This window comes from Pipra filicauda, unplaced genomic scaffold (assembly GCF_003945595.2).
Source record: "Pipra filicauda isolate LSUMZ 115617 unplaced genomic scaffold, ASM394559v2 scaffold109_size3271384_pilon, whole genome shotgun sequence".
NCBI lineage: Eukaryota > Metazoa > Chordata > Aves > Passeriformes > Pipridae > Pipra > Pipra filicauda.
In genome coordinates, this window is record NW_024103540.1 from 1003976 (window position 1) to 1278948 (window position 274973).

Sequence of the window (274973 nt, forward strand, 5' to 3'; positions counted from 1 at the left end):
AAGCCAGGCCCAAGTATCTCCCTTGCATCGCTAACAGAAGAGAAACACAAATAAAAATTATTACAACAGTTGAGAATCAAGTTTTGTGTCTTTTGTTATCAGGAGCAAGTCACGACACCGAGTCTCAATATTTTGAAGTTATATGTAGGAGGGGAAATGTCATAAAATAACACCATCCTGAAAAAGTGGACTGGCAATTATTCTCTGTGTTTTTCAAGAAAAACAGGCCAAAAAGTAGCAACCTTACTCAATTTATCCTAATAAATCTTGCTCCTTAAATAATAAAAGAAGGGAGGAAGAGCATAACTCAAACCAAGCTCAGCCTTTGGAGTAACTTTACCATTTCTGGTTCTTTTAGGGAACAATTCTCCAGTTCCCCTCCCACGAACCTCAGCTTTGAGATGTTGTCGGTGTAAACCCCCTGCTCCCCGTCCCTCTGAAATCTCAGGGCTCAAACCCCACCGGGCTGAAAAATGAAGATAGTGGAATAAAGGGAAAGCGAAGCTATTTTGATTGTATAGTGCCACCCACTGTCGGAGAGACAGACGGCACCGGGGCCGCTGCTCCGGCACGGGCGGCGCTTGCTGCTGCCTTCAATAACCAAGATAAATATCTGAGACATGTCATTCAGATATCTGAGACTGCCAGATGCCTATAAGGCAGCTCTATACAGACAGTGGGATATATACACATGGATACACAACTGCTGAGGTCAGTTGTATATTGCATATATGTAACTCAATACAAATATTGTATATATCAATCAATATTTACGTACGTGACAATTCTGAGTCTTGATGGGTCGCAGAAAGCTGATGTGAAGTGAGTGGTCCTGCACAGTGAGAGAGATCCAGGGGGGAGGAGACCTCACTGGAAAACCTTTGGGTGGGTCTGCGGTCACAAGTGTCCGGGAAAACACATCAGTTGGGTGCCAGCCCCTCTTGGTGGCCTACAGGTGTAGAAAGGATGTTCAAAGAGATTGGGAGGGGATGGAGATGTGGAGGTGCAGGAAAATACGGGCCCGTGTGTGCATTTCTTCAGTGAAGAAGCTTAATTTGATGTTTGTATTTGATACACATCACGATTATCAGCTACTTATGTGCATCAGGATGGACAGAATTATGTCATGACTTTCCTGTGTTCGGACATCAGGTGGAAAAAAATCCACCCAAAGCACGGTGCCACTCTCTGGGTTATGCTATTGTACATGTACAGAAGGAAAGATATTTCCAACAGTTTTGTGAGGAGCTCAGACATCCCAGCACCCTCCAAACCCACAAAACGTTGTATCCTGGGAAAAGGCCGAGCTGTATTTCTCTATACATCCACCACTCAAGGCCAAAGGCAATTCAAGCAGCCGGAGAGCAGGGCGTGCTCTGGCGAGCTGGGAGCTCTTGGAGGATGGTGCACTCTTCTGCAGAGACACCCTTGGAGAAGAGATCTTTCATTAAGATTGTCATTTGCTACCATTTCCATCCCCGCAGAGGCTGCCTCCTCCTCACAGGCACCGTCCCCGGGGAGGCAGCGCTTGTGAAATATTCATACATCAGAAGAAATTACATTTGTAAGCGTGGACTGCGAAGCGACAACTGGCTGGAGGGGTGAGCAGGGAAAAACAAAAGGAGCGAGGGAGAGAGGGAAAAAAAAGGCAGAATGTGGGAAATGAGAGGTGAGCTGTGATTTCTCCCTGCCAAAAATTACACTGAGTCTCAGTGTGGTGAGGAGCTTCACGGGCTGTGCTGGGGTTCGTTGCTGGTGGCATATGAACTGAATAGATTTTCTCTTCACTAAACAGCATTTGTATTTGTGCTTCTGTAAGACTGGAGAAGAATCTCACCTAAGCATGCCCAAGAGACAAAACTGTCCTCCAACCACTGGCAGATCTCTGTCACAGGCTTGAATGGTTTGGGCATCTCTGCAGAGGCTACTCCAGTTTTAAAGAACTTCAAAAAAAAAATTTAAAAAGTCCACATTTTGAGATTTTTGGTCAAATTTAATTGAACAGCCAGAAAAAGGCAACACCAAGCCCATTTAGTCCTGCATGGCAGGCTTCAGGCCCATGATTGACAGGATGTAGCTGGGTGCTTGGTGCAGCCTTTGGATATCTCCAGCACACATCTGCAAATCTTTTACACCATTGTGGACCACTAATGCCCCACAAGCAGACTGCAAGATCTCCTTGAGAAATGCATATTCCCTCTTAGAAAACAACCTTTTTCTTTTCCTTTCCTCTGTATGTCTCACCCTGAGTACTGGATTCCTTATCAAGGTCCAGAGGCTAAGACCTCTAGCAGTGACAACAATAGTGAAAACTGGAAGAATCATTGTTTTTAATGCTGTGATAATTAAGATCCGCTCATTGCTGATGTTACCCGCTGCTGCTTAATATACCCAGATATCCTATAGGTACAGGAAAGGAGTCTGAAAGCATCCCATAGGTGTTTTCTCCAGCGGATGGTTTCCACCCCTGCATAGGAAGGATCCTTATACCCTCCCTGCACCCTCCTAGCTCGGTCCTCGCCTCCCTCGCAGGAAGCACACGCACGCTCGCATGATGCAGGAGCAAGTTTTGACTATTTTAGGGCCTGAAATTTCCCTGTCGGCATGGCAACTTTCAACTCCTCACCTCTGACGGAAGCTGCTTAAAATAGAAAACCCAGAAAGCAGGCATCGTGCTCCATGCTCAGCAAGCCTGGCTCCAGCATGGCAGGTAGGGCAGGATCTGGCCTCTCCGGGCTGGGGAAACGCCAGGGCTAAGCAGGATGACCCATGGGCCATCACCACCCACTGCTGCCACAGCAATTTTTAAAACACCACCTGAATCTTCATGATATTTGCTGTTTAAAGATATCCTCTCCCTATCCGCCCTTCGCAGCCCAGTGAAGCTTTGTTTCCATATTCCCAGACCTATCCACAGGCATTGAGCCTCCATCTTTCCATGGATACTGTCTCCATCTTGGATATATTTTCTCCCAGGCCTCCAGGGTTGTTCAGTACTTTGGGATTGTCATATGAAGAAAGGCTCCCCAACCCTTCGAGCTTACTTTTTATTTTTACCCTTTTTTTTGTTTCCCCCCTTTGGAAAACCCGTTAATTTTTTACACCTATTTATTTTTCCCCAAAACAATTTTTCCTCCAGCTCTCACATAAACAATTACGACTGCATGGGGTCAAGCGGGCATGTGGTGTGTCTCCTCTAATCCCCGCTTAACCTAATTCATTTTCTGTCTAAGAACAAAACTGCGAGATTCATTCAAGGGTCTGGATTATGTCTCTCTCGTCCTACAGTGCTCACATAGGATTAGGGAATAAAAAAACCTAGAAATCATCGGTGAGGCACTAAACCTGCAAACAACCCAAACACCTCAAAAATCCCTTTCTGTGGCTGAATTTAAGCTAGGAGTCAGGATGTGCAGGAAGAGCTTCTCCACTGAAACATCATTGCCAATGCAGAGTCCAGTCCTCAGGGCTATTTTTAGGTCTATGGGGATCCAGACCTTCTGTCATATTTTGGTTTTGAGGTTTTTTTTTTTTTCTTCTTTTCTCCTCTCTGCAACCCAAAGTTTTCTGGGGAGTTCAGCGGGTCTAGTCGGGATGTCTGGGGGGTTTTATTTGGCTTTCTTGTGGGAAAAATAAAATCAATCTTCTGTGCAGGGAAGAAGGGCTTGTTTTGTACAAACACAATCATTGCTGCTTGTTGTTGCTTCTAGGAGAGCTTGTTGACATTTTTCAATCAAAATATTTTCCACTCTTCCTCCAATTGACATCTTCTTATTTTCTCCCCCTCTCACCCCCTTCACTTTTTGCAGGTGTCGCTATTTTAAACAATGTATGCACTTTCATTTCTATGTGTTTTTGAAAGGGCAACATCCAAGCATTTTACTTTTCCCTTCTGCAGCTGGGAAGTGAATATTAACATAAGAAATTTCTCTCTCTCCTGGCTTTATTTTATTTATTCCCATCCTTTTTCCCACTGCTTCCCTCCCTCCTGAACTTGTCAAAACTGCTCTAACCAGGGAGAGGGCAAACCCCAGCTCTCCTCTGGAGAGCATGAAAAACCCCACCGAGCCAGGCTGAGCCCGTAAACTCTGCTTTCCAGGATAAAAATTAATTCACCTCCTGAAGAATTCCACTTTTACTTCTTAATTTGGGATCCACAGATGCTTGACTGAGGCACTTCTAACAAGGCATCTTCTAAAGAGCCTGCTGCAGGCTCTTGGCTCCAGGGGGAAGCAGGAGTCAGCTGGGAGAAGTTCCCTCCAAGCACAGGGACAAGCTCTGGTCAGGAGCAAGCTGGGACAGTGTCCCCAGCAGCTGTTTGTGGCCTTTTTAGGGTATATAGACCACCTTAAAAGATGCCAGTGGAAATGGAGATACCTGTATTTTACCTAACTTGCATTTCTCACTGTTCACAGATTCCCTTCGAGGAAAAAAGAGGGATGCCCATTCCCCAGACCAGATAGAAAACCAGGGGTTTTCATCTCTAACACATAATGCCAGAGGAGGTTTAATGCTTTACTACCAGAGTGTGTGCTCTTGTTCAGCCTAAGAGGCAGCAAATCCCCATTTCACAGGCAAAGCTCCTCCTGAGCTCCTCTAAGGGCAGGGGAGCTGATATAGCCTGCAAGGAATACCAGGAAGAGCCTGGGATATCAAGAAAAGGCAGTCAAGCTGGACAAGAAGGTATCTGCAACTCACCTAAAGGACCTGCAGGTAAGAGAAAAACAGCAAAAGAAATTTCAAAAGTAGAACAAGGGAGGAAAAAGAAAAGCACGTACAGGCTGGGCCAACAAAGTTAAGTGTTTGGCAGTGATTTACCGAGGTGTGCTTACTCCAAACAGAAGCTTTCCTGGAGCTATTGAACAGTGAAGCAAAGTTAATCTATTCATGTAGTTGCACTTATATGTGTATCTATAGTGTCATTATTAACACAGTCAATCCCAAAAACTTTATTTCTTGATTCCCTTGAGTGGGACACAAGTCCCGAGGTGCCCTGGGCAGGAAGCCCATCAGCCTGGAGCTGCAGGTGGGTTTCTGCAGGACTACAAAGGGTGCCTGTGCTTGGGCTGCCCAAGCAGACAGGGTAAACACCCTCGGCCCTGACTATTATAGGAAAGAGCGAGCCCACATGTCCTGACTCACTCCCTAAGGGACACCGAGCAGAGGAGCTCGTGGTCACCCGCACATCCCTCCTGCCCCACCACTCGCCTTTGCTGTGGCTGCAGCTGGTCCCCTCTGAACACTAGAGCCTCTCTGACCTCTACTCCCGAGGGAGTGCACCCCTCCCTTCCCAAATTCACTGTTTGTCTCCTGTTTCTCCTTCTATGCAGCCCCAGTTCCTCCTTCAGACAGCCGCTCCTCCGTGGTGGGGACTGGAAGTGATGGGCACCTTGGATTAAGATTAGCCCATTGCTTCCTACTCATGGTGTTCATCTTGCCATATAATCAGAGATGTAAAAACCTCATTGAAAATAAATCAAAGTTAAACATCTAAGCCCCCTCCCTGGTTTAGAGCTTCTCCTTTAGCTTCACGGCCTCGCCAGCTACTTTCGTGATGGCCATGCAATCATATCGCTTTCAGCTTTGGCACAAGGGATGGGATAGAAGCTTTTGTGTGTGTGTACAGAGGAAAGGTGATGCTCAGGATGAGGAGAAAGGGTCAGGGAGCAGGACAGCAGATTTGTGCCAACAAAGAAAATTATTCCTCTATATCACCTTCATTCCTGGTTTGCTCCCCTCAGCCCCTTGTCAGCCACCAGCTAAAACCCAAACCAGCTTTGAGCGCTCAGGCTCTGTCCAAGGGAAGAGAAACCTACTGTGAGAAGCACAAATGCTGAGGTGAAAGAGAAGAAATCTCCTAAAATGATTGTAAAAGGTCAGCTACTACTTAATTTAGAACATATATTGCTAATGAGAATTGCCTGGGTAGTCTGTACAGATTACTAGAAAGTCCCTTCCATACCGCACAGTTAGTCTGACTATTTAAAACTCCCTCTGTCCCCTCCCCAGCTACCCTGTGACTGCCACTGCTTGCAGGACATCTGCCAGGGGAGGATGATAAGACAAAGAAGCCACCATAAATCACAGCTGCTAATTGCAAAGCCGTGTGTATCTGTCCTTGCCCTTTTGTGCCTTTGCCTGCAATCCACGGCTTGCTCACCATCTCCCTGTCATTCCTGCTCTTCCCTGTCTCTCTGGGCTGCCCCCCTTTCCATTTTGAAGCATGGCCTCTACTTCTCCACAGTCAGCTTGCTTGACTCCTTGTGTCTTCATTCTTGAGCACTCCTGGCCTCTTCACCAGCTTGTTCACTCCTTTTATGTTTCTCCTCTTCTTCCTAGAGCTTCATCACCCTCCTTACCTTCCTGCTTGTCTCTTTGAACAGACACACATGATATGTTTTGCTGTTGCCGTGCTTTTCTGACATTAACTAATTATGGTCTACAAGCAATAGAAGGTCAGCAATAGATTCTTAGTTTTACAACCCTAAATCCCACTGTGTCAGTGGACACACAAATATGGATGAAGATCTTTCAGGAAGATGGTCAGGCCCAGACTCCAAAAACCTGTAAAACCAGTAAAAAAGGCTGTTTCACACCATAGAAGCACTCCCTTGTCAGCAGAGGCTGCTCCTGGTGCTCGAGAGAAAAACCACATCAGCTTCACTTTAATGTCAGGAAATATTCTGGAGGCAAAACTGTTGACCTTTGGGTCATCTCCTCATCCTTAAAACATTAGCCAGCCTCCAGATTTCCAGGAACAGTTTTTTTACCAGCCAGGAGAGTGTTGAGAGACTATAAGAGGCCATAGTTTTAATTTCAAGTGATTTAGGTAGAACCCAGGGAGAGAAGGAGACCCCTCATGGATTACTAGGAGTTAGCTTAGTGTTTCACTGGAGGAAAAATAAATTGCTGGGAAAACTAAGAACTGACAGTCTCCATGGCAGTGTTTGACTACCTGGAGAAAACTATCCCTGATATTTGCTGTCAGTGCTTTGTTCAAGCCTGAACTGCCTCCACCCAAGCAAAGTTGCTCCACAGGTTTCAAACACTGACAAATTGTAGGGGAAACAGGGTTAAAATGTTTCAGAGAACAAAGCAAACCAGGAAAGTTCTTCCATGAGCCAAATAACTTTTTTTTTTTTTTTTTTGCAGCATAAGTGGGGAGCTTCTGGGCTGTGGGACCTCAGCATTAGCAAATCGTGCTAACAAGCTGCTTGAGCGTTCGTGTGAGGCACCAGAAGAATGGGTTACGTGTCTTATTGATTTAATGACTATCGCTGCTAGGAATTGATGCTTTCATTAGAGAAAGCAGGTTAGCAACAGACTTGTGAATGTTTGGCCAACTCAGGAGATGGCAGGGTACAAATGGTTTCCCCTACTGAAATAAAACTAACAGGCAAGGTGTAATGTCATGGGGCTATAACACACCTCTGGTTTACCAGATTAAAAAATCCCAAAGTTGCTGAACCCCACCAAAGATTATGATTAATATATCATCCCTTTGGAAAAGAACAGTATGATGAAAGTAAGTACTTGTTGCCGAATATCTGTCTTTGAAGCCCCACGAATAGGATTCAGTTTCCCCATACTGGAAATCTTGGCTGATGATGCCAAATACCTTGGATGATGATTCCTAGGAAAATATAGGCAACGTGAGGTAGAGAAAGGCCTTTCCCTTTTTCTGCTGAAATAATAGCAGAGCCCAAGGATGTGGTATTTTAAGAAAGAAATGAGATTAAGAGACAGACACTAAGTGTTCACAGCACTTCTGACAGAGATAAAGTGCAGTATCAGTTTCTATCAGATGGAGAGCACATGGCCTGCGCTTCAGGGGAGAGGCTTAATGATTTAATAGGGCTTTCCCACCCCTCCCTACCAGCTCCAGCCCTGCACTCAGATATGTGAGCGTCAAGCAGAGACAATCCCAGATGCAAATAAATCATTAGAAACCCTCATTCGGGGTCTCAGCACAGGATGTTGCTTGGGCATATTCCACGCAAGAAGCAAAGCAGGTTTCCCTGTGCCAGGTTATGTCCCGCATCTCCTGGAGGAGGGTCCGTGTCTCTCATCATTGTTTCTACTGCCCCTGGGGCTACAGCCTGTGTCTTGTTTGGTGTTTCAGGTGTTCAAGCGAATGTACAGTGATCACACACATGGCAGGAGGAGGGTCCCAGAGTATTCTGGATTCTGCTTCCTGTCTTCCTTTTTTTGTCTATGTCCCTTCCCACCTTGGCCCCAGTTTCTGTTTCCCAATGGATCTACTCCTAGTTACCCTACCAAACAAGCACAGTTCAGGTCTGCAGGTTGTCCACCACATGTAGCCTCCACTCTAACATTCGATTAGGTGGAAACCTCCAACCTTCAATTAGATGGGAAAGGAAGAAAGAAGAGAAACTCCCATGTGGCTGCTTGTGGCACAGCCTCTACCGTGTTTGCTGGGGAACAGGGTCTTAAATCTCTGGCATCCTCGCTGACTCCATTACTGAGGAGGGATGTCCTCTGCAAGCTTCATCTTTGCTGTATAATACATATATGGAGGCTTTGGCCACCCAAGGCCAATGTTTAATGATTTGAACATGACGGCGTATGTGGATCTAACAAGACCTACTAAGTTTTATCTACAGGGAGAAGGGAAGTTCGTGATGGTACCAACTACACTAAGTAACAGCCAAGGAAACTCTAGTCCCAAATCCCACATAAGAAGCTCTGGCACCCACAAATTTCACAAGATTTTTCGGTGCTCACCACCTCCCAGGCAGGATGTGTCCTCAAATGACTGAGCTGAGAAGAAAAAAAAAAAAAAAAAAGAAAAAAAAGTTCTCTCAAAATACCAGTAAAACATGCTTCTGATGCAGAATTAGCATTTGGCAGAGAAGTGACTCATGGTGACTGAGGGCTTTGTGCATCCCTTCTCTGAAGCAACCAGGATCTTTTTCTGGGCTTGTGAATCACTAGAAAATGGTAGATGAGCACATCTTGACCTGAGCGAAAAACTGAGGGTGTTAAAGAAGATGAAGGGCTCTTCTCTGCTCTCTGAAATAGCACTGCTGGCGACTTTGTGATGCCAGGAAGAGGGAAAACAGCATTTCCAGGGGTGGGTTAGAAGGCAGAAAGCCTCATTTACAGTGGGTTTCATGTCTTTGGAAAGCCCGACTGTGAACGAAGGGTAGATTCTGCTGTACGCAGAGCGGGCTCCTGTGTGGGAAGGGGCCATGTCAGCTCCTTTGAGGGACTGATGCCTTTTTTATTGATTGCAGCACCCTATGCTTTAGAGGGCCTGGCACATTCTCCAGATGCTTTTGTGACCCATAACCCCTCCCAGAATCTGAGTGGCAGAAGAGCGATGCACAAGCGACACCGGCCCAGCCACACAGATCTGAGTGCAAAACGCTGCCTTAGTGAGGCTGCTGCACTGAGCTCTGCAGCTAAGCATGGCAACAAAGACAGGCAAAAAAAAAAAAAAAAAGGAGTAAAATTCAAATCCTGCCATTGCTTTCATGGTAATCAGCACAGGCATTATGCAGAATGATTTGTAATTTTACACTGACAGCTATTATCTTCTGGCAGCCACCATGACTTAAACAAATGTCTGATGTTGCAAGGGGCTGGGGTTTTTGTGCCTTTGACAAGAACCTCAGTAAGGAGCCTGAAGAGAGGGAAATGCTGCTCTGCAGTCCTTGTTTCAGTCCTGGTGTATGGATCCTGGCAGTCCTTCCTTGGTGCCTACAGTAATGCTGCAACACCAACCTCACTTGAAATGCCTTTTGCAGAGCAATAGAAGAAACACAGCCCATGGACTTTGCTTGTAACATCCTCCTTTTCTTTGGATGAAGTGTCTGAAGCGAGGTGAGATGCAGGGATAAACCCCACAGCTTCATTCAGCAGCACAGATTTTGAATATAAGTAATGTCAAAGCAACATCCAGGCTTCTACTTGAGCAAAAACTTTTTTTTAATGCCTTCTAGACACAGAGCAGGTAGCAAGTGCCTGGGTAAAGTGATTAAGTAACTCTTCAGCTGTACAGGTTCACAGGAAATCGTCTAATCTTCCTTACAACTCACAAAACAAGGGAAACAGGAAAGCAAAAAACATGAAAGAATATGGAGAATGAGAAATTCTCTCTTTTGCCTTGACTTTTGCTTGTCTTTTCAACCAAATTTCTTAGAAACCCAGATCTTGAACTATCCTGGTGATGGGTAGAGCTTCAGGCTCATGAGATGTCTGGTCCTGGACACTGAATAGGATCAAACACAAAATGGGACAAGGCTCCAGAGCTGGAATGCTCCAGTTCAGGTTCATTCATGATATTAATATTTCTCTTGCCATCATGTCTTGTTCATTCAAGATGCCCTCCCACCAACCACAAGAATACCCTGCCAATCCACAGGGATTTTCTATCAAGCTATTTTTAGAAAAAAATTAGAATTTTGAATCAATAAAAAATTGGCCAAAGGTCCATCTGTGTCAAGCCTGGCTGGTTTTCAATCAATCTTTTCATTAAATTTTCATGTTTTGATAGAAAATTTTAAAACTGAAGATTTTTTTTTTTATTTTGCAGGGGAAAATTTTGCCTTTCAAGCAAACCAGCTATAACTTGCCCAAAGGTGATCCACACTTACAGAACTTCTTTGGCTTCTGTGAATATTTCTAGTTTTTGTCTGGCTACTATTGATGGTTTATTTAAGGTGTTGTTGGCACAAGTGAGATATTTTTGGGCACTTTTTAAAAGCTTTAAGTTCTTTTGCTTTTATTCTGGAAGCTTTTCTGTGCCCAACAGCTGACAAGCTGTTTCCAGCTCTAGTGGCTTGTCCAATAAAATATACTAACATTCCCTAGGGCCTTGATACATTTCTGTGCTGCTCAGAAAAATAGGGGGCTGCCATTCCCACCTCAAAGCCTCTCACCAAGTACTCTGCTTGATATGTAAAAACCCCAGTGTCCTGAGGCATTTGTAATTTAGAGTTCAGGTTATATAATGCACCATCCCCTTCAATCCTGATCAGGATAGATCCAAGGTCATTTCCCTGGTAACTTCAGGAGATTTTAGCACAAACCCACGGCTTCTTGTTTTATCATTATAGGCCACTTTTGAAAATCTTTCCCGATGCCACCCAAACCTCCCCAACCCAAAGAAAGATGTTTTTCAAAGTAGTTTCTTCCTTGCAATGCTTTTTTTTCCCAGGTTCTCCTTTTTAGGGTTAGGAGGTGTTGGCACCTTTTTGAGATGTTGCACGCTGTCCAACACATGAGATCCGAAGTGAGGTGGCCCAGTGATCCCCCAAAGTGGAGGGACAGTCCTCCCAGGTGGCTGTGGCATATCTGTCTGGGATTTTGTGTCCAGTGGCACCTCCAGTCTGAAGGCACAGGAACCTGGCCAGCTGGTTGATGAACACCAAACCAACCCCATCCAAGTAAAGCCATTTTTACTTATTTCAAAGATGTGGCCACTCTCCTCACCCACCGACAGCGGGCACGGCTCCAGAGCCTCTCCACCCCCCTCCTCCCCAAGCCCTTGCTGGGCTCTGGGGTCCTCCAATATTTGAGATCTTCCTTTTAATCTCACATTTAGCCTTGAGAAGAGTAAACTCTTTGCAGCCTGGTTGGAGCCAGCCAGGAGCTACTCCTCAACAAATATCTTCTCCTTTGTTTTGCCCAGTTATGTTATCTAGGTCATTGTTCTACCTTTCCTGCTCAGCCCCACCCAAGGTGACCGAAACCACATATAAACTGTAATATGGGGAGCTCTGAGTTTTCAAGATCCATTTTCACCCATTCTTTGGATGTTCACCTCACCTTCTCCATCCTAATTCCCACCACACTGAGAGCTCGAGAGATTACTCACTTCCTTGTGGCCATGTCTCACTAATCCCACCCTGGGTAAGATTTGCTGGGGTGATTCTTCACAGAGGATGTGGCCAGATCCTCATCCTGCTATGGCATCTGGTGGGGAGTGGGGTGTCCCTCATACACCTGAACACAGTTTCTGTAAAAAAACCTAATCTCTAAGACTCAGCTCTGTAACAGTGAGCAAGTCTGCGTAAAAAAAAAAAACAAACCAAAAAAAACCCAAAAATTAAAAATTCAGAGAGAGTTGACTGCTATTTCCCCACTCAGCTCTGTGTTTACCTCTGAACATCAGCACTCGTGGCAGGGCTGTGTTTCCATTTAACACGCACTCCCCCCCCTTAGATAATTGCACTTAATTGCCGGTGTCGGTGGCTCAGACGTCTGCCAGGCTCCACCGTGGTTACAGCAGCAGCGCTCAGGAGCCGAGCAGGTCCACCACGTGTGGTCCAAGCTGCAACCTGAGGACGCCCAGTGCCACTCGCACCCCCACCCTGCTCCCTTGGCAGATCTGGGAAAATCAAAAAGACCCGCGACGTGTTACACTGGGATGCAGAGACTGCCCCAGCATGCAGGCAACTCGGGCCAGTAGTTAATCTATGAAGTGGGAACAGCCCCTTTCATCTCAGCAAATTAACTCCAAAGGATAAGGATGGTGACGGAGCCGACAACAGCTGAGTTTATCACAGCTTTCAATTTAGAAGAAACAACCCGCTAATGTGTGCTCTGAGCAGATGGATGTCACACAAGCCAGGATTTTAGGAAGCATTCCCGACTTTTCCAGACTTCTGTTCTTAAGACCTTCCCATTGCCTTTTTTTAGCTTCATGGAGGTCGGCAAGGGCCAAAGTGGGGTGGCGGTGGAGCCGCAGCCGGGAAAGGGTGGGAAGGACTGGCTGGAAAGACTCTGATACAGGATGAGGAGCACGGAGGCTGGTGTAACTTCTGCCCTGCGGGGACCTGCAACAGGTAACCCTCTTCCAAGAGGAAGGAATTTGCTTCTGGAGCCACTGTTCCTGTACTCACACTGCTTTTCTCACCTGGAAAATTCACTCTTTGAGGGAAGGACCTCACGGAGCTTTATGAAGGCAACGGTCTGGGCCCAGCAGATAACTGAGATGCCAGATTTGCAACAGCCTCTAAAGCATTTTGCTCACTGTTCGAATGGGGTTTAAAGAAAGTAGCTATTTTTCTGTTTTATTTTTGAAGCCCTTCACTTTTTCTTAGATTAGCTTCTGAAATGCCCAACCCTGCAGGAAGGTTAGCAAGGGCTTGGTGTTCACCCCTTAGGGTATGAATCAGTGTGAGTGGGCAGAGGATAACTCATAGCCTGCCTGCCTGCTCACTTAAAGATCTGCTCCATAGCACCAGGACCAGGCTTTATTGCCAAATAATCCTTCATTTTTTAAATCCTCTGCCCCAGCACTCTGAAATATCAAGAGATAAATACTAATTTCAGTGTTTCCCTGAGCCACGCTCACAGAGCCTGTTCACAGGGTTTGTCTGTATCATTTCAGCCAAAAAGTGTTGTAATACTTCCTCTTGGTAATCATTTGGGAAAGCTGTTGCAATGTGCCACCTGCCCCTCCATACAATGTGCCTGTGCCCTTCTTTCACTGACAGCTACAGGAACCAGATGCCCAGGTGTGGAAGATAATTTCCCCATGGCAAGGAACATCTGGCTCTTTGGCAAACTCAAAAGACCATTGTGTCAACCAACCTCTCCGATGTCAGTTTTGGTTGCACACTGAGGTCGTTCGGGAGCTGGCACCAAAGTCTTGTTCTTCCAGGCACCTTCTGTCTTCAGGTGACTGCTGAAAGTAGAAGATTGGTTGCTTTTCCAAAAAGACTTGGTTTCTTGAAAGCTTCTCAGCTTATCTATGCTGTCCTTGTTTCTCAGCTGAACTCTTTGCTAACCTCAGACCTAACCACCCTTCTGCTATTTACAGTGACTTCTTTTTTCCTTGGAAAAGATTTATGCATTGACCTTTTCCTCACACACCTCACTTTTGCCTTCTGTTTGTCTCACCCAACTTTAAGCAGTTGTCTGAAAAATTGGAGTGAAAATAAAGAGTTTTGTCATCCTGGGTTGTCCCTGTAGTCAATGGCCCAAAAGACAGAGGAGATATTTCTCCTGGCAGGAGTTACAGCTATGGAGCAGAGTGGGATTCTTCATGTCCCACGCCAGAAGGATTTTGTGGATATCTGCTTTGGGGATGCATTTATGGGTATAAAAGAGCCAACAGCCACATGAGGTGCAGATGCAATGAAGAAAGTAGCTTTCTATTAGTGTTTTTTGGCTGTTGAAAAATATGCCTTCTGTCTTCTATCAAGTGCACTGAAATGTCTCTACATTAAATTAAATAATTTCCTGCTCTTTTTTTTTCTTAGATATCCACTTGGTTTTTTCATATATTAACATTTTTTATAGCAGAGTGGCAAATTATTGTGGTAGAGCTAAACTACTGTGGCTTCAAGAGTTTTGCAAAAATAGGGGGTTTTATATTAGACAAACATAGAGTTTTTGGTTAGTCTGAGGTAGCAGCAAATGAGGCAGAAATAAAAAACTTGGAAAGTTAAGAGACTGCTCTCTCTGTTTGGTCTGCTACTTATGTAGGAGGCATTCTTGATTTTATAAGAAACTTTCTTTATGCCCCTTCTTAAACTGATGCTGTGCTTTGCCAGGACCTGAAATGTAAAAACTGAAAATAATGGACTGTCTTGCATCAATTATGGGACATTTATACCTTGAATGCAGCCTCTTGCTATTATTAATCTATTATTAATCATCCTTATCCCAGTGTGGATCGTGAAAAATGGGCTGCTTTGAAAACAGGCTTCCCCAGCATGTTGATGGAAGGAGGGAAGATGGACACGGTTTGGATTCTACATCTTGTTGCTCCTGGGGCACTTCTTTCCTGTTCCTTCTGCCTGCAGGAGAGGAGAGGAGTCCAAGAGCACAAGTGCCAGGCCAGAAGTCACTGTTTTCACTAGGTTCATCCCAAAACCCACGGAGATATTCATGCAGAAGGGTTTCTCCCTCGGGGCTTTCGTTTTGGCAGCTCTAGCTCAGCAAACAGAGAGGGACCACCAGGTCTCTACCAAAGCTGTGAGCAAAAGTCCCAGGAGACTAGGCTAGCTCCAAGCTAGCTTTGGGATAGCTGCTCCAGCAAAATGGCCATGGGTTAAGTGTCTGAGTGGAAAAACTTATACTAAGAGGTGCATTGTGCTGCCTAAAAATAGCTACCACTTCTTTATCCAAACCACATCTCTCCAGAGGGCTCCAGTATTTAAGCAAACTTGGATGCTGGGAGGAATCCTGATCAGGGAGACATTTTGCTTCGGCCACAGATCTCTCTGAAGTCACTGGGAAGCATCTGCAGAGGCAATGGCAGAGCTTGGCTGTGGCCCATGCCCACGCACTGCAGCAGCGCCTCGGCTGTTTCAGTGGTTTCCTTTAATTGGGGTGATCGCTCACACGCGGAGGAGCAAATTAAAATCCTGTGAACTCAGCTATATAAAGAAGCTCGGGGACAGGCAGACACAGAACCGTGGAGTTGTTTTAGGTTGGAAGAGAACTTTAGGGTCTTCAAGTCCAACCGTTAACGCAGCACTGCCAAGGCCACCACTAAACCATGTTCCCAAGTGCCACACGTCTTTTAGGTACCTCTGGGGACGGTGAGTCCACCACTTCCCAGGGCAGCCTCTTCCAATGCTTCTCCAGCTCCTTCCCTAGCTTTATTGCCCCTCTCTGTACATGTGCCAGGACCTCAATGTCTTTCTTGTAGTGAGGGGCCCAAAACGGAACACAGGATTCAAGGTGAAGCCACATCAGTGCCAAGTAAGGGGGATGATCACTGCCCTGGTCCTGCTGGCCACGCTATTTCTGCGACATGAGGGGGAGATATCACTTGTCACCCCATTCTCTGCCCCTCTGTTCCCCTCCAGACACTGCATTTGCCTTATCGGGAGTGTTTGCCTGGAGGGAGGAGGCTCTCCAGAATATGGTATCTTACCACAGGCTGTTTGCAGCATGTCTTGAGGAGACCACGACCCACCATGCTGAGCTTGTGCCTCCAAACTCACTTCTCATCTGTCTCCCCCATCAGCAGGATTCCTGCATCTTCCCCTCAGGGAGATGAATGGAATTTTGGATGGGACAGGTCAAGGTCCAGTTGAATCCAACAAGTCTCGTTCCTCCACCACCCTCACCCTGCCAGGGCTGTCCTTTTTGGAGCTCAGCTTTGGTCCTTCCATGACAGCAGATGACTCGAATATTTAAAAAAAAAAAAAAATTAAAATAAAATTGTACCACAACTCTTCTACTCCCCAGAGCTCCTCTTTTTCTTCCTTCCCAGCAACTTTCTTTCTTTAAATTGAAGAAGGTGCTGGTCACCTTTGCTCCAAAAATACACAAAGCTGCTGCATAACTATTTTCCAAATAATTAATCTTTCCAGTGGAATAACTTAAAGCCCCACGTTTCCTGTTATGTTACACAGCTGCAATTTGTAACAAGAGATCCCGCACTGCGCTATGTGGGCAGAGGGCCAAGGACGTGGTGCTTTACCTACACAAGAGCCCTACATAACTAATCCTTCCCTGCATGTTAAACAGTTAGGTACTGTTCAGTTCAAGAGGAAAAAAAAGAGAGGGAAAACAAAAGCCTTTCTTTTGGTTGTCATTTCACAGTTTGGAGTTAAATTTTCAGTGTAATTCTGATTTGTTTTGTGAGCTTCGGGGGTTGGGAGTGCCCCCTTCTTGGCTGCCAGGGACATAAATGCTCAGTTCCACCACCAGTAGCTGTTTCGTAGATTAATTCACATTTCAAACAGATATTTTGTCTGTCATAAAGCTTACAGCCTCCTGCATAACTGGGATCTCAAGATATGCCAACTACAAGCATGGCAATCCTTACTTCTCTGCCCAAAACCAAGCTTGGGAGGAAACCATGGGAGATGGCCAGGAGATAAGGGATGTCCCTGGATTGGGAGAGCCCTTGGAGGGCCACTGGAGCCAGGCATAAATCAGAACCACCCTGAGACGGGGAGAAAGGATGCCAGGAGCTGCACTGGTCCCCTGCCAGATGCATCACCCTGGGATGATATAAAGCCTCCACTGGCAAGCCTTCATCCCTCCTCTGCCTGGCACAATGCTCAGTGCTGGAGCATGGAGGGTCTGGCCTCCCAAAATCACTGTCTCTCTCTTGTCATGTGTGTTTTACATACCCATAATAACAGCATCATGTGTACTGTGGGAGGAATGCAGGGTTTAGCTGAAATAGTAGCATTGTTCGTAGGTATCATAAACCACCATCAGAATCATGCATATACTTTCAGGATAATAGTGAGAAGGAGTGGGATATGGCAAAAATCAGTTATAAATCGTTGTCTTATCAAACTGAGGGAAAGGATTTCAAAGGCTCACACCCCCTGGCTTTCATTCAGCAAAGAACATACACACAGTGTGCAAGCTCATGGGTCAAACTCCCAATTTCATCCCTAAAGATACGCTATAGGAGTTCGGCAGGAGTTTGCTGTGGGATGGGAAGGTCTAAAAGCATCTCAGCCAGCTCAGCACCTAGTTCCCTGTACTGTCAGTGGGATTTTAGGCATCTATTTCACTTCCAGACCCCTAAACACACTCAAAGTATCTAACCTGTGGTTAATGGGACTAGCATGAGGTGGGTGGAATGGAGTGGAGGATGTGTCCCTTGTAAGAGCAGGTGCTGCTGCTTGCCTCCTCTTTTTGGTGAGGAGATGAGGATCTGAGTGCACTCCGTAAAAATCACAGTTCACTCAGCCCAGTGAGGCAATGAACAAAATGAGGCAAAATTTGAAGGATACTCCCGTCTGTTTTTGGGGGTTACCATTAAACCTCCAGGTGATGGAGTGGGCCTTCAGGGAGGAGTGAATGAGGAGACTAGAGGCTGTGGTTTCCACCTTGGCCCTACCCATGGCTTGTGCTCACGCTGATGGGACTTACCCCAGGTGATGGAGAAGGGCCTGGTGCCCGTGTCAGGATCACTCCTGGATGGTCAGATGTGCTGCCGTGGTGTCCAGAGCACGTGGTCTCATATCAGCCACATCAGCTGCAATGTACAGGAGTAACCCTTTGAAAGGGAAACAATTTGAAATTAAGCAAAGAGAACAGCTTCCAAAAGGCATGAAAATCAGGTTGTTTCATGCTTAGAATAACCCCATTACCTCAATATCCTGAATGAATTATGCCAAACTTCCCATGCACACACACACACAAAATCCCCCTTTGGGCTACTTAACAACAGCGAGAAATTTCAGAAGAGGAAGCTCCTGAAAGGAGGGAATTTGAAACAAGTGTCCTTTGGAACAGAACAACAAAGTGGGTATCTTCCTGCTGTGATATTTAGAACGGCAGTTGTTCTCCTTATTGTGAAATATATTTCTATTGTACCAGCAAATTCTTAAAAAAAAGCTTAATCTTGCACACCCTGTACATTAGGAAACTCAATTAGGAAACTCAAATTAAGACCTCTTTGAGACACTGATCAATGCAGTGGTGAGGAAGGACCTAGCTCTAACCCTAACCCTAACTCCTAACTGTAACCCTAACCCTAATCCTAACCCTAAACCCTAAACCTAACCCTAACCCTAATCCTAAACTTAAACCACAACCCTAACCCTAACCCTGAATCCTAACCCTAATGCTAAACCACAATCCTAACCTTAAACCCTAAATCCTATCCCTAACTCTAACCCTAACCCCTAACACAAACTCTAACCCTAAACACTACCATTAAGCCCTAACCCTAACCCCTAACCTTCCCTAACCCCTAACCCTAACCCTAACCCTAAACCCTAAATCCTAACCCTAACCCTAACCCTATCCTCTCCATTCCAGAATGGCCCTAAAATGAAAGGACCAACACCCCACACCCCTACAGTGCCACCTTACCAATGTGCCATATGCCCTTTTTGCTGTCACATCCTACCCTCTCCATTCCAGAAAAAAAAAAAAAAAAGCAGCTCAGAGAGGGAAAATTATTTCCTCCCGGCCAGAGAGAGCTGTTTATTGTAAATAAGGATGGGGGGAGCTTATGCTGCATTATGAGAAATTATGCTTGTGTCAACTTTTCCTATCCAAGACCAGAGCTGGTGGGTTTGCACCCAGGTAAGGTGCCTGTAGTGGTAATTGTGCTTCAAGAGTGTTTAATGTTCTCCTTGCACACAGGTGCCATCAAACTCCAGGCGTCTATCAGCACTTAAAAACATGTTCATGATCCTTTTTTTGTTTCGAAGTACAGAACAAAACACTGGAATCACATGAAATCCTTGCCTTTTCTTAGTGTTTGCTCTTGGCTTCTTCTTCACACGTGACTAAACCATGAGCCCACTTTTTTCATCAGAGTGATCCAAAAGACTGTCACCTTGAAATGACTTCATGTCAGCACAGTTCTTATTAGACATTGGAGAATCCCTACCAGCAAGTTGCCCCAACACTGGATAAACTTCTATCAGCTCTTGCATGGAAGAGACACAAATCCAGGGTCAATTTGGACATATTTTTTTCACTGCTTGCAGGAACGTGTAGTTTGGGTAGTTTCTCCCAAGTTTTAAGCAATGGGTGGCAAATGGGCAGAGAAGGCTGTAGAAGAAATGGAAAGGACAGGATGAGAGATCATATACGGCTGGGGAAAGGGACGTAGCAGGAAAGGTGATGAATTGGTGAAAAGAAAAAGCAAGGAAACCAAAAAGTGAAATAAACTTACAGAAACATGGAGGAGTTCTAGTAAAAGGGAAAAGAGAAACAATCTGGGAACATCAGCAATGTGGACAGTATATTTAGTTAAGCCATTGACACTCGTGGGAAAAGTGACAATTGCAGGATTTAGGTCTTAATCCAGCAGGGGAATTTCAGCACGGGCTTATTTTTAGATATGTGAGTAATCCTCATGACTGCAGTTCAGAAAGGTAGATCCCAGCTCGTATCGAACCTGTTACCAGCATGGACCTCACCATTAGAAAAAACCAAAATATTTTAAACCTCTTTTAAGCCACATGTTTTATTTTTTCCCTGTGAAAAGATGTACACCCCCAAATTTATTTATATTAATAATGACAGGGAGGTGGCTGCTGGGAGATGGGGAAACAGGGTTTGAGGTTTGCCCTGGACTGAGACAGGTCTGCCTGGGGAGGTTGCTCCTGCTCTGGTTGTGCTTTGCTGAGAGCAGAGGTGGGGAACAAAGCAGCCTGATGGAGAGACTTCTGGCATGATGGAGTGACCAGAAGATGGGTACCCAAGACATCACATCCTCAGGAATGGGCCTTGTCTGGTGTGGAGAAAACGGGGCAGGTCACAACTGCCTCCCTCCCAGGCTCTTGCAACCTGTACAGAACTTGGCTTGGGTACAAAGGGAGCAGAAAACCACATCTGAGGGTGAGCCTGGCTTGCACATTCAGAGCACAACTTATAATATTGATATTTTAGATGAGATAATATTATTATAGTAATTTATTGATTGGTTCCAAATCCACTGTCTCCTCCTAAAAGTCAGCCTAGACAGAAGTTTCACATCAAGAATTTTATTCACTGGGTTTTAGGGTGGGTTTTTTTGGAGGAGGAGGCAGGATTGCTAGTTCTTTCTGCATCCATCCTTTCAAAATACTTTCGAAACCAAGTGCTTCAAAAACAAGAAGCTTAAGCCTTTCAGATACCAAGAAAACAATAATGCTTGGAGTCAAACGCTCAGCCTGGGAGTGAGCTGTTCCTACATGGGGATGGTCCTGTTCTTTCTCAGTGATATTTTATCACTTGCTGCAAGCACTGCAGTCTCCCCTGACACAGCAAAGTCCACCATGGGCTGCTCCTTAAATGCCAGTGCCAAATCTCCACTGATACCCAAAAAGATTAACCATCATCCTCATTATCCCTTCTTTGTGCTGGTTTTTGTACTGGTAAACCCACTGGCTATTCAAACATCCGAGGAGAGCTGCCCCTCCTCTTGCAGAGGCTGCTCTTAGCCAACTCCACACTGCTCCAGAGTTTCAATACCTTCAGGAAATTTAGGAAATCAGGATGCCTGAAGGGGTCTCCAGTTGCTGGATGCGGTGTGATGTCACAGAGAGATGATTCCTCCACTGGACCTTGATGTGGTGCTGGTAGACCCCACAGAGAGCCCCAAATCTGGGAGAAATTACCACCTTCCCTGAAAAGAAGCATATCTCATGGGATTGGCTTGGCAGAGAGACCTGACTGTGTCAGCCTGGCATCTTCTTGCTTAACAGGCTGAGTTTTAGCAAATAGACCCAGATAGGAAGAATTCGTCAGTGGGTTACTCCACTTCTTTCCATTGGATTGAAGTGAGCAATTTCAACAATGCTCCATAACTGAAAATTTCTTTTGGAAGAGACTTAACCACTGAGATCTGGCCAGTCCATCCTCGTCCTTTTACCAGTGATACCGTGAGTGTCTAACTACTATCTGATGAAGAGATCTCCCTTAACTGTGCTCCTACAAATATACATCAAATCACATCCAAGTTTGCCAATTGCAAGGAGGAATTAAGGAATACAAAACAGATGGAGAAATGACTGATATGAAGCAGATCAGATGCTTAGAAAAATAAAAAAAAAAAAAAAAGGGAAAGTAACTTGAGTTTCACTTTAATTAGTACAGAAAGTTGTCCCTGTATTTATGCAAGCATTTTATACTCGCCTTAGATACAAGTTCTTTGTAGCAAGCTTGCTGCTATGGGGCTGATAGAAGGAGCTCAGAGAAGCAAGTATCAGGTCCTCTAACACCCTAGCCTTGAAATCTGGATTAGACAGCAATGGTTTAAAAAGGCCAGGCGGGAGCAGCAGCTTTATTTATGGGAGTGTTATCTACAGTATTGTGGACTGACAGTTACAGGGATGGGAAATCTGGGCTAGAAATGCACTCTAACATCCCTCAGACTTTTGCCATTTATCACTTTGAGGGTAACATTTAAATCTGCAGAGGAGGGATCACTAACTGGTGGCACTGAACCAGCCTGTGCATCTTGCTGCATCCAGCACCCCTTCTTCCTCCTCTGACTCTTAGTGTGGGGAGAGGAGGAGCAAGGAGGGGGAGCAAACAGCACAGCAGGACTTCAGAAATCCTCCCAACATCCAAGTCAGGCGTAGGCATAGACCTTGGACACCCATTTATTCCAGTAAGAAGCATTTACCGGTGCCAACCGGTGCCAAGAGTGATAACTAGAATACACTTTGCAACACTCGGGCGAGGCAAGGCGGCTTGTGGGGAAGTATGGATCATTTCCCACCCCCTTTCTCCCGGAGCCTGACTGCGGCAGACAGCGTTCAACCAACCCCCTTTGCACCTCCCGGCCTCCCTCTCCCGGCTCCATCCGTGCCAAGCCCAGCTGCTCGGCTCCGGGTGCCGCCGCAGCTCCCGCTCCCGCTGGCTCGGCTGCTGCTGAGCGGGGCCGGGGAGGGCCGTGGTGACGCACCCGATCGGTATTAGAAGACTTCACTGGCTATTTATAGGCCCCCACCGACCGCAGAAGGCTCTTGGCCTCGCTTTTTCTCCCTCCTTCTCTCCCTCCCTCCGTCTCACTCACTGGCTTTAGCTCAGCGCAGGAGGGGGAGCAAAAGAAATGCTGTCAATAAACAAGTTCCAAGTGCGACATTCCCAAGCACAGCAAAATTTCTGCCCCTCCGTTAGCGGATTCAGTCTGAACAAATTATTTCCAGCACGCTGGCTTTTCACTCTGGTGTTTTTTCCTCCTTTGCAGCTTGGATATCTTTCCCGTTTTGCCTTTTCTTTTTTTTCTTTTCCCTCTCTGCGCAGTTTCACTTTCCAGTTCCTGGCATCGGCTTGGCTGTTCCTCATCAGGGCTGGATACAGCCCAGAGAGGGGGAGACCTCTCTCTTGAGCTTGGCAGATTTCCCCAGTTCCTGCCGGGCGCTTCCCTGTGTTGTCTCTTCCCACTACCCAGGCTGAGCCCTGACCCTTATTTTGGCCCATGACATCTGAAGCTCTCCTGACCACAGGGCCAGGTTACAGCTCCCACGCTCACTCCCTGAAGGACAGCCCCACGGTCCAGCACCCTTGTCATCCACGTCTCTCCAGCCCCTGTCTTGTTCCTGTGATGGTGGGTGAATTAAGGAGGACCAAATGGAGCTGTGGATGGAAACGGTACCCATGCACCGACCCTGGGCGCTCCTTCAGCATGGATAACCACAGCAATGAGTTTTGAAGTGCTATTGCAGGAGCACAGTCTGCCCCAGTTTGGGGCAGAGGCAACATTTGGAGATGTGAGTAAAAAATTCAGTACACCTGGATACGGGCAACGAGGTAAAAACAATGCCCAGCGTTCACAGCAAAGGCACTGATGGAGAAGTAAAGCCATTTATAATCACTTCAGTGAAGTGAAAAATAGAGGTCACTGGAGGTGCACATCCATTCTTTTTTTAACAAAACAATGCTGATTTTCACAATATTTATTGTCAGAAGCACTTCTAACAGAAACACTCCTGCCTGTGTGCAGGCCCTCAGGTTTACAACAGAGGTAAGAGAGGACGACTGTGGGAATTAAATCTGTAGCAAGACATTTTTCTTCTGCTTTCTCACTGAATTAACCACTGCCCCACCTGAGAGACTGTTCCTTGCAGCACATCAGCACGGCAGGGCTAAAGCGATCAAAGGGTGGGGGTGTCTTCTCGGTCTTATCTTTAAGTAAATCTTTAAGTAAATCACTTTACCTCTGTTTTTGTACGGCACCCAGCTCCAGGCTTATCTATGCCGACTTGCAGGCTCCGGGGCCGTCTCCTGCTGCAGGGGGAGGATGTACGGCACCAACCACAGGCACACCCCCCGGAGGGCTGAGGCTTGCAGCAATGCTGGCAGACAAATAACGGCGACGGGGTCTTTCTCCTTGGAGTGGAACGGCATAACCAGCTGCAAACAGCTAATGCATTATGCTTTTAAAAATTATTATAATTTGTAGTATTTCACTGTGTCCGGTTCTGGGCTCTTTGGCACAAGAGAGACACCGAGCTCCTGGAGCGGGTCCAGTGGAAGGCTACAAAGTTGATCAAGGGACTGGAGCATTTCTCTCCTGAGGGAAGGCTGAGGGAACTGGGCCTGTTCATCCCTGAGAAGAGATGGCTGAGAGGGGACCCCATCAATGTCTATCAGTATCTGAAGGCAGGGTGCCAAGAGGATGGACCAGGCTCTGCTCGGTGGTACCAAGCAATAGAACAAGAGGCAATGGGCAGATGCTGATCCACAGGAAGTTCCACCTGAACATGAGGAAGAGCTTCTTTACCAACCTGGGTGACCGTGCATTGGAACAGGTTGCCCAGAGTGGTTGCAGAGTCTCTCTCATTGGAGATATTCCAGAACTGTCTAGATGCAATCCTATGGAATGTGCAATGTGCTCTGGGATAACCCTGCTTGAACAGGGAGGTTTGACCAGATGACCAACTGTGGTCCCTTCCAAACCTGACCCTCTCTGCGTAAAAGATACAGATCATTAAAAAACGGTACTAGAACTTGGGGATGGTGCTTAACATTTGGCCTCAGAACAAGAGCACTTCACTTTCTCTCGACAAGCTCCCTTTGCAACTTTCTGACCACAGTTTTAAACCTTGATGTGATGTCTCACTGGGAGCTGTGTCATGACCTGGTCTTGTGGGACTGGGTCTGAAAAATGGGTAGGAGAAAGAAAATTCTTATTACCCCTATGCAGCTCCTTTAGAGGTTTCACAGAACTCTGTTTGATGTCCCTGCTAAGGTGAGCAGGCTGCAAATGGTCAAAAACAAGCTGATGGAAAGGGGATGGGAAGTGTCCTGGCAAAGGGAAAACACCCCTTCTCATCTGACCATTCTGGTAAAATTTCAGGATGCCTCTGGAAAGCTGTTTTAAAAGTGCATCAGAATCAACAGCCTACACAGGAAAATTTTGTTTTATCCCCCAGTTCCTACTGCTTCAGTTTTGGAGAGGCACATTCCTAAACCGTAAAAGCAAATTATCCCTCTGCACTGACACAGATCCAGCCTTGACCTTTCTGCAGTATGATTAAAATGTAAAAGTGCTTTTGCCGTGACTGAAATTGTTCCTTTCATTTACACTCCATTTTCTTCCAGCACCAGTGTGTAAGAAATTGGTGGCCATGCCTCACAACAAATGTCTGGTAGTTCTCCTACAATAAAATCCTGACTTTGAGGCACTTGCTGAGCTGGACAAACACCTCACAGGAGTTTACTGTTGAATTCAGCATCCTTTTCCACGTGCAGCTTTGTTTTCTCGAATTTTTGTGTTTGAAATATCTCACTGGGTACTTTCTAGAAGTAAATCTTGTTCTCATGGACCACACAAAAGCATCCCTGCTACAAGTACCTGACCCTTGGCATTTGACAGATGAATTGTGCTTGGTTCAGTGCTATTATTTATTGTATTTTTGTCAGTGTTACCATGTTACAGTCATGAAACTCCACTCCTAAGCAGGAAAAACCATACAGCCTCTGCCCTGAATGGGCTGCAGTCAGATGACAACTGGCAATACTGAGGTGCCGCAGGTGGCACACCTGGCTGTGGAAGTTTGCACACAAGCACCCCTTACGTATTTAAGAGGCCCACATAAAAGTTCTGCTAATTTCTATGATAAATGTAGTATGATATTTAAATTGCGGTTCAGACTTTGGACTTAAGAGTGAAGTATTCAGTACTTTAATATAATAAATGTCACGTGGTTTCTGGTAGTGGAATAATACCAGAAGCTCCGTGCATTATACATTCATGGATTAGGTTGGAAGTGTTTGTAAACCAGGCAATAAAGCTGTTTGAGCAGAAGTATCTGCAAGATACTAGTGAAGTAATTTTAGTTTTAAAATTACATGAAAGGTTGGTGTCTGACAGTGCTGTGTGGGGACACAGACACTGGACAGCTGACAGTGTTGTAACCAACAGAAGCAGCACAGTGTAAAGTGAAGGAGCAGCTTACAAACACATGTGAAAATGGCACGACTTAGGGATAAAACATTACAGAACTTTTTGCCATTAGGTAAGGGAGGGTCTGTTTTCTTGCAACAAGGGCTCTGGATCTTCTCTCCTGGTCATTTGTGAAGCAAAGGGATTGGGCATGTGACACTAAACTGCTGAAGCACGCACATTAGCCTGTTTATGTGATGGCAGTTATGACACTAAACTTAAATCTCTGTCTTTCAAACTACACAATTACACTGTATGTCCTGCAATAAACCCAATACTTTTCATATAACTGTTTAGAAAGATGAAGGCCATTTAAGAAAAGTAAGTATATTACACTGGTATACCTTTGTTCTCAGTTCTACTTAAGAGTTGCCAACAGAGAAAGAATCAAAATTACCTAAGATCTACACAAAATGTTTAAAATGGCAAATGACTCTATTGCAGCACACAATATTATTATTTCTTTGCTAAATGCAGACGGTCTCCAAGAATCTACTAGCTCATTGCAGCTGGACAGTGTTTATAGACATATGGCAGAGGATGGTTTTCAAAGGAATTTAAATATTGCAGGGAGTGGTTTTATATTCCAGGGCCCCAAGTTTGCTTTGTGATAGCAGCTTAGTTTCACTGTTGCTCAAGAAAGGAGCCCTCTGTTCAAGAGGGAAATGCAGAAGGTGTGAAGCGAACAAATAAAATGTTCCATTTTCCATCCCTGGCATAGCAGAGGAGTAGGAATCAGCAGGGCAGAAAAAGAGACAAGACTGGATAAACAGCAGAGATACACGACCTGAACAAATCAGACACATAATACTGGTTTGCGCTCCCTGAGTCGGCGAACATAAATTAACACCTGGTAAGATGACTGTGTTTTTGAGATAAAATTTTGCTTTCCATGAATACCCTCTAAAAAGGGTTTAAAATTCTTTCCATAAACATTTCTAGCTGCTAATCTAACTGACTGGAATGTTTTCAAAAAGCAAAACACAGATGAAGGAAATGTACTGCTTTTATTCACATATAAGTGAGTATTCACAGGTTTTTAAAGTTATTCCCCAAGGTCACTAACTAACTAAACAATCTTATTTTGTAAACAGCTATGGTGCAGTAAAAAAGCCAGGCTTCAAGGTCTTTGTGAGAAAATATCAACAAAATCATCTCAATTACGCTTAGAAGAGAAAGATTTTTAGCAAGTGTTCTCTTCAAAATGATACACACTTTCTGATGCACCCTAGAAGATGTAGCTGAAAGTGGAGTTCGTGTCACCAGGGCACCTCCATGGGATCAAAGATTTCTGACTGCTTGGGAGGTGCATGGATGCAAGCAGGGAGGGATCAGGCCCCTCTTGCCAGACCTTGATTTGCTTCAGACTTTGAAACCTCAAACCCATGAGCTCCAGGGGAATTACTCCCCACTTACAAGGATGAGAGGGCTGCATCAAGACCCTGGAACCTACCCTGGCTACAGGCACACTACACACCTTGAGCAGAGCTGGTTGCCTGAGCTCCTTTTACTTTGGGTTTTGTGGTTTGGTTCTCTCAGGTAAAGCCAGAGCCAAATCCACGACACGCGACCTTCCCACACAAATTACGGAGGGTGAGCTGCTGCATCTCCAAGCCAGGGACACCAACTATCCCTGCTGAGCTGATCCTTGTCTGGGCAGCATTAGTCTAATCGTCAGCAGTTTTGAAGCAGTTGGGTAGAAATACTGCAATTTCTAAACACAGCCTAACTGAGGAGTAGCTTGGCTTAGTTCAGCTGAAGCAAACAATTAAACAAATGACCCTAAACAACCAAACTTGCAAAACCCCAAACCACCTCCGACAGAAATCACAGGCAGGCAGGCTGTGTTACTTTCCCCTGTAACTGTGAAATTGAGATTTTAAAAGTAAAAGCCTTCATATAATTGCTTCCCTGCCAGCACTGGCCCTGAAGAAAAACTGCCGTATATTGGGAAAGCTGCAGCACTGGGATGATATGAAATATTCCCTCGGCTGCTGTCCCTGGGAGTGTTGTGTGAAGACCCTGTTGTAGGTTGTACAGTGGAGCGGGATGATTGCTTATAGACTCTCACCGTCCAGAAACAATCACGCTCAAATTCACGAGCTCAATTTCTGTCTCAGTTCTGTTATGATATTGCTGTTAAAGAAAAAAAGAACTACAAAAAGACAGTCCTCTGCCCTGAGATTCCCACCCCTTTCAGTTCTTTGAAGAGGAGGAGGGGGGGGTGTGTGTATATACATATATACATATATATATATTCATTCATCTATCATTGAATGGTGAATACTCTGTTCATTTTGTTTGCCAAATTGCACAGGATTTGATGCAAAGCCCTCTTTTGTGCAGCATTCACAAGTCCCTAAGCATGACTCAGTGTGAGCACTGCTGAAGGTTGCAGATCCTTGCAAGTATTTTAACCTCTTTCTAATGGCGGGGGGGGGAAAGATGACAGATCTTAAATTCTCTGCTTTTGCTATCAATTAAAATATGGGGATCCCTTATAAATATCCTTCATAATTCCCAATGGTTAGCTGAAATGAATATCTTACACCCACCATCTTTTTTCTTCCCTTTTTTTTTTTATCCTGACAGGATGGCCTTAATGGTCTTATTTTCTTCTCTTTTCATATTAGAGCAATTTGAATACCATCCATCCTGGATTTCTTGCAAGACACTATAGCAAGGACTACACTATAGTAAGGAGCCTTTGATGCTAAGACACAAATCTGAAGGCCATTTTTTTTTTTTGGTGTATGATTTAACAATTCCTGCTTCAAATGAGGAACTGTGAAATCTCTGCTCCAGCTCCCTGGGTTTCAATAAAAGCTAGCAGAAAAAAACTGTAATTAGTCCCACTATTTCTAAAGTGAAAAACATGAACAAATTATTGCAGGTTGTAGTTTTTCAGCTCCTCAATTACTGTGAATGCCAAAATACGTGGGGGAAAAAAAAATCTGTATTCATAGCACTCTGATGAGGGAACAAGTTTTTTAAACCAAACAAAACTGTGTATTTTTGCAACCTGGGAAAATGCCAATGTAGTCCCTTATTCTGATAGCATTATCTCATTATCTTACATAAGTCTTATCAGCTATTTTATACTTTCACTGCAAAAAACAGGTCTTAGTGTAAGAGTTTGCATGTAGACATGAAGAGGTGAAACACAATTTGAGTATCTCATTTCCTTCACGAGGATTAAATTTTTGGTGAGGTTCCAGCATTTGTTGGAAACTCCTACTGGGCATTACTTCCTCCCCGTACCCAAAATAAATTCTTCCGATATTAATCATTCCTCAAAACAATGTTGCTTTTCTACTTTCCACCGACACTGTTCCAACCTGTCAATTCCCCCCCACACACACCCAGCAGCACGAGAGGAGGAATTGCGCTGTCGGGGCTATTACTTTCATTTATTATTTTTTTTTTTCATTCATCTGGTCAAATTTCGACATCGCGCTGGGTCCTGGGGATGTGCTTTGTTCTCCAAAAATCTGTCAGAAATAAAAATAAATTTTTATTTTTTTTTTTTTTAAAAGAAGATAAAAAAGGACCTTGAGCCCGTGACACCTGTCAAACACAGGCAAACCCCAACTTCCCAATTCCAAGCCCCGGTGTCCCGAGGGAAGCCGAGGATCTCACAACCCCCTTCCCAGGCTCTTCACCGGTGCCAGCGCGGCCGCCCCCGGCTTCCCCCGCACCAGGCCCACGGCCCCACTCTCCTTCCTCCCGCGGGAAACGACCTTGGCGGCGCCGGGGCTCAGCCCCGCTCCGTTCCGGAGCCGCCCGCGGAGCAGGAGGTGCCCGGGCCGAGCCCTTCCCCTGCTCGGGGTCTCTGAGGCGCCGGCCCCGCCCCGCCCCGCCCCGCCCCGCCCCGCCCCGCCCCGCCCGCGGAGGTTCCACCGCCCCCGCTGCCTCCCTGCGTGACCATATTTCCCCCCCCCCCGCACGCGCTTCTGATTGGTCGCCCGCGCCGCCCATCAACGCTACCCTGGGCGCTGATTGGTCGCGGGGGCCCCGGCCGCCCGCCCCCGCGGGGCTCCCCCCGGCCCCTGGCGGCGGAGTGTCCTCAGAAGACTCATTGGGCCGGAGGGGCCGCTCGGGCGCTGGCGGCGCGTCCTCGCTGCCATTGGTCAGCCGCGCTGTCAATCTGCCGCACTGCGGCGCGCCATTGGCTGTGAGGCGGCCGAGGGGGCGGGACACCGCCCCCCTCCGTCCCCCACTCCGCGGTGCCGCCCTGTGACCAACTCCCGTGTGTGAGTCACGGCAGCGCCGTCAATGCCGTGTGTGCGGGCGGGCGGCGCTGCCTGGGCTGCCCCGGCCCCCCTCCCCCGGCACAGGGCTGGCGGGCCGCACTTGTCACCGTGTCACATCCTTCCCGCCGCCGCCGCTTGCCCGCCCGGCTCACCCCGCTCAGCTCGGGGCCGCCGCGGCGGCATGGGATAGAGCCGGGCAGCGCCGCGCGTCTCGCAGTGACCTCCCCACGGTTTAAAGCGCTCCCCTCGCCTGTGCGTGTGTGTGTGTCTGTGTGTGTGTCCGTGTGTCCCCACCGCGTCCCCCCCCTCTCCGCAGATCCCCCGCTCCCCTCGCCGGTCCTCGCCGCGGAGCCCCCGGAGCGGGTGAGTGCCGGGCACGGCCCCTCCGGGCTGGCTCGGGGGGCGCGGGGGGCGCGGGCACCGACAACTGCTCCGAAGTTGGGGCATCCCCATCTCTCGGCGCTGGGCACTGCCCGCTCGGACCGCCAGAGAAGGGACGGAAAAAAAAAGAAAATTAAGATAATAACCCCGCCGGCGCCGTTGCCAACTTCCAATGCGCGTCGTGCTGCCGGCGGTGGTGATTTTTATTTTATTTTTGTGGTTTGTTTATTTTATGTTGTGATTTTTATTTTATTTTTGTGGGTTTTATTTTGTGGGGTTTATTTTATTTATCCCCATCCCCCCGGGTTGAGGCTGTGGTGATGGGGAGGGTATCCCGAAAAACCGCCTGGGTCGAACAACCCCCCCCCCCTCCGTACCAGGCTCAGGGCAGTGTCCGTCCTGGGAAACCGGGGGAAACCCACCTTTTGTATTGCTAGGTTGCTCCATCCTCCTCCCCACCCTGTCGTTCCTGGATGTTTCGGTGTTACCTGGGCTTGACTTGCCGTTTTTGGAAGGGGGAAGCCGTGGTCCGCAGCGGGGAGCTTTGGTGGCTTTGGCTTGAATTTGGGAGTGCTTAACCATTTCACATTGTGTCTCTGTTTCATTGCTATTGATTTTTAATTTTTTTCTCTCTCTCTCTTTAATGTATGTTTAGAAGCATGAATGTGGTATATGTTCTCATGTGTTGTATGTTCAGAGTAGCTAAAATAAAACAGAGGGATGGAAAACCCCCAGCAAATACAGCAGCCTTTCCATACACAGGGCGTCCAAACCCTTGGTACTTTGCTGGGTTTATTTATTAATATTAATTGCTTGGTCTTTGTAATTCATATCACATGGGAGCTAATTGCCGAATTGAAGGTTTACCAAACCTCACAGCGCTCCAAAATCATCTTTCTTGGGCATCTGAAAAATAAATCTATTGAACTTTTGTTAAGAGGAAAGGTCAGCATCATTCTGGGAGTCCTCCACATGAAGTTTCTCTTTTTTAAGGCAAGCACTCTTGTAAATAAATACTAGTAAAATGTGGCTTTACTCAGTGGGTACTCAAGTGTAGTCTTAAGTGTGCTTAAGATCAGTAAATTTCTAGAGGAAACGAAGTCTTTACCATATCTTGTCTTGCTTCTATCTATAAAGAGAGGGAGCGGAATAAAGAATCAGCTGTAAGAATGATACCAAGTAGAAAATCAGTCCTTTTCCCAAGGAGTATCTTGCCCAACATAACATGATAACTTCCTAAAATTTACCTTTATAGGGAGGTCCTTGAGCTGTGGTCTCTTAAATCAACATGAAACAGGGCCTGTTTCTCCTCTGGTACCAGTTTAGCACCGGTGTAACTTCATTAACGGAGCAGATTTGCATTAATGGGAAGAGTAATCAAGAAACTCATGTTTTCAGAAAGGCCCCTGTAGTAATGATGTGACAGGCTCTCATTCCTTCTCTCAGCACACCCAATTACACCACCCTTACTCACCCTGAGTGGTGCTTTACTGCGCAGGTACTCCCTAGGATACCCGTGTGACTACTTGTGTACTACAGCACCAACCCGGGTGAGGTAGAGTGGCGCTTATTTTTTCATAACTATTTCCCCCCCCCCCCCCCCCCTTTCCTTTAAAATGAGAATATACTGGATAAATATTTTTCTTGGGCCGTGAGGAAAACTTCTGAGGATTAAATGTGAATCTGCTCCGTTAAGTGACCGTACCAAAAAAACCCCGTTTTTTAAGACTTCTGTGCTGCCAAGTGAAACAGGCAGGTAAGTTTTCTGTCTGTTTAGATTTCCCTTGTTGCTATGGAAAGTAGGAAAAAGATTGTTGAAATATTAATTATCTTGTCTTGAAATTCCTCTTTGCCTGAGGGATTCCATACCTACACACTGTGTTCAAGTTGGAGTTGTTTTTTTCAAATTCCCCTCTGTCTCTAGAACCCCCAAACATCCACATCGCATTGTTTAAATGTTTGCTATTGAAATCACTGGCAGAAGGATCAGGCCCCCAGTTGTTTTTCTTTAAAGCAGTTGATAATGACTTGGATGTGATGTTGTGAAAAGATAGTATTATCTGGTGTGTCCACAGCTCAGATCCACTGTCTTGTTACAATCTCAGAAGAAAGCTCCCGTACTAAGCAGCCTGTAAAGAAAATATGTCTAACAAAGCAGAACTGTCTTCTGCCTTTCTGTTCTTATTTATAAATCTCTTGAAAGTTTGCTTGATACTCTTTCAGAACAAGGCAAGAACCTTTCATGTTTGTTTGATGTTTTCACTTCCTCGTATGACTGTGTTCATTGCTAAGCCTTTGTGTCACTGATTGAGATGTTATTGTAATTAACATTAATTATGCAAACTAGATTGTTTTTAGTGGTTCTCCAACTCTGTATTGATACTGTCAACTTGTTTGTTTGTTTGTTGAACAAAAATCCAGGCAGTTCACCATTCCAAGAGGAAATAGATTAACTGATTCCAACTTAATATATTCATGGGAAACCCTAGCAAAATTAATTATTTTAGCTCACATGGCACATTGAATCATGATGGACATGGTGAATACAGTGCAGTTGGATCTGAACTATCAAGGCAGGATAAACAGGGGGAGCAGGAAAGGGGACTCTGTCATTGGGGAGGGTGTTTACACTGCAGAGTTCCATTACATTCTTTCCAGATAGACAGTACTAGATTAATTGGGCCAAATTCTGCAGTCCCTAGTTGAACAAAACTCTCACTGAAATATACTGGAGCTGTCTGTTTGGTTATGGACTGCTGAATTTGTTTGAGAAATGGAGAAAAATTGCAGAATTTACTTCATTAATTATTTAGGACATCTTTGATTTTAGACTTCAAGAAGATGTCTTCCTTAAATTCGGTTTAGAAGGTGTTCCAGGGTTGCTTTCTTAAAACAAAAACCTAATAAAAATATCTTTGAAGTATACATTCACTTATAAAATATTCACTATAGCAATGGTAACATTTTATAATTTTTTTATAATGTTAATTACAGTGACATTCACAAAAGTATCTATGTCTGATTCTGAATTGCCCTCTTGAAACACTTCTCAGCTGAGAAGGACTTTAGAATCTCTCCCTGGAAATCATAATTGTTGCAATATTTATATGCTGTATTTTGTGTACTCTTAGGAAGAAAAAAAATTAGAAGTGGGGAGAGTTTAAGTGAGAGTTCATTGTCACGATATCAAATCTGAAAATATATGCAGACTAGCAGATTATTCCCTGCCTTCAAAATTAAGTCTCTCTAACTTCCCATTTAAATAAGCAAAATCTGGTTTGCAGTTTGCTTTGGGTAATGAAAGAGAGGTTTTTTTATTTTTACTTTTGGTGCAGTGGTCCTCTGGAAAGTTGGAAACAGCACCCTGGGGCTCAGCAAAGTGGAGGGTGTATAATTATATGGGAAGGCTCCATAGCATCAGTGCATTAGCAGCTGAGTGAGTTTGTTAAGCTGTAGAGATGGCATTATGGAAATCAATAAAATGCTGATTTCTTTTTCTTATTGCAGATTCTATGTTAAAAGGAAAAGATGCTTTTTGTTTGTTTGCCTTTCGTGTAGGCTTGCCAAACCATTAGTTGATTTGGAAAGGCAGGTTTTTCAGTTCAGGCAATAAGTAGTCAGTTTTGGGGGGTTTTAAAAACTCTTTTAAGTCTTTATTTATTAGATTATCTTCCAGAAATCACACTGACATCCTGGCCTGCAAGTGTCTTCAAGTGTGTTTGTCAGCAGAGTCAAGAGGGAAGGTCACTTATTTTTCTTATGACATGCTGGTGTGGCATTGTTTGTTGTAGCCCAAATGCTGTATGTTCCTGACATTCCCGTTTCTGCTTTAAATTAAATTCTGTCAAATGTTTGTAGGGTTCCGATGTGATGTACTGAAATCCATAGTGAAAATAAAGGAGAGATAGTGACCTTAACTGTTTTCAGAGGTGCGAGTCAGGAGGGATGATATTAAGCCCTGTGAGATCTATAATATGCATTGGCCTTTATTTCTTTGTCTCAAAGCTTCTCCATCTTTTATACCAGAAAGAGGAGTAACCAGATCATTCATCACATTGAGCTCTTCCAGAGAAATGACAGACCGACAGCCTTATGTTGCGTGCTGTGTAGAGCGTATGATGCATTAGGTTCTGATGATCTATATAAAACATTTTAATTGGGAGGAGATGTAAGTGGGAATGGCCGTCTCCTAATCCAAGGACTTTGGTTTTTCTTTCCTTCTTCCCGATTGAAATTAAACTCAAGTTGACAATCAAGTTATTTTAATGTGATTGTGTGCTGTGACCCTTGATAAAATACTCTGAAACAATTTTTTTCATGCAAGGATACACTTAGAACTTTGGGGTAACCTAGGAAACCTCTTTGCCTTCGTGCTGGATAGGATAACTGATGCTAATTTGGTGGACTCTGTGGAACTAGGAAGGTCCAACTCAGCAGCTTCTTCAGGGATGCTGCAGTGAGCATCTGTTTTGTGACGTGTGAGCAGCCTGTGTACCGAGTTCAGATACCGTGAGACGTGTGGAGCACGTTCTTGTATGAATAGAAACAGTTCAGAATTCTGGATTTATGATGCAGACAACACGAAAGGTCAGCAACTTGGAAAATTAATAATATGGTTCATGTTGACATTTCAGAGGGAATTCTGATGCAGGCGTGGTTCCAGTGAAAGTAAACTCGCCAGTCCGGCCGCACAGATAAAACAGGCAGCCTCAGTCTTATCTCTTTGGTAACCGAAACCTGTTTACTGATAAACTGGCAAAATGATGTTTATATTCTCCCTATGCTTTGTCTCTCCTAATCTCTAATTAAGTAGATCCAGTGAGGGCCAGCGTGGTGCTTTTAGTGCTCAACTACAGCTTAGAATTGACACTCTGCTTTCTAATGATTACAAGCAGGTGAAGTGACAGGAAGGGCAGAGAAGTTGGAGTAACGTGACATGCAATTAAATTTCTGATTCTCTAAAATATTTGCCCATAGTTGTAGTGATCCACAGTACTTCATATCTGGCATTGCCATGTGTGTCCAGTTAAGGGCAGTTTAAAAACACAGAAATGGAGGGGAATAAAAAGGGATGAAGAGATCTCAGCTGAACCAGAACAAAACCTCTTTAGCTCCTACCATGTAAAATAGGGAGGAACTTAGAGATATAACAAGGGTCTGTAACAACTGCAAAATTATAGTAGGGATGGTGACTCTGAAAAAGTAGCTTCTAGATAGAGAAGGAATTGTAGTTACTCTGCAGTCCTGTCATAAGCTGTTACTAATGTGGTTAAAGCATTAGTTCTGAGAACAAGTGCACTGAGAGCTTAGACTCTTTCTCTTAAAAATTTAAAAGTCTATATTCATGTATTTGCTGTGGGGCAAAACAAAATATTGCTTGTTTGATTACCCAATTTCAATGTTGTTATTAAAAAATCCCACACCATGTTTTTGGCTGAAATGAAGTCAAATGTTCCTGTGGATGCCTTTTTCACTTTCGATTATCTTTTTTAAGTTTCCTTCCAAGTATCTTTTGAACAGCTGCTTTCTTTCTTTTTGTCTTACTGAATTCCTTTTTTGTTGTTGTTTTGATTCCCTCCATTTCTTTCCAGACAAATTTTTCCCATTTGTTATTGTTCTTTCTAGTCTTAATCAACTACCAGTGTTGCTGCTTGCTTACAGAATCACAATAACGACTCCAAATAACACTGCCCTATGCAGGGTACAAATAAATAGCAACCGAGCCTTCCTTAAAAAGCTTATGGTGGGAATGTGAGATCTGGGGGACTGTCATCCAGATCCTGTTTTCTGTGGCCCACACTTCTTGGGTTTGGTATGGAAAGCGGTTGTGCCGCTGTCATGCAGTGCTAAGGTCCATGTTGAGGTGTGGCATGCCAGTAGTGTTTAGTGTCATCCATCCTTGGCAAGGAAAAGGTTCACCACTGCTGACCTGTAGTCCAAACAGAAAACGTGAAGGGGGAGCCTGTTGGAGGTGTGACATGAATTGGTGCAGTCATCTAGAAGGAGTCAGGACCTCAGCCAGGAATAATATCCAGGTGTCCTCAGCTTCAGGCACGTGCCCTGTGCTGTAGCAGAGCAAGTTTTTTTGCTTCTTCTATCCTGTGCAGAGCTCACTTCTATTTTTATTTTTCTAAGTTTGTTTTTCTGCTTCTGTTTATTTGACTGTTTTTTCTGGTTTAGTCTTTTCTTATCTTTAGTATGTAGAGGCTACTAGTGATCTCTCAAACTGCATCACAGTGTTAAGACTAGTGTGTTTTCCCTCATCCTGTACTGGAATATTTGGCCGTTGCCAAAGAAATTGAGGTCAGAATCAGGGTTTCTCAAGTACCATGCACCAAAAAAGTATGTATTTATGTGTTGAAGGTACCAAAATACTCTTAAAAAAAATCAAACAAGATTTTTGAAGTTAAAAAAGCTAATATATGTTTTGAGATGCAGTGTGAGAACTAAGGTATAAAATGGGATAGGTTTTCAGTGGTCATGTAAAAGGTACAGCTCTTTAAGAGAACCTTTAAACTATTAAACCTTTTCAAAGGAACACAGAGGTTGTTACCTGATGTCAAGTGAAAGCAGCAGTGGCCAGATATGCGATGGGAAACACCCAGAAACAAGGCATCCTTCCACAATTCAGCCAATGCAAGGAGGCTATTTTTACTGTCCTTTGATTTGGAATATTTCGAATTTTTTCTGCTTTCAAATGTTTCCATGCAAATTCTACAAAAGGCAGTTTCTGTCTTTTCAGATTGGCAGGGTTTTTTTTAGCATTCATACCTTGGAAAGTCCAAAAGAGGGAGAAGGAAAAAAGTAAGTCTCAGGTATTGTTTTCTGCTTGTCCCTCCTGCCATGTTCAAAATGATATCTCATCTTGTTCTTATCCTTGTTGAGAATAAAAGCTGTGATAATCCATTTCCTTTGCTGTGATAATCCATTGCCCAAATGTCCTGGTAGCATGATTTGATTGTGGTGCTTGGACAGCTATCATATCACTCCTACAAAGCAACAGTAATAGTTGTTACAAACAGCAGTATGATCCAAGAAATCCAGAGTTAAAGTGCTTACAGCAGTGACTAATTGCATGCTAGAGAGTATTACTGTATCTTCCTGATTTATGTCCCTCACTGGCTAAGACAGTCTTGCAGATGAGTTCTTAACGTATTATTTAACAAGATGGTAGTGCTTTGTGTTTAAATTCCTTGTTGTTGTGTTTGTTTTTTTCTATTGTCCCTCCCCAATGTGGGGTTCAGACCTCCTTATTAGTTTTATGGGCAAGCGACAGATCCAGATTCCTTCCGGAGCTGTTAACAGGATGAGTGAACAAACTGTGTAGGGATGTTTTCAAGAGCTACAAATGTAGCCTGTGCTCCTTACCCAGGAGAAGTTAAGAACCCATATGATTGCTGGGGCTTTCTGTGCTCATTGTTTTATTTTTTATTTTTCCTTTGCCTTTCTTTCTCACTTGAACTCTGATTCTGAAGGAGCTGGAGCACTGTCTTACATCTTCCCGTTCAGGAGAGGGTGGGGTGGGAAAAAAGGTCTGTGTTGGACTTCAGGTATTCTCTCGAGTCCCTTCACCACCCCCAAGTCATACTACTTCAACCTGAAAAACAGCAGAGGAAAAATTCCTACTTGAACACTTTTTCCTGGCTTTAATGAGAGATTAAGGAAAAAAAAATTCCTTCTTTTACAAAGAAAGAAAATAGTATAGGTGAATGCATCTAGCACCCTTTAGGAAAGGGTCCCCACCACAGGGGTGCTGCTGAGAAGGGTTGCCAAATCCTCCCAGACTCTGCACCAGGCTCCTTGAAAGGCTCCTATGAAATACAGAAGCTGTATAGCCAATGTGTGCATGTATATTTCTGAAGGTTATGCTGGATTTCTGCCATGCCACAAAGCTGATTAGAATAATTTATAATAAAAAGTGAGGCATAGATTCCAGAAATGGGTAGTGTGATGGGGGAAGGAGGGAAATGTGGGGGAAGGAGGGAAATGTGTGGCAAGGAGGGCAAATCTGAAGGTTTTCCTGGTCAGTGGATGTACCCCAAAGTGTAGATTTCCTGCCACTGTCTCTAGGAAGAAGCTACAGCCCTATTTTTTGTTGTCAGAGTTGACTCTTACATGCTTGGTTTAATATACATATTGTGTGCTCACGCACTGCTGTTTGTTTATTTACTCACAGCAGGACTCGGGATATTTCAGGTACTTTCCAGGTGCTTACAGGGAATCTCTGCTCCAAGGACTTCACAAATCAGAGAGGCCAAACGAAAGTCAATAGGTGGGAATTTACAGGTTAATACTGAGAAGCAGAACGAGATTCACAGGATGCAGGGCCCTTGAGAGGAGTGTGAGTGTGTGGCAAAGGTGCTGTCCAGGTAAGATGGGGAGGAGATCCCTGCAGTGGCCTCCATGAAGGAAACAGGCACCATGCAGACAAGTGCTCTGGCTGCTGAGCCTTCTATCTATTCTGCATTTATCAGCCATTCTAGGCCTGGTAAATGTGTGCATTTCAGTCCCTGGTGTGTCTGGAAAGAAGAGAGATCCTTTGCTTTCCTTCTGCATTACAAGTCAGTCCTTGGTCAATTTAGAGCTCCCAACTCCTGATCCCTCCCTTGGATGCTTTCCCCTGTATTTGTCACTCTGTGATGTGGTGGCTTTGTGAGTGGTGTTATTCTGTCACGTTCTGTGCAGAGAAATGCTGTGAAAATGGGAAAGCAGGGAAATGAGGCATGTAAGGTGTGTGCATGCAACATGAGGCTTGACACTGCCAGTGAGAAGTAGAATTGGTGTTTTGCACAAGCATTCTTTGGGGCAAAAAGTGTCATTGTCTTCAATTCAGTTTTTGCTGTGATTAAGGCCCCTGATCATGCCTGTAATGCAAAACAGAAAACATAAAGAAAATGTTTTCTCTTCAGCCATCACTCTAGCATGCTTATGTGTGTATGAATCATTCCTCCTCCATCTGGAAGGATGAGATGCAGAGCTCTTTTCTAAGGAGGTATCTAAAGTACATCCTCATAGCAGCCAGCAATTGGCATGACAAAAGGGTTATAGCTAGTGGCTGGCACTTTTCCCATCCATCTTGCCACTGGAAACATAATGCTTTTGCAATGTGCTTGTTCTTCAGGCACCAGTGTGCAGAGCCAGTTCTTGGGACACATAAATGGAGCAGTTGCATGTTGTTCGCTTTTGTTTGTGGCCCAAAAACTGGGAAGAGGGAGTAACACTGGTAAACTGTTTTTCTTTATTTAAGCATGATGTGGAGTGGAAACGGTGGGGTACTTATGGGACACCCCCAGGTGTGGGAAGATGAACAGCAAGACATCTGGCACTGCCAATGTCACATCAAGTGTGGGAGAAGGCCTTGTTTTGTTCTAACCTTGTATGCTTTGCACAGGACAAGGCAAAATTTAGTAGTACTGAGTGCACAAGGAAAAAGGTCTGATTTTAAAAAATGTCATCTGTTGTTCATGTAAATTGACTGTCTTGTATATATTCTGTCTTTCTCTTGATTTACAAGAAGATTGGGCCCTGACTCAATTAACTTAGTCTTAAGTGTTCCTGTGATGTCAAGAAAGAGTTTTATTGTGCATCTTTTTGTAGAGGAGTGTTTAATGTGGTGTCAGAGCAGGCAGTAGAAAGAAGGGCCCCTTAATCTCAGTGCTCTGCCTTAACAACTCTATTGTTACCTTTCTCTGTTGCTGAGCATGACTGGGCAATGTCCTCTCCTTGCAGCTGTGACCAGCTCTGTGGTTCAACCCTAAATGTGGAAGCTGGAGGTTCTTTTGCTGGAGATTCTTGAGGCACTCTTGAAACTCTCCAAATGCACACCCATGGGACTGGACATGTCTTTGCTGCTTCCTTCTTTCGAAGGGCAGTTGGAGATGAGGTAGAGGAGAGTCCAGGATATGCTGCCCGCCCCCGGGGCCTTTGGTGCGTTCAGTGAGCTGGTGTTTTGGACCAGTTGTTCTCAGAGCTGAGACCAGTGGCTTTTCCTCCCTGGGGAGTGTCTCTGCAAACAGGAAGAGCCTCTCTGCTCCCCATTCCTGCTCTGCATTTTAACCACTGTCTGTTCTGCAAGGCAGACTCGTTTCTACTGCAGGAGCTGAGAGTCATCTCTCCATCTTGGATGGGATAGTCTGGAGGTTTAGGGCACTGCTACTGCAAGACCTCAGCTGACTTGGCTTGGGGTGGCAATGGCAGGGAGGAAATCTTCAGTCTGCCTCATCAGAGAGAGCTAAGTCCTGCTCTGCTGCATGGAGGATACAAGGTGCTGGTGCCTTGTATGTGAAGCACTTTGGCTTTTTGAAGGACAGGTTCCTGTCGAAGTGCATGGATGGAGGAAGCTCCTTTCTGCTTCTTTGTGATGGGTGGGTTTAAGTTGCAGCCCTGTTCTTAACATCCCTTATGAGTTGACTCTGCACAGTGACCAAACATTCTGACCTTAGGAGTTCCAAGTACTATCCTGTTCCCTGCTGTACCTTGGGTTTGGGATAGGGGGATATGGGTGGGGGTCTGTAGGCTTTCTGCAGCACAGAATTCCTGTTCTGAGGTGAGAACAGCTGAGCTGTTTTCCTTTGGAACTGTTGTGACTGCAGGCAGGGACTGTGAAACCTTCCTGTGCCACTGAAGCTGAAGGCTGTGCGGGATAGACTGTATCTGTCTGCTCCTCCCAAAGTGCTTTTGGGAAGATGCTCTGGATCTGGGACATGAAACATTGTCACAGAAAGCCACTCTGCCCTGGAGAGTGAAATACCCCTGCGTATTAGGACATAGTGATGGACTTTGTATCTGGGGAGAGCTTTTCTTTTACTATGTCTCAAGCCTCTGTGTTTGTCTCTTCTCTGATGCATGGTAGCCTGGAGAAGACCCTTCAGGCAGGGATGCTTTGCTACTTTCTTTAGCTTCATAATTACTGTTTATACTATAGTGCAATAAACACTATTAGCATTTCTGGCTTATTTCAGGGTGTGTGCTTGTGTGTGAAAAAGATTTGGATATGTTAACTCTGCCATCTTTCTTACCTGTGCCTGAGATATTATCTGCTTACAAGCTTTCCTGATACATAACAGCTATGGAAAGGAAATAACACTCCCTGTGCTCTTGGGAACATTTCAGTAGCTTTCCTTCAGTAGGCAGTGCAGTGGTTAACAGGGATGAGGGGTGTTACATACAAGCTCTTGCTTTGAAAACTGGCTTCTGGATCCTGCAGAGCACGGTCAGCAGGTGGAGGATGTTCACATCCCACACTTCACCTGCAGTGTCCAGCTGCAGCATGCTCCATGTGTATAAATTCAGCTCTGCTTTTCTTTGTGTCAGAGTTTAAAGTCTGGGGGCCTGAGGCAGAAGAATTGCTCTGCTGTGTATATATATATATATCAGTACACTCAGCAGGTGTATTTTCTCCTGTAAAGTGTTCAATATCTTCCAACCTGAGTCAGCTGTGGGTATTTCCACTTGCTGAGAGGCTGAAGACCAGGTTCTCATGGCCTAAATTCCACCTAAGGCTCTGCTTGAAGGCCAAAAGTCAGAAGGAAATAAAAGATACAGTGACTTAAGTGCAGTTTAGGACATGTGAATCTGGCTCCTCCTCTCCTGCAGTACCAGTGTGCCAGAAGCATCTAGTTTAGGAAGCTAGTAGTGAACAGGGCAGGCCAATGCCCCTATTTTCACTTTCCAAGGTATTACTAGACATCCTGAACTGGACTCCCCACCTTTAACCAACTTGAATTCTCAAACCAATCCCTTCAGTGTTGGCAGAGCAAAGAACCCGATCCAAGCAGTGCTGCTTATTCCTGGAAAGGTCCTGACATCTCACTTTACCTCCTGGAGGGTAACTGGAGGGGTAGGGGAGATGCCTGGAGCTGTGCTGGTGCATGTGTTGTTTTCTGGCTATGGGGGATTTTTGTTGGTGTGTGTTCTTTTGTTTTTCCCTCTTATATAAAATTTGAAAGCTTGCATTGCACCCGTGGCCTAGAAGGACTAGTCAATGCTCTGTTGCCCATCGGCACGGGATAGATCTGATGTTGAATGAAGGAGGTGCTTGGGCTCTGGGACAAGGGATGCTGAGGTTGCTTTGCAGCCTTCCGTGCTCAGTTGTGGGAAACTGAGCCCTCCCAGGCTTGCTTTTGGCTATAAAGAGTGTGATCTCTCACTGTGTTGGCCCGGGTAATCTCTGACTATCAATCATCCTCTTCTCATTTGGAAGAACTTTGACTTAATAATAATGAGAGATACATCAGTTTGAGTAATTTCTGTTTGAAGATATTAAGCTCTGTGAATACTGAAGAATATTGTATCCTAAGCTTTTGAGCAGTTCTCAGTGTAATGCAGTGCTGTTCTTGGAATGATTTGTTTCAGCTCTAGGACCAGTTTAAATAGAACTATTTAAGTATATGTTGCTGTTCCTCATACATCAAAAAGTGAAGTTCGGTGAATAATGAGTTATCACGGGGCACCACAACGAGATAAGAACTCATCATAGCTTTGCAATAAATGGCAATGTCATTAAAAGAAAAAAGACTTTTTGTCTATAAGCTTAATTGGAAAAGCCAGGAATCTTGACTGGAGATTTTTAGCATGCTGACCAATTGAAATATATGATCATAAAACCAAATTTCTGTGTGCAGAGAGTGTCCAAGATTTTGATTGCTGCCTGAGATACATGGCTGTGGGATATTTTCCTATGTATGCCCTTTATGTAGATGACAGTACCTGATTTCTGGTCCTGGAGGGGAAATGTAGTACCTTGTTATTGAACAGCTTTCCAAGATGCAGCAGTTGTCATTAACACTCAACAGTGGACTGTGGGGCTTTATTTGGTAGGTTGAGACTTTTTTTTTTTTACTTTTAATAGCAATGACTTGCAGTTATATCAAGCTGTAGTTTTAAACTGTGCAAGGCAGTTTGACTCATTTATGTTTTCATTCAGGTTTTTAATGTGCACACAGAAGAAGCTGCCTTCTGGGATTGCTGATGATATGGAATATGGTGAGGATGACCAGCCCTTGATGTACAGGGTTATCGGGCACTCACTCTTTCACTGACTTTTGTAGCAAAACCACTACTCTTAAATTTCCCTGTCTGCAGAATATGGCTCCACCCTGCAGTTTGTAAAAAATTTCAAGAGGAGTGATGTGCAAGATCCATGTCACTTTTCTTCCCTTTGTGGTGCTTACTTTAAGTTATTGCTTTTAGCAAGTAGAATCATTGTACCGCTGTGGTCTCGGGGATAGTTAGCAGGACACCATGATCTGCCCATTTGCAACAACTCTACTGGAAAGGTCTCATCTGCAGGAGCCCTTGTTTGCTCTTAAGGAGGAAATGCAATTGAGCATCTGGTGAAGTCTGCTCTATGGTAGAAATTAGCTATAAATATATACCTGGGGATTTTTTAATCATTAGTCTTAAATTGATTATTTCCTACCAGTTGTAGGACTCCAAAGAAGTGCTTATTTTTGCTTAAGAAAAGTATCAGTTTGGTGGGCAAATGCTGTGCTACGGGTAAGATGTGGCAACAATAATGCCAGAACAGCAGTGTGAGGAAAAAGACAACTTCCTGCTCTGTGGTGTTGCTTCCCCCCCTCCTCCTAATTACATGGAGTTGGAAGAATGAGCTGGTAGGATATGAATGTTGCCATCCAGTTATAAGAGTTGTGGTCATGGGTGCCATGCAAGCATGAAGCTTCAAGAAACTGTGATGTGTTTTGGGGACAGACCAGGAATAATTCAGGCCTGCCCATGGCTTTCTCAGATAGAAGGTAAGTTAAGGGAATGTCTGCAAAGCTAGTGCCCAAAGCTGGAATTGCGCTCCCTAATGCAGTTAAACCTATACATAAACAAACCAGTTCACTTGATGTTCCCATTAATTTGGACCGCTTACCTTTCCAGTTTTTCCAGCTTGTGATTTGAGCAGAATGAGACAGTAGGAAAAATGACAGTCTGAAACTGGCTTGGCTTGTCTCTGGGTCTCCCCAGAAAGCCAGTTCCTTTTCTACCACCAAAATAGGGACTGGCTCCATAGCTATTGTTCAGAACACCTGAGACTCCACAGCAAAATCATCTGTGATAGCAAGGAAAAACTTGCCAGCTCCTTCTGCGTCTCTCTACCTACTAAGGCTTTTCTCCACTGTGCAAATGGTGTAGCAGCTGTGGCTTGAAAATCACTGGGGCTTTCCCCTTGCCCTGGGGTATTTAACTGTGTCCAGCCCTGGCATCTTGACAAGCACAGGCAGCAGAAGCCGTGTGTGGGGCCAGTGTCACGTCTGTGCTGAGCACGCTGCTTCTGACAGCCGAGTCTCCTTCCAGCACGGCCGCAGCTCACAGAGTGGGCTGGCCTGTGGCAAGACAAGTTGTGCCATTCTTCTGACTTGAGGCCTTCGGGCCTGTGATGACCTTGAGCCTCTTGTTCCTGAAAGTACCAGGGAGTAGCATGAGGAAGCCTTTCCTTTTTAACAGACAATCAAAACTTGGGTTGCTGAGGGATCTCTCTGGGACCTGTTGAAGTAGGTTTTCCCACTGTGTGTGTGTGTGTGTGAGAGAGAGAGAGGGGGAGTGGTCAGGAGAAGGAGACAGGATGCTCAGTACAACATTTAATTTGATTGTGTAACTGCAGCATGCTCATGACGTGTGTCTCTGACTTAACCAAGAACCACTAAAGGTGTAAAGCTCCTCCGTGTCCTCTCTGTTCCAGGAAGTCCTGACAAGCTTCTGGCTAAATGGCCAACAAGTCCACAGAGTCCCTTTGGTGTTTTGATGCCTGTGGAAAGAATAGTTGGCAGTGGGAGTAATTTTCTGGCTTGTGTTGCAGACTGTGACCAAAAAAAAATAAAAAAAAGGGAGCTTTCTTGACCTGGAATGGTGCCAAGGCTGTGTGCAAGCTGGAGAATGCAGCCAGTGGTCTTTCCCTCATGCCTTGGATTTTTTGAAAGGAGACCTTAACCTTCTGTGAGCTCTTGTGGTTGAATTCAGAGGTCTGTATCTGAGATCTAAAGGCTACCTTCTACTCAGATTCACTTCACCATCAGTTTTTATATAGGTCTGCAAGGGGCAGTAATATAGACCTTGATGTGCTGTATTCTCACACGTCACCAAGGGCCCCATGCTTTAGTGTGCTGCCTGTATATCAATGGACACAGCTGGAATGCTCACCTACCAAAACTTTTTTTCCCCTTGATATTGCTACAAGCCATTCTCAAGTATGTTCTGCCAGGCAAAATAAAATGAAACCTGTTAATCCCAAACCCCGAAATTTACCGTGGGCTCCAGTGGGAGAAATGGAGAGGATTGGAAACTCCTGGAAGGTTGTTTGAATGCCATGTGAAGAATATCATCTGGGAAAGGGTTATTCTTCCTTCTTTAGAAAGAACTGGAGATCAGCTGAGACCATTTTCTCTAGCATTACATAGTAGTGTAAAAATAATTCATAGGAATTTTATTTTTGACTAGTAAGCAAGTAGTGATAGAAGTGATTAGAGCTGTGATTAACTTGTGTCGCTTTTGATCTTGTGGCTGAACCAAAAATGTGGGTTAGTTTGAAATGAAAGATGAAAAGTTTCTTTTGCTAACATGAAAAATTAAGATTTTGGGTAATCCTAAAACCAAGCATTTCGGATTGTCTAAAGTCCTTCAGTTTAAAAAGTGATTGAAAACAGTTTTCTAGTTTTAGGGAAACAGGAATCTTAAGGGCTGTTCATGGAATTCAAATTGATTTCAGTCCTCTTGAATCCATGTTTTGCTGAACATAACGTGGGACAGGTTCACCTGCAGAGGGAAGGGAAGCTGCAGTCCCTCCAGCTGCTCATTCCATAAGAGCAGCTAGAGTCTCCCCTGTGTCATGGCAATGGAATCACAACTGTTCAGCTCCCTTATTCAAAGCAGTGCTGTGCACACCCCTGAAATAGTTCTCCAGACCAAAAAACCTCCCAGCATCAACAGCAGACAGACAAAACTAAAAGTCAGTCACAGTGAGAAACAGAGCTTTTTTTTTTTTTCCCCAAAGAGCAGTGTGCACATGGAAGGCAAATGGAAATGATTCAGTAAGAGAGTTGAAGAGCACAGCTAAACAAAGGTCAGACTTGCAGTCTGAATGGAGACAGAAGCTAAACTTATTTGCAATACATACAGAGTGCAGTGTAAAATGAAGGTGGCCAAGGAATATTACCATGCATAGATAATATATGTAGGTAACATATGCAATCATACATTCTGAAAGCCTGACATCAGAATGCACACGGGAATTCACAAAGATGTAGCTGGAGAACATAATACCAAGATCACCACAGAAACAGCAGCATTTTTCAAGAATACAAGAGGCATGTCAAGGAATAGTGGATTAAGGAAGTTATGTGAGATACTGATACAGGTCGTGGCATCCCAACAGTGTGTATGACCCATGCTGCATCCTCCTTGTCTCTGGGACATGAAGTAAAGGATCAAAGTGTTAAAAGTAAGGGTTGATGATTCAATGCAGTTATCAACCAAGTTATTAGCATGTGGTTCATGTATAAAGAAATAAATGCTATTTCGAACTGTTGTCTGTGTACAGAAGGTCTAAATGAGGCCACTTTGAGAGCTCTTTACCCCCAGTGCGGTTACTTGGGGAAGGTACAGAGATGAGGAGGCTTCCAAAAGAGGAAATCATGTCTAGACTTCAAAATGCCAGTTCTCAGTTTTGTTTTAGGTGGTGATATCCTGTCTGGTATCTTTGAGGAGAAATAATTGAGAGAAGGAAACAGTCAGTTAGCATGTAAGGAGGTGCTACGTATCATTTCAGAGTAAAAGTTCCTAAAATTTCCTATGGAAAATTGTCACTGATCATCAAAATTTGTCACAGCTAGAAAGGCAATATGTATTTTATTGTCTGATATCAATGTAATACCACTGGCTAGCAGTGATGGAAAGTGTTCTTGTGAAGGCTGTCTACAAGGTCTTGACTAACTTGCGTGTTGTAGTCTGTGTGCTGTCTTCATATATTTTTATGTTAAAGGTTGAATATTTTGTTTTCTCTCGTGTTTTAACTGTCTTGATGTTGGAATGGATGTACTGATTCCCAGCTTTTTTTATAGATGACTTGATAAATGTAAATAAAATATAGAACATGGGAGCTCAGGAGTTAAGTTCAGTGTTTCTGGTAGTTCAAATTAAGCTTCCCCAGTTTTGCATATTTTCTGTGCCTCTGATGTTGAGAGGGGGCATCTAAGACTCTACTTCCCTAAACGAAGAGGAAAACAATTATTTATGTTGTTTGTGGTTAACCTACAGAGCAGTATTAATGGTCTGTAAAACCTCTTCAGATAATTGACTCAATAGAAACTTCTGAGAAATTATTTAAACTTGACAGAGAAGTTCCATGGGAAGATGGGATAAGATGGAGTTAAAATCGTCAGGTGAGCGAGGTGGTGTGTAGATGAAGATCCTCTTGTAATGCGTTTGTGGGAAATAAGAAGGCAGGGGAGTGTATATTTAGGTGATGAGGGGAAGAAGCCATTTAGCAGAACCAAAAATCTTCAGTACAGTTACTTCTTTCACTCAGATGACAGTGGCAGTCCATGCTTGGATGCAAGTACTGGAAACGTCACCTGAGGTGCCAATAATTGCATTTTGTATTCCTCAAATTTAAATATGCTGGAGCAGTTTCCCAGGCAGAAATGACAGTGTAATACTTAAAACTTTAAATGGATCCTTACAGCCATTGAGATAATTATATTTGTAGCATATTGAAGTTGTGCTTGAAAACAGAACTTGATACTATCATGTAATGTGTCCCTTTACAAAGAATAATGTAAGCGAACAAAAGTTATAAAAAAGTCAGACTTGGTTGGATTTTTTTTCCTCTGGATGGTTAATGGTTTAGAATATTTTCATACAGAAAATTTAATTAAGTAATTGTACTTAACAGTGACCCAGGGCTTTCATAGTCTTAGAAGAGGAAGGCGATGCAGTTACTCTGAAAACTTAAATACTCCTTGTAAAACTTAGCTGTTTCTTCTATTCTGTCAAGTATTCAAATTTTCACCTTAATCCTTATATGGATGGACAGGCATTGGAGGTTTTTTTACTATTTGATTGTGTAAGCTTCTTTGTAGGGATTTTAGGGGTATCCTAAGCTTTTCATTATGTTTTCATCCATATTTTCATCCATACTGTGATAGCTCTTGCAAGAAAACAGTCAGTGTTTCCCCTTCTCTCCTCTGCAGTTTTTCAGAGAAGATGAAGTGTTGCATTTTTTTGTTGTCGTTGTTGTTTTTTTTTATTATTTCTGGTATCGCAGTGGAAAATTAAAACCAGTCTCTTTCCCCCCCCCCATTTGTGTGTGCCCGCAAACAGACGTGTGTGCACACCCTTTCTCTCCCACGCCCGCACACACGCGAGCACACAAGGAGCTCTCGCTTGTGCACAGCCAAAAGAGGCTGGACAAGGCTGTCTTCAGCTCAGTGGAAGTTGGCACCGTCCCATCCCCAGTAAACAACAGCCTGACGTCAGCTCACGCAGCGCTGATAGCAGCACAACTTGAGAGATTTTTCAACTGGCCGAGCTGTTGAAAGGCTATCGCTGGGTTTGATAATCTCTGGCTGCACTTGAGAGGAATCGGTGCGAAGGTGGGGGGGAGGAATGGTTGGTTAATGACAGAAATAATAGAGCAATTCCTGATAACTTCACATGGGGTGGAGAGGTGATTTCTAAGTCTTGCACCGAAGGGTATTTTGATTCCCGGCTCATCAGCTGCAGTCGTTCTCTCCCATGTTGTTCCAGGTTCTGAAGCCCTGCCTGCTCTGCAGAATTTGCATTCGTGCCCTCTTGGAAGCTGGAGAACAATTAAAGTGCTGTAGAACAGTCAATCAAGCAGATGATGAAATTTGACTTTTCTGATGTGTTGAATTAAGCACTTTCATTATGATTTTAATTCCTGATGTTTGCTTTATTCAGCTGTAGATGTCTTTCAAAGACCTGAACCTGGCCATGCTAAGATTTTTACTAGTTCCTGTATATTCCATTTCTGTTACGAGGGTATGAGTATATAAGTCATTGAGGCCCCACATTGCGACCACAACACCCAGAAAAGGTTTACTTGAAAGATACTTGGTTATTCATCATTATCAAATTAAGCTGGAATAAAGGGACCATTTTGTGGTGCTGGTTTCAGATAAGGTCTTCAGAAAAGCAGCTCTTTTCCTGGAATGCTGCAAACTCCTTGACTGCAAAGTTAGCAAAGACTTGCATTTCTGAAACAGAGCCACCGTGACTTAAATTTAATTACAGCTGGTTCTCCTCATAACCCAATAGTTGAAAGAGACTTTTCTATTGTTCAGTACTACCGCTGAAAACACATTTCCATTATGAACTTACAGTCCTCCTGTGCCAAAACCAACAGTTAAAAATGAATGGTTTGCTCTGGTAACAGGAAAAACAAACATGAAAATTATTGTGTTGTGTGACAGAAAGTCAGAATGTTAAAGTAAAAAAAGTTGATAAACCTACCAGAATAACTATTTGATGGGCTATTCTTGAATCAGTGACACTTCCAAGCAAGTATTTCAAGGATATAAATAATAGAGCATCAACTTCTGCTTTGTTTCTTGTACTGTTGCAAAGATAGCAAAAAGTTCATATTCCATTTAGGTCCTGTCACCAGGGATTTAAGGGTTTTGTGAAATCCTGGAAAGGAATGTGAATAACTGCCAATATTAACATTTTCTAATGTACACGTTTTTACATCTGTTTTTAGGGTACATTCAGACTAGGTTAATCATAAAATCTGTCTTAGTAGGGAGGGACAAGAATGCAAGAGGGAAAGAAAAATTGGACTTTTTCAAGGGTGGTGTCTGTCCTATTAGTAGTTTTTGAGCCTTTTGACCAAATCTGATGAGGATGCAGAAGTCTCAAAAGTTCCCAACCTCTGTGGAAGTGGGCAAGAAAGCAAGGATCTGTCTGAGCCCACACTTCTCAAGGGATTCATGGAGATCTAAAGCAAATGTGGGATAGATCTGTACATCTTGTTAAGAGAATGATACAACTGGGATTGCTGATCTTGCAGAGGGGAAGGAAAGGGTGAACGGCAGCTCTTTAAAAACCAGGGAAGTCCTGGCTTTCTGTGAGTCTGACTGTCCTTGGAGACTCGTGTGGCTGCTTGACATCCTGCTCCCCAGAGGGGCTGGCATGTGGCAGGGCCTGACTGCACTTGATTTATGAGAAAAGCCCAGGACTTTAGATTGATTTTAGAAGAGACCAAAAGCCAAGCCGTCAGAAAACCTGTGCTTGAGAGCTCGCAGTAGCCGAAGAGTTGACAGCTTAGATAAGGAATTTGTTCAGGAGGAATTGGCTGGAGCAAAACTTTCCAAAATTTCAGGCTAAGTAGCCAGGCTGGCCATAGGTGAGCTGACAGACTGGCTGTGGGCAAAGCTGGAACTCTGCTGCAGCACAGGAGATGTATGGGGTGTGTGGTGAGGCCTTTGGAGCTGCATCCATGTGGTGAGGTGACCTTTCCCCAGCTGCAGCCTTCTTACACTTCAGGGCCCACGTGCAGCTCCAGAATCACAACTTTGGCCCTGTGCAAATGTGCACTTGCCAGTGTGTAGGAGAAAGGCAGGCATGACACAGACCGGGCAACGTGACCTGCGTACAAAGTCTGCAGCAGGTTGCCTTAGGTCTGTTTATTACCTCTTTCCTTCTCTGTGGTTTGGTCATAGACTATGAGACAGTCAGTGCCTTCCCCACAGCCTGCCTGCTTTTCTGGGGGTCTGGCTTGTGCCTGCAGAGGGTGAAATTGTGACTTGTAGCCTTGCAAAACTCTTACAGTGGCCTTAGCTGAGCAGGGATCTCGTCCTAGGTCACTTCAGCAGTACTGAGCGTTGCATGGGGCTTGTCACAACCCCCAGAAGAACTTCCCCTTCCAAAAACTGTGCCAGCAGCTCGCAAAGGCAGTCAGTCTCTCAGATGGAGCCTCCCTGAAGATCTGTTAGGCCATGAATGGGAGCAGACATGCAGTAGGAAAGGTCCTTCATGTTATTTTTTTCCCCCCCTGCCTTCCTTCACTGTCTCTCATCTTGTTTAACCAGCCTGATACTGCTCTAAATAAGGAGATGAGGTGGTGGGAAAGGTCTGTGCACTTTGCCTCCAAGTGGGTAACACTTGCATTTGCTGCCAGTGGTAAGAGTTAGCCAGAGCTGCTCACACTAACCTTGACCTAACCTAGAAGTCGGAAACATGTTGCAGCATGTTTCCTCTTGCTGGAAACCTGCAGAATGGCCTTTTGGATACCCAGCCCTGCTTGGCTCTTCATGTAACAAAGTCTACTGAATGGCCCTTGAGGTTATGGTTCCCTTTGTATTGAGCGAAGTTACATTAGGTTTGGCTTTAATGTGGCCAGGTATCCAATAATGTGGAATTTTAACCAGTTGAAAAAGATTTTGAATTTTCTTTTGGTTTTATGGAGAAAGCCATAAAAAGGCTCTTAAATAGGCTGGTTTGCTATCGAGGTGTAATTTTGAAATGGTTTTGCCGTGCATCTTAAAAGGAATTATCCTTCGCCAAAGATTCAGAAAAATCTTATGGTCAGCCCCGTCAAAATAATGTTGCAAGGCTTCTAAAGAAATGATACCGAGTGCTTCCTTTTGTTCTTAGGTGATTCTTGATCCTTGCAGGTTGATATTTTCAAGATTTCCATGTAACAAACGGGGCTAAAAAGAAAGTTCTTATTTAATTGCTTCTCAGTACTTGGAAATGTTGCACGCTCCTGCCTTTGCCCCTTCTGTGCCTCTGTAATGGTTACAACTTCTCTGGGTAGTGAGGAATCATGGTAAGGATGGCCTCTCCCCATGCTTGATTGCAGTGTGAGATGGGAGCAGACTGCACAAATAGCTCTGGGCAAGACTGAGGGAGGGAGGATTCTTACCAGCCTTTGCCACTGGAGCCTTGCTGCTTTGTAAGGCCTGAGCTGCTCCCAGACCTGTTCGGTGTCTGCTACAGCAGCACATCAGTGAGTTTAATGAGGTGGAGGACAGTCCCCAGTAGGTTTTGGGGATTTGGGGTTTTCTTGTTTAAGACACTCCGACAAAGTGAAGGAGCGGAATAACTTTGCAATTTGCATTGGCTCTACCTAAACTCAAAAACCCAAGAACATTTTCAAGGCCTGGTTTCATACCTTGCCCAGGTCATCACATCTTATTGGTATAAAGTGTTGGTTTCCAACTGAAGAGACCAGCAAGAGCAAAAAGGGAGGGAGCCACAGTGATCCTGTTTCATAGTTTAGAATTAGCCACCATGGCTTGCTCCTTCCTTTTTTTTTTTCTTTTTAATTACATTTTTTCTCCCTAGTGGGCAGGTGGTCCTGTGGAGCATGTGATGCCTTCATAGCCTCCTTTGCTCATGTCTCACTGATCAGGAGACTGGTCCCACCCAGCGGGATCCCAAAGTTCCCCATAGTCTTTTTCTCAGACTGGAAAGGTTCTCTTTCTTGTTTGGTCTCTTTAAGGTTAGTGTCAAGCACAGAGAACTTACTGATTTCTTCTTGTTGGCAATGCCATGAAAGCCCAACCTGGAGGAAGAAATCAAGAAAACTGGAGCAGAGGGTGGGGTAAACTGATGAGCAGGAAAAATTGGACTTTTATGGATCTACACTGAGCAAAACAGGGATTTGTGGGCTATTTGGACAGTCAGGTAAAACATACAGTCCTCTGATCAGCTCCAAGTACTGCTACTCCCTGTCGAGGCCCCCCCAGTTTTACCAGTGCAAATTCCATGTGGATTTTTTTTCACCTGGAATAAAAAAGTATGATTAGGAAAAAAAAAAAAGGCAACAAAACAAACAAACCCCAACCCAATAAAGTTCTTGCAACCGAAATGTCTGTTTTCTACCACTAAAAAACTCAATTTTCTCATTACTGCAATAATGCGTCTAATTGAAATGGCTGAATGGCTTTAATTATGATACTGATTTTATTTTTTCTTTTTGGTAGCAATCATAGTCAAGCAATGGCACGCCGACAGAGACAGCTTTGAATGAGCAGCAATCCTGAGAGGTGCCATCCTGCTCCCTTCCCCCCCTCCAAGCCCCATCTCCCAATCCCCGACAAAGAAAACAAGTCGCTGCCTCTTCAAGACTTTTCTTGTCCTTTCTGTTCGTGACAGGCGTAAGTGTTGGTAACATCTGCCGGCCCGAGCTCGCTTCCTCCTGCCGTGCTGGGCTCTGGCAGGGCCCTGCAGAGGAGCCAGGACCCTGTGCCAAGCACAGAGCGTGGCTTTGCCAATCCCAGCCTTCAGCAGAGCTGCCCCCGTGATCGCAGGGCACGGGCTCGGCACCACTGGCTCTGCTTAGCTCAGCTCGGGGTAGTTCCTTAGGCCCGAACTCTCACAAGTGGCAGGGTTGTTGTTGTTGTTTGTTTGTTTGTTTGTTTGTTGTTGTTTTTTTCTTTGTGGATAATGAATGTCATTTTAAGCAAAATAGCCAAGAGGCAGATCAACATGTGAATCTGAAAACATTTTCCGTGAGCTTTGACTTAGAAAGTTACTATAAATGAGATATTACAGAGAACGCTTTTCTTTCACGATCTATTCTTCAACTTGTTTCTGCCTTTCAACAGTGTTTTGTTGATTCACTAGTTGGGGGGTTTTTGTAGTTTTTTTTCCTTTGTTCTGTCAGGTTTCCTTGATGGTGGCAGTATTTTCCAGAGCAACCGGAAGGGAAAATATATATGTATGTAATTTCACAGGGACATGGAATATGTAAACATAGATACAGACCCTGCTTTATTTTGTACTTTGCTTCGGAGTTGACTAGGTTTCCCTTTGGATGGAACAGACAAAAGGTATTTTGGTATGTTTTGCTTTTTTAAAGTAAGGCACTGGGTTTCTCTGCTGCCTCTTAAGACCAGTTGGTTGTGTACTTTTAATTTTTTCATCAAATTAAAAAAAACCCAACCAAATGTAGAGGAATGTGTGGAGATTTGGTCTATTTCATGTCAAATGTGAGGTCAGTGGGAAAAAAAATGATGTGCATCCAAGAGTAAAATATATCTCAGACTGGTCAGCTCCTAACAAGTAGTGATCTACAACTCTCAGGTTGTAGAGTGCCTGTGATATACAGAGGAAAAATATACAGTAATGTGATGCTGTGCTTCAGATCTATTTTTGGGGGGAACGATGGGGAGTTCCTGAGGCTATTTCATGTGCAATTTCCCGATGTGAGAATTTTAAAGACTCTTGTAATGATTTATCTGGAGATTTTCTTCTAGCAGCATCAAAAGGTAACCTGAAGTGGTACTATCTTATACTTCACTCAAATCAGCCTTATAGAATAATCCAGTTGTTTCTTCCTTCTAAGTACACACTGAGTGTGTGTGGCAATGATCCTGGAGCCTGCAGGCAGCTGCAACAGAAAAGGACTTCCGTGGTTTGCTTTTGCTTTCTCTTCCTGTCCCCTCCATTTTCATATATGTTTTTTAGAAGGCTGAGTTTCTGATGGACTACCTAGTGCAAGAACAGGGGAAAGTGAAACTGTGTTTTGGAACTTGCATTGTTAGTTCTTTTGGTTTTCATATAGTGCTCTATCAAAGGCACTGTTCTTCAATATTAAAAACAACCAGTGGACTGATAAATTAAAAATGTCAATCGATAAAAATGAAAATCTGAACTTTATCTGTAGGAAATATTAATGAGAGAGAAGCTGAGTATGTCCCCCTCGACCCTGCCCCCTGCAGAATGCCAAGCATAGTCACTCTAGCATCATTTAGAAGTAACCCTGTAGTACTTCTAAGTAACTGAAAGTGAAAAGATTAGAAATCAGGTTGATAATACAGTTTCTTTTCAAATGCTTCCTCTAAATGTTTAATACTGTGTCCCTGAGGAAGTCCCATTATTAAAGCTGCATGACTAAGAAATCACCTTGGCTCTGAGGGGGAGATATTTGAGAGTTCTGGGGATTTTCCTCATCTAACTTTTACAGCTTCCTTTCACTGCAAGGATTACAACTTTTTTTTAGCTAAATGTCGCTCAGAGTTTGTATCATCTCCAGTCAAGTCAAAATGACAGGAGTGGCAGGAATTACCACATGTACTCCAGGCATATAAACCAAATCATGTTATTAACTGATACTAAAGGTTCCTGTAAACTTTTCCCAAAGGGTTTTAGAGCTTGTTCACAAATAAACACTGAAGAAGAGTTTCTGTGCTTTTCAGGCACCTTTTCCCTTATGTTACATTAATAACACTAACAAAAATAACAGTGCATATTTCTAATAGGCCTAATGACAGGCCTTTGGAAATCATAGATTCTTGAAGAGGGGAGCTGTTCCTCTCTCCTCTGCCACAGCCTGGCGTGGGGTGGAACACAGCAGCCGTGTGACAGCATGACAGCACACGTGGCACTGGGATGAAAGGTAGGAGAATTTCACTGTGTCCCGTAGAAACAGTGAGGAACTTAGGGTAGCCCTGAATAGGAGCTGATCAGGGCATGAGGGTTTAACAGTTGGCTGAGAAGTTTCATTTCTCTGCAAAGTGTGGACTGTTGGTTGTTGGCTGGTTTGGTTTTTTTCCAAGTTACAAAAACCTGCTCGTTCTTCGGTTCAACTTTCCTTACTCCAGGTTTGGCTGTAGGGCAAGGAGTGAACATGGGATATGCAAGGTGATGTACAAGGTGCTCTGCCTTATCCTCTCCTCTATGGATAATGTGGTATCACCTCTGAAAGGGGAGTTATGTGTGTTGCATAAGGGCATCTTGTGTCTCCTTCAATACCCACACAGAGTTGTTGGGCTGTAAGAGACCGTGGTGCAGATACACAGCCAGGTGACTGTGCAGCAGCTTCCCTGGGGATAGGCAGTACATGAGAGAGAAGAGCAGTGCTGCTGCATCACTACCAGTTCTAGTGTCTGCAGCACTTGGATCTTTCCCCGGGGGCCTCTCCTTTGCGTATTAACCCAGCCTGACCCTGCTTGCCTTGCAGGAACTGCCTGGATCACAGCTAAAGGGGGTACGGCTGTAGGCATGGAAGTGTAAGGTCTGACACCGATGGTATCAAAGAGCAGGAAGCCTTATACTGCTCTATGTGTCTTTAATGAAGGTTGAAGCCAAAATATTCATGCATTTCTTTTTTCATCTATTATCAGTACAGCATGTTTAACAGTTGCTTGAAAACTACAGGATTAAAAAAAACAAGCCACAACCCCTTAACTAAATGATTTAGAAAGCATTCTTCTTATTCTATGTCGACATAAACATGGGTAGAATACCCCTGTGGTTTTCTGACTGGGTCATTCAGCCTTAAATTGAAGTCACTTCATTCTGGAGGGATTCAAGGGGCTCAAGCTTTGAATTTTTTCTTGCCATGGTTGCTGATAATTTTTATACTGTTAGCAAGACTTCTGTTGGGTGATATACCAAAAAGCTTGCAGGGGCAAAAATTACCTGTGAATTTACCAAAGGAAAGCTACGTGTGTGTAGGTTCCAAGGAGAAGAGGATGTCTCTGGATTTTGGTTATTTCATCTTGAGCTTTAGTGTGTAGTTTCAGTCTGGTCCTTTGAGCTGCCACTCTCTGACAGTGAATTCACATTTCAGCTTTTTTCAGTTGATTTGATTTTGCCTAACAGGTCAGATTTTTTTCCCTAGTTATGATCAGACATTAGTAGGGCTGGTTTTGCAGTATAACTCGATGTATGATGTGGTCCTTTGTGTTTAGGTATACGTGAGCACAGAAATATTTTAATGACGTATGTTCCCTTCTCAAGTGCATGCTCTTTTTAAAGCTTTGGGTTTGTTTGGTTGTATATATCAAAAATACTTTCTCTTCTGTTTTCCTCTTTCTGTTCAAGAAACTGACTGGTCAAAGATCTGTTTGACTTCAGGTTTTCTTTTTAATAGATTTTCCAAAGGACAAATTTCAGCAGTGATTTTAAATTAGCCTGAGATAGCAGTTAGTCATAAATGTCACAAAATTCAGTATCTGTGCATGATTTCAAATCTAAACTGGGCAAAACTGAGAAGCTTTGCTTTCAGGTTTGAAGACGACTCAAACTGCAAAGCAAGGCAAAAAGAAAGTCTGGTACATCCAATGCTGCTGAAGTCAGTGCCGTTTTTGAAGCCACCAGCCACTAAAATGTGTGAATTACTCTATGGAGATGATAATGTTTTTTTGGATATCAGCTGAACAGTTGGTATGAAACTTGGGCCCTGGGAAGTCAGCTGCTCCTGACTGTAATGGAGTCGGTGTCACCTGCTGACCCATTTTTTTTTTAAAGAGTTTAGACTTGGTGTGTAAAGGGGGTAGAAGATATTTTCCTTCCCATAACTGAAGATATGGGTGTGTGACTGTAAGAGTTGCCACTGCCCAGAGGCAGAGACTTGGGAGTAATTAAGCAGGAGCACAGACACCTAAAGAGAGAGAGAGAACTACCAATAACTAGACATACAAAATTAAACCAAACTGGTGATTCTGGTTTCAGGTAGTGACTGTACTGGTTTTGCATGGCAGGGACAGTGTACACAGGGGAGTGTTAGGTTATAGTGCCCACAACAGCTTTCCAAGTACCACTCAGACAGACACAACTGATTGATTTTGTGCCTCTAATTTTGACTTCTTTTGATCAGTGGGAAAAACAGATTCCTCTAGGCCAAGGGACCATACCCCACCATCTTGCAGTTGTGAATAAAGCTTGGTTCTGTCCGAACGTCGTCGTGAGCTGTTGTAGCATGTGTGACTCACAGCCTGATTAAACAGTCTCGAAAAGAATACAATCTCAGGGTCAGCTGTGTTTTCACTAAGCATATCCAAGCATTTTCTGTCTCTTGGAAAGTCAAATATGTGGTTTTAAATTATCTGCCTGCCTTACATCAGATTGCCAAACCACCAGTGATATCTGTCATGAATGTGCAGGACTGGGTTGTCCTGTGAGCCTGCTGGATGGCTGGTTTGGAAGGGGAAATTTCTATCAAAAAAGTGTTAGTTGGGCCCTCACTTCTTAGATGTGCATGTCTGTGTAAGTGTATGAGAAAAAACAGCTATGGAGAGTAAATCTTTCAGTTTTCTGTGTGAGTATAATGGATGAAGGAAGGTTTTTTTACTATTATTTTATTTTTTAATTTATTTTGCTTAGCAGAATAACGTAAGGAGGTTCAGTCCTGTGTTCTCAGTGAATAACTACTTGGTAGTGAAATGAAGTAATGAAAAGCATTCAGTTTTTGGGGGGTACTGAGCATGTGAAATAGAACATTTTTGCATACTGAGTGGGATGCTCCGAGGCATGCGTAGTCTTAGAGGCTTTTTTTGTTTCTTTTCAATGTGGTCCTTGGTGAAAAGTCAGACCTACCATCAGTAAGATTTCCATTTGTGATCCTCTTGCTTCTAACCTGGTTGAGCTCTTAGATCTACTAAGTCATAGCTTTGAATCTCTGTGTGCAGTGCAGAGCTGTTTACGCACTCCTGTTTGTTCACCAAAAACCATCTGATGCCCACAGAAGTATCTTTCCAGGCCAAGGTGCTCTTCAACAAAACACTTGGTTTTTGAGTGTTTGGTACCTAATGTTTTATGACTACAAAGTGTTGTGAGAATATCCATGACTTCAGAGAATTTCATTCCTTTGAATTGTCCTCTTTTTGGAAGTGTTTGCTTTAATTCTTGTCTATGTTATACAAACTTCCATCTTATCTTTGCTGCTCCAAATTTGTCACTATTATGCTACGCTAATACCTTTTTTTGCCTTTCAAAGCTACTTGTGTTGCTTTTTCATTGGGTTTACTGGTCTCTTCAGAGAGGAAAACCTTTTGGTTTATACTTAAGCAACTTAACAGCACAGGTGCTTTGCAGGATAATTTTTTATAAATCCCCCCAAAACAGGTGTCTTCCAGTGGACTGAAATACAGGAGAGGAGAGGGGATGTGCAGGATGGGAGGACAACTCAGGAGACCCAAGTTGAGTTTCCCAGCCCTTAAACATTCCCTTTGCTCTCTTGCATTTGCTATTCCCTTTGCTGTTTAATTCCTGATGATTATACTTCCTTTTACCATCCCTCTGACATATCTGTTTAACTTGTAAGATGTGTGGCACTGAACTGTGTGTCCAGACATAGATGTTTGCGCAGAGCCAGACCCCCATGAATCTCCAGGCTCAAGAAGTGACAGTGTTACCATCAAGAAGCTGCAGTGATTATATTCCCATCTTGGGAGCTTCTGTACTTGAGGTTGCTTGTCTCTAGGTAACTCCTCAGTGTAGGAACAAGAAAGTCACACTCCTCTGCAAGTTGCTGCAGCGCATATAACCTCATAGCAGGGAGCTGATACCCAGAGATTCAGATATTGGCAGCCTTCACATGGGGTGTCCAGAGGCCATTTGACAGTTTGAGATAAAGACGTGTGTGTACTGGGCTTCCTGCTGCAGGAACATAAAAAAGTGTGTGTTATGTGAGCATTCTGCCACATCCAATCCTCTCCCTTCCCAAGGCTCCCTCTTCACTTCGGCCCCTATCACACACATGCCATCTGAGGAGGAGCAGGGCTGGTTACCTGAGAGCCCCAAACTCCATGAACAGATCGACTGGGGTGACTTCACTGTCACCCCTTCTCTGGTGAGATGTAGAGGATTTGCTGGTCTGTCTGCAGGTGTTAAAGGCTTTGCTACTTCGCTTCTGTCTCACCAGATTTCCCTCTGAAAGTGGCGTAGCACTGCAGCTGCCTCTGGCTCAGGGTGGCATTGCCTAATCTGTGCTGCCGTGAAGCCTCCTGGCTTTTGCCATCTCTGGGAAAACTACCTCTGTAATAGTCATCTGCTGTTATCTGCCTTACTGCTGCAGGATGCTTCCTTTTTTTTTTTTTTCTTTTTCCTTCCTGCTGCATCCTTCTCACCTCTATTCAATAAGGAGAGCGTAGGTGCTCTGTGTAGTGGGTGCTTTCCTCCCCGTTCCCTCGCTATCAAGCGCTCATCACATGATAACAGACCTCACCCAGACCCAAGCGGCTGCCGATCACAGCGTGTCGTCAGCTGGCACCGCTCCCAATTCTCCAGAGCTGGCAACTGTCCTCTTTTCTTTGAGCTCCGATAACGGGAACAGATTAGCGGTGGGAGCAGCCGGAGCACTGCTTTATGGGGCTTTACTCCTGTATACCTCCGGTTTTCCACAAATCTCGCCAAGTGAGTTTCCTGATTGTGGGCTGTGTCATTTGCTGTGCTCCCTTTCCCTGCCCCCACCCATTTCCTGACATCACTTTAAATCCGGCTGTAGCAGTGGTCCAGTTCTACTGGAGCACTCCACCCAGGACTTCCGAATGCAGTAAATCTTGCTGATCAGGGGAGTCATACGGTGTGTGGAGCATGAAAAACTACAAAGCTCTGTCGAGCTTAGGAAAGAAATCCTCAAAAAATGACAGAGAGTATTGAACTCTTCCCCCCCCCCCCCCCCTTCTGTGTGTAACCTTCATTTGATGAGGCTGCTCTACCCTAAGGAGGAATAAACAAACAAAAACTCTAAGTTTCTCTCTACTGCAATCTCCTGCAGCAGTTTTGAAATGATCTGGCATTAAGGAATAAATAAAATACATTCCCATTGCTTTAAGTGATCCGTTTGCAGTACTTTTCTAGACTGTCACCATCATCATCTTGCAAAACACCGCGGGTACTGTTTGGTTTGCCAGTGGTTACACCATCTGGCCTCAGAGGTAGGAGTCGGTCATTCTGAGGCTAAAATGGTCCAAAGCAAAGGTTTGCAGTGCTGTGATTATGATCAGTCTCTTGGCAATCTTGCAGCTATATACTATGCTAAAGAAGGCTTTTTATTCATAAGGAAAGCATTGGAGCCCCACTGGCGTTATGACCAGGTACTTTTCTGCTGGAGGTCCCTAGGATCCAGGATTTCCTTACTTTCCTGGCATTTTGGCTTGTCCCATGTGCTACTGATTCAAATCTAAAAACACAGACACAGACTGGGTTTTGTTCTTTTTTCTCTTAAGCGTGGACACTGGGAGTAAAAGGACTCGTCAAATTTTGAGCCTCTTATTTCCCAGTGTAAAGTCAAAGCCTTTCCACCTGCATATAAATGGGGGAGGGATCAGATGGACTCGAGTCAGGTGTTTATAACTGGCCCCAGCATGCTCCTCTTCTTAAGAACTAATTTATTTAAACAGTGGGCAATTGATGGAATTTATAGCCCAGTATGTTGTGCTACAGGATTAATAAGCAGTGTCCCGTAGGACACCTGCAATTTTGCTGCCCTGAAACACTGCTTGGGATCAAAGCACCCTTCTGCCATATTGCCCATGAGCTATATATGGTGACCAGAACTTGTGTGTGAAGTGCCTGCAGGTCCTTTCCTACAGGTCAGTTGTCTAAGGCAAACACAGCCACCCCTTCTGCCTGTCACTGCCTCCTTGTCTTTAGCCACAGCTGAATTTTTCCTCACTTCGTATCAGTCTAAAGCGTATCCACCATCCTAGTGTAGTGTCAAAGCCCTGAAGAGAAACAATGTCTGGTGGAAGAGGTGCCTTGTGTGAATATAACTAGTTTTGATGAGTACTGTAGAAGGAGTGATGCTTGCTGGTGAAAGCTTTTAGGGGAACGTGCCTGTTTCTTGGCACGAGACATCACAGTTCTTCTGGATGCTCCACCATCATAAACAAACAAATGCTCCTTTTCACTTTTGTCTTGCTGAGGCTTTTGCACCTTTTTTTTTTTTTTCTCTTTTCTTTTAATCGGCTCTGGTCATCTCCCTCACACTGAGTTAAACTGCAGCATGGGACTTGATCTGAAGTATTTTTATGTCCCGTGGCAGAGCATATTTGCATGATCCCCTTAACAGCTTCTTTCTCTACACTTTTTTGTGGCTCTCAGGTTACTTCAGGGGAGATTCCAGGGAATGGGTGTTGTGAGGTACAGTGTCACAAACACACTGGGACCAGTCTGTGTCCACAGTGGTCAATTCACGTGTGTCCTCCCAGAAACAACACACACTGGGGATTTTTCTGCTGTGGGCACTGATTACACTTGCAAATGATACTGACACGGGGGGAGCTCTGAGTGTTCTTGAGAACAGGGTTACAATTCAAAATATTGACAAAGTGGAGAAATCACCTGGAAAAAAATAAGTGGTGATTCAGAAAAGGACAAGCACAAAGTTGTAAACTTAGGTGAGAATAATGGGCTGCCCAGACCCAACATGGGAAATGGCTGACTGAGCAGCAGTTCTGCAGAGAGGGGATAGAGTTGATGGTGGATTCCAGGCTGACTGTGAGTCACCAGGCTCATACAGTTATGAAAAAGGCAAGCTGGGGTTTATAACCAAGAGGGTACAGCGATCCTTCCACTCAGCTCAGCTTGGTGAGGTCTCAGCTGGAGTCTTGAACCAGTTTTCTGCTCATAGCCTTTAAAAACAGCAAAACAATTCAAAAGTGGGTCAGAAAAAAAAAAGGGAGGAAAATAGCATGAATGGATGATTTAGCAGACATGACCTATACAGAGAAAATGAAGGTATCACAGTTGCTCAGTCCAGGGCAGAAAAAAATGAGGGAATGTATGGACATGGTAGCACCTGTAAAACATGGGAAGGAATAAACTGTTTAGCATATATTTCAGGAACAGGCCTGTATAGTTGTGTCTCGTGGGAGCTTCGTGCAGAGCAGTCCCGGTGACAGGCTGTCACCAGAAATCCACAGAAGCCTCTTTTTAGCAAATGTCTTTATCTGGATCTGTGTTCCTGTGGCGACGTTCCTTCTTCTCTCCTGTTTTGTGGTGGCCAGCCTGAGAAACACATGGTGTGAAGGGAGCCTTTGCAGGAGAGCTGGTCTGGCCCTGTGAGCCGGGGAGAGCAGAGCAGCTGCAGGGCTGACCTGCCCCTCCGATCGATCCGTGGAATGGCTCAGCTCGCCCTGCGCTTTTGTGCTGAGGAGGCGGCGGACTCGTGTCCAGGTGCAGCCTCACAAATGCTTGGTCAGAGGTGTGCTCTGACGTCAGGCAGTGAGATTTTTGGCTCCTGATGTAGGGAAGTTCAACATTCGGGTTTGGCTCGCATGAAAAGGCCGGTCACTGTCCTCTGTAAGGCAGGAGAGGTGACCTGGGTGAAAGCTGGAACGCTGCTTTAGACTCACTGCACGACTTGGTGGTCCTACAGGAGCACCAGGTATCAGGTCTCAGGGTATGACAGATGCATCCTGACTGATGTCCCTTTAGCACCAGCAGCCAAAACATGGTGGTCATGTTGTTGCGAGGGGTTTGTTCCCATCTTTTAGGGAGATTTTTGTCTTGGGGTGGGCTCCCTCTCCCCCATCGTGTAGGAGCTACCGCAGCAAAGCAATATTAGGAAGTAAGATTTTAGCTGTCTTCCACGTGATTAGTCCTGCTTGAGGGAGGGGGAAGGGCCTCACACTCCCTATTAATCATTTCTTCTTCCCTCCTCCCATCTGCTCGGCGATTCTCTTGTGCTTGCATCCACCACTAATATTTGATCACTTTATTTCTCTGACTCTCTGACTCTCTCCCTCTCCTTGTTGGTTCTTTCTTGAATCTCTGCCCTCCTTGCTCCCACATTCTTGCAGAGATGCTACTCAATGACCTAATTTTCTGCCCTGGCTCCCCTGGAAAAAAAGGAAAACAGGAAAAAACACGAAGTAAAAAAAGAAAAAAATACTCCAAAGTTCCTCATTCCCCTGTCCCTGGACATTACGCCTTTTCCTACTGGTCAGCACCTTCTGCCAAAGTTGTGGGCAGTGCCTGCTTCCCTCCTCCTCCTCCTCTTTGTGCCCTCCCCAGAGGCTGCAAGCCTGACTCCTCCTCCACCTCCTTCTCTTCCAGCTGCTTTCACTAGCCTCCTAGCTCTTCTTGGCAGTGAGGAGCCTGGACATCTGTAGAAGCAGCTGGAAGCAAGATGGAGAGCCAATATCCTGCAGCTCATCAGATCTCTACAAACCTCAATTCAGGAACAAACTGCTTAATTTGCTGTGTTTTTGTACTGTTTAGTTCGCACTGCTCGCTGCTCGTTTCTCACCATCCCAACAAAGCTATGGGTTTATTGACATATGTCAGGTCATGTTATTTTAGAAGTCTTGTCACCAGTCTGTAAATATGAGTGCTCTTATGCTATAGTGGAAGAAGGTAAAGTTAAGCTTTGTTTCCACCTGGATCTTCAACATTACCTGCCTTTATCATCGTATGGCTCCATGGGCAGAATTTAATCCTGCATTAGCTAAAATTTGACCTCTTGTCAAACGAGCCGAAGGTACCACAAATTCATATTCCTGAGAACGTAGCAAAAGTATTTTTGCTGGTTCCCTGTCACTTTTCCACCTTATTTACATCAAAACCTTCTTGCCAAGTTGACTCTGGTGATATTCTGAAAGGTGACAGTTATCTTTCCTGTAAACTCTGGAAAGGCAGCGTTAAACCGAGCGCAGCAGGGCTGACCCTCCTTCAAAAAAGGAGCAATAGAGGTGCAGGATCCCTGCTACTGTTCCTGCAGAGTTGGGGAAGCTGGCGGGGGGCTGGGAGTTGCAGTGTTTTGCAGCAGGGCTTTTGGGGATGGGCCCCTGAAGGGAAGCTTTGCGAGCGGCGTTGCTGTGAAAAGCCTCGCAGCGTGTTACATGATGCAAGCTCCTTGGCAAATGCTGTAATTGTGTCACTGAAATGGCTGAGCCACAATGCTCAGGGAAAAGGTTTTTCCTGGTGAGCCTGTGGACGCACTATATCCTTCCCTGGTGCACGAGGGGGGTCTGGGAATACCGGGAATACCGCAAACTGCCGTGAGAGCTTGTGTTCGGGGAAGGTTCCTTGTGCTCTGTTTCAGGATTTGAAATTTGCCAATTGTGTGGCTGAGAGCATGTAACAAGAGATACGACTAGGGAGATGCTTTAAAAATATTTTTCAGAGGACTTGGGAGTGAGTGTGACAATTAGGGACACCATTTTCATAAAGCTTTCAGCCCAGCATCCTGTTTAACTCTCGCGACAAACTGCAGTTATGCACAAAAGCAGCTACTGGCATTTTTAATATCTTGTTCCCTCAGCAGCTAGCGGTAGCTGCTTGCTTTTAAACACCATTATTTGCACCCAGAGCAGTTGGAGCAGAGAGGTACAAAGTAAAGGGAATGGCTTTAGAAATCAGTCTTTAGGCCTGATGGAGGCTAAGGCTTCAAACCACCATCTCTGACAGGGCTGAGCAGTGCTTTGTAGCATGGATGTACTTAAGTATGTGTGGGTACTCAGAGCCTGCATGTGGTATTGTTAGGTGTTTAAGTCCAGTGTAAAACAAATACCATTTGCAAGTAGCTCTAATATATATATATATATATTTTTTTTTTTTATTGGTTTGTTGTTTTTTTTTTAGTTCCCCCTGTCTCTAAACCTTTGTTGCGAAGCAGAGCTCTCATATTTTCCATTCCTAATTCAAGAGCTGGAGGGATCGCTAAAGCCAGGTATCAAGTTACAAGAGAAAGAGTGAAGACATTTGGTTGCAGCTTCATTGGCTCACACAGTGCATACACCCAAGCAACCATTTTCATCAGCCCCCATGTCTGTGTTAAAACTCTGCAAGGAAAATTGCCTTTTCTCCAAGTCTGTGCTTGGGAAGGACAGTGTCTGCAAGGAAAGTTCCCACCAATAGAGGTGTTTGAGGGCTGGGAACAGGAGGAAGGAAAAACCCCGTAATGATCAAAAAAGCATCTCATCCATAGTACAGGAAATGTTGTTCCTCCTCATCTTAGCTACTAAAAAAAGGCAAACCAACAAGTTTCAACAATAACAATGTTCAAATGAAATCCTTTGAATGGGTAATGTGTGTAGCTTAAAATGAAAATGTGAGTCAGCCAGGAATTGTTACTATTTCTGGTACTGTTTTAGTTTTTAAACCTAGTCTACTTCAGATATTTGGCATGTCCTTGGTTGTGATAGGAGGCTGATTAGAGGTGGTGACTAAATATCCTTTATGGGCTGACTAATTGAAACTTGGATCTTTTCTGCTGAATTTGAGATTTGAGGCTCTCTTCTTAAACTTAGACATGAACCTGAGTCAAGATTTCAATGTGTAAAAGAAAGCCAAACCACTGTATTCTCTCTCTCTTTTTTTTTTTAACCTTCTCATTATCACCTCCTTTCTAGTCTTTCTTTTCTTGGGGTTTTCCAGACCATGTTTTTTCCTCAGAACCTGTTCTCTGTGTTTGGATGCTTTCTTCAAACCTTCAGCTGCTTCTGTTTGATTCTTAAACTGGTGTATGTGTTTGGCTGTTTCCTCAGTCATTTGTCACACCAGAAGAGCCTCCTTAAAGAGCCTCCTCACCCTCTTTTCCTTTCCTGTGTATTCTCTTGGTCTTTCCCCTGTGTGCTGGTTTTTCTTTTGTCGATCTCCATGTGTTATTCCTTTTTGTTGCTCAGTTGCACTTGTCTGGCTGGAGAAGCTCTGCAGCCACCTCTTCTGTTTCCCCACCATGCCTTTCCTTTGGTAGAGCTGATGGGAAATGCTGTATTTCCCCCTTCCCTCCTCCCACTGCCCCCTTTCTCCTCTGCTTCCTTTTCTTATATAGCTCAGTGAAAAACACTTAATTAAAAGGACTTTGGGTAAAAGAGGAGCAGAACAAACTCAAGTTATTTCCCTGTGTATGTTTTCTACTGTCTGCCTGTTCCTGCAGCTGGACACTCAACCTTCGAAGCTGGATATTCGTGGGAAGCAGTAGAAGAGATTAATTTTGGAAAGGGTAGTAGTGAACTGACTTTTGATTTCCTTATTTACGTGTGACTGTTACCCATATGCTGGAGACCACATGTGACTTACAACACCCGCTCTCTGCGCTTCCTCAGTTTTTCTGTCGACCCTTCAGTTCACATTTTGGTGGCTATCTTTACGGTGAAAAGAAGTACAAATATTGTTCCCTTCACACTGAAAGTTTAGGTTAAAATTAAAACACACACAGAGCTGCAGGAGCTCTGGGACTCATCTCCTACAACCCTAAAGGCTGCCTTTGAGGGCAACCTTGGGGGCTTTTCAGGGAGCTGAAAAGGGGAATTTTGGTGTTGTACGCAAGCATTTTGCTTCCTGCTGCTTGTGCGGCGGTTGTGAAGGTGTCCCTAAACTGTAGTAGTTGTCAGTGTGTGATTGCTATACTGGGATACTCTGTGAGCCCTAAATGTGAAGCATGAGAGGGGAACCATAAATGAATCTGCATATTTTCAGCTTATCTGTCCTTATTTTTCCCAGTGTGGCGGGCAGTGATTTCTTGTGTGTGCCACTTGTGCACTGCGTAGCACGAACAGAGAGTCCATGCAATATGAAAGACACAAATTGAATTAAAACTGTTGAGTTCTTCCCCTCCTGCCACTTTTCCTGGCCAGTTTTTTCCTGTGTGGGCTGTATGTTGTTTGCGTGCTTCCAGTGCTGCTCAATGAAACACACAGTGCTTCTGGATAACAGACAAAACAAAATTAGGTGCTTTGTTGTTACCCATATGCCTAGAACTAAGGATAAGAAAAGACTTGTCTCTTCTCTCCCTCGTCTCCACAGAGCTTCAGCGCAAGGAGTAGGGGTTTGAAGAAGTTGGGTGAAAACCTGAAGGGAGTCCAAGGTCTTCTTACGTTTGTGTAATTCCTAGTGGGAGCAAAGTGATGTAACACCAAGCAGAGGCACCGTGCTAATGTGACTTTGGACCTGGGCAAAAGGAGGAAAAGCTGCAAGACAGGCTCTTGTCAGGAGCTTTTTCCTGCAGTCCTCGAGACAGTCTGGCTGTATTCCTGAAAGACAGGTCATATCCTGCCAGGCATGAGAGATGCTGAGTGAGGGTGTACAGCCTGTGCTCTGTAGATCTCTCCTTTGAGCCTGTGCCCATGAATACAGGAAGGACTCAATAGGAAAGGTCCTTTATGCAGATGTCTTCATATAGGTGAGGAAAAAGAAAACCTAAGTTCCTTGCCTCTTCTTCTGTCTGGCCCTTAGAAATGCCTCCCACGGTTGCCACCCCTTTCCTGGGAAGGCACAAACCCCTTCCCTGTGAGGGACTGTGGATTGGAGGCAATGAGTGCTGGCAGTAGGGCAGTCCAAAGAGCCAAATCACCTCTGAGAACAAGAGAAGGATATAGGGATAATACCTGCATGCCCTGTTGTGTGCCCTGGTGCTCAGGAAGAGATGTTACTAGAGAGTTCTAACAGACAAAGCTCTGATGAGCAAATACAGATGTCAGACATATTTTCTACCTATCCAAGCTGGCCCTTACTGTAACAGAGGCACCAGGAGGAAATGTGCATTTGTACCTTCTGCAACTGAAAATGTAGCCCCAAATTCTGAATTGCTGGTTTATCTGCCCTGTCTAATGGATAGAGATAGAAGCACACATCACCTTCTGTCCATGTGGGAGGCTCCTGTGGCAAGGTGGACAGGATGCTTAGGGTGGGACAGCTTGAGAAGGCTCCCCAGAGCTCAATCCACCTGTGCTGTTAAGTCACTGCCTGTCCTGTTCTTTTGCATGAATTTCAGGCTGGGTGCTGTAGCTTACAGTCTGCCCCCAGATGTGTATTAATTATTTATTTTCCTCCACGTGCTGGCAGATGGTTGGAAGAAGAGTCTGCCAAGCATAGTGCATGCTTGAGGGCAGTGATTTTAAGGCACGTTGTGTAGATTATCTGATGTTTCGCGTTTTCTGTAATTTAGTTTGTGTGTGTGTGTGTGTGTGTGAAGGGAGTATTTAAAACTTGTAGACAATAGTTTGCTGGGTTGCAGGGAATGAAACCCCTAATGAATAGTCCATTGTTTACATCCATTTGAGGCCGTTTCTTTGCTGAATTAGTGCCATGAAACATAGCTGCAACTCTGTTGTTTTTAACTCCCCTCTCCTTACCCATCCCCCTTCCTATTCCTTATGGTTGCTAAATCCTGCTGTTATCTCCTCTACACAAGTTTCCAAGCTTCCTTCTCTCCTCTTGATTTCCCTCTGCTTAAACCTCCTATCCAAACTGGGTCATCTTTTGCTTCTAGTGTGGTATATTTTCCCATCCTTGGCCTCTTGGACTCACATTTCAGTCATTATTTTTATGCAGATGAATGTGGGAAAAGAAAAATTAGCACCAAAACTGTTTTCTGCTGCCACAGTCAGGTCTAGACCCCCCTCTTCCCTTTACCTTTGCCTCCCCACCTCCTTGCTTAGGAGCTCTTTCTGTGCCAGTTTGCAGCTGCGTATATCTGTATAATTATGTCATATTTGCCTGCAAGCCCCCTGCCCAATTTCTAACCCTTATCTTCCTCTCTGTTTAGGCGACTTCCTCCCTTGCTCTCTCTGTACTGCTCTGTTCTCTCATCTCCTTGCCTTCTTCTGGTGACCCCTACAATCTCAGGTAGCTGCCTTTCCCCCCTCTTTAAAAAGATAAGTGTGTCTTGTTGGCAGAGTTTTAAGCTTTCTTATTTCTGTATCCAGTTCTCAGCTGACCCTTTTTTTTTGGCTAATTAATGCTGTGTAGCTGTTTACCTGCTTGACTTGCTGGAGTGATTGTTCAGACTGATGCATACCACACTCTGGAACTGTTTCTTCTCTCTCCAGCCCTGATTTATAGATAACTGGAAAAGGGAATTCTTGGCTGCCCTGTTTTGAAAACTATTACACCACAGAAAAACTCATTACATGAACACAGCACCTGATATAAAAAAGCTCTACTCAGTTTTCTGGTTTTCCCCCTCAAAAAAAAAAAAGACTTCCCCTTATTATTTAAACAACAATTTCCTTCAAATTATATTTAACGGATGGAGGCACAAAGACTTGCCTGCTTTTCCAGGAGTTTGTGGAAATTGGAACTGGGGAGTTTTTCATAATCAATAGAGAGAACGGGATATTTTGGGGAGATTTGTTGGATTATTTTTTTTCTGGATAGACAATGTGCCCATGCCACATAGTACAAACCAACCACATCTCTGTTGGGTTTGTGTTCACAGACCAAAGTACTAGGACAAGTATCTGCAGAGAATTCTCAAGGGCTGGGAGGGTTGGAAGGCCCCAAAGATTTCAAGAAAGTAGGTACAGACCAACTGAGAGTCTCCTTTAATTAAAGGAGCGCTATGCATTTGTGCAAATCAAGAGCAGTTGCTTCCCTTTTCTCACTACCTCTGTGGGATGCCCTTTGGGCTGCAACTTGAGGGCAATGGTGTAAATTTTGAAATACTGTTTGTATGTGTAGGACAGTGCTGGTGTCCTTTTGGGCCAGTGGAGCTGCTCTAAAATATGTCAAAATCATCAAGTGACAAGCAAACCAACGATGCTTCAGCCCAGTGCCAAAGAAAAACCTGCAAGAGGGAGAATTATCTGTGAAAATTTACCCTGTTGCTACGGAGCTTGTTTGGTTGCGTAGATCATGTGAGAGTGGAATGATTGAAGAAATACTCCACTTGGTAAATGAACAGGGAATATGTTTGTGCCAGTTACAGGACAGCTTCTGTGTGCATAAAACCTGAGACACCTGGTAGTGGTGCTGAGCAGGTACTGTCTGTTAATGTTCAGGCAGAGACACAGGTTGTTTTTGAATGAATGTGCTTGTTCGAAGGCAAGAGAGGAGTGAAATGCCTCTATGTCTTTAAAGCATTTCTCCTTGATGCCATATACTCTTAGGGAAACCAGATTTTGAGGACACAAGCAGCAAAATTTTCTGCTTCCCACAGTGGGGATGCTTTCTCCTTCTTACTTCCACTTCAGATTGATGTTAAGATCCTGAGGCTGTGACACTGCTTTTTGTTTGGCCTCTGAAAACACAGAGCCAATGCATAGAATTTAGGATCCATTCCTGACTTTCTTACAATGGTTTACTCCTCTTCTTCTGTCCCTCACTACACATTGCACACTCCTCCCAACCCAAACTTCTGTAGCCCAGAAGTAGGTCACACAGCACCACCTGGACAACAGGCCGTCGCTTGCGTCATGGGCTTGGTGTGACGTTGGTGAGCCACAGATCGGGATGTGTGAGTGCCTGGAGAGCAGGACCAGCTTCTCCAGGGAGCGGGATGTGAGAACACCCCTTGTGATACCTGGCCTTTGGAGGTGATGGGGGGGGAGGACACTGTTTACAAAGGAAAAAAAAAAAGAAAAAGGTATAAGCTAACTGCATCAGCACACGGGTGTTCTGCTGGTTGGTTTGGATGATTTATAATGGTTATACAGAGCTTTGTCACCTTTATGCTGACTCGTTCCAATGCTGCCCAGAGGTCAGCCGACTGGCCTGTAAAAAATGAATTGTCCATCTCTGTGGCTTTTCCTGGTGGCCACGGTACTGGGGCTGTTCTCAGTCCTACTGTTGAGCTCAACTGGGGGCTGGAGGGCCGCCCAGGGTATTCATTCAGCCTCTCAGCACTGGTGATTTAACTTCGGACATCCTTTTAAAGTGACCCTTTGCAGGGCATATACAAATCTCCTTTTTACTTAGTGGGTAGAAGAGCAGCAATGCCAGCAGTCAGACTTGTAACCTTTGCTCAAGAATGCAATTTCTTGTCTATGTGGTTACTTTGGTAAGCTCCCAGGAAAGGAGCACGCTTCCAGTTTTTTTCAAATGGGGTTAGGATGGAGTAACAGGGCCAGTTGCTGCAAAAGATTAGCTGTAAAGGGGGTGGATATGATGGAACTAGCAGCAGAGACAGAGGTATCTGCGAGCATGCAAATGTTTTCATAGGAGACATACCTTGTGCTTCTTCCTGAGAAGTGCTGAGAACAAATTGTCACAGAAATGCAAAATGCAGTCAGTCTGTTTTGGGTTTAGGCAAAGAAATGAGGGCCCTATAGCCTGGAGAAATGTGTATGAGTCTGCGTGGTGAAAATTCACCTTAATTAGACGGGTCAACAGATCCTGTTTCTCCTGCTCCTTCCGCAGTTTGCAGCATCGAGTCTAGGAAACTCCTCCTGAATTCGCCCACCACTGCCCTGACGGCAGTGCCTGGCACACTCACCTGGAGTCCTTCGTGCCATGTGGCTGGATGTCACTGAGACCTGGATCGTGACCTGTTTGTCTGGATGGACAACTTCAGCCTGGGAGGGAAGCCCAGCACATCCCATGCCCGCCACACACCGTGTTCCTTAATGCTCCTTCCCGGCAGCTGGCTGGGTTTTGGCATGGAGAGGATGGCGTCTCTCCCGATGCCAGGGGCCATGTCCCCTCCTCTCATTCTGGGGAGCTTGTGGTGCTGCTGTGCTGAGCAGTGTTTCTCTGAAAGTTGCTTAATAGACATGCTTAGGCTCTGCTTTATCTTGACAATACACCCTTTTCTTGAGAGAAATGAGAAGTTTCAATTTCAGTCACTAGCCTGTTTTTCATTAACCTGTTTTAGTCAGCAAGTCCTGGCTTTACTGTGCCAGTCTCTCAAACTGCCACTCGTGAGCCTAACGAGGTGGAGCAAAACTCCTGTCCTCTGCAGAAAATGCACAGAGAGAAGAGACAGTTTTACCCCAAACGTTAGAGGAGACTCGGTCAAATTAACGCTACAGTAAATGTAAAATGTTTTTAATTTACTGAGTACTTTCAGCCCCAAGTTGGGGACAAGGGCAGCAAAGGGGGGGAAGGGTTTGGTTTGAAGTTAATAAACCTTTTAAAACTTTTGACTGAATCTTTTATTCAGTGTTTGTATAACTCAGTTATCTGCTAGTTAATACCAGTACTTTTGATACCTCTCCAGAGCCAATACATGGCAAACCTTCAGCCCTGTTGGGTATTTGTGCTACAGCATATTTAATAGCCATGACAACAATTCAACAATTGTATAGAAGCCTCCCCTCCCTGTCTGAGTGTTGCAGGCACCAGAGTGTCTCCATTGGAAAACCCCTAAACACACAGTTTCAGCCAAAACTGGTTTAATGATAGTCTACTGAGAGCTTGACAGGCTTTTTCTTTTTTTTTTTTTAAAAAAGGGGCACTTTTTTCCCTTTCTTCCCCCCCCCCCCCAATTTTTTTCTTAACTTCTTCGCCTCTTTTGTGAGAGCTGCCGCCAAAAAAACACAAGGCAAATTAAAAAAAATAAATTGCTTTAAATCGCTTAACAGGCTTGATGAGACAAAGCCTGGTGTGTTGGAGTGGCTGCAGGGAGCTCTGCGGCTGCTTTTGTATGATTTCAGAGGTGAATTTAGATGGCTGGAAGATAGATGGGTGCCAGATGCAGTTTGACACAGATTCCGGCAGCTGCTCCTGCGCGAGGTTTCATTAGCGGCGAGTCTGCCGGCAGCAGAGCTCCGGCGAGGCCCCCAGCGCTGAGCCGACAGCGAGAACACTGAAACAATACAATATTCGCTAAGTGATTTTAATCTGGGAGATTAAATGACACCCAGTTGGTTTCCCGACTTAGAAAGCCAACGCAGTGTAAAGCTGTTCGTGGCACTCGCTCTTACCCAGGCCCTTGTCACGTATATTTACGTTGAGGGTGCTTCCCCGACCCACCCCCCACCCCCCCAATCCTGAAATGGGAAGAGAAGGGTTGGTTTTGTGTCGCAGTCATATTTTTCCATCCTAACTGTATAATGTGCTTTTAACTGCAACAGGAAATACTGGCCTCACTTCAACAAATGCTTACATTGGACCGAAGTGCTCGCGTGCTCCTGCTAAGCACAGGAGAAACTGTTTGAAAGATTAGGGCCATGGTCTGTGAAGAGAACGGCCTCCTTTTTAGTAAATGAGCAAGTCCCAAAATCAGGAAGTCATTGATATTTACAGGCTTGGGCAATTGGCTTTGGTTTTAAGTGAACCAGTGTACCTCGATGGATGGCTTGATAGAAATGGTGGTGGAGCTGCTGTTCTCCAGGCAGATGAAGTTTTATTTGTGGAGGGACACTAAAGTTTGGGATTTAGTGAAGGGAGAGAAAATGTAATCAAACTTATTTGCAATGCAACCTAAGCTGACTGTGGCTAAAGATTCTTCTAGGGTGACTTCGTGGGACTTTTTGGGAACCCTTGCTGTGGCACACTTACTGTGTGGTTGTTTGGGCTTTGTATGAACTTTGTGTATCTCTGATTGCTTTAGCAAGTAAGTCCCTGACTTAAAAAAAAAATGTTTTTCCTCTGGTAGTTGGGAGAAAGTATATAGGGAAGCAAGCAAACAAAATCTCTTTTCTTTCTTATGTGCCACCTGAATTTTACCTTTACATATACAACTGCTGATGTCAAACTACACTGTTCACTTTGAGTCATTTACTGTCCTCACAGTAAGCAAACAAACTAGCTTTTCCTTTTTTTCCTCCAATAAATAAGCAAGTTGGATGTGTATGGGCTGCTGCCTTTCGATCTCAACCGTTGTTAGCTCGTGCCTGTTACATCTGTGTCTAGATGCCTTTGGTAAGTACCCCATGCATGGCTTCAATTAAGCTTTCTATATCGAGAAAGTATGCCTTAATTTATCAGGTTAAAGATATCTCTGTTACATCAATTTGCTCACAGTGTGTTGTGACCTAATCAACTGGGGATGTAAGCCATTTCATGAGGAGTAATTACTCAACAACAAAAAATGTCTCTCTTTCCTAATAGCCGTGAGTGAGTTGGCTAATTGGAATCCATTTCGGTAGTGGCAGGTCAGCAATCAGGAGGTGGCTTTCCTGGCTGGCTTCTAGGTGGGAGGGGGAAGCTGAAACACGGAGCTGTGGTTTCCCAAGGTCGCTGTGGGAGCTCCCCTGCCATTCTTATCCGTGTCCATGTGCTGAGAGCAGGGTGCCCTCACGCTCCCCTTTACCACTGATGCTGTGACACTGCTTGGTAAAAACCCTTTCCTGGATATTTTTGAGGGAAAGAATTCATGAGTGGGTTGGAAATGCCAGATCTGCTTTCAAAGACTTGCAAAAGAGTTCTGGGGGTGTTATCATTACTGGGGCTAGGGGGCTGCAGGGGTGTTAACATGTGACAGATCTTCTCTTTTGCCTGGCTAGGCCTTGGTCAGAAGATGATGTGAAGTTTCAGGATGATGGCTCGTTATCTCTCTACTTGGATTAACTTATGACAGTGACAGAGCAATTTTTGTTTTCAGTGATGCATCACTTAGGAGCATGGGCTGCTAGTCCTGCTAGAGGTGCCATGCTGAGGCATTTTAGATGACCCCACTGGTTGCTGTCCTGTTTTTCTACTTCACCAAGAGACAGATCATTGAGGTGGATTCTGATTTTTTTTTCCTTCCCTCCTTGGCTTCAAACCTTGCTGAGAGGGAGGTGGAGAGGAAAATCCTCATGAATTAACATTATTTCCCTGGTGGGCTTTGCTGCCATTTTATCTAATTACGCCTGCTGTTTTCCAGATCACATTGTAAGCATTTGCATGAAGGGGCTTTCACTTACCTCCTCAAGTAAATTAAATAACAGCCCTTAGGCTGGGCTGACAGCATAATGCATTTTCATGTGGGAGATCAACAGCTCCCATACCTTGAGATGGGAAATGCTGAAATGACAGGGAAGCTCTGTGCTTTTGTCTGGAATTAGGGCAACTAGACTGAGTTAGGTCTACGTTGAAAACGCCTGCTGCTGGCTTTTGGGATGTGTAGGGATCAGTAGGAAGAGAGGGACACATGGGAATCTGCAGAGGGCCACAGAGAACAAATTCGTGAGGATTCACAAGCTACGTGCAAGATGTGCAGGGAAGCCAGGGAAAGCAAGCCTGTTGTCAGCGGGTTTAAATGCACAGCCCTATTGGAAAGCGTGAAGGGATCTGCAAACCGTGAAAGATTGGAAGCCACAGACATAAAGCAAATGAGAGGTGCAGGCCCTGCCCTGAGGATGTTTACAGCATGACTTCGTGGATGAGGAAGGCTGGACTTGTGTTGAGCACTCTGGAAATCAAAACACATGGCCTTGACTTTCATTTCCACAATAAGCCATCCCGTAGTTTCCCTGCGCTTCATTTCTTCAATTTGCAAAATGAGGCAGTAGCCCGTCTGCTGAAATGACAGTCCGCTGCTTTCTTTGCCTGACCCGTTACTCCCAACGAGTATCCAGCCTCAGGAACTGTCCTCCTGCAGTGTTTCAGAGCTCCTTAGAGCCCTTTGTGATATCAACCTCATGGGATGACCTGGTTCCTTCCCAGTCCTGTGTGTTATACATCAGAAATGTACATCAGCCCTTCCCTGGCTGTGGTCACTCCTCCATTCCTTTGATATAGTTGAGAGCTGAGGAGGAGGAGAATGGATCAGAAGCAAATGACCATGAGCTCCTGATCAGCCCAGGCTTGTCCTGGCGGGAAAGAGGATGTTAACGGGAAGGCAGAGAGAGGAACTCCACCTCCCCCAACCTTTAGGCTTGGCCGAGCCTGGGGTGGCCCAAAATTCTGGTGTCCCCTTGGGTTCTTTCTTTACAGGACATTTAAGTGTGCCTGAACTGGGGACATGTGGCTGATGAGCTGCATGGCCAAACTGAGTGAGCACTTAGTGAGTGAGGAGGAGAAGTAGATGGACCTCTACAGCAAATAGGGAATTTAATCTCTGCTCTGGCTTGCTCATGTTGGTCATGAATGAGGGTCAGCAAGAGGAGAGGCTGCTTAGCCTGGAGGGTGTGTGTCTCACGCAAGGCTCCCACCACACACGTTTCATGTAAAGAAAGAAAGATCATATGTGGTGTCTTAATTCACTGTAACTCTGTCGTGACAGCGACCCTCTCAGTATCACACCTGTAATGTCGAAGTACCTTCTAGCTTTTGGTGCTAATTCTTTTTTCCCTGTGTCACTGGTTAGGGATTAAGGAAATCATGCAGATCACTAAGATCTGCTTGAAGGAGTCTGCAGTGACTCACTTTTGTCTGTGGATCTTTGCTGAAGAAATGCGGTTGACTTGTTTTTCTTTCGAAAATCAAGTTTTCTGTTCCATCAAAACATAGTTCCAGGTTGAAGGTGGAGGAGAGCTAGAAATGTTAGTGTGATGGGAGTGTAAACACATTTTAACTTCAACGTTAAAGCATCTTGGCTCTTCCAAGTAACTAGAGAACTACTTTGCGATGCATTTCTGTGTCTGAGATGAATTTTGAATGCCAGCGAGATAATGAGATTTATCAAATAAAAAGCCTGTCTTTCACTTTGTTCCAGCTTGGCCTTATGCCTCAAATACATGGAGTTTAGCTCAGAAGCAGCTTGTAATTTGTATCACAAAACCACCGTGTGTAATTCATGATGGATGGTGGCCACTGGGTGAAGGGAAGTTCGCAGTTGGGATGTGGTGACATTTGTGCTTGGTCAAAGTGACTGCAAAGGACAGGGGACAAGTGAATGGTCACTACAAGGTTACCGTGGGAGAGGCTGAGGAGGTGTTTGCCTTTATAAATCAGGGATTCAGATTTAATGTCAGTCGTTTTTTAGCATGAACGTGCATGATGCAATACACAGTGCTGCTTTTAACACGTATGGGGAGATGATTCAGGACTGATACAGCTGCTTCAGTGATCTGGTAGTATACATCCCATTATCATTATTCACTCACATTATTCACTGTTAGAAAGCTTTCTAACGATTCACGATATTTCTCAAGCTCTCATCCCCTCCTCTCTCTTTCTAAAAAAATTAATTTAATCTTATTATTATTATTCAGATTCCTGCTGTACACATCCCCCAAGCAGGTGGGAGGGGGAGTTGGTGGGTGATGACTTGGCTTTGTTGGAACTTCACTTAATGCAGGGTGGGGGCAGAGAAAATGAAGCTAAATTACGCAGATCCCGAAGGCACAGCAAGTGTGCTACATCACTTGTGAGCATGACTAGAACTGAAAATGAATCACAGCCTTGTTAGACACTGTATGTGTCAGTGCATGTGGGCAGAAATATCATTCAGCGAGAGAGAGAAAAAGACAGAGAGACTACATCTTTTAAAGTGTGCTGGTCCCACTGAAATCGTTGTAGTATTTAACCTAATGGGTGAGAGCTGGGAAACAGTGGGACAGCTGCTCTAGGATACTTTACCTCGTCAATTTTTATTCCTTTCTGAAAGTTCAAAAGGAGTCCAGACCTCTCAGCAGTGGCATCTCTTTTCTAAACCAGAAAAGGCTGTAACTGTGAGTTCAGGTTTGCACCCACTGCCGAGGACTTTGTAATACAACCACCAACTATTCTGGGCTCAATTTGAGTGTGGAGTTGCTTCAGCCTGTGTGTTTACTGTGCATTAGGAAGCAAATTTGATTTGCTCTTCCTGTAAACTTTTGATGGTGCACGTGCACACGAACACACAGCTACACACATGTGCACACTGAGCCAGTTCACATATTCCAGCTACAAAAATCCATTCTGGAACTGTGCAACCCTGGTTCTTGCAGCTGTATAATTCAAACAAGACTAATTTCTAAAATGGAAATTGGTTTTACAGGTAGGTTGCAATGTGACAGAGCCACATCAGGTGCTTCGACGGAGAGATGCAGGAATCAGCTGGCCACTAAAATCTGCTATATCCCTGCTTGTGTTCCAGAAAATGCCACAAAAGATAGCAACGTTCCTCAAGAAGCTCTCCCACCTCCTGCAGGGACTTACCCATGGCAGCTAACTGGCAACAGCCATCTTAAAATTCCCTCCTTGGCACACCAAAACCACACTTTTTCAAAGCCAGATGGAATTAACCATTGTATTCTTTCAGGGAATTTGATTGAGCGTTTTTGGGTGTACTTGGTGTCTGTGCTCAGTCATTGGCCCATGATTTAATTTAAAAGCTGATGATTCTAGACACTGACCTGAGTTTTTAAAAAGTGACTGGAGATGTGTGGTTTCTCCTTCATCCCCCTCCCACAGACCAGGTGCTTTGTATTTTCTGAACATAAAGTGGTTTCTGAACGTTGTGAAGGATGTAAACTGTTTGCAGCTGAGAACACAACAGTGCACCTACCCCTGCAAAAAAAAAAAAAGGGGGGGGAAATATAACCCCCCCACCATCCTGGTCATCATGTGGCATTCCTAGATTGTCCTTACTTATTAAATGAAATAGGAAAAATAGGAATGGCTTGTGATTTTCCTACTCTTAATGTAACTTTTTCTGGGGAGAAAGGCAAGGAAGGGATCCATACTCGGGACAAGTTAAAAATAAGTTTTAATTACTTAGAGTAAGAACATGTTCTGAAAAGTAAAGATTTTGGACTTAATGTGCATGGAACAAAAGGCCGTTGTGAGCTATGTACGAGAGTTGCTGCGAGTTTGTATTCTGCCCTTTTTTTTCTGTGGGAGTTATTTCCTGTTGTTGACTAGAGTTCTTTATTTAGAACCACCTAGCTACTGAATGACGGCTCGCTTGCAAGAAGAAAAAGTGTGATTAAAATTTTGCTAGGGCTTATTCCAAGATCTCCCCACTTCCATTTATTTAGGGGGAATCTTTGCTAAATGAAAGGAAGGAGAGTTCAAAACAACAAATGCATTTCCTTCTCGTTATTTTGCCCACATCGGCCGTGGCAGCGCGGAGGAAAAAAGTTGTTGGGAGCCTGAGGTCTTTCACCTAAACATCTCATGGAAGGCAGTGTTTCTCCAACAGAAGTGGTTTGGGTTAGGTTGTTCTGGTTTTAAAACCAAAAGAAACCCATGAAATGCCAGACCCCCCTTTTTGCTGGTAGGAGCAATGCACCGATGTTCTTTCTGTGAACCCCACAACTAGAGTAAGGAGTGAGCACTTGCACTTTCCCAGCTGCTCAGATGAGAAAGCGTTTCCTTTGAAGAGTGCTGCCAGCAAACAGAGGTTTCTATGTGCTAACCTGCTTGGGAATAGTACTTGGATATGTGTGTGGAGTAAAATTATCAGCACTTTGACACCTGCTTAACTCCTTTTGTTCTTATGGCAGGGGCTGAACATCCAGTAAGAGTAAAGGAAAACTGGTAGAAGAGCAGATTCAGGGGAAAAAGAAAAAAGAAAAAAAAGATTTAACCTGAAAGATAACACTGTTGTTGTAGTAGGTAAGCAAGCAAAGCAAGTGGGGTTTATTATGACTTTTTTGCTTAGCAGGAATCACACTAGGAATGTCCCTTGGGTGTGGATGATTAGAAAATGCACTGGGGCATGAGGGATGGCAGATGGACAATCAGCCCTCCTTGGCTTGGCTGGCCCCTCTCTGTGAGCCTCTTGCAGAGGGTGCCTGTTTCTGCCCAGTTATTACAAATAGGCTGGTGCCTTTCTCTGCAGTACCTGGCTTGGTGGGCAGGTCCTTCACTCCACAGACAGGAGTTATGGCTCAGGACAGTCACTGGCATCTTTCCTTCCACAAATGAATCTGGTAGAAACTGGCTTGTAAAGCTGAACCTCTGTAGGAAAGTGGATTTGTGTGGAAGAGAGGCGTTTAGGAGCCTTCTGCCCATCCCTTTTTTTTGTGGTTGGGAGAAGCAGCAGGGGAAGGCTCAGTGATACACCTCATGTTGTTTTCTTCTCCTGCTGCTGTCCGGAGAATGTCCTGGACTCAGTAGCAGCACCATCAATGGGGATAAAGCTCTTCCTCCTTGTTTCTTGGATCTACTCCTTTTCCTTGACTCATTCCCCTCTGTAATCCCATCAGGTCTGTTTTGTTCCCTCACCAAGCCTAAAATTTAAAAGAAACGAAAAAAAAAAAAGGGAGAATTATTGCTTTTTTTGAGAGAGCTGCTTACGGCTGTCACAGAGGGAGCAGAATGCCACATGAAGCATCTTCTTCCCTAGCTCCATGCCATCCTTGCCTACGACATCTCTCTTTTTTTTCCCCTATTTTTTTTTTCTTTTCCACCCCGGCAAATGCCCACACATGCTTTGTCAGATGGGTGTGACCAGGCAGGAGAGCTGCCTCTCTCCTCTTCCAGACCCCCTGCCACATTTCAAGGACATTAGCACCCCAGAGACACCGTGGGAGGAAGAAAGAGAGTGTTAAGAGGTGCGAAAGGAAGGGCAAGATGGGCTGTGATGATAAATGGTGAATTTTCAGCTTTTTTTCTTTGCCCTGTTGGTAGAACCTAAATGCTGGGTGGGTTTGCAGTGATTTAGTGTTTCATCTTTGCTTCAGAATACTAATTAGGTGTAAACCTTTTTTAGCCTTTGGCTAATGGTCACTAAAAATGAACAGCTTCCTTTAAAGTGAAAGAACATAAAAAACGGTTACAGGAGAACCTAAATTAATTTGTGCAGTTCCTTTTTTCTTCAGAAATATAAAATGTGTTTCTGACCGTTACAGGGGTGGTTTTAGGTACAGAGTTAAGAAATACAGACATGACCCACAGTCTGTTTACCTGCACATACAGTATGAGCTTCTGCTGACTCTTAGATGTGCAAGCACTAGGGAATGTAGAGAGACAAAATGAATCATTACCACAGGCATAGTCACTAAAAGCATCTGATGTACCCATTCAGTCTTTTTTTTTTTTTTAATCTCCTCTTTGCACACAATCTACGAAATAACACGTTTTGTGAAGGGTTAAAACGACTTGTGCATTCACTGCACTGACTCAATGAGTTCAGTTCTATATGATCTTCCATTATTTGTAGAGGAACAGAATGGCAGTGGGAGTTTATGCTGCTACATTTGATGTTCTTGTGCTAGGTTTTTTGCCAGCTCCTTTTTTTTTTTTCTTCCTCTTCTAAATTTGGCCCTGCAGATTCAACTTCTGTTTTATTGGGGTTTGTTGGTTTTGGCTTTTTGTTTTTTTCTTTAAAGAAGTTGTGTAGGTCACTCACTGTTTACTTAAAATTAGACCCTCAGAAACCTCTGTCTGAAAGGAGCACGGATAAACATTGTCTGTAAAGAATTTTGCACCTGGGACAGTCAGAGGAAGGATTTATCATTGCAAATTTGAATTACTTTGAAAATGCCTCTATCTTATTTGTTAAGCATTCCTTGAATCTAGAGGCTCTAAGAAGCCGCAGAAACTAGTTTCAAACAAGAGGCCCAAGCCCCCCAAACTGTGTAGGAGCATTAATATGCTCTACAGGCTGTATTCCAGCCAGCAGAAGCAGCTCTAGAGGTGGGTGCATTCATTTGGATGTTGATGTATTAACTCATGTTTTCATGTAAATAAGGGTTGAAATAGGTGGTTGTTGGCTTCTTTTTTTGTTTTGTTTTTTTTTTTTCTGGTAATGCGTCTGAGCACAAACACATTAAACTCCAGTTGACATGGTTTTAAGTCCTGCATGACATATTGCAGTGCTCTGTAACGACCTGAGCCACTGTACATGTACACTTCACATCAACATGGTAGCCACGACACCATTTTGGTTGTGCCCTCCCAGCCCCCAACTCATTGCTACTGTGGTACAATGCTTTAATGCAACGAATCTGAGCAGGAACATCCACTTCCAGAAGCCTCCAGTCACCGCACTGGTGGCCTCATTTGGTCTGTCAAGCCTTTGGCAGGGTTGAGCAGTGCCAAACCTATTCCAACTTGCCCATGCAACCAGGCCTCTTTCAGGTTTCAAGAGTGCTTAAGAAGAGTGCAGGGGGCATGTGTGCTCCAGAAATTTATGTCTCCACGTAGAGCTTTGTAGGAGCAGCTTTGCTTCGGGAAAGGGTTGTAGCACGTGCAGCGCACACGGTAATGCAGACCAGTGGAGCTGCTCTCTCCTGGTGGCCGAGGAGCAGGTGGCCCATCAGCACAAGGGACGTGGTGGCAACCCCTGTATTAAAGCATGCGTGGCTTGCATGTTTGACAGCCCCATGTTGTCAAGGTTTTCAGGCTCATGTTGGGTTTGTGCTCAAGACTGGTGGGTGGCCCGAAGTCTTCTGGCTTGATTGCAGAGACATCTGTTTACACCAGTGGTTAATTAGGCCTGAAGACTGGCCATCTCTGTATTTTTCCCCACCGTTTCTGTGTTTTTTCTTGATTAGAAGTATTCCCTCCTCAGCTGTAAAACAGAGGCTTTGGTTTTATCTGCAGATTTTTTTCCCTCTTAATCCACTGGCCCCAGTATGAGATGAATATCAGGACAGCAGCATAGCCTCTCTCCAAAAAAGTAACCAAGTGTTCCAGAAAAGAATGACTTGTGCTTTTGATAGAGACTGCAGAGTGAGCACTGAAAGGGAAAGAAAAGCAGCCTAAAATGGTTTAAAACATGGCTCAGTGCAGAGTACAATTCACTGTGTCACAAGAAGCAAGAATGGAAAGGGGAGACTGTTTTAGGAGCCTGTGTGCCGTACAAACAGCACCAGTGTGAACAGTCTGGCCTGGGCCAGAAATGAAGTACATCATGCAGGTGACGCAGCCTGAATGGGATTTGGGAAAGAACATGGATCTTTATAAAAAGGCAAAAAGATGTGAGAAGACATACAGCAATGGTAGGGAGCCCAAACCCCTGTCAGAGGACAGTCTTTCAGCTGGAGCAATGATGATGCACACCAACAGTCTCCAGAGAACTGGGAGTGCACAGGGAATTACAGAGGGAGGGAGTCATCTCCGTGCATGAGGAATGCAGCAAAACCTCCTCTGACTAAGCCAGCTAATGCACACTGCATTTTTTTTCTTTCCTGATAATCCTGTTCCATAATATTTCCTTAATAATTTAGTATGTGAAGAGTAGCCCTTTTGAAAAGCATCTAAATCACCAAATCTTACTTTCAGAAAACCTTACTACTCTTGTCCTTCACAGGCACTGGGGATTTTTATTAGGCATGGCTATTTGAGAGCTATCTTGGAGTTAAGGGTTGTTTGTTTTTTTCTTAATTACTTAATGAATTTACCATGTGGCACAACCCTTGGTACTGCCAAGCAATAGCTTTCTATTACTAGACTGTACAGGCCCAATCCTGTGTTACCAAAGCCAAAAGCAGTATTTGGGAACTAACGTTGTCATTGAAATCTGTAGGAAGCTTAGAATAACTATAAAAAAGGGGGTAGTTTCACTCAGAATATTGGTTCATGAGCTCCCTGTTTTTTTGCATCTCTGTTCATTTTAGCCAAAGAAGATCAACTGCCCAACTGGACATATAATATATGATACTGCATTAGAACTAAGGCTGCATTTGGTCATACTCATTAATTAAACTGATTTCTCCTGTAGGGTTTTTTTTCCTAGAGAACTAACAGAGAATGATAATTAAGCATATTATGCATTCTAGGGAACGGTGTTTCTCCTACTGCCACAAAAACATTAAAGGAGAAAAACATGAACTAAAGCAGAAAATGAAGGGGGGGGGGGAAGAGAGCTAAAAATGGAGTGAGAAGGGGTGGAGCATTCCTTCCTTCTGTTTTAACCAGCTCCTCTGTGCCTTGGGACGTGTGGGGCAGCCTTGTTACAGTGGAAGAGTTGCGCCAGCAAAAAAAAAAAGGAAAAAAAGCCATTGAAATCCCAAGGAAAGCAGCCCAGCTCACAAGTGTGGGTCCCTCCCTGCTCGTGTACAGGTGCAGACCGCAGCAATGCCGCACCCTGGCTTTTTACTGAGGAGCTTGTTTTTATCTGTGGCTGGGACTTGCATGAGAAGGGCCCTGCTCTGGAGGGTCAGTACTGACCCCTGAGCTGGCCTGAACGGAGATGGCACGAGGTCCTAGTGGTATTTAATCATGCAGTGTGATCCCTTCTTACCCAGGAGACCCGTGTTGCTTGGTGGGGAGAGCACTGCTCGAGCGCTGCAAACGAGCAGCTTTGGCTGTAGGCAGGCCCTTTGTTTAGCTTTTCCCAAGTTACCGGTGCTGAGGGGGTCTTTATTTGCAAAAAGTTGCCTGCTCTGGGGGCAGCATTAGGTATTTACCTGCCAGCTCCTGCGTGCACCAAGGCAAAAGCATCCAGGGAGAAAATAAAGTTCTGTTGTACAATTGCCTGATGAAATCTCATAGCACTCGTGTGTGCTGCAATTAGAAAGAAAAAGGCCAAGGATGAAATTAGAAACATAGGAAGCAGTTCACTCCCTCTTTTTTTGAAAAACGTGAGGGATGCCAACATTCCAGCACACCAAACTTGCTGCTCTTTCCTAATTAGCACGCGTGTTGATGGGCAGAGATTACCTGGCAGTCTGTAGTATTTCTAATGAATTGCCTGTGAAGCCCATGTCTCTTCCCCCCTCCCAATCTGTCCAGTCTTTGATTTCTGTTCATTTATTTATCTTCAAGGCAGGAGGGGTTTTGAATGATCTTCATGAGACTTGACCTCTTCAATCAGACAGGCTTTGACCATCCTTGCTTAAAGACAACGCTGCACTTAGACTATGCCTGTAGCCCACATCAGGTCAGTACTGCTGCAGAAGAACACAGCTTGGTTCCTTCTCTTTTAGCATGTTGTCTTCATCTGTGAGCAGGGCCTGTGTCAAGCCTATGACTGCACAATTACATCTGCACTGCTGCTCCCCAGGAAGCCCTTGTGTGCATCCTTCAGAAACGGGATGTGTTTTGGGTGGCTCCTCCTTGCAGACATGCAGACTTCCCCCCCCACTCCTGCAGGCTCTGGAAACCTCTCCACACTTCCTAGCACGGTGTTCTGCAGCTCAGTTGCAGGCTGTTTCTCTGTGCTTACTAACATGTTCAGACAAACTGCGTTTGGGTCTTGCAGGCACCTCCTGGTCAGGTTGCTCCAAAGCTGCAGAGTGGAGTTTCTTGGCCAGAAAGGTCTCGTTAAATCAGCTGCGAGGCCATGTGAGGAGCAGTCGGCAGGAGGAATATTCACCTTGCGTAGCCCAACCTCGTCCCGCCAGGACGGAGCCTCTGCTGTGTGCGGAGCGTAGGAAGGAGCTCTATTCCTATCGACCCGTATCGTGACCTATGCTCAGCTGAGAATGCATCTGAGTGTGGATGCAGGTTGTACTAGTTGTGTCCAGAGGAACAATCTGAGTTACAGCGTGACTATAAACTCCTGCCAAGAAAGGCCTGGGAGAGTTACAGTAGGAAACAGAAGGGGCGGCGAGTTTTGTCTTGTGCTGGTGTAAGATTGGAGCGACCTAACGAAGCCAGAGGCGTTTAAAACTTGGATGACACGGGCTCAGGCTTTTTACTGCCGAGTATAACACGTCGAGATCAGGGCTGTGCATATCGGGCTGCTTATTTAGCAAATGTTTGTGGTCCTGCCTCTGGTGCCGGTGATAGCGCACACACACCCAGGCACGGGGACTGTAAACCTGCTGCGGACTTTGAGCTCCGGAAGGCAGGCACTGCTCAGCTGGGTGCATCCACAGTGCGATTACGCAAGGCCAGATCCTGCTGTGTTACAAATCCGGCGTAAAGGAGGGCAGAATGTGGCTCTGAAATACAGTGAATCTGACTTGCAAGTTTTACAGATATTCTGGGTGGGTTTTGAGTAGGCAGAGGCCCGCTGAACAGAGGTACCACTCAGGCCTCTGAAGAAGATGAACCTTCTCCTTTTATTTAGCGATTTTATTATGACTCGTTGCAATTTCGGGAAGAGGCTTGTTTCCCCCAAGCAGAAGGACCAAATTTCAGTGCCTTACTGCTGGAAGGTATCCAGCCAGGGGGAATTCTGGTTTTAATGTTTGCCGGCTCCTGGCGAGATGAGAGAGCCTGGATCTCCTCAAAGGGATGGCTGATAGCACCGGTGGAAGGCGAAAGGTGCGATGAGGCCTCCAAACTGGGAGAGTAAAACGTCAGATTTTACTGATGCCCTTTCCTCCCATTTTAGTGACTTCAGCAGAGTATTATTTGAAGTGCCTGGTGTTTAAATATCAGTTAGATGGGGATCTTTCCAATTACAATTTTAAGAATCCATAAAATCATCATTTAATCTCCTTTTATTTTGGCAGATTCACTGTTTGAATTGTTTGGAGTTATTTTTCCTTTGTGGATTTTTGTCAGGTACAATTTTCAGGTTAAGGAAGCCTTCCTTCTAAAAGTATCCTTCTTTTCCTTTTCGGTTTTCTAACTGAAAACTGAACTTAATTTCTAACAAGACCATCATCTTGATTGATCACAAATCATTACAGATGGTTTTCAGCATAACGCCTAAACGAGTCATGATATTAATGACTAATAATCGACTTTATATTAGGTCTTAAAGCTTTATTGTCCCGAAGTACAACCGGTTCAGTGGAACATGAAAGGCCGGAATGATGCGAGATGCCGCTGGGGCTGCAGCCAAAACTCTAAGGTGTTTGAATCGCCTTTAACAGAGCCGGCTGGGATTACAACCCCTTTCGAAACACAGTCATTGAGGTGACTTAAAATAATCGTCTTCTTTCCAGGTAGCGCCTGGTGCCGAGCGCTCCCCCCCTGCCCCCAAGTCTTCACTCGCTCGAACATCTCCGTTTGGCCTCATTTTTGTGCTTCGGTGGTATCTGCACAGCCCAAATTAGCAGCGAGGATTCCACGGACGGGGGCCGCTGCCTCCCTGGGCTCCCAGGTGAGCTGCCGGGGCGAGGGGCGGCCGCGAGCGCTCCGGGTTTTATCCCCACTCCCCCAGAGCCCCAGCTCTGCTTGGCCCAGCCGGGGGCTGACCGGGGGTGGCGATGGTGATGGTGGGGGGAATTTTGGGTTGTACCGGGACGACCTGGGGGTCAGCCCCGCTGGCCGAGCCCCGTCCCCTGGCCGGGTCCCCGCCACCGGATAGCGGGGATACTTGTCATATTTGCGGTCGGGGCGCGCTGGCACCATCCTTTGTGCCGGCCCGGCGCTCCCCGGGGAAGCCCCGGCGGCTGCGGGGGCCGTGCCGCCCGCCCGGGGCCGGGGCACGCGTGGGCAGCGCGGGGAGCCGCGGGAGAGGGAGCGGGGGAGGAGGAGGAACGGGGAGGGGGGGAGGGAGGACGGGGGAGGAAGGCCGGGGCCGAGGCGGAGCTTTGACGCGGTCCGGAGGGTGAGGAGCTCGCTGGAGCCGCCCCTGTCGTCAGTGCTGGCGGCAAGTGCTGGGAGCCGGGGCTGGTGCCTCCTCCTCCTCCTCCTTCCCCTCCTTCTTCTCCTCCTCCTCCATTGTATAATGCTGCGTGATCGCAGCCGCCGGGGCAGAGCGGAGGCTTAAATCCTCACGCCGCCTGCTCCTGCCTTCTCCTCCTCCTCTTCCTCCTCCTCCTCCTCTTTTCCTCCTCCTCCGCATCCCACCCGGCCCCTCCCCGGAGCGGCGCGGCGAAGAGCGACATATGGAGCTGCTCTAGGGCGAGAGTTTCCGACCTCCCCCTCTCCATGCTTTAGTTCTCAGGTGGAGCTGCATGTGGTGAGTGGGGCTGGGGGGATGCGGGGGGTGGGGAGGCAGGGGACGGCGACACCCCATCACACCCCCCTCTGGCTCTCCGAGTCATCGGGGCTTGTTTTATCTCTACCTTTAAATTGGTGCCCGGGCAGAGGAGCTCGGGGCGGGGATCCTCCCCCTCTCCTCCGCGGGGGAGGGGGGCGAACCGTGCTGAGATGAACAGAGGAGGGGAGAGCGGCGGAGTTGCCCTTAAAATACGCCCCCTTCCCCGCCGATGCGCGGGGATCCCGGGCCGAAGCAGGTGCGGGGAGCTGGAATACACTTTTTTATCGAGGTGGCCGTGCCGGCCGCGATAGTGCGGCCGGTTGTGCTCTCCAGAGCCGGGCTCCATCCGACGCCAGGGAAGCGGCGCCACCGCGGTAAGTTCTCCCGTGCGCCGGGGACCCCCCGGAGCCGGGGGGCTGCAGCCTCGCCCCGCTTTCCCAGCAGGAGCGGGGGCTTCAGGGAACCCCGAGAAGTGTGTGCCGTGGTGCCGGGAGGGCTAAAGGGACCGGGGGGGGACTTTCACTCCGCTGTGGCAAAGCTGACATATGGCTGGGCAGGACCCGGCTGGCCCCGCTGCCTGGCCCTTTCAGGGGTTGGTGGTAGGGCAGGGGATTAGCCTGTCTTTTCCCTGAGCGATAGCGCTCATGGGTCTTCCTTGGGAGCACCGCCAGCACGAGAAACGGGCGTTTGGGGGGGCTTTTGTGGGCAGGGTGGTTCATCTTTCGGAAGCGGTGGCGAAAAATATATTTATTGGGATTTTCTTCAGGGTGGGTGAGCGCTTGAAAAAAAAGTCTTTTGCGATGCCGCTTTGATTTAGAGCGTTTGCTGCTTTACTCGTGTCGGGATCTGGAAAGATAAGTTCTCCTTAAGCATGAAAATAGGAGTACAGTTACCTGCTGTCATTTTGTGAAGCACAGCTGGAAAACCCGGGGCCACTTTTGTTAAAAATCTAGGAGGGGGACTGTGTGCTGTCCAGTGGGCCCCTGGGTGGCTGATTTACGGTTATGGGTCTGCTGCCGGTGTAAAATAAAGCAAATCTGCCCATTTTATCTTCATCCGGTGGGGGGGGGGGGGGGGGGGGGCTGTCAGCTTCTTTACCCGAACTTCAGTGCAGCACGCCAGAGCTGTTGCGTGTGGCGGCGTGTGTTCAGACACATTCAGAGCTCTCGGGAGCAGGAAAGTCCAGGCTTTTTCATCTCGTGCCTGGTGCAGTCATCGGGGTGACTCTCGCTGCCGTCAGTGGGTGCTGGATTTGGCCACCGTAGAACGTACTATTGCTCAAACAACGGTGGGAGGGGGCTTGGCTACCCCAAACACCAGTTTTATGCTTGTGTCTCTCAAATGAGTAAACATTTGCTTATGTGTGTGAGTAGAAACGAGACTTTCTGCCTTTTTATTATGATAATTTTCGAGGTTCATCTGCACAAAATGAAGGTGCCCGTGTCTTACGGACTTCTCACAGGGTACAAAATTGACAGAGGCACCCTCAGTTTGCATCCAAGTGCACAGGAAGCTTTCACGTGGTGAAACAAGCCATAAAAATGAAAACTGTGTTTTCTTAAAAATTGTTACTGCTTGTACTTATCTTGCTGTAGAAATTAGCCAGTTGATTTAGCAGGGTAAATTGAAAGTAGCCCTCTCTGGTTGAAGTTAAAATGTGTCCATTTTTACATAATAAGATGGTATCTTTGGAATCTGATTTAACATAATGAACTAGTGGTGGTGGTAGAGATAGGTGGAGGATTAGCAATTTGTGCTGCCAGACAGGTATCTGAGAGCATGTCCTTGGGAATACTTCCATTGTCCAGGCTAGTATTGCAGCATCTAATGTAACAGCTGGAGATATTCCTCCTTTCCCGACGGATCCTGCTTCCATTTAAGTTGGTAGCAAAAACCACCCACTCCTCTTCTGCAGGAACTGGATTGGACTGCTAACGAATGGAGCTAGACTTTGTGCATATTAAAACACCACTTTGATTTTTGTGTCAAGTTGATTTCTTTTCCTCTGAAGCTGATTGAAAGCAAACAAAAAGAAACTTGATAGCCATAGGTCCTTCAAGTTTTGTCTGCAGATGAAGCAGTCTTAAAGAGCATTAAATACATCTGTAGGTGCTGTTTTATTAAGAGTTGTAGTTGTATTCCTTTGTACACCTGCCTTTTTTTTTAATGGGAAAGATGAAATAATGAGTTTTGCAGTGTTTGGTGGAAATAATAAATATTCCAGGTGCTTGAGTTGTCTGCCTGAGAGGCATCAAGGAGTTTGAGATAATGTCCTAATAGCGAGGAAAACCTCAAATTTCATATTCTAAAATTGTTTTTGTTTTAGTCTCCATGAAGTACAGCAGATTTTATGCGATATCTAGTTTGAAGGGTTTTGCCATCATTTACGCTAGCTGCTTTTATTTTTTCAATAAATATTTCATAGGGAAAACATTTTTTTTTAGGAACTCTTGACTTTTTTCACGGTGATGTAAAGCACTCCTGGCACAGTTCATCTCTGGCAGCGCTAACACTAGACAGGTGATCCAAAATACTTGTGACTATTTTTGCTTTTATGTAACATCTTAAAGTGTAATCTGTCAAACAAGGAGAATGCAGTACTTTGAGAGTGTAAGTAGTCTTCTGGTGATCTACTTCTTATAAGGGGCTGGATAGCAAGAGAGACACCTTCTTTAACTCAGCTTTATACGTGTAAGTGGCTCGTGAGGGGGCAGCTCCAGTTGCAGTGGTTCCTTAACATGCACACACGCCCGAATCAGTGCCAGAAACAGCAGCTTTCAGTTACCAAGTCCAAAGATCAGGAGCGTTCCAAAGGAGAGAGCAAGGTCCAGCTTCAATGTAAGCAGGTTGGCACTGAGCACAGATCTTTAGTGTTGATGAATCTTCTGCTAATTAATGGTTTGTGGAAGATGAAGTTTGCCAATCTGAGTACAGCACTCATTTTCTTCAGGGGGATATAATTGCATGTTTTCTGCCACTTCTTTTGATTTCAAAACTTTCACCAATCAGAGAAGCTGTGCTGTCGTGAAGAGGTTGCCTGTTTTCTATAAATGGAGAGAGACCCTCAAAGTGTGTTAGTTCTTTATTTCTTCTATAAACAGTCAATTTTTGTGTTTGCTGTAGTGGAAGCTTCAGGTTTGTTCAGCATTACCAAGGCAAACACTATAACAAAAAATAAGATAACAATGCTTGAACTGTTCAACACAAGTGGGGAAAGGAAGCCCTGTAAATGCTGTGCTAACGTTGCTGTTTGATGTGCTGAAGTCAAGCTGAAACTGAAGTCCAAAGCAAATGTGTGGTTGGGAGACAGCAGAGGTTTAGTGGGAGAAACAGGCCTGGATGTGTCACAGGCCCTCTGTCTTAAGGATGTAGGGTGTTAAATGGGGTGTCACTGTGCAGAACAGAAACTGCACTGCCACGTTTGCTTCACCCGTGGCTCCTGATGAACGTGTCAGACGCTGGGTGTCATTGCAAAGTGGCCAGGAGGAGCTGTGCTGGGAGATTCCTCCAGCACAGAGGGGATTTTCGGGGTGGGGAAGAGCTGATTTGAGGGGCATTTCCAAGGGAGAGCTGGGGCGGTCTTCAGGGGTGTTGGTACATCTTCAGATAGGGCTTGAAGTTGTGACTAGGAACAAGAAGGCTTGAAAGGACCGAAAAAAACCTGTCAAGTCTCTGGAGAGCAAGTTTTTGGTTTTCACATGTCCCTTTGAGAGTGGAGGCTCAGGTGAGACAGCAGCCACCACCACATCAAAATGACTGTGTATTCAGGCTGCTGCAGCGATAGTAAAACCATGCCCAGAGTCCTGCTTTAGGCAAGTTCAGACCACTGTCCTTCTGAATAAAGGGCCTGGTTCAGTACTCTCCCCTGTTTGATACATAAAATCATAGGTGTTGCCATATAATGACTGAAGTTCACAACCTGTATAACATGATCGGTATTTTGAAGAGCAGTGATCTTAGAGAGGAATTTCTCCTTAATATCGCTCTGGAATCGAGTTTTAAGTGGCACTGAATGACATGAGTCTCAGTCTGTGTAATTATTAGGAGCCAAAGCCTGTTTACTTTGCATTCACACCATTAAAATGTATTGGATTTCATCTGACAGCTTGTTTCCAGTGAATTTAGAATAAAAATTGTATTCCTAATATAGTAGAATACAAAGAGAAAAGTGCAAATGTGGGTTGTATTCTTTTAATTTTTTTTTTTTTTTTGAACTGGGCAGCATATGGAAGTAGCAGAAAAAAGAAGTTCCCTTTTCAAAGGAACCCTGAATTGGTGGAAAGATCTAAACTCACCCTAAAACGTGCTCAGATGATCTGTAACAATTAAAAGTGTTTTCTTGATCCCAGATTTTCCATTCCCCTCCAGAAACCCGTGTACTGTTTGATACAGACTCACCTTTAATGGAAATGTAGCAATTATTATGGCTGTTTTCTTACAGTTTCTTACAGTAGCCTGTAACATTAGTCTTAAAACAACTCTTTCTGTTGTGCCAGGCAGGCAATAAGGTTGAGTGAACTGCACTATAGAAAGAACCACCCATGGCTGGAGGTAAACTATGCGGATATATGTTGGGGTGGAGGTTGAAAGGAGCGTGGAGGGCATATTTGAAGCAGACTGTGCAACTGCTATAGCAGGTCTGACTAGTTTGAGATGCCTAAAGGCAGCTTTGTCTTAACTTCAGGTAGCTGCAAAATGAAGTTTTAAATCCTAATTCAGTAATACATCATCATCTTCCGGTGCCTCCACAAACTTTACTTTTCATGTGTTTTTACAGGCACTTTTTTCTCCCTTGGAAAAAGGGTTTAGTAGGTACATGCACACGTGCATGCATATCATTTGAGTATTCTTAAAATACACCTTTCATCAAGATAGGAGACTGGCATTCTGTGCAAACCACAGTGGGGTTTTGGTTTTTTTGGGGTTTTTTTTGGTTTTGTTTTTTTTTTTTAAACACTGGTAACATTTTGCTTTCCCAGTGTTCATGTGTGAGAAACCCCTTTATTTCAGCATTTTTGGCATGGTGTGATTTGTTGCTGGTCAGTTCTTGTGCCTGGCCCTATGTTGAAGGAGAGCCCTGGGCTTTTGTAGCCTGTGCTGCGGTCGGAGGGATTCTGACTGAGGTACTTTCGTGCTGGCTGTCCCAGGGGCACAATAACCTGCTTAGGTTACCCTCCTGTGATCTGGCTCACTGTCTCCCCCTTACCCTCCTGTCCCATCTGTTTGGCAAAACTGGCTCTTCTAAACAACCCCTTCCTCCCCTAACTAAAGTGTTCCACAAATAACTTGTGAATGAATAGAGAGGAGAATATTTTCTGTGTGTGTAACACACAGTGTCAAGCTTCCTGTCCCTGCTCTGCTTCCCCTTGCAGGCAGGGGAACATATGTGATACATATGTGCTTGGGCAAGGACTTTTCTTTTAATTGTGGGGAAAACCAGTGTAATACTATCTTGGGCGAGGTGAATGGGGTTGTGCCTGACTGAATATGAAGTCCAGGACATTCAGTTACCTGAGCTGTTCTCCTTCTGTGTTTTCCACTCCCAATTTCCAAAGGCTTATTTTGTGGTTAAGTTTGTTTGTTCCGTGATAATTGACCTGTACTAAGCATGCTTCGAAATACAGATTTAATACACATGTTGTCAAAATATGCTGTTTAAAGGGTGTCCCCATCTAAGCTTAAATGACTTTCTTGAAAATGTTTAAATTACTATACGTAGAAAATTACATGGATCCCGTGGTGGCTGTTTTAAAGAGCATCACTTTTGTGTAGTAGTTTTTATTGTGAAATCAAGCAGATGTCATGAAAAATAGAATGTCTTTCCTCTTGAACTCATAGCTATTACAGGTTGAGAATAGTTCAAGGCTGGCCAAAGTTCCCTTTAATCAGTTTTCAGAAGGCTCCTTCATGAGACATGAAAACATATGCTGTATTTCAACAACTGCAAGAGCTTTAGTACACTGGATTGAAAGGCCAGTGTTATTATCAGTGTTAACATCATTTAACACCATCTTAGCAAACTTTCATGTCAAACTTTGCCTTTTTTTTGTTTGTTTTGTTTTCTCTGGTGGTAGAGAAATGTTCAGCAGCTTTTTCACCTGTTCCAGAGAAAGTTGTGGGGTGAGTGGGTGCTATTTCACAGAATATACTTGTTTACAGGGCTGTGTTTGTTTCATTTAAGCAAAAATGTTGAAAACAACTCATATAATGTTATAGCTACTATAAAAAATTCCAGGGAAACACCTTTCTTTTCTCCTCTTCTAACTCTCAGTAGTGAGAAACTGGTTAGCAAATAAAATCTGCAGCTAAAATGACTTGTCATTGCAGGGATGTATGGTGCATTTTGCAGTATTTATCTCTTCAGAGGTGGGTTTTTTTTTCCTCCTTCTTCCCTCCTGCCATTCGCTGCTTTTCAGTTTGACTGTGATAATTTATTCAACACTGTTTTCAGAGCAATAACCTACTTTTTGGCAAATCATTCAGTTCTTTTCACAGTAGTGTGGGTATTGTTTTTCCCCCATGTGTCTATTAAGGGTCTGTGACAAGGGGGAAAAACAAGGTACCTTTGGGGAAAAAGATGCTGTGATAGGATTCAGGCAAAGTAATTATACATAGGTGAGAAAAACTCTCTCTCCCTTTATTATGCACAAAGGGGTCTCGTCTCTCTTGGATGCACACACAATCCTCATTAACCTTTGTGGGAATTATGCACATCCAGTGAAGATGGGTCTACAATTGCTAAAAATATCAGCTGGCCCGTGACGTGCACGTGCCAATGGAGATGTCTTGTACAATGCAACACAGCGTTGCCGTAATCCATTGTTCCGTGCGACAGTGCAGGGGAGGAGGGAGGTACAACCGGGCTGGCTATTTCATCATTCTCCCTCAGAGTCTGACCAGTAGCATCTTGTCATTACAGGCGTGTAATTTTAGCAGTGAAAAGGGAGTGTGTGTGTGTGTGTGTGTTGGTGTTTCCTAGCCTGTGTCACTTTCTGGTGGCTGTTCTAACTCTTTCAGATCGCTTTTGAATTTAATTTACAAGTGTGGTGTCTCTTTTTTAGCCAGCACTTTCGCTGTGCCGGTGCCTGCTGGCTCTGCAGTGGGGAGGAGTGGAAGGCAGTCAGCCCTGGGCTGAATTGGGCCCTGGAGCAGTACACAGCCATCTTAATTGCTGCTGCTCCACCTCTGGAAGAGACGATGGGTCTGGTTCTCCCGGCACAGAGCTGTGTGCACTGGCTCTGGCATGGCTCCTCGTCCACTGATGGGGGAATTCATCATGCTATGGCCTTGCTCGTGAGAACAGCATCTCCTGCTTCCATGCAAGGAGGGCCCAGAGTGCCACACTTGGGGAAAGAAACAGCGATGTGAGGTGGAGCCAGGAGGAGCTGCTTGGCCGATCCCAGGGAGGCTTGTGCATAGAAGCCCTTGCATATTTTTTGGGTGACAACAAGCAGAGTTTGCTGAATAATCAGCTAATCATGTAGTAAAGTCAGAGGATCTGGCTGTGCTGTGCCTGGTTTGCTTGACTGCAGCTCTGATTTCCTGCTGCTGATGCCCAGGTGTGTGAAGCAGCTCCCAGTCCTTGAGCTTTTGATACCGGCAGAGAGCCGCTGAGCCCGTGTGTACACAGCACAATAGAACTTGATTCACACTTGGCAGGCCTGGCTGCTGCCTTAACACTGCCACATGGAGACCCAAATTTCAGAATAACCTCGCCTGGACTTCTTTTGGTGGTTCTTTGAAGCCCAGAGTCTCAGCTAAGCTGAACCTTGGGTAGGAGGCTCCTGTGTGGTGGCATGGGCACTGTGACGGAATGTGCAGCCGTTCTGGGGAAGATTTGGCACAGAGGTGACCCAAGGCGAGGGCAGCTTTGCCACGTTGTTGAAAATCTTTCTCCCCTCAGTAACTACCCTTAACAAAGCAGCTCCTGGTAGTGGGAAGGGGGGACTCCTCCACTCTGATCTGCCTCAAAGCAGGTGCTGCCAGGGTTGGTGGTCAGCAGGGCCGTGTCTGTACCAGGCCTGTGAAGAGCTGAGACAGCGTTAGGAATCGTAGAGGGCTTGTTTCATAAAGCTTCCAGTTAAGGACAAGATCAAAAGAGGGTAGATTGGGGGCTTGTTTGCATCTTTTGGGTGCTGTTGTAAGGATGCTCATCTGTCTGAAGCAGAACATGTGAGAATTGACATTTTGGCTCCGAGATCTTTGAGGCAGAAATTAGTTCTGCTGGCCAATCCAAACCTGTTCTTTTTTTATTTCCAATAAAGACAACTGCCTTCCTGTACATGAATAAAGCCTATTTTGAATAAATGTTTTTTAGCCCCAGTGTGTTACCCATCTAAATCTCCCCTCTTGCTTCGTACTGAAAAGGAATTGTCAGAGTTACTGAGGGTTTTACTCTTGCCTTCAGCCTCAAGTGGTTTGCATGTGCCTTGCTAACTTTCCATGCACAGAACCTGTGCAGTCTTGTTCACCTTCTAGTTGTGCCAGGGTAGTCTTTAATGCTTTAACGAGCTAACAAGTGCTCCTCTGATTTAAACTTGCATTAAGTTCTGCTACCCTGATAGAATTCCTAATATTATAAACACCCTTAATAACATGGCTGTAATCTAGAAAACCTGCTGTCCTTTTTCCAAACAATTACTTAATGAGGCAGTAATTTATTCTAAGCTATATTTATTGGAGCCCATTCCAGCTTTATCAGACAGACTCTGTTTGGATGTGTGCAGTTAGTCAAAAACATTAAAACTGCTCCACTTCTTCCAGGGGAACATGTTACATTTAGCAAACTGACAGCATTAGAAACTGTTTCCAATTTAATAGAAGCATATGTTTCCTGCAAGACTTTAACACACTACAGAGTCGGAGATCGCCTTAGACTGCGGCTTTGCCTTTTTTTTTTTAGCGTGCTGAAAAGGAGCTGGAAACCGAAGGCAGGAGTGGAGTTTGTGTTTTTTGGTTGTTTTGCAGAGCCTTCTAGCAGGGCTTCAGCAGCTGGAAGTTAAGGAAACTATCAAGAAAGTGGTGTGGGCGGTGCTCTGCTCTCGCTCCAAATGCAGTTTCTGATCATGAACAAACAGCAAGAGCTTGCTTTGCCCTCTGGGCCTCAAATAGTACAGTATGCAACAAGGGAGAGCAGGCAAGGCACGAGGATGGAAACAGTAGGATCAGATTACAGTTTCAAAATATCGCTGGAACACGTTGGCTGGCGTTACACTATTGACTGGCTTTATAATTGCATTGCTTATTTGCTAGGGAAGGCTTCACCTTACTTTCTGATTAACATGGACACTCCTTCGGGGACCTGGGGACTCCAAGCTCTGGGTATCAAAGTCAAACCCCACGAGACCTGCACGACTTCAGATGCTTCTCAGATGAGAGTCTGGCAAACAGGAGTCAACAGAGGAAGCTCAGAGGTCTCCCTGCACAGTCCTTAACTAATTCCTACTTAGATTAGCATCTGAGAGTCACCCACAGTGGTTTTCCTTCTTATTTTGATTTTAACTTGAGTCTAGAGAAGACCCTGTCACTCAGCTGGCTCTCCCCACAGTCTTCACTCATAGGTGTCTAAAGCAGAGGGCTAAGACTGTGTGGGGAGAGGGAAGCTGCCTTTCTTGCTGAATGCAGGAGTGAGGTGCTGAGGAGCTTTACTTGCCTCCCTGTTTCTTCTGGAAGAGCCGAGGTTTACCCACCACCACAGGAGATGGGAAGAGTTGGGTCCCTGTAAAATACACATGAGAAATACCTGCCACTCACAGTCACTGCTGGCACTGACACCCTTGCAGCAAAGGCTTGCAAACATAAAAACAATTCCCTGTACTCTGGAAGCACAGAGCTACCCAGGAGGCCAATTTTTTTATATACTCCAAAGGAGTTTTGTAAGTGCTTATTAAACCTCACTCAGTTAAAAAAAAAAAGGCAGTTGGGGGCAGCCAAAATTAATGTAAGATGTATCAGGGAAAAACAAACCTTGTAAATGGGGAATGCCTGAGCACTGGGTCTGGTGAGGACAGACACCCCAGCACAGCTCCATTCTCTCTTACTTCTCTTCTGGGGTTGGGAGATTTGTTTTTTAACTCACATGTGACGTGAGACCCAATTCTTACCAGGCAGCAGTTGTCAGGAGTCCTCTCTAGCCAGGCAACATGGATGCAGTACACTCCAGTGAGTAAAATCTGCATCAGATCCCAAGGAACAGCCTTGTTGTAGAGGAAGAAGGATGCCCTCCCCCGCCCCCAGCCCTGGCCAGTGTGTGTACACAGTGTGAGCCAGCTGCAGCACCGGGAGCGTGGCCGTGCGGCACTGCGTGGTACACGCTGTCCCAGCTCCCGGGGATGCTGCCGTGCCAGGATTTAAAGACTCCGGTGTCAACAGATGAAATCCCCGAGGAGGGTGCTGTGGCTGTCGCCTCTGAAAGTCCATGCTGCTTATTCGCTCCAGTCCTGGAGTTAAACCTTGTCATCTGGGCTGTTCAGCTTTCCTCCTTTTTAGTGAGGCTGGGAGGTGGTGCCAGGTTTATACTGGCCTTCCCCTCTGCAGTTTCTTTTCGTTTCTAACTTTGAATGGGAGGAGAATGCCAGTGCTCTCAGAAGGCTGGGGCAGGTTTGCTCTGCCTTGCCAGGGTCCTGCAGGCCAAGGAGCATCATTCTGTTGCGGGTGAGCCCATGGTCCTGCACTGAGGGGTCTTCCAGAGATCTCTCTGTCTCTCTCTGTCTCTCTCTCTCTCTCTGCTGTGACCTTGGGGATGGAGAGAGAGAGGTTTACCAGTTTGCCTCCCCAGCTCTAGGGGACAGATACTTTGAAGTGGGTTACAAGTTCAGGTGGTCCCTCAGGCTGGATCTAGCAGTACTGAAATACCTCACAGCAGCTCAACCTGACTGTTAGCTCAGAGGATCTGGCCCTTGTCTTGCCAGTTGAACCCAGTTGGCATAAAGGGCCTTTTTATTTTGGTCCTGCAGCTATCTGTGCCAAATCCTGATTTTGCTGAAGTCAGTAACAAAACACTCATTGACTACTGCTGGGCCAGGATACAGCCAATGGAACCCTCAAGGATGAAGAGTGAGGTATGGAGGAAAGTTGTATTTCATATGCCAGAAGTGACACAGAAAGCACTTGCATAATTCACTGGATAGGTTCTCTGAGAAACCCTGGTGAGGTTCACTTACACTTGAGGTGTGTGAAACTTTGTTTTGGGAATGAAATGTGCAAACTCAGTACTCTCATAGCATTTTGGGGGGCTTTTATAGGGAGCTTTTTTGTTGAGGGCTTTTGTTGGGGTTTTCATGCACATGTCTGAAGTAGTGTTTTATTTTAATTTCCCCAGGTTGCCTTTTTCTTTTTCTCTCCTTTTTTTCCCCCCGTGGTTTTAGTTACCCAAGATTTCAGAAAGTAACTGGTCCTGCGTCAAACTCCACTTCTCGCACAGGCCCCTGTGGTCCCCACCTGTCTTTCAGCATTTGGCTGCATGGGGAGGAATGATTGCTCGTGGACTCTGGGATTGGGTGCTTTTAGCTTTTAGAACCAACATGGTGTTGGTTCTAAAAGTGAACCTCACTCTATTCAGCTGTTCATCCTCTACACTGACCAAGAGGGTGGCGTAAATCTATGAGTGGAAATATGACTTCTTAAAAACCCTTTTCCGTTGTTCTTGGGGTTCAGTTCCTCTTTCTTTTTGTCCTTCCTGTCTGCCTTGATGAGGAGGGAGAGCCTAGTGGATTGTAGAATTGATTTCCAAGAAGAGCCCTCAGTCTTGAGAGACATTTAAAACTTAATTGTTAAAAGTGTTTGAGAATTAACATTAAAGATTATTTTTATTATTGGTGAGCCAAATCACTTTTCCTCTCAATTTTTTACGTATCTGGTGCTTTTTTTTGCGCCAAACTCCCGATTGTTAAGGACTTCAGGAATAGTCCAGCAGTGACAAGGTGTAACGTCCAAAGCACAATCAATAAATATAATACTCTCACAGCGTGCACGTACCTCTGTGCTCCAGAGAGCCAAGGATTCGTCACTAAGTGGGCTCAGAGACGCAGGCATTGCACAAGCTTTCCTGTGTGTAATCGATGATGGTCGACTCCAGAGAACCATCCGCTCCAGGCTGATTATCTCTTCTGCTGAGCCCCAACTACATTTTTTCCCAGCTCTGTCTGAAAAGCATGCAGAGCCAATAAAAGGAAGCTAAATGATATGCAAATGGCAAAAAAAAGAAAATATTACTTTTGTTTTTCAATTAAGAAAAGACAACTCCCAAACAATGCTAGGGTTTCTCTGGCGCTGAGGCGCGTGCAATCACCCTAAATGGGCAAAAAAGCAAGTTGAATCTTTCTCAGCAACAATGGTTTAGCTTTTGGTTCTGAGTCTTCCAGAGCTGGAGCCAAGTGGTAGATTAATATTGGGGAAGATCTCCAAGTAACTCCCCCCACCCCAATCCCCAGATAAGCGCAGCTTTTCCATTCGTTGTCTTTCTTCAGCTTTCTGGTTCCACATACCTAAGTAACATTGAAAACTTAAGTTGCACACCAAAACCCTGCAACACCCTTTATTAAAACAACAACAACAACAAAGCGACGTCCCGTCTCAACTCTTCACACTTGACCTCAAAGTGATGTTTAGCGGATGGATGAAAATGCAGCAGAAATACATCTGGCTGAGGTTGGTGCTCAGCCAAAATAGATGCATGAAAGACCCTCCACGAACGTGCCCTTTAATCTCTGCCTGTCCAGTCTTGCATTTGGGTGGACTGCTGTTGTCTGGCTGCCCCCGTTAGGGCTGTATGACGTGGTAGGACAACTCTGTCTTTTGACACTTGGCATGATGCAGGTTTAGCTCATTTTCTACTGATCTTTGGTCAAGCTGATCTGCAAGTCTGGCATTTTCATTTTCCCAGCAAGAGCTTTGGCTGGGAAGCCTAGGAGCAAAGTTTTTGAGATGAACAGAACTGACTCAGATCAAATGCTGGTATTGTACAGCTTCCTTTTTTTAAAAAAAATAGCGTTGAGAATCTTAAAGACATACAAAAATGATCTCTTTAATGTAGGTGTGATGCTGTTGGTTGAAGAAGGGAAGAGATGGTTAGAACTGTAAAGAACAAGCAGGCAACATTGTCTTAAGCTCCTATGGTCAGAAACTATGTAATTCCTTTATGGAGAACCAGAGAAAGACCTGCAAGCCCACAAACATGTCTGCTTTTACCAACTCTACCAGTTGGTCTAAAAAGATACTGCCTCCTTACTTCACTTAGCATGAATAAAGCAACTTATGGAAACCAGAGGAAAAGGTTTTTACAATTCCCATTTGCATGCCAGAGGAGAAGGGAATAAAATAAAACTTTATAAAGCTGACAGTCTAGCGGTGCTCATTTGAGCCCCCTCCTTGGTGGAATAAACCCCCCATGCTTTGGTGCTTTAGTGGTTAAACCCTCTTCTCAGAGAGTATTAGTGGGGGGAAAAGGAAATTGAAAGTTGTGCTGAAAAGCTGGTAGGTGAAACTGGGAGTTGCCTGATCTATTTTATCTTTTAAAAGGGCAAGCTCTGAATCGAGCTACGTGAAGATCGAGTGAGGTGTGAAAGCTTGACAGTCACACATACAGGAAACCTTGAATCATTTCTGAGCTTCCTGGAAAATGACGTAGCGAGGTTATCGTGGCGTTTACTTAATGATGATGCCACAGCTCTTAACTGATCAGCTTAAAAAAACGTGTTAACTACCAGCACCTCACGCTTGGGTGGAAATGGGCTCGATTGGGTTCGTTCGAAATGCTTCCGATGTCGCCTGTCAATAATTAATAACTGAGCACAGGGAACAGAGCCTGGGCTGTTTTCTTTATCGTGGGGGAAAAGGTTTGCTTTGTACAGTGGATGTTTGTATACATTCCTGGCAGAGGCTGACAAACTTCAAAACTCTTCTAGTCCCCAAGCCATTTAAAAACGTCTTCTTTAAATAGAGTATTGCGGAACGAGCATTGGTATGTCTTTAGGACAGAGTCTGTCTTTTTTCAGGGGGAGGAGATAGCAGGAAGGGATGGAAAACTGCTACCTCTCCTCCTAACGCCTTGCTGCTTTAAAAACGTGCTGGAATTGGGCAAGGGTTTCAATTCTTGCTAGCCTGATCCTCCCTTTCTTGCTCTATCTGTCCAAAGTGGAAGGAAATGTGTTCACCATGAACATTTGAACAGCAAAGCCCCCCCCCACACTCCAAACCTGTGTGCACAGCTCTGGAGTAGTCTGTGGAAGTGACACTAGGGAGCAGAGAAAAACCAGACTTCGGCAGTAGTGCTAAATTTCAGAGGTTTTGTTCACCCAAGATTCCAGGCGCGGGAATTGCTGGTAGCTGGCCAAGGAGCTTGGATGGCAGCCTACCTGTTCCTCAGCTCTGCTCAGCTTGCTCCCTCCCCCTGCCTTTCTTTTTTTAATTGCATAATATGCTAGAAAAGTATCTGGATTTGGGACTTATTTTTAACCAGAAGAGGCTCACTTCATCCAATCTGATTTTGGATTTACCACCCAGCAAATGCTTTCTGAAGCCCTTTTCTTCTGGCTTCTTTTGTCCCCTCTCCTGCTTTCCAAAGGGCTCTTTGCTCTTAAATGTTTGTCATTCATTCTTGGGTATGTTTGTAAGTCCTTACCTACATTGTCTGTCTGCAGAACTGGTGTATGACCACCAAACTGATGGTAGACCTGCCTGGTGCAGTCATTTCACAGCCACCAATCCCACTGGGAGAACTGGGAATTGTACTCAAATAAGGAAGGTGGATTTTGTCTTCTAGACGGTAGATACATTATATGAGAGGAGTCAGGTTTGGGGTAAAAGTCTGTATTGCTGTTGCAACTTCTTTCTGGGTAGCTGTGGCTGAAAAGCCTCTTCTACTTTTTTCTTTTTTTAAACAAGGCAGAAATCTTCATGCCATTTTATTAGAGTTTTGTTAAACAGAGAGCTAAAATGTTAAACACGTTAAAATGAACAGGGAGCTGCCTGTGATCCTATTAAAAGAGTGAGTGGTTTAGGGCTCCAGCACCTCACCACTGTACCTGGGAAAATGAGAGAGGAGAACGTCAGGTCATGCTATTCCTTCAATCCTCTGCATTTGGGGGGATCTTCATGTCACAAAAATAATGGTGACAAAATGAGGTTGGGGCTGTGCTGTGTAGAGGAGCATTTCCAGGTGCTGTGAAACATCCTGGAAGAGATAGCACTGGGGATTGAACTGCCCTACTTAATCTTAGCTCAGAAATTATTTACAAGGCGGGGCAAGTTTGGTAAAATCCCCTTTGTTTCCTTCAAAAATCTGCCATCTGACCAACAGCAGAGTGTAGTGCAGAGAGTGATCTTGGGGATTAGACTAAAAGACTTGACAGATCTTCTTCTTTATCTGTAATTTATCTAATTCTGAGTGCAATAACTGCATTTCCTGCTCTGGTTGTTCAGTCCTTAGGCGATCAGTTAAATAAACCCATATGCGTATATCCTGGTGTACCGAAGGGCTGGATCTCCCAACTTCTCTGGGAAGGTTTCTCTTAAAATACAATTGCTTGAGCCTTGCTTCCCTTCCCCCGTGAGCAAGCTTTTGAATAATAAAGGAAATTCATTGTAAGAACCTTGGTGCTTTAAGTTTGTGTTCCCAGGCATAGCACTGCGTCGGTCAGGAAACGTAAAGAAATGTTCTGTACAGTATATGTAGCCTGTGCACCTCTGTGCAGATATTTGGGGACCATAATGTATGTAAGAGGGAAATTTGCTGCCAAGCATGCAAGATCTTGAGTATTAGAGATGCTGTTTGAATCCCTGCTTGGGATTTACCAGCATAGCCACGCCGAAACAGGATGGACCAGGGCACTGCGTTAAGGCGGCTTCTGCTTCCTCATCACGCTGCTGTGGGCCAAGACTGAGTTGTTTGTGTGGACAGTGTGGCATTGGGCTTTGCTGTCTTCATGGGTCTCCTCTTTTTCCTTTCAGATATATGTTGGGGAAAGGAGGAAAGCGGAAGTTTGACGAGCATGAAGATGGGTTGGAAGGCAAAGTGGTGTCTCCCACTGACGGTCCCTCTAAGGTGTCTTACACCTTACAGCGTCAGACTATCTTCAACATTTCCCTTATGAAACTTTATAACCACAGGCCATTAACCGAGCCAAGCTTGCAAAAGACAGTTTTAATTAACAACATGTTGAGGCGAATCCAGGAAGAACTCAAACAAGAAGGCAGCTTGAGGCCCATGTTTGTGACCGCTTCCCAGCCTGCCGACCCTCTCAGCGACAACTTCCGCGAGGCCCAGCCGGCGTTCAGCCACCTCGCCTCCCAGCCCCTGCTCCCCACTGACTTCGTAAGCACTATGCCCCTGGAATCCTGCCTCACCCCAGCCTCTTTGCTCGAGGACGACACTTTTTGCACTTCCCCGGCTGTCCAGCACGATGGTCCGACAAAACCACCACCTCCCGCTCTCCAACCAGTAAAGGACAGCTTCTCCTCAGCCTTGGACGAAATCGAGGAGCTTTGTCCAGCACCTACCTCCGCAGAGGCAGTAGCAGCCGAAACAGCAGCCGATGGCTCTAAAGCCCATCCCAGCGAGTCCAACATCCACAAGCCCGAGGGCCTCCCGGAGAGCAGAACGGCTGAATCCAAACTCATGGACTCTCTACCCGGCAACTTTGAGATCACAGCTTCCACAGGTTTCCTCACAGACTTGACCCTGGATGACATTCTGTTCGCTGACATTGATACGTCCATGTATGATTTTGACCCCTGCACGTCTGCCACGGGGGCTGCCTCAAAAATGGCTCCTGTCTCAGCAGATGAGCTCCTAAAAACTCTCGCTCCGTACAGCAGTCAGCCAGTAACTCCAAATCAGCCTTTCAAAATGGATCTCACAGAACTGGATCACATCATGGAGGTGCTTGTTGGGTCTTAAAATATTAGAAATATAGCAACTTCTTGGGTTTTTTGTTTGGTTTTTGTTTTTTTTTTTATTTTAAGTACCAGTATATACACTTGGTAGTATTTCCATAGTTCCTCCCAGCCCCAATTCACAGCACTGTGCATGCATCCTTGCTTGCCTTTTTTGAAAAGAAAAGGATCACACTAGTTTTTGCTTCGAGCAGAGTTGGAGTGCCTTCATCCATGTATGACCACTTCTAATGTATTTTTTTTAAAAGTGGTTCCTCAAGGAAGACCGAATATCCTGGTATAGGAAAGAATATGTATTGTAGACAATGTTATGTTATTACAAAAAAAAAAAAAAAAAAAGGAAAAAAAAAGGTGAAAGCTAAGCACAAGGATTATGTTGGGGAAAGCTGTAAATTGCATGTGCATACTTGTCTATTTTTTCTATAAGTTTTATTGCAAGAGGTAAAAAATTTTATTATTTAGATAATCTCAATACCATTTTAGCCCTGTATAGGTTGACTTTAGCAATTCAGCCTTTTGGAGGCATTAACCTGCTCCTCTTTAAGTGTTGCATTTACATGGCTGTTTAGAAACTGCTGCCCAAATTTATTTTATATTTTTGTACAGATTCTGCAGTTTATGATATTGTTTTTTCTAAAAACAAATGCTGTTTATACACACAAAAAATAGCTATTTTGATAGGATTTGCTCACATAGTTCCTGCATAATTCAGATGTACAAGAACCACTTGTACTTTTATACAGAGTTGTAATGTTTTATATGTGTATGGTGCAAAGAGAAAATTGGATCAAATAAGCCTGCAGTCGGTTTCCCTGAATGCAAACAAAAAAAACAAGTGCTTTAAGAAAGGGCTGGGAGCTGCTTCTGTCGGAGTTTCACAAGTGTTTGCTCCCTGCTGTACCCACTGCGCACTACTGTGATTCCTGAAACTTAGAGCCATGTCCTTTTCCAACACGTATGTGAAGCAGTTGGCAGGAAACAGTTGTGGAACTTCCCCCAAAGAGGTCCCTGAGCGCTGCTGTGGCCGCAGCTCCCGCCCCGGCACCGGGCTGTCCCCAGGCCCGCCCGCGTCCCTGTGCCAGGGCATCCATCCCACCGGACACGGAGCCGGCGGCACATCAGCACTCCCTCACCTGAAGCTCCTGGGAACGGTTTTGGCAGGGAGCAACGTGCCCATCACCCACCGAGAGCCAACCTCTCCTGGAAATCCTCCTGACTGACGGGCACGGGCACGGGCGGGAGAGTGGGGCTGAGAGCGCCCGCCCGCCCTTTCTTGGAGCATTTCTCCTCCCCTCTCCCACCTCACTGTGCTAAGTGCTGAAAAAAGGCAACTTCAGTATTACTGCAGTGAAGCTCATCTCGTACCTGCACTGGATGGACTTGCTTTAATATCCATTGCTGTTGAAACTGGAGCCAGTCATGTGACATCACTTGGCATCTCGTATAGAGTTGGGTTCTTGTATCAACTGTGTTACCTGCTTTACACTTTATAGACCCGTTTTACAATGAATATACAGACACAGCTTTCTATGCATGGTCCCCTTCCCCGTAACACCTGAGAAGTCTTCTCCTTACTGCACCAATAGCTTTCGGTTTGTTTTTTTTTTTTTTTTTTTTTTTTTTTTTTTTTTTTTTTTTTTTTTTTTTTTTTTTTTTTTTTTTTAAGTTCATTGTGGTGTACATTTAATTTAAAAAGAAAAAAAATGTTTGCAATGTATCATGCCTATTGCTGAAGTTGCTATGGCATTTTAGTTTTCCAATGGTACTTTAGTTGTTGAGTGCCGGTTACAACCTGTATTGTTGACATGCCTATGGCTTCTTTAGGAATAACTTTTATATTTATTTAAGAAATTTTAAATTATGTTTTACGTCATTTGGCAATATTCAGTCAGTTCTGCTCCCTTCTTGTCATGGAAGAAATTGGGTCTTGCCTGCCTTTTGAGGAGGGGGCTTTTTATTATAAATTGGCACTTTAAAACAGGCCATATATATTTATTAGTATATAGATAGATGTAACGTAGATATGCACACAGACACAGGATAAAAGCAAATACGTTTTTGCAATGAAGGAACTCCTAATGGAAATGAAATGCATTGTGTGGAGCTGCAAAACGTGCTTCTGGCTCCCAGGGTGAGACGTGGGGCTGGGGCAGGAGAGGGGGGGCACTGGCTGAGGGGGTGGGTTTGCTTTCTTCTTTTTTCCCAAGCTGAACTGGGTGAAGCACTGGGATGCTGATGGATTTGCAGGAGTATTTCCTTACGCAGCCTAAAAAGAAAGTAAGTTATTGCTTCGAACAGGAAACCATTGACCAAGTGTAGCTTGAGGGGACCATGGGAAGGGAGGGGTGGGGAAGGAGGAGGGACAGTTTTGGCTCACGCCTGGCCCTTGCTCAGCCACAGTCCTCGGCCCTTGTGGGAGAACCAACAGCCCTGTCTGATTCTGCCCTTCTGGTACCTGGGAACACCTTAGACAGGGGTGTTATCTGCACAGACCTGTAACACCACCAGTTTCACATGGTAACTTGGTAGGCGCTTGCCTTGCCATGGTTAAAAACTGGTTTGCAGTATGCTGGAGCTGCCATTTTTGGGGGGAGTTTACATATTTACACAGTAACATAATTACGCAAATACCACAAAGGCAAAAGCTCCCATCAATGCCATTTTTGGAGACCTATGTTAAGTGGGGTTAGTTGAAGGTTTTGTATCCACAAAGCTCTGAATCCACTTCACCACTTGGACGATGTCTGTGGCTCCTTGGTGCTGAAGCACATGTCCTGTGGCAGAATCCTTACAGGAATCCCAGAGGACAGAAGCATACTTGAGACTTATGAGACTCAGCAAAAGGTTGGGAAGGCTGGTGCAGGCCAGGACAGGAAGGGCTTGGCTGTGACTTTCTCCCTGCACAGTCACTGGTTGGCTCTAGTTTGGCCTTTGCCGTGGTCCTGTCAGCAGCCATGCATGGAATTTCTCTGAGACCTACACCAGGGATGGAGATAGACATTAACGTGCAATGAAGTGACAAGATGGGAGCAGAATAAAAGAGCTTTGGATTTGAAGTGATTTTTTTCATAAATTATTTATTCTTTTTTTTTCTTCTGTAAATATATTTATTTTATTGTGAAGCTAACAACATCTGGATTGTAACATGTACAGAATGTATGGTAGGAATGTATCCTCTTGTAGGAATGTAAATCTGTATGAAAAAGGGTATGGGAGCCAGATTCAGAAAGAATGAACTGAGTTCCAGTCAGGATATGCATGGATCACAGGATTATTTTTTCCCTACACTCTTTTTCTAATATGGGTCTGGTTGTTTGAAATATGCAAAAAAGGTATGGAGGAGGGACAATTTTAAGTTCAAAATTAGTCCTAATCAGGCTCCTACCCCCATCAGCTTCCTGAAGGGGGCCTCCCTTGGCACGCTACAAGAGCAAATGCAATCACCTCCATCATGCTGGCCAAGAAAAGGTTGAAAAAGGTGATTTTTTTTTTTTGTATTTTTTTTTTTTATTTTAAACACCCTTGGGAGGCCCAGCAGAAATCCCTGGGGCTGGACAACTGGAGTAGGCAGCAGGATGGTACCTCCAGCCCCAGAAGTTGTGCCAGAGCTGACACCACCTCGTTGCCAGGAGGTAGGGCCAGGCAGAGGGGTTTGCCTGCCCAAATCCAACCCGCTCACGGTGCTCTGTGCATCCAACCAGCCAGTCCTCGGGCACCACAGGTCCCTCTGGAGTCCAGCAGGATCCCACAGCCCTGCAGGCAAAGGAAGGGGAACGTCCCTCTTGAAGGAGCAGCCTTGAGCAGCGTTGTCTATAAGTGCATCGGTCTGGCACCTTCCTTGCAGCCAACTGGAACAACGCGACAGGAAAGCCACTCTCTGGAGCAATCACTGTCAGGAGAAATTCGGACCTTGTGAAAGGTAATTTGGCTTTTTCCTCAATGTTGCGTGGTAAGAGCCTGGGTTATTTAAAACTGATATTTTGAATCCAAAGTTTACACTTTTATTACCATTAAATTGAGTAAATCGCAATGGATCCTGTCTGACAAACGGTTTAATTCACTCTGGCATGTTGTGAACTTTTTGTTCTTGTTACAGGGTTTCTTTTGATTTGGTTTTGTTCTTTCCCCTTCCCCCCCCCATCAGGTTTCAATATCCTGCTTCTGTGCAAGTTGCTTTTGATATTCTATGAATTAATGAGACTGAACATTTTAAAATAAATTAGTTCTTTTTAAGCACTTTTTCTTTTTCTGAAAATAAGCCTAATGCAAGTTCTGGAACCTCTTTAAAAACACAAATTGCAGATAAAATCCCAACCTCAACTCCTGTCTAGTTCTGAGCATATTCCATACTAGTGCCTGTAAAGGCCAAGATTCTGGAAAAGGTGTAAATAGTGTGACATGTTCAGTGCATGGTTGTTTGAACAGGGCTTGTTATTGTCAAAAAAAAAAAAAAAAGGAAAAAAAAAGAAAAAAGGCTGTATTTCCCCTTCCCCTCCCACAGACCTTAGAGCTGTGCCTTTTCTATGCAATATTACAGACATCTGAAACCAGATTACTGTATTCACATGTAGGTATGGGCTGTAATCAAAAAACAATTGGACAAATGTACATGGAAATGAGCAGTCTTACTTTTGTAGTTTTATATTATACAATAAACAATTAAAATAAATTCTGACTTTGTTCTTTCCCTCCACCAAAAAGGAGAGTCAGGGGAAGACAAGGACCCCATTAGTACTGTAGGAGGGGGGCTGACAAGGGAGGGACAGCTCAGTCTCACACCGCTTTACCTGACAGAAGTATCACCTTGTGCGAGGGCTGTTCCTGGCATGAGGCTTTTTTCCCCAGCACAGAGAGGTGCCCGTGGTGGCCGTGTCCTGTGGCCGTTCTTGGACTCCGTGTGCCCAGGGACGCTCAGCTCTGCTGTGCTGTGTGAGCTGCAGCCCTGAGCTCACACCGTGCGGTGTGAGCGGCTTCCCAGGGAGCCGCTGGGCTGACCCAGAGCGAAACCTGCCCAGTTTTAATACGTATAATGCACTGTCCTTGAGGGCATTAAATCCCGGCAGGAAACATCTGATACCTTAATCCACTGCTTCATTTATCAGTGCCCTCTTCCCCCCGCGGCTCCTCCGGGTGCCTGGTGTTCGCTTTCAGTGCCAGCCAGGAGGGCGATGTCGCCCCTGCCTTTGGCTCAAGCCTTTTGTGGCCGCGCAGCAGCCCCGGGAGCTGCGGAGCGGCAGCACATGAGTCACCCCCCTCCCGCCCCCCCGGCGCACGCCTCGCCCGGCCTCCTACACCCACAGGAGCACGACTGCTCCATTTTGGATTTGCAGCGAGAACCGAAATCCAGACGGAAAAGCGGCGAGTTCTCCCGGCCCCGACGTGCCGCACATCAGTAACATCGCGGCCGCAGCGCCCGGGCTCGTGTTACCGGCGCGGCGGCCGCGGGCTCCGCACCGGCTGCCGCCCCGGGCACGGAGGGCTGCGGGCACACGGGGCCCGAGAAACGCAAAGAAAGGGGAAGTGCGAGAATCAAAGCCGGCCCGGGCATTGAACTTCCCGTGTGCTCAGCAAGCGCCCGGCTCAGAGGGGCGAAACGCACCCCCCCGGTGCCACGGCGCGAACGCTTTTACCCCGGTGGCTCAGCTCCATTCCGGGCTACACCGGCCCTCGCCGGCACCGAGGGACTGGCAGCTCCCATACGGACATGCCCAGGTGCCAGTGCGTTGACCCGAGGCAGGACCCGTGGAGATGCCGCTGTTGCACTCGCAAAGCTGCTCTGATTCTGTTGCCTCCTACCTTTCAAGAGCTTGTTTCCTCACTTTGTGAGTAAGAGATGGCTCCAGCCCACAAAACCAAGACTCCGCACAGAGCTCTCCTTAAGCGAGCAGCTTCCCACCCACTCCAACCCTCCAGCTTTCCACCTCAGCGAGGGCAAACCATCGCTCTCGGCTAAGATGGGGTACCCAGGCAGGGAGCTACATCTCCCTGTGGTGTCTGCCCCAACCAGAGGGAGCTGCCAGGGACTTGTCTGCAACCAGCCCTTGCTCTGAGCCTGCCCGTGCAGGGGGCAGGAGGAAGCAGGCTGGAGTTTGGCACAGGCACTGACCTGTGGCAGATGAGGTATCTCACACCAACACCACACCAGAGTAAAGCATTTATCGTGCTTCTCGAGGTCACAGGAGTCTGAGGTACCCTCAGGACTGAAGGACAGTCTCTCCCTCTCTCAGGTACATCTGCCCCTGTGCCTCAGGAGTGGGTTTCCAGGCAGAGGAGGCACCGCAGCGCTGAGAGCAGCGATGGCCCAGGTCTGCATTCAGCTCTGCTGCTGCTCAGTATCGTAAGTCAGTGCAGCAACTCCACAGCTGACAAGAGCCACATTAAGCTCCTCTCTGGGCCAACTAACTGGAAGATCAGGGAGTCTGGGCCAGGCGCCCACCTGCTTTCACAGACCTTGTTCAAGCTTGTGCCATGTGGGCAGAAAGACACTTAAACGAAGCACTGAGGCAAGGAGGGGATGGTGAAAGGCACCCTGTGCACCACACTCCTGGTGCCCTTGTCCAGGAGGGATACTGTTCCCTACCTCTAACCTGCACGTCCGTGTGGGACATGTGTTCCTCCCAGCACTGGCAATAGGAGTGAGTCCTGCTCCCAGCCCGGCCTGCACAGCACAGCCAGCTTCCCTGGACCACACGCACCTCGTACTCACCAGGGAAACCACAGCAGGGAAAAGTCATTGGGGAATAAAACCCCCTCCAGCCACAGGCAGTGTTTCGTAGAGCTGCTCTGAACCACAGCTAACCCATCAGCTGAGACAGGTCCCTTGGGATGCTGGCTCCACGGCTGAGCTGTGCAAGGAGTTGCTGCTCCCTGGTCCTCCCTGCCCCTTTCCACTTGCCCCTCTCCTCTGGGCTCCTTCCCCTCTGCTCCCACTCAGCCCATGGTCCCATTTGCCACCATCACTGGTGGATGCAGGCTACTCTCTGCCTGGTCCCTGCGTTCATCATCTGCCTACTCTCCAGGCAGCTCCCTCCTTTCCACAGCTCCCCTCCCTCCCCTTTTGAAGAAACTGCCTTAGCAACTGGCAGCAGGCCAGCAAGATCATGGGTTTTTCCTCCCACCCTTCCTTCTCCTCCAAAGAACAAGGTGGCCGGGGAGGGAGAAGGAGCCATAAGAACTGATGTGCTGTGGCCACAGGGGCTCTGTGTGTGGCAGTGGGCTGGGCACACCTACTGACTTCCACACCTCATCCTCTGGGACTCAAGCTCCAGGTACGCCAAGCGCTCCAGGGTCAGGGCAGAGAGGTTTCTTTCCAGTCCTCCTTCCCTCTCCCTTTTCCAACCAACATGTCCCCAAAAGCCAGCCGATTCCTCCCCAAATATCTACAGATCTAGAGCATCTGCCAGCGGGAAGGCACAGAATGAACAGCTTTCAAATAGTCCATTTTCTGCAAGGATTTCCTTCCATTCTTCTGGCCCTGCCTTCCCCACCTCATGCTACTCTCCCTGGACTATTTCCTCTCCTGTTTCCTCTCCTTTTCCCCCTATTCACTAGGCTTCCTCCCCCTCGCCCTGTTCCTCCCCTTGCTTTCTCTCCTTAATACAGTTTGGCCCACAGCCTTCAGTACTTGCTCCTTTCCTGGTGTGAGTGGGAATGACATGGATTTTGTGCTTGTGCCAAGCTCTGCATTTATTAGAGACAGGGAGGGAAAAGAAAAAAAAAAGCCTGGAAGTTTGCTAGAAGACAATACTCAGGTAAGTTAACATTGGTCTTGTTTTCCTTGCACACTGCCCTACGCTGTGCATGGGGAAGGGATTATTTGGGCTGCTCCAACGGGAATTTACTGCCATGCTCACAACCCTTCAGCATAGCTAATTTGGCAGCCCACTCCTGCCTGCTGCGGGGTCTACTGGGGTGAGGCATGGAGGGACAAAACCCTCTCCCCCTTGCTCTACCTACCACTGCCTTTTTCCTGCCTGCCAGGGCTTAATATCTGTGCACTGAGTGGTCTGCATCTCTTCCCTTGCCTGTTTTTTTTGGAGGGAAAACTTGGTGAAGCAGAACTGCCTAATATAACCTTAAATTAAGGGGACTGGGGGGGAAAAGTAGGAGACAGCACTGAGAAAGATCCAGAGGGGAACTCGAAAAATCCAGTGGCTGCGGAAGAGGGGGGCTTTGAGTCCTGACTGGTTTAGTAGCAGCCTTTTCAAGCAAGGCCTGCAGTTGGCTCGGGACATGAACAGGGGGGTATCCATTTCCAGGCATTTTAAAGCCCAGCCCTCTGCTCCCACACCTCTTGCCACAGTGTAAAGAAGCTGCTTCTGCCACCCTGAATGGGACTGGCTGCCCCCAGCTAGAGAAGATGGACAAGTTAATAATCTAATTCCAGGGCTGAAGAGCACCTATTTTCACTTTGGAGAACATCTATTCTGTATCTAACTCCGTTTTTAAAGCAGCAGAGCACCTGGTACAGGTGCACCAGAACATCTTACCTCCCTCAACCATCTCACCTCAACCTACAGCAGCAGTGGTTGCAGGGATACAGCTTTAGGCTACACCAGAGTTTGAGGAAGGTCTGGTGAGCTGGGATGTCAGACTTTGGCTTTCACTGGATGAAAGCAAGAGCAGGATCTGGGCCCAGGTCATATTCCCCAGGAGGAAATATGTACAATTGGAAGCAGCAGTGATACTCAAAAACCACACAGGAGCTGGCCAGCGCAGCCCAGAGATAATCCAGCTCCAGCAGCGAGACTTGATCCCAGCCGTGGAGCTTTTGTCCAAGGAGGGGCTTGGGGGTCAGGAGCAGCTGAGCTCCCGGATGGGAAAAGCCTTTAGGGGTTACCTGTGGGTGCGAGTGGTCTCCACATACAGCAGCTGCTCTGTCTCCAGCCGTCGGACGCTGTGCCACAGGGAACACCACGGGCACAGACCCGAGCTGGCCGCGCTCCAGCGGCATCACCGTCACGTTCCTCGGACCAGTTCCTCCCGCTGACGAACCTCGTGAGCACAGTGACTCACAGCTGCCTCAGCCAGGGAGGGAGAACTGGATTGTGCTGCTCTGGGAGCCAGGCTGCTCCCACCTTGGAAAGGAAAAGGATTCAGGGAAGGAATAAGGCAGGGGAGCTGGGGAAGAGCTGAGCTTGCAGTTTGCTCTGCAGATGCAGGCGACAGCTCTGGCAGAAGCGATGCTGGCAGTGAGGCCACCCTCGTTGAGATGACACTCCCCCCCCACACACACACTTGGCAACAGCCTCAAATAGAGCAGAAGTTCTAAGCAAAGAACTGCTTAGTGTACCTCTATTGCTACAGGTTACTCCAAAAACTGCGTGGCCTCACCAGTCTCATGGTTTATTACCTACTACAAACTGAATTCTGGAAGGTTTCCTTTGTCCAGCCCAACTCCAATCCAACCAAAAAAAAAAATAAAATCATCTAATCACCTCTGCCACTCAAACTGGGCCATTGAAAAGCCTTGACTTAACGGGTCAGGGATCAGCAGGACACCCAGAACTGATTGCAGGAAGGAGCATGATGATGATTTGTACATCCCTGGTGTGTTTTGGGGGCTCTGGGGATGGCAGTGATGCAGAATGGCAGCTATAGCACAGCTCTAAGAACTGCAAGCTGCTGACAGACACTGTAGGAACAAAGTGAGGGCCAAAACGTGTCCAGTGAATCATCCACTATGAATTGGTTCAACCAGTTTGAAGTCCCACACACAAAAGCAAAGACAACCCAGGACTGTCATCCCAGGCAAAGGAGTGGGGGAAAAAGGGAGAGAAACGTGCTGGGCAGGAGGGACAACTCTTCAAGTTGGCCCTGGTGATGAGCTTGGAAAGATGGCAAGTCCCAGCTTGCTCCCTCCTGCCAGAAACTCTTACTCCTGCCTCCTCTCCCACGTCCCGTGCCACGACCTTCCTGCCGGCTCAGCTGCCACGCAGCCGCTCCCCTCCAGGCAGGTCCCCGTGGGGAGCAGAGGTACATGGGGTGAAGAGAACGAGGCTGGGGAAGGAGAAGGGCTCCAAGGGCACTGGACTTGCCAAACTGAAGTGTCCTCAGAAGGGATGGGAGAAAAACCAACCTTCCCCATCGTCCATGGACTGCTCCTGGGGGACAGCAAATCCACCTGGCTCCAACTTCGTTTCATGCCTTGACCCAAGGCAGGGTCGGTGGTCTCCGAAGGTGAGGGTAAAAAAAAATCTGATTTAAAAATAAAGAATAGTCCTCTCCAGGAAATCCTAGCTTGGCTCAGAGCAGGCATGGTCACTCCAGCCTGCCCAGCACCCCTGCCAAGGCAAAACCGGCTCTGGCACCATGTCTGGGTGCCAAAACACACCCAGCTGGCTGGGAAGGGCTCAGTGGGACAGTGGCACAAAGGGAAAACTGCAACCTCAGGAACATTCGCACACAGAGCCTGTTTTCTTGTGCTGCTCTAAATGCTCCAATGCTTCAAGTGAGAGGCATCAAGATTTAAGCTTAAATTAAGATTTAAGATAAACAGCAGGAACAAACCCATTCAGCCCAACTCCTTTCTCTCCAGCAGACTTGCAATCCAGGACCAACAATTTCTGGTCATGGTGTCTGTTCTAGAGCAATTGATCTAAACTTTTTTCCACCAATTTCAGTAAAACAGGCAAACTTGTCTCTGTTGTTCTAGAATGCCCTGTGCCATCTGCAGATAACTCTCTATACAGGGAAAGGTACCCTGACAAAGAGTTAAAACAATCCAATGGCTCCATGTAATACATAATTTATCACCCAGAGTAACCATAAGAAGAGCGCTTTTTAAATGTGGGTTTTGACTGTGGTTAACCCTGAAATTAGGGACCTTTCCTGATTATTGCACTCATCTTTTTGAAGTACGTTATCCCCAGAGCCAAGCTCAACTCTGCTGCTCTAAACCCATCTCCTAACGCGATGCCTGCTCCTCACACAGCCAAGTGTTGCCTTTAGCATAAAACAGGTCCTGCAACTGTACCTCAGCCGGCAAAGGTAATACCTGCCATGAAAAAGAAGAGTTAGAAAACATAACTTCGTAAAAAATTGCCTCCTTATTAAACCAAGGGAGAAAAACCAGGCGCTTACTCAAGGTTTACTGTCCCAGGCAACCCTGAGAAGCAGAATAATTTCCCAACATATAAACGGAGGGTTTAGGGGCAGCTGCACCACATAAACAGTCACGGCAGGGCTCTGAAGTTCTATCAGTATATGGGATATAAAGCTGGGTGAATAACTGATTTTTCGGTTCGCTGGCAATCCTGAAAAAACTCTCTCTCAAAAAAAAAATTCATTTGGGGTCGACTGAAACAAATGTTCCACTTTGACTCTTCAGCCCTTTAACAAAAGTTAGCGCCGAAGATCATTCTAAATGAAAAGTTGCTTCAAAGAGGAAAATCTCAAAGCCTTTTATTTGGAGAAGGCTGAAACAAAATAGGTTTGTTTCTTTTCTCTCCAGACGACCAAAAAAAAAAAAAGAAAAAAAAAGTGTGGCAAATCAAAACAACTCATAAAATGTTTTCGTTTTGCCAAAATTTGCCTTTTCTCATTCAAGATTTTAGCCAGCTCCAGCACAACCAATTTACACATATAATAACTTAAACAGAGACAACAGTAATCCTGATGGAATACAAGTTCTTTTTTTTTTTTTTTTTTAAAAAAAAACCAAACCACTGCACAAATGTCCCGAAAGTGAAACCCAGCAGAAAGTAAGCTCAAAACCACTAAGCTTTTCTTGGCTCGGCAAGAGAATCTTATTAAGTCTCTGAATCATAGAGCCCCAGATTTGGGATGTTGTGAAAATTAAATTAGTCTTACTTCTTATTAGCAAGGCAAGAAAGGAACCAGGAGATTAGGATGCAGCAACTGCCATTGTGAGCCAACTTTTCAGCGTGTTTCTGCCTTTCTCCTGCAAACCCACAATTAGTGGCGTTCGCGCTGTTCGGTGCTATTTTTAATCCCGGGATGCAGGTTCCTGACTTTCCACTCAGTCTAATGCAAATCCAGGATTTAATGCCATGCCACGGTGAGATTCTCATTTCACTTCCTGATTTGTCTCATTTGAAGCCTCTGCTTACTTGTGCTCTGTAGGTGCATCCACTCTACGGCTGCAAATATAAGATCCCGGGCAGCCAGGAGTTAAACTCTTGGGATAGAGAGGGAGGAAAGGCATCCATCCATATGCACTTCCAGAGAGTACAAGTGGGATGGCCTCACCCCTCTCCTGTTTTGCCTTTTGCTGGAAGTTTAATATTTGAGTTTGCTGGCTGCAGGATGGCTCTGATGCTTTGGGGAACAGAGCCTGGCCAGCTGGGACAGGAACAGTGCCCTACACGTGGGACCAGAGAAAGAGATGGGATTTATCCAGATTTATCCATGCTTTCATTCAGAATACAATGGCTTCATGTGCCAGGGAAGAAGTGGGAGCAAAGCACTGTGTTTTTCTAAGTGCTGTACTTTTAAATTAAGCTGGGCTGTAGCACAGCTCGCCTTCGTAATTCACAGCTTCCAGACATCCCACCACACTCCTCAGTGAAAACAGCAGAAAGCAAAGAGCAGATATTCCAAATGTCACACCCAAGCCTGGGTTTAAAACAGTAGAAAACAAAATAGATGTGGTTTTCATATGTCATAAACAGACAAGGACAGGCAGTGACAGTTTGCTGGAAATTGTTTTAACAGACCACAGCTGAAAGTGGATTTAAACCCGGAGAAATCCTTGGAAGGTAAAAAAACAAACCACCACCACCCAAAGAAGAACTTGGACCATCTCAAATCACCACTACACTATGAAAATCACTACTCAAATCACCACTACACCACTACTTTGCCTTCCCAAGGGCAAAGTCCAAAGCAACATTTAATAAGCCAATACTTCCATTTATCATGAGCTCATTTGAATACTACAGTTCCTACATAATAAATCAAACCTGCCTGCAGTGTTATTATTATTATTTTGTTTAAATAGCACCTTTAATCTCCAAAGAGCTGGCTCTCAGCACAGCAGGGCTAGAGGTCAGAGCTGGGCAGCACAGCACCTCTAGTCCCCCAGGCCATGGTATATCTAGCAGGTGAGGTGGGAAGGGCTGTCCTGATTGTCCATCCTCAGCTCTCCTGGGAAACAGCACTCACACCAGGGAGAAACCAGTCATCTCCAACCCTGCCTGGAATGAAAGGAGCTGAAAATCCCTCCAATGGGGATGTTGCTTTTAGCTCAGCACACTCAGAGAGGAAGCTCAGGGAGCTCCAGCACCAGACAGCTCCAGTCACCACTTCTGTCCTTCAGCCAAGGACAACAGGATCTCATCCCTTCCCCACTCCAGGTTACAGCAGGTTTTACAGAGTGCCTCCCCAGCCTGAGCTAAATTAAAGAATAAGAAAGCTTGGTTCTGTGCAGAAGAGCATGGGGAGCTGGGAGTTCCTGCACCCAGGACCTCTGCAGTCCTGGGCCACATCCCTGGAGAAGACAAGCTGCAGGGAGCTCCTGGCACACATATTCCTGCCCCTTGCACTTACCCCAGGTTTCACATCTCCTGTGCTGCACCAGAGGAACAAAGACATCCTCTTGTTCCAAATCTCCCCTCCACAGCCTTCTGGAAGCTGAGCTTTCCCCTTGTCAGATGTCTCCAAGTCCAGGGTGAGCACATGCAAATGTGGCCAGGATGGATCAGAGCCCAGAGATTCACATATTTCTTGGAGAACTTAGGCCCTGAGAATACCAGGGGCTCAACACCGCCAGGTGAAACCTACAGGAGATGGGATGTGGTGCCACTGGTTTTCCTTCCAGCAGAGGACAAAGGGCACCCAAACCACCACTGCAGCACCAAATTTGAGCAGCTCCCACATGCTGGAAAACTCCGGGCACTGCACTCATGAGACACATCTATCCTGGACCCTGGCACCAATTCAAATAGCATCCAGCACCTCTCAGGATAATCCCAACTGCAGGAAATGTTTCTCTGTATCAATCATCGCGTCTGTGTGTCTAATCACATGTAATTGTGGATTGTAGTTATATAAAATGGGCTCCTAACAGCAAACTCTCTACAGGGAAAATGGTCTGGGCAGCATAAATTATATGAACAAAAGCAAATGCAAATCCTTATCCTTCAACACTTCAGGTGAAGTATTTTGCTAGAGAATCCAGCCTTGGGTTCATCAGCCTCTTCTCTGGCCAGCTCCAAAGAGGCAGCAAACAATCACACTGCGACTGTAGCATCTCTCCTGACCCTGGCATTTGAGCTGGCTCTTTCTGCAGGGAAAAGACACCTATAACTCACGAGCTGCACTTCTGCAGCTACAACAGCAACTGCAGGAGAGCCTTTTCCTCCCCCCTTCCTAGTTAATTAGTTTCCCACCTGTGGGTTTGTTTTGCAGGAGAAGAGCAAGGCCTACCTCTGTCTTGCTTTCTTCTTTTCCAGGGGCAGCTCTATTTTTAGGGAACTTAGAGGAGCAGCAGCAGGTTCTGCAGTGCTCCGTCAGGCAGGAGGGAAAAGCAAGGCGTGTTGAAAGTGGAGCATGAACTCCCTTGTGGTCCTGCCAGCGTTCCCTCACCCGCCTCCACCTGTTTGGGCTGCTGAGAAGAAACTGGAGCCTATTATCAGGCCTGCTCCTTTGTCAGGTGTTCCTTTGATGTAAACTCAACCACGATCAGATGTGCTGATGGCAGCAAACAGCCAAAGAGAACCAAACGTGCAAACTTGCACAGTGACCTGCAGAGATTAGAGCGAGCGGGGCCGGAGACAAATCGAGAAGATTAAACACCAACGAGCTGAGAAGTCTTGGGAGAAGCACCCAGGGAGACAAAAATAAGCAACGCAGACAGAAAGTAAGAAAACAAGGCAGACCAAGGATTGGATAGATCCTACTAATGCATAAATCAAAGTCTTCCCCTTCCTTGCAATCAGAACTGTTCTGGTAATCTCAGTGTCTGCAGAGTCCCCTTCTGCTCAGTAAGCTCAAGGAAAGCCTACCTGGAGCTAATGGCACTCCTGATATCCGTCTTCTAGCGCTGTACCTTACCCAAGGACAGAGGACCAGGAGGCTTGCAAGGCCAGAAAATCCCATATCTAACAGGATGCAATCCCATGGCTGTACAACTTCCCTTCCCGCAAACCTGCCCCTGCCTGCCGCACAACAGCACTTTGCAAGGTTTTTTTAAAATTTGGAGAGTAGGGCTCTGCTTCTGAAGGTGGAAATATTTAATTTGGGGCAGGATGGCATACCACTGCATTACTCCATTTTTCATCTGTTGCTAGTAGCGATGTCCTCACCCTGCAAGCTCTCAGATTTGAGGACCATTACTGATTTAGAACCACTTAGCAGTATGGCAGGGACAGAGGGTATTGAGACACCCAAATTCGTGGGGGAAAACGACACCTAAGAAAAGTTCTTTTTCCACTGATCAGCTATTCTGCAGCTAAATGAAACCTGATGCCTTATTAACAGGCATATCTACCTTTCAAATTCCAGTTGTAGACAGCCCTTTCTGTATGCCTCAAAAACTGAAGTTCTCTAGCAACACCAGCAGAACTGTGTAAGTTCCTCCTGTAAACATGCTAAAATCCCCCTTGCCATTGTGTATCACAGCTCTTTCCACTGTCACTTGTAAACCAGGGCAGCGACACTGTGTTCACACTTGCAAAACAAGAATGCATTTTCAGCCCTGCTGACCAGAAGTGGCAGAGGAAGATCAAGATGTCAGTGAGGCAGATTTCTGCACACTAGGCCTATTATTTGCTAATGAGATTTCAGCTGTGATCCTCCCGACTCAAAACACACTTCAGAGATCGGAACACTCAGAAACAGGTTGCCAGCAAATCCTGAATTCTCTGCCCTGATGCTGCAGTGTGGCCTGGGCAGTGCTACACCTCATCAGTGCCAGATCACCTCACTGGTTATCTTCCTACACCCACTCCCAGTCTCGGGGGAAGGCGGCTTTTCACGAAGAGATGGGAATTTAAGCACGGCCGCTGCAACATTTCAGTCGTGCCCTGAGACAGGCTGACCTCCACGGTGCCAACATGGTCCTCCAGTGCACTGCACAAATCAAACACAGGGAATAGGAGCCTGTACCAGCTGCAATGGTCCTACAAGCTGGAAAGGACCAAACTCCCTACCTCTTTGGTCGTGGACTAGGGGAGAATTTGCTTAGGCCGCCTCTTGAATGAAAGAGGAGTTTTCCTAAGGACTGAGCTCACACTGCCAGCCTGCTAAGGAGCTGCATTGATTTGAAACCTAAAGGACAGCTGTTTGTTCCTCCCTTTCCACTCTGCTTCCTCCTCCCCAGCCAAAGGAGGGGGAAAATTGCCAGAACAGACTTCATCTAGGTGGCCAAGGATAGAGAGAAAGGGAGAGGACACCCCTTCAAAATGGAAAAGGGGGGGAAACTGTACCCTTAAGAACACAAAGCAGCCATACAACTGCGCCTTTTGCCATTGTCAGAGGGAAGCAGCTCAGTCCAAGAGAAAGTGGAGTAACCTGCAACAGTCCTAACAGCTGCAAAACACCCATTGCCAGCTGCATGTTGCTTCTTAACTCACTTCAGCATTAACTAAGTGACAAAAGACTTTAGTGCTCCTAATGAAAACACAGTCCCTGTATCCAGTAAAATAACACAGCCTTGGAAAAAAACCCAAACCTTTTTGTTAGTAGAATTCATGTGTAAACAGGTTTCAGGTCCAAGTTGCTGAGATCGGGGAAAAAACATTTGATGAGATTTGGGGCCAGGAAGAGAGAGGAAAGGGAGGATTTGAAGGTGTGTGGGGGACACTTCATGAGTGCTTTTGATTTGTTTCCAAAATACCCATGTTTTCTATTTGTGCTAAGGCTTCCTTTAAGAGTTTAAAAGCCAAAATGTGATCCAAAAAGGCCTTATGGGCCCTGAGTCAGCCTTCGCATTTTTGAAAGAGCCTGTCAGATACTTTCCGCTCTGCTCTGAACTCTTGTGGAAGCTGCTCCCACATCCTTCTCCAAGGCTGCTGTAACTGAAGGGCTTTAGGAAGAGATTCAGCAAATCTTGTTGCCTCATCTTCTGTAAACTCTTTGGACTGGTGAGCATAAAGGAATAACAAAAAAATCAGCAGTCCAGCTACTCATGGAGTGTCTGCACACAGCTGCCAGTGTTCACTTGTTCTTTCCAGACAGTCTCCTCACACACTTCTTTTCCCCAACTGAAAAAGACCTGAAAAACCAGCTCCAACCACAGCAAAAATTACAAATCAGACAGTACCACAGCTCTGCAGACCTGAGTGACAGCCCAAGGGGCCACCAGAATAGAAATTAGACAGACATTCTGCCATGGCCACACACGTCTTCTGCACATCCCCCTGTACCTCAGTCTGCTCCTCTGACCATACAGCTGTTCACTGGTTTTGGAAAAGCATACTGGGATAAAGTTGTGTGACAGAAGCAGCAGGACTGCCCTCCTTTCCCATGTCACTGTGGCCAAGACTCGTTGCTGTCTCAAGCAATAGGGCAAAACATTATTAGTTTTCTTTTAGCTATTTATACCAACAGGCTGCAGTTCACACTCGGAAATATTACTGGAGAAGCCAATTTGTCTGTTTCTTTCACTACTTTACAGAGTTGGGACTCTGTAACAAATTCCCTGAAGTGGCACAAGGTGCCATGACATCAGAAGTGGTTGGGGTGGGATGGGCTTTCCTCCCTAAGATACAAGTCCAGAAGGTTTACCCCTTGGCAGAGCCAGGCCAGCTGTGACACACTGTGCTCATGAGGATGGAGCTGAACACCACAGTGGCCCCTGGGGTTTGCACTGCAGCAAGGTTTGGGGTGCTCACTGTATCATGGCACAAGATGCAGCTCTCTGAGGTTTGCTGGACAACTCCTTTTCCTATGAGGCATCCTCCCGAGCAGCTGGAGCCCAGGCAACAGACTAAGGCCTGATCCTAAGAACTTGCTTTTCTCCCCCTGTGTAATGCCTTCTGAAGACCAGCTCAGGCAAGACAACACTTCCTGCCATTTATAAGATTAGGGCAGTCTTGAAAACTACACCTGGCCTCAGTAAGCTGCACTCACTGCAGTTCTGTACTGAGGGAAACAAACACCAAGTGTTTTATCGCTTAAAGAGCCAAAAACAACTGAGACACGTTTCATTGCAGAAGTGGAGACAAAGGCAGAGACAAGGCTGCTGAGCTGAAAGTGCCCCTCTGCTTCCCCTTCCTCCCCACTTAATACCTTCATTGCTTTAAATATGGAAGGTGAGGCTCACACAATGGCAACAATCCCAGCAGAAAACCCACTTGTATTCCGAGGGGATTTGCTCGCTAGACCTGGTGTCAACGGTGCAAACACTTGCATGGAACTGTACCTGCACAAGTATTAATAAACCCCCATGATACAGCCCTAACAAGCAAGGATCAGTCACAACAGCTCAACTGCCAGCAGGTGTAGCAACAGCCACCTTGGTCACACAAACAGTGAAGACAGACGTGACAGTCCAGCAGAATTCCACAGGGAATATAGTCCAAGAGGGGCAGCTTCCTTTTGATGTCTCAGATCAATTTATTGCACACAAGGGGAATGTACTCGAAGCATACAAAACTATGCCAAAAAGATCATTAAGCATATGGAAAACCACACCAGAAGAATCATTAAGTCTGCTTAGGCAGACATTAAAAATATGTACAATACCTTAATTTTGACTCTCCTTTGAATTATTTTGTTTTCCACAGGACAACAGTGACTTTTAGTTCAATGAGAAGTATTTTTTTTCCCCCTTCATATTCTAGAAGTAGTCCCAAGCCTTATTTAAAACCCACAATCTAATTACTATGTGGAGTACAGCACTAGGAACCTTTGCAGATGTATGGCAGGTGAGTCGGGTCCTCACAGAATCAGTGGGTCTGCAGAGGAAGATTCAGAAACCCTAAACTAGAAACGTACTTCTCTTTGGTGACCATACAGTGAATCCATAGGTAAGACTGAGCATTCCCCCATGCCTCTGAGATGTGTGTGAGACCTGTATCAGCTGAGTCCTTCTCAGATATTGCTGGCATGGCTCTCAGAGGAGCATGGCATTCCAGAGTTAATCTCTTCAGCCTGGCTGTAACACAGGGTTAACAACGTGTATTACAGTTTTAAGTACAGGCTGACAAGATGAAAACAAGAGCTCCATCAGTTTTAGGTGCTTCACACGTGCTCCTGACCCCACAGAGCCATGACTGTATATCAAACAAGCAAAGTTCCTAACTGCTTAAGCTGCATCACAGGGAAATTAGCATTTGTGCACATCCCAATCAGGCAACTCATGCTGGGCACCAAATGACAGAAGTGCACAAGTGACCTACTGCAAAAAAAGCTGGCATGGCCAGCTGCTTCCAGCCAGGAGAGCTTTGCACTCCACTGTGCCTTCTCTGCAATTTCCACATAAGGCCATCCGTTCTCTTCAGCCGCATGAAGCAGGGGCCCTGCAGAGAAGAGTTCCACTGCACTGTGCTGATTCAGAGAATAAATCTGCACAAGGAAGGCATGAGGCAAGGATCAGGTGAAGACAGGAGGATATGTAAGTAACAACTGTCACATTGCAGACATGACAGGACTGAAGCTGCAGTTCCAAATCACAGTGGCAGAGCTTTGCTCTGGAGGATTTGGGTTTATGCCTACAGTCTGGATTTATAATGTACCTCCTTATCTAAAAATAACTTTTGAAAAAGGTATTCTAACATCTGGACTTGTACCAATGCTAAAACTGGCACCAGCAGCTGCATTTAAACCCCTTATGTCTGCAGTCCAGCACTCTATCCAAAATAATTGATAGCAATGCTGGGCTGTGGCAATGCACAGAACTCACACTCACCCCATGGGTTTGACACATTTTCTCTGCAGCACAGTAACTCAGACACTTGGGTCTCTGAGGCTCAGTTCCAGATTTTGGAGAAAAGCAGCCAGTGGGCACCTGTAATCCATCCCAGGCTTTCCCTTCTCTCCAAATGCTCCTGCTCCTCATGCTCCTGTATCCCACTTTCTCCACCACCTGCTCTTCCTATAGCTATCCCAGCTGCTTATACTCAGAGTCCTGCTTCACCTTCTTATTTCCCCTACTCAGAGCTTCTCCTGAGATCTTGCTTTGCATTTATTTCCAGCTCCTTCTTCCCTTGTTTTTAGCCCTCTAAATTTGAATGTTTTGTTTCTTCCCATCTCCTTTTACGTTCCAGGTTCACCTGAGGGAGCAGAGCAGGCTTGCTGCCTTTCGTGGTTGTGCTCTTTGGCACAGAGACCAGATGATGAAAAACTTCTCTGCTTTTGTAGCAGACACTTCTAGCAGGTGCTATGTAATTATTAGATGCCATATGCTTTTATAAATTATATTGAAGTGTATTTTGCAACTGTCCTGTACTTTGAGAGTGCTCTGAAATTTAAAAGGTAATTATACATAGATGCCAAGCTGGCACAAAAGGGTTGCACCCAGGTGTAAATGGTTGGACCAAGGGTGATCCATCTTACACACACTGAACTAAGTCTCTCTGACATGCTATATAAACTACTAGATATTCATCCCAAGAGCAGCAGTCCAACGACAGAACTTCTCACATGATGATTTCATTACCAGGTAAAAAATTCTGTACAACAACTCAACGTGATGAAGTGTTAACTTCAGTGCACGCTAATTGCATTTGAGGGTGTCTAGATAACATTATCTGCAAGCTTTACTTTTGGCATCTCAAAATGAATCTGTCGAGCTGACGATATTCTGAGAAGGTCCGAACGTCTCGAGTGCTGTGGGCAGCGCCTCCCTGCTCACACCTGCAGCAGGTGGTGATGCTCAGGGTAAGGTGGTGCTGAGTATTGGAGTGCAATCTTTTGGATAATACAAGCAGAGTCCAGCTCTTCTTAGCAGTCATTCAGGAGCCTGCAGCTTGCTTCACAGCGGGGTCTTTGGACTTTGCCTCATGGCCATGTGCCAGCTCAGGCAATTGAATCTGAACCAAGTGTCCTCCGCTGCTTGTGCTGGACGGGCACACGAGCACCTCGCTACTAAATGACACCAGCTCTGGAGTGAGAGTGATGCCCACTGACATGTCTGATGACAACGCACAGCAACACATATGTGCAGAAAGTATCAATTACCATCCTGCCCATAAACCTACTGGCAAGATTAAACCAGATAAGGCATGCTGTGTCAGCGGGAACAGCACGATCCCGATGCAGCTGGATCTGTTAGACAGAACTTTCTGCATAAGAACAGAGCTGCCTGTACAAGACAGGAGGACAGAGGCAGAGAATCCTGTCTGTCCATCCCACCATCAACAAGAAAAAAAGGAGGCTTAAGCAAGGAGACAAAAAGCAGTGCTGCATTCTAAGGCAGGCAGCATCCACCTCAAAAGGCTGAATTTGGACATAAGCTTTATGTCTTTCAGCAGTATGAAGGTCTGCGGGATGCTTTTTTTTTTTTCCTGGGGCAGAAAGAACATAAAAACCCCATAAACACACTCTGGGTAATACCAGGTTTCACAAAGTTTCAGATTGGTACATCAGTCACAATAGAAATCTCTTTTTTTCCCCTCCCCCATCCACGGCAGGCCACCAGAACTGCACTCGGAGACTGGAAGACAAATGGTCAGCTGCCTCTGGAGGCAATTGTGAGGAGACTAAAGATCAACTTGCAGCTGGCACTTCCACCCCCACCTCTCCTTAATACTTCAGTCCACTCACTGCCAGACAAGGATCATGAGTCAGCTCCTAAACATATTCTCCTTGAAACAATAGCTATAGCTCTCTGCTGCAGCTATCCCACTGCTCCAGCTCCAAGGGACACGCCACAGTCATGGAAACAAAGGGACCAATTTTAACCTACAGCAGTCCAACACCAGAACTGAATGATATAATAAGCATGCACTAAAGAATACTATGCTAAACCCTGGAGATTAGCAAAGCTAATTTTGACATGTAACAGGCATGAAGTCAGTACTGTAATGAAAATCTGCAGAAACAGCAGAGAAGTGGGTTTGGGGCTACGTGGAAAAGCAGATGGCTTTTGCACAAACCTTTTCTGTTACAACGGGGTGCAGTTTGATACCTCAGCACTGTACACTGCAGTACTAATTAGAGGGCAAAGGAGACAATTTAGCCTTTACAAATTAACTTTATCATAGGCATAGAAGCTGCTGCTCTCTCAATTCGAGCAGCCACCACTCACTGAAACTCCTGCGCTCACAGAGATGGAAGCCCAGCACTCGTCTCTCAAGGGCATTTCAAGAAGTAAAAAGCTGCTTTTTGCAAGGACAACATTTCAGCTTACCCAGCTAATGACATCAAACTCGAGCTTTCCTGACCCAAGTGCTGTCAGACAATAAAGAATTCAAAGAACAGGTAAGAAAACACACTAGAGATTTCTCAGAACTAGATGTTAAGTGCTGAACTGGTGGTGACTACAGAGCACTTGAAGAGCTGTGCACACAGTAAAGATTACACATGGGAGAGTCTATGTCCATGCACCCTCCAGAAATATCAGCACCCAGAACATGCCTTACCTGCAGACAGTCCACTGAGACCCTCTGAAGAGATACTGCTGCCAGAGCTGCAGTGCAAGCTAATGTGTTAGGAGACTTCAGTGACAGCTATGTTTACATTTTTATTTCTAGCTAAGAAATAGGCAAAATCAGTTGTCCTTTCTCACCTCACCATAACTGGTGTTTGTTACGGCTGAGTACTGCCAACTATTCTGAAGAAGTCTATAACCCGAAATATCATGAGCCACACTGCCCTACGAGCCAGAAGGCAAGCTGGAGACAGAAATAAGAGACTAAGTCACAACATGATAAAGAGACAGGACAATTAAAGGAAAGTCTGCAGGGCCCTGCCAGGTGTGGTTTGTGGGACTGGGTAGCAGAAATTGAAAGGTCCTACTGTTAGTGCAGCACATCGATTTTAGCATCCACAGAGAGGTGACTAATGCATACATTCTGTATGAAAAGAGAGCAGGCTGTACTACACATGTATCTTTTAAATTATTTTATTTTGTGTAAGCTAAAAGGAAATTTACACACTTAAATCTCAAAAGACCTTGGGCATGCATATTGACCTTTTTAGAGGTTCTTCAACATAGCTCTCTTTTTTCCATAGGAATTTCCCCAGACATTTACAACCCATAGTTTTTTACTGTATATACAGCCTAAAACCATAGCAATCTATGATTATGTCATTTTACACTGTGCAAAATCAAACAGGAATAGTGGTACAACAGAACATAAAATTTTTTAACAGGTAAATTTCATTGTAAGACATTCATATTGTTTTGGTCCTTCTTTTCCAAATCAAACTGATTAAAAGCAGACAACCTTCTAATAACTCAAAAAAAAAAAAAAAGTGTTCAGACAGTAATCCATAACTGGAACAAGAAGTTACTGACAGCATACCTTCCAAAAGGCTATATAATGACAGAGCCATACTACTGAAGTTCAAGAACATAAAAATTGATCAGCCAACCAATCAAACAGGGGGAGGGGATGGGGAAAAGAAAAGGAAAAACACATCTCAAGCTTGTTAAAACACAAAAGAAATTACTGGGTTTTAAAGAAACAATAACTGAAAAAGCCACAAAGGGCCAACATAACCTTTTGATTTTTTTCCAGCAAGAAGTATTTTAATATATGCAGGAAAGAAAAAGTTGCTCAATGCAATCTGAAAGTCTTCAGGGGAACTTCACAGATTGTGAAGATTGAAGTTTTCATTATGTGTTTATAGGACTTTTTTTTTTGAACTTTTTAAAGTTTTGTAAGAAGGACACCACCAGTGTATTTCACAAAGACATAAATGTATACAGCCCAGCACAACAAAAAGAATAGATCTTCAAAAAGATTTACCCCCAATTATTTACATTTTTCTCTAATATAAATTTAGGACTCCAGTATGTAAATAAATATACATTACTATGTATACCTTTCTAGTGCTGCTTACCAACAAATCATCTGAACTTGATTTTTTTTTAAATTAAAGCAAGATTGCTTTTTACGACCCACAGAGGGAAGAAAAAAAAAATCAATAGAAAACGTCCAATTCACATCACTTTAGTCTACCTTTTCTTGGCAGCTTGTTGAAGGTGTTAATGTGGCTGGGAACATCAACACCTTGGCATGCATGAAAGTTAAGTCAGGAAGGCTAGAAATCACCTTGGCAGCCTCTTCACTAAGATGTTCTTCCTTTTTAGGTTTCCTGTTGAGAAGAAAAGAACAAAGTGCATTAATCCACTACCTGATATCCCTGGGATCACTGAAAGAATCACTGATTGAAGCAATGTTCTGTCAGCTTGTCTCCCACTGACAGGCACTTCTGTAAGCTACCTGATGGTAGTCTAATGTTATAATACTTACCTGCCTACCAATAACATGTTAACATGGAAAGTCAGATAAACATTCCTGTGTATATTGTTGCAATAAGCAAAAGCTCCCATTCAATATAATTTTTATATATGATTTTTTTCTTTTTTTGGCAGCGTCAAGAGTGAAGAGACTCACTTGAAGAGATAACCATGCCCATATTCTACAGACAAAACAATAGGAGCATTAGTTCTAAACTACCTAAATCGTGTACAATCTTCAAAAATAAAGTGAAAAAAATCTTAAAAGGACACTCAATAATTTTAAAATAAAAAAAGTACTTATGCTGCGTTTCCAACACGACTGTTCTCAGACTATACATCATGCCACTCTACACTGTGATCCACAAACTCTCTTTTCCCTCAGGACTCATCAGCAGCAAAAGGTGGCTCATGATGTGTAGCTACTTGCTTTGAAGTGCAGTAATATGGGGAGCCATGATGATACACACAGCAGTTTGGGAATCATTGGGGTTTACTTTGCCTTTTGCATTATTCACAAGAATTACTGAGCACAAATGAATAAAGAGGTCTAAATCCCATGTCGTTTGGTTCTCACTATTATGCAAAAAAATCACACTTCCCAAGTAAAATGAAGCCTGGCTCAGAGTGCTACAGACACCCCTCTCCCTTGCCCAAACATCCATACTTTACAAACATCTGGCTTATCTTTGAAGAACACTGCCTACTACTAGAAATACTCAGTTTTCCATCAAACATTATTCCAGTTCCAAAAAGGCATCTGCTAAGTCCTGCAACAATGCAAGAAATTCTAGCTGAATAAGCTCCATCACCTCTGGGACAAAATGTTGAGGAAAAAAGGCTTGAACCAAATAAACAGCTTTCCCTAGAACACCTCAGAAATTTCCTTTCTGTATCTTTCTTATCTATAAACTTTAAACCAAGCCCATAAGAGGGCAATGACCACTCCAATCACGAAGTAGCATGTACTCATATTTTCTTTTGTCAGTACCCATGAGGATTGCTTCCTCAGCTGATCAGAGACCAGGGGAAAGCAAGGGGCTACAGCAGTCTTAGAATTCCTAAGCTAGGAGAAGAAAAAAAGAGCTGGACTCAAACTCATCCTTGACATCACTGAACATTGCATTGACATTGAGCTATCATATTTGTTTTTGACTTGAAATCTCCACTTGATGGAAGTTCTCTAGATGAGGCAGCCTAAATACCAAATACTAAATCTGACTTACCTTCAACAGAATAGCAATATTTTTCTTTCTCTGCTGCAGTGGAATTTCATGAGCTACTGACTAGGCAGATTACCAAATTCTGCAGGATGAACAAAGCTCTGTGCTGGATTTACTGAAGGAAGAAGCAGAGAGCCAATATGTGCCTCCTCTAACAACTTCACAGTCAGCTCTGTTTGCACTCAAAGGACTATCTCTGAGCTGTTGAAATGTGGTTCTCACCCACCACTGTGTTATCAGTATCTGGTGCCACTATTAATAACCACTTACCACAAGCCTCTTAAAGGTACAAACTCCTGGTGATCAAGGACTTAGAGCTAACAAAGGAGTGTTTGACAGGGGAAGCCAAAGGAAGAGGCTGACTCGGAGATGTTCCTGTAATTGTTAATCAGGCAAGATGAAGCTCACACACTCCTTGCTATTTAGAAGCCTCTTCCTCCCCTGCTCATGCTAAGAAATGGCACTGCTGGGTCCCAGAGGCAGCACTTCGTTTTATTTGGTGGCCACATGCCATCCTTTATCACAGGACAATATCACTCTTGCTGTACCAGCTGTTCTCTGCAACATCACTGCAGAAGGGGCACACCAGTGAGCCCAGTCAGGGGTGAATCTCACCCAGTTACTGAAGGCTCCCCTCCTGGCTGGAGGCCCTTTGCAATAATTTATCTACTTAACCTGCAATGTAAAAAGTATCTATAAAGAAGAAGCTAACACACTAACACAGCAAACCTTATTTAACTATGACCAAGATAGAGCCACTTGCTAATGAGGCTCAAACCCTTTTTTGAAATCATCTCAGGGTAGAAAGAGTGGAGATGTCCTAACTCCTCCATTCCTCAATAGAGAAGGGCAAGTTCCTCTGCAATACAGTAAAACTGGACACTGCAAGTACCCTTTGTGGGTAACAATCAGCACTTTTGGCAGTAAATATCACCAGGGTAACCCTAAAGAATGACTCACTAACTCTCTAAATTTAAAAGACAAAGTAGCATTGTCACTGCAGACAGATCTTACCCTTAAAACTTACCAAACTGCCTAATAACTGTGATGCCCTTTGATAGAGGCAAGAGCAATAACTGCATTCTTGTGCTGAAGATGTTCCCATCATCAAGAGCTTCTTTTGCTGAACCCTGGTCAGTGGAGGGGGGCATTGCAGAGCTTCTCCTGCTTGTGCACTCCTAATCTCTAGATACCATGGCTTAAAGAACAGACACCCAAGTGAGCAGACTGTCAATGTCAGCTGCACTACTTCTGTCTGCTTTGAAACCAAACCATGGAATGCCCCAGTTCTGGCTCATTCAGGTTTTAAAATTTTGTCCTCGTCGACCTCTTCTCTTACACGAGGTTACATTTTCTGCCAAGACAGAGGACAGAAGGGATGCCCCTACCCAAGCAATTGTGCCAGTCCATCTACCTGTGGGCATTAAGTTCCCTTTTCAAAGGCATGTTAACACTAACCCACAAGAAATGAGCCTGACTGATGGGCAGGAAAGTTGCTGGAAGAAAATTTAGCAAGAAACAGGGAATTCTTTGTCGATGTGTCACTCACACCTCACTGTTCTGTTCTGCATTCCAACCCCCTTCTGCAGCGTTCGAGTCTTTTGGGGCTTCAGTCACCTCCCATGTTTGCAAAGGGTTTTGTGGAAAGCACCAGCAAGGCCAAGCTTTATCAGCAACACTGAGCCGATTAGAGAAACGCACTTTAAAAACACTCTGTAATTAGGAGTTTGGCTGCTCCATCCAACACTGTCCCCAAGGAGTATTTGCAGTTTACATGCAGGTTTCGGCCATTTCTTGGAAAAGTATCAGTGCTCTGCTTTCCTTCAAAAAGACAGCAGATAAACTTTTGATCTCTGCCAATTCTATGGAAGCAGGCTAGGCTGCAGAGTCTCTCTGGAATGCTGTACTGGATCCCTGACCTTCAGCACTTACTGCTGCTGTCCAGGTTCCAGGCTCAAGCTGAGGGGGAAGCTTCCCAACACCTTCCTTCTGAGAAGCTGCCTTTGTGGGTCAAGAGGTGGCTTTGCAAGGAAAAGATGAGGCTACTTTAGACAAAGATGACTCTTCACATGGCATCCTGCAGCTGAACAATGGTATTTTCACTCTAAACTTCACCCTAAAGATCCTGAGCTCAGACAGTTACACACATGGGAAAGCCTCAGCACAGCTGAAGTTGGAATCAAAGGCACTGTTCCATCTTCCCCAACAGTTATATTGAATGCCTAATAGTCCATATTTCCAGGTTGGTGCATTAATATCAGCCTCATCGAGCTGGCTGTACACAGCCACTCCTATTTTAAAGTCTTCAGTTCATTACAAAAGAATTAAAAAAAAAAAAATCGAAAAGAAAACCAAATTTTTTACAAAAAGCTAACATTCTGCAACATTTTGGCATACTACTGAGATAAGACCTTATTTCTCTGAAGGCTTCTAGCTTGGAAAAACAGACTGCTTTTCTTTTGGAGAGCACGAAACCAAGAAAGAAAAGAGCATTTTTTTTTTTAAATTTAGAGTTGACAAAAATATACAAAATGTATCACACACTGAAACAGCTTCTTTAAAACAGCTAATCCTTGTGTGTGTCTGAACTTAATCTCCAAGTCTGAGGTCCCCTGCCTCTCTCTACTGCCTGACATATTGCTATACCATAGATCCAGTACCTCTTCCTACTGGTAAGCAATGCTCTCCAGAACAGGGCAAGAACTCTGACATCTGGATAAAGAGCTTTAAGTGCACAAGTAAGAGCTTTTAAGTGTATTGTGGAAGCACTGGAAAAAAACCCCAAAAAAACACCCAACCCCTCATATAAAAAAACCAACAATACAGAAAAATGAGGGTCAACATTCATTTAAGCAAAGCAGACTTCCCTGTTGCTTTGTAAGGAAAAAGTAAGCTAAGACATCTTCAGGCAAGCAGGCAGGTACAAAACTATGAGTTGAAATAAAAGAAGGATACATTTGGAGTTTGCATTCCTACTGCAGTTACTTTAAAATCAGGCTTAGTATATAATACAAAAGTATTTCAATGTAACTAAGTTTGCTAATTCATGAAAGTCAAACTTTTCCATTAGCGTAACCTCAGGAAGAGTATATGTGCTCCATGAATAGAAAAAGAGGCAATCCAAAAGCTGAGACCCAAAAACCAGCACTGAAGTGGGGAGTTCCCTCTACTGGTTCTCCCTGGAAATTTCATGGCTTGTTGATCTTTTTTATTCCATGTTCACTTTCAGAATCATCACTGCAGGAAAACTAGCAAGACAGTTTTCTCAGTGAAGGAACGTGTTTTAAAAGAGCACTTAAAAATTAGAGTTTTAATAATTTTAAGCAAGCCAGCTCTGTCCCACCATTCCTGTGCCTCCTCTTAAGTGCTCTGCTGCATGAGAACACATCTAGTTTCAGAGTGCTGAATAAACCCTAAAGTTCACTTACAAGTGAGGGTATGTTACCATCTATTTGTTGCATGTTGAGGCACACACTTCCAAAACACCAATATTTTACTTTGGTGAGAATCCCTCAGTGATTCTTTTAATGGGCACAGACACTAATTACATGTTAAGACAGTTCAGGATGTGCTAAGATATACATTTAAAAAAATCAAACCCCAAGAATACAAGCTTATAAGTGGAGAGACTATTCTGTACCCCTTCAACTGGCTAGACTTCATGAAAGACATTTGACACCTGAAGACTTTCTATAGATTCTACCTAGAAAAAGCACAAAAGTACTTCACATGTGCTCCTGGAAGCAGAAAGGACATCCTAAATCAACTACATGCTCATTCCTTAACCCGCAACATCAAAATTAAACTCATGTTTGGTCACTGAAGTTTTGACAGGTGCTAGAAATATTTGTGAAGGGACAAATATAGTTATAACTATCAGTCCGTTTTATCATTTTACTTGTGGAACATTCCATATTTATAAGTTACACAGAGGTCCAAGGAGAGTCTTCTGTCACAATCCTCAGGCTCTGAACTGTGTGGTTCAGTTTACCCTGCCATTTTTAGAAACCAGCTCTGGTGTTCACAAAGTCGCTTCCTCCAGTTCAGCCTTTGGCTCCAGATTTTCAACTTATGTCCAGGTGATCTTTTTCTTTCAGCTCATGAACTATTTCCACACTTTGGAGTTCTACGATAATTTGAAATATGAACTACAGTACGATGAATTTCAGATTTAAAATTTAATTATTAAATTTAAGGCTTTTGATAATTCAGGAACTTCTGCCCTAAACCAGCACACACGTTCACACCTCACATTTCACATCACCCTTGGAAACAGAAAAAAAAAATGTGCAGGGAAGAGTATTTACCTTGTGGACGTGCTTGCCTTCTCCACTGTGGACATGAGTCTTGCAAACGCATCAGTCACTCTGTTGCTTGCATTGGAAGTTTCCAGTTTTGAGGTTGTCAATTCATACAACTCAGGATCCACACCTTATAGTATAAAATAATAATCAGGGATGGTTGGAGGCAAGTATAGTCATAATTAGTCACAGACCAACTTGCTAGAGACTGTTTTCTGTAAACATCTGAATCATTTATAATTTCAAGATACATGAAAAGAACGTGACAGAACATGTTTGTGTTTCTGAAGCATCATCCTTTCTCCCCATCCTTTTTCAGCAGCTTTTTTAGTTGTACTACAAAACAGACACACCTTGGATCAAGTCTGGCATACAAGGTCTCAGTCTATGAGTAAACAAAACCAATTTGATTTACTTTTGAGTGTGAAACCTCTGTTAAAAGTGTCAGCTGTGTCAAAATGGATTGTTTCAATTACTTCAACTCAACTGCCTCTGTTAAAAGAACACTGCATGTTAACAGGGACCAACTCTTCACTAAGAGATTACAAGCAACACTGGCATGCATTAGAGTGCATTTAGTATCTTGCTTTTCACCAGGGGTTGTGTTGAAATTTGAAGTGAGGAAAAGCAGCTTTTATGAAACACAGAAGTGGAATGGCATTAAAAAATCATACACTAATATGTATAGTACTACCAAGACTTTTACTCTGTGCTCTCTTTTCATCTTTCAAGTATTCCTAAAGCATTAAGTATCTGGATGTTTCAGCCTTGAATTCTTAGTTTCAGGTATCTTAAGTCAGATGTTGAATTTTCACATCACATATGTTGGGAATGGATTTCAAATTTTATCACAGAGGTCATTCTGAGAACACTGCAAACAATAGAAAAAATATTAAAAAAAAAAGTATGTATGAGTTAAATTCTACCTGTTTAGTATCAAGCATCACATCTCAGTAGGAAGTAGATCTAGAATTTCCAGATATTATATATTATTTCTTAAAAAAAAACACCTCTAGAAATTAGAATTATCAAAATAAATCAAGAGGAAAGACAAAAAGTTTTGTTGCTCAGAAGCATTTAAAATTGGTGATATTCCCCTAGTTACAATTTCAGATATTTTATGTTTCATAGGTTTCAATGAAGCGTGCATATGTGCCATTTGCAATTGTAAGTATTTTTCAAAAACTGCATAGAATTTTTGCACATGAGCAGTGTGATTTTTAGAGACACCTGTGTCCTAAACAAGTGTCACACTTGTACCAGTTGGTTTGGACAGCACAAAAGTATTTCATCTTACTGCAGAACAAACATTGCAAACACTGGGACCTGATGGTCCCCTGTAGCTCCCTAATATAAAACCAGCATTTACTAACATGTGCTGATGATTGTATCCAGATTACTTCCCAGGATCAGGATGCTTCTACAAGAATTCCTGACACATCAAAAGATTACTAAATAAATAAATGCCCGTGCTTATTATCCTGCCTTTACCACCAGTAACTGCAGCATTGCATGTGCTAACAGATGAGGTTAATCATCCTCAAGCCTGCTTTGCATGAGCTCTCCCCAAGCAGTGTCTTGACCCTTTGCCCTTTGGACACAAGTTAATTCCTCTTTTATTGTAAGGAAACCAAGCTGACCAAAATGTAAAATTACAAAAATCGTCTGGTTAAGCTGCAGGAGGTGGGGAGAAGATTTGTTCCATATAACATGAATTGATTAGAAATGAATCAGCTGTCCTTTCAACATACATTTTTTTTAAAGTCTGGATTTTCAAAGTTAATTTCATCCAGTTCCATACAAAATATTAAAATATGTACTGTCCTGAGACCAGCATACCGAGACTTTTAGTACTGTCAGATGTTTACAGAACTTGGAAATAGGAAAAAGCCCAAATATTCCACAAAATATCCATTTTCAATCAGGGAGAGGAAGCCTTGAAGAAATACACTTTGACTTGCAGAAGCCTGCGAAATCCCATTAAGGTACAAATTGGAAAGCTAATTGAAACGAGGAGCCCTTTGACATGCAACTCTGCAACAAACATTAAATGCAACCTTATAAGTTACATCATTTAGATATTCCCATTTACAGTCATTACATATGAAAATGAATTCATTTTCGCTGTATGGAGATGTCACTGCTCAATTTACTGTTCTTTAGGCACCTCTTACTCAGCTACATTTATGTTAAACTATTAACATGAAAAATAAAGCAATACACTGAATTGTGGGAACATAGTAGAAATAAGTAACTCCCTGTTCATGATGCAGAATGCAAATTTTTATTAAAAAGTTATTTTGGCTACTGATGAAATCGGACTGAGAAGAATCCAGTGTTGATCTATAGCAAGTAAAACTAAGGTCTCCAAAGAAAGAATAAACTTCTACTACTGATAAAAGTTTCTTCTTTAAGCCAAAAGATCTAGCAATTTGTCTTTCAATTATTTTTTTTAAGAGTTGCATATTCTCCATTTTATTTAAATGATGAGAGAATATTTAAGGAAAGCACTGCAAAACCTTAATGAGATATTGAAGGAAAGTTAGCCAACCAAACCCCACACAAAGCTCCTAAACACACACACAAACACACGAGCTGCAAGCCATGAAACAAATGACTTTCCCAGAAACAAGTCAGGAGGAAAGAAAAACCAAAACAAAAAAACAACCAAACACAAAAAAAAAAAATATGCACTATAGGGCATAACAGGGAAGGTGATAATACCTGTAACTTGGCGAAAAAACAACATAAAAAATAAAATGCAATAAAAGGGCTAACAGTATTCCTCTAGTAATCCCTTCCAGTGTGCACACCACCTGCACAAGCAATAATACATGTAACCAAGTACATGTACTGGGCACTGGTGACTTGTGTCAGTGGACTTGCACACACAAAGAATCTGTAAGACTATACTCCTTGACTTTACTACCTATCACTTCCGTGACAAACCTGCCATTTTTCATCTCATAATGACATTTCTCAAGGGTGGAATAAAAAGACATTTAGATTGCCATGCCACAAAATTGTCTTCAGCAATCAGATTTCAAAATTAAAAAATTGGGTTTCTAAATCCAAAAAATACAATAATAATTATAATTACTTATTTGAAATGTGGGAGAACTCCAAACATCTTAAGAACCGATTTTAAAAAATTAAAATCACTAAGAGGAAAAATATCCTTCCTATGAAGGAACTGATATTATGACTTCAGGCATTGTATTGAAAGAGTACCTGCCTTATCAACTTAACCTGTGCACTGGAATAAATCCCCAAAGTGTTCCCTTAAACTCCTGCAGAAATTTATTCAAAGTGTAGGTTTTTCACAAGCTCGTGCAAAATACTCAGAGCATGTCAAAATCATGTGATAAATGAACTCAATTACTTTCACGCATTACTCAATGAGAGAGTGGTATTTTTCATCTCCTTTTTAAAGGGAGTAGGTTGCTGATAAAGCACTTTGGCTTTACAATTAACATTCACGAACTTCTAACGTCCCACAAACATGCAACTATATATTTTTTCTATTATAAATGCTGTTAAAACACTTTTTTCACTTTATCATTAATATTAGTAGTTTACGCAAAGAAAAAATTTATAGCAGCAAACCCCAGCAGGGCTGTGATATATCAAGCTCTGTAAATTTATATTCACACACAGCTTCCAAACAACACCATAATCCTACAATTTGGAGGTACTTATTTAGAGGAGAGAGCAAGGCTCATATATTAGGAATAGTCACATCTACCCCATTTTTCAAATTTCCTTAAGTGCTTAGAAGAGCTAACTTCCAGGGTTTCTCATTTGAACCAAGTGTTTTAACATGTTATTTGCAAGAGCATAAAAGCCATTCATTCCTTCAGCAGGTGACAAACACAGAGCTGACAGTACCTTTTAAATACTTCGTACTCGATACAAAACACCAGAAAACAGAACACAGATTAAAGGAAAAAAAATGCAGTAGAAAGACATTTTAGAGAAACGCCACAAAATTTCTCCTTGTTTGTAGGAAAGTCAAGTGATGTGCTCATGCTTTTAGTAAGTCATTATATTCTTACAGTTGTGGTTTTGACACTCTGCTGACCTGGGATTGTGGTGGTGCTGCTAGAGCTACTGTCATCCACGGGCCCAAAGAAATCAAGGTTCAGAAGAGTGGAACCTCCACTAGCTTGAAATTCAGTGACCGTGTTGGTAGGCAGCCATATAGAAGGTAAGCCAAGGGAGGGGTTTATGTGTAAAAAGGGGTAAGACACACACTTGAACATGCAAGTTATAATTAGTACTCAGTACGCAATTTAAAAAAAATCGACATGAAAACAATGCTTACAGTATTAGTTTGTACCTTCTAGAATGTTAACAACTTAATTCAGTGCACGTTTCCTCATGTACATTGCAGCAAGGAAATCAACACTAGTAACTTTAAAATAGAAGTATTTATTTCGATCTAAAAATGAAAGAGAACCAGCACGACCCAGAGAGAAAGATGTGATCAGTTAAAGGGAAACAATATATAGGTCAATTGATAGTTTAAACACAGTGGGGTTTTTCTCCCCTCACTGAAATTGAAAGCCATTCTTTCATCAGGAAGACTTAGCAGATCTTTAAATAGCAAAAAAAAAAAAAAAGAAAAAAAAAAACACTTTAAAATTTTATTTAGCAGCTTTAAGCTATTAATTATCATTATCTTGAAGCAGTGTGACCACTGGGTAACAAATGGCACTCTTATGTCCAGTTCCTCACTGGTAAATTATACTGTTCCCCTTTAGTACTAAAACAGAAATCAAACCAAGATACATTTTAAAGTTGTTTGTTAAAAAGAAAGCATGATGATTGACTGAAGTAATAAGACACCAGACAACAGCAAAAGGGTCCATCCAGGCTTTCCTTCAGCACCGTGATATTGCTATCCAAACTCTTACATCCCACATGTTCTGTGGCAACACCAGTGCAGTAAGAGATGCTGTTTATCTGAGCCTGCCTTTGAACGACCTGTGTCTCATGAATTAGTTGCTGTCAGCAGGCTCCTCGTGACGGTATCAGTTTCTTTATAGGTTCTGTCAGTCAAACAAGTTTCTAAAACTTGTTTTATTTCCTTTGCGTGCACTTACGTTTCTGACACTGGAGGCAGTGGCACAACTCACTTTGCTATTAAAATAGACACATGTGAAGGGTCTTTTATGTGATAACTATATACATTTACAGATACAAATAAGTTTGTAGCTACCTCTTTAATATATCAGCTATAAGTAGCTCTTCAGTGTAAGCAAAAGTGATAATGGATGAAGTCACATTTTTGAAATATAAAATTATCTTTAAATCTGAAAACTTTCAGCTCAAGAAGTGTATATTTTGCAAACAGTTTGTGGTTAAAATATTGTGCTTTGAAGTAGCCACTATACACAAGTTTGTCATTCAAAGGATGTCTAAAGAGATAGCTGACTGGTGAAAAATACCTTCAAGTAAAACTCCTCAATCTAAAATGCTCATTTGTTCAGAGTTTCATTATAATCTCCAGTTATACATAATGAAGAGTTAATATTGCCACTGTGTCACTAGCATATGGAAGGAATCTAAAATAATACTTAACTTAGTGTTTTTCAGACTACATAATACTTCACATAGGGGCACTGTTAATCAGAAAGAAAGCCTGAATTTCCAAAGTTAGGAGTAAGAAATAAATATTATATATATTTTTATATATATATATATATGTGTGTGTGTGTATATATTTAAAAAAAAATAATCAGCAGATAGATGTTTGTCTGAACTTTGTAGCTTTCTTATCTCTAGCTCTGGTGCTAGAGGCTCTACGGAGAGACGTACCATCTAAAGGGTTAGTAAGGCCACTGCTACTCCAGTCAAACTGGACAGGTGGTAGAGATTCCTAGAGTTGAAAAGTCAGAAATCAGATTTTATAGTCAGTTCAGGTTACAACAATGCAAAGCAGTTCAAACAACAGATTCTTTAGCATCTAAAAAAAAAAAAAAAAAAAAAAAAAAAAAAAAAAAAAAAAAGACAACTAGATGATCAAGTCCCAGCTTTTGGGAGGCGTGTGTTTTCATTATATGCACTAAAGATTCAAAGTAGAATTGTTCTACCACAGGAAGTCTCATTAAATTCTGAACAGTACTGATTAGGTAACTTCTAACTCAAACAGGATTTGCAAATTAACTAAAACACATGAATTGAATAACAAACCTTAAGGCACAGTTGAAAGTTAAACTACTATTACTTTCATGGAAGATGAGGCACTTAGCATAAAAAGGTATGTATACACAATTACAGGGCAAATGTAGAATAGTGAAAGCTGTCTGTACATCCATGCTTTGTTCTGACTATATATATTATTTACCATCAATAAGCCCATGGTTCTTTTTGCTTTGGTTTGTTTTGCTTTCAAGAGACATAATCCCTACATGTGAGGGACAAACTCAACACCCTCTCCACTCCACCCCCTTCAAAAATAAAAGTCCTGTGACTTATTACCCCTTTACAATTAACTCATCCTGGTCTATGTACAAACCATTAGTATCAATGCTTGAACAAGAGGAGCATGGAAACACTGACTCCTTCTGGGAGCCCATCTTTGCCTTTTCCTTTCCTCTTGTTAAGTCTTTTGGACACAAGAAGCAGCAGGGAACATGCTCTACTGGGAAGGTGTGTTCAGGTGCAGTGTAACTTGCGAGTGCTGTCCTCCTGTATTCTCAGGACATAAACTGATGGGACAGCATCAGAAATGTCTGAAATAAGTTCATCTTTTCTACCTCTGTGTATTACACCTCTGCTCTGTCCCCTGACAGTGAAGTCAACTGTCAGGAGGCACTGGGAAAGGATGTTCCCTCAATTTCTAACAAAACAATGACAGTATGGAAGAAAAGCAACAGAAGTTCTCAGCAATATTACTCAAAATGCATCAGGTACTTGTCCAGCTTCCAGTGGCTGAGCCACACCTTCTCTTCGCTTTTGTACAAAGTCAGACTTGATTTTTTAAATGTTTTATTTTATTTTATTTTTAAAACTTCTAACCATCTAACGTTGAAGAAAAATGCAGATTCACTAATGTACAATTAAGCTCACTGTAAAAGGCTTTTCCTCAGTGATAGAGGTTTACAGAAATAAAAACAAAGGGAGCTGGAGATTTCTGTATGTACTTGTACTAAATGTCTTGCCTGGAAAAATCTTTCCTACCTAATGTCTTGAAAATATTTCCAGTACTGAGCACAGCTTGAACAGTATTCACTGCACGGAGCTTAAGGAGCTGATCCTACACTTTTTACTTTGCTTTGGTAATGAAATTACTGGCATTGAAATGATTTGCATGTAGATGCAATGTTAGCAGTGTGGAAGCTACACCTGATGAAGTAATAATCACTATCATCAGTAGCTTGTTTAAACTTTGTCACATCTAAAATATATTAACGTTAAAAGGAGTTTGTTGGGGGGAAAAAAAAAAAGATACTATGACAGTTTAGTAGCTTTCTGCCCTGAGCAAAATGAAGTCAAATTGAAACAAAGTGGCTTCCTACCAACTCCCACTTACTGAGGAAAACACCCACTACATTTTGTGACAAAAGCCTGAGTCAGGACTGATGACTGTGACAGAATTGCATGGAAAAAGTGGTACCAATGACTGGCTAAGCTTTTGCCTTTAACGATGACTCGATTCTCAGATTTGTCAAGGAAAGGACAAAGGATGTGACGAATTCTTCCTAAAATGGGGAAAAAAAGAATCTGACTCTAAATCAGTAAGAGCATTCTAAGTATATTAGTTGCTCTGTGGGATGAGACCATTCTGCTGACTTCAACCACTTCGCAAAAGAGGGGGTAAGTAAAGCAGACCCCACCTATACAGGATGCTGGCAAGCCCTGGTCTATATAACAGCAAAAAAAGTGAAAGGAGAAGGCAGAGGAAAAAGCAAATTAAACAGAAAGTTTTCTGTTTCTAGTGACCTCAGCCCTAAGAAAACTAACTACACTGGGACACCTGAACACGGCATTGAAATCTCAGACAATGGAAACATACCCTGCAAATGGGAATATAATGTTTTGCCTTTCAGAGATTGTGAGGTTGCTAGACTACTGTATTTACAACTATTATTTTAATAACATGCTTTAAGGAAAAGTGCCCAATCTAGGAGAATACTGAGAAATGGGGCAAACTGCTTTTGCTCCTCAAGGCCTCCATCTTAGATTACAGGACATGGTACAGAAATGAAAAAGCACACTCAGCTGTCAGAATACTACTCTGAATGTCAAGGAAGTAAGAAAGAGAAAATTAAAATGCCTGCTGGTTTTACTGCACCATAGTTCACTTTGATAAAAGTGAGAGATGTTTTCACACAGTAATTTTAGAATGCATTATGTAAGAGCTTTTATAATCCAAACGAGTAAAATGTAAATGTTTGTGTCTGTGCCAATAATTACCCAAGGAAAATTAAACAAAGGAAAAAAAAAAAAGAGCATTTTGCTGTCTTAAAGCTGGTGGAAAGAAATAAAAGGGCTTGTAATACAAATATAATGTCAATATTTAGATGGATCTCACAAATGAGCGTCATAAACATTCCAAAAAAAGGTTTACATAGAAGTAATTCATACATTTCATTGTGTGTATTCATTGGCAAAAGTACATCAGTTCTGAAAACTGCTCTTTTCAGACAACCCCCTTAATCAACTGCCACATCTGATAGAATAGCAAGTTCTGTAATATCTCTTACCTGCAAATCTTTCTCTCTTACTCTGTCAAAGCTACACGTACTCTTGGATCTCTCTCACATGTAGAACTGGAGAGCAGTTCCTGATGGAGCCTTTGGCTGGTGGCCAACAATATGGTAGCTTGCATCTGTCATTGTTAGAAGTCCTGATGGTCTCTTATGTAATTAAAAGTGTTTTTAAAGACTGTCACCCCACGGGGTTTAATTAAGGTTCAGTCCCTAATAGCCGGCAAGTGTAATATACGTATTTCTATTATAACCTGATCCCTAATTCAGTGCCTTACATGCAAGTGGATGTGCTGTAATGGACACCTGCAGAAAAGAATCACTGGCCATGTTCTTCTAGAAAGGTCTGGGTCACTGCAGATTTCCATTCCAATATAAAACTTACTATGCAAAACTAGGCAGGTAACTCTACCAAGGAAACAGTCCTAAATAGAGAGAAGAAGATGCCTTGAAGCAACAGCAAAAGAGCAGAAATACCTGGACAGCTTTTTTCAAGAAATCCAAAGAGAAGCAGGTAAGTAAACTCTAAAACAATGTTAACCAGAAGAGAGTATCAAATCAAGAGAAAGCAGTCGCCATTAAGTCCAGACAGCAACCTCTTTAACAAACACTGGAATATATTTTAATTGCACTGCCTGAGGACTTGGCTGTGGTGTAGAAGCACACTGGAGCTGTATTAAAAAAAGAAGTGAAGGACACCAGTCTCAGGTCTCACAATCACAGGGTGCCTATTCCAGCAGCCACTCCTTCCTACACCTGATGTGCCTTGACAGAGCCTTTTACTTGAGCCCTGCAAAGTCTTTGAGATATGCTTAGATCAAGGCAACAGTAGTCAGGAGATTATTTCATATTCTGTTTACTGCCTTACAGTTATGAGCACATAGGAACAGAGAAATAAATCCCTCAATTGTCAAGATAAACAACAGATCAAAGAAGAATTTAGATGCTACCTTCAAATATAAACCAGAATGAGTCTACAAAAAATCATCTTTATGCAACAAACTAATGTGATGACAAACCAGTCAGTAACTCGTTTGAGAGAAGTCTGATTTCAAAAACCTTGTCCTTACAGCTTAAATGGCTCAGAGAGAAATTTGTCCACTGTATTTGCATAGCCTAACCAATTCAGTGAGACCCTCTGCAGGGAATGAGGGCAAAACATACAGAGTTTATATCATAACTAGGAAAAAGTATTGCAGCTCACTTGCTGCTTTTTGCCTCATTCTTTTTATTTCTCATGTTCTCCATTTTAAACCTCTTTATGCTTTCCTCTGTTTGCCCGCAACAAAAAAATTTCGAAAGCATTTCTGTGTTTCTACCACTGTTCTTTCTATTCCTACCTTTGCATCATCAGAGTCTTTCTTCCAAAGTCTTATTCTCTCAGCAGAAAGTCAAACACATACATGCACAGACACTGATCTCTATACAAGTCCCATAAATTCCAGGCTTTGAACGGAGAAGAACTCTTCCTTAAGGAAAGAACAGGAACCTATTAACTAGAACCTCTCCTTCCAAAAAGAAAGCCAAGATTCGGAAGTTTCTGAATATAAGAATGCAATCATTGCTCTCTGAAAATGGAGGAATTTCTAAGTTTTAACTAAATAATTACGTATTAACCAGGTACACTTATAAGATACTTAAGTTGCTGCATCTAAATTAGAATAAGAAGTTTCTAGGTCCGCTAGAATTGCCTGTATCTCCACTGAATATTTAACAGTGGTTTTAGTACAGTTCCTAATGAAATGTTTACCAAAGTTTGGGCACATCATCTTATTACCACTACAACCTGGACTATTCCTAAAATGCAGCCTGTGCAATGTGTCGTGAAGCTGGATTCTCCCCAAAGCAAAGAGAAGCCACCAAACATTGAGAGAAGATGAGACTAAGAAAGAAACGAGGTGGAGAATTGATCATTCATGCCCTGAAACTTTCTGAATATCACTTAACTGTGGCCCCTTAGCCTTCTTAATGGTTACAGCTCTAATCCACCTCTTCCCCAAAAGCTTATTTTAATATTTGTCTTTTTGGAAAAAAGAACAAAAAAACCCTAAGGCCAACAGTGCAAACAGCACAGAAGCTTCTCAGATGTATTCCTGGACCACAGCTATTGAACAGAGGTAGCCTTGTCAGAACAAGCTACGAGACAAGATAATCAAACTGTGACAAGTAATGGAAAATTCTGCAGCAGGAATTCGTAATTAGACAAGAACAGAGATTTTGATAAGTAGAGGTTCTTATTTTCAGCATTATGACTGCCAAGCAACTGAGAAAATGGCAGTTGTCAGAGATGCTGCTACTTCAGGCTCTTGCAGCTCTTTCACTGTTTAGTGTGTGGTTAAATTTATGTTTTTCCCTCTGTAAAAGAAGAGTACTTTGAATGCTGCAAAAAGTGACATTTTCCTGCTTTGTTCATATGTAGAAATCACACAACCGATTTCTTCAGCTCAGACTGGTTGCAGTGATCATTATTGTTACCTTCTCTCATACCCAGTTCAGCTGAGCAGTTCCACCACATGTGAGAGGCAGCACATAACACAGCATCAAATGTGTATTGCTGTATAAACAACATCAGCTCTGAGCCTACTGACAGACTGCAGTTGGACCATGAAAAAACTTCTCCTCTGGTACAAGCATGTCACACTTAGAGCTCTGCGCTACGGCAGAGCAAGGAGTGCAAGAAAATCACTATACTCAGAAGTACCTATGAGAATAATTCCTTCTGGAATGCCTTCAATCAGAAACCACGGGTACAGCAAGTAACTAAAGACACCGGGCACAGCAAACAAGACCTGCACTAAAGAGGGACACAGATGAGCCTCTGAATATGTGCCAAGAATCACGGTAGTGACTCTGGAAGTGAAATATTTCTGCATATCCCATTAGCTTGTTGAGAGCCACACATTGCAACATGTATGGCACTGAAGTGGTCTTCTAATACCATTACATCAGAACAACAGTGACCACACAGAATTCATGACATTCAAAAGCTCACTCCTAAACTCCTCTGGATTCATTTTGTATCAAACTTTAAAGACAGAAGCCGGCAAAGCAACTCTGTTCAAGAGGTAAAAATTCAAAATCTGGCACAAAGGGCCAATAGAATTCATAAATCAAAAAGTCAGGCATGTATGACCACACCCAGAATCTCTTTCCAGGCAGCTGGGCTGCTTTTTATGTTACTCTGAAGAAGTAAGAAAAGGTAAAAGGAAACAAACATGAACAGTACATATGTAAATAGGATCATTCACAAAAACAAGTGCTAACCAACAGGTAGAAGGACCTCCAACAATAAGCTCCAGGAAGAGCAAAGATGAAGAACCTTAGCCAGAGGTCAGATGAGTCTAATGTTGCATTAAAATCTGTGTAACTAACTGCCTTTTAAGCAAACTGCTGTACAACAGTATCATCAGGACTCTGACATGCTGGCCACCAACTGCTACAGTTTTATCATAAGGACTCCCTTCCAGTCACACATGAAAAGCAGATCCAAGAGCAGGACTTCAATCTGACACAAGCAACACCTGCCTCTTACATACAGGTGTCTTTGAACGCATTATCTAAATGTTTTAAATATAAAGGAAGGACAAGGCATCCCATTGTTTCCCTCATTCTTTCTTTTCCTCTCCTCACCCTTCTCTGATTTTTACCTGGAACTGATCAGATGCACATGTGTTCATCTCTGGTGATACAGGAGGTGTCTGTCCTATTGAAGCTATTTTTTCTGCTGCAGATATTGGTTTCAAAGGTTCCTTGGTAGGTTCTAACATACCCTGAATAAATAAATAAATATCTAAATTAAAAAAATTCACATGCACACACAGACACACACAGGTTTATATATATTTCAAGAATTGCAGATGCAAAAAACTAGAACACACTACTAGGTAGTACTACCCTCAACTAAGGGCTTGGGAGTAACCATATATCTTTGGGACACTTTCACTGAGAGGGGCATGAGTAGATAGAGCAGGGGGAATAGTCATCCTGGGTCCTTAGGGCTAAGAAACATCTTAGAGCCAGTAACAAAAACCCAAGTGTCCAGCTGGAGCTTGCTTTCAACTTTCAGTAATGTAATTTAAGCTGGAGAAAACAGTTACTTGATAAGGTGATGTCTTCTCCTCCCAATTGTGTGTAGGCTATTCCAGAAATATCAAATGGCCCATCACAAACGTACAAGTGCATTTGTTCCATTTCAACAATGAATTAATTCAGAAGAAACAAGTCAAATTATTAGTTTGCAGAAAGATACCAAGAACATTAATTACTGACGTGGAAATAAATGCATTGAGAAGCATTAAGAAAATAATTAAACTCACCTTTTTTTTTTTTTTGCACTGAAACAGGCAAACCGCCCCAGAACAGTGAGAAACCCCCAAATAAAAAAACACGGGATTCGCAAATAGCACATTTTAAAACAATTTCTGGAAATCAGCTGCCAAGATCAGCTGTCCCACAAATGTTTCTACACCACGTTAAAGGGAGCTCTGAGTTTATCCACCAGTTAAATCAATTCTTTTGGAAAGTGGAGAAACACATGAAGCAGTGTGGCAACAGAAAGCAGCAAACCACTTTACTCCTACCATCACTGCTATCCAGTGTGCACAAGTACATTAAAAATCTAGGAAATAACTAATCAGCAACAACAATTCATTCCAAAAAATAACAGCATGTGTTGCAAACATAGTTTTGCTCACAAACAGGAAGAAAACAGCAATTGCTATGAGATGTCTCAACTATCTGTATCAGAATAGCATGTTTACATCCAAAGAAGTACATGAGCTGACCTCGATGCATCGGAAAACAACTCTAGAAACTGACTGTGGAAGTAACTCCACAAAATCAAACCAGCTGAGTATATACCAAAGAAAACTAACTTTTTTCATATTCCATTTCTGAATGATCATATAAAAAGCTTAGGTGTGTTTGTATGTGCATATACATGTATACACACGCTTCAAGAAAAAAAACACTGTTCTCACTGTTTTAACTAAGTGCTTCTTTCACCTAAAATCAAGTATCTGCTTGCACACATAATGAAAATCATGTATTTGATGATTGTTTTTAGCATTTCTACTGATGCCTAAGCCATAACTGTACCTACAAAAATATTTTTCAGCACATTTGATGCTTAATGTAATTTAATATATTTCATTATGTAATGTCTTTGGAACTATAACAACATAATAACACTAAAATAAGACTAATAACACTAAAAAAAGCTTACCAGTCCTGCTGCATACATGGGTACTATAACAGGCTGTTTCTTGTTGCCTGTAAAAAGCTGATAAAACAACAACAACAAAAAAATTTACTTATGAGCTTCTGTGTCAGGGATGAAAATGTTTTTCAATGTTACATAACATGAGTAAGATTAGAATTAGAGAATAAATACAATGTTAATTATAACACAATGGTTAAAAACTAATATAACTTTTAATATTAATAGGGCTTACAAAAAGTTGTCAGATGGTCTGTCATGAAAAGCCACGTTGAGTGCAGCCATGCAATTAGGTGACAAGCATTCATACAAAACAACTTCCACCTGATCCTACATTTAAAGCAGCTTTGTTATTCAGAAAGCCAATTTTACTGACAGACTCACAATATTTCTTGTGTCGATTCCCAAGGAGCACAAAAGCTTTTTGTTGCTGTGGGAGCCACCCCACTGGTATCTCAGTCCATATGCATCATGGATATCCTGGAGCTCCGTCCACACGTCCATCAGTTCCCTGTACAACCCATCATAAGTCAAGTTATCAACCGGAAAAACAGCCTGGCAGCCTTGAATATTTATTCTAGGTTTTAATGTAAGTGACTTATTATATATTCCAATTAAATTTATGCCCAAGCCCAACACCCAGGGGAACTGCACAGTGTTCTTACTCTATTACAGTTCAGACTTCTTACTGGAAAAAGGTGTCCACAGCAGACAGGACAAAACCTACTTAAGACTACATCATCACATAAATAAATACAGTAATTTATAGCAAGTGTAACTAATAAGACGTATTCTGATTAATTCAGAGGCATCACTGAAAAGATGATAGGCTGCTAAGTTGCTAAGTGAAATACTCCTGGCATATGTAGTCACTAAAAACAAGCATTCTGATAGATAGCTAATTTTTGCTCAATAGCTTCTCAAATGCTTGAAGCAAACACCTGAGTTTGAATTACGTGTTTAAGTTCATTTTAAGTTCATTGCATTGTAGGTTCTTACTCAGTATTTGCTAAGGTCTCCTCAGTTGTCATCTGCTTTTCACCTGCCTCCAACAAATGATTCAAGGAACTTATTTCTTCTTCAATTTCAAGAACAGGCATGGAAGGAAAACAGACTTCAAATATTCGTTCCAGGCGACTTAGCAATGTTGTCTATATCAGAGAGAAAATATTTGTCAAGTTATGTTAACTGATTCAAAGATAAGAAGTCCAAAATTATAACAATAAGATGGAAAACAATACATAGCTAATACAAGGTTTCACTTACCACAAAATATTAACTGTCAGAGGACCACAAGACTTTTAAAGCACCAAATACAGGCTTTCAGCTACAAAGAAACAGTAAGGAACGTACCCTCTGCAAAGTGAGTTCTTACAGAAGAGTCCAGATCTGGTCTTACCAGAGTCACTCTGTTATAAATTAGTAGAAAATGTGTGCAACAAGAATTACACTATGTAAGGACAAGGACTCAGCAATATAAACAGCACATATTGGTACTAATGGTTTCCAGGCATTTTAATTCCACAGCACGCACTGGGCCTTGGCAGATGGAATTGGTACAAAAAATAAAAAGGAATCAAACAAACTCCTAACCCCCCCCAAAAACCAACAAAAAATCCCCCCCCCCCTTTTTTTTTGACAAGCATACTATGCTTTCTTCTTTTTAATTCCTCCTTTACATTTTTCTCTCTTCTCTCTGATGTATTTCCATAATGACAGAATTTCAACTTCTTAGAGGTCTAGGAACTGACTCAGACATCAGATGTACCACTGATAGGGAATATATTGCTTTTCCCCAGTTCAACCCATTAAAAATAGGTAACCATTAAGCTCTTAATATTTCATAAAACACCAGTTGCAAGGTATGCTCATAAAAATGGAATTAAAGCCTTTTTTAATGTACTAATTTTTTACCAGAAACACCTGAATCTCTTTTCTTGCTAAAAAAAGGAGGCACAAGCCTGGCAATAAGAGCAGCGTTTCTATCTTTCCAGTTTAGAGCTCCTCAGCAAACACTTCCCCAGTGCTCTGCTGCAACACACACACAGGGCAGCGTCCAGCAGCTCCAACACCTGCTTTTCCACTGGGGAAATGGAAAAGAAATGGAGTAGGCGGAAATCCCAGGGGCATCCCACGGTGAGTGCTGTTATAGCTATGCCAGCAGAGCCCTCCTGTGGAGATACAGCATATTCCAGCAACAATGCTGAATTTACACACACAAACCTCCAAACGGAGGGGGTTTTGTTACAATTGAAATGATGTGAAGTTCAGAGAAGGCTGTAGGAGGAAGTCAGACCAATGAGCGCAGTTGAGACAAACCTTTATGCACCAAAATACCTGTGGCACAACTCCAGTAGTTAAACATTTCTCATTTGAATTTTTAGTTGAAAATTTGCCTTGTCTCTTGACTCAATTAAGCAACTCACTGACCATGTACATCAGCAAACATAACAGAGGAAAACACCATGTTATCAGAATATCTGGATTCTGTATAGGAGTCTGGATGACGAGTCGGGAACTGGGAGCTGAGTCTGTCCAGACTATTCTCTCTATTCAGCCACTAACTGCAAAAAGCAGGAAAATGAATTGGCTTAGAACATCAACTCTTCAGCTTTACTACCTGTGAAAGAAATTCCTAACAGGGACAGCCACCAGGTACAGTCATTTGCAAAGCTTCCTGTCAAAATGCACAAAGGATCTGAGTTCAGAGCTTACCTGACTCACCCCCTTTTTTTTTTTTTTTCACTTCTTCTTCATTACCTCACTGGGATATTCTGACTATAATGAGCCATGTTCTACAGTATATAATTTTCCTTTTAATTGCCTCTTAATGCCAATCATCCTGGCAATACAGTAAGTTACGATACTTGTAGGCTGTTTTGTGTTTGTTGACCAGAACTAAGACACTAACTTAAATTTCTGGAAGTAAAACTAAACAGTATTCCAGACTCCAGGCTAATGCTTCAGCACACAAAAGCATACTCCAGTTTTAAAACTGAACTTTGCCTACAATATATCACTTGGCCTTATCTTAAATCAAGAGGTGATGCTTACTTCATTTCTGTAATACAGCAAGAGTACATACCCCCAGGGAAAAGAAGAAGGCAACTGAAAGGCACTGGATCATGGAAACAGCACAGCATCTCATTTCTTGAAAAGGATTAACATTTGTGAACATGGTAGTGACCAAAAATATGCTCACTTAGATAATGAAAGAATGAACAGAAAGTCTCTAAGAACCAAGCAGCATGTCAGTCAGCACCCTGTTTCAAATTTGAGCTTAAGAATGGTGCTAAAATTTCAGGAACAGTTTAACTATAGCATTCTTTACACTTGCTGTCATCTTTTCTACATTTTCAGAAATGCTTAGCCCTTGTTTCTATACGACAAAGAACTGTTTCCATAGCAAACCAGAGTAATTAATTCTGTGTGTGCAAATGCACACAGGGATGAGTGCACAAACACACATCTCTGGGCAGTGCCAACATCATTAATGGAAGCAGCTGAACTTGTCCTCCTAATTGGTAATGAAATCCTGTGGCCACAGCTTCCAGGTATAAAGGACATTAACAAGGTTTTAAAGTTGGTGTAAATGTCCATCTCCTACAAACCTCAATCTACTGTTTGGATAAATCAGACTAAGAAAATACTACTTTGTATGACAGAAGTAATGTCATGTCTGTCTTCAGGAAAAAAAAAAGGAGAAAAAGAGAACTTTAATCAACTTTTCCTGTCACTAAAAGCATTTGATACCCAAGTGTTTTGCACAACCACTTCAGAAGAATAATTCTTAAAGGGACTTGCTGAAGGTGTGAACACAGGCTCGAGCTGCCATTAAACATTAGCTGTGATTCTCCAGACAGTGATAAATTCAAAGCCCCACAGTTTCTGTGACTGCATAGAAGTTTTTTGATAGACTCTTCAAATATGTGGTAACAACCACCAGAACCAATCAAAATATCACAGACTTTAAAATAAGAACAACCACAGGATTAGAATTTATGTCCTTGGCAATTATATAGGGGGCAAGATCCAGCCCTCAGAGCTGAAAACCTAAAGGTCTTGGTTTACAGAATTTGTTTTTCTCTTCTTCTCCACCACAAGACTGTAGAATTGATGAATTCCTCCAGCACAGCAAATCTGCACTGACCACCCAGCACACCAAACCCTCCACCTTCCTCCACGCGAACTCAAAGTGACAGGTCACTGCCTTTCTTCAGAGCTATGAAAAGGGCAAATATTAGAACTTGCCATAAAAACACACTTGAGCCCCACTAGAGAAACAGCTGATTTCAGTTTTCACCACCTGACTGCTGTAAAGCTTCTCTGAGTGAAGTTTCAGGGAACTCTGTGAACAAGAGCAGGAAAAAACCCAGTCTTGCTTCTCTCCATGGCTCCAACCCCATATGAACTGCAGAGCAGACATGGGAGCTCATCCAGTGAACTCCTCTTCCCGATGGAAGATGAAGAGTGGAGTGGCACTTTGTCCTTCCTTCCTCCCCTCTTTTCACTGGAGGGCACAGCCCACTCCTCAACACAATGGGTTTTTTTCCCTTAGGAAATCCCTTACAGCTCACAGCATCTCTGCTCTTGCAGCCTTCAGAGGTGTTTTAAGAAGGGAAGAGCCAAAAGCAGAGCATGCCTTCAGCCCTCCTTATCCTCCTGCCAGGAAATGAGGCCATAGAGGAAGCAACACCAGCTCTGGGCTGTTTCCATCTATCAAACACAAAACTGGAAGACCCAAGAAATGAAATCAGTGTAACAGTTAAATTACTGAGCATATTCAGATATTCAAGCTTATATGAAATGTAATAAAAGAAAAACATAAAAGAGACAGTAATGAGCATATAAAGGATCCAAGATGCTAAATGCATAATTTAGGAAAGGAATAAAGTTCATATGGACATCATTGGCTTCTAGTTAGAACTCAGAAGCTGAGTGAAGACTCTCAAAAAATGATAGAACAAAGCTCATGGGCCAGAGGCCAAGAAAAGAAACTGAATAACCAGAAAGATTTTATTTATTTTAAATTGTGAACCCGCTGCTCTGCAATGTCTAGCACAGGTATTTATGACCATTTTAACAAAACAAAGTAGTGGTGAAACAAGAAACTCCCTTTGCTGGGTTTTTTAACAACCAAACCCTATTTTCCAGCAGCACATTTGCCTGTGAGGAACTAACTTGCTACATACTCCTGTACCTTCACCATATGTGTGTGGGGGAGTTGGGTGTCTTGGGGTTGTTTGTTTTTTACTGGGGTTTTTTGAGGGTTTTTTTCAGAGGGTTTGGGGATTTTTTAAAAAAAGTTAGACTACATGACCACACATAAGGGAGCTGAAAAACTGATGCAACTCACCATGGGGAACACATCAATTAGCTTCAGTGGGTCTCAAAAGTTTCTGGACTCAGCATTAAACAAAGCTAAACAGATAACTAAACACAATAAGCAAACAAACAAATCACTAATTTCTTAGTTACATGGGGGCAGTTTTTCCTTTGAAAGGGTTTATGGACCAATTAAACTATGAATCCATTTCCCTTTCACATAGCAACAATTTATTTCTTTGTCTGATGTGCAGGCTCTGCCTAGCAAAGGGAACACCTCCTCAAAAGCAATGAGGGAACAGCTGCAGGCAGAAAAACTCCTGACTAAAAAAGACAAGCAAGGCTTACAAAGAACACTACTTAACTTCTCACGACTTAAATGTGATGGCTTTTCTCCACCCTGACTTGAAAAGCAGGTAAATTTTGTGGTGCCACAAATTTCTTAGATGCAAAAAATTGAACTGTGGTATTTTTCTTAGCAGAGGAAATTCATAATTAAAATACTTGTCCTAAACTGAGATTTGCAACCCAGGAAAAGGATGCCACAAGAACTAAAAACCCTCACCAATGTGAAATGAAGATTCAGGGTTTTATACAATAATTTAAAGAATTAAAGAAGGCAATCTCAGTCCTAAATATCTCAAATCCCTTTTTAAAGAGTAACTATAAAAGTTTTGAGATCAGCTGCAAAGCAAATCTGAAAATTTAGTAGCTTGAGAAAAAAAGAACATGAGTTCTCTCCTCTCTTTACTGATTGATACAGGAGTTGTAAAGCACGGGGAAGTTAAGGGTAGAAGTATGAAGCTGTCTCCCTCCTTTTTGCTGGAAGCATTGACCATTTATTCTCCCTCAGTTGAAGAATGCAGCAAATCCTGCACACCTGCCATGCCAGCAAAGTGAAGTTTAACAGTTATTTATTGTGACTACATAAAACTTACTGACCACTTCAGTTTGCCATGTTGTTATTATCTACTGGTGTTGCACTAACTTCTCAGTCAGGCTCTGAGAGGAAGTACAGCAGATGACACTTAAGTTTACAAAATGGGGAATAATTTTGTCCTGAGATATACAAACAATAGTAATGCTAAAACAAACCTCTCTCCAACTGTTTTCTTTTGTAAGAGTCTCCTTAGCCAGCCTGTTCTGAAAAACAGCAATTATGGGCTACTTTTAATAGTCTGATTTTTACTGCTGTTCAGCTGCACATACTTAAGAAACTTAAGAAACCCAAACCTTTCCAGAAATATATATTTACACTGTAAATTGCTACCCAACTGCCTGAACATAATTTAGCCAACACTACTTTAATTTACCTTAGTGAACTGGGAGGGCTGAAGTCTTTATAGTCATAATTACTTTTTCCCAAAAGGATGATCACTGCCCAAGACAAAGTACACTCCAAGTGACAGTGATCCAGGGTTTTCTTTGTCTTGCTGCATATGCGTGGCTTAGTAACTGTGCATCGCCCACACTGATTAATCTGAAGAGGCAGAGCCTGTGAGCACAGGCTCTCTAATCAGTGGAGAATCTTAAAGCCCACTTGGAGGACTGTTCACATTTTCCTTTATCCCTTTCCAGGATTCCTTAACTCTCGGCTAAATCAGGTAAAGACTTTTGGCCTCTCAACCAAGCCATTGTTTGGCTCTTCTTCCTCCAGAGATGCCTGTGCTCCTTGAACACAGCCAGGCACAGCCGTATTCCCCACCCACACGATTACCATGGATTATAACTGCTCTTGTGCTTCACTGCTCAAGTCCTATATATATATATATATTCTTAATGCAGCAGAGTAACCCCCTCAGCTGACTAATGTTCAGCACTATCTCTTGGACAAAGCAGTGCTACAAGCCTTCTGTCCCTTATAAACATACCTTAGTAGTGTGCAATGTGATCACTTAAAAGGGACTAATGCCTCTGGTACAGTGCAGGGACTTGTTAAGTCAGCCAGTTCACCCACAGATACATCCTAAATCTTCGTGATAGTGAACACAAAGGCACATCTCTGTCTAAAGCAAACTGCAGCTCAACCAAAACCAAGTACTACACATTTTCAGCTGCAGACATGAAATGGATTAAGGTATACAGCAGCATTAATATGGGCTCAATTAACAGCCTGTGTATCTGTGTCCATTAGCCTTTGACACTGGAACCTTTTCTAAGGGGTCACAAATTCTTTCAGCAGGTTTAACTGAAAACACCAAGCCCTTTCTCTCCTCCCCTCTACACAGCACTACTGAATAGAAAAGGTCAGCATGTTACAAATCCTGCACTGCAGACTGTGTGCAGGATTCAGAGCCTGAGACCAAAGGCAATGAAAAAAAGGCATAGTGATCTTTTTGCCACTACGTGTCACTATTTAAGGTCATTTCTGTGACCTCACCTCAGTGTTGTCTTTGATATTTGATATTTTCTAACAAAAAAATGGATTAAATATTTGAATTGAAGTAAAGTCTATTTTTTAATTAAAGAGTATACCAAATCCATAATCTTTAAAACAGTTTGCCCAACACACACTGTACAATCAAGACCATATTCAGAAAGTACAAAATTTTGCTGCCACCTCCACATCCAGAATATAAAAATTAAGAAAACTGAAAGGAAAATACACAGAGGCCTTTGGAAAGGAGACTTGAGCTACTGATAAATAACTTTGCTCTCATGTTGCATTCTGGATGGATGAAAATTGCTGTATACACCATTTCCACGTTTAAACAGCAATGCTAAGTATACTTTTCAATTTTCTGCCTTTGTAAAGAATTCCATTAGGATCATTCTCTTATACACCATTCAAATTATTTCACTACCACATTACAGTGACTCTCCCAGCCTCACCATCACAGGTCAAGTGTATACAGTATCTTGTAAATGATCTCAGTCCACCCTTAGCCTAAGCTGAGATCTCGATTTTCACATCTATCTCAAGTGTCCAACACATGCAGTATTTCTCCCTTGGACACAGCCTGCTCCCTTTGGGTTGCTACAGCAATTGCTTGTTAGATCTGCCAGCAATACACTGATCTCCTCCTCCCTAACCTTCTTTAGCCAGGGTAGTAGTAAACTTTGTTCTTTTACCTCTCATGAGATTTATTTTGCATGCAAGTGTTCCTGCTCTTGCATCCAAACAGCTGCAGAACTTAGCTTTAAAACATGGCAAACAGAAGACTGGTAAATACTTTAAAATGCTGTATTCTGTGTTTTGACCTCAGTGACATCATCTTAAATGAAAGCAAGGACGCTGATCAAAATCTGAGTTTAATTTTACTAAGGTTCTACACTCTGGGACTGTCTGCTGGCTCATGTTGACTTGTTAGTTAATCTCAGTGTTTCTAACTGCAATTTAGTAATCTGTGGCTCAATGGATTAAAAACAGAATTACTATTTAATCTTAAACCAAAATTTTTTTAAGATAAAAAAGTTTTAATAGATCCTTCCAAAACTTTAAGGCACTTACAGAATACAAAGTACATCTTGAAAATGTGAAGCTACTGCTTTAAGAGTTAACTGGAAAAAAAAAAATGTAGCAACTAACTCATATTGCAAGGCTAAGGAAACTATTGCAACAGAGAAAACATGTCCAGCTCAACTTCCTCTCCAGGTTCTTTGTGTAAAACATGGTCACAGTTGTACTTCCTCACTGTCAGGGGATCCAAACAGTCACAAAGGACTGCAGCATAGAGGGAATGAAAAAAAGCCGTTTAAGTCTTAAAATTTGCTTTACAATCTAATCAAACTACTGTATGATTCCATCTGGATCTTGAGCAAAGAACTTCTGTTTTAACTCTACTTTTATCTTTTGTTAAGGCAGACTTGGGGAGGGGGGAAATTAACTACAGAACCTCTGAAGGTTCTGTTTTTATAAACATCTGCATCCAGAAACGCTTTCTATTAAAACTCCATCATAAAATTATAGACAATTTTAAAAGAAAATAAATGTTTGAAACCTTTAGACTATCCCTTAATAGTGTAATTAACTAGAAAATAAAAGGGATGATTTACTAAAATCATCTCCCCACCCCATTTCTTTGTCAGATTCTGGATAGTCCTTCAAGTGGCAAGAGACACAATTGAGATTAATTGCACTAATGACCTTAGTACTCTCCAATTTTTATGAGTGAATGACTAACAGAATAGGTAACAATAGATTTGTGCTTTCAAATTAAGAAGTGGACCAACACATTCAGGTGTTGCATAGCAGCAGGGTTTTGCATAGGCACAAAAATCTCTCTGCAGGTTCACTTGGGAGCCTTTTTTTGGCTTGTGAAATCCCTTTGAGATGTGCTGTGTTGGTCACTGCAGGGAACAGCAAGCAGGAAGTGTAAGGACCTGAGGGTCACAGATTTTAACGTGACAAGAAACCAGTGCTTAAGGCCCAAAAGCTCCATTCCATTTGCTGGTGCTGGCAAAGCTCCAGCTGGCACAACCTTCTTCTGAAAAGCCATTTCACCTGTCACTGGGCGGAAACAGGAAGAGGCAGGGCTGTCACCAACCAAGGTCCTGGAAGAAAGGACTTACCTCATTTCCTTCTGCTGCCAGACAAGATCCAAACCTTTCAGACACATATCACCACTAACACCCTTTACTGCTGGTGCTGCTGCACACTTCTCAAAACACAGAGCATACTCTAAACTACTCATATGGGATGATGTGAATAAAAAGAAGCACTGAAGAGAATTCTAAATTCAAACTGTTGTTCTGAATTCTGTAAAAGTAATATCAAATACTAGGTAAAAAAAAAAGTCTATGTATGAAATATGAACAGGCATAGATCTCAAAAAAATTACCTGTAAAAAGACTTAGGAAGTAACTAATTAGGAATTAATAAATGCCTATCAACTAAGGCAGAAAACACAGGGGGTGTGGTAAGAAATAAATCTATTTACTTCACCCTCCCTGGGACTCCTAATTAGAAGTAGCAGCAGCTTTAACAAACCAGTCCTGTATTTGTGATGTTGCTATAATGTGAAGCTTCCCACAATTAAAGTATAACAGAGACTTATTTTTAAAGAACTTTTTAATGGTTAACTTCCCAGGAGCTGAAATAACAGGGACAGAATTCCACAGGTTGTGTTTTATCATGCTCTCTGCTCTAAGCAAATGAGTGCAGCTATTTACAGATCAAGTAATCATTTTTAATCGGATTTTGAAAACACAACAGAGAATGGTGATGAAAAATTTTGGGAACCAGTAATCCCAGCTTCCAGTCACAGCACTGCTTTATGAAAAGGCAACAGAGTGCCTCCCCAAAAGTAACTAACAATGGAGCAAAGGAAATACTATCACAGCTCTGAAACGTTCATGCTGGCTTATTCCTTCAATCAATTTATGTAAAGGATCACATGCAATCCTCAAAACAAATGCATACAAGTTCCAGCACACCCTGCTCATTTTTCTGCAGGAATTAACAGTACAAGAGTTGCAAGATCCAAACACAGCATACTATTTCATATCAGCCTGTCTCACAGACCACATTAAATCTCTCCTGAAAGACAAACAAGGACTATTCAAATATTTGTTGTATGCAGAAGTAGGAACCAGGAAGGGCTGTATGCACAAGAACAGAACAAGGCCGAGCAAAATCAAGGACACCCTTACCTGAACTGAAGGTGTTAGCTCTTGAGATTGCTTACTGATAGTTCCTTGGGAAGATGCTAAAGCAAAACTGTCAGTCTTGTGTAATACTGGACCATCACTCCTGGCAGGTGCTTCTGTCCTATGTGACTGCCATGTCTCTTTTCTGTGATGAGATTCACCAGCTTGTTCCTCTCCAAAGGCAGCCCAAGAACAGCTGTCTCTTTGTTCATCTTCAAAAGCATTCCAGTCCGTAGCCTGGTTACAACCTGCTGAACTGAAGTCCGCAAAGTCGTCAGAGTCCTGGAAAGCAACACTCTCATCTTGAGGTTTTGGCACTGAATCAAAGTCTCCAAACTCACTATCATCACCATTTTCTACCTCAGTAGTATGCTGGAAGTCTAAGCCAGAAGTTTTACTGGTAGTATCACATTCTAAAGTGTCAGCAGCCTGCTTTAGTTCAGCTTGATCCAAACTTGCCGGCTGCTGAGAAACAGTACTTGTGTCCCTGAATTCACCAAATTCAACATTAGGTTTGCTAATATGTGCAGGCTGTTCAGCAGTTCTTTCCAAATCTAGATCATTTACTGATTCTTGAGCGTTCCTGAAGGTGGGAGACACACTGCTGACTGAACCAAAGTCACCAAAAACATCTTCATGTGTGTCACTGCAAGCTTCAACTTCAGTACTACTTCCACCATTCTTAAGATCTTCAGAATCACCCGATTTTTCTCCTGCAGGATCACAGCTTAGGCTTTGGATCTTATCAACCTTGATGTCTGCTGCTTCTGAAGAACCATCAGGCCTATGAAAATCTTTGCCATTCTCTGTGCGATGTTGTCTTCTCCTCCCACTGTGCTCTCCATTTTCAGTAGTGCATATTGAACTTCCAGTTGTTTGAGACGTACTAGAAACAGCAAATTCATTATCTTCCAGTGCTGAGGGACCCTGCTCACAACTCACTTCTGAAATGCAAACCTCTTCTTCAGTACAAGTTACTCTGTTTATTCTGTTGTTCTCCTGAATGCTCAGTGAGTCTCTTCCACTAAGAACACTGCATATTGTAGGCCCTGTTCCCTCTAAATGGATTGGGTTTTTGTTTGAGAATGTAGCAAAATCTGCAAAGTCTTCACCTGAGCTAGGCATTGAGTTCAAATTTTGCTCAGTACTATGGGTGCTAACAGTTTTCAGTCCCTTTGAGTCACCGATACTGTCTAGATCTTCTGTTCCCTGAGGATTTACAGGGTCTGATGCTGCAAATCCGTTTGTTAGAATCTCTAGACATGGAAGTTTCTCACCATTACAAGCATCTATTTGCTCATCCTGGCTCTCAACTGTTACACCAGTTCTAACTGGACGAGAAGAAAAACCCTCCGATTTTCCAGTGTTGTCTCTTTGTTCCCCCCTTCTGTTTACGTCTTCTAAAGCAGTACCTGAAGTTCTAAGCTTAGATTTTTCTTTGATAGTACTAGTAGCTGACATATCAGAAAGTTCCTTAGCACGAGTAGGAAGCTCTGCAGCGCAGTCTTTAACATTTTTAACAGATGTGAAAGTTGCAATGCCAGCTACGTTGTCGGAATAATCATGAAGCGGGATGAAGTGGTTCGTGGGTATAAACTCTTCCTTTGGATGACTGTAGTCAGGTGCATCAAAATCAGCAAAAGCCACACCAGCAGTGCTCACACCAGAAAACCCTCCAAATTCATCTTCATCGTCATCATCGGCTCCGTTGTCCAGTGGTGGAGGGGATGAGGAGTACATTCGAATAATGTCTGGTTCCATTGTTTAGTTCTGCTTCAACCTTACTGTATTTCTGTAACAGGGAAAAACAGAAGTATATCAGAATTTGGACAGCTTTGGTATTCTTATACACTTTATTTTTACAGTTTCGTGCCTTATTTTAAAAGTGTGAGTATAGGTCAATGTCTGTATTGGATATCTGAAAGAAACAGTCCCCAAATCCACTTGTTTTAGAAGGCACAGGGACTGTTCAAGGCTCTTGTAAACTACTATATGAGCCAATTCTCAGCTGGTAGGGCTGAAATCATTGTCTCGATCTGTTGTGCAACACACTGACACAACTAAACTCAGTTTTAATTCATCAGTTCTGCTGCCCTATTGTTTAAGTTTCTTTCTACCAATTCTTTGGTTTCTGTTTGGTTTCCCTGTTCTTTGCAACTCTGTGCTGCCTCCACAGCTGCTGCCACCAGCCTGCTTCTGTCTTAGGAGCCAGTTGAGAGATGCCATTGTGAACACCAGTAAAGCCTAGAGCCAAACACACTTCATCAAAGCTTATTTTCAAAAGGAGAACTGAGCACAATTATACATAAAATATTTAAACACAAATCACCAAATCACAGAGGAAAAAGAAAAAAAGAAGAAAGTATTCCCATGGCCTAGATAGAAACAGATTAAGGACTCCCTTAACATTGCAAACCACTACAGGAACAAGCAAGATGTTTATGGAAAATTTTCTTTCCTAAAGAATGATCTGACTTCTTCAATGTTGTGTACAATTAATGAAACAGTGACTACTAGTAGGTATAGACCCACAACTGCACATATCACTGAACTAGTTCATACCTTAAAACCCTAAAAGGGAGAGCTACGACCAAGCTCTTTCCATTTCAAAAAAACTTCTCACGAATGAACTGTGACAACACATTAAGCCTTATCTACAGAAAAAGAGTGGAAACAGCCTATACATATTAGCAAATATTTGAATTTCTAACCACCAGAATAAGCGCAGACTTTATAATACCATGTCTGAAACACAGGTAAACCATGATCCCTAAGTCCAGCATCTTTGGCAAATGACTTCCTGAACACACCCTAAGAGCAGCATACAAAGGGTAAAAGAACAACAAACGAAGCTCTGCAGTTCTCCTTGAGCATAAAATACCAAGCACTTGAGCCAAACAACTCTGGATATTTGCCAAGAAACTCTGGCGTCCTTAAGGTGACTAACATACCTACAATTTCTTTTTAAAAGGGTATTTTGCAGTTCCAAAAGAACGTCATGCTTATCAGATGAAACCCTGAAGTAATTTGTAACATAACATGCAAACTGAAGAGAACTGCAAAGGAATTTTGTTTAGAATAAAGCCTAAGTTGTCAACAAGCTCCCACATAGGCTTACTCAGCACCAGCTGCTTAACAAGGTATTTGAGAGAAGAGCTTCTGCTCTCTTATCTGAGAGGCCTCATCTCCCAGGAGCACTCTCCCTTCTACATCATGGTCTAGCAATTGCTGTTTAATGTCCTACATGGAGATAAAGATCCTTCCCGAGATGTTTGTAGAAGTGTGACTTTATGTTCACAGACAGATTACTCCAATCTGTTCAGTTTCCGAGCTTCTGGGGTTTCACTTCACTAAATACCATAACAGCATTTCGTCTTTGTCACTATCACAGCAGTAATTCCTTCTTTATATCCAAATTTACTGAGGTCAACCATCAACACCGGGATTAAACACCCAGGATATCCAGACTACAGTTGCTTTCTGAATGTTTCACTGCAGAAGCAGATCCACAGGCTATGCCCTGGGAGGTGGAAGTGCTCTATTGGCTCTTTTGCAGAAAAGACACCAGTCAGGTAGATATTGGTTCCTATTTTCTGTGCCCATCTTAAGGCCCGTTATCTCAGGGATAGCACTACTTAAAGTTATAGGGGAGCTGGTTGACCAGTGAGTGGCATTGTGTCTGGAATTCATGGCTACTGGGATCATCAATCAACAGCTTTTTAGTAACAAGACAGATTCAGGAGAAAGAACAGAAAATTGCATCCATGGGACTCACTCTTCCCACCTTCAGTTCCTGGAAAAGGAAAGGATGGGTTTATTTGACTACAACAAATCATCCCTTGTATTTAAATTTGAATCTCCAGTTGAATCTCAGTAGGCAATAGCAAAAATTTATTATTAAACTTTCTGAAATTTAGTAAGAGCTGTTACACCTATTTGAAAATTCAGTTGACAGAATATTTATCATTTTATCCCATATGACAAAATCTGAAGAGATGGTAAAGGCAAGAAACTAGTTCTTGAAACAAACAAAATAATACTCAACATTTCTTCAAGGACAGCCCAAGTTAAAGCTAGGAAGCTAACACATTTGGTCTTGAAACCAAGATTTCTGAAGTCCACAAGACCCATTCTTGAAGCTTTTAGTGCAGTGTAAGATATAAAGACATAAGTTCAACACCAAAGTATTATATATATTATATACTATATATATAAAAAGCAGAAAACAGAAGCAACCTTAAATTTGTTTCTAACTGGCAAATATATAAACTTACAGCTCTGTACATAGACAATGACATCAAAGTATAGTTCTGCTGGTTCAGTAATAAAACAAATCCACATTGTATTCCTACAGCATAAAGTTTTTCTATAATTCTTGGAAAATACTTTGATCAGCCACAATGCTTTTGTTTGGCTAAAAGACAACACCAGCTCAGTGGTCTCCACACAGTAGCACAGTTTTTTGGATAGGAATTAGATGCAGGAGGATGCTGATGAGCCTCTTAATTTATGCATCAATAGCCCAACATTACTTAAACTAAATTAAAAAATGGCAGTCACCATGACTCAGACTAAGCAACTAAGCCTAAGTTTTTTTCTTGTATCCCAAAGACATATCCCAACACTGTGAATCAGAGGCCTTGGAAAAAACCTCTGAACTTTCCCATTAAAAGAAAAATTTGACCGTATGGTTCACCAAAAAGCATGTGTGTTTGAAGTCTTTGCAGACTTACAGGCTTGTCTAAGTCGGTTTTCACTCAAGTTATTTGAAATATCACATTTAGGTCTGTATTAGTAACTACTTCACCACCTGACAACAGAGGATCTCGTGCAAAAATAATAATAAAAAAAAAATTCTTACCCTACACTGGCCATACATCCATACACTATCCATCATAACAACTCTACCCACTTTTTTGTTGGCCGTTTACTGTGTATTTTAACCTCAGCCAAAAATAAACGATAAGAGAGTTGAGAAAATCCTTAGAAGCAAGGATGATCTAAAATAACCCCAATGTGCAGTTTTCAGAAAACAAACTGAATAATGGGAGAGCAGCAAGCACCACAATCAAAGGGATTTTACCTGTAAGACTCCTTTTCTTTCCAGTTATCAGAAAAAAGGGGAGACAAGGAACAAGAATAATAAGGACAAGCACAGGACAAAGATAACTGAGAGAGACTGCATGGGGGCTGAAGCAGCCTGACAAAGCCCAATTGAACATGTAGGAAGATCTCTGACCACTTAAAAATTTTCTCTCCTGTAACTTCTGCCATACAGCAGAAGAAACTTCCTTCAATTTTTCATTTCAAAGCACTTTTAAGAGATCACAGGGATCATTTACACAGCAGCAGTCCAGCAGCACAATGCTCCAGATATGTTTCGGTAACAGTTGCCAAAACAGGATCTGCAAGGAACATTAATTGTGCATTTAAAAATCTGATCATAGGTTTGAAAGTCTGCTAAGTGTTTAATCAGTTTAACCACAAGAATCAACTTATAACCAATTGTTTGGACTTGTGTATATTTTTCTTCAAATGTCAACTATTTCCACTTATGTTACAGCTGCATTTTAAAAGCCAAACATGAAGAGCTCCAAAATGTATGAACCTGTATTAGAAATGAGTGTAAGGTTGTTATGTTAACACAATTTAATTGTTGTTTATAGAACTCAAACATACTCAAACTGTAAGAGAAGGAAAAAAAGTCATACTAGTATTCCCCCTCCTCTTGACTAATTAGTGATAAATTTATAAGCTGTGCATAATCCCAAATCTCCTCACAATATAAAACAGCACGGGAATTTTATAGCCTTAATGTAGTTTTCTTCAGAAAGAATTTAATTATAGTCCCCTTTCTCGACTACCAAAAGTGTTCTATCTGCCAACTATAAACGAAATTTGTTATCAAACTTGAATTCAAATTTGTTATGTGAAACAATACCATAGTGAAAGCCCACAGGTCTGACAGAACAACGACTTTGTTCCTTAATTCATTTAGTTAATCCCTGCTTTGTCTGGAATCTCAAACAGAGCTGGAACAGTGGCTTCATCTTTTGTAGTACTTTATACCCAGCTCAGACATTCTTGGTCAAGATATTAGGCTATATAATTTTTTTAAACCTGGTATTTCAAGTGATGAACACAAAACATGGTTTAACCCAAAGTAGAATTTGAACAAATCTATGACCAATAATGTGGATTATTTATCTTCCCCGTAGTTTTCAGGGAACTGGCTCCCAAATTTAAAAGTCAGATATGAAGTTCACATGCACTTATTGCACTTATCTGTTCATTTAAACATTCTTGAAACATGTACTTTTAAAACAACTGGAAGCCACCAATTTTTCAGCATGCTATATAATAAGGACTCCTATTTGAAGGAAATTACAACAGTTTTTACTTACATAACAGAGCACAACATACATAACTTCTGTGATTTCTAATATGCAACATCTCAGGTTTCTGGCATCAAACCTTACACCCTGAGGTGAAGAATCTGGCACAGTTAAAGTGTTCATGTTTAGAGTGGATTACTTTAGTCACCATTACAGATTTATGTTGACAAGGGTCAGCAACACTTGCAGATCTCAAGAGTTTACTATTAGACTGAAGATGGATTTCCATCAATTGCTCATGACATCCAGTTGTCCCAGCCGTTTCAAAAAAAAAATTATTAAAGAATTGTATTCTCTTTCAGGTGCCATTTTCTGCCTTTCTGTCTTTTTACCTATTTTTTTTGTTGGTTTTTTTTTTTTTAAACTAGAAACAATAGTTAACTTTTTGTGTCCATGTCTTTCTTTGCATTCACACTCTAATGTTCATTATGAAGGAATTTCTGAAACAAATTTCACCACTGTTAAAAGTCACTATAAGTGCAATCCACCAATACACTTATATATTGACATTTTACTCAAAAGAAAAAAAATTGCTGATTAATTTATTAAGATTCAATTTTGATACTGCAGCCTCTGGTTCAAACCTTTTTTCTCAAGTCACAAGCATTTAAGAATGTAACTCAGGTTAATTTAAAACACTCAAGAGAGAAAAGAGAAATCAGTAATGCTAGAAACGAGAAGTAGTTGACTTAAGTTTTGATAGGGCAAGGAATTGGAAAAAGGAAATGCACACTCTTCTTTTATGGTCACTAACTAGGTTTCCAAAACATTTACAATGAAGCCAGAGTATCTTATTATTTGTTTGCAGTAAATAGGGAACAATATCTGCTTTCCTCATACACAGACCACATCCTTGTTCACTATCTTTTTACAGAGTAACAGTAACAGTCTAACAAAGACAGGGCAGCAAAGGGAACAATGTAATTACACTACACAAAAGCAGGTATAAATAGTTCCTTTGCTGCCTATCTTCTGGGGCAAAACCTGAAACAGCAAGTTTGGCTCTTACATAAGACCTAAAAAATCAGGAGGCCACAAAGAGTGTCTCTAAAGAAATACGTGAGGCGTGTAAATTCAAAGGAAGAAACCCCTCGCAGAGCAGAATGTTCCCTTTACCTTAAGAGGAAGCGAAGCAATGAGTAACTTCTCAGCTGCGGGTTATTCTGAAAACAAAGCTGAGTTAAGCAACCCATCCCCTTAAAACACACAGAAAACACAACAATCAGACATGGCACCATCAAGACCTCCATGACAGAAATGACAACAACATTACTGAAATACCCTACAGTAAAAGCCTTGCAATGGCAAGAGATGGATTCAAGTCATCAGCTGCCAGCATCTGATCTTTCCAAGAACATTTAACTCTTACTGCAAGGGAGTTCCTCAAGCAGATGCCAAAAATACCACAGCAAGGACCAGATTTAAACTTATTACAGCACAATGTTGGCTTCCAGTAGGAAAAGCTGTCCTCTTCTGTTAACACTCTGCCTTTTCTTTGGCTTATGAACAAAGGAAAACATATTCACACAGTCTTTCCGCACCTGAGAACCTATTTCTAGAATGGTGGTTGTAAATGAGGAGAGTCTGTCTGCTAAAACAGCATTTCTACAATCCAAATCCACTCTAGAGGGAGAGTCTTTGTCCAGGCTGAAGTCAATATGTTCTTACATTGGTTTAATAAGCTTACTTTTATTTTTGGAATTAGTTACCAGCAAACAAAATACAGCAAGAAAATGTTTACTTCATAAAGCCTCCAAGAAATCAATGTTTTCGATTTTGAACCTGATGCTGTTACAGCCAGGAGGTCCATTACCCAAAGCAGGAGTTTCAGAGCACTCTTCTTTTTCCTTGGACATATACAGGGTTGAAGAAAACAATGTTCTCCAGTTTCAGTAAGGCAAACGTCTCCAAGCCCTACTTCTCATTACCCAACATTTGGAATTAAATCAATACCACTGTACATCACTGTGGTTTCAACAAACACCGAATATGCGAGACACCTTCATCACAAAGTGTTGTATGTACAACAAACATTAAAGTAACAAAACCTGGGAGGCTGACACCAGGAATCAGGCACTTATTCTTCCTGTCCTTCTGCCCTCCAGAGGCTGGCACCCCCAGACAACCCAGCCTAGACAATATCCAAACCTCTTTGACAGTGCTCCTCTTCCTCTCATCACTGACAGAACAATGTTAGGTGGCAAAAATGTGGCATTTAAACAGATCTTGGATATAGCTATCTTCCTTTTAAAGGAAGATCTCCTTTTTAGGCTATACAAAGAAGCAATCAAACACATACTTTCAAGTAGTTGTGCTGCTTCAGTTCTCCCTATTCCATTTTAACTTAGCTGTGGAATCAGAGGAACGTTAGGAAAATATCAATCTAGATGTTGTGCCGGTTCATTAGACTCTTTTAACCAAGAAGAGCATTGCTTCCCAAACCTAAAAGACCAGGTTATCTTTGTAAAGTTAATACAAGCAAAAAAATGTCTCATCTCAAAATCTACTGATGTGCTTTATCAGCTGCAGATGAAGGCACTGCCTTCAGTTAAATCTGCAACCAGACATATTTTAAAATCCTATAGGCAAACACAACTGGCTGGGAAAGTCAATCAGGTTTAAAATCTGGCTCTGCAGGAATGCAATATTTGTGTCCAATGTAGAGTACACAGCCCTACGATGTGTAAAGACAGATGTCGTAAGTAACACATAGCTGAGATGTTTTCATTCCTATGATTTCTTAAATTCCTTTTAAAACAGGTGGTCAACTCACTGAGAAAATCTATTTCTGGATGTTACCCTCAAACATGCTAGCTGGGAACCTGTTCTAAATTAAGATAAAAAGATGCTAGATTAAAAAGTATTAGAACTAGATTACCTAAGGTCAACTGTTCCCAGAGACTTAATTTACAGAGCAGTGTGTTCTCCACCACATATAAGCCTTTCAAACTTCACACAGACTACAGTAAAGAGTAAATTACAACTGCCCAGAGGTGCACTCTTATGTGAAAGGTTCTCCTATGGCGTGGCAGAGGAAATACAACTGCATAGGGAGAACAACCACATCGGTCTTCTTTCCATTACTGAGAACTTTTGCTTGTTTTTCAGTGAACAGCCTTACATTATTCATCATTTATCCCACCTACAGACATTACATCATATTAAAAACACAATACAGGCAGGACACCTAATACTCCAAAGAATAAAATCTATTTTTCATCACTTTTCAAAAGACACATGAACTCAAGGTTTCACATTTCCTTCACCCTGGTACCAACTTTCAAACATACTAAGGTGACGACAGGATTTGCCCTTCCTTGTGGCTCTCCCAAAACAGGGCTCTTGGATTTGCAAAATCCAAATTATTTGCCTTACAGAAGTAGACTCATTAGATCACCTTGCAAATGGCACCAATACAGAAACACTCCTTGAACTGAAATCAGTTGAAAATTTTAATTGCTAAAGACATCAGCTTTAAAGAAAGTCTGCTGAAAATGAGACTGTCAGTTTTCAAACAAGGCACATTTCAAGACTTTTTTGTGTGTGCAACAGCAGCAGCTCACACAGTGTGGTTTTTTGCACAAACAAAAAAAAACCTCACAGACAAAATTTCTGACACCTGGGAACGAGTAGGATCTAAGCCACTGCTCTTAAGAGGACTATCCAGAAAAGTTCTAAATATTTTGAATCCTTGTGAAAGGGTTAGTGTGTCACTGTGCTGAAACACTCACAAAGAAGTAGTTTAAGTTGTCAAACAGCAAAATAGCACAGAAAGGAATGAACATTCTGTCGAAAAAGATAATGAGGATCTGAAGGAAGATTATGTCTCTGAGTACAGTGAAAAACAACCAGACCAAGCATCAGTTTCTTCACCACTAGGTTTCCAACTGATACCAGCACAGATCTGCAAGGAGAGCTCCATGAATATTTCAAGAGGAAAGGGCAAAGAGTTGACTGAAGTCCATCTAAGCTGTTGTATTTTTTCCACCGTGAAAGACAAGTCTTTGCGAAGTACTGAAAGTTTCAGAATATTACTCGATGCAATTAAGATGTTAAAATGCTCAATAAGTTATTAGAGGAAATTTTTCAAGTAGAAATGTAAGATCACATTGCTTTCATCAACAGAATTACTTAACTGTGTATAACTCAAAATTTTACAGCCTATTAAATCCTTTGCTAAACAAAACCGTGACCTGGACAAAACTAAAATACATAAAAGAATAAAACCAAACTGATGCTGAGCTCCTTCAATTGCTTACTTATAAACAAATTAAGGAAGTAAAAGGAAGAGGTCATACTTTCACACTGCCTTAGAAGGTCATACAATGTGTACTTCATGCAAATATCATGTGGAATGAAAACACCATAGCCACATTAGTTTCTCTGCATCACTTCATATTTTTAAGCTTAAAGTCTCATATTTTCACATTTAGGCTACTTTTTTTCACTGATATGACTGTTTCAAAAAACCCACAACCCCTCAGTAGTCACAGCTACTTCACCTCTTCCCCAGGGTCTCACAATTAATGTTGTATTTCTCCAGGTACAGCTCCAACTTCAGGAGCAGGAACCACTACCCATGCGTTAGCTGCCAACTTCTGTGCTGACAACACAACTGAGCATTTTCATGCTTAAAGTAGGCTAATTAGCTTTCCAAGTCTAGTTCATATGTCCAGAGAATAACACAAGGAGGAAATACTTTTAATTTTGTTCAGTCTCCAAGGACCGGTCCAGTTAAAAAGCAGCATCCATCAAACTCACTTTGCCATGGACTCAACAGCTGAAAAATTATTCCTAATGAAGCACGATGGGCTGTAAATCACGCATGGAAACTAAACTCACACGACCGACGCAGTGCAGCTCCTGTCAACAATGCTCCTCTACTCACTCTGTTTACGAACAGATGTTTGTTAAAGGAGCATTAAACTCCTGAAGGTTTCAGTTTCTGTGCTGAAGCTGGGAGGAAGGGGCTGTCACCATCGTGAGGCCAATTTACTGACACCTCGAAGGAATCCCAGGGTTTAACCCTTTTTTTTTTAAGGCATTGTCTTCTCTAAGGAAAAAAAAAAATATTTTGGTTCATCAAATAGACACTTATAATGGTAAACTGAAGCGTCAGGACCTAATAGGCATTTGAGTAACTACCCCATTTTAGAATGATATTGCTTCTTAAAAAAAAAATAAAAATCATAATTATGATGACACGTTGAAGCAGAGTTACCTCCAGAAGCATTTAGCGACTGACATGCTTTAAAAGAGAAAGGTCTTCAGGAAAAGCCGAGCACACAGGACAGGTTAACTTACTGTACCACATATCCCTGATTCCTCTCTCCCTCTCTCAGCTGAACCCCAGGACACCGCGGGGCACCCTGCGCTGGGGCCCCGCCGAAGGACAAAGCCGGGACGAGCCGAGGGAGCGGCGCCTCAGCGAGGGGGACCCGCGGGGCTCCCCCCTGCTCTGCCCTGCCCGGCCCCGCGGGGCCCGGCCCGGCCCCGCCGCCCTCCCCCGAGGGCGAAGGGGAAAAGGACGGCGCTGCCCCGCCAGGCCCCGGCCGCCGCAGCCCCGCCGAGGGTTCCCGCTGCCCTTTCCCGGCCAGGCCCGGAGCGGACGAGCCGCCCCGTCACCGTCTCTTACCTGCGGGCTGCGCGAGGGGCGGCGGGGCCCGGGCGGGCATGGCTGCGGGCGGGGAGGGGGACAGGGAAGGGGGGGGGACAGGGAAGGAAGGGGAGAGGAGAGGGGGCCGCGGCCGGTTATCTGCGGCCTCCCGCGGCAACCGCCATGGAGGGGGAGCCGCTGTGGGCGACAGGAACCGCGTCGCTGCGGCCCGGCCCCCTCCGGCCGCCGCCTCCTGCCCCGCCACCGCCCCCCGGCCTCCCGGCGCTCCCCGCGCCGCCGCCCCCGCGCCGCGTCACGTCCGGCCGGGCCGGCGAGCGGGGACAGCGAGGGCAGCCAGTGCTGCAAATAAACGAATGAAACGAGCGTGCTGTGTGTGTCTGTGTGTTTTGTGTGCCCTGTGTGCCCTGTGCTCTGTCTTGGAGCACACGGGGTCCCAGAGCGGATTGGGTGGAAAAGGACCTTAAAGGCCGCCTGGTTCCGACCGCGAGCAGGCGCGTGTTAAAATTTAGAACCACAACGTGCAGAGCCTGCCATTTATCCCTCGGCCGTGGTTAACTGAGCTCCGCACGGCGGTTCCAACGCGCTGGCGAATCGCGATAATAAAACAGCGAGTGGAGCGTGATATCAAAGGTTTGTTGAAGAATCACGGAATTAATTAGGTGGGAAAAGGCCTCTGAAATCACCGAGTGCAACCTGTGACAGAACACCACTGTGTCAACTAGGCCATGGCACTGAGTGACATGTCCAGCCTTTCTTTCCTCAAACACCTCCAGGGGCGGTGACTCCACCACCTCCCTGGGCATCCCATTCCAGTGTCTAATCACCCTTTCTGTGAAGAAATTCTTCTTGATGTCCAACCTAAACCTCCCTTGGCACAGCTTAAGACTGTGTCCTCTTGTCCTGTCACTGGTTGCCTGGGAGAAGAGGCCGATCCCCACCTGGCTACAACCTCCTGTCAGGTAGCTGTGGAGAACAATAAGGTCACCCCCGAGCCTCCTCCTTGCTTCCTCCAGAGGCCGTATCTACACACACACACCCCCCCACCAGGTATTTAAGTACTCAGTAGTTTGGCTGAGGGAAGGCCATTTGCAGAACTTTTCACGTTTGAGATAGGTTTGTGGAATAAAAATGCCTTTAAGAGTAATTACAATTAATGCAATAATTTAATAAGCAGTAGAAGGCTTTTGTGAAGCATGGGGGAATTATATTGTTAATGCAGTGTTTCTGTGACGTTAGGAATCCTGTTACAATAGCTGAACATACTCATGGGTGACTATTAACAAGGCTGTATGATTAATTCTCTATTATTTCGCCGCCTGGTGGCTGTTCCCTTTTTTTCCATCTTAGCGTCAGAAACACAAGAGTAAAGCTTGTGCTGACCTGGCAGGACAGAAGGAGAAGCATGGGGGAATAGGAAAGAAGGTAATTTAGCAGTCTTTGACCTTCAACCAGTGTACAACAATGTGTTTTACAAACTGTAAAGGTACAGAGAAGATCCTGTAAAAGCAGTTAAATAATTTGTTGTAAAGCAACAGACAAACTAGAGCTTTTTTTTGGATATCTGGCAGTAGCCGTGAAGTTCCAGGGTCCCAAAGTATACCTCAGTGTGTGGTGCTAGCCCACGAAGAATCATTTTCCATTCCAGCTGTGTTTAATTGGTGGTCATTGGCTATGAGTGTTAATCACCCTATTGTAAATAATATAATTAGAGGAGGTAAAATAATAATTACCTTCTCTTTTACAGCTGCTGTATCAATCATTTGAATGATCATACGGAATAACACGCTGCCCGTAGACTCCACAGACAGCAACACGAACCCTCGTGTTTCCAGAAAAATCAGATTCATTACCTGGTGTGCAAAAAGCCAATAATTACACACTAGACAGAGACTTGATTGATTACTTATTTTGGAGTTGTGCAAGCCTGGGTGCTCGCTGGCGTTCCACAAATCAAGCACGCCAACTATCAAAACTTTTTACTATTTATACATTTTACCAAAAAAGGGAATTAGTGTTCATTGGATATATGTTCTCTTATTAATTAGTGCTCTGTCTTCTATTGATTAATGACTCTTTAGCTTCTCAGGCTATTTAATCCACATGCTCAGTCTTTCTCTTTTTTGGGGTTGGTGTGTTTCTTGGATCAGTGGTCTCCGAGTTGTGGTCATGATCTGCCCCTGCCAGAATTACCTTTTACCCTGTCAGAGCTGATCCAGCACAGTTGCTGAGTTGGCTTTATTAGTTTCTTCCTTATCTTGGGACTTCTGCCAAATGTCCTTGTGGCCCCCAAATCTTGCGTTCTTTGTGTCTGCTATCAGTGGTACATCCTCCTTCCCAGGCTTTGTTAACCTCCCTCTAGGTCTGAGATTGTTGAAGCATATCCAAACCTAAACCTTAACAAGGCGATTCTACCCGCAAGTAATTAGTTTTTCTAACACCTGGACATCACTTAGAGCTTACTTGTTAGCTGTGATCTGTTTAACGGATTAAGTCTCCCTTCTTGTTGATTAGGCTTGAAAGTATACAAAGATCAAACATCAAAGAACATCCTTTCTTAAGAAAATTCCACATATTCCACTTTTTACAACACTAGCACCTAAAAAAAAAATAGTAAAGCCCATGTGCAAAAGTCCAAAACCACAAGCACAATCATGTGCCTCAGAAAGAGGGCCAGAAAGATCAACAGTGTCAGTAATTAGGTTCTAGAGTAGAAGGAAATTTTTAAAGTAAAATTCCCACATGATTTGCGGAAGTGGCTCATATCCTAAGCTACAAAGAAAGGCAGAAAATCCCTCCAAATAGTCCCTGCCAGTCTAACCAGAGGAAAATTTTCTTTTCTATCTTTCTCAGTAGTATTTAGAATGTTCTAGGACCTGAAGCTTTAATCAATATGCAGTTATGAATACATAAAATTCATTTAACTTGAATGTAGGATCAGACAAGAGGTAAACATTTCATATATAAAAAAAAGAAAGTGATATTCACTTAGACATAGTGTGAATGATTGAAAAGATGTGTGGGATTTCTTTAGTCATTCCTCCATAAGCTTTGCTGGTTCAGGGAGATTACATTTGCTTGAGAAGGCAGACTGACTCTTTATAATAGCATTAGCCCTATTATGTATTAGTTCTGTGAAATGGAATTCATGGCTTACAACACTAATTTCAAGGTTATATTTTTAACATATGAAACTTTCCTTTATAGAATTGCATGGATTGTAAACACTGTGTCTTATTTGGAGATGATTCTAGCATGGTATTTTATCCATTTTCAAACATATGGTGAGGTGTTTTTAAAGCGTGTACTTCCAGGCCATTTATTTCCTTACAGCATGGTGAAAAAAAGTCGTAATTTCAATAGACCCATCTCAATTTTACTATAACTCATCTCAAGGAAGCCCTTCTGCGTGGTGCAATAGAGGTTTTAAATCGAGCAGTTCTGGTCTTAGTAACTCCGAGGTTGAGCCTTGACTTGTTGGCTGCGGCAGAGCAGCTTTATCAATCGCTGCTACTGAGTCCTGAACTGCCAGGAGAGGGCGCAGCCTTCCCAGAAGTCTCAGATGGAAAAAGGTCTCGTGGTGTGTCAAGATGATTCAGAAAGGCTCTCCCAAAAACCTGCGTGGTCTGGAGACTCAGACACTCCTCCTGGGTTGGGAATTTAGGATGGCAGGGGTAACTTGTTATGGTCTACATCATGTCCTCCATAAAACTTAATAATTCATAATTCTCAAAAAATTGAGTATGTAATATTTACAGGGAAAAAAATTTAGCTTTTAATTTTTCATTTTGAAGTTTACAACATGGTTCCTGAATGTAGATTTTAGTTATACTATAAGCTGTACCATATATTGTGTAGTGTGGTGCAGAATATCTTCTGAAATATGTTGGGCTGTTAGTAGTGGATAGTGCAGCTCTTTTTCTTTTTTATTTCAAAAATACATATAGTACAACATGGCTCCTGGCAGTGCAAGATATTTCTGCCTTCCCCACTCGGTGGGGAAGAAAGTTGCTCTAACCAAAGACTAGATAAATCTCCAAACTTCAAGCAGTTTGCTTCCTTCTATGCTGTATCTGGCAACGCTGCTGAGCAGAAACTAGATAGTCAAGAAATTATCCTGCTTGATTTTTTTTTTTTTTAATTTACAATTGAATCAGACATTAAAGAATTGAAATTATCCATAAAACTAATTTAAAATCATCTTTGGAGACCCTGACAAATTAGAGGACTGGGCGATCACCAGCCATATGAAGTTTAACGAGGGTAAGTGTCGGATTCTGCACTTGGGATGGGGCAGCCCTAGATGTACAGGCAGACTGGGGAATGAGAAATGAGATGCTGGAAAGCAGCGCTGTGGAAAGGGACCTGAGGGTCCTGGTCAGAGGCAAATTGAATATCAGTCAGCAATGCCCTGGCAGCCAGGAGGGCCAACCTGGGAGGCATCAGGCAAAGCATCGCCAGCCGGGTGAGGGAGGGGATTGTCCTGCTCTGCTCTGCACTGGGGCAGCCTCACCTTGAATATTTTGGGCACTACAATATGAAAAAAGACATTAAGCCATTAGAGAGCATCCAAAGGAGGGCAGTAAATATGGTGAAGGCTCTGGAGGAGAAACCGTATGAGGAGCGGCTGAGGTCACTTGGTCTGTTCAGCCTGGAGAAGAGGAGATGGAGGGGAGACCTCATTGTGGTTTTCAACATCCTCACAAGAGGAAGCGGACCAGTGACAGGACTCGAGGAAATGGCATGAAGCTGAGTCAGGGGAGATTTAGGTTGGATATTAGGAAAAGATTTTTCACCCAGAGGGTGGCTGGGCACTGGAAGAGGCTCCCCAGGGAAGTAGTCACATCACCAAGCCTGTCTGAGTTCAAGAAGTGCTTGGACAACACAACGTCTCAGGCACATGGTGTGATGTGTTCTGTGCAGGGCCAGGAGCTGGTCTTGATGATCCTGTTGGGTCCCTTCCATCTCAGCATAGTCTATGATTCTGTGATTCTATGAAACCATTGCAATTCATCTTCACAGAGCTTTTAGGCTTTTTCCCATCCTGACATGAAAATGAATTGGCACGTTTCTCTGACATGTTTTTAATTCAGTAAAATTGCATTTATCTGAGACATGTATAGCTGAAATAACCCTACTACTGCATTAGCAAGCAGAAAGAGCTTTTCTGACTGAATTCACCAATGAACCTCGAAAGCTTTACATGAAAATTTTTTGTGGCTGTCGTTTCATAACGTGGGCATTGTCAAAGCTAGCTGAATGAATAATATGTGCTTTCTGCTGGCTTCTAAATGGACATCAGTTACTAAAAGAAAAATCCTGCAGTTACTGTTAGCTGAGTTAAACAAAGGTGCAGCTGAGCAAAGAGTGAACTTACTAAAGCAACCTGTTACTAAATTACACTGTCCTTTGGCGTTGAAAGATGCTAAAACAGATCTATGAGCAGTGGATGCTTGTTTCTTTGAGGAGTGGTTGTTGCCTTGAACTCCACCCCAAATCTGCACCCTAAGTGGTGGTCTCTGTTTCCTTGCAGGACTGGTCCCCCTCAAAGCTTTTCAGAGGCTCTGGGATACTCTAGTAAATATCCCAAATCCCATGTCTTCCGCATCATTGCTACTCCTTTAGCATTGACCTCTGGGCATGCAGAATGACCAGGCACTGGTTTCTCTTGTTTTGGTTATCCAACAAAGGTGTTTCAGCTTTTCCCAGCTCCTCAAGGAAAGGACTGTCTCCATCTGTACTAGTTGCAGTGGCATGAAGTATAAAGCATTGTAATGTATGTTTTAGATGGAACAAAGAGATCTTCTGTTTGGAGTGCAAGTTTGTTATTACTTTTTACAAATCTCCTTGGCTACCTGTACTATGTACTATGTAGTCATAGTACAAAAGTGAGAAGGCATTGCTACATCAGCAGCCCGTTCTCTTGTGATTCACAGGCCATTAAAAAGTCCAGAACTGTCCTTAAACAAGCCTGAATGCGTTAACTGCAAAGAACCCTGTGTAGTTACAGAAAACAGATGAAATGGCAGTTATTTTAGAAGTTTCTTACATCTGAATATAGGTTCTTTGTGTTTTGGCTTAGGCTTATTTGAGCAAGGATAGGGTTGTTGCCATTCAACAGTGTTTGTTGGGAGGGTGTTTTTTTTGTTTGTTTCGATTGGGTTTTTTTTGCTTGGTTTTGTTTGTTTGCTTGTTTTTTTCTTTTAAGGAACTGCTTTCTGAGTCTTGACCATGTTTGCAGCTGATCTGGAGCGTCTAATGAACATGAAGGCTCACATTCCTGCCATATGAGGGCTACCCAGTGGATCAACCAGATCATGAATGTCAAAACAGCCCCACCTTACCTGCCATGGTCTAGACCACATCCTCCAAGTGGTAGAAGTTAATGACTTCAGTGTGGCAATACTATGTGTATACTTGACCTCAACCTATTTTTATACATAGCTCATCATCAGCCTGTGCAAAGTGTATTTTAGTGTGTGTACAGATTGATGGTGGTAAAGCTTGTCAGCAGAGTCAATAGCCAAACCAAGGTCTAACAATACTTGCTTCTCCTAGAGGATGGTATTGTGTGAGTACCTCAGCTGTCAGCAGGAAAGCAGGATTTCTAGTGCCCTCAGTAGCAAAGCTTTCCAGTGCAACTAAATATTTTTTTTTAATAAATGTAGAAAACCATTAAGAAAAGAAATCAAAATTATTCATTTTGCCTTTAAGAGGCATGGCTTGTGAGCTTTTTACATTTAAGATGAAAAGTCCTCAAAATGGTTAAGACCATTTTTCTGTTTTAATGAACTAATTTATTTATTGGACAAAGGCGAGTTGATTTCCATAATCATCCTCCTTCCTTGTGCGTCAGCTCCTCTCTGTGACGACAGGAGTCAAGAGGCTCCGAACACCCATCAGGAAATTCCAAAGTCCAAAGTACTTACTCTGTGTATGTGATAGGCACTATTACAGCAGTCTCTTGCACACTGAGCTGTGCAGGGTAGTAGCATATATGTTCTGTAATCTCTATTATCATCTATTTTAAGACCTTTTCATTTCTAAGGCATCTTAGAATTTGGGAATGTGTTGTTTGTTTGGTTTTTTTGAGGTTTAGGAACACCGAAACTTACCTCTACAGCTGGTTTTTTTGTATATATTTCAGAGGACTTGCAATATCCTGTTGTAATCACACAAGTTCACTTCTGTATGTCAACACAGTCAGTGAAATTCAAGTGCCAGATTCAGATATTTTGATCAAGTTTTCCTCACAAACCAATGTTGTGATGCTTATCAATAAAAATAATTTGAGAATTTTTTTACAAAGATCATGTCCTTTTCTCTTTACAGTGAATGACAAAATGTCCATTAAGTATAAATGAAAGTAGGATTCAGTTCCAGGTTTTAAAATGTAAATGGGTGAGGTTTTTCTGAGCTAATGACAACTTCTGTCTCAAATGCAACTGATACGCAAGGAAAGTGGTTCCTTTCACAGATATTTGTCAAAATCCTTCTCGTCTTTCAGACTCATATCTGATGCTTTGTTTCAGTACCACATATGCCAAATTTATCTTCTATAATATTTTTCTGCAGTAGGTTTGTTTTGTTGATCTACGTTCATTGAGATGCAAAGCATCTGGGATGTAGGCACAGAACAAGGCTAGATCTCGGAAAAACAGCATTGCTTTCTTGAAAGCTCTTACACAAGAAATATGTGAGATTTGCCATACCTGATCCTAAACTACCTGACAAGGCTGTTGTCATAAGCAACAAGACAGAATCTAGAGAGAAAATACTGTGCTCCAGATAGCTACAATGTGTTTGAGTGATAACAGAAGTACTGTCAGCCACAGGAATCCTGCATGCAATCGACCCTTGGCTGCACCAGCAGTCAGGGTGAGCCCCTCAGGTGGAGGGATCTGTTAATCTCTGTGTCATCCCCTGCTGTTGTCTCACAAGCAGAAAGAAAAGAGGCAAGAGTGAATGCCTGACATTTGTACTAGGAGCAGGCAGAGTGGGGGAAGGAGCGGGCGGAGGGGACTGTGGAGAACAGGTCAGGGAGGGAAACAGCAGGATGACAAAGGCAAGCACAGAGACAGTGGGGCAGATGAGGAGATGAAAAGTCCAACCTCCACCCCTTCAATAACCAGAATCAGTCAGAGATCTCTGGAGAGCAGCTGAACCAGCTCTGTTTCCGTGAGGAGAGCTAGGAAAGATGAGATTAGGTAAATCCAGGTACCTGAGCAATCTGTTTAAATTCATTAGACCCTGAGAAGAAACCCTCTTTTCTACATCATGGCTAGCTGGGTTTTAGTGCTGGGAAACGGATGCTGTCTCTCAGTCACGTTCTTGGTTCTAGAAAGCAAATATGATCCCATCAGGCTTACATGGTGTCACTGATGTACTCTGCAGGAGCCCTTGCCAGGATGTGCCTCCCCTCACCATTCTTTGCATGTCTGCACCAACCATACAGTTTAAGTGCAGCCTGTGGCATTTCCAGGGAGCAGTGAGCTGCAGCCACCCCATCTCTAAGCTTATTGAACTCAAGGGGTCTGCATTAGTGATGAATTTGTCTCACAGCTTTCAGTTTTTAACCCCTGAGATTAAAAAAATTTTCATTTTATAGGGTCTAGGGCTTGTTGCAAGGAGCCTTGATTCTCAGCACAAGCTGATTGCCAAATGTTTCAAAGGAGAATCTTTTGTCTTGATTTCACTGCCTTTATCGAATTGTTTATAATGTAGGCCACAGGGTCTTTTCTGTCTGCTCAATCGGATGTAGGTCAGCAGTTCAGTGGATTTAAATGAAAGACTGATGGCCAACCTCCAATTGGTTTGCATGGAAATGGCATTAGGCCAATTGCCCAGTTGTGGAATGTTATAAGAGCAGAACAGACATAATTATTTCCAAATTTGGCCACAATCCATATTTTATCCATATTTATCCATATTTTGCTGCAAATGGTCTTGTCTCCTTTGGCAAGAAATCCCCTGGGCAGAGAGCATATCCTTAGTAACTCACTGTTCTTGTACTGGGTATATACCACTGTATCATACTGGGTGGAGTCTCCAACAAGTTCTCCTCTCTGGAAAGGCCAAGATGCATGACCCTTGCTAGTGATGCAGCTGTCTTCCAAAATCAGACCTCCGTCTCCTTGGCAGCCTGTCTCAAACGTTGCAGTTTATGAGATCTTCCACTGTTCTCTGAGCAGCAACTAATTCTTGATACAAAACCTGTTGGCGATGGCCTGGGTTTTTTGAGGAACAAAGACTTCTGTGCATATCATCCTGTGGAGCAGGAGGGAGTTCCAGGAGCACTGCAAAGATCTCCCACCAGTCAAATGCTTGTTCTTCTTATTCAAAGAGGTGGTGGGATGTGAACCAGCTTTTGTTCAAAAATAACGTAGCCATTTTAGCACACGACTGGCCCCCCCCAGCATGTCCTCTTGTACCTTCTGGGATCATTTTTCCTGAACTGTGCTGATGGAACTCAATTGCTGTCAGATGGCCCTTCACAGGGTTGCTTCAGGGGTGAGGAAGATGTAGACTGAACCTGCTGGGGTAGTTGTCACAAACTGACCTATTCTCCTCTTGCTCGTAGCCAGCCAGTAACGGATGGATGGTGTATCCACTTCGTGGCTGCTGATCCATGAGTCTTCTGATCTGCTTTCTGTATAAATGTCTTCAGATGCAGTTTGACAGCAGGTTACACTGAGAAGATTTTTCCACTCTGCAGTTCTACATTATCAAGACATGCTTAAATTATCCTACAGGCTGTGCCTTCAGAGAGGCCTGTGTTACTTACACATCCCTGGTTTTGACTGATGATTTATACACCCTTACTAGCTAGGCCACTTCTCTGGAGAGTCCACCTTTCTCAATCTGACAGAGATGCAGGCAGACAGAGCTACAACGCTGTGCTACATAGAAGAAACCCAGGGCGATAACCTGCTACAGAGCATGACAGAGAGTCACCGCGTGCTCGAGTTTGCCTTGGAGCTGGTTTGCTTTTACAGTGCTGGACCAGTTTCCTCTGAGTCAGATTCTGTTATATGCACACTGTTGTGGTGCCTTTAATTCAGTTTAAGAGTGGATCAGATAGGTTTCTTCCCCCTTCACAATTATTACTTTATTATTGCTCTGTTTTTTAACATGTATCCTGGTTGCATCGCACAGCTACAAGCATGCCCCAGGGCCTGCTGCAGTTAAGCGTCTGTGGTGTGTTTTGCTCTCTTGATTGTATAGAAGGAGTCATCACTGCATTATAAACTTATCTCTGTAGCTTTTCAAGGCTCATTCTTGCCTGTGGGAAACCTTCATGTGTGAAAAGTGTCAGATTTTCTGTGGGATAGGCTGGACGGTTACACCCTGAGCTGTATCTTGCCATTTCTTTCCCTGCACTGGAACTGATAAGATTGAGCAGCAGATAGGAATAGATTAGAGCTGTGTTGGACCCCAGTCTAATACTGGCTCTAGGTAAGCCTTGCAGTGGTCTCCAGGTTCCCCTTGGAAGTCAAATATTATGATGTTGAATGAGTGAATTCCATGAAGAACGGGAAACAATCTCTGCAGTTGTGGCAGCTAATGTGTAGCATTTGTGTGAACTAATTTGAGTACTAATTTTATTCCTGTGAGTTCCTTTTGATCTAACACCTTGATGTTGAATTAAACCATTTCAGCTCCCAGAAAAGAAAAATGACCACCACAGGACCTTCACTGGTGCACAAAGGTGCTGTTTGTGCTTCCCATTGCACTGGTACTGCTCAGCTATGAAAGACCAGAATCACTGTTTTTACCGAGGCAATGGTTGCTAGAAGAGAGGGGTCTCCCTAGGGATGGTAGGTGATAAGTGGCTCTGTTGGTAGAATGCAACAAGCTCTAGTGATATCTACCTAACACACATATGTAGGCTTTGGACTCATTGGCATTAAAATAATTTTGAAGATTGGGAATAAATCTATGTGGGACTGCCTGTATGAATTTACACTTTTTTTGTAAAGGACAAAAAGAAAAACAGATGCCTGTTTTTTTTATGATTAATATTGCTTGTCTGCATGAAGATTATTTTCTCTGAGGCTTTTATGCATGGTCTTTTACAGCTAATGGGCTGCTCCCATGTAAGATTCTTCCAGAGGATACCGCAGAGGAGCCAGCTGCAATTAGAACCAAGAAAACTGTGTCCCAGTCCTTCTTTGTAATCTCATTCTTTAACTTCCATTATCTTTAAATTACATCCTTAGTGCTGTCACTCTGACAGAGTAGGATCACCCTTGCCTTGATCTTTGCCCATGAAAAGTTTAGTATAGCCCTAATCTAATTAGGAATCTGAGGGTTTTCTCCTCATTTCCTTGGGGTGTATTAAAATGGATTATCCTGATATGGAGACTGTAAAATAGGCATAAGTAAAAAAAACCCAAAATATTCAGGCACTGTTTATGCTCCAAAGACTTCACCATCCTAAATGCCACTGGCAATACAAAATACCTGTGAATGCAAAGCGTTGTATTCCTGAAGTCTTCAGGTTTAACAAAATGAACATAGCATTGTCCCTTGGTTGCTGCAGTCCATTAGAGCCTGTAGCCCCAAATCTTTGATCAGTCTTTAGCTGGACAAAGTACACAAGGAATTTGAAGTGAGTTAGAACACATCAGGACTCCTGAGTTTAGCTAAGACTGCATATAAAAATAATATTGTCTTAGAAAGTGAAAAGCCTGTGTCCTGCATCTGCTGAGCAAGGGGTTTCAATCCAATGTTTTTTTCCTGTGTGCTGGCAGATTCACAAAATAGGATGCATTCTGACTGCAGCTAAATAAACAGCTGGAGGAGTGTTGTCTCTGTGCAGAGCCACAGGACTGTTCCCTTTCCGTTTTCGGGCGCTCTGCCCATTCCCCATCCTTTGTAAAGGCTCTGGCCTTGTGGGAGGGCTCACGTACATGATCTGAGACTGAGCTCAACTAATGGTTTCTGTCCCATTCCCCCACAGGGCATCACTTAATACCTGGTATGTATACATTCTGGTAAAGCACTCCAAAATAGGCTGAATCAGACTTTATGTAGCTAGTGGTCATTCACCCATCCCTGGCGTTTGGCCCCTTTGGAGTCAAAGGAGGGGATCGTCCTGCTCTAGTCTGCACTGGTGCAGCATCACCTTGGGCACTACAATACAAAAAAGACACTAAACTGTTAGAGAGCATCCAAAGGAGGCCACAAGGATGGGGAAGGGTCTGGAGGGGAAGCTTTATGAGGAGCAGCCGAGAGCACTTGGTCTGTTCAGCCTGGAGAAGAGGAGGCTGAGAGGAGACCCTCGGTTGTGGTCTTCAACATCCTCATGAGGGGAAGCAGAGGGGCAGGCACCAACCTCTTCACTCTCGTGACCAATGACAGGACTTGAGGGGATAGCATGAAACTGAATCAGGTGAGATTTAGGTTGGATACTAGGAAAAGGTTCTTCACCCAGAAGGTGGTTGAACATTGGAACAGGCTGCCCAGGGAAATGGTCACAGCACCAAGCCTGTCTGAGTTCGAGAAGAATTTGGACGATGCTCTCAGGCACACGGTGTGATTCTTGGGATGTCCTGATGATCCTAATGGCTCCCTCCAGCTCAGCATGTTCTATGATTCTATGCTAAAATGGTAAGCTATGCACAAAACTGGCAAGGCAAAGCAGCTCAGGTCAGATTTGTTTGCTGCTGTAACCTCCTCAACATCTGTGGAGTACCAGCATTTTTTCCTCTACATTCAAGAGTAGGAGTCCACCAAGGAATGAAGGTTGAATACTGAAACGTTTATCACTTCCAGTTCTGTTTGTAAAGAAACCCACCAGCCAAGAGCTACTGTGTATCTTCAGTTCCAAGAAGGCACTGCTCTGTGCCTTCCTATATATATCCCAGTGCTGAAAAATCCAAAAAGGACAGTGACAAAAAAATTTACCCTCTTCCGTTTAAGAAAAGTGATAAATCTGCTCTCTTGAAATACAGTTCTGCTTTATCTGGTTTTACTTTTAGTGGAAAGGGAGGCACACAGTGTTTTCTTATTGCCACCTGTTTCTGGCAATTCGAGACCTGCTTGCAAGCCACTTAAAGTTCCCGTAACCAATAATTACTTTGGATCTGGCTAATAAGAAACTCTGCTCTCAGCAGTATGGAAAGTAATTAAAAATAAATAAAGGTCACATGTTTATAGAGCCCTTCCCACACTATTAGCATTGCTATTTGATAGAGTGTACTGTTTCTTACTCCTGAGTGTAGAAGATGCTTGCACTGCCTGTGGAATGCTGAAGAGTGATGTTGTGCAGGTGCTCCCCAAGTGCCTTGACTTCTTCCGGGGCTTTTTATTCATATCTCTTTCCAAGCCTGACAAGACAGGTGAACCCCTGTCAAATTTGCAAGAGACTTCTTTATTGTGTTAGTTATGCATAACCCTCTGCCTTCAGCACTGAAAGCTTTTGCTGGTTTTCATTTTCTTAGGGTGGTAGTTTCTTTCCTATTAACAGCTGCTAAAGGAAACATCTGGAGTCACCCATCTGTGGCCTGTTGTTTCCTGTTGTATATACCTTTTTTTCTTAATTTCAAACACAGGGTGTGTATGTGTGTGAAAAGGAGATCAGGCATCTACATTTGGGTGTTTGGTAGGAAGTGAATGTCCTCAAGGTTCTTGTATAATCACTGGAGCAAAGGCCTCTGGAAAACCATTCAGGGCATCAAAATTCTCTCTGCTAAATCATCCTCTGGAGAAGCATCTCTCTTTCCACTGCCTATAGGGGGAACCCACAGAGACCAGACTGAATTACTACTGAAAGGCTTCCAGTTTTCCCATTAATGTCGTCACTCAGCTCCCCTGAGCAAAAAAAAAATTGCACCAAACAGCACTTTTAAATCCTCACCCCAGGAAACTGTTGACACATGTTCGAGTCACTCTACCACCTTCTCCCAACAAATGCATGTGTAATTTTATTTGTGTACGCTGGTTACAAGTTGCTGTGGAGGTTTTGGCATGCTGACATATACCTGCATGCCAGCCGTCACAGCCTGTGGCTTCATGGCCGTATATGGAAGTTCACCTGTGAAGGTAACCAGAATCTCCCTTTGGATTTGGTTGAGGTCTAAACTAAGCAGCTTAGAAGATGGCAAAAATGGAGCTGCTGCGTGCCCGAGATGGGTGCCAGTCTCTGGCAGTGACCAAATTGTGGCCTTCTGTTTGAAACCTGGCTCACATCTCCCTGAGTGCTATGAAGGATGTTTTTTCCTGCTGTGCCCTCTCCAGAACAAGCTGTTCCCTGCAGAGCGGTGTGCTCTGAGAGACTGGCTACTCCCTTCCAGCACTGCAGGTAGAAAAAGATGGCTTTAACATAAAGGAAGACACGAAAATTATCTGGAGGCTGGCCAGGGGCAGGTGGGAACAAGCTGAGGAGATGGAGGTCTGTTTGGTCTGGTGATGTGTCTATGTAGATTTAGTACCTAAAATCCCTTGTGGGGAGAGAATGAGAGTCATTTGCTGCAGTTAATTGAGGGGGAGTTTTCTTAAGGCCAGCTGCAGGAAAGCTTAAAAGCACACATTTCAGCATAATTAGAGGCTTTTCTGAAATAAAGATAAAATTTGATATGCAAAGTCTGTACACTTGGATTTTGTGTTGTGCTACACCCCTGGAGTAGGCCTTTATCTTACCTTTGCATCAGGATGTTGGGTAATATACCACCTCCTGCAATTTGCTTTGACTCTGGTGATTGTTAATTCTTACAGCGTGGATTGAAGTCATGTTTTAGAAAAGATTCCAGTTTGTTATGTGGTCATTAGGTTGAAAAGGTCTGGATACCTTGAAAGAGGTGATCATGATGAAAGTGTATAGAAAGCTAAATGACACTGAGAAGTTAGCTTATGGTCTTCTCTTAATTCATCTACCTATTAAATGATAAAAGAGCACATAATGAGACAGAAGAGAGGTACATCAAAGACAGACAGGAATTTTCTTTGCAAGTAGTATGTTGCCCTTCATGAACAATATCCATATGCATAAATGTAACAGGATCCTGAAAAAGATCAGGCATTAAATATCCTCCAACACCAATTGCAATCACTGCAATATCAGTGATAAATACATAAAATTCAAGATTATTGAATAGGCTTCAGACTAATCCTACTTAAAGAGAACTGAAAGAAAAATCTATCTGTAGCCAGCTATGCTATAGCTGTCTGTCACAGCATCCCTTGTGCTGTCCTCCAAAACACATTCCAGTTAACATAACCAAAGTTGTGAGCTATTTGGACTGCCAGATTTATCCAGTGCAATAGTCACTGTGCTCCTGTGCTGGCCTGTGACTATCAGTTTGTTTATATTGAATACACTAACAGTGTACACTATATAGAAGATATCTGTCTGACACTACTTGAATGACTGCTGAATGCTCCAAGTGTACTTTAATTAGTTCTTCTACAAGTGAACTCACAGTGTGTTCTACTTAGAGACACTTGGGTTGGCTCTTACTGGAAAGGTTCAGACCTCACTGGTCCTGTACAAGTCCTGTGTAAGCCAGCACAATTACAGGACTGGTAACCTGGCTGATATTATTCCCAGAGAGTCTGAAACAGATTCTCTGACATGAGACATATAAATGCTTTATGAGACATATAAGTTCCCAGCAGATGCTGCCACACATGGACTCTGCACAGGCAGCACCTGGTTGCCTCACCACCAGCTTTGCTTACGGGCAACTTGGCTCTACCATCTCTCTGTCTGCCCACATCTGTGCAGGTCTGTGCCTAGTAATAAGCCTTGCACTTCTGCAGTCTTGGTGAGATTTAGTGAGCCAGGGATGTCTGCACTATGATTTGTTGTGCAACAGATGCACCCCAAACACAGTCTGCTGGTGGCTGAGGCCCAGGACTGGGCCCTTAAAGGATGTGTAGAGGTGGCCATCAGTTCTCTGTACTGGTACAGAGATCTAATTTCCTGTGTAATGGGACCAGGTCTAATCTGCAAATGTATCATCTTTTCATCCCGGAAAAGGGAAAGATTCTGTTTTTTCACAGCTTCCCTTTCAGACTGACCAATGTGAGCCACAAATCCCTCAGAGGACACTCTTCGAGGTAAAACTGCTGTGCTTGCAGTTGTTGAATTTCGGAGCTGTGCATTCCTGCCCTTTCCTCCTACCCCAAACAGTGAAATGTTTGCTGGCACTGTCCAGGAATTCGTCTGTTGGCATTTTAATATGCATGTGTATGATCATCCAATTGCCACAGTTACACTGTGGGAATCTTGTTTCTAAAAATACACCAATCTCTGCTGCTCTCCAACACTAGCACGAGATAATGTATCATGTTCCCTAGCTGCCAGTGACACACAGAAAGAAGGTAATCAATACAGCTGGTATACTGCATAAAGACAACAACAACAATTATAATTACAACTAATTTCCCTTTCACTTTAAAACATCATCTTCTAGCCTGCATTATCACAGCTCCAGCTGTACAATGCATTAAGACAATCACGTGCTTTCTTTTGCTAAATGGAATCCTGTTATTTTGCCTAAGAGCATCTTCTGAATAACTCAAAGAGGTAAGGTTTATTATGGGAACCTTTAACCAGTTCCTATTCTTAGGTGCTCAGTTGCTATCAATCAATGTACTTCCACCAAAATTGAGAGAGATCAGCCTGTTTTCATCACTCAGGTTGTGATTGCTGTATTTTGTCTAGGGAAACATGTGCACATCATCTTTTGAATTCAAGGTGCAGCAAACTCCCTGCCAAGAAACCTGGTCTTGTTCCAGCTTCTCTTCTGCATTATTTAAATGGCAATCGAAGGCACTGTGAGTCAGTGGAAGCTGCAAAAAAAATTGACAGGATGCCATTCATTTTTACTATTATAAAAAAAATCATATTTTGGAAGGATTTTGCATTACAAAGAGTCCTTCTGATCCCAGAGGAGCTACTCAGTGTGTAGCATTACTCAACCTTACCATTGTATATTCTGTCCCAAAATAACATGTCTGCCTGGTGAGCAAAGGAGGGGGCTTGGGAGTCTGAACTTCAGTGTTGTAGCCAAAAGTCACAGTGATGAGACATTGTGTGCCAATCAGTGCATTCCAAATTACAGCACTGATTACTGAGAAGTGGTTGTTGCATCTCTGTTCTTCCCTCTCCCTGCTTGTAGGATAACAGCAGTAATAAGAGAAATGGCAAGGTCCATTCATGAATTAACATGAATTTTAAATTATGTCAATGCTTTGAAGTTCTTCAGTGAGCAGCACTAAATAAGGTATACCTTGGTTGGTGTCTGTAGAAGACACATAAAGGTCTGAAGACACAGAAGAGTTCCTCTGACGTTCCTCCATCACTGGTTCTCTCAGGGAGAGGACTGGCTACTCCTGAGAAAAGGAAGTGGAAATGGAGGGGAATGGATGTGGAAGCTGTGTTCTGCCTCCATGTAATAATCCAGAGCTGCTCCCACCTTTGCCCCTCAGAGTCTGTTTAATACCCACTGTAGCTCATTATATCTTTCATCCAAAAATAGGGTTTAAAAGGAACTTCCCTATCCTTGCTGAAGCCTTTGTACTTTTAAATTAAAATATTTTGTTTTCCCCTGGAGATTGTAGCGAAACTGTTGCTTTCCTGAGAATGTTTCTTCTGCCTAGAGCCACATTTTGTTCTTAGTACTGGTTTGTATCTCTTCTAGACAGCCATTATCTGTCCCATTGAACAGAAAATTTCTTAGAGAGCAGCGATGAAAGAATCCTCTTTGCCTCTTGGAGCACGCAGTGCTGGAGCTGCTACTGGAGCTTGTCATACATTACAATACTGTCAGCACTGGCTTTTTGCCCATCAAAGGGGTTTTTGGAGCCAGGCAAAGGCAGAGCCACTGAACAGTGTCAGAAACCTCCAACATCTTCATCCATGCTTGGCCACAGAATGGAGCTTTGCTTCTCTGCTCAATAGAAGCAACACCTGCCCGTGACCTCTGGGCACCCAGGGAGCATGGCTCTGCTGTTAGTGTCAGATTGCTTAGCTCTGAAATCCTCCTCTTTGCTGCTTAGATTTACTGTTCAGCTTCAGTGAAATTTTTCTAATTAACCAGGCTTTTGTTCCAGCCTCTCGGAGTCACAGGGAAGCCCTGTTCTGCCAACCAGCAGTCAGCATAGCTCCGGTTTGCTGTCACTCCTGACTGCTGGGGGAGACTAGCACGTCTCCTTCTGCCGAAGAGAGCTGCTGAAAGACACCTCCATGTCAGGGTCTTTCACAGAATGACCCCTCCTGGCATAGCCCTGGTCTAGCAAGACAGCAGTAAGGAAACTGAAGCCTCAAAACCCGAACAGGATGAGAAATGTGTAGCTTTCAGAGAATGCTGGAGCCAATGTGATGTTTCAGAGCCAGCCTCTATTCTTAGACGAGTGATGAAAGTCATAATTTAAAAATAAGATCCAGTGCAGTGCTAGCAAAGAGCCATATTCGCGGTATTCCTGTGAGTAAATCACTCGACATGAATTGGCTTGGCTTGAAGCTCAGAAACACTCCACCGAAATAAAGGCCAGCTGCGAGGCGTCCATAGTACTGCTCCGAACGGGAGAGAAGTACACATGGCACTTGCCACATCAGGTGCTTTGCCTTTCCCCCCAACTCATGCCTGTAGTTTACTCAGTATTACAGGTCAAATGAGAGCTTTCCAAGGGCCTCTGTAGGAGTTAGCCCATGCAAGAGGTGAAATTTGATGTATCTATTCCCTCTTCTGAAAATCCCTCCCAGGCACTTCGGCTGCTGTGGTTCTGCTGCCTGATGGGGAATAAATGCTGCTTTTATATCACTGACAACCATTTCTATTTTGCATCAAGGTTACCAAATGCTGTGTTTTATCTCAGAATCTCTAGATGTTCCCTCTTAGAGTCATGTGTAGCAAACAAAGGCCCAATCTCAGGCTGGCTTTGAGCAGGGATGGCCACAGATTGATGCTCATGGGTTAGAGGTAGGATGAACTTCATGTGGAGCATCTGAATCACAGTCATTTTATTGGGAGAAAAAACACAGAACTAGCTGTATTCAAATCCTGTTCATCTGTTGCTTTAGTGCTGTTTGAATTTTGAGGTTTCCCACAGAAACCTCACTTGTTTTTTACAGCCATGACTGGATGGAGGGCATAATCCTTTCCCACTTGGGTCATACAGAATTTTTCCAGTAACTTTAACTGAAAGAAGCTGAGACCTTATAGTTTCCTCTTGTGTTTAATCAGGCCAATGTGAACTTTAGTTAAGATGATGCCAACAAGTAAAACACTGGATCTCATAATAATGTGCACCTGGAGCTGATTTGGTGGTTTTACTCACCACGTAACACTCGCCTATGAATCCAGTCCCACCAGAGTGAGCTGGAACACGTGTGAGTTAAACTGCTGTTTTAACCTGTGCAAAATGATCAGTGACCTGTTCTCACGGCCTGGCTGTGAGGTCTGAGTCGTGCCTGTTAATTCCTGAGGCTTACACTGCCCAGTGATGTCAGCAGGAGTCTTGTAAGAGTCAGCAAGATGTTCTTTCCTCTAATGAAGTTATTTGATTATTCTGTACAGTGCATCTAAGCTGTAAAGCAGTTTTACACAGGCTGCTACCAAAGCTGCACTTCCCATTCTAAAGTTTCACACTACAGTTTTATGAGGGAAAGAGTTACCTACATCTGGAAAACAGTTAGAAGATAAAAAAAGCCAGAAGTTAGAGAAGTCAAGAGGGTATGTAATGAGCATTAATAGTTCAGACAGAAGACAGAACAACCTACTGAAGATTTCATGTTTTATTGTTATTAAAAGTTCATTATGAAATCAGCACGACACATAAAAATAGATCTGTGGTGAATGGTACATATTACTGTTATTGCCCGGTCAGTTTGTGCACAATCTCACTTTGTAAAATCAGAAGGTAATGAAAACAAGACATTTCATCAGGGAACTGTGAAACCAGTGTTTCTGCAGCAGAGAGAGGCCGTGCTTCCTGTTGACTCTACCCAATGTATAATGCAGTCAGAAATAGTCCTCTATTCATACTTAAAAATAAACTCAGTTTTAGAGTATGCCCCAGCTGAAAATAACCGGAGAGTGAGAGCTAGAAATAACCCTTTTCTTAGGGACCTATTTCCATGAAAGTCAAAGGGATTTTTGACATGGATTTCAAAAGCAGCAGGACGTGGTTATTTGTTGAGAGACAGATGGAAAGACCTAGCAACAGGAACTAGGGAGGACCTGTGGCAGAGTAGGAGTTTATTATTTAGATCTTGCACATGCTGCTGAATCTCCTTGTTCTAGTAATTGTCTATGTTCATAACAGCAGTGATTGCTGGGAGGAGCTGGGAGGGTGTATCAAAGCCAGATAGGGCGTCTGCAGCTCATTTTTTCTCCCTGTTTGGGTTGGCCTTGGTTCTAACCCCACACACCATTCACTGCAAAGTGACTTTCACCTGTACACTTTCTGATCCATGTGATAAAATCAGAACAATACCCACGATTAGAAAAAACCCTCACCAGGTCTCTTACTGTTCCTAGACTGGTGTAAGCTTTTCTTCTGAACTTCTGTGCTTATCACAGTGAGTATTTGGGGCTGCCTTCAGCCTGATTCTTGTGCCTTATACTGTCATATTAATTCCAGGGGTGCTGGGAGGTTGTTAACTGGCTCAGCAGAGTTGGGGTTCTGCAGTTTTCTGCCTGGAAAGGTCTCTGTAACCAGCCTCTGAAGAAAACAGTGCTGGAGTTTTCTGTGGGGCATACTTGTGGACAGGAGGCAAAATGAGCCCCACGTCAGATAAATGCCTCTCTTATATCAGACAAGTAGGAACACAAATCCATTCATGCCTTCCAAGCTCATAAGCAATGCTGGCTTTTTGCCATGTGTCCTGGCAGGGGGTTGCAGAAGGTGGCAAATAAAAATGTGGCAAAAGCCCATCCCTGGGAAGCTGTCCTGCATCTCCTGTCTGGCTCTGAAATGCCCACCAATGCCCTCTGAACTCCTGCTCTGTTAGGGCTAAAGCATGTCATGCTACCCCAACCTCACCACCAAGCTGAAGAGCGCTGTGGCTACTCTGGTCTTGTTTCCTCCACGGTGAATAGTTTGAAATCCAAAGATAAAAATCTCAGTGCTGCTCCCTACGTGAAAATCTCTGGGCTTCAGTCTCAGCCTCACAGCAGGAGAGTGACAAGGGTGGAAAGCTGGCACAGCAGAATGGTGAATCAGGCTCTCCCTTTGGTTTCCAGGCTGTTTACTCAAAGCAGCCCTTGAGAAAGGTGCAAGGCCTCAAGCAGATGTCACATTCAACCGGTTTAGCAATATTATGCCTATTTGTGCTCAAACTAGTCAAGGAGGGGAGGGAGAATATAATATGTTAGTGCAAGTTCTCATAGACAACACATGAATATTTAGTACAAAATGTTCTTACAAGGTGGGGCAAACATTTCTAATTGTGACACAAAAAGAAGGTATTTTGTAACATTTTTAACAACTTGCCTGTGAAAAAGCGTTTATGTGAAATATGTTTAGACACAGACTACCTCACATGACACTGAAATATTTCAAGGCTCTGAGTAGGCAATAACCTAGTTTTGGTTTCTCTAAAATCAAATCAGCTTTATCACAGCCAATCCCAAGCAAAATTAAATAATTTGGTTGTGGTTTTTTTGCTTTGGTTGTTTTTTCGTGGTTTTTTTTTTTTTTGTTTGTTTTTTTTTTTTTTTTTGTTTTTTTTTTTTTGTTTTTTTAGTTTTTCCTCTTTGGAAAAAATAAAGCTATGCTAAGTTGAATGATTCCACTGCACATGGATTTTACCCATTCAAGGCTTTTTTAATTTCAGAATCAACTTCCTCATTCAGAGGAAATCGCAGAAATATTCAGCTAATAAATTTTAGCATAAGGTTTCAAAAGTTGTTTTACACACTCCTTAAGTCCTGAAGATTTGCAGCTTCCAAGAAGCTCACAGACTACTTGTCTCTACTGAAAAACCTGGTGCAATTTGGAAATAGTCTTTATTTCTATTAGGACCTTATATTCAAAATGAAGATCTGAATCATCCCTAAGCTGTGGAGACCTAAAAATTCAGATATAAATTTTGCAGCACAGTCTCCCACCTTAAACATTTGAAATTGGCTCAAGGTCCAACTGAGCAGAAACAGTTAAGGCCTCTGTTTTCTCTGACTTACACTGCACATACAAGTGTTCTGCAGTTGCTTCTTAACATGATTGGGCAGTGTAAGCCAAGCACCTGTGGAAACAGCCCTTGGTGACATAGACATCATCCTTCTTTCACCTGCCATTGCCTGGTAGTGCCCAAGAGCACAAGAAAAATAAAAAGGCTTCCAAGCAGGTGACAGATAGATAGATAGATGTGGAAGCCTTAACTGTGACTTTCTGCCCTTTCCTGAGCTCTCAGCCAAACCACAACCCGGCAGCAGAGGGTTCACAGCCCTTCTTGCCTTGAAGCCTGGCTCAGAAACCACAACGGGGCAGGATCAGGTGGTGGGTGCCGTGGTTGGTGAAGTTATGCAAAGGCAAAACCAGAAACAGGGTAAAAAAACCAAACATTTTCCCCAGACAGAAAACTCCTGGAGCGGGAACAAATGGGAGTGCCCAGCCCAGCAGCTGGGAGGAGGAGCAAGGCGGGATCAGCAGGCCCTTGCTCCCACCAGAGATGGCACTGACAGGTGGTGCACCGAGTTCACCTCAGCATCCCTGGGGGAGGCACTGCGCTGTGCCGAGACTGCGCGGGAGAGCAGAAGTGCGAGGGCTGTGAAAATTCAAGGCAGCCAAATTGCTTTTCCTGGGATACAGCAAAGGCATGGAAGGGGAAATCTCTATTGGTGTGCTGTCAGGGAGATTCCCTTTGGGTTTGAGCTACTGCAGGGTAGACATGCTACTTACTCTCTCCTGCCTCCTACTTCTGGCCTCAGGCACTGGCCCTGCATCAGCAAACCTGGCTTTAGATATCCGGTTGGGAGAAAGCACTAGGCACAGAGGGTGCTAAATTTCTCTCCAAACATCTTCTGCCTGCATCAGCTTTGGAAGCATAGACCATTTCCAAGCTGGAGAAAAATCCAAAACACCTCATGTAGAAGCACCTTTCCCTTGGATTTTTATTATCATAATTTTTAAGAATATATTTTGTACCGAAACACTGTCAGCGTTTTTTATACAATGGAAAATGACACAGTCATCATGTAAAAGAGTAAAAACAGAGCAAGACAGGAACATTTCAATTCAATCTGGAGTACAAATAGAATCTGATGTAAAGCTTAAAAGCCACACATCAGATAAAAAAGTCACCTGGAAAACAACAAGTTCTCTCTTAATTTGGAAGTAGGAAGAAAAGTCAGGGAGTGTCAAATGTTAAGGCTAAAAATTAAATTTTTAACTTGTATTTTATAGGTGGCAGCCTGATTCTTATTTTGTCTGGAGCAGCAGCAACAACCCCTCAGCTTTACAAAGAGATTTGCACTTGCATGAAATAAGAATCAGGCTTCTATGCTCAGAGGACTCTGATTGACCTCAACAGGCTTTGGACTAGAGCCACAGTTGGAATTTCAGCTTGCAGTCTAAGGCTTCTTAACTGCAGGCCAAATTAGCACAAAATGAGGCTTTGCATTGGCATTCTACCCTTAACTTTGGATATTCCAGTTCTGGTGGCTTTAAACCACAGTTTTATTGCAGGTTAAACACAGTTCTGTTTGTGAGATTCTCCTCTCTTTTTTTTTTTTTTAATACTGTGCTACAAAGGATGTTTTTTATAGTCTGTGTTTTAGTCCCTATATTATGTGTTTCAAAATTGCCTAAACATATGTTTATATCACGATTATAACTACTCAGAAAGACCCACTACAGACCATTGTGAGCAGCCAGGGAAAAAAGTGTATTTAGTCCTAAAGAAGTCAAGAAAGTGGCTGTGTTCATTTATAGTGTAGCGCAATGACTGTGTTTATACACCTATACCTACTATTTTAAAAGCTACTTGAAAAGTTATTATTCATGTGCAGTAGCTGATTTTCAAGCATTAATAACTTGGCTGTCTAGACAAGTTTTAATTGTCATATCAAAGGCCGAATATGTTCTCAAACAAGTGTAAAGAATCTCCCATCTCCCTTGGAAAGAGCCTGGTTCTCTTTCTGAACTAAGAGATTGCCAAATTTAACTTTTTCTCAGGTTATAAAAGCACAGTTAAACCTACAAATTTGGTTTTTAAGTTTTTAAAATGGATCGACTTCAACTCAGACCCATCCTGTGCAGCAAAGTTAGTAAGCCCTGAAAAACAGATCCTCGTGAATATGCGGAGTTCCCCCCACCAGCTACCATGCCCACGTTTTCCCAGGGCCTAGAGGGCTCCACTAAAACGTAACTAAATGTTCAGTAGGAAACATGTTTTTTTTCAAGAACGATATGTAAAGTTTACCCAAAGAACCTCAGACATTTTGTACATTCAAAATGTTTACACGTTGCCGTTCTTAACCGCCAGTAAGATTGTTCATTTTTTTACTAATAATACATACAATGAGTATAAATAAATAAACTACAGAGAAGCTTTAAAAATTGTATTAACAATACGTTGTGCAAAAACTCATAACGACCTACATTCTATGCAAATACCCTGACTAAAATACACAGGCTGTGTCCACACACCCTCAGTCAGTTTTTGCACAGCCTTTGGGCCAAACCAGCAGCTGGGAGCAATCAGCAGAACTCCACTGCAAGCTGTGGAGGCAATGCTGATTTACACCAGCAGAACAGCAGGCCCCAAGGTGTGTGCAAAAATACCATAGAAATCAGTGGGAATTGTGCTTGACTAAGGACTAGACAGTTTGATTGTACCCCATTAAAGTGAGTGGGAGTTTTGCCATTGATTTCCATGGAACCAGGCTCAGGCCCCGGGTAAGGACGTCAGCACGTGGCCCTATGTTGTGCTACACTACTCCACTTCAGTGCAGAAACAATATTTGCAAAAGAAAAACTCGTTTTTGTTGTCACTACTGTTCAGTAACCGGTTTTAGCGCTGCATTTCAGAAACTGCATTTCTGTGAGATTTGAAACAAAGACTGCAAGTCTTTCTGAATCCATTCCAATTTGATTATCCAGCACAGGTGGGCTATTTTGATCCAAGAAAAACGGCTCAATGTCTATTAACCAACAGTGCTCTTCATTAGGATAAAAAACAGCCCAATTCATCGGCACAGGAGTGAAGAACTGCATGCGGAAAAGGAACAGGGCAGCCTTCCTACCATAGCTGTGTCCGGAGCTGGCTGTCACTGCTCCAAACGGACGATGGCACCTGAGCTGGTTTGGAATCTGCAGTCCTAACAAGCTCAGCCCAGTTTTGTAAGCTGAAGATCTCCATTTATCTTTATTGTGTCAATTGCTGACAGTGTTTCAATACGGTGGTAAAAATCAAAGAGCTGATGTCCATCCACAAATATTCTAAAACGGGGATGCTCGCAAAGTATCTCAACCTGTAAAAGATAAATTGTTAAAGCACGTTGTTCGCAGCGTAACTGGAAAGTTATTTCACGGCACACAAAAAGCACTTTAAGTAGTGTTAGTGAAGTTACACACTGTGCTACTAATGTGCCACACAACAGCCAGGGCTGAGACCGGTTTTCCCCCTTGACACCAGTTACACTGTGATGGATCTGCTCTTACTGCCCAGGGACATTAATCCAATCTCACGCTGTCGTAGCAGTAAGCACACCGGAACCCAGTCCCACTGGCTACTGGGAGGTTTCGCCTCTTGGAATAAAGCCAGAAACAGACTCAAACCACTAATCACAGGAGGAAGAAATTGTATCTCCAACCCAAACCTTGCATTCCTTGCTACTTTTTTTTTTCTTTTTCCTTTTTTTTTTTCCCTGCAGAATAAGGCGGCAGTTCCCTCTGCAATGCTTTCCACACTACTGTTAATTTACTGGAAGGGAGCGAATATGGAGCAGGGAGATAGGTTTGTCTTTCCCTCCCACATACACAGAGCTCCTGCATAACCAAAAAGCCTTCACTCCTGTGGCTGCAGACAGCCCAGGACTCCCTGTTGGACTGGACTCCATCCTGGGGCTGCAGTGAAGGCAATGCAGTGCAGGATTGCTTGAATTCAGCTGGGCAGTTTGCACGAGGCACAAACCAGATCAGGGAGGGACACAGCTCATCCCTCCTCCTGAGAGACCTGCAGAAATGCTCTGGAAAAGCAATAAAGCCTGGAGCTGAACAAGCTTGGACAAGTTGGGAGACTCCTGACGTTAGGGGTGGCTTGAGATGGTGTCCCGTTGTTAAGCTCTGCTGGAGCTGCCCCAGCAGGAAGCAGGGACACGAGGGCACAGAACATGCACTTCTCGTGCAGGCCTTTGGAGACCTCCAGGTCTGGACAGGCTAAGGAGAAAATCTGCAGGAGAGCCACATGCAAATCCTGGGTCATTTCAAGAGGTTGTCCAGAGTGAAGTGCTGCTTCCAGGCACTTGACTCCGCTGCTATTACAGCACATAAAAATGCGAAGGGGGTGACAAACTGCCTGAGCCAAAGCCCAGCTGATGTGGAACACGTCGCACTGGGAGAAGTGGCAGCTGACAGTCCAGGAGAGCTTAAACTCCTGGACACCTGGTAGTGCACCAAGCACCAGGGAAGGGCCCGTGCTGCCACGTAGCTCCTGTGTCACTGCGGCAGGCGCAGCCAGCCCGAGGCCTTGTTATGTAAAAGATATGGTTACCCTCAACCCTGCTCACAGTCCGCTTCTCCAGATCACCCGGGGCCAAGCCGGAATGATAATTGGACTGGGCCACAAGTAATTGGCAAGAACACTTAATAGTCTAATTTATTCACTGAGAGGGAGACCATCAAAGGTACAAAGTCAGTTGGGAGCCTAAATTCCATTTGGGAAAAAAAGAGAAAAGAAAAAAAGAAAAGGGGGGAAAGAACAACTCCCTATCTACAGTATCTCACAGTAAACGTGCAATACTGCTGTCCTCCAACATCAACTGCCATTAGTGGGACACTCACAAAACACGCTCTGCGTAATTTGTCTGGCTCGTCTGAGGGCCCAGCACCACCCAGTGCAGCAGGCAGTGGAACCCTCTCAGCTGGAGCAGGACCCAGCCTCCAAGTCTTTTCAAGTGCATTTCCCACACCACCAAAGGGTGTTGCCAGTTCTGATGGGAGAGTTTGTAGAAGCAAGTAGAGCGCAACCAATTTGCAGCAAAACCAGTCACAAACACCCTCTTAAAGCCCAAGCATCTGGGGAGATGGTGAGCTTTTGGGGCTGGGGGAGATTATCTTGGGGGCAAGAAGGATTAAGAGAGTTTGGCAGCTGGTCAGAGCACTGGCATTTAGCAGAGGGGCTAGTGAGGTTTTGCAAGAGGGGTGGGGAGGAAGAGGAGGAAGGTTTTTCTGGGTCAGCTGCATGGAAAAGGCATGCAGCCTTTTTTCCTCAATGTAGTGAAGCAGCCCTCTGCAGCCACATACTTTGTTAGTCCTGATTTGCAAAGACATCTTCACGTAACCATAAACACTACAGATGGGAATCTGCTTCTAGGTCAACCCAGTCCATCCACAGTGCCACAGTATTTCTCAGAACACCATTTTCAAGTGACTACAGACTTAAATTTGATGGGAGGTTTAATCCCAGGGTTCAGGAAAGAATACCACTATTGCTTAGCTGTTTAATCTGCTAACACGAAGAGCTACGGTCAACCTCTACAGAACATCCCTGGAGACAAAGGATGAACATGATCCTTATTAGCCGCACTAAACTGTAAACACTATGTCCATTAAAAAAACCATCAAAACATACAGCAGTCCCACAGAGTATTTACATTCTCCAGTAATAACTTGTAATGCACTAATAACATAGAGGTACTTTTTAATATATAGCTATAAAACTAAGCTCAGGAAGTTGGACTTCATCACACAGTATTACAACCTCCGACTTGTCATAGCACCCAGGTGAGGTGTTCACAGCCCCATCCGAACTGCCTGCAGCTGCACGTAGCAGCAGGATCCCTGCACAACTTTTGATGGATACAAACAAACCAGCAACTGGTGTCTCAACAGGAGCAGCGCGGGCTACACTGTGATTTCAAGAAAGCCAAGTCAGGTCCTGCTGCAACTCAGATCAAATGACACTTTATCGGATACAGTGTAAGCCGCTGTCATCCTGGTACTCACCCTAAAAGGCTGGTCCGGTATAAATGGAAAGTAAGGAATAGACGACTGCTCTTCCCCCCATTCTCCAGCTACACAAGAGTTTCTGACAAACTGTCTGTCTGTAAACACAGCTTTCAGTTCTATGGCTACATCCGCAGGAGGATCTTCTGACTCCCCGCAAGTCAGACTGATGCCAAAGCTGCAACACAAACAGAACGGCTCTCGTTCAGCCAGAAAAAAACCAAATAAGCCCCAAATGCCGCCCAGGTTCATTTCTCAGCTTATCAAAGCCATTGGTATAGCGGCACAAGGGGGATGACAGCTCAGCTAGTTCAGAGAAACCCTGAAAGCTCAGCAGTGACAGGAACATGGTTATGGCATAGATATATATATATGTCTGTGTGTGCATGGTGTTGTACATATATGTGTACATATATGCATATATATATGCTCTATATGCTCCTTTACTCCCAAGTGAAAACGGGATCCCTTGAAGAAATGCCCCCTCTATGGGTCAAAGGAGAAATCAGCATGCTATATTTAAAATGATAAAAATAATCCTTTCCAGAAAGCAGGGATCCGTGTGTATGTGTACGTGCGTGTGGCCGCTCCCCCATCTCCCCCTGGCCGGGCCCAGGTGTTACCTCTCGGGGTTGAGGTCCACTATGCCCATAACTAAGATCTTCTTTCCCGGCCTCATTCCTCCTTTGATGTGCCCACAGAAGGGGACGATCTGGAAAGGACAGGGGGAAGGTGGCGAGGGTCAGCTCGGCATCAGCAGCGGCCGCCTTTTTGCAGCCGGGGCGGAGGAGAGGGGGGGAGTAAAGGTGTTAAAAAAAATAAAATACCGCCCACCTCCCCCCCCCAAAAGAAAGAAACCAAATAAAGGTGATTTACCAAGCGAGGGAAGTACACATCAGCTTGCACCGGGGATCCCAGGGAGTTGTTTAAATGCCCGTCCTCTATTTTCTGCAGGTAGAAAGGAGAGCGCTGAGGCAGGGCCAGGCGCAGCCCCCCCGCCCCCGCCCCGCTCCGCAGGTGCCCTGCCCGGCCCCCCCGGCCCCGTCCCGGTGCCGGTCCCGGTGCCCGGGCGGGGGGCGAAGCCGCACTCACCAGCGCGTCCCGCTCGGCCACGGTCCCCGCCATCTTGTGGAAGCGGCGGCGGCGGCGCTGGGGACAGGGCGGAGGGCGGGGGAGAGGGAGGGAGGGATGGAGGGAGGGAGGGGGGCTCTGTGGCAGCCTCGGCGGCGGAGGGGCAGCGGCGGAGCCCGAGCGGAGCCGGTGCAGAAGTAGGAAGGCGAGGAGGAGGAGGAGGAAGAAGAGGAGGAGGAGGAGGGGAGGTGGCAGGCTGGCTCTGCCTCGCCCGGCGGGGAGCCCAGCCCTTGGCCCGAGGGGGAGCCGGGCAGGGCGGGGCGGGGGCCGCTGCCGCTTCCTCCGCTCCGCAGCTCCGCGGCGGGGCCCGGCCCTCGGGCAGCGGGGGGACCCCGGGCCCGCTGCTGCGGTGGGGGGACGGCGGTGGGCCCGGCCTGGCGGGGTCCGGGACCCTCACCTGGCACCTGCAGGTGATGGATGCCCGGAGAGCGGCCACAGGAGCCCCACGCCCCTCATGTCAGGGAGCACCTTTATGTCTGAGCTTGGACACCTCGGCTAAGGCGAGGTGTCCTGGATGACTCCCCTTCTCCAGGGGTGGCTCGGCCGCTCCGAAATGAACCCCCACCCCGCTCCCCTCCGTGCCCCACGGCGAGGACCCTCAGGGGGCCGATACCCCGAGCGGGGTCGGTGGGCAGCGCTCCCGCCGGAGGGCGAGGGGAGCCCAAACCCGCCGTCCCTGCGGCCTCGCAGCGGGGCGCGGTGATTGCATAAGCCGGTGGATGCCGGTGGGGAGCTCCCACTGACATGCGGTGTCCGTAGTTATGCAATGCGGCCGTGCCGGCGGGGAGCACCGGTCGAGGCCACCAAGCCCTGCCCGTGCCATGCCAGGAATCCCTCGCCTGGACCACAGCAGGAGTGACTTGTGCCGTCAAACATGCTGTAATGATCATGTTGACGAGTTCGGGGTCCTGGGCGGGGGGAATTGAGGAAGGCTTTCTTCCCGCTTCCTCACCGCTGGGGTTTGATGGCATGAGTATCTCTTTAGAAACGTGACACAGCAGATGGACTTGGCCTGCGCTCTGCAGGACCTCGCACAGTTCCCTTGGCTTTTCGTGCCTCATGCCTGCACACTGGGGTTGGGTTGGTCGATGCCGCTGTCCTTCTTCCTCTGAGGCGCTGTGGGGATTAATTACATTGAGTAAAGTGAAGTGGAAGAAGCTAAGTCACTGCAATATTTAGGGTTTCAATATGACTGTGTCCATTGGGAAACGCTTGCAATCAGTGGGTGATGCCATCTGAAAAATCAAGAGGTACTGAGAGTAAGTGCAGATTGTGCAAGTGTTTAGACACTTGGCTAACTTTTTCAGCAGTGCCCACTAATTTGGGGATGTTTTCATCTCTGGATGCCCAGCTGGAGATGGCTCACAGAAGCTTATGTTTGAGCATACACCTCTACTGTAAGTCATGTGCTGAAGTCATGGCTTCTTCAGGTGTACCGGCACGGCTGGGCACGAGGGCAGTGAGCATCCCTGTGGCCCAGGCCTCAGCATGGGAAAAACCACTGGACTCTTTTCTTCATGCCGAATCACTGGGTGTCAGCTGCCACCACATGGAAAAGCATCTGGCTTGTATACTGCCAGGAGACTGAATTCATAAATAGTGCAGTAACATGAACCCATCACACAACACAAACAGCTGGCTTTTGAGTGGGGAGGTGAGTGCATTCACAACTTCTCCGCAAAGTGGAATTGGAGTTAGCTTGATGGGTTTGTCAGCTCCTGAGTGCTGCTTACCGCACCACAATCTGATGCCAACTGCATTAGGCTTTTTTTTCCTGCTGGCCTAAGAAGGAACAGAAATCACCCTGAATTTGTTTGTTTGTTTGTGTTTTTTTTAATTTAGTTGTATGGTGTTATGCATTGTCCCAAGAGCTCTTTTCAGAACTCCTTGTCTTCTGTGCTGTACAGGGAGCCACTTTGTTGGATAAGATTAAATTCATTGGACATAAAATCAGGCCGGCCAGTTATTTGTGCCAAAGCACAAACTTATGAAGAGAGAGGTAATCATTATGTCTTTGTTTTGTAGCTGGTTTTAATTGAACTTTTTCATTTCAAAATAATTAAATATCAAGACTTGTCTATTTGGCTGGCTGCTTTGCCTTGTGTTTGTCTTTTTGGCATGTTTTCTGAAAACTAGCACAAATGCAGCATTTATTTTGTTGGCCGTGGATTGTCTGAAACAACCTGCACTATGAAATTACGGTGGGAGAGAACATTCATCAGTTTTTAAGGCCCTGGTGGTCTGTGCCTTTCTGTTTCTGTGCCTTGTTCTCCTCTTACCCTGTAACAGCCCAGGAGGTTATTGAGAATCCCGTGTACAGTACAAACAAGGTGAGGCAGCCAGAGCAGGAGCTCTGCCTCTGTGTGCCGCTGTCCTGCCTGCGTGATGGTCACTCCTCTGGTTTCTCCAAGAGAGATGTTCTCCAGCAGAAGATTACCTGCCTCTGCATTGCCCAGCAGGCTGTGGAGCAGGATTCCATTTCTGAAATGGCAGCACCGTGCCTCTCACCCATGGAGGGGCTTCCTTGAGACCCAGCTTCCCAGCCCCTCTGCAAAGATCTGCAGGGTAGTACTGCACCTGAACTCCTGTACTTGTTCTTCTGAAAAAGGAGAGGTCTGAGCCAAATCTGTTCCCTCACTCATGTAGTCCTTGTTAAATCATCTTCACGAAATAGTATTTTTCCCATTCAGTATTTTTAACAACCTTCTTGGCAGGGAAGCTCTTGAGTTTTCATGCTTGAGGGTCTGAGCTTGCAGACCTTGTGGCAGTAACTGGAGCAACATGATAAATATTTGTGCACCACTGAAGTAGTGCTGAGGTACAAGTTACCAGACTTGTCTGGTTGACCAAGTGCAAAAAATGTTTTGGATAGGTATTGTCTTCAGTTTCTTGGTTTGTACAGCTTTTTGCCCAGTGGGAGCCTGGGACTCTTGAAATACAGAGAATCATATAAAGATTAAAAAGAAGTGACATGGTGTGAACACCGTTTGGGAGCATTTAATGACATACCCAGCCCAGCCACCAAAGCCATTGCTGAGAACTGGCAAACCCAGAATTTCATCTTAATCCCAGCACCTTGTATCTTGCAGCCACTCCCTTTGATGATTTAAAAAGGTGTATCTAATTCTTAGCCGGCCTTCACCAGCAAGGAATGCGGCACGATTGCAAATTTGGTGTGGTATAATTACCCTGCCTTTCTTGCCCTATTACCACTGACACTACTCTCCTCATGACTGGGTTTATAGGCTGACTTGTAGAACCTCTCTGGTTTGTTTTGCTTTTTTAATAACAATGTTGAGAAGATGGGAGGTGTTTGCTGGTTTCATGGAAGCTTCCTTTGGTTTCTGGGTGGCAAAGCACTCAAGTCCTGTTTTTTTGTGAGACTCGGAAAAAGCTGAGTCATCCAATAAAGGAGAATGTCTTGGAGTAAGTTTGATTCAGTGGTTGGAGCCAAGTGTTTAATAGTTCAGAGGAATTCCTCCTTTTCATAATTACAGCAGTAAAATGGCAGTGCTGATAACCAATTTGGGTTGTGTGATTTTTTTTTTTACCTTTGTATCTTTGCCACTGCAAATCCTCAGGCAGAGGTCTATTTTTTTCAGGCATAGATTTGTCCTGAGTGGGTGTTCAAGGCAGGACTTGGGAGAGGATAGTAGTGACAATGAATAGGGGGTTGGAAGGGGCAAGGGCTGGAGAGCAGAGCAGGAGATGTTGTACATGCCCTGTTGCAGCGTGGCTTCAAAGTGTTCCAAGGACAGGTTCCTCTGGCACTGTGTGCCAAGGCTGAAGCATGGGATGCCGTGTACTGGTGGAAATGTTCCCGAGCCTGCCCTCCCACGCTCACCCGTGGGAAAGACAAATGACAGTTATCCGTACGGACAGCGTGGAGAGAGTGTTTACCACGCCTGTGCGCTTTCACAGGCTAGTGCTGTCACATCCTCATGGATGGAGGAGGGAACCCAGGGCCAGGAGCAGCACCCCTCTCCAGACATTTATTTCATGTGGCTTCCTTGCTTCTTGTTGCCCCCTGAGTTATTACGGTCAAGAGTTTTGCCCTTAGGGGTTCGGTCTCCGGCCGTGCACAAATCCAGTGGAGAAGTCAGTTTTCTGGGGCTCCCAGTAACGGGTTGTGTAAACTGGTGTTTAAGGAGATGGTCCTGGTGACTGAGTCGTTTGGTTGCACGCAGAACCGCTGCACATCTGCTGCAGAGCAGGTGTGTATCAGAAATACCTGTCTTGAAGATTGTTTACTGCAGTTTGCCCCAGGAGCCAAGGGCATGTACATAAAGGCAAGTTGGATATGGCATTACCTGCTGGTTGAAGGCTGTTGACATTCAGGATCTTTCAGCACTTCCAATCCTTTCTACAGAGAATCAATGTTTAAGTGCATCACAGGCTGGTCTTTCCTGCTCTGTCTTGTTTGGCACTTCTTTGGTATTTTCCTATCTCAACAATTTTTTCATGAATCTCATAACTTTGGTTCTTTTGTCTTTCTGTTTCAGTGTTGAGGCCTTTGTCATTTCACAAATACCTGGCTCTTATTTTATTTAAGCTGCTTTTTTGTTGTTGTTGTTGTGGGGTGGGGGGTTGTTTGGGGTTTTTTGTGTGTTTGTTTGGTTGTGTTTTGTTTTAAAGAAGCCATTTCTAGCAATTTGAGAATTTAGCTATTTTCATAACAACTGAAATCTAGTGGCAAATAAAAAGGACCATTATATACATGTATTTAAAAATCTTGTGATTTTTCAGTCCAGCTTTGGCAGGAGGGGATCAGGACTTAAGGAAGCCACCTCCAGCTCACTGCTTGCCTCTCCTCTTTGCAGACAGGGAGTCCCAAGGTGCCAGTCAGGAGGATGGAGAGGGTTGGAGAACCACTAGGAGCATTGGTATGTCCTTGCTGTTATGTGGGACAGGGAGTCTGGGAGGACAGAGAATCCTGGCTCTGCCATGCTCAGGCTGCTGCTGCCAGGTGGCAGTTCACTGGTGGCCCTTTTTGCTGAGGGGCTGCTCTCCCAAGGGGAACAAAATCTTGCCTCCTCCTGCCTTTCCAGTTTTCTCAGAGCTCTGTGGCTGTTGTTGTAGGTGCTGATTCCTGTTCATCAGCTGGAGTGCTGTGACTCTTGTGCCCCCCACCCCCCCCCAGGTGATGTCCACAATAAAATGATCTTTCCTGTCTTCTGACTGTGCTGCCATAGGACATCCTGGGGTGAGGAATTGTTGTTTGGGGATGAATCTTGGGGGAGAATTGAGTTTGGGGTCATTTTTTTTTGTCCCAGCACCCTTCCCAGCAGGCAGCAGGGTTGAGTTGAGGTGCTTTAGGAGTCAAACCAAAGCAGAATATGTGGAGGTTGTAAGGCACCTGTGAAAGTCCTTGTCCTAGTTAGAACAGCTGGGACCAGTTCATCACTGTATGGGTGTAACCCAAAACTGTGTATTGTCTAGCCTTCCATGCCATTTCCCAGAAACTGTTATCAATAGGCCATTTACACCATCTGCCCAGAGCAGCCTGACTCCTCAGGCTATAAACTGGGTGTTAAGAGGCCTGCGAGATAGGAGGATGCTCCTGTCCTCACGCTCATTGTGGAACTCCCCACTCTGAGGGAGGTACTGAGCATTCCTGCCTGAACTGAAGGATATATATAATCTTGGGGTCTTGGGACTTTTTAACCACTCGTGGGATCCAGAGGAAGACTGCAGACCACCACTCTCAACCAGACTGCAACCACCACTCTTGACTGGACTGCAACCACCACTCTCGACCAGACTGCAACAGCACTCTCACCAACAGGTTTTCCCCTTTCCTTTTCCTTTGGACTCAGGGGGCCCAATGAACACCACTCTGTTCATGCCCCAGGGTGCTGGGTTATACATTTGGGTTTTGTGGGTTAAAACCAATTGTTTGTCTGTATAATCGTACTTATTGTATTATTTTATTAAATTGTTATTCTGATTTATAATCTCTCTTTTGAGTTGGATTCATTTCCCCTGCTGGTTTACCTTTAAACCAGCACAGTCGTCTGATCCAATATCTGCTCCAGCAGCCTTCTCTAGAGCAGGGTGGCCAGGACCAGATCCTGGAAAGTTTAGGGGACCTCCTTAGAGCAGGGCCACGTGGTCAGAGCAAGGGCAAGACATGGGCAGGGCATGGTGACCAGGAAGGGCTAAGGGGCCTCTCACAGCCACCATCACCTGCAGCTTGCTGTCCCCTGCAGCCAGCCAACACCCTCTTTGCACACTGGGTGTTGGACAGTTTCCTCAGACCCCTTAACTCATGGCAGTGGGAGAGATTCACTTCCATGCTGGGCAGTAGAAATGTGTCAGCTCATCCAAAAAGCCTTTGAAGCAGCAAGACCAGTAGCTGGACTGCTGAGGCTTCCATCCAGCCTGGTGTGATCCACTTGGACACCTGGACCCTCAGGGAGAAGGAAGGATGAGTACTCTCACCATCCTCTCTGTATTGCTCATAAGTGCACAAGTTCTGAGTTGCAGGTTGCCTGTTATGAGTTAGAGAACATGGGTGTTTGAAACCTGATGAATTAAGTGGTAAATGAGTGAAATGACGTGTTAGACTCGTATGTACAAAGGGGATTGAGCCTTTATTTGCTGGGTTTTTTTGTTTACTTTCCTAATGAGCTCATAAAATATAGTTGAATTTATGGAGTACCTTGTATCCAAACATACCATGCTCAGTCCAGAAGAGGTTTCCTGTAGCTTTTCACTGTCTGCAGGACAGGGTGGGGGCTGTTTACTATATTGAGAAGCTACACAGGGAATATTCTTCACCTGTAATTTAGAAGACCTGCCTTAATATTTCTGGGTTTAAAGTGCTTTCTGCAAATGAAGCGTGGAACACGGGAATCACATCTTTACATTTAATGGCAATACTGCACTTGGTTGTATGTGGGCAATGCAGTCCCTGGACATCACTGGTTTGTCCAAAGTGGTTTGCTGGTTTTGGTGCACCTGGAGCAGAGCCAGCATCTGACTGAGTCATGAACATCTGCAGGTACAGCCTGAGACTGGCAACTTCCCTTCATCCACCAACAATGCCAACAGTGCCTTCAGAAAATTCCATACAATCAGCACGTCTGCCCAGGCTGGGAGATGAGGCCATTCCTGGGAAGAAAAGGGAGAGATGGGAACTGCCGGGTGGCTGACCAAGTCAGGTTTCCCTGCCTGTGCACATGGGTTTCAGGTGCTGTATTCCCACCCAGGACTTGTTGCAGTCTGAACTCCTCTTCCCCCCTGGATCGTATGAGGTCAACATTTCGTAAGAACAATGCTTTGTCCTTACAGGCATCCTGCTGTGCATTGCAGCAGTTCAGAGCTAAATAATTTATTTAGGAAGCATGTTTTGTACATGACTTAGAAAATGGAAGAGAAGAGGAATATTGCAACAGCAAACTGTGGGGTGGACAAATACATCCTGCTCTACAGTTCCTAAGCATTGCACTTTGCCACTTTTGTTTCAAAATTGCTTTCTCTCCTGTAATTATCTTCAAAAGAGAAAGCTGATCCAAAGTGTTTTTTTTTTTATTTTATTTTATTCTTATTGTTCAGGGTGGCTCATTGATTTCCATTTTCAATAATAAAGGTGAATAAATAGTAGAAAAAACCCACAACGATATGTTACCAGTATTCAAAATAGAGAGAACGTGCATATGTGCCACAGCACACTTCGTCTGTGGACATCAAAGTGTCTCATAGAGGTCGCAATCCTCGTTTCAAAGATGAGGAAACAGAGGTGCTGAGAGGGAAAGTGGCTTAGCAGGTCAGTGGCAAAGCAAGGCAAGAGTCTCCCGAGCCTGTATTGCAGGCAGAGGTAAGGGAGCGGAGGAGAACAAACTTGTCCTCACCTAATCAGGACAGCCAGGTCCCAAGTGCAGTGAAGGCACAGTGACACTCCAGGGAAAGCACCAAATCATGCCACAGGCTGTAGAGCCAGCAAAGCCTGGTTTCCTCCAGTTTTGTGTCTAGTATGATAGTCTGGGTTTGTCTGCTGTTGGTCTTTGATGGTATAATCAGGGAGTACCACTGTATCCTTCCTCTCACCAAGGGTACTGGTGGAGTCTGGCTCCTCAGCTTTATCATCTTTTTCCCCAAAAATTTTGGGTACTTGAGAATTTTTGAGCTTTTCTGTCATCTGTGGTCACTGTGAGACATTGGAGGCACAAAGAACACATTGTTGCACACACACACAGGCATGTTTGACTTGGCATAGAAATTTGGGGTTACCTTATCCTATGGAACTATGCAACCAGTCAACACTTTAATATTGTAGATCTGTGACTTTGAACATTTTTTCTTTATAGCAGAGTTCTGAAAGTGGATAAAGGGTGGCACAGCAAAGATGTTCACAGCGTTGATTCAGTAGCCACTTATGGAAAAATGTTTCCCAAGGGAAGACACAAAATTGGACTTCCAACTCTGTAGCTGCAAATCGTTTGAGCCCTGAGAGGCTCACGACAAAGTGAGATTCATGTTATTCGTTTGATGAGCAACTTGAGTGAGAAGATTTCTTCATGCCTGGAGCCATGGCCCCTTGGGTCATGGTCCTGTCACATCTTGTTACCCAGAGAGAGGGAGGTTGAATGGGAATTTTGATGTTAAAATCTAAAGTAGTTAGCTTTTCAAGCTTTCTAGATTTGTGAATTCTGAAAATACTCTGGGGACTTGTTGAGCTTCCTTGATGGCAAATTGAAACATGCTGGTAAGAGGTTGGTTTTCTCAACTTTAACAAACGCAATAAAGGTAGGCCATGGATTGCACAGGTCTGCTGGCCAGAAACTGAGACTAAGTGCTCTACAGAACACCCCTGGTGTTTCAGGAGTGCTTCTAATGGCTCAAAAGAGAGCATCTTGCCCTCTGAGAACTACAAGACAGCTGCTAGATGAGTGTATAGAGTTTCATGGCACAATGTGGCCATGTACTAATTGAATGTCTTGGAGTGTTTCTCATAAAGGGATTTGCCCCTGAAAGATAGACACAATTTGGCAGATTGTCCTACTCTACCCATATTGAAGGAAGCAGCAAAATCAATGGGAGTTTGCAAGTGAAAGTAAGTTTGCTAAACAGAATTTTTTCTCTCTCCACATGCTGTGAGTGACACTTCCAGGGGGCACTGCAGTGATGGGATGCCTGTGTGTCTGGTTACTCTTGGAAGGATGGCTTATCTGGAGGAGAAGGCCCTCATCCATTAGCTTCTAATCCACTGGTTGGCTACTGAATGTTTTTCATCGCCAGGTGATTCAATAATGTTCTTCTCTTAATACCAAGCCTTTTCACTGATTACCAATATGTTCCTTGGACTAGTGAGGCTTTACAGGCTGTTGTTTTAAAGCAGTTATTTGGAGAATGTACACAGATGATGGTGGAGGAGGGATGCAGGAAGATCCTCCTTCTTCACACCTTACCAGGAGAAAAATTCTTTTTACTGTGCTAGGTGGTCTTTAGGTGGTCTTGCTCCTCTATCTCTTCTGTGTCATGAACCTAACATTCCTCGCTGGATGCCCAGTGGTCTGATGTCAAGACAAGCCAAGAAATCTTTCCTTCCCTCCAGCCAATGTGGGTGCTTTGACAGGAGGTGCTGGTTTGTTCTCTGTTAGACTGAAGGTGGCATTTCCATGTCTGTTTTGCCTTTGGTGAATGTCACAGTTCCCTTGGTTGATGCACTGCCTCTTGGCTAAAGCAAGGAACAATCTTCTTTTGTTCCCATATACCCATGGGATTCAAAATCCGCCTTGAGGAGGCTCAATGGAGGGGATCCATTTTCTTAGTTCTTCTTACTGAACATTTTAGGTGTTAATTGCAATTACCTAGCAATTATGGTACCTCCTATTGGAGGTGTAGCTGAGGAGCTGGGGTTTGGATATTTCCTTGCTGGATCCAGGCACGGGGACGAGAGGTGTAGGAGTTTCTGTCGCCACACCTAAACCCTTTGCCAATCTGGGGCCAGAGTGCCCAGGGTGATTAGTTGTTAATGATGGAGGAGCTACCTTGTTTGTCCACTGAATAAATAAATCATATTTTTAGGTGTTTCCTCCTCCAAGTCTCTCCCAGCTCCTTCCAACTTCCCCACATCACTCCCTTTTCCTAATCTCCCCATCTTTTCTCTGTCTTCCCCCTGCTGTTTCAGCTCTGATGGGCAACTCCTAGGGTGACAGAGGGCTTTCCAAGGGCAACCTGAATGTTCCGAATGTCCCTGCACAACCCTCTTCGTAAAATCATCCATGTCAAAAAGTGATGGTTTTGCCTTGCATTGCAATGATCACATTTAATTATTAGTTAAATATCGAGGTCACCAGCCACTCCTATCCCTAAAGAAGCACTGTGCCTTTTAAGCAAGTGAAGCTGGAGGGCAAGGGCATTTAATGATTAAACCATTAGCAGAAGAATTGACCTTTCCATTTGTCCTTCAAAGCCAAGGTTGCCATATTTTCCCAGAGCCTGTGACCTGTATAGCAAGTTAGTGTCCTGCTAGGATGGCTAGGCCTGAGGTGCCCGTGTTTCCTGCTACCTGTTTCAGGAACCGCTGTGTCTTCAGTGTCCTTATGAAAAACAATGCAGACAATCCATTATGTCTTTCCAAAAGCAGAAACGCAGCACAGTGGGACACACCAAAAGCCATTTTGAAAGTAGTACACTAGTTAAATGGACAGACCCTGCGGACACTCTGAATCAATATGCAATAACACTGGTGCTGTATGAAGCTCTTATTCCATCAGAGCAGCTCTGTGACATTGATTTGTGCCAGAGAATAGCTGGGGAGCTTTTCTGTGTGAAAATCCACTGCCTAACCAGGCAGAATTTTACAGCACAAAAGTGGTAGTGAGATGTTGGTGCTGATTTCTTCCATGTGTTCTAAGAGGGATATGTTTCTGATCCTCTTTGCCCACAGTACATCTCCTTTTGAAATGTTTTGGGCTTTTTTCTGGAGGAGCATTACTCGGGGAAAAAGTTGATTTTAATGACAATTTTATGATGTTCAAATATTAAAGTCTTTGCATAGCAAAGGTACATATTTTCATAGCATAAAAATGCACGTGTTTACATGGTTCTGGGAATCAGTAGAAATTATGCTAGCAAGAACATGGGTTTTTGTTTATATATTGGAAAAACCAGTACTGTAATTGAATATAACGCTAAACAAAAATAAGCCAGGTGCAATTTTTCACTCACAGGCCACCCAATTCAAATATTTTCTCACCATCACTGTATCAACGAGGGCAACTGTGTGGAGCCAAGTGAGTTGGAGTCAGACTCACCTCACCACCTTCAGCTGTCACACTTCAGCAACATCAACTTGATACTGGAGATTCTTTGTATGAAGGAATTTAAGATGAAATGAACCATGGTCTACAATTATCTATTTCTATCTGTTGGGTTTTAAAGGAGCACAGAACTGCCACTTACAGTGTAAATATCCAATACTGGGTGGATAAATCCTGTGTTTGACCCCTGAGATACTCAGTAGGTCTCCAGACTGCCAGTCTCACCTCCCACTCACCTGGGCACAGTGCCTGCGGTGTATATAAAGCACCAGTCCCTGCTCAGCCTGTCTTAATTAAAAGCAGCTTTATTATCTGATAGGTACCAACAGAATATAACCTGCGATGCAGAAGGCTCCTGCCCTGGGGACATTTCCCTTTAAACAGATGGCAAGCAGAAAAACTGCCAGAAAAGCTCTGCCTTGGAAGGCTCCCCTTCGGACGTAGCATCACTGCTGGCTGGTGTGGGCACCAGTTACAGAAGAGGTCTCCAAGGCTAAGGCAGCATGGAAAACCTGCAAGGGAAAAACATGAAACCAAACGAGGGAAAAAGACGCGACCAATTAGTATTCGCCAGTGAGGATTTTGTTTCAGCCCGTCGCTCTCCCTCTGTGCCTAGCACTGTACATACACACCATGTAGGAGAGCAGCTCTGCCCAGGAAGGTGTAGCATCCACACAGGCAGGAGAAGGGGTAGGGGACGGCATGTACTTGGCTTAATTTTGCAGACTTGAACCAGATTTCCCCAACTGACGTCACGACTGGTATGAGGTTGGTGGGGGTGTCGGCGGCAGAGGCAGTAATTAAACCCCTGTCATTCCAGCCAGAGGCACGGTCACGTCCTGCTCCATCTGAAGCAGAGTTGGTCTGACACAGCAGAAGCCTTTACATAAGCAGGCCAGATTTTCATTTTTGGAGCAACAGTTTCAGAAGAGCTCCAGACAGAGTTTGTCGCTATTTATAAGCTGGGGAGCGAGCGCGCTTGTGTCGCCTTCTGTCTCGCACTTCATCAGGTGACGTGTACGTCAGGGAGCCAGGGCTGCTCTTCCAGCTCACCACGCAAGACTTCTGTTTGCATTCCCATTTCCTCTGTGTTTTGTGCTGGGATAGCAGAGGTTTGCACTGGCATGTGAGACATTTTCTCATTGCTCCTCTACAACCACAGTCGCGTTTCAGAAGTGTTTTGGCACGTTGCCCTGCTGGCAGCCCATGACCACAGTAGCAGCTTCTCAGGCTGAAATGTTTTTGTTGCAATGCATTAGCCTATCTCTATTCTTGCACAAGCTTTTCCTTTCCCCCTCCCCTCCATCTGCTTTGGTCCTATCAGAAGGTGCAAACCCTTTCCAGGGAGTCTTTAATCTTTTTCAACATTTGGAGTGGACCTGAATTGAAACTTGTCAGGAAAAGAAACTTAGTTGGAAAGACTTCGTGTGTTTCTTGGCTTGTTATTCTGGCTGACACCATCTCTTGCAGATGCAGTATTGCAACAGCAGTAGTGCAGCAATACACTTACAATGGCCTGGTACATGATTGTTTGTAATGAGAAGAATCATACTGACATGCCTACCAAACTCCTGATGTGGTCATTGTCTATCCCATGAGCGTGCTTTTCTTGTAGACACACTCACCCAGTGGTTTCCTGGAAAAAAAAAAAGAGGCTTAATGATGATAGTCATTTTCTAACAACACTTAAAACTGTAGGATAATTAAGGTTAAATGCTTTAATTCGTTGGTTCCTTTTTCAAGTAAAACTATTCATTCAGCAAGAATAGGGTCAATAGATGACTCCCCATGAGTTCATCAGCTGTAAATCTAGGGTGTAAAGTAAAGCAAACACATCATAAAACTCCTGCTCTGTTTTTTCCCACCTGTTTTCAGACTACCTGTCTTTTTTTGGAAAGTTTATTATTTCAGGACTTTAAAATCATGGGCTACACATGAGGAGCAAGTATGATGTGCACATGGAGGACACTGAGGTCTTGATTTGAAGCAGGAGTGGGAAAGGCAGAATGTTGCTATCCTTGGTGAGAAATAAAGCAAGCTAGAGAGTAGTAGGCTGAAGAGGGGGGCATGCATGGTTTGGGGATCGCTGCCCTAGTTCAAAGCACTTATGCAGATACTTGCAGATACTTGTAATTTAAACCCAGACCCAAAGCAGTTAAATACCTGGACAAACACAAAACTCTCAGCCTGCCACCTAAACATGTGCCTCTGTGCTTTGCTGAGTCAAAGCCTGCACAGTGAGGTGGGTTGTGGCAAGAGCATTGCTGGGCTACGGACTCGCAGACTGGGACCAGCAGAGCTGGAGTATTTTGTAGGAACTCAGCTACCAATGTCAAAATCTGTAGAAGCCGCAGTCTCCAATTAACATCTTTAATCTTACTATCTCAAGCCTTTTATCTTCACATTTTCTTGTCTGTTTGTTTGTTTTCTTTACATTTGTTTACATATACTGAACTGAAAGTTTTTCTGGAAATGCTGGTGTAGCTTTTAACTGCAAGAGTGATTCACTGAGAATAATTAAGTCAAAGATCTCGGCATCTCTTTTCGTTGTAAAAAAGGTGGTGGATATTCTGTGATTTTCTTGAAAGATTTTTCCCCCTGAATGTGCATGTTTACACTCACACCCACACAGACTCACACACATTTGCAAATGCAGACACTTCCCTCTTCTTTTGGAGCTTTCAAGTTCTGGAGCAGCACATCTGACCTGTACAATTAACCCTTTCTGCTTTTTTTGTGTCTGAAAGCAAGACAGAGGTTTTGAGGTTTGTAGGACTCATCCTATAGGTTTTTGTCCATACCATAAACCTCTTGAGCTTCCAGCATGGAGCGGGCAGCTCATGAAAGCAGCAAGAAAAGTCTGTGCTGCAGATTAACTCCTGAAGTGGTTCAGGCTCCATCTGGGATGCTGCCAGTTGGCCTGGGTCAAACCAGGCATTTTTCTAAGGAATTAAACAGCATAGATCTGCTCCCAGGGCTCAGGATTGTTCCCCAGCATTGTTTAGTTTATTAAGTATTGCTCTTGATATAGAAGTTATAGCTTGCTCTCATTTTACTATCTATTAGCAGCAAAAGGAGTGAGTTCTGCCTCAGACTTTGTAAGCCCTCAGGAGTATTCTTAGGTAGTAAATTAAGCCTGGACCTTGCAAGTCTGGAAAACAAGCTCATACAGGACATAAGGGGTAGGATTTCCCCACTGGCCCTATACATGAAGTCTCTCACGAAACTTGGAGTGGCTCCTCGCTGTAAACATCAGCAATACTTGAACTATTTGCTTTGTAGAGCTTGCAGTTTCATTTCAAATTTAGGCACCTAAAGAAAAACCAAGGTGCTAAACACCTTTGAAGAGTAAGATCTTATTTTTTTCCCTTGTTCTGAAGAAGGTCACTTATGCAATGCCAGAATCCCTGTAGCTCGCTACTTCGCACTGTTATTTCAGAAGTTAAAAACTATGATGGTGCTTTTTAATCACTAGCACAGCGTGACAAAAATCCTAGTTGCTTTGCAGTGATGGTCATATCATTGCAATATTAACAGCTCCCTTAGGACGTGTGCAAGGTAACAAGTAGGCTGGAGGTGAGCTGGGTTCAGCCAAATAAACACAAGGAGACCACAGCAGAATATGGAGTCACTCACTCTGTAATTATACTCCTGTTTTTTCTGCCTTGTCTGTGAAGGAGAGTCGCTGAAACAGAAGAACTTTCATGAAATCAGGAAGGGCCAAGATTATTATAACTAACTATAACAGCACTTGGCTCTTTGAGGGCTTTCATTCAAATGTCTCCAAGCCCTTGCTCTTCACAAAGAGAGATAAATGTAATTATCACAGTTCTAAAGTGAGGAAAGATGAGGCTTAATTAACTACTTGTGGATATACGGCAAATTAGTAGCAGAGATGGGAACAGAAACCGGTTTTCCTGATTTCCATTTGTGCTCCAGTCACTGAATCCCAATGCCTTCTCTATCAGGCAGCAACTGCAGTGGGATACACAAGACAAAAATACTAAGGGGGCAAAGCTGAGTCCACAGACAGTCCCATGTCCAGCTGAAGTGGCTCTGGGATACACCTGTTGCCTGTGGTCTGGCATTTAGTGAACCCAGACTGGCATCGGGAACCTGCATGTTGTATGCGTGAGAGACGGTTTGATATCTCATACTGTCCTCCCAGTAATCCTAAAGTTTACTCGCAGGAAAAGTTCCTGCTGAGGCATCACCTGGCTGCTCTCTGCTGCTCCACCCCTCCAGCTGTACTAACCTGGGACTGGCTTTATCCAAGTCAAGGAAGTCAGTGGTCTAGGATGAAGCCACAGTGATATACACCCTACGCCATCCACTGAGGGCTCTTGCTTTCCAACCTCTGTCGCTTTTGTTCCAACAGCGGGAATGTTCATGCAGGCTCAGACAGGACCTGTGGCCACTGAGCCATGCACTGGGTGACTCCTTGTTCCAGAAAACTGAGCCACATGCCTGGAAGAAGAGGCTGTACTAAGAGGTGCAGAGATGAGATAAGCCAGGCACTGATTCCTCAAAGGCAGCATTTAGCCGTTGTTTTCCCAAAAGGCTGATGACGGAGTAGGATAACCTTGAAGTGTTCTGTTCCGAATAAACAGCACCAAAGCAGAGGAGACGATCTTTCTTTCACCCCTCTTGCTGACTTTGGGGCAGGTATATTCAAACTCTCTGTTTCCACAGCCTACACAGGTGCTGTGTCCTCCTTAGGCACCTCCAGCTATCGTAACAACTCTGGAAGTCAAGGTGCTCATGGCATCTCCGCAGGCTCTCTGGAATTTTCTCCACCCATTTGACTTAGGGGTTTTTTCCTATGGTTGTGGTAGAAGTTGTCTCAGCAACTGAGGAGAATTCATTGCTACACAAGTGAGATCACTTTCCTGTTTCGGGTCAAAATATAACCTTGAGTCTTTGCAACAGATCAGACTCCTCTCCCTGCAGCTCCCTGAGCACACTGCTGTGTGTCTGCAGCCATTTATCTAACTCCAAGGAAGCAAATCAAGTTAAAATGCCCAGAACAAGATATTTTTAGCCTTTACTCATGACTTATTACATTGCAGCAGTGAGGTTTTCAAAACAAGAAGGTATTTCTACTCCAGGCTGAAATAACAGGCTTTAGCACACCCAGCAGGTGTGCTGCTCACAGACTGGGAAATACCTGCTTTTGCTGAGAGCAGAAGTACAACTGTGGCAAGGGGTGACTTTGATGGCAGAAAGAAATCTGTAAATAGGAATAACAGCTTTTGCTTCCAGCCACAATTAGAAGGCCTATCTAGCATTCGGTCAGCTTCCTACAGGACAATGTAAGTGTCACTGTCATCCCACTAAAACTTAAAGGTGACAGAGGAAACCTTTGAAAACTAGCTGTCTCAACTAGAGTGAGTCAAAGTGGTCACTGACATTTTTGGATGCTACATACAAATGCATGCATGTACATGTATGTGTCTCCTATTGAAGATTTTCCAGTGTGACTTTATGTTCAGGGCTTTCAGCTCAGATGGCACCTAGAGATACCCATGTGCTGTTTTTTGTCTCAACTGCTTGAAGAGAGAAGTGGAGACTGGCTCAGTTTTCTGGTGGTTGCCTGATCCATCACCCAGCTATTTTATCCCGAGGACATATTTCAAAATAGATGTCAGTAAAGTGCTTATTTGTGAGAAAGAATGTGAAGAGTGGAGGAAAGCAAGGAGGGAGGCAGCAGCCATCACCTGAAGGCGTTGTGGGTGGAGATGCTGCTGCAGCTGCCCTGCATCCCCTTCCACTGTGCAGATGCCAACAGCTGTAAGAGGAGCCCTGGGTGTACCTTGGGCTTTGCTGGCATTGCTGATTCCAGAAGCTATTCTGGAATGCCACCTGCTGGCATTTTTTCCTATTAACTGCCCTAAAGATGAACTGTTGTGTGGTTGCACCCCAAGCCTGGAAGCAAAGACACAAACTTGACATTGTCAGTGAATGTCCTTCTTGTTTTTTGGGGTTTTTTTGGAGAGAGGCTGCCCCAGGGCCTTGTGAAAAGTCCAGTTACGTAAGGGAGGGATTTTTTAGGTGGGACTAGGAAAGGGGATGCCGATGCCAAAAGAAGCGACAAGAACGGAGGCGGGTGAAAGAAACAAGGGAAAAAATAAAACAAGGGAGAAAAAAAGTCTGTAGGCACTAGTGAGGGATAAACTAGAGGTCTTCCCTAGCACAGCTCTGGGGGGGGAGGAAGTTTATACCCATCAAACACCAGTTTAAATAGCCTTTAAAAAGGAGCACTTAAGTCCATGTTTGGTTTTTTTCTGTCAAGGTTTATATGGCACTGATTAAAAAATAACCCCACATCTTTTTAGTTTTTGGCTGCAGCATTTTAAATTGGAAAGGAAGAAGAGGCACAACTTCTGACTGCTCTGCCTTTTGGCACCAACACCGAAATCTGTAGCGCTGATGCTTACAATCCCTGACAGTCCCAACAGCCAGACCGAAGAAAAGAACAAAGGCCCATAGTGGTCAGTCGCCCTCATTTACACAGCAGGCAGAGCTCTGCAGGCTGCTGCTGCATGCAATGGGAATAAGCCTCCCAGCTGCCATTCTCCTCGTGGAGCCACAATCCTGCTCCTCCTCCAGCTTCCCAGCTGTGAGCCGTGGGATTCCAGTAAAGAAACCCCAACAAAGTCCCAATGCACCCGTGAGTCCTGACTGCTCTGAGCAGCCTCAGTGGGGACCTCCACCCATACCCTCTGTGCAGCAGCTCTGTTTGAGCCCAGCCTTGAGCTGCCTTGCAGGTGGGTTGGTCCCTGGGTTTGCTGTCCAGGGGTGTGGGGTAGCTTATCTCCAACCCTGTGGGCTTGGTTCACCCCTTTGCTCTTTCTGCACCTATTGATGAAAGCTGCTGCCAGGCACTGTGTGGGTGAGGGCACTGCCTGTGCTGGGATCTCCTCGTCCCCTTTGTGGGGCAGTGCTGCTCCCCAGTGTAGATAAATGTTATTGATACTCTGCTATTTCTTGTCCCTCAGACATTTCTTATCACATCCAGGTTTTTTTTTCAACAGAAGTTCCTCTTAGTATGTGTTTATTTTTTTTATTTTTATGTCTATATTCCTCTTTTGTTCTCAGGGTAGTCTCACAAATTTTCTTTTTTTAAGTGCTGTGGGTGAAATGGTTTCTCTGAAACATGTCTACAGACTGTACTGCCTGATGATGAAATCTTGCTGTCTGTGACTGCCATGAATATTTTTGAGCAATAACCCCTAGCCTTATCCAAGACATAAAGATCCTTAGACAGTCTACTTGGGAGGCCTTAGCTTAGCATTCATCCTTCTGGAATGGTCTGAGCTCTTTTCGAGGTTTTTATTTCCAGTTAACTTCTGGGCATAAGTCTGACTGTCACTGATGGCTGGGAGGGCAGAAATGTAACAGGGCTGTTCTGGTGCTGTGCATTGAATGGTCTGAGTAAACCATCATTACCTGAAGAGATCCTGCTGGCATCTCTGGATAGCCTCCTGCTCAGTGTCAGGATGGTACAGGCAGGAAAGGCTCCCGGGACTTTGACGGGATTTCGTTTGGTTTTAAATATCAATTTCCTTTTTTGTTGGATGTGGAAGTTGATGTATAAAAGATTTATCTGGCAGCCCTTAGAAGTGGAGTGTGGTACACACAGGGTTTAAACACAGCATAATGGCTTTTAATATTTGGAGTTTATGAAGTGATTATGATGCCTCTCCCCCTAGCAAAGCTGGAGTTCTCTTCCTTCAGACTCTTTCTGTTGTATGGCATATTGCAAAAGAAAGCTTTCACTTCTGTGCCATATCACCCAGGGCTCTCCTTTCAGGTGAACCCTGCCAAGTGACAGATGTGTTCCTGAAGAACACTAACATGCCTCAGAACACATCTCCGCCCAGGGAAGCGTCCTCTGATTGGGCAAGTGCTCTTTTTACGGGGAAGTAAAGTAAGAAGGAGATTTATAGCCTACACTGATATAATGTGATCCAGCTGTGACAGTCCTTTCATCACAGTGAATGATGGGTCTAGTTGTTATTACTTTGCTTTGTTACTGTAACAGGTAGGTTTGATCTACATTTGCCACAAAGGATGAATGTGTTTGGAAGGATAACACTGGAGTTGTTGTGGTTCAAACCCACTTAAGAAAAGCTGTCCTGCATGTCAGGTGTGGACTGTTTCGTGTTGGTGAAAAAAAGCCAAAAACCACACCCAAACCCTTGCTGTTGGAGTTTGCTCTTTTCAGTGTGTGTTTCCTAATTTTTGACAGTGGAATTCCTGTGTTCTGCTTTTCACATTGTTGGTGAGGTCTCTGAGGAAGTATCTGTGGTCAGAGCAAGTCTTTTAGCAATTAATACTAGCCCTGATTCTCCTTGATTCCCAGTTGCTTACAGGTAAATTGTTCAGAGTGGGTCTTGTATCTGCTGATGTTTTAACATAGGAGCTTTGCAGGGTCACGTGGCAGACTGGCAGATTATGTGGCCTATAAATAATCTCTTTTGCAGTAACAACCATCCAGTGTCTTTAAAAAGAAAAAATACACTTGGTGAGAATGATCCTGTGTTTACCTGTAGGACCTGGCTCTCTCACTTCTACAGACTTTCAAACAAAATAAGTCAAGATATGCCTCAACTTGTATGACAGTCTGAGCTTCTAATGATGATGAAAGAGGGGTGGGGACTGACTGACCAGTCATTTGTATTTTGCACGGCCCACATTACATGCCAGTCAGGTGCCTTAGTCTGTGAGACTACCAAAGCCTTGTGCTGATGGCACTTTCAGACATTTGGAAGCTGTAATGCAGAAGAAAAGGATGTTGTCCTACCATCCAGAGAGCTGATAGTTCAGCTGTATTCCCAGGCATGACAGCAAGCGTGCAGTGATGGCACTACTGAGGATTCTGACTGTAGACAAGCCTCAACAGAATAACCAGATCAAAACTGCTAACACCATAATTTCACTTAAAAATTAATTTATAGGAAGGAGGGAAAGGAGGAAGGGCAGTTGAGTTGCAAAAAGTAACACCATGATAACCCTGAAGGGTGTTTGGACTAAGACAACACAGGGTTTTGGTGTTTAGTGGAAAATATGGTAAGAAGATGATGTTGCAGAGTTGATGCACATCACCAAGGTGCACAGGGCTTGGGCTCTCACTATCTGCTTCTGGCACTTGTGGGAGCTCTGTCTTCATCAATCTGCTCTTAATTGTTTTCAAAAGAGGTGGATGATCTCACTTCTGACCTTTCTGGATGCTTCTGATGTTCTGAGGTTTAGACTGGATATTAAGAAAAATTTCTTCACTGAAAGTGTTGTCCAGCCCTGGCACAACCTGCGCAGGGAAGTGGTGGAATCACCATCCCTGGAGGTATTAAAAGATGTGTAGATGTGGTGCTTGGAGACATAGTTTAGTGGTGGCCTTGGCAGTGCTGGGTTAACGTTTGGACTTGATGATCTTAGGGGTCTTTTCCAACCTAAACAATTCTATGACTCTACATTGCCCAAGGAAAGAATTCCAGTCCCTCCAAAGAACAAGCCAAAGGACGAGCTAAGGCATCTCCTGCTAGAGCTCCCTTTTTTCACTTCTAACTTCACCAAAATTCCCTCTTCAGCTGCACTTTTCCCTTATTGCTGCCATTTTCCATTGTTTCTTGCTTGCCTCAGGCTTAGCTTGTTTCTGAGCAGTTACAAGAGGTCTTGATGGTTTTGATTAAGTTGAGGACGAAACTGTTGTTTTCTCTTAAATTTCTGACTGAAATAACTTTTTGATTATTTGAACACTTCCATGTTCTGAAAGGAAGCCTGGAAATCTGGCTGGAAGATCAACATGGAAGAGTGGGTGTGCTTTTTTTTGCCTTTGGAAAGTAACCAAGTGATTCTGTTGAGTTATAGGTCTGAAAATACTTTTTCACATCCTTATGAGAGAGGAGAGGGTAGATACTGGCAGAAAACAGCCTTTGGAAATGGTATTTTCCTGAAGGGGAAGGGAGCAATTTTTTGGAATAGTGAGAATGAGACAGGTGAGCAGATGGACAAGCAAGGATGAGGGATGTGGGAAAGAGTGAGTGAAGCTTGTATTGTAACATATACACAAGAGAGCAGAGGGACTGCTGCCTAAAATTTGCCACAATATACAGGAATTTTCAAACTCTGCATTTCTGTAAGGCCAGCAAAAGGCTGTGTAGTTTGTTGCCAAGTTTGTTCCCTGCTCTGGTTCACAGCAAGTGAACAGCATTCAACTTGTGCCACGATCTCATGTGGTTAAGACCTGCCTGATGTGGAGGTTTTTAAAAGAAATACCGGTACTGGTATGAATGGAAATGCCTGGCTGAAGACAACAGAAAAATACCCCAGCAGATGAAGGGTTAAAGGAGTGGCCTGTATTAATTGCTGCAGAACCACCCCATGTGTTTCATACAAATAAATAACCAGAGGACGATACACAAACTGAAGCCTTAGTGATAAGCTGACAAGGTGATGACCCACAGTACAGAAACTGTGAAATACCCAGACGAGGGTAACAACAGACTCAGTTTTGCCTGAAACTCTTGAGGTATGAGACACAAAATCACAGTATCCACTGCTGATGGGTATAAAAGATGCATCCAAAAATAAAGAAGAGCCCGTCTGGGAGATGCAGGGAGGTCGGGATGGTGTTATCCCATGTGCTTCCTGCTGCACGTGGTTGATCCTGGCCAGCTCTGTGCATGTATTTTGATGGGAGAGTGGAAGTGGGTAGAACCAACTTATTGGAATCTTATCTTAATTATAAAAAATCACCTTCCCTATCTGTAAGGTCTTGCAATGAGTTTTGTTCCACTAATTTCACACAGTAATGAGACTAAATATTCTAGTCCTGCTCATAATTCACGTAGGAGGTGGTATATACCCATATGATGGCATTTTATATAAACTCCAGTTGCCTTTAAAAAGACCTAGATAATTAGATTGCAAAATTGCTATGTTAGAGGAATATTCATGCAAAAGTGAGGCACTCAGCTGCTGGGAATGGTAGTCATCTGTTTAAGCTTCATGCTGCCCTCTTGTAGAAAAGTCACTGCCATCAAAATGTTTCTCATTTGCTAAATACTCAGCTTGAGACATGCATTGAATGCTGCCAATTATAGGTGACACTGCTGCATTTAAGCATATAAAATGCCACCAAAAAAGTGCCATAAAGAAAATCAGGCCACCCAAGTTACCTCTCAAGCTGGTTTTCTGCATGAGAGGTTCTCACTGACCTGGATGCTGCAGCTATATATGAAGGCAGCTCTCTGCTCTCACAGAAGTCAGAAAAACTTCTGCTCTGGACACAATCAAGGTGCCTTCCATCCCTTCCTATCTGTCTCTGTTCCTGACCATGCTGGGTGGCCATGTGGGCTCTGCAAAATAGCCATCTCTGCCCAGTGAGAGCTTGGAGACAGCTGTGCTGCTGTCAGTGCAAGGGGCTTGTTTCCTGGCTGCCTTTTGCTCTTTTTGGTGGAGTTGTGGGGAGGAAAAAAGAAAAAAGCTTGTGAAGCATTCCAGGGTGATAGTGGTGAGGGCAGAGAAAAGCTATCCAGGAGGGTAATATGTCTGTATTCTTAAAATCAAGATATAGAAGTGACACTGAGAAACAGAGTGCTGAATGAACGCTGTTGGTTGTATCACTCCTTCAGTGATGGAGGAGGACATGGGAGAGCCCTGTGAGCAGCAGTAGTGCCATGGCATTGAGTAAAATATACTTTACACAATTAAGAAGTTTATAAATTGAAGATATCCAGCCATATAAATGTGTCTTTGCTTATTCCTGCTCAACTCTGCTGTTTTCCTCATCTCTTCACAGCCGCACTGTTTGAAGGGGTGGGTTGTGCAGGTGAGTTTCTGGTTCCTTGTACCTGCCTGCTGCTGTGCTCCTGGTCTGATGCTGTGGATGCTGCCTGCCAGACACCAGACACTGCTGCAGACTCTTGGGCTGCCCTCGAAGAAGGAAAACTCACCAATAAGTAAGTGAGAACATCTGGGGAGAATATTTTCTGTTACTTCTTAGAAGTTTAGCTTGAAGACAGAAGTGCATTGTCTTTTTTCCTCTTTCTCTCACAAGAATGGGCAGGGGTTAGTTTGAATTAGTTAAATGCTTACAATAATGTCCTTAATCAGAGTTCAGTGGAAAGATTTGGAGAACAGTCAATGAATTTTAGCATGGCAGCTTCAAGACTGCTTGAAAATAAGAGGGTAGTGAGTTCCTCTTACTCTTATTGCTCCCTCAAACCTAGGGATATTTCCCTGCTGCCAAAGGGTGGATCTGTTCTGTTCTCCAACAATAAAAAACAGATGATTTTCCTTCTTAAAATATCCGAAGGGGATTGCTAACACAGATCCGCTTCACCATGTGCCCATCCTAGTGTGCACAGCCAAATCCCATCCCTCCCAGCAGCAACGAAAAGCTAATCCGTGGCATTGAAGGCACCCAGATTAACCCACTGCAGGATTAGGATGCTTGAGCTGTTGTTAGAAGATTAGTACATTTGGTTGTCAACACTTGCTGAACTTGGCCTGAAAATGATTTCCAACGAGGTCGCTGACTCTTGGGTGCCAGTTTGCCTGGCACATTAGGAAAGGCTGGAGTTAAAGCAAGTGGCTGCAAAGATTAAACTGGAGCTCTGAGTGTGCAGAATACCTTTAGGATTTAAACCTTCCATCACTGCTGATAGGCACAAAGGGCTTTGGCAGTTTCGTCAGAATTGCTGAGCTCCTGCTTTGCTGGGGAAGTGTTTCTGGAGCTTTGCCTTCTGGAGTTTCCTGCTGTTGACAGTGTTTGGCATTATGTGGGTGAGCTGCCCACAGATGAACTTGTCCCAGTTCCTGCACAGTGCAAAATGAGTTTATTTTGAGGACAGGATCTCCACAGGGGCACCTCTAGGTAGAAAGCAATTGGCTTCCACTCCGTCCTGGGACTCAAATTGTCTGTTCTCATAATGTTTTATTTCAGCTACTAGCAGGAGGATTCATGTTTTTTTTTAAAAAAGGGTCTTACTCTTGTCAGCAGGGCAGTAATACCAGCACAAAGTCTGCTCATGCTATTTCAGCACCTTGTAAGTGCTTGCATGGCTTTCCAGTGCATGGAGGAGTGGCAGTGGAGCTGTGGTCCCCTTGCAAGCAGTCCTGCTGTTGTGTGTGAACTGGTGTGTGAGGTGCCCTGATGCTGGAGAGCACATCATGGTGCTGCAGGGAGTGTGCATGGGGAGGGATGGGCATGGTACAGCTCCTCTCTTTCTTGCAAAGCAGTTATTTTCCTATTTATTTTTTTCCCTCTGTGAATTTTTTTCCTCTCTGCAAATGAGAGCTCTCAAGAGTCTAAAGATAGACCCTTCAAAGATTTTTGGTAATACAGGGAGAGTATGTGTTTTCCTCTGTTTATCAGTGGAAAACTGCCATGCTTGTAAAATAACTGTTAGTTGGAAACTGTTTTTCCCTATCATGAGCCTGGTGAATATTATTTTGATTCAAAGCAGCTTGTCTTGAAAAGTACCAACCACTGTCTCTGTCATGGAATTGGTTCCAGTGATTTCATTCAGTGTTGCTGCAACGTATCTGGATTTCAAGGCACGTCCTTTTGTGAATGTGGATTGTATCATGCTTCCCTTTGTGCATACAAACTTTTGCAGCCATTCTTGTCTGAAATGTATATAACTGCATTTGTCACTCCTCTGACAAATTTTTCTTCCTCAACAGGCCAGCAAAGATATTCAAATGAAACCCATGTTGAAGATATAAGCCTAAAAGTTCTTTCAGTGAAGATACACTAGAGAAAGGTAGGGTCTTTCCATAAATACTTCCTTTGAGTTTGACCCTGGTATCTTAAATCTGTAGCCGGCCTGAGCATTCCCACTTTTGGGAATGCTGTACAGCCTAGTGAAGCAAGAGCCGTTCAATTTTAATACCTTTATAAGCACTAAGTACATTCCTCTGTACTTTACAAACATACTTAAGGGGATTTCTGTAGTGCTGCATGATAAAATAATTTTGAATATTTTATCTAAGGCCTGTGTTGCAATTTATTCTGCAAAAAACCCTTCTGAATCTCAGAACGTGGGCCTAAAGTTTCTGCCTGGATGACTGTGTGTGGCAAGAGGACAAGGCCACCTACGGTGGCATTGCTTCCAGCTGTCTCACTGCAACAAGAGATCCATTATGGAATAACCAGCAAGAACATGGGACAGCAAGGGGTTGGTGTATGTTGGTTCTCCCACTTGGCCAATGTTTCCCACATGCAGAACTTACCTGGATTTAGATCAGCATGGACCTGGCTGACCAGCTGGTCTGTATTCAGTGAAGGATTTCAGGCCACTCATTTGTTGGATGAGAACGTAATGTCTGACATCATGCTAAGGTAGTTTGGATTATCTGATGAGCAAACACACACACACATATATATCCACTACATATATACACAAGTAGGCCATAAATAAGACACGGTCCAGTGTGGAAAATGGTGCACTGTAGATTTGAATATACTAGGAACAGAGACCATATAGTGGCTCTTCTTGTATTTCAGCCCATGCTTAATGTAACAAGAGCTTATAAACATGTAACCTGAAGGCAGTTCCTAGGACAGGGGCAGAGTCACTGGCTTCATATCTGGGGGATACACAAAGTGAAAAAAGGAGAGAAAAACGCAAATGCCACCCTGCTGTGAGCTCACGCCTTTGTCTTCTTCAAGGAACAGGTTATGTATGAGCAGCTCTGGCTAGTAAGAAATGATCATACTTAAGCCACTGGTTTCCACATCGGAATACCTTCGAAGGGTGGACCTCAGAATACCTTCAAAGGGTGGACCTCACACCTACACTGATAAACAGGCGAGGACAGTGCTGGCTGGATGCCCTGCAGTTCCCACTGCTGGATAATCCATGTTCACACAGGCTTTGCACACCTATCTGAATGGCCAAGGAAGCTCCAGCTGGGTTAATTCCCAGTCCTATGATGTTGTTTCCAATGGGTGAGGATAAGTGCCAGTTAAACACTGCCTTTATATTTGAGATGGGGCAGATCCCAGCAAGACTGTCTGCTTGGTAGGCACTGTAGCTGCACAAGGTAAATAACATTTCGATGCTGAAGAATATTTTAAATTGGGTATAAAAGTTTTAATTTGAGAGGAAACAATCAGAAATATAAAATGAAAGGGATGGATGTGGTGAGCCTGTGGTTCTGTAGCAGACAGAGGTGCGGGTGGAGACTGATCAGGTAGCATGGCTTCCACTGCTTCCATGGGATGGGCTTGCACTGGTGGAGGGGGGGGCGGGAGCCTTTTCCATATCTAAAAACAAAAATTTACCTGTGAACCAATCTCCATCTGTTGCTACAGGAAGATCTGTAGCTGCTCACAGGATCCAGACCTTGCTGTGTTGTTAATGGTTAGACTGGATCTTAGAGGTCTTTTTCAGCTAAACTTTTCTGTGGTTCTGTGTGTTACATCTGGGCGTTCATCCCTGGAAGTGTTAGGGCCAGGTTGGATGGGGCTTTGAGCAAACTGGTCTGAGTAGAAGGTGTCCCTGCCTACGGCAGGGAGGTTGGAGCTAAATGATTCCTAATGTCCCTTCAAATGCAAACCATGTTATGATCTCCATCTTTCCCAAACCCCAAATCCAGGCTGTTTCTCCAGCACCCTCTGCCAGCATCCCCTCTCCCACTCCGGAGTGCTGATTCTGAGATACAATATTTCGCATTAAGTGCTCAGTTTCCCCCCTCCTGGCAGAAATGGGGAAGGACAAAGCAGGCAAGAGCCCAGAGCACGCACTCATTAGCTTCTGTCTGCCAACAACTTTGGGATCATGCAGTGTTATATGCAATGTCTGGCTGTTATAAAAGGCTTTGGTTAAGTAATCACATCTCTCTTGCATAAGTGCTTGTTTTTGGGAGGCTTTAGCCAATTGGAGGCTGCAGCAGCTCACAGACAGAAAGTATGTCTAACTACTGTGATACTTTCTTTGCTAATAATACAAGATTATTAATCTGCTGAAAGTTGTATAAAATCTCTTTAGATAAGATTAGGCGGCGGAGACTCCCCAGCGCTGCTTGTAGCTGAACTACAGCTGTAAAACACTGCCAAAAATCCTGTGTGGATCCCCGTGAGTAATATTTCTGATTGTTCTAAAGGGTGTTTGTGACTGGAAACTGCAGGCAGAGACATATTGCAGATGTTTATTGCAAACAGTAAGTTAGAAGGAGGCAGGAGGTGAGAGACTGGTGAAACTATTGATGGGTATAATAAAGCTTTCCTCCTAGACTTCTGTAAGCAAGCATGGGTTTCTCTGAAGATGTGCAATCAAGGTTCTTCCAAATAAGCTAATGAAAAAGAAATGAGGTGCTGAAGACAATTACAGGACTGCAAGAGGACAGAGATTTGGACTGACAGTGAGATTAAAGGACCATCTTGTCCCATATATTGGTTTGGAGTGGCCAAATGTCCTGTTCTTATATTCTTTCCTTGATCATTGACAAGTGTACAGTGATATTTTTCTCCTATGTTTTCATGGCTTTCAGAAATCTGCATGTCAATTATTTCCTGAGCCAGAAAAGATATCTCTAATAGTACAAGTGGATTTTTCTTTTCAGAAGTTGCTAATCCACTGTATCTGTTGAAGACAGTGTGTTGTTTTGTGATTTGACTGACATAAATCTAACTGGGATTTGATATCTTGAGTTAAATGAGTTCTCCCACATAGGATTTTAATTTTTATTTTAAAAAAAGGGTGGGTTTTCCACTTAGAGAGAACTGAAAAGGGCAAAGCATGTATGGATTTACAGAAAACAGGAATTCCCTTCCCACTTCCTTGTGATGTGTCTGGATGCAGCTCAGTCAATGAACAAAGCCCGGAACTATAAAACCATCCACTTTTGTGGGAACTGAAATTTATTAGTTCAAGACTGAGCAACCTGGAACGACTCCAGTTGTTATTCCTGCCAGCCCTGGAAGGCATTAGAGTGGCATTGTACAGAGAAGGCAGCTCAAGTGCTGAGCTGTGAGGAGAAATAAAGGCTGTTGCCTATAGTTTGGATGTATGTATGCTTACTCTTAGAGGTGGCACAGAACTCTGCTGTGATAGAACAAATTCTGGACTAATGGAAAGCACTTGGGAAAGCTCAAGTCACTACTTACTAACCTTGAAAAAACGTAGTATGTAGATTTTACAGTCTATAAAGTTCTTGAGACCTCCTAAAGCATTTAAATCTTATTGGCAGCCAGTAGATGAGGAGGTAATACCACCATGAAAGGAAGTTAATTTGTAGGAGTTATGGGATTAGAGAGGTAAATGTGAAAAGTTATATTGAACTAAAAGGCACTTGGCTGCAAGGCCAAGACTTCAATATTTTCATATTTGCTTCCTAGAGTGGGTAAAACTGATAGGCCTGTTTGCTTCAGTAAAACTGCAATAGTGATGTAAATAAGCTGGGATCACTCTTTTGCTGGCTGAGTATCTAGGCCTTAAAACCTTTGATTTAGGCAAACCTAAGCTATGGCTCTTGCTCTGTGCCAGTAAGGGATGGAGGCATGGAGGGATGGAGCAGGCTGCTCACTGGACAGCCAATGGCTTCCCATTTCCATTCTACCACCTAGTGAGGTCTCCTCAAACACAGGTGCTCCCAGCCCATGCAAGGCCTTTTTAGTTCTAATGAAAACACCATGAAAAAAAGTCAGCAGTCACAATTTGGAAATTTACAACATTATTTCTAAAACAGTTTCTGTTTTACAGAACAGGAACAAATCCAGGCATCCTCTGGGGTAGTCAAACAATATCTCTAACATGTTGCAGGGTAAGATGGATGCTGTACACAAGTTGAAGGTTTTGGTGATGTTTCTGTCTCTGGCTACTTTCACGGTCATGGTGATAATGAACGCTGGAAATGCCACTGGGATATTCAAAGGTAACACAAGCAAATTGTCTTTGTTCAGAGGTGGATTTCATGCATTCTACAGTTTGATGATATAAGGATGGGATAGATCTGTTTGTTAGCTCATCAACTGTCCAAATACACCTTGTTCTGTGAAAGGTGGAAGTAGCTGGTGCATCCTCCAGGTGTTACAGCCAGATGCCTGAGCCCTATCTAGTCCCTTAAAGTCCAAGGAAATGGTCTCGTCCCTGGTGAACCTTGATCTAGTGGTACAATGTCTTTGCAGACATTTCCCTTGTGTCCCTGCTGGGAGATGTTCAGGCTGCTACTGTGGGTTTATAGAGGGCAGTGGTGTTTATAGAGGGCAGTGGTGTCGTGTTTGAGCACTACCCAGCTGAATCTGCCAGCAACTGACATTGTGCTTTTCTCTGGATTTCACACATAGCTGGCTCCTCTGGTTCTGTATAAGAGGGAAGGTGCTCGGGGTTCCCCATAGGGACAGTGATCCCATAATGGGTGTCTAAAGGGAAGCCAACTGCAGCATGTGGCTTGTTTACACCAAGGGTGTGCTTTCATCATCCCCAAACCCATTGGGGTGTGGATGAAATCTGGAGGAAGATTGAAGGGTGAGGGAAATCAGCAGTCTTTCCCCATCCTTAGGATGTAGTAACAGTTTTGCCTGCAATAACATTCACCACCACAGGTCTATTCAGGACAACCCCTGGAAACATCTCAGACAAGTACAGCACTGATTTCACACCAGCTGGCTGGACTTTCCTCATCTGGAATGTCATCTATGCCTGGCAGCTCGCCTGGCTTCTCTACGCCTTGTCAGGGATCTGTCGAAGGTATTTTCCCTATTTACTGTTTATGGTATAGATGAGAAGGGACAGTGACTCTTCCTTTCTGTAGTAGCTCAGAGTCTTAGCCCCTTTTCTGGGGTTTCTAGTAAGAGTAAACCCATTGCCATTTATCTTGACTTGGCATGCAGAAGGACTGCTGCTGGAGCACCTCTTAGGTTGAGCATCCAAAGCTGGGAAGCAGTTTGGAGGTGTACATGAACTGCTCTAACATGTGAACAGGTATCAGTGTGTAAACTGCTCTGTGAGGCCTCATTTCCACTAACTCGTGGGATTTGACAGTTTTACCTGCACTCACCCACTGCTAGATGCTGACAATCCACAGGGGCAAAATTAATGGATTATGGATCTAATGCTCTGAGTTTACTTGCTGTTAGACATCAGAGAATCACCACTGGGGAGTCTCTTGGCTTGTTGAACTGGACTTCAAGCTTTTTCTGGGGCTATGAGGTCAGTAACTGCCTCATGCAGTTCCTTGCAGTATCTGTAGTATTCCAGGATGTCTTCTGTGGGGCAGACTTACACTGTACCTCTCCTGTCAAGGGGACCACGGACTGCTTAGTTGGAGTTGTGTATCTGCTATTTTTCCATGGTTTGTAAGAAATCTCTCAGTTGGTGATGAGCAACACTAAATGTTGAGGGAAGAATGAAGTGTGTGTTTGTACAGAATTACCAATCAGTCCATACACCTGTATGAGCACACACAAAATACATACTCACATACTCACACAGTGATCCCAAAAGCCCCAGGAACTGGGCTAAAATTCCATGACCGTGCCATTGCTGCCACCAGCAGTGGCACAAGCTTTACAGCATCTGTGGAGCAGTCCTTAGTATCCACTGTACCTGTGATGGTGCAGAGACCAGCAAGAAGTTCTGTACTGTGGGACAGTATCCAGATGGGGAAAGCCACAGGGACTGTGTTGTGTCAGAGAAGGATGCACAGGAGAAATAGTCTGATTTAACTGGAATATTTAACTCCAGTGTAGAGTCCCTGGTAGTATAAGGAAAATGAGGCCAGGAAAGTTTGGTTGGTCAATGCAGGCATTGTTTTCCTTTCTCCATGCCCAATTTTTTCTGGCAGGAATGAACTTGGACGTGTCTTCATAAAGCCAGACTTGCTGCCAATACCTTTTTATGTGGCATGGTGTCTGAATAATGGCCTCAATGTTGGATGGCTCTTTCTGTGGGACCGAGAGTAAGTTGCCTTTTGCTTTCTAGCACTCGTTCAGAATGCCCCAGTACTTCATTTTGCCTTTTCCTCTATGTATGAACACTTAATCACACCTGTAAAACCCTATGGCAGGCCTTGGCAAAACACAGCCTTCATAGAAGTCTGGAGTTTTTGCATGATGTTGTCATCTTGCCCATGAGCTAGCTTGGTCATTGAAGTCTAAGATCTCCTCAAAGCTGCTGCTCTTCTATGTTTTTACCTCCACAGGTAAGACAGGAGCCATGCCTCTCTTCATAAACGCTCCCTGCCTTGGATTGTTTTCATAATCATGGCCACATTAAGGGCTTATAAAAGCACCACTGTCAAGAGGTGAAGAAATTAGTTGCAGTTAGGAAAATAACTTCATGATTAACAGAGTAAAACAGCAACAGCAGAATGTCAAAATGTGGGCTACATGTAGTGATTACCTTTATTAAAGGCTGATCAACTTAAATTCAGGAAAGGCCAAACACTAAAGCTATGAATTAAAGCATTGTGACACCACTGAAAAAAACGTACTGTCTATTGTGTGTGCATGTCCTTTGTCCTAGATACCTCCTTCCAGCCCTGGTGTTCCTGGTAGTCCTCACTCTTACCACGTGTGCCTCCCTCTTCATTTCACACCGAGCCTTGAGCATCTATTCCTCGTGGTTTGTGAAGGGTCACAAAGCTGAGCTCTGGCTCATCCGCATTCTGGTAGGTAGCATTTGGGAAGCTGTGCTGTGGGTAAATGCTAAAAAATGTCCCCCTCTGTGCAGTGTTGGAGGTATCAAGAGTGAAAGATTCAATGGCAGGACACAGGTAAGGAAAGAGTTCTGCCCTGACTTTGACTTGTGCTTGCTGCAGGTGCACACAGGCTTAATTGCATCTGCTTCCTATCGGACACCATGGGAATGATTCAGAGCAAGGTACTTCTCCAGCTGCTGCAGAGTGAAGTTTTCAGTGGAGTGGGAAAACTTCAGCCCAAACTTGCATCTGGGGTGGGGAGAATATTTCTTGCAGGGGGAGAAGCCATTGCTAAGGGTGGCTTCTGATGCTGTAGCTGATCATGATGTTCCTGACATTTGACCTCAAAAAATTATATATTTCTTATATGGGGAAGTGTACAGTGCTCAAGGATTCAAATGCAGCTGTCTTTCTGAGTTTTGTGAAATTCTGGAAGGAGTTGCTTTTCTGCTGTCCCTGAGAAGAGGGGTTGTTTGGCAAACCTCACAGAGAAAAAAAGATAAACACGCTCATACTCCATCAGTCCTTTTCCTCTCTCCTAGCTCAAACCTCCTACCTTGATACCTTCTTCTTCTATCCAGGACATCTCACATTGCACTCCCATGGCTGCCTGTGTGTGCTTTAACCACCTTTGATTCCTTACTTAAAGTTGGGGTTGCTCAGTGAGAAAGTGGGTCAGCAGTAAGAAACCACCCAAGAAGAAAGGGGGAGTTCTGCACGGAAAAGTTCCTACCAACCCTTCTGGAAATGTGCCTGCATCTTTTAACACAAACTGGGAGTGGGCTCTGTTCTTTACACCCCTGTACTGATCTTCCCTGCAGCACCTGTACAACACACTGCTGGGGTGGATCCCTGGACTTCTTTGGGGACTCCAAGGCTTCTATGCCTCTCCATCCTGAGGGACTTTTCCTGCAGCTGGGTCCAGAAGTCTGGCTTAACTGCCCCAGGGCCTCTGGGTCACAGAAGGCAGAGATTACCCCATTTATCACTGCTTGTCCCCTTGCTGTGCTGTGTGGCAGGTCCAGAACGGGCTGGCACTGTACGGAACGTGGACCACCATCGCCACGCTGCTGAACTTCGCCGTTGTGCTGATCTACCAGGGGAACGTGTCCCACGAGAAAGCAACCACTGCTTCTCTCAGCATCCTTACTCTCTGCCTGGTGATATGGTAAGTGCCCTCATGGGTTCCCACCAAGCCTCAAAGACCCCTTCCACCTCTCACAAATGGTGTCTGTCTGTCCCTGTTTGTTTGTAGTTTGTCCCTGTCCTGATACTGAGCACAAAGACCTCTGTTATAATCCGTGGCAGATGAACTGGGACACTGGGCAGAGCGTTTCTTCCCTGACCCTCAGGAATGCCAATAAGCACATGTTGTGGGCCAGGAACAGGGTTTTGTGACTTGCATGAGCCCAGCCTGCCTCAGGTGTACAGACGAGGGTGTGATATGGAAAACATATGAAACATGGCTCTATTTTCCCCTAAACCTACCTTAAATAATTGACTTATGAATCTTCTGAATTTTAGTAAATAAAAAAATTTTGGACTACGGTCCAAAGTAGCCCACAAAACCCCCATTCTTTGTCTAATTCCTTTCTTAGAGAATGTAAAAAAAAAAAAAAAAAAAAAAGTGGAGAAAATGCTTACTTTGGTCACTCTTTTTCTTCACAGGTTTTACCTAGAAAACTTCTCTCTTGATAAGTATGTCCGCTATAACCTCACAATCTACCCAGTGGTCATAACAGCTCTGATTGGCAGCGCATGCAAGAACAGCTCGTTTTCATCCCCAATGACCAACAACATTTTCATAGGTGAATCTTTTGGACTGTTTCCACCTCCTGCAAAAGAAGGGCAGTAAACAATTCCACATTCTAACTGCGTATTAGGGGCAGAAAGCTTGCCACTTGAAAAGTGCTACTTATTAAAAGCAGAAACAGGGATGTATTTGGAGGTATTTATTCTGCTAAGTAAAGAGTAGAGCAGAAATCAGTGCCCATGAACCTTGGGGCTGAATGCAAACCTTGTGTTGTCTCAAGTTCACTTCTGAGCTCTATGTGTTTGCCCCACAATCCTCCATCACCCACTTGGGTCCTCTGCTAGTCCATCTGACACAGGGTGGGCCAAGGGAAAAGCAGGGCTGGGATGAAGGCTGTGGACTTCCCATTTTCCCTATATTGTTTGGGATATGGGAGCAGTGCATAAGCTTCTGATCCACGGAGGGCTTCATAATGCAAAACCCTGCACATGCTCCTCTCCTATGCAGAGCTCAGGCCGGCCTTAACAAGTTTTCCTGGGATTATTTGGCAGCTGCCAGACACTGTACCAGAGCTGAGTGTAGTCATCCATTGTAAAAGGGCTTAAGCTGTCCAAATTCTGTACAATCACAGTCTGGCAGGAGCTATACCATTATGAGCAGTTTTATGCTGGCATGAGATGGACTGAGCTGTGTGAACTCTGAATCCTGCTGTAGCAGTCTGAGATGCCTATTCCCACTGTGGGGTCAGCAGAAGGGAGCATGTTCCCACCCTTCAGCCTTCCCACTGCCACATACCAGTGGCTAAAGCTAATTTCTGGACTGGTACCACCATTGTAACCATTCCAGTACATGTTCCCTTTGCAGTGCAGGTGGAGTTCTGGTCATGTCTAAAAGCACCAAGCAGGACTTGGAAAAGCTTGTCTGCCACAGGTATGGGGGCACGGGAGGCTTGTCTCCTGTGTTCCTGTAGTAGGTGCATTTCTACCAGCAAAACTTAAATCTTAGTGGTTGAGCTCGTTTGGCTGGTAGGACAAGAATGTGCTTTTCCCAAAGTTGTACATGTTTCTTTATATAGTTCAACTATTCTTGGAGTGTTTTGTTGATGTAATGCCCTTTAATTCCTGTGTCCATGAAGCCTCCCCCTTTTTAGCCGTGCCTTGACCTGGAAACATTGGGTAAATTTGGCTGTATAGTAGTGAAACTCTGAGAAATACAACTCTGGGGGCAATGGATCCTACACAGGGGATTGGGGTTTTTTTCTCTTTCCCTGAATTCCCCCAGTACTGAGAGCTGGGGTATGACAAGAGGGGTCGTGTCTTTCTCTTATGCTCTAACATGCTTTTGTTTCATTCTGGTTTGTTTCTAGTTGTTCTGCTGGCAGGGACTTCCCTGATCTTTGCTGTTCGGCTGGGACTAGTCACGTGGAGACACTATAAGAGACCACTGGAAGCATCAGGAACCACAGACCCGTCAGGCACAGTGGCCTGAGACCTCTGGCATGTTGTGGCAGATACTTGAAAGGGAGAAAAAAGAATTGGGCATCTGCTGGCCGTTCCTTCCAGTATCAATTGCCTTGTGCTTTTCCCTCTTATTCTCCATCCCAAAGGCAGGTAGATTGTGTCTGCAGACCTGTTTTGCTCCCACGTTCTCTCGGATGAGCTACTCGCAGCTTTTACTCTGGAAAAGTGCAGGGAAAGGTCCTTTAGCTGAGCAGCCCTGTGCACCTCTGTGATGCCTGAGCTGCAGCTCTCTGCTCCTGCCAGAGCAAGGAGAGCTGCCAGTGGGAGGGCCTCAGTATCCACAAGTCCTGGTGCTGTGAGCAGATCTCCTGCAGGCAGCGACTGCTTCCTTTCCTGCTTCTCTTCAGCATGACAGAAACAGATACTACAGCTTGATATCTACCTTTACAGTGTCAGCTCTGATGTTTGATAGACAAGGGAGCAGGAGGAGTGACTGAAGACTTCTGACACAAATGAGTTGCCTTTCCCTGAGCTTGTGCTGGCTGGCTGTCTCCTGCTGGAGGATGGTTTGTGGCCACTCTGGAAGGAGGTTAGATGTACAGATGAGATGGTACCTGATCTGGGGTGAAGCCTGCTGCTTCAAAGGAAGCCTGTTTAAGAAAAAAAAATAATATTTGAACCGGTAGAGCGAGTTCATCCTGGATCAGTGCCTTTCTCATGTGGTTTCACTACTTCTTAGTTGGTATTAAGAAGCCTGCAAGTGGGTTGACTGAATTGTTGGACCACTGCCTCTATTTCCTGTGCCTAATCGAGAGTTGGTGGTGCCTCACAGGTGTCTGGAAAGTGTTTCTACATGGCAGGTGCTTTCAGATACTGAATATCTTGCAATACTATTGCAAAGCTAAATTCTAAAATAATGTGTGTTATTGTTTACATTTAGCAAAAACCAAAAGCAGTGTAATGCAATTCCTCTCATCGTTCTGGCATGTTGTTTTATTTTCTAATAAATCAGCTAATTCTGCCACTGTGCCACTAACTCTGCAGATCATCTAAAGCAGCTGTCCTGGCTCCCACCTCACTCATGCCCGGGATTCCACGGTGACTCTGATCCCTTGCTGGGATGCTCTTGGATGGAGCTGCTTCCACTGAAAACGCCTTTGTCAGCCTTACAGGAGGATGCAGATTCCTATGTATGATTTAAACTCCTCTGCCCAGCACCCTGTTCATTAAGTTTCTATTTTATAAGCTCTGCTTCCCAAGAGCCCAGCTAGTAAATTCCCAGCAGCCTCTCCTTAAGCTGCCTTCTTTAATACAGTGGTATTAAATCCACTGGCATGTGGATTAAGGGGTCCAGGCAAGGTGAGTAGCTGGTGTGAGGTTGTGCAGCAGTTAATGCACGGGGAGCCCTGGAGGGTTTTGCATCCTCCCAAGCAAGAGCATTGCAAACAGCTCCTGGACCAGGGCAGACTTTCCACAGGACATTAAAGAAAGCCTTCAGGAGGTTTCTTGGTGTCTGTACCTTATGTCTGTGCTGGCCAAATGACTAGAAACTATACCACAGAATGCAATTAATTATCTGAGGAGAGTCAACAGGGCTTCTGTAGAGGGAAGTCGTGTCTCATAAACCTCTTTGAGTTCTCTGAAGGAGTCAAAAAGCACATTGGTAAGGGTGAACTCTTTTATATTGCCACTGACTTCTACAGAGGCACAAAAGCTGTCATAAAAGTCAAAGTCCTCTGACAGACAATTAAAGCTGGGAGGCAGAGGGGGTGTTTCTCCAGGAAGGAAGGCTGTTGGTGCCATGTGTCATTAGTCAGGGGCTGGATAAGGTGGTCATTAAAAACTAAAGGATTGTTTGATGATGGACAGTTATTTAGGATGCCAAAGGAGAAGGTAGACTGGGATATTGCAAAAAGCTCTTATGAAAGTGGGGAAGTCATTGTAGGTATGTACCAAAGGATGCTGTGCTTCACCTTTCAAGTGATGTGCTCTTTTCTGGCCCCTGCCACTTGGGCACAAGGGCTGGGGGCTCTGGTAACCACTCTCACCCAAATATTTCCACATCTGGCAGCAGTAGAGGCAAACCATATATCAGGAATGAATGGTTGGAGAGAAGTAAAATTTAGAACACCCTCCTGCCTCTCTAAAGGTGCTGTGGCACCCACATCTTCAGGGCTTTGTGCAGTTCTGGTCCTCGCATTCTCAGGAGACTATAAAGGCTTTGGAGAAGAGCAATGGCATCAAGGAGTGAGATGCCTCCCTGGCCATCCATGCCCCCCGGGAGCTGAGGAGCAGCTCAGCCGAGGAGTGTGAGCTCCTTTCCCCTGGTCACCTTGATGTGTGTGGCACAGGGGTGGGTGCTGCTCTCAGCACTCCAACGTGAGCTGTGAGGAGAGACTCAAAGGCCTTTTTTTGAGTGGTGATGAGGTGCTGCAGCAGCACCAGTCAATCTTTGCAGACCTCCCTGTGAGAAAGCTCTTGGTAACTGCCCTGAAATGACAAGGCTGAGCTACCTCAACCCTCATCTGACCACCCACAAATAATCTCCTGGTCCCCAAGACCCTCGCCAAGCCCTATTTCCTCATAGCTGAGGCCAGACAGAGGTTTCCACAGCTGCCCCAACACACAGAGCTTCAGCCAGCTTTGGAAAAATGGCTTTTCTTGCGTCTGCAGCAGGAACAGGAACCTAAAAATAATCCACCTGCCCCTTTTTCTTTCAGCAAGCATGGAGGAAAGCAGATGAAAAGTAAGTGTGAACCTTCCTCTTCCAGATTTGAGGATAAAGATATCCTCAAGACTATTTTTAAAGGCTTTTTTTTTTCTTCCCTTAAATGCCTTATTTTCACTTGTTTTTCCCAAACCGTTGGTACATGATTTCGCCCACAAAAGATTTTTCTTTCTGCAGAGCTGCATTTCATAAAGCTGGAAGCCTGCCAACCTTTTAGCACAACGTAATCAGTCCAGCCTTTGTTTCCATGAGCAATTATGGGATTTGGGTGAATTTTATAGGATTTGAAATTTCTTGGAAAGCTGGTGGCCTTAGGAACCCAAAGCCTGAAAAATTATTTTGGTTTCTGAAAAAGTGATGCATTCAGGTGTCTCTTAGCCCAGCCTGGGATGTGACCCAAGTCCTTTGGACACACTTATCTCCCCATGAGGTTGGAAGACAGATGGGGCTGGCAAAGCCAGGCATGATGAGATTCCTAGGATACAAAGGTGTACCTTGCTTTCTGATACCAAAAGCTGGGTTTACACTTGTCATCCTCTGAAGAGATTATTTTTCTGACTAAATGGGGAAATAGGGAATAGCAGAGTGATCTGTAAACCACCACTGGGTAGACCACCCCAGTGCTGTGTCCAGGGATGCTCAGGGATGCCTCCTTCACTCATCTGTGGCCAGCTCCTGCCCAGAGAGCCTCCATTTGAGGATGGCCCATCAGTGTATCCACATTTTCTCTGTCGGGCTGTATCAGCTGGGCTGAATGTTTCTGAAGCTGCAGACCTTTTTCAGTTGAAATTCCTGGAAAAATCTGATTCAAAAGAATGTTGTATGGGAGAAGTGTGGCAGGGGAAATATGCGTTTGAATTGAGAAAAAAAATAATGTTAATTCAAAAGGAATTTTTTTTAAAAAATGAAGTTTAAAGGCCCTGGATCAGACTCTCTTTAAAGCCCACACAGCTTCCAGAGAAAACCATGCCTCATTTCTTGGATTAGGACTCAGCCGGTTCCTCTTCAGCCATGGGGAGAGCTGAGGAGATACCGGGATTAGAGCAGGCTTCCCTTTGACATCTTTCTCCAGCAGCAGCATGCTCTGGGCAGCGCTCCCTAGACCTCATCCTGCCCACAGCCCCAGACCACTGCAAACTCTCATGACCCTCTTGGCTGCTGAGCTCAGGCAGAAGCCCCTCCTGTTGGGCTCCCAAAAACCAGAACACCCAGGCAGAGGAGACGTTGTGTTACAACCTAATTTGTTCTTGGCTTGATGCTACCCTCAGGACTAATTGCTTTATATTAAAGCATCTGTGAAAAGGAATACTAAATAAATAAAGTTGAGCCTGCTGGAGAGAAGAGATGCTACTCCATAAATGCAAAGCACCAAAACAGAAAATCAGCGTTGCTCTTCATCTGCAATTCCAAGCAGTTTTGCAAACCCATCTCCTGGCTGCAGCCAGGGGCAAGTGGCACAGTGGGATATGGGGATTGTTGCTGAGACATGGGCGCAAGTGGCACCAGCCACAGTGGCCACCACCACCAGCAGCAGCAGAAAAACATGAATGAGAGACCCGCTGGTGCCTTGTCACTTCTCACAGCATCTCGTCGGAGAAGCATTGGCCTTGGAGAGGTAACACAAAGTGCTCGAAATGTGGCACCCCAAACACCCCAAATCCAGCCCTGGCCGGGTGTGCCTCCATTTCCTTATCTGTTATGCGGAGCTGAACAAGACAAACCTCTCTGCGGAGGACTGTGAAGATCTCCAGATAAAAGCGCTGAGTACAGAGGAGGATGATTAAAGCCATCAGCACCCTTTGCTATGCACACAGTCTAAACACGCTTGGGCCATCCTGGGCTCTTTGAAAACTGTTAGATGTTTTCAAGCTAAATATTTATTTTATCTGCCGGGACAGCCCTGTGTCGGTAGATCAGCTCACTCCCTCTGTCAAAGGCGTTCTCAGCAAAGTGTTACGGGCTCGGGCAGGACTCATGCACGGGCTGAACATGTGGGAAAAAATGCTGGAGCAGCCCAAGAGCCTGACCCTGCTCCCAGCGGAGCTGGGGCACCGCTTGGAACATGCACCAGCCACGTGATAGCACAGTGGGCGCTTCCCACTGGAAACTTTGACTCAAAACCCTTGAATAGCCACACAAGGATGCTGTATTTTTTCCTTCCTCGTTGGGAAAAAAGGGTCTTGAAGGCCTTTGCCCGGGAAGCTGGTAAAATGTGATGTTTAATCAATCGAGAAAAGATGCCATCTGCTCAGGATGGGACAGGTTAGGGTTAAGGAGCGCAGAAAATGACAGTGACATTAGCTGGTAACTTGGTTTGTCTCAAGGTTTTTCTAGTAAAAGCTTAAAAAAAATAGGCATTACTGGAGAGTATTTAGCTTAAGTAAGTGACCCATGACATGAATTCTTTCTCTCTCCAAGAGAGAGAAAAAGAATTTTTGTGCTTTTGCTATTGCTTCCCATGGTGACAATCCATATTTTGCCACCTATTTTTCAGGAACAGAATAAAGGAAGATTTTACTACAAGGTGGTCTCGGGGCTAAGAGAGGAGCAGAGGGATTGAGCAGAGACATCTGAGAGCTGTGTCAGACCAGCGTCACAGACAGAGCCTGTGTTTCCTTGTCCCAGTGCTTTTACCTTAAGCCCATTAAAAATAGCATGGAGAAAACACCTGCATGCTGTTGTTGTTTTGGGCTGTGGTCTCCTCCTGGGAGACCCACTGTGTTTCCCCTGCAGATATGTTTCTGCCCCACCCACTAACCGGATGCCCATGCATGACTTAAGGGGGTGCTCATGCATGAGCAAAGAGGGTGCTTGGGTGTGTGCAGGTTGAGCACTAATGCATGAACTCCTCATGTGTGAATGAAAGGCTCGCTCATGCTTGAGCTGTTTGGGTGCTCATGGAGGGATTAATTGTGTGCTCATGCATAATTTAATTGGGTGCTCATGCATGGATTAATTGGGTGTTCAGGTACGGACTAAGTCTGTGCTCATGTATGAGCTACTTGAGGCCCTGTGCAAGAGCCAGCTGCCAGCTCACAGGTGAGCACAGCAAACCCTGCACTTCATGCTTGATACACCACTCACATGCAATGGCCAGCTGGCTTAGGGCTACATGTGTTCTCCATCACCACTGGAGCAGGTGGGGGTGCTGTATGAAGTGTTGTTGTCTGATTGATACCCAGGACAGGTCCTACACACCAGTCCTGCTGTGGACATTTCTACCCTGACACACGAAACCACAATTTGGATGTTTTTGAGTCTCCTTGGGAGGGCACCACCCAGTCTGCTTTGGGACACTGTATTTATGTATGTCCTTACATTATCACTCCATCAGGCACACCATCTCTCTGACCTGGAGCGCTGGGCTCACATAACCAAAAGCTGATGGAAAATTATGGCCATACTCTCTATATAACACTAGCAGAAGAATGCACCCTACTCAAAACACTGGGAAGAAAAGCTGCTGGTGTGGTTTAATAGGATGGATGGAAAACCAGGAAAAACACTGTTGTGGTTCCTCAAGACAAGAACATCTCGTTCAGGCAAATGCAAAGGTGTTCCTTGAGGACAATCTGCAGAGACAAGAAGACGGGATGATGGCAATAATGTTGGTGCCTGGCTGGGAAAATGTGAAGGAAGTATTTGATAATTATCACAACATTACCACAAAACATATGCAGGCAGGATAGGAATGAGGTCAGGACTTCTGCAGCATCTGATTCTTTTCCCTTTTCTTCCAGTGCTGGTACTGTGCAGAGGAGGGGAAGGAAGGCAGTGGCTGAGAGCAGTCAGCAGTGAGATATTCCTGCCCATATTCCAGGCTGGAGGCAGGGAGGATCTCTGCTGTGCTTTGTGAAATTTTGTCTCAGCTGCCACCAGACTGAGGTGTCCCTGATGCTGGAGCTGCTCCAGTCCACAGTGGCAGTGGGGACACTGATGTCAGGCAGCACCTGCTGCCTGACCCTGCAGCAAACCCAAACCCTGCAGAGCCAGCCATGGCTGCTTACGGGTTTCTCTGCTCTCTGCAGCAAGTTTTTGAGTGCAGTATCAGTTGCATGTTATCAGCTTGTATAGGGAGGAGCTGAAACAAAGCAAACAGCCATCCCAAAAATGCCCGTGATACTGCAGTTCATGCTGCTGAGCTGCCCTGGTGACCCAGCTCAGATGCTCATGTCCTTGTCCCTGTGGGGGATGCCAGCCCTGTTTACCACCCCATTTGCTGCCTGAAAACCTCTCCCTGGGGCTTCCCCTGAGAGTGTAAACCAGGTAGAGATGTTGATGCATTACAAATGTGCACTTCTTAAGCAGCCAGGAATTGCAACCCAGGCCTTGGGGTGTGTGCCCCAAGCATCACTCCACAGAGCCTGCATTACAATGGGGCCCAGTTTTAATCTGCTGTTTGAATATTGAGGGCAACCTGCATGTAGACATCCACTCATGGGTGCAGAGAGCTTGCTGCAGTCATTTGATATGATTTGAACAGGCATGAGGATGCAGTGAGATGGTTTTTTTTCAATATTAATGAAGCCTTATATGTTGCATATCTGTTAAATGGGAGGAAGTGAGCAGCATGAGGTGTCCTGGGGCTGGCTCACACCAGCCCTTGTGCCACATGAAACCCAAGCACTTGAGAAGTGAATGTTAGTCCCACTTACCTCCAGTGTTGAGTTAAAAAGTGTTTGCCTCCCATCCACCTTGGGGAATGTAGATATGTTCCTGGGGTGGGCAGGCAACTACACCTCCACCAGCTCAGCCCAGCCAACAGGGCTATATGATGCCTGATGGCAGGGAAACAATTCACAGCAAGACTTGGACCTGGGGCTGGCATGAAGAGAATCCACACCAGGAAAGGCCTAGAACATCTCTAGGACAAGACCCACTTGTGGGGTTTCCTGCGATATTGTCTTTGACACGTAGAGGAGAGAAGCTCGTGAGGGAAAAGGAGCTTCCATTTCTCGCCCTTTCCCACTGATGCTGTCCAGATGCAGAAGTGGTTAAGTCTCTCAAAAGATGCAAGGCTTGGCATAAAAGGTTTGGACAGCTTCCTCACTGCCCCCAGCAGCCTCCTAAAGGCTGTTTCCTCATTACTCGTCTCCTCACACCCCTCTGTAAATCTCTTGATCTTCAAATGTCTCTCAAAAGGCAAATATACTTGGTGTCAGGCAGGACTAGAATAGCTGCCAGCATGCTGCCTTCTGCGGCGTTGGGATGGAGATGGTCAGGGAAATTACTCCAACTCAGATGGTGAAACAACGATCTTTTTTTTCCCTTTTCTCTCCTTCTCTTGTAAAGGCAGCTCTTTTCCTCAGCAGTGATGGGATCTCCTGTCTTCCAACACCAATCAATCACAAATCGAAGCAATGTTGGGTCCTCACCTTCTGGAACAGCTGGTTCCCACAGCATCTCCAGCAAACACTATCAATGCTCCTTAGGTCAGCTCTGCACTAGATCCCAGGATCTGCTCTGGGTTGAACCTGGTGGCTGGACAAGGCTAGGTGACATCACGTAACCCTTTGTTTGCTTCTCCTCTTTGTGTCCAGGAAATTTTTTAACAGGCCTGGACAGTGCCTAGGCTTGAAGGCAGTGCATGGAAAACCTGGTCAGCCCAGGAAAGATTGGGGACCTGTTGCCTCAGAAGAAAGACCTACCTAAAACCTTGTGAAAATAACCCTGTTCCTCCATGGGCAGCAATGTCTACTTAAGACCTGGCTTGGAATGCCTTTAAGGCTGGGCCTGGTTGTTTTGTTTCACTGGAATTATACTAAAGAAGTTTGGGAGGGTGGCAGTGCCCGAAATGCCACGTCTGAGAAGAGGACTGGCTTCTGACTTCTGCAAAGCCAATCCCTTTGCTCAAGCTTTCCCAGCCAGGGTGTGCAGAGCAATAAAGAGCCTCTTGAAAGCTCTTGACAGCTTGTCAAGGGAGACGTCTTAGGCTGTGTGTGCTGAAAGTATCCATGACACAGAGTACAAGCCTCTCTGGGGGTTTTTATTCCTGCAAAACCAGCTTTCAGGAAAGACTTGTTGTTGGGCAATGTTTTCTGTCTTCACTGTGGGGGTTCGAGCAGGCTTCAAAAAGAGCAACAGATGAAAAACATTGACTCATGGGTCGGAGGCTTCAAGATGAGATGCTCCCCCCGCCCCCCCACTTCACAAAGAAAACACAGGAGGCAGCAATCAGGCAAGAAAACTTGTCATTTAAGCCTTGAAAATCCTTTTTCCACCCAAAGCAGCCCCATCTCTGTTTCTGGGTAGCTCTCTTGCATGGTCAGAAAGCCTCTCCACTTCCATGCTGTACATAAACACTTGTCATATTCCCTATCAAAGGGTGATAAACACACTCTAAGTGTGTTTATCTGTTGGCTGACAAGCTCCACTTAAGAGCTTAGCTTTCTGAGCTCTAAAGAGGCATCCTCCCTCCCTTTTGGCTCGCCAGGCTGATGCCAGGAGGGTGCTGGAGTGTGTCTGGTGCTCCACAGAGGCAGAGCCTGTCATTCAGCCCACCTAATGCTTCAGCTTTCTGCAGCTCATCAGTCTCTGGCTCAGGTTGCATTTTATTTGATAGGACAACCTGACTGAGCCCATGGCTTCGGCTGCAGGAGGGCTGGCTGGGGTTGGCACTTGGGTTTTAAAGGGGGAGACACAAGCACTGTGGTCTCTTGCTGTGCCTGCAGGTGCTGAAGCTCCCAGGACACTTTTGGAAGTGGTTGCCCACAAACTGTGTGTCCACATGTATGGTTGGAGAGAGGAAAAATGTCCTCCTCCAGCTCAGTCCTGGTCAGGGCAAGTTTGGACATCCTCTGCCAGGACGTGATTCCGCTGTGGAGGGCAAATCAGTGCAAACAAGGGCCTTCCAGGCAGGGGCCAAATGATCTTGCCCTTTGCTCCATCTGCTCAAACTCCTCTTCCTCAGTGCATTTCCCACTGCATTTCAGCACAACCCGAGGGACGGCTGCTTCTTCAAACCCCACTGCCACTGCGCAGCGTGCTTTGCCTCTGCGGAAAACATCCCCCGAAGAGCCCGTCCTCCTCCCACCTTAGGCTGCAGCTGGAAATGCAGCACGGGAGAAACGGGTTCTGGCTGCAAAAGGCGTTTCATGGGAGGGTGTAGAGCACCATCTAGTGAAGGCCAGCGAGGAGACCATCAGCCAGCCTGGGCCGGGATCATCTGTGTCCTGGAATCGTAGAATAATAGAATCACAGAATCACAGAATTTTTTAGGTTGGAAAAGACCTCTAAGATCATCGGGTCCAGCCACCAACCCAGCACCACCAAGTCCACCACTGAACTATGTCCCTAAACACCACATCGGCATATTTATTTTAACAATTCCAGGGATGGTGATTCCACCAGTTCCCTGGGCAGCCTGTTCCAACGCCTGACCACCCTTTCAGTGAAGCAAGTTAGCAAGTTAAGCTAGTAAGACATGAAATTCCCCTCAGGAACCCATGCTGGCTTTGACTGTAGGTGCTTACACCTTCAGGTAGGCACCGAGCAGGGATCTGCTCATCTTCTCCCAGTGTTTGCACAGGGAATATTAGTCTCAGCAGCAGAACAGGTGGAAATCAGAAGGGAGTGCAACTTCTTCCAGCACTTCTTTTTCCAGCTTTCTCCTGTCCCTCCTGGGGTGAACAGGGCAGACAGGACTTGTTTACAGATGAAGAACAGAAGTCTTGCCCATAGCTGAGCTGAGCATTGCTGCCACAGCTGAGCAGAGCCCTTTGTCGAAGGGCCTGGGGAGAATTTCAGGTTTCCTACAGCTTCATGTGTTTGGACTTCAAAATTTTTTTGTTCTGTTAAACCTTAAAAGGACCCAAATCCCCTTTCCCACTGTTCTTTATTGTCTGACCTCTTTCTGCGACTCTGGCCTGAGCAGCTGGAGAGTCAAGGTCCCCTTACAAAGGCTATGAGATGCTGCACACCTGCCTACCTGCCCCTGCAGCTGCTCTAATTAAAACCTTAAGGATGACTTAACATGTCTTTCTTTTTTTATGGACCTGTTTGAAGTGCCTCGTTGCTTTGGGCAGTCTGTGCTGTAATTAAGTTATTAGCAAGGAAACCTAAGCTTTACAATCGCCCTTTATGACAAAACATCTCGGAGGGCTGTCAAGCAGGTTTATTAGAAAGTGAAAACATCTTTTGATGCAAGAGCGCTCAGAGATGTCTGAGGACAAATCAGTAACGGTAAATCACTGCCAGAGCCACCAGCCAGGAGCCGTCTGTCCGGTGACGGGCTGCCCTGGAAGTCGCTGACAGGGTCATCTTCCAAGGCTGCTCCTTCAGGGCAGCACAGCACTGCTCTGATGAGGAGTTTATCCTGGTGTCTGAAGCTGGAAGCTTCATGGTGGGGTGTGTCTCCTGGTGGTAGCCAGTTCTGAGTTCTGTTGCCCATCTAAGCCCTCCTCGCCCAGAGGTGCAGGCAGGTCACCTTTATGTGACTCCTGGCTACGTCCTGCTGCTTTGACCTCAGGACATGGTGCTTGGCCCTAAATCATTCCAACCCCTCAAGAGGATCTCAAAGCATGGATCCAGCTCTGCCTGCACCAACAAAGCAAAGTCACTTCCAATTTCCCTCTCCCCATATCCTGCTTGGCTTAAACAACCAATGTAAACAACCTTCTTGCAAAGCATATGGAGTGTCTGCCACTGCCATCCCCCCTTGGCAGAGCTGAAGATGTTCATACTGGCTCAGGACAATTTGGGCTCACATCCATCCCCTTCCCAAGGCCACCGTATGGCCATTTGCTGCCTATGCAAAACCCTCTAGAGGGAGCCCTGATCCCGGACATCTCCATCCAAGGTCCTACCAGGTCATAAAGACGTGCGTGTTCAGATGAAGGTTTTGTGGGGGGTTTGTTGTTTGGGCTTTTTTTATAAGGCTCTACACTACCTTAGTGACAACTATGGGGCTTACTTGCCCTCTCTGAACATTTTCTGCATGTTCCTGTTCTCCCCAAGTGCTTTCTCACCCACCTCCAACATCTCTCCCACTTGGACCTCACTGAAGGTGGGATGAAATCTTCTGTGGGGTAGACACTACCTTTGCACAGGGAAACCTCCTCCCATGCTGGCCTCCAAGGGCACTGCACTAACAGAGGCTGCCACCTTACTGCCCTGGCTCCATGGAGTGGAGTGTTTTGGGGCAGCAGCCGTCCTGATTGGTATTTATAGCTTTTCACACTGCAGTGCCCTGGTCCATGGTGAGTTGTTAGGGAGCCCCCAAGTTCCTCACAGAAAGGGGCCTGGCAGGCCGAGCACAGTGCCTGGAGCAGGATGCTCTGAACACTGTGTTTCCAACCAGTGCCCACCCTGGACCTGCTCACTGAGTCCAGTGATGAGTCATCATGGAGCACTTTGGTCTCTACACAGGAGCGAGTGTGAGGCGAGTCATGTCCAGGTGTTCACTTGTGAGTAGTTTCGGGCAGAAGTCTCTAAGCATTCCCCCTTTTTACATGGTTGAGACAGAGCTCACAAAGGCTTCTTTAATTGACCTTTAATTGCTGCTTCTTGCATGGGTTTCGCCTTTCATCAGGTGGATACAAATAGGAGGTCCTCCTGGATCAAGTTGTATTCCAGTGAAATAGCCAGGGCCGGACTTGAGTGTACATGTGTATAATAAAAGCAGGGGCATGGGCAACTTCTTCCATTAATCTCAATGTGTGTACCATGCTCTGATTGCACATTGAACAGGAAAAGTCACTTGAGCTCCAAAGGCAGCTGTGCCCATCCTGCTGCAGGGCATCCCTAGGGAGTATCACATCTCTTCTGCTATCCCCTCTGTCCTCCTACCACTCTGAACCTCAGGGTCATCCATCCCCAGCAGACACCCTGTCATCCCTAGGCCTTGTATCTGAGCAGCCGCTGGGTGAATTGGGAAGAGCGCTGGATGCTGCCTAGTGCCACCAGAGCAGCTGTCCTTACCTGGTGGGCTCTACTGGTAGCATCCAGCAAGGCTTGCAATGGCTCTCTTCCCCATCCTCATGCTTCCCTTCTCCTCCTCAGCTACTTACAACAACAAAGCCCTGAAGTCTCCACTCCTCCTTTCTCAGGAGACCTGGTTAAGCTGTTGGTGAAGGATTTATGCTGTGATAGGAGGCTCACTGCAGCCTGTAGGAATAAATCCCACGGATATTAACCACATCGGGATCAAGGCCCTGCTGGTTTGCCTCCTCCAACCCGGTTGGATCTTCCTTCCCTTCCTGCCCGTTCCTTTATTCATTTACAAGTCCTGTGAAGTCCCAATGCGACATCTGATTTCCATCCAGTTGGACAGTAAACTTACATTTTTCTCACGGTCTCTGTGCTCTTGTGCTTTGGGTCTCTGCCAGGCAATCCACATCTTCCACTTGCCTTTTTTTTTTTTTTTTCTTTCAGACCAAGTTGCTCTGGTACTCTCTCCCTCTTTCCTCCCAGCCTTTAAAGGAAGCAAAATAAAAAAGGTCGACAAGAAGAGCCAGGACTCCCCAGGGATGAACCCGCTCCCCTCCTTCATGCCAAGTGGCTCAGAGATGCTTTCCTGCAGTCCCAGCAATAGCAGCTGCTCAACTCTCTGCTCCAAAAGTGAGAAATGTAGCAGCCAGTGTCAGTAAAAGGGGCTGCTTTCCCTATCCCTCCCATTTTGCCAAGGGCTGTGCTGTGACTCGGTCACAAGTTGCTGCCTCCAGTCAATTGTCAGTGACAGATACCCTGCTTGTTATTTCTGTTTCCCAAAATTCTGGGAAACTGCTCTCATTTTGGGGGACCAAGTGGATATTCCTCTCCCCACACAGCTGCTCATCCACTTCCAACCTTCATGAAAAAGCAGAGGGAATGCAACATATACCCTCAAATTCCCTTCCTTTCCCACAGCCCTGTTCCTTTTTGCTTTCTGCTCTGTTGGTGGCAGGGTGGGAAGGAGAGAGGAGCACATCCTGGTTTCCCCCCTCCCTAAACCTCTTTCTTCCCGGGACATCCTCCCTTTGACATCCTTCTGGCCAGCTGTGGACACAGGGATGATGAAGAGATGCAGACCCAAGCACCAAAGTGGTGGCCCCAGTAAACCAGACTCTGGGACTGTAGAAACTAATGCTGGTAGCAAAGTATTGCAGCTGGCTGAAGGCAGCAGGAATCAAGGCAGTTTCTCTAAAATAATCAAAAACCAAGCAGCAACAAGACCACCAGCTGCTGGTGCTCAAAAGCACCGTGGCTACATTGGGATTGGGGCTTTGCTAATGGCCCACACCGAATTGCAGTGCCTTAAAGGCTTTCTTCTGCTTGGAGACAGCCTTGAAACAGAGTGAATCTGAAGTCGTGGTGAAAATATCCTTCTGGATCAGATGTTTTATGGGCTACTGGGGCTGTGCGTTCCCTTCTCGCATACAGGCATGTGCGTGGAAATTTGCTCTTGTGCAAAGGCTTACTTTGATCCCAGTGAACTCTGCTCCTTCTTGATTTCCTCCACAGGAAGCTAAGTCCCTCAGGTCAAAAGGTCTCCCTGTTTTACGCAGAGGAAGTCTTATGGCAGCATAGATACACAGCCTTGCCATCCAACTGACCCAACTGATTTTTCTAGGAAAAATTATTGATATTTAAATTACATCATGATTTGAATCAGAAATAGGAGTTTTACATAAGCAGCTAAGCCTGCCCTCAAATTTTTATTAAGGGCGTGACGAATCTCAGCAGTCAGTAATGACTGAGGGTAAAGGCTGCTCCCCCCTTTATGTTGGACATTATCTGCACCAGCTCGTGAAGATGCCTATTTGAAGCCAGGTAATTGCAGAAATGTCTGTCCTCTTACAAAATAGTAAAAGATGCCCTTGGCTTTTCTTTTTGACTGGACTAGTTGGTTTCTGTATCTCGGAGGGTGACAGCAAGAAGTGCATTTTGATGACATTAAAAAGCATCATTTTCTCATTTTCCTAACTGATAGAATGGACTGGATATATGACCTTCTTTCTTCTCCTTACCCCAAGCTGTCTCTCCCATGCTTGGGACAGGTTTGTGGGAGGCCACCATGACACCGTTGCCCCAGCCTTTGTTTTGGCCAGTCTCTACCACATTGAACAGGCTGCTCTCAGCATTTTCCTTGATTTTAGGCAAAATTGCAGAGGCAGCAGTGGAAGTTGTAGGGCTTGCACATGATGGTTAAAGAAGAGTTTAGGACTCTTCAGCCTGACTCATTTCTTTTCCCTCCCCGTCATGAATCAGTTTTACCTCTTTTTCCTGCAGTGTATGAAACTGTTTTGGGCTGAGCTTTGTGCAGACAGCTGGGCACTCGAGCACTTGCACTGGAATTGGTGAGACCTGGGCGTTTGCCTTGGGCCATACTCAGGTGTTATTTGGTGTCATCTAATTTTAACACATCATCAAGAGAGTTTTTTGGCTGTGTCCTGTGGAGGCTGAAGGCAAAGGCAGCATGGGTTATGCCAGAGGAGTGTTGCTTCCCACACGGGCAGGTCAGCGCAAGGCACTGGTGTAGCTTTGAGGTGCCAGAGCACCATGACTTAACAAGGTCTCTGCTTAATTACTGGGATGCTTTAGGGAGAGGAGCCTGTCCCTTCACCTCTTTTGCCTGTTATCCTCCTTCTGTCAACATCTATGGAGTCTAGACAGGGCTGGGACCCACACATACAGTTCCCCCTAATTTTTAGCTGCCTGGATGAAAGTTGTAAGTGCTCCATGACTCATCCTGCTCCCTTACATAAGGAGGAAACTTTTGTTTATTGTTTCTCTCTGTGATAACTTCTTCATGTAAAATGGGTCCTACTGGAATGTGCCAAATCCCTGTTTCATCCCCCAAGCTCTGGTTTTCCATTTTTTTAACCCCTGTTGCATCTGCACCACATGTCTGCTCCATAGGGGCACCTGAAGGCCAGGCCCTGGTTCCAGCGTGGCTGGAGTTCAGTTTGCATCTGAAACAGAAATCAGTAGCAGTAGTAGTAGTAGTAGTAGTAGTAGCAGTGAAGAAGAAGATGAAGAAGAAGGAGAAGAAGAAGAATAACGACAACGAGAAGGAGAAGAACACAAGAGCAGGACCTGGAGCGAAACAGTGGAGAAACATGGCACACTAGGGTGAATTTGCATTTCAGCCCTTCTTTATTTATCCTTCATCATTTCTTCATTATTGATCTTGGAAAGAAAACAGAGCAGAAGTGTGAATCTAAATTTGAGATGCTTTTCAGTAATGAGCTGCTCAGTGTACCTAAAAGCCTGGTTTTCAACAGCTCTGTCATGTGGATTCCCTGATGTCTGATGTGGGACAGGCTAACCTACAGCCTTTCCCCCAGCAAAGCTATCAGTAGGGTTATTTTTTAACTGTATAACCACCCACCAATCTCTGTGAAAACCTGTGGAGCCTTACTAACAGTCTTGGAGGGTGCTACCCTCTGCAGTGACTTGCTGAAATTAGGCAAGAGGTGCTCCTACTTAATGGAGACAGCAGGACCATGCCAGGGTGTACACGCCAGGGAAGCCATAACTCTTAAAAGAAGAGTTTGCAACCAAAAAAGAAGACAAAAACTGAGTTTCATGGACTTGAAGCCCTGAAAAACAGTGAATGGAACAGTGACTCCCCAGACAAGCAGAATAAAAGTGTCCAAAACTTTGGGTTTTTTGGGGTAGAGGTGGTTTCAGCCACATGCTAATTCATGGTAGTCATTAAAACTTTATATCAGTACTTTAAAAATAGGTCCTGTGATGATGGAACACACTGCCAGGAAATGTCACTCACTATGTGACATGGCAGATGGAGATTTATATGGTAGCACATAATGATTTTAATGGGTTCTGCCTAAAATGGGACTTGGTGCTAAAAATCAAACTGTGCAAGGTTACAGCGAGTGCTGGGTGACCGCTGGCAGAGCCTTGAAAACAGGAAATTTGGCTTGGCAACAGCAGTAAGACAATGCAGCAGTAAAACCTCAAAGTACATCCCCAAAATGCAGCGTGGGACTAGGCATGAAAGATTTCAGGGCTGTCCCAGGCAGGATGAGCCCGTGGCACCCTGAGAGTCTGGCCCTGGGACACGTATGGCTCCCATCCCTCGAGTGATGTTGCAAAGAAAGGCTTAAGAAAAGACTTATTTTGGTTGCAGACAAACCACTAGCAACTGAAAATAAACAGGCAAGACATCAGCTCCCACTGAGCTTTGAATAAAATGCAGGATTTTGAAAAGAATAGTTGTTTCAAGCACAGCTTCAAGGAAGGTAGAAAAGCCTTTGATCTTCTGGGCCCCTCTGCAGTGCAGCTTTCAGTTTCAGATGTGTGTCTTGTGGGGTGTAGATCTTAATATACTTATTTTCTTATACACTTGATGCAAAAAAAACCTTCCTGGTCATGGCTTTGGTGCAAGACATCTGGGTGCTGGAGAGCTTGGGAGGTCATGGAGGCAGTGGTCCCAGGAAGTTTTCCTTTGAGGGATGTTGCTTCATCCCTACCTAACTTCTGCAATTCCTAATGCCTTGGCAAGCTGGAGCCTCCAATCTACGTGAGCCCTGACACCTACAAAGATTGATTTTCAGAGGAGGGACAATAGGGATGGAATTTTTTTCCAAAAAACTTTTGATTCAACACAATGCCACTAAGCAATAGAATGGTTTTGAGCTCAGTTTTCTCTCACTCCTTCTGAGTCTCTGATTTCAAAGCTTTTGTTTTTCCCTTTAAATATGCATAGATTGCTTTAAAGATAGAGCAGCTTTTCCCTGCTTGGCTAATTAAAGCCCCAAAATTTGCGTTCATGCAATGGGCTTGCCTGGTCCTTAGTGTGCATAGAGAGAACTCTGTTGTAGGGCTTTGATCATGCCTGGACACGACTGCAGCATTGGAACCTGCTCCTGCTGCCCTGGCACAAGTCCAGGCAAGGAGAGAGGGCACCCAGGGAGGGCGAGAACCTCTGGCACCTAAAAGGGATCCCCCCTTGGTTAAAGGGTGTGGTGGGTGCAAGTCCTCCTGCACAGTTGGGTGGTGATGTCCAGTCCTGGATGCACTAAAGGGACCTGGGGGGAGGATCTGTTTTGGTGGATGGAGGAAAGGATGATCCCATTTGGAATAACCCCAGCCCAAAGCTGCACCATCCTTATTCCCCTTCCCTTCCTACCAACCCACGATTCCTTTCTGCTATTATATCTTCTATTTTTACTCTCAAACACATGCCCTATCTCCACGTGAATTTTGGGGGTGACACCCTTGAGAAAAGGGTTTAGGGTGGGTAGCAATGTCATCTGTACATCATATATGATGAGAGCACCCAGATTTTTACCCAGTAGGGTTGGAGACTTAAGTATGTCAGCTGAAGGGATAATTTCTTTGACCATGAGCTGTGAGTGCCCAAGGGTACACGGGATCTGTGGGACCTCAGGCACGGCTCATAACTGTATGTGGATGGTGATGTGGATGTAAGGGGGACCAGAAAGAGGAAGGACAGCAGTGACAAGTTTTAGGGACCTGGGTGGTTGATGCTGCAGGTGGAGTAAACACAGTCCTGTGGTTGGGTTGATGTCATAAGCACCATCCTGCAGACACCCACCAGCATGATTAGACCATGGCACTTAGGCTTTTTGGGCAGGGGGCTTTACTGGGCAAAAGAGGAACTTGTAGAGGAAGGAGGAGAGTAAGAAAACTGTTGCATGAAAAGAAATGAATGAGGATAAATTAAATGTGACCTGAAGAAGTCACCAGAAACAAGGGAGGCTTGGGGGCAGAGGGAAGAGGCAGAGAACCCATCACTGCTTAAGGCAGCGGTCTGGAGGAGCCGGCAGCACAGAAGGAAGCAGGACTTTAGCTTGCCCCTCTAAAAAAATACATTGCACCAAGACTTGCCCTGACTGACTGTGCTGATGTTCCTGGTGTCCAGACAGCTGCCTGGGTCAAAAGAACAAGCGAGATCCATCTCTTTTTCCTGCTGCTCCTCATGACTGCAACATTGCCCCGGTTTCCAGTGCCCAGTGGTTAATTCATGAGCCCTCAGTTGCTAAATTCATTCATTATCCCTCAAGGCTTCTCCCCTGCTTGACCCCACCTCAGTGGCAGCAAGCAGAGCACAGCTCCACATCACCTCCTCCAGCTTTTCCTGCTCCAACCCAATCTGGTTTGCATTGGTGCAAGAAAAAAGTCGCACAAAGTTGTTCAGAAACAGGCCCCTCCGGTTATTTCCAGCTACTCCAAAGCTGTTTGAAACCCTACACCAAGACCTCCCTGCTCTGCTTTTTCCCTGTACTCCTATTTTTTTGTCCTTGCCTCCACCTCAGTGGCAGTGGTTTCTCCAGCCCCCTGCTTGGGTGAACCACAGCTATGCTGCACCCCAGCCATCACCCAGAGCTGCTGGGAGGAGGCAGCAGCCTTTGAAGCCCTCAGCTTCCCACCCAGCACCTCCTCAGCCAGGCTGCAGCATGAAAAGCCAAGCCCTGTAGCAACAGTGGCAGCAGGGTGGCAGCAGCAGCTGCTGTATGTTCAAGAAAAATCAGCAAATTCTCTGCTGACATGAACAATTTGCTCCTCCAGCTTGAATGCTTCAGTCAGCTACAATATTATATTTGTAATATATTATTATTATTATTATTATTATTATTATTATTATTATTATAAGTCCAAGAATTATTTCACTTCACCATTGCCTCACTACCTGTCACATCACAGCATCCTGGTCTTGCAGGCACCTCTCACCAGTCCCCCGTGGATCACCTCTGCTGCAGCTGATGGACCCTGGGAGCTGTTTTTGAGGTGTCTAAGCTAAGAGCTGACAGTGTCATGAGCAGGGCTCGCTGGACAAGACTTGCTGCAGCGCCTCAGGGACAGGCTGCTGCTTCCAAGGTCCCCATGGGGTGATGTGCTTGGATGTGTATGGGTTGGGGTTTAAGATGCTCCAGGGACCGCAGCACGAGCAAGGCATCCAGAAGAAAGCCTCACCGCTGCCTTTGTCTTTGCCTTCGGATGCCTTTCACCTCCCATCCTGCCACCGTGTCTCAAAACTCAACAAAGAAAGCCCTAATTTGTCAAGTTTGGGCACTGATCAAGCAGTGCCTGGGGACCTGCTTGTCTGCTGAGGAGTCCCAGCATCTCTGAGTGGGGAAATACTGTGGAACGTGATGTACCAAGGGGGCTCCCTCCTTCATGAAGAAGTAGGAAAACACTTATAAAAAACATAAGTTTGATGTCTTTCCTGGAGGCAGAAATTGTGCAGATGCTCTGTGCTCCCTCTTTCTCATGTCCTTTTATTCTGGAGGTTAAGAAATATTGTATTTTTATCTTCTTTGCTGTCTACTCCCCCTCCTTCTTGGCCCCATGCCTCACATCAGTAGCCTTCTCTAATAAATAATGTAGCATCTGTCCAGGCAGTCATTTGTGGTCTGATCTTATCTGATGGATCATGTTAGTGGAGGAGTTGAGCCAAACCTGCTCTATTCTCTTCCATGTAGGACAGCTATGCCAATGTCCTCTGGGAGAGATGCTCTGTTCAGGTATTGATCCCATATCAGAGGTATAAGCAGGTTGAAGCAACATTTTCTCACTCTGTGCATGAGCATCCTGACTCAACACATGGAGAAGGCACACATGGCTTAAGGGAATAAAACCTCAGGGATTTAAGTATAGGCCTAAGGTTTTACAAGTGCTTGAGTGTGTTTCTGAGCCTGAGGGAATAGTGTTATTGTTTTACCCAGCCTTTTTGGGATTGCCATGGTCCGGTAGGAGCACCCAGGCAACTGTGGAGGTTTCCTGGGGCACTGGGCATGTGGCCCTCATGAATTCCCTTCAGCATTCGTTGAGTTGGGTTTGTCTCTCAGGATAAGGAAAGCACAAGGAAACCTGCACTGGAGATGCTTTCACAGCTGTAACTGTACTGCACATGTTGAAATCTTGCTTTATTTCCCAATGTTCCCTCAATGGTCTGTGGGAAAGAGACTCTCAGCTGCATCAGAGCAAAAAAAAGCATTGTTTTTGGGCTGTATATGAGGAGATGTGAAGCTTACCCTGCGGCAAAGGTGCATTTTCATATAGGTGAGACTCCTTAAACAGGCATCTTTATGTAGGGGCTGGACCCCACTGAGTGCTGAGACCACTCCCACCCAGAAGGATGCTGGGGTCAGGTTATAGGATTTAGTTCTAAATTTCAGAAACCCTTTCTGCAAATAAATCTTTCTCACTATGAGAAAGCGGCAAAGTGATGTGCCACATACACATGAGCACACACCCCTCTGGGGAGGAAAAAGCCATCTGAGTTCAGTGGACTGGAGGAGCAGGGAAAATCCCACACTGAGCAGGCACTTCTTGCACAGGGCACTCCAAAAAACTCCTTATTCCTCCTCCTGTCAGTTGTGCCACACAGGCACAGCAGCCTTCTTTTCAATGCTACATGGCTTATACCGATATTTTCCATAAAAAAGCAATTTTCTTTAAAAGACCATAGAAAACATTTTAAAACAATTAAAGCATTTAAAAATATTTCTAAACAACTTTGCTTTTGAAATTATCTTTGCTTTTAAAAATTACTTCAGTCCTAATTGAAAATGAGAGAGAAGTTGATTTTCAGGGGTTAAATGACTTGGAAAATAACTTTGCTTAAGTTATACACAAGTGCTTGAGCAGAGACAAAAAAATAGAGGTTGGGAGGGTTGCATCAGAAAAATTAAACCAAGCCTGAGATGAGAGTTGTGTGTTCTTTTCCTGCAGCACCAGAGGAAGAGGAGGAAGAAGAGGCTCTGAGCATCCCAAAAGTTTTTCTACAGTCAGGGAGTTTTCACCCAGTCACGCATGGCTTCTTTCCAGCACAATAAACTCCAACGGCTGCAATCTCAACTCCAATCACCTTTTAAGTGTTTTATCTGCTGTCCTGACATGCATCTTTTATTGCCAGAGCTCCTGTAAAACTGTTTTGAAGCCTGTCCTGTTGAGCAGATCCTCAGTTGAGTGGTTCATCAGTTGTGGCAAGGGGGAACACGTGCTCATGTGCCCTCTGGAAATGCTCTTTTGGAATGGTTTCAGTCTTCAGCAAAGGCAGGAGGAATGAGAGAGTTGAACATGTGGACATCCCATGGCAGGACAGATCTATTTAAGGTGTATTAAGATCTAAGAGCAAGAACAAAGTCCATCTTGATCCCCTCCCCTCCTAAAGGAAAGAATGAAAATCAATCATGCCCCCTCGGTGGTGAAATGATGGATATTGTCTGTGATAACTTTCCTGGTGAAAGTTATTTGGAGCATCTTTCCTGCTGTTGCAGCTGAGATCAGTCCAATGGCTTGAGCTTTAAATTTGGTTCTGGACCAGCAGTGGGGCCTCCTCAGGACCCACCAGCATGTGCAGGCACCATCTGCCTGGGGCTGCTGACAATTTTTTAAGTCTTATCTTTTATTACATGGCTCTTCAATCCTCCCTTAGCAGACAAGTTTGCTTCAGAGTATTCAAGTTTTCTCCCTCCCACCTGGTAAATTATTTTGGCATTCACAGCTCTATTACTTTCTAGCTTGTGGTGGCCTCTGAGTAAGAAGCTTTGCGAGCCCTTTCATGCTCTTTACACATATCATGCTTTCTTCTGCATGCAATGTTACTGGGCCTGCCTGGTCTCCAGATACTCATGTGCAATAATGTGTATGAAGATGTCTCCTTGCTTCAAGAAGAAAGTGCAGCCTGTTCTGGCAACATCCAAGCCCTTCCTTGGAGCCTTGGAGTGCTCCCGAGCTATTTGAAGGGACCTCACATGATGAGGCATCGGCCTCTTCTGGTTATTGTTGGGATTTGCTGTGGCTTTGTCAAGCAGGAAATATTCCAAGGACATATGAAAATTGTCCCTGAACTTCAGTGCACACTTGAAGCATGTGAATTTTCCTACTGAACACTCTCCTCAGCCACCTCCTTTTGAAATGCCAGCTAATCCTGTCTTCAGGCAAAGCAACCCCCTCCCGCTGCCTTTTGCAATGGGAAGCAAATCCCTGCCTGCCCTCAAACTTCCCTCTATTACCATAACTCCTTCTCTCCCCATTAAAGCTGTTTTTTTTTAATACAGTGAAAAAAAGCCCTTTAATTTTGGCTCCCCCATCCGTCACAGCCAGCTTTCTCCAAGCGCTCATTCCTGGTTAGCAAGAGCCTGCTCGGTGAGGGGCGTGTGATGTGCCATATCCTGCCGTGGTGCACCAGGTGGTCCTCAGGGCTTGTCTGAGGCTGGTCAGTGGCTTCCATCAGTGGCGCCATGGGGCTTTCAGAAACTGCCCAAAGAGCTATGTGGCTTTGGAGACAAGGTGCTGGTGGCATCAGGCAGGAGCCCACCTGAATGATCCGCCTGCAGATTTTGTAGATGTTATCGTGATGAAGACGTGCAGCCTGTTGAGCAATTCACATGTGGAGGAATTAATCTCTGGGCATTCACGTGGGGTAACCCTGCCATGAGATGTGGTTATGTATGTGATTTATTTACAGCTTCTGTAAACCGTTCTCAGAGCCATAGAAGAAATAATTTTGGGATACCTTGAGTTGAAGTCTACTTCTCCATGGTGATAATTTCACATTCCTGCTGTGCTCAGTGATCCTGGCTTCGAAATAATTCCAGTTTTCAGACACTGGCTCCGTGTTTGTATCTGTGATAGGGTGGGTTGAGTGTCTCCTGATGGTGCCATCACCCGACGTACAAATTTGGAAGCTGTGTTGTGTGTGCCCAACTGCGATGCTGAATGAATGCTGCCCTTTGAAGAAGGGCTTAGGTCACGCTCAGCCCAAAGGGATTAAGGGAATTAGCTGACGTGTTGCATTGTTCACTGAGAACAGTGTGTTGAGCACCATGCACAGTTCACGAGAAGGTGCAGACCACACCTTGAGGAGATTCCATCCTGCAGCCCCAGCTTTGCCTGGTATCAATGACTACCTGTCATAATTTGGCTGTCTTGCCCTTTTGTGAGAACACCAGCCTTTTGTTAACAGACCAGGTTTCCAGGTCCTTCAGCCTCCCCAGCCAAGAAGAGCTGGACCAGAGACGTCTCTGGGTCAGAAAGACAATTCCTCAGCTTTGAAGCCCAGTGGTGACTTGAGTACCAGGTGTCCCAAACCCAACACTTCTGCTCTTGAAGAGCTGACAGCTGGGGAGCCATCAAAGATCAGTGTTCTCATATCACACTGACAGAGGTTCAGATGTCAAACCCCTCGAGGATGTGCTGGCTGTGTTCCATGCTGGAGGACAGGCTCCAGAAGGAAGCGGTGCATGAGTGGTGCAGCTTGGATGGATCCAGCTCCTGTCCCCTTCCATATTCTTGGCACTGCTTTAGCACATCTGTATTTCCAATGAGAGGCCATGTTGTGACTCTGTAAGCATCTGCAATGACATCTGCCAATGAAGGTGCTAACTAACACAACTAAAGGAATCCACAGCTCACCCTGGGATTGCCAAATCTCCACATTTGAGTAGAAACGTTTAGTGTTTTTCACCAGTGTCATGTGTCCATGGAAAATATCACCCACAATCTAATACCTCAATCCCCCTTGTCCCTCCCACACCAGCCTATGAGAATTACAGCAGGCATGGGACACAAAAGCATCTGATGAAACACCACAGCATGACCTAAAGCACAAAAGGTCCTAAACCTAAAGGTTGTGGGATGGCAGGGCTGTTCTTGCAGTTGCAGCACTGTGAGGAGGGGGAATGAGAAGCCAAACAGCCCGAAGTGCAAAGCACATCCACTGCTGGTATGGTCACTTGTGCCAGGCTGGCTGCTGTGCAACCTCTGCTCATGCTGTGTGTAAGTGGAAGAGCATCCTATTCACTTATGCATGAGCATCCAGTGTGTTTGTGCTTTTGCATCCAAAATAATTTGCACCTGAGTGCTCAATTCATTTACACTTGAGCACCTGAACAACTTACACAGGAGAGTAAAGGATCATTAACAAGTGTTCTGTGCATGAGGGAAGACCTTAGTGGGCAAAAATCAACTCATAACATTCAGCTGGAGAGCTGGAGCAGGAAAAATGAAGTTGGTGACTTGGGAGGACAGAGCTCTAGGGACACAGAAGAAGTGTTGCATTTGTAATGGGCATATATTTGAACTGCTGTAATGTTTTTTCTTGCAGGGACAAGGCCTGACGTTCATAATAGGTGCAAGGGCTGGGGTTTGCAATGGGTATTTGTTCAGACAGCTGTGGCCTTCCTGGCTAAGTGTTTTGCAGGTATGAAATTTGCAACAAGTATTGCATCCAGGTTTTCACAACATTAATTCCTCCATCCTAGTCCTCAGGGACAAGAGGTGAAGCAATGAAAAATACATATATTTAGACTTTGGTAATGTTGACCCTGATATTCTAGTCCATAGTATAAGGGGTGGAGCTCATAACAGATAAAAGTTGGAGCTGTAATGCTGGTAACTCCCAGACTCTGATTTCCGGGGGCAAGGAGTGAAATCTTAGAGCATATGCAGACACCACTTCAGTATTAATCCCTCCGTCTGGTCTGCAGGAAGCAAGAGTGGAGCTTGTAATAGTTGTGTATTAAGATTATGATGATGTTGAAAGTAAGGTTGATAGAGGATTTGTGTTCAAACAGCTTTTAAGCATGATCTTCGAGGAGAGGATTGAGTTGGGCATGAACTGCAGGGATTACTGCATTTGCCCACAGGCACTAATTAGCTCACACAGGAGCACCCAATAGGTTTGTGCATGAGCAGCTGATCAATGCATGCACGAGCACCCTATTAATTCACACATGAGCCCCCAGATAGTGCCTGCATGAGAACCCAGATCATCCATGCCTGGGCAACCAATTGATGCACCCATGAGAGCCTGACTAATTTACACATGAGTACTCTTTCTGTTCATGCATGAATACCCAAATGACTCACGCATGAGTGCCTGATTAGCTCACGCATGGGCACCCAATTAATTCATGAAGCCGCGCCAAGCTAATTTATGCATCGTCACCTGACCGGTTCATGCCTGAACACCCAAACAGCTCAAAAAAGGGTGATGGGAAGGTTGTGTGAACTGGTACTAAAAGAAACAAAGCCAAAACTCCCCAGGTTGAGACTGTTTTACCAGCAATGCTACTGAGCCCTGATCACGCAGTAGCAGTGCAGCATCATGTAGGACCCGTCCCTGGGCCTTGGGAGCGAGCTAGAAAGAAGGAGTCAGGGCAGGTTTTGTCCTCATGGTGATGCTGAGATGGTTGCCTGACTTGTTGTGTAAAGGGGCTCCTGCAGTGTGACAGCTGGAGACAGGACCTTTGGGAGCATCCCCTTCTACCCCCTCTAAGCAGCTCCCAAGATGAGTTTGGTGGAACATCCTATGGTCTGAAAGGCTTGACCAACCTCTTTAGCCTGGATTTCCCAGAGAGTAGAAACTTCAGCTGCAGGAAAGTATGTTCTTTAGACAACAATCTCTGGGGTTTTTTGACTGCCAACTTTTGATTGCTTTGCAGTGAACACATCAGTAAGAGATAACCTGTCATTACCCAGCCACTCAGAAACTGGCCATTGGGCTAAGATCTGAGTTTTAGATACTGTAGCTTCTAACTCACAGGGACCAGAGCATCATGGTTGTGACTGCCTCTGCCCCACAAGCATCTTATGGGGGTCAACTACTTCACCTGGGGCTTTCTGCATGGCACAACACAGCACAGGTTCCTCCAGCAAAGTAAGTGTTGGGTCAGATGGCCACTTTCTTGTTTTCTGAAGTCACATGGAGAGTGAAACTGCTGGCTCAGGCAAATGGCAACCCACAGCTAACCACTGACATTGGCCTCTATTTAGCTGTTTGGGTGTTACTGCAGATGCTACATATTTGGTTGTCGTTTTGTTCTGTATTGCATGACCTAGCAAACATAACTAATTGACTGTTGCAGGGTTGAATGGCAAATAATAATCAGGTAAGCACAGGTATATTTGCACAGGGAAGAGGCGAAGTAGGTGGTGCTGACTTTGGAGGCATTAAATCGGGTTAGGAACAAACTCAGCAGAAATCCCCATTTATTTCCTTTACTTCAGTGTAGACCTGACTCCCACTGATCTCACATAACTCGGGGGAACCCAGCTTAAACTTAGCAGAGCATGCACTGAGCTTTACTGGACAAATTTCAAAGCTCACACCTCCAGAACCAGGCAGTGTTCAATGCAGACATGGACCCCGGAGGCCAAATCCTTCTTTGGACTTTGCTCCTGGATGCTCCTGGACAGGGAAAACCAGTTTGGTGTGGTTGACTCTGTGAGTGTCTCTGACAGAGTATCCAGCTCAACACAGCAAAGCGATGGGGTTCAGACAGCAAGCAGGAGGGAGGGGATATGTGCTCGTGTGCTCTGATGGGTGATGAGCCAACCCTGAGGTGTCCCCTGTCATCCATCCCTGCCTGGCCATGGCTGGAGCTCCCTTGCCCTAGCATGGCTGTTTTGGGACTGGTGCTCCAAGGGAACGATCGCTTGAACCCTCAACCCACCTTGCAGATGATAACACTTTGAGGATGGCGTGAAATCTGTGCTCCTCATCCAGCTCAAATGATACATCTTCGTCTCACATTCAGGAAAGAATTCTTCTGTCTCACATCTGCTGCCCACCTGGGATGCTGGAAATAAAACCATCCTTTTTCTCTGCCTTTTTCTAACCTTTGTTGTAGGAGAAGGATGGTGACTTCAAAGCAGAAAGGGCTGGGGAAGCCTAAACTTAGGAAATATTAAAAAGTAAATTTAAAAAAGCTTTTTCTCTTCCTGAAGCTTAAACTGAAATGCTTTGGGTTTGGGGGGTTTTTTTCGGGTTTTTGGGGGGTTTTTTTGTTGGTTTTTTTTTTTTTTTAAAGTTAGGCTGCTGCTCTGTCCCAGATAGCTGTGACCTGGCCACAAGGGCTGAACAACCTTTCCCAACGACTGCCTGGCACCAGGATGGAGCACAAGGAGGCAGTGGGCAGGCAGCTCTGCTGTGCATGAGCGCCCTGGTATCTACTAAACACCCCTCTTATGGCTGAGGTCAAGGAGAGCTAGCAAAAACATTCTCCCTTCCTCAAGCCAGATTTGCAACTGCTCTGCTCCAGGTTTGCCAAGCACCATGGCAGCAAGAGCTGGCAAACCTTCCTCGAAACGAAAGCTCCGTGGGGCTGGATGAAGCTGAGAAGGGTCCTAAATCAATAAAGGTAAAAGAAAGCCACACCAGGGAAGTTACTTTAATGGAAATAAGCTGCTCGATTTTGCCCTTGGAAATTTATGGCGTTTGAAACAATTGTAAACATGTGAGTGTACATGGATACGGTTTCTATAGCAGCACAGCAACAGTTAAGGGCTTGCTCCCAAACATACCCCAAAGGAAACTAAAAATAGTGTGTCTGTTGGATCAAAATCTGTATACATATTCGGCAAGACGTACAGAAACTAGGAGTTTGTGAGCCTCTATCGCCTTTTTTATTTTTTTTTTCCTTTTTTTCCTCCTTTCTGAAGGAACTGGAAGGAGGGTGCTGGATTAAGCAACAGAGCACCCTCCCTGGGAGGGACATGCCCAGTGCTGGCAGTCCCGTCCCCAGTCCCTCCCAGCCCGGACCAAGCCAGGAGCGTGCCGTGTCCTCTCCCCACCCTGACACAAACAAACCTACCAGTTAGCGGCTGCAGAGATACCTCGTTTTCTCCCCTCTGCTCTGTCCTCATCGTTGCCTGGTAGCAAGCAATGCCTGCATGAGCCTGCTCCTCTGCCACTGCCTCTGCTGCAGCCTGGAAAGCAGTACAGCTGCTGGTTTCCACTGGCAGCACGGAGAGATTTGGGTACACAGCACACATCGTGCACCCCTTCCCTTCCTCCGGTGCGGCAGGGTTGCAAAGCAGGGTGAATCCTGCCCATTGCTGCAGCAGGGTGTGAAGGGCAGTGGCCACGGGGTGTGGGGCTCATGTGAATTTACGACTTGGGGAAGTTTACTCTTGTCATTGAAACTGCATCTAAACAAGCTGAGGAAGACGGATGCTCTGCGAAGGGGGGCCCTACCGGGGTAGAAATGTCCCCCCCTTGCTTGGCCAGCCTGGCCCAGGCACCCACGTCCATTTCTAGGGGCTTTAGCCCACCAGTGCTGTCACTGGCAGCATGTGCTCTGGCAAACCCAAGGTCGCCTTTGAAGCAGAGGGAACTGTGCTCATGTGGTTTGGCAGCAGGAAAAAGGCAGTGAATGGCCTTTCTGGGAAGGAGGGTGTGTGCTCCTCAAGAGGAGCATTCAGAAACACTCCTGTGGCTACATGGGAAAGGTTTGCAGTGACAACATCCTTCTCACTGAGAGTGCAAAAGTCCATTGCATTCCTAAGAGACTGTGTGACGTGTGTCACAGCAGAACCCAAGACGTACAGCAGAGAAATCAGCCAAAATATACAGCAGATAGAGCATGCCAGAGCCAGCACTGAGAAATTCGACTAGACACAAAGCAAAGATCTTCAAAGTAGAGATAAGCACTCAGGGCATGCCATGGGTAATCTTCTCAAAGAACAGATCTTCACCCCTTTTTTTCCATGCACTTTCACACTCAGGAAAGCGCATAATGTCAGTTATAAGGGTTGAATGAAGGAATATTTAAAATCCTCCAAAGTGAAACCATCTCACATCTTCCATCTTTTTTTTTTTTTTTTTTTTTTAAAGCATCAGTCATCTCATGACAAAGTACCAGATATACAATGGCAGTTAAGTGTCCAACTACCCCACGGCAGTGGTGTTGTATCCCGTGCATCGTTCATAAATAGAGCATCCCACCGATCCTCTCAGGAGAGCTGCAGGCACAGAGAGCATTACTCATGTCTCCTGTTTTGAACAGCTCTACTCATGCTAAAATGTTGCTGCTTTTACAACATGAAAGTTTTGTGCTTTTTATTTTTTCATTAATTACAAACAGGTGCCTTCCTGTGTTTTGAACAAGCATTTCATGCCGCAGCAGTTAATGAGTGACTGGTCCCTGCTAATAAAACCTGCATGAGAGAATTTATTGTGGGCATTAGTTTGCAAAGAAACTTAATGAAGAAACATTTCAGGGAAAGACTTTGGGACTGTGGTCAGTGTTGGGGGAATTGCTTGCTAGCAGTTTGAAATCATCATCCTCTTCAGCTTTTTGGGGATGGTAATTGGAATTTCTCAGATAAGAGCGATATATGGCATTTAGCATTGCTGTAGCATCTTTAACTACAAAGCAATAGCATCTCACCTCTCTGTCTGTTTTTATTCTGCAGAGTTCAAATTCTTCTTCTTTGACAAAACTGAAAGTTTTGTCTGTGTTCCTAGTAAAATGGGAATCACAAGCTGGAAACAGCACATTAAACCATAAGGAAGGAAAACCAAAGCAGCTGCATCACAGCACCTAATAAACTTTGAGATCTGTCTGAGATTTTGTGGTTTTCCTCCATTTCATCCTGATTTAAGGCAAGTAAAGCAGACTGACAACAAGGGCAGTGTGTCCATGACAGTGGCCTTGAAGGTGCGGGACAGGATCCAGCTTTGCTCCCCGTCCATGCAGCCCCGTGCTTTGAGAAGTGGCTGTGGCATCACATGTCCTCCTGCCTTTTGCTGTGCCCTTCCAGCTGTCCTATCCACTGCCTTTAGGATATGACTGTCCCCAGCGTGACCTGAATTTTTGTTTGTTTGGGGAAAATGGGCTCTGGGGCAAAAATACCCTTGGGCTAAAGCCTGGTTATGGCATCAGTTATTTGTTTATGCAACAGAAGGTGTAGCAATGACGCCATTCCCAAGGCAACTGGCAAGATGGTGCCATGGACTGAACTTGTTGACTTCACCTGGTCCTCCCTTGCACATCATCCCCTCACTCCACTTCTGCTCTGCCAAAGAAGAAAACTCTCTCCACCCCAAGACATCCAGAAGGTCATGCCTATGCTCAGCCAGGGTTAAACTGCAGTTTGGCTTTGGTCTTGCATTCCCAGCCACCTCCGTGCAGGCTACACCAGAGGAGAGCCCAGACACACTGTCTCCCAGCTGATTTTACTCATGGGTTATTTAAAGCAGACATTGATAGCTCTGAAGTCGCAGCAGCTGAGCGTGGCCGCCAGTGGCTAATGAAGGTGAATGTCAGGAGTCATCATCTAAGTGATTAGTATAATTAAACTGAGCTGTGAAATGCCAGTGCCAGCAGCAGAGAAGTCCCTCTGATGGGAGGTTTGCTTCACTGGACTGAAAATTAGGTGCTTTCTTCGAATCTCCTGATGCACTATCTAGTTTTCCTTTGCATCATCTCTCTTGCTCTGAGGCAGTCGCTGAGCACTACCCGCATCTTGGCAGCTGCTCGTGCTGTGACCATGGACAAGCTGCTGCTTTTTTTTTTATTTGGTCTCACTTCCCAAGCTGTAAAGCACAGATGAAAATATTTAGCTGCCTACCTGACAAGGCTGATGTGCAGATTAATTAATATTTCTCAAGTGCCTTGAAATTTGCCAAGTATTATTGCTACATAACAACTGTTGCTACGTAGGGAAAATTCCTGCCACCAGATTCAGGCGTGGACACCGCACCTACATTTCCTGGCCTTACAGAGGTCAAAGCCCGGCTTTGCTATGAGCATGCATCCAAAAAATCCTCCTTTTGGCCCCTCTGATGCTTTTCTCATGCTGCTTCTGCAGTTTTTGTTATTCCTTTTGGTACGTCAGGCAGTACAAGACACCACCATTGGTTGCATCTTTGTGTCCCACCCCAAAGGAACATGAGTGATGGCATCTGCCAGGGCCAGAGGTGGGCAGCAGCTGGTCTTGGCATGGCTGGGCTGCATCAGAGCACGGCTCTCTCCCATCGGGATTTGCTGGGCTATTGATGCTGGGTGGCCCAGAAGAAAGCCCATCTTCCTGGGTGATCATCTGTACCCAGAAACAGTGTCAACACCCAGCCCTGAAAAACTGCTTGGCTCCTGCCATAGAGGCAGCGAACAAAGGGTGGGTCTGCCAAGCTCTGCAGGCTGTGATACCACACCTTAGTGTCTGCGTGACTCACAAGGCACTCCACGACCGTTTCATTCCTCTTCCCCTTTTGCACAACTGGACTATGAGGTTTCAAAAACCAACATGTTTCCCCCTTCATTTTCTAGTTTTCCTGCTGGGAAAGCCTTGTTTCCCATGGCTGTAAATCTTGGCTTGGTGGGCATCACACTGGTCACTCCCACTGAGGGGCATCAGTGTTTCCAGCACTGAGGAAGCGGGTGAGCTTGGGTTACACCAGTGTCACTTGGAGCATCATCAAGACTCAAAGACAACATATATATTAATAAATTAAGTGTGTCATGGGTGGCTTCCTGATCCTGAGTCCAGCTGGCAATGTACTACTGCTGTCAGTGCCTGCTGCAGCCCCAGATGAGGTGGTCCCATCCAAACTGCCTCCTCTGAGTGGTCCCCAGCTCACACAAATTCCTAACCGTGCCTGGGCAATGCTTGAGCTCATTGGCCTGCTCCAAAATGGTGCTGAGGCTCTGGAATGGGTTATTTTCTTGTCACAGACACAGACAAGATGTATTAGGGGTCGTTTATCACCAAGCCATTAGAGGCCTTTTGGTGATGGGGTCCTGAAAAAAGACCACCAGTGTTGGGTTGAATGATGTCGCATCTTGCTCAGGATGATGCCGGATGCATAGAGCCACCAGAGCCCTGGCTGGTGGGCAGGCAGGGCTGAGCATTTGCTAGGAAGGTGGGATGCTCGCTCCTCCTAGTGAGCCTGTGCTTTCACAGCTCTGATTCATGCTGGGTTGCAGCAGGCTGCCATATCCCAAGCCTGCAGACACCAGCCTGGGATGTAATATTCTGGATACTATTCAGAACAAGGCTTTTTCCTCAACAATACCCTAATGATTTCCTTCAGGCAAGCCCGAGTAAAACTCAGGGGCTGAAGGAGGGAAATTTTCCTAGATGACAGGACAAGATCATGCCAAATGAAATTCAGTGACAGTAAATGAAAATTAAAGTGCATCGCCAGGAAATGTTTTGATCTTTTAGGTGAAAGGAACGAAAAATGGTTATAAATGGCCAAGTCTTGACTCCAAAATCCAGCAGTGACCTTAAAAGCAAAGAGAAATCCCAAACCAGTGGTAGGATACAGATGCAGACCCCAAGAAAGGGGCAAACACAACAGGTATTGGCTGGTCTAGAAAAGAAAGACCAAGAGCTGCTGCTAGACCTGTCCCATAGGACCCCTAAATTGAATGGGGAAAATGAGAGGTTTGAAATGCTTGGCGTACAACCCTTGAAGCCCAATGCCCAATGCCTCTACAGCTGGTAGGAGCCTTTAAGTTCCTCTCCCAAAGATGTTACCCATGTCACTGGTGGTGTCTGGGCTTCCGTTCCGATGCTGCTGGAGATGCCCAGAGGAAGCCTGGTAGGTCCAGTCAGAGCCAGGCCATCGTGGGACTCACTGAAATCACCTCTCAACACTCAAAATGGGTCGAAGGGTTGAAGGTGGCTATGCTGGCCTGGCCCTTGAAAGCCTTTTAATCAGGTCCTGCAAATCTCCATTGAGCAAACCTTATTTTGACAGGGCCCATGGTGGCCTCCTTCCCTTTAGCTTCTTCCTTGGACTGCCAGACTTCAACTATCCAGAAAACACTGTGTTAATCATACTGTTCGAGTGGGAAAGCCGAGGAAAGAGTATTACTCTGTTACCACGCAGCCAGCTCATGTGGCTTAAATCATAGCTACAACGAACAGGCCTTCTGGCATATGAGTTCCCAGGCAGAAAGCAGAGGATTTTTTTTCCATGACATGCAGAGAGGCAGAAAAAAAAAAAGCTTTGGCTGCCTATGCTGAATACAAGCAAAAATATATATACATCTCTGGTTTTGTGTGTTTTCATGGGATTCAAGGACTCAGAAACCACTTTGTTTCTTCGACCAACCCATAGTTAGACAGCATGGACTGAAACGTAGCATAGACTGGTCTCTAAGTGGTAAATTGGCAAGGTGACAGTGGCTGCTCCTCTCAAAGGAGGGTATGACATGAAAGGCTGAAACATCTGGATGGATGTGCGTGCTATGGGTGCCCCCACTGCTTGCCAGTCCTTTTAAAATATGGGTAAGGTACAATCTCAGCATGTCCATTGCTCACTCTCCTGTGCTGGCCCTAATGCTCATGATGTTCTGGGCCAAGCCCCTTCATTTTTCTCTGCCTCAGTTTCCTTATAAGTAAAAGGGGCTGTGGAGGTCACCTATGAACTGGACCCATCCTACGGGTGCCGGGAGTACTCACACGCTGATGTCTATGTAGAGATTTTCTTATTACTTCACCCTCCAGACTGATACAACAGCTCTAACGAGCGACACATGGTGTTTTCATTCCACCTAATTAAAGGCATTTAAATATACCTTGCTAAAGTAACACCTGCCTCCTCCATTTTTCTGGTTGTGTTGTGAGTTGGGTGAGGGGGAGATGCTACCCTGTCCTCTTCTGTGGGAAAATGCATGAGGCTGATGTCCTTCCACATGGCAGCTTCAGAGATCATGTCTTTAGAACAAAAGAAATAGAAGACAAAAAAAAACCTTTTGATTTTGGGAGTGGGTGTCTGGGAAAGCTGAGATGTATGTTTGCATGATCCATAGGAGGACCACTGTGATGTTCAGCAGCAGCCAAGCACTCTCTCCCATCTGAAAAACCCCAGAGATGCACCTGGGAGGTGCTGTTGGAAGGCTTACTGCACCTAGTAGGGTACAGTTGGTGGAGAAATCCCTGCAAATGGCGAACAAACTTTCCCTCTAGACCCACATTCCAGGAAAAACAATGAAATACATACCAGAGCCCACGGGGTGCAATCCCATCCTCACTGAAGTGACAGCGGGAGGCTTCATGGTCCACTTAAGTTCCTCTTTTGCAGTTGTCTTTAAAGAGAGGTCCTCTGAAAGGACTGCAGCTTTTGTCCCATATCATTAATTAATGTATGTCAGGGGGATTGATACGTGTCCATCCAGGGTGGCCAACTGCTCTGCAGCTGTCAGCAGCATCCTTGCTGAACACCGTGCTGGTACGACAGCTCCATCCCTCCCTCCTCTCTGCCCTTATGAAGTGCCCCTTGATTTTACAGCTCTGCAAATACACTTTGAGAGGGTAGATGTTTGCTTATTAACTTAAAGCAAATTACATTTCTAAGAACTGGTGGAAGAACGTAATTTAATTGGCGTACACGATCATCCTGATTGATTGCGGATGATTACACAGCCACCCCTTTGCTCTGCCTAAGTGGAGTGCAGATGCGAGTGCACACCACTGGGCCTGGGAAAGAAGGGATCAGCTGCCAGGCTCAAGGTGCTTCAGTTTTTCTACCGTGAATTGATGTTGAGCCCTTGATGAACCAAAGTCTGAGTTTGTAACGAGTCAAAAGAATTAGCACTCTCCTTTCAAAGAACCCAAAACCTGACGATCAGGCCGATGTCTGTGCTCTGGGTTACAGCGTCATGCCTTGTGTTTGACAAGCTCTGACCTGCTGTCCATCGGAGCTACATATTAATTTCCTTAACCCTTCCAAGAAGGAATTCAGCATTGACTTGTAATCTCAAATATTTTCACGCGACTGACTAATGACTTAATCACAGCTCGTGGCACTGAGCCACAGTGATTACCCACGCAGGCATGAATTGCAGCATGTCATGGCACCAGCACCCGCCCAGCACCCTGTCATCATGCTCGGTCCCAGCAGCATCAGTCCCTGATGAAGTTTGCTTGGGTATAGATTTGAACCCCTTTGAATCTTACGGGCTGGATGAGAAAGATGATGCGAGCTTCTGTTTTGCAACCTGGGGAGGCAGCTCATTCAGACAGGCGTGAGGACACTCCTTGGGGACATGGTTTCTTTTCCAGGAAGGAGGGGCTTCTCTGAGGTTTTGGGGAGGACTTGGTCAAGTATTGGCAGGTTGAACTTGGCAGCCCAGGTCTAGAAGATGATCTAGGCATGGCCAGGAGATGCCCTGAAGAGGAGTTTTGGATGAGCCATGTGCTTTTGGGGTCACAGACAGCTTAGCAGCAGGGCCCTGAGCCCAGCCAAGCCACTCTAGATCAGGATTGTTTTATTTAATAATATAGACAGGAGCAGAGAGATGTGAATGAACTGTTGCTGTTGGGGCCATATCCACAGAAACCTGGCCAAGAGCCTTCACTATTTCTTCATTGCTGCAGTGAGATCACAGGACCATACGTGTTCTGATGGGAACATTAGAGAGGACCATGTGTCATTTTGTTTTGCATCTGACTCAGAGAGCCTGTTCGACATGAATACTGGAACAGTATGTGACTGTCAGAAAACAGAAAATAGTCATTTAAATATCAAAGATGATTTCAGAGTTCCACTTTGCTGAGTTGCATCTCCAAGTTTCAGTTTTGGGAGGGAAAAAATGGTGTGAAATGAGGTGCATCAGGGAAGGTGATGTTCTGCCTACCTAGTCTCCCTTCTCCAACCAATCATCCGTGGTGCTGGGTCACCTCAGGCCAGCTTGACTCCCCCAAAAGATTGGGTCTTTCATGTTTCAGCTCCCTGCTGTCTCTCCATGGAGTGGTACAAGCTTATGATACAAGGGGACATGGCAGGATCAGAGGGAAAACCAGCCCCCAGGCTTCCTGCCAGCAAGGAGCTCAGTTCTGAAGCCCAGTTTTTAGCACCAGCTTCTCCAGACCTCTGGGCATGTCGTAGAAGACTATAAGCCTTGAGTGGTGATTGCTCTTTTTCCATAGCAAGGGACATGTGTTACATATGAGGAAATACCAAAAGCAGTCACCAAACTCAGCTGTTTTCTTTTTCTTTTTTTTTCTTTTCTTTTTTTTTTTAAAGTAGGGAAATAAAAGCTTTCTGAAAACTGTTTCTACTACAAGAGGAATGCTTTGTAATGCTGATTTGTCTCTTAAGCTTCCTCTGAAAGTCGTTGAGAAAGAAATGAACCCTGAGGCAGGATAGAGAGGGAAAAGGGAACTGGGAGCAGGGCTGAGCCAAGGGGTTGTGCAAAGAATAAAGGCTTGCATGGATATAAGAAGGGATGGGGCCAATTCATGAAACAGAAGTCCATCATGAAGGTGTTAATTTAGAGTTAAATAAAAGATGGTCAGCAATGGGACACAGGCTCTGGTCCTGCTGTGGGTGCTGTGAATGATCTGCCAGGACAGGGCCAGGCTCAGCATTGGCATTGCTGGCAGCCAGGACTTGTCCCAGAGGCAGCAGGGACAAGGCTGCAGCAGGGATGCTGAAATACTGGAAATCTCTCATCGTCATTTCATCTTCTGCAGGAGAGTGGCATGGCCAGACAAAATCAGGAAGGAGCCACCCAGGAGTCAAAGTGATAAACCCATCAGATACTACAGAAGAGCTCAGTGTGTGACAACAGACTGGAGCAGCTCTTGGGAGTTGAATGGGACCCCATTCAACAAGAGGGACTGTTTGTTGTGGCAGGATGTGAATGTCAGGGGCAAGGCTCTGTAATGTGAATGCCAAGCTCATCCTCTTCCCAAGCTCAAGCTCTTCCCAGGCTTTCTTCAACATAGCCTATGTCTGCTTCTACCATCTGTACCTAATTCCCATATGGCTTAGTAAAGTAAGCATGGGATGGCAGCACGAGGTCTTCTGTAATCTAGCCCCAGTGTGCCCCAGGCATAATATTCACCTCTCCACGCCTCAGTTTCCCCTAGTAAATTGGATAATAATGAGATCTATTACCACTGTCATGTTACATCACATGTGTGGCAAGTGATTCATTACACGTAAAGCTCCAAGCACGTCAGGCAGCACACAGGGGTCAGGCAGCAGCGGGCTCATCCCAGCGTGATGCCTGTATGTGACTGTGGTGGTTTTCCACCAATTCCTCGCCTTCTTCCCTATCCCATTTCCCTCAGCTTTTGCCTGCCATCCCAGGAAAGGAAGTGTCTGGTCCCTGGGATGAGATATGACTTCCACCCAGCTGGGACTCAGCAGGCTTTCGGTGTCAGAGCCAATGCCAGGGGCTTCTCCACCCATGCCTCTGCACCGCCGTCACCTGCCACCCATCTGCCACGTGCCTGCACATGTGCTCCTTACTCCCTGGTGGCTGAGTCCCATGGGAAACAACACCTCCAGCAGCTTCGGGGAGATGTGGAGTATGCTCCTGCTCAAGGATGATGGTATGACTTGCCCCATAGTGAAGGGTTGGGGGATGCCAGTATCATCAGCTCAGCAAAGAGGAGATTAAAGGATGCCTCTATCGGGGGGCTGTAAATACGCGGGTTGGAAATACAGCAGAGATAATGGGCTGTCGAGTGCAGAGAACAAAGTTACAGCAAATCCGAAGGCCAACCAATAAGCACTCCCTGGAGAGCTCAGTTTTAACACTGGGCTTTGTTTGAAGCAGTCACCAAAAGCGGGGGTGGGTGGATTTACTATCGGGACCATTTTTACCTCAGGTGTCAACACTCCTTCAAAAGAAATACTGCCTTTGAGGCAAAAGCTATTTTTGAGATGTGTAGGGTTACGCCAGAGGTCAGGAGGGATGGTCACCCCGACCCTTTTGTTTTTATAATCTGGGAGCTGTGAGTTATATCTCTTAATCTCTCCTTAAAAATCCCAGGGCCAATGAAACTCAGGTTAATGACTAGCAGAGTTTACACAGCCCGGCATCGCTGATATTCCTAACCCTGGATAATTCAGCAGCTCATGGTATGATGGCTATGGGAGCATCTCCATTGGCTTTGTGAGTTGTGCTGGAGCAGGACCATGTTGTTTTCTGAGTGATGTGGTGGTAAAAGCTCCTGTTTTCCTTAAAAATCTGTTTCTCACTACGTACATGAAAAAAAAGTTTGAAGACCACGTCCAGGCTGTGTTTTCTCTTGAGCTATGGAAAATATAGAACAAAATCAATTAATATAGTCTTTCTATACATGGCTAGAAGGGTCTTTGAATTGAAATAGTATTTCAAGGTATATGTTTCATTCAACATGTATATGTGTTCATTCAACAGGTATATGTTTCATTCGTTCATTTCAACAATATGTTTTGTCCAGACAAATACTCTTGGAGAACCACTACAATAGTCATCATTGGCAGTACA

The 274973-nt window shown here is 44.5% G+C and overlaps 4 protein-coding genes and 1 long non-coding RNA gene across 13 annotated transcripts; 2 read left to right on the forward strand and 3 right to left on the reverse strand.

Moving 5' to 3' along the window:
* Window positions 1-30076: 30076 nt before the first annotated feature.
* On the forward strand, window positions 30077-106865 carry SERTAD2 (SERTA domain containing 2). Of its 7 annotated transcripts, none has more exons than XM_027711437.2 (4): window positions 30077-30411; window positions 85303-85417; window positions 87378-87535; window positions 104309-106865. In XM_027711437.2, the coding sequence occupies exon 4, from the start codon at window positions 104313-104315 to the stop codon at window positions 105255-105257; it is 945 nt and encodes a 314-aa protein (XP_027567238.1). In that variant the 5' UTR covers window positions 30077-30411; window positions 85303-85417; window positions 87378-87535; window positions 104309-104312; the 3' UTR covers window positions 105258-106865. The 7 variants fall into 7 exon arrangements, with proteins under 7 accessions (XP_027567238.1, XP_027567307.1, XP_039237018.1 ...); XM_039381084.1 differs by having other exon boundaries at window positions 30396-30411; window positions 85307-85417; XM_039381079.1 differs by lacking the exon at window positions 30077-30411 and adding an exon at window positions 32161-32185 and having other exon boundaries at window positions 85307-85417.
* A 1445-nt stretch (window positions 106866-108310) lies between these two features.
* On the reverse strand, window positions 108311-114221 carry LOC120323218. Its single transcript, XR_005563487.1, has 2 exons — window positions 114093-114221; window positions 108311-109142 (listed from the first exon to the last, which is right to left on the reverse strand). It is a non-coding gene; the product is annotated as an uncharacterized LOC120323218 (long non-coding RNA).
* Window positions 114222-128206: 13985 nt separating this feature from the next.
* On the reverse strand, window positions 128207-172008 carry AFTPH (aftiphilin). 3 transcript variants are annotated; one of them, XM_027711021.2, is made up of 10 exons: window positions 171967-172008; window positions 159940-161728; window positions 150022-150173; window positions 149407-149533; window positions 149029-149085; window positions 147452-147574; window positions 140911-140971; window positions 139172-139255; window positions 135097-135220; window positions 128207-129421 (listed from the first exon to the last, which is right to left on the reverse strand). In XM_027711021.2, exons 2-10 carry the CDS (start codon window positions 161695-161697, stop codon window positions 129277-129279), a joined length of 2631 nt encoding a protein of 876 aa, XP_027566822.1. In that variant the 5' UTR covers window positions 161698-161728; window positions 171967-172008; the 3' UTR covers window positions 128207-129276. The 3 variants fall into 3 exon arrangements, with proteins under 3 accessions (XP_027566822.1, XP_027566897.1, XP_027566968.1); XM_027711096.2 differs by lacking the exon at window positions 171967-172008 and adding an exon at window positions 171220-171371; XM_027711167.2 differs by lacking the exon at window positions 139172-139255.
* A 22982-nt stretch (window positions 172009-194990) lies between these two features.
* On the reverse strand, window positions 194991-201561 carry LGALSL (galectin like). Its single transcript, XM_027711707.2, has 5 exons — window positions 201157-201561; window positions 200941-201012; window positions 200688-200776; window positions 200065-200242; window positions 194991-197369 (listed from the first exon to the last, which is right to left on the reverse strand). The coding sequence occupies exons 1-5, from the start codon at window positions 201187-201189 to the stop codon at window positions 197226-197228; spliced, it is 516 nt and encodes a 171-aa protein (XP_027567508.1). The 5' UTR covers window positions 201190-201561; the 3' UTR covers window positions 194991-197225.
* A 28744-nt stretch (window positions 201562-230305) lies between these two features.
* On the forward strand, window positions 230306-236431 carry LOC114003758. The gene is made up of 7 exons (XM_027751125.2): window positions 230306-230348; window positions 231019-231163; window positions 232260-232373; window positions 232940-233084; window positions 234134-234282; window positions 234783-234922; window positions 236234-236431. The coding sequence occupies exons 1-7, from the start codon at window positions 230306-230308 to the stop codon at window positions 236353-236355; spliced, it is 858 nt and encodes a 285-aa protein (XP_027606926.2). The 3' UTR covers window positions 236356-236431.
* The last annotated feature ends 38542 nt before the right edge of the window (window positions 236432-274973 follow it).

Excerpts from the sequence above, each read along its gene's own strand:
- SERTAD2 (XM_027711437.2), top strand. The coding sequence starts at position 104,313 with ATGTTGGGGAAAGGAGGAAAGCGGAAGTTTGACGAGCATGAAGATGGG.
- AFTPH (XM_027711021.2), bottom strand. The coding sequence starts at position 161,697 with ATGGAACCAGACATTATTCGAATGTACTCCTCATCCCCTCCACCACTG. Across the intron at positions 150,174-159,939 it reads AGCTAACACCTTCAGTTCAG|ACAACATTGCTAAGTCGCCT; the intron begins GTAAGGGTGTCC and ends TCTCTGATATAG. Across the intron at positions 149,086-149,406 it reads GAATCGACACAAGAAATATT|CTTTTTACAGGCAACAAGAA; the intron begins GTGAGTCTGTCA and ends TTGTTTTATCAG.
- LGALSL (XM_027711707.2), bottom strand. The coding sequence starts at position 201,189 with ATGGCGGGGACCGTGGCCGAGCGGGACGCGCTG. Across the intron at positions 200,777-200,940 it reads ATGTGTACTTCCCTCGCTTG|ATCGTCCCCTTCTGTGGGCA; the intron begins GTAAATCACCTT and ends TGTCCTTTCCAG. Across the intron at positions 197,370-200,064 it reads TACCGGACCAGCCTTTTAGG|GTTGAGATACTTTGCGAGCA; the intron begins GTGAGTACCAGG and ends TATCTTTTACAG.
- LOC114003758 (XM_027751125.2), top strand. The coding sequence starts at position 230,306 with ATGGTGATAATGAACGCTGGAAATGCCACTGGGATATTCAAAG. Across the intron at positions 231,164-232,259 it reads TTGTCAGGGATCTGTCGAAG|GAATGAACTTGGACGTGTCT; the intron begins GTATTTTCCCTA and ends TTTTTCTGGCAG. Across the intron at positions 234,923-236,233 it reads GACCAACAACATTTTCATAG|TTGTTCTGCTGGCAGGGACT; the intron begins GTGAATCTTTTG and ends GTTTGTTTCTAG.